This window comes from Balearica regulorum, chromosome 1 (assembly GCF_011004875.1).
Source record: "Balearica regulorum gibbericeps isolate bBalReg1 chromosome 1, bBalReg1.pri, whole genome shotgun sequence".
NCBI classification, from domain to species: domain Eukaryota; kingdom Metazoa; phylum Chordata; class Aves; order Gruiformes; family Gruidae; genus Balearica; species Balearica regulorum.
The window spans coordinates 94468740-94757097 of NC_046184.1; the positions used below are offsets into that span (position 1 = coordinate 94468740).

Consider the following 288358-nt stretch of genomic DNA (forward strand, 5'->3'; position numbering starts at 1 on the left):
CCATGAAAGTCGGTGATTATCTTGCCTATGAGCTCAACTGACTAACAAGCTAATAGTTGGACTAGACTAACAAGCTAATAATAGGATTATTTTAAGACCTGAAACAGAGATTGACTAACTCTTCCACACATTTACAGCAGTAATTCTGGCTATTCTTTTTATCCATGTAGACTGGGGTAGTTGATCCTTTGCTCTCTCTCTTTCACCAAAGTGGCTTTGAATTGTAATGTTATATAATTTTTAATGGGAAACTGGATTTGGAGTGAAAGAAATTTGACATGAACTGTAGTTGGTCTCCCAGTCAACTTTTGATGTTTTATTGTTGAGGGGAAAAAAATAAAAATCAGTATCTGAAAAGCTGCTGTCCTTAGCCTGCCTCACCTGCTCGTGCTCCTCATGTGTCCTTGATGCACAGTGATGCCTCCGCATCTGGGGTGGTAACTCACTGCCACGCTAAAAGTCTAAAATCTTCTGAATGTCTCCTCCCTACACCTCTTCTTATCACCTATCCCTATCCTGTCTGGCTGTGGGAATTCTCTGGTACCCCAGAAAAGTGCAAAATTAGTTGAAAACTTGACCCAGCAAAAACGTTACAAATGTTTGTCGCTAGCGGAGGTGGTGACTTCTGTTTTGGTCTATCCAAGTCTATACAAAAGGACATCTGGTGGAAATGGCAGTAATGTTATCTTCTCCTTCTTTGTTTTTGAAAATAGACCAAAATTTGCCTATGTACATGATTTAAAAAATACTTGCCTCTTTGGTAGGGCAAAACCTGGGGTAGCAGTTTTCTTTGAGAGGGCAACAGACTTTTCTGGTTGTTGGCACATTTACCCTATGACGGAGAAATGAGGAACTGAGAGCTGCTGAGCCAGAGAGGAACCACGTCTCACAGAAGTTATTTGGATAGGCCAACTTGCAACACGTAATAAAAATGTTTCCTTTTGGATGTAAGGTGAATCATGAAAATGCCTCCTTATAAAAAATGTCACAGTATTTCCCATAACGGCCCCAATTTTGCTACATTATTGCTCTTCCCACTTCAAGAAATGGCTTTTCAGCGGGTTGGATTAGGAGAGTGCTAAAAATTAACCTGGCTGCGGGAGCGTCTTCTGAGTCATGATTTCTGACCAACGTGAGCATCATCGAGCTGTGGGCACTTCATCTGTGAATGTGGTTAGCTGTCTTTATAAGCCTTTAACCGTGGAAATCCCCGCCATAACCCGACCTTCACACGCTGGCGGGAAGCGAGTTGGCCCGGCGTCTCCTTCCGCACGGTCCCAAATCCGTCCTGCCACTACCCGGAGCGGCTCTTTGCCTTGGGAGGCGTTTTTCTCCGCCAGCCTGGCCGCCTTTACGTGACCACGCAGAGTTCACTGCAAAGCCTCGGTGTTGACATCAGGAATATGACAACCCTTATCCGGCCACAGATGTTTTCAAAAGCACTGGCTGGTGGCCCAAGTTACCTGAAGCGGTTACTAATTGTTTGGTGATGACGCAAATGCTGGGGTCCAATTTCAGCCCTGCTGCCGGCTCCCGGGCAGGAATGACCTGCTCGGCTATTATTGCTCTCCATATCCTGGTGGCAGGTAGGCCTGCGAATTCCCCAGGTGCTGCGCTCCTGCCCTAGGTAGGTTATATTGAAAGGTGCATTTCATTTATTTTGGAATGAAATACTCTTTCCTGTGGCCTTTGCTCTGATTTAAACGATTTAAACCTGTGGTTTCCCCACCCTCTCCACCCCTATTATGTGTAGAAACTGTTCCTGGTGCCCGTCTGAGCATCGTTTAACGTATGCTTACACTATACACTTTTGTTATTATCCAAAACTGTTAAAAATCATATTCCATGGCTTAAAGACTCTCCTTTTCATCCAGGTACCTGGCCTAACTCTCCTATAGCAGGCACATCCTACAAAGTTGTTTCACCATGACTTATGTGCTACCTCATTGAACTGGAATTGTCCTCCGCACCACTGGCAACACTTGTGGAAAACTGCTGTAACAGCTGCTCAATAGCACTTCGGGCAGTTTTATATGTTATAAATGTTTTCACTTCTGATTTGGTCATTTATAGCAAATGCCATCTGATGATTTTATGCAACGGTCAAAGCATAAGATATATCTGGAGATTAGAGATGTGAAGTGCTAGACCACAGCCTTGGCCTCCTACCCAGCCTGATTCTGTGGAGTGAGTCAGCAGCTGCGCCTCAGTCTCCCTGTGTAAGATGGGACAATAACATACGTGGATTGCAAAGCTTACGGGGTCTGTCAGCCTGGTATCGCCTGCCGTTCAATTTCTGTGATTAATGGGAGAGATGCGAGGCAGAAACACAGAGCAGGGGCTACTGCGGTCCCCTGGGAGCACACCCGCACGCACCAGCGGTGTAGCTTCTGCGGAGGGTGACTTGCTTGGGGCTGGTCCTGAGAGGCAAGCGGCTGGGCGAAAGGGCCTTGGGTGAGAGGCTGAGGCTGGGTGAAGTATCCTGAACAACTGCGGTAGATATTTTTCTGCGCACAGCCCTGAGAATATTTTCTGTATGGCTTTGTCACCTGTATGGTTATTCAGTTCTGTTTAAGCTTTTTGCAAAGTGGAGGGAAAAGAGAAAAAAAGCTCCTTGTTTTTAATGGTAATGTTTAAAAATAATATAAAACCATCTTCAGTGGCCAAACCACAGAAATTGCCATGCAGATCCAAGAGCAGGTGTGCCTCCTGGAGCTACTGGAACAGCATCAGAAACCCGCTGGATCCTCAGTAGAAAGTGTCCTCTTAAGTCTGGGTCAAATTCTGCTCCAAATGTGGTTGAGAGCAAAACTCCTGTTTACTTTAATGCTCGCTGGCTTTCATCTGTTGTTTTTGGAATAAACTGAGATCAGACATGAGAAGTGCAAAGTATGTCTGTTAGGGCAGGAGGAAGCCAGCGATGTGCTGGGAGAGGTTGGGAATGAACCGGTCGGTGCATCCAGGTCCTTGAGATGAGGTCTTTTAGGAGCACACCATGGTGAAGGATATTCTTGGTCTTTTGGCATGAAGCTGAGGTTATTGCTTTCCATTCGCACTTCTCACTGTCCTTAATTTCACTCACAGGACCCCCTGGGTGGCTGCAGCCAAACGCCCGTATTGTACTCAGCTGTGGCCCAGCTCAGCAGGTCATTTCTGCGGCGTCTTGTGTTGCTCCCTCCTGCCAAACCAGTGGCTCTGGGGGAGCCATCCCTGCGCCTGCTGCTGTGAACATGAGCTACCCAGTGAAACAGCTCCGTGCCTGGCACCAGGTATTGAGCTGTATCCCGGCATTACAGGTGTCCCCCCATGTGCGTGGGTAGGTGTTTTTGCTTAGCTGGCTTCATGGACCTTCATGGACTTTAAGCTTCATCTAAAAATGTATCTACTTTCTTCAGTTTGGGACATGCAGAATTTCAGCCACTTTTTGTGCCATGGAGGTCATCCCATCCCTTCAAGAATGGCAGGTTGGCTGAATACGTTCTTGTATTGTGATGGAAATAGGGAGAGAAAGCAGGTAAGTTGTGTGCATAGGCTACTACAGGATGTATTTCTTAACTCAGTTACCTAACCATATCGCCAGTCCAGTTTCTGGGTCAGTGTGGATATGAGGTAGTAAGTCATGATTAACACAAATATCCAAACAGATTCAAACCTTCCACCATTCTACTTCTCTCTATTCGTATCCATCACAAATTTCAGTAATAATTGACCTATTATTCAGTGGGAGAAGTCCTTTCCCGCCCACTTTCCTCCCCCCTATTTCCCAAACCATTCCCTCTCACTTAAAGCCTTCCAAAACATTTAAGACTTGATACTCCAGAGTGCCGAGCACCCTGGCCCCGATTCAGTAGAGCACTTAAACATAGGAATAATTTCATTTGAAGTCAATGCAATTATTTGCATGCTTTAGTTGCTTTGGAGTGAATTGCTCCATATTCAATAGGGTGGAGCCCATCGAGTCCTTTCCTGGCTGTGCCGCTCAAGTTTGCTAGACGGGGAGGAAAGCTAAAGTAGCTCTTTTCAGTGCTTGTGCTGCTGGAGAACAAAAGGAAGCGGTGCCTAGAAAGGGTATTTCTGGGCTGGATCGGGTTGTGGTTCACTAATGCTGTATTGTAAAAGGCTTGTTCTCATTGTATTCTTATCAAAGTCTGGAAGATTATTCTTATCAGAGCCTGTAACATTATTTTTATCAGCTTGAAAGATGATTCTTTTATACCAGGGCAGATGTGAGCCTCTTAAGGCCTTTCCCTTTATTTACCTCTCTGCCGCACTTCTCTCCCATCAGCATTTGCCCATTGATATGAAAGCTCAGAGCAGACTGACATTTAAACATTTAACACTGGGCTAGAGGTGTTTTACATTGTAAAATGCCTGGATGTGTGATTTAGAGCACTGTCTCTCAGTTCCCAAGTAAAAGTATGGCTCAAGTAGGGCTCCAGTGCCTGTTTTAGGAGATTTAGCCCAGCAACGCTCATTCCCGACAGCCCAGGCTGACGGTAGAACATAAAAGTATGCAGCCGTTGATTTTATCTGTGCTACCTCAGGCTGCTAGTTTGTGGTCTGGGATGAGCTGAGCCGCTCTTTGGGACAGGAACATCCTTCTGTTATGTGTGGAGTCCAGAGTAAAATGAGCTCCTGAATCTTCCTGGAAACAGGTAATTTTTAAGTAATAACAATAATAATCATCATCCTTCTGTTCCATCTTCTGCATCAAAACTCCCAACTTGGGCAATATGCACATACTTGTAATTTGGTATCCTAGTTTGGAAACCCCAGCAGACTCCCTGCCCAATCCTTATCAGGGGAGCGGTGGTAGGGTGGCATCGGCAGATGCTCCAGGCCTCTTATGAAGTCTGTTTGTGTTGCCAGGAGATTACCTTTGGTGTTAGCAATGCAAGGGGCTTTATAGGATAGTTTTTGCTGTGCCTGCGAGTATCAGAGGTATGTGTGCATCATCCCAAGGGTGAGACCTCAGCCCCAGACAGGGATTTGGGCTGCAAAGGGCTCCCAAAGCGGTCCCCAGAGGCCCCCATGTAAAATGCCTAGCACGAGCACAGGAAGAACCATTACATCTGCACCAGCCACCAGCGCTGGGCCACAGCGGGCTCAGGAGCATGTCCCCCGGGGAAGCCACCCTGCCTTGCTGCCAGTGCGGTGCCTCGGTGAGCAAGCCCTGGCCCCTGGGGCGGGCAGGGGCAGCATGTCCATGGGGGGTGTACCCCAGGGCAGCACGGACGGGTCCCAATCTCCTGGCTGGGGGGAGAGAGGCTGGCCGCAGGGGAGCAAGCCGTGCTGTGACACATGGCCTCCGGACCTGGGCCCTTTTGTTTCCTGGCTTAACAACAGTCAAAGAGACCGGCTTCGGCTGTTCATGTTTGCAGTGTAAATGAGGCCCAAGAAAATTGTGTGAATGCTCGATGGTTTTTATTTTATCATGCTCACGCTCCTCTATTTGCTTTCCTGCAAATAGCCTGTGCATGGGGATTTGTCTGGTTTTGTTGGTGCTGCAGAGATAGTGAGGGCAGCTGTGTGTGGAGTGAACACCCAGGCACTGAGCACATACATACCCATCTCCACATGCCATGGCTGCCAGGGAGGGTCTGAAATGTCTCTGTCAGCAGTGAAAACCACTGCTGTTCCTTCCCTCTCACTCCATGTCTTACTGTGCTGCAACCAGAAAAGCAGCAGAAAAAGCGCCATGGTGAAGTGACTGGCCAGGAAAAGGATGGGAAATGCCAGAAAACAACCGAAGGGCATTGTCTGGAAGCAACCAGTCGTGTTCCTGTCTGGCATTTTCAGCAGAGATGTAAAAATCGGAACTTCTTTCATACCAGAGATGGGATAAGTGAAGTGAATGCAAGGCATATGTGTAAGGCACCATGCCAAAGGTCTGTCTGGCTCAGCGTCCTGCCCCTGCCCCACAGCAGCAGCCGCAGGACCAGGATGGCGAGGGTGAGCTTTCCCTGCCCCCCCCAGCATACTCAGCTCGAGGGGAGCAACCTGTGCCCCACCACTGCCACCCCTTTTCCCTGTGCTCCCGGTGCTGTGTCCAGGCACCAGTGCATCCTGTCGGGATGCGCGTGGAGAAGGATCGTGCCCCAAGGGTGGGGAGCACTGACCCTGGCGCTGCCCTGGGTGTAGGCAGGGGGGCAGATGCGTGAGCACGTCTCTTTCGGCTGGGGCCAGCTGTAGCCTCCTTGGCAGCAAGGCCCTGCACGTGTTTTTGGAAATGCTTTGAGACTGTTTCTCCAGAGGGCTGTTGCTGTCTGGGCACAGTGCAGGCAATAAAACCCAACGGCAGCAGTGCCGGCGGGGCCTGAACACCATGGCTCCCTCTCCATTGGCAGTACCATACAGAGGGTTGTGCTGCAGCTGCTGGGCTATGCAGCCTGAATTTAAGTTGCCTAACCCTCCCCATTTTTTTGCCTGTCTTTGGCAATTTTTAACTCCACCAACCTCCACTGAGGAAAGATGCCCGCTGGGTCCCCTCTCCCTCCCTCTCCCCGCAGGGCTCCCTGTCCGCAGATGGCGAAAACACGCCGGTGAGTCCCCGCACAGCCGTGCCAGCTTCTGCAAATCGGGTCACGGTTCACGGCGGCTGCGCTGGGCTGGTTTCGCTCATCTTCGCTCCCTTGCACCCCGCAGCCCAGGGTTTCAGCTGCCGAGGAGGCTCCGCTGACTCCCCAGCCACCTGCCCCGCTGTGCCTCTCGAAAAGGAGCTGTGTTGGCCCCTCGGGGTTGCGGTGAGAACGTTTGGGGTTGTGGCTGGAAAACTCCCCTCTCTCAGGCACCTGAAGGGAAACCTCCCAGATGTTTGGTTTTTTGGTTTTGTTGTTATTTTTTTTCTTAAAGTCTTGAATTTACAACTTAGCCTTGTGGGGATTTTTTTCAATGGTATGGGAAAGGTCTATGTGGGGGAGAGGGAAGGGGCCAGCCCCTAATTTCTGAATACTTAAAGCTGGTGAAATTGGCAACGGGGCTGTGCCGTTCACCATGATTGCATTTCCCCCTTCTGCTATGGGTCTCTTCTCCACAAAATCATGGGCCTGAGCTCTTAGGGAAAAGGCTGAACCTTCCAGAAAACTCTTTTGATGTGGACTTCAGAAGGATCTAGATCAAGCTTTTAAGGTAGCTGGTAGAGACTTTTAACAAATACTTAGTCTTATCTAGAAATGATATTGCAGATTTATATTATCAAAAATGAATGACAAAATATTGTGAAAATACCCCATACTTCTCCAGCCCTAACCTAAAGCCTTCCATTCTCCTGGAGTTTTGATGGGACTGTGTACCAGCTGTGCCGTGCTCTGCCAGCAGAAGTCGCATTGTTTAGCTATCACAACCCCTGACTGACAACTTCCCTGGCAAAAAACAAGAAAGCTTGCGATGTATACCTGGCCTATGTGATGTAGCCACGAGGCGTCTTGTCAGCAGTGGTTTATGCAGATGCTTAGATTTGTATGAGTTTCACAATCGCATTTGAAGCCCCCGGGGTTCCTGGAGCGCTCCCCGGGTGCTGGGGCCCTCAGCAGTTTGCAGGGTGGGGCTGGTTGTCCTGCTTTAGAGCAGATCCTCGTGAATGCTGTAGACTGAGAGCAGAGGGACAGTGGCGCTTCCCACTGCTTGTACCCAGGGGAATAAAGGGAAGTGGGACTAGTGGGAGTTTTCAAAAGCCTCTAACTTACCGGAGGAGCATAAATATCTTCAAGGGATTGCCCTGAGGTGCTTCTTAAAAAAGCAGCCGGGTTAAAGTGGCTTTGCTAAGTTTGTTCCCATGAATATGATTTTCCCCAGGCACTCCTTTTACATATACCTGTTAGATAAAAGCTACCACACAGTAAAAGAAAAACAACACACAACCCTCTTAATTAAAGATATCAGGGGAAGGAGATTCCTCATACAAACAAAAAAGAGGTGAGGTAGTTCTAGCTTAAAGAGTCCTGAGAAATAAAGCTGCCCATGATTGCTATGGTGGTCTGCCTGGGTTCCTGCACAGAGCCTGGGCTCAGCAAGTGCTGGTGGCTGGGATGCTTACAGGCTCTCTTCTCCTCCTCCACCCAGCACCAACCCCTCACTGCCCGGTGATGGCAGGCATTGGAAAACCCAACTTAAAAGCAACTCCTGTCAGCCTGCTTTCTGGGCTGGTCGCTCTGGGTGTGCTCTGCCCCTGGCCTCGTAGCTCCCTGCCTAGCTCATCTGCCCACCTCTCCAGCCCGTGCTGGGATCCCACCATCTCCAGGCTCCCAGGGGGTGTCCCAAATGTGTGATATGTTTTGGAGGATAGACTCCTTCCACAGCAGTGACAGCAGGATGACCCTGTTTACGTGGCCGTGGTCCTGGGTCGCCCTGCCCGGTCCCTGCTCTCCACAGGGCTCCCCTGCTTTTTCTTTCCCTGACGCCTGGTGAGGGCGGGTTGTCCAACTCCCTTCTGCAGAGGCGTGACCCCCAGTGCGGGATGCAGCGATTTTAACATGGCTTTTTGGAGCTAGCCCGTCATGTGCTGTGGAAACAATCCCACGGTTCTCAGGGCCTGGGAGCAGCGAGTAGGTTACTTTGCCCACAGCGCTGTGAGCGTAACATGGAGGAAATGGAAGTAATGACAGATGCCGATAGAAAAGCCAACTCTTAGATGTGCCTGTTTTGTGCCAGTTAACACAATTATGCTGACAACTCGCTTTGATGTAAACTCACTCTTGTGAACAATTCTGTGAAGTTATATTTGAAAGCCAGGAATCTTCTGTTGTTGAAGATTTGGAAGCTGCAAAAGCTTTTGTTGGTGTGATGACAGTATGGATCCATGGGATATGCCTTTTCAAATACCTTGGTCTGGGACATTGCGGAGGGAGGGAAAAGGTGGAAAGTAGGTGGGGGGTGCCTTCACCAGGTAGGGGCTGTGGAGCATTGGGCCTGAAAAGCCCATCATCTGGCCTGAAAAGCCCATCTGGTTCGATGGATGTCTATCTATTGTCTAATGAGAAGAAGGGGTTTCACTCTGCTATCCTGTCAGCCCCACCACAGCTTGTGCCCACGTGGACATTTTGGGAGCTCAGCGATGTACAGCTATGAACAAAAGAAGTGTTCTGGTGCCTCAGCAGTGAAGCAGTGGACCTGACCAAAATGACTTACGCTGATAAAAAATGAGGCTACAAGAGCTGTGTGTGAGATCTGGAAGATAGTCCAGACCTAGCAAACCCCTGTGAGAGCGACAGCAAAAGCTTATCTTGCTCTCCCATCAGTCTTCTGCTCATGGGAACCCGTGCAGCAAAGTATTTATTCAGAGGGCTAGTTGTGTAGGTGGCCGAGCGTGTTATCGCAGAAACGAAATGTTAGTCATGAGAGCGTACTCGCTAGACATGCCTTCTGCATGCGCCTTCTCGCGCGGCAGCCGGCTTTATCTCCTGGCGGGGCGCGGGCCCTTGCCAGCTTGGCATGGGAACGTGGCAGGACGGGACTTGATGCGAGGAGTCTGGAAGGGAACGCCGCTCCGCCAGCACCGAGCGCTTCGGCTGCATTTCCATGTCTAATCGGTCTAATTCACGTTTGAATTAATGCAGCGTATATGAAGGTGCTTACAGCTAACAAGTGGTTGTGGTTTTGTTTTGTAAATCGTTATCTCGCTTTCAGATCAATGAAACTAACTCCGTGGCCGACAAACAAAGTTAACGTACTAAGGCTTTCAAGCATACGTAACTTTTAGGTTGGCTCAGGTTTTGGGTGCCCAACTTTAACTGAACTTTCAGCGGCTTTTGGAAATGCAGATCCTCTTAAGGACAATGAAAGTGGGCACTGCAAAACACAGGGTTCGAAATTAGAAATCCCTTGGGTTTAAATCCTTAGATCTGGTCTTTCCTTGCGTGTAGGAGAAGGTACTATTAATGAAGAGTCATGTAATTACACCACGGCAAGCCCTGTTTTATACAAGTGTGACAGAATTCAAAAACTTATTCCCCTGTGAGAAATAACAAATGATGTTACACCAGTACAGCTGCATGGTTGCTAAGGTCACTTCCCCTCCTTTTGGTTGTTCCAGTAGAGTTAAAGGAAATAACTGTTAGCACAGACTTTCCTCTGAAGGAGGGGGCTGTAGGACCCCGTTGCAGGGAGCCGCGAGGCCATACCGAAGGAAGCAGAGGAGGCTTTGGTGGGTGACACACTTCTGCAGCCCAGTTTCACCGGCACCCTGATTTACGAAGGCATTCCCATCCACCACGCTGCTAATTTACCTACAGCACAAGTTGCCAAGGTTTTTTAACTATCATTTTCTTGAGACATATTGATTTTATTCTCTTGCCTAAAGGTATAGAAATAATTAGCAGAAGAGTCTTCCCATCGCATTTACCATATAGTTAATTAGAAGTTTTATCATACAGAGTAGTCATGTGAGAAAAACAGTGTGTTTGTAACTCAAGTGGGCTCTTCCAGCTGATGTGAAACAGATCTTGACTGACTCCTGCCAGTCCTCATCATTTTACAACAGCAGCAGGAACATTGTCCCGAATGGCAGGGGAAACACCAATGGCTTTTGTTTCATAAACACTCGGAGGCCCAGCACGTGCTCCAGGGAAACTCTCGCTGTTTAAGCAGCTTGTCGAGGAATTAAACTGATTTGTTGCAAATCAGTGCACCATTCCCCCACAGCTTCCTTCCCGTCACCGTGGGAGGGACCTGGCAGGTCTGCAGCATTTCTACACTCTTCACATTGACCTAGTGTTTAAACAGTCCAGGATATTCAGAATAACAGTTTGCCTCTGAGCACAGGGACTCTGGGGCTCGCCATGGTGATACCAAATGCTGAGCCTTTCATTGCCTTTCTGCTAGGGTTTTTCCTGTGGCAGGATTGCCCTCCATGCGTTAACCAGCTTTGCTATGGCAAGAATGCCTTTCTTGGCTTACTGCGCCAAGTGTCTGGGTCAGGTAGTTCAAGCATCTTTCTTCTGCCGCTCTCTTTCACCCACGCGGAGTCTCCCACAGCCAGCTGACAGTGGGTGCTGTGTCTGGCTCAGGAGGTGGCCAGTTGACAACCTGCACTGATATCTCTGAAATGGCCTCCCTGCAGAGCGTGGCGGTGTCTGCTTGTGGCTCTTTGAGGGGCAGAGACAGTGGGGTTGCCCCTTTGCATGCCATATTTGATGGTGGCGATCACAGATCAGCTTGTGGGTACCTTGAGCGTTACTTATTGTGAGTGCTGCCTGCGAACCACGCTTGCGGGTGCTGCCGGGAGTGGTGGAAATGAGCTGTCATTGTGTGTGTCTGTGTCCGTGTGTACGTAGCAGAGATGAAAAAGAAACTTGCACATGCCAGTAGGTAATTTGGGCATTGATAATGAATTTCTCCCTTGTAAGTGGGTGACTTAAATCCAGCTCATGGCCTAGACAGAATAAAGTTTATGCCTGAAAAGAAGGCTCTTTGGCATGCCTTTCTGGCTGCAGTCCAACATACACGTACATCCTGGCGAGGAGCTGAGACTGGTGGCTGGATGAAGTTCTGGCTCAGTCTCACCTCCTCCCAAAAAGTGGCTCCTGTAAAGCTGGGAGGAAGCATATGCCGGCCTGGGTAGAGCTCCACCCCTAGACCCTCACCTTTCTGGAAGAGGTGTTGTGTCAGGTAGCTGGTGGCCCTCTGAAGCTGCCCGCGTTTAAGTGTTTGTTCCAGCATGTGACGCGCAGAGAGCAGCTGTGCTTTGACAGGGAAGACAAGGTTGGCCGGGAGCTGCTTTCGAGTCGAGTAGCGCTGCTGCCTGCTGAGGAGACGGGGTCTCAGCACTCGGAATAGCAACTGAGTAACCGGCCTGGCAGCATGTATTTGGAGAGGTCCCCAGTCAGCGAAGTAAGGGTGGGTGGAGGTGTAGAGCAGAACATCTCCCAGCAGCACCCCAGGGAGGGCTTCTGAGCAGAGACCAGGGTTTTGGCAGCTCCAGTTTCTGCTTTCAGACCCTCCGCCGTAAGTGACATGCCTTTTATTTCTGCAACCACTAGTCTACTTACATGGCAAGCTCTTTGGGCCTGGGTGCTATATATTTTCCTGTTGTTCCCTGCAGCCTTGGTTTGATTTGATGCCCTTCTAGGGGGTGGGAGCTCCTCACTACAGAACCGTGGGCACCTGAGATGGCTGCTGTGCCCGGGGTGGCACAGCCCAAACGTGGGCTCTGGGGATCGGAGTCCCCTTCCGGATACTCTGTTGGCTACCTACGGCTGGTATAAGCACCTAAGTTAGATGCCTAAAATTAACCTAAGATGGTGTGATGATCCTTCTCATCCCTTCTCCACACGCACTGCTTTTTTACCCCCATTCATGTTTCTGTATGGCTGATGTCTGATTTATGTCCATTCATTTCCACCTGAAGGCCTTTTTACATACAGTCAGTGTTGTGAAGTGGCCTGTTCCTATAACACGCTGCATGTTTTTCTTCAAATCTTTGTTGGAGCCTGAAATGAGGGCTCATCTATTCTTTGTGTGCCTCAAGACTGTGGTCTGAGATGCATGTTCCGTTTGATTGATGCTGGACAATATTTAAAAATATAATTTCTGTTGCATCAGTGGAAAAAGAGATATTCTGCTTGCCAAAAGCCCCTTCCACTTAGATATCTATCAATGCCTTGCCTAGCTTAGATAAAATATCGCATCGTGGCTGAAAGCTATTATCGTGTTAGAAGTGAACTTTCCATCTGAATCTTGCATGAAAGAGTCTATAACCTCAAAATTAATAACCTCAAAATTAAGGGGTAATCGTATAAGCAACAGCTGGACTATAAATTGGTTGCTGCTTCAGAGAAGCCTTCTTTGTTTTTTTTCTTTAAATACCCGGGTAAGCAATATTGCTTGCTCAGTTGTAATTTACGGTTAGCTCACTCTAAAACTGCTAAGGGAAGACGTTACCATTGCCTGCCTGACGGTTACGGCTTCTGTGCCAGAGGCAGGCAGCTGCAAGAGTGACAGCCCTCTCCGCTGCGTCGTGGCGGGATCCCTGAGAGCGTTTCCCAGGCACGATCCCCCCGCCCAGAGCAAGCAGCTGGCTCTGGTGGTTTGAGGGTTTGCCCTCAGCACGAGGGCACAGGGCAAGCTACCGGGCAGGAAGACAACATGAAGCCCTGACTCGATCTGCCAGCGAAACCGCTCGTTATCTGTAACCCACCGGAGATGAAAGGAGCCCTGTTTACCTATTTAAACTCTTTGAATGAGAGCATTGTGGCTGCAGTACATTAAGGAGGAAAGCAGGCTACGGGCATGTTGGGATGCCAAGCTGTTGAGCTGACACAGCAAGATGTGGAAGTCCTGTCCATCCGTTGACTCCAGAGTTAGAGGGAGCTGCAGTGCGTAGCAGCGAAACAAACTCCAAGTAGTTTTGGGCTGGAAACAGGAGAGGCTGCTTGCATCCCCAGCAATGGGAAGGTGCCCAATGGTATTTCTAAATGGTGGAAGAGGGAAAGGGCAGCAAATCTTAGAGTGTCTGTTGTGGCTAAAGTAGATCCTGAGATCTCAGATACTTAAAATTGCAGAATGATGTTGCATATGATGAGAGCAACGCTCGTGCCTGTGTTTGGATTTCCATGGGTTGTGTGACAAGGCTTTGCAGAACCAAAGAGCCAACCAAAGCTGTTTCAAGTCTTGCTCGTGATCTTTATGTATTAGCGTGATTCCCTGTTTCAGGATCGAACAAGACATTTCACAGCTCAGAGAGCTGCTTATCTTGTATGGGCAGCGATTCTGTTGCTGGAGAGCAGGGAATCTGTAGTTTCTCATTATCAGATTTATCATTTCTGGGGTTGATCTTTGAGCCTCTCTGACTCTAAAGCACTCAGGAGCTACCAAAGCTGAAGCTAGCATTTTTCCCCCTGACTGATGTTCTTGGTGAGGCTTCTGCAGTTTCGTTTTCAAAGAAGGAAAGGAGAGGAAAACACTGGATTTTCCCCCTGCAAGTAACTGTGGTCAGGAGCCAGTGGTCTCCTTGCACACCTGCAACTAACCTTCAGGTGAGAGGCTCCCTCAGTCCTTTCCAACTAGCAGGAGAAGTTGTGGTTGGGGTCTGTTGCCTTCTACTTAAAATTCATGTGTCAAGGGGCTTCCTTTTCAGCAGTTGCCTGGCATGCAAACTTTTGAAGCACACTTTGATGAAAGCTAATCATTATCACTGCAGAAAAATAGCCTGCTTGATAATAGAATTAAAATAAAAACTCTTCATGCCTGACTGCATCCAGGGGAGAGGATGAGCTGGCCGAAGCAGATCACTATTGTCCTAACTAGCTCAACAGTGCCCTAATAAATTTCTGGCTTGAAGACGAACTTTCCTCTCAAAACACGCATATCCGCAAACACAACTGCGAATGTGGCAGGTGGAGAGGCTGCAGTTCAGCATGCTGCTCCAGACACACGTCTGTCTTGAAACAGCAGTCGAGGCTCGATTCCCTGCACCCGCTCTTTCAGCGGCTTTGATGTGCGTTTGAGGTGCAGGTCTGTGCCGAAACACTCCCATCGTGGCGGGGACGGAGGAGTGGGATCCGGCAGCAGCAGGGGATGGAAAGAGAAGGGGGAGCCTGGTGGGAAACCAAGCTCATCTCTCCACCATTTTTCACAGGGACGTCATTTGCAAGGTTGTTGAGGGACACCATGTCTCCCTTTGGATGTGTGTAACATGATTTGCAGGAGCTGCTGGTCAAAGCAAGGCTGCAGGATTGCACCCTGACGTGGGAAATTGATTCTGTAAATGTTCTGCTGACCTCCAGAGGTGGTTAAAACCACTCTCATCTAAACCAGATTTACACAGAAACAGGATCAGGTCTTGCAAAATATTTAATTATTACGTCTGATACATCCGTGTATTTCAGCAGACAATAGCTGTTTTCACACTTTAACAGAAGCTTTGCTAATTGCGTAACTGGAGAGGGAAGAGAAACATGGAGCAGCAGCCACAGCAGCTCCTGGGGGTGTGCAGGGGAGGGGAGCCAGGCATGTGCAGCACAAAGTGAAAACCCAAAGCCAGGAACCAAAGCGTTGCAGGCAGCTCCTATTTGCTTTTCTTTCAGATCTGCTTTAGTAGCAGCCAAGTGAGCCCCACGCGTGCCTGGTGTGTCTCTGGGAGCCCTGGCTCCCTGCTCGGCGTGCTGTCCCCTCTCACCGGCTGGCTCTTTGCCTGGCGTGGGAGCTGCCCCTGGACTGAGGGTGCTGGGGGCTCCCTTTGGGTCCTGCTTCAACCCACCAGCTCATCCTGAGGCTTCTCCCTTCCTCCTTTCTTACATGGGAAGTTTTTTTCCCCTCCTCTTTTAGAAAAAGCATTGGCAGGGCGCATCATGGGCAGCAAGCAGGAGCTTACAGCCTTGATCAGAGGTGGCAAATCCTCCCTCAGAGCTCATGTTCCTGCACTGGGGCCGGACGTGGTGGCTGCTGACTCATAAGAGGAGCTTCTTTATTCGCAACGTGGAGATGAGCGAGGTGCTGAGCTGAGGACAGCGAGAGATGGGATTTGGCAACAGCGTGAACCTCGCCATCTTCTTGTGTGGGTGTGCAGAGCAAGTCCCGCAGATCTGTTGAGTCAGTCCCATTTGCAGTGCTTGGCTGCCTCTGCTCGAGGGCAGGAGACTGGCATGACACACAGATGGGTGCAGGGAGGAGGAATAGGCTGGGCGTGAGGTGCCAGCACGGGCATTGCCAGGCATGAAAGGGCTCGGTGGAGCTCCTGCATGAGAAGGACGGGACTCAGACCCTGCAGCCTCTTACCCATACACCAGCTGCCGTGCTTTGGGCGCTGTGCATCAAACCCTGAAGCAGCCTGGTTTGAGGATATTTGTTTAATATTGCCCTTTCCACTGCCTTTTCATCTCACTTTTACTCTTGTGTTTCTCTCTGATGAGCTGGAGAAGCACTGTGCGTGCAGGCAGGTTGCACTTCTTTCTGGGTGTTTTGGTCACCTGAAGATGCTTCTGTTCCCCCAGCTCCAGCTGGCTTCTCCAACTCCTGTACCCACTGGCAGCCGCTTTGGTTTCAAAAAAGGGAAAGAAAAATACAAATCTGTGTGGGTTTTTTTACCTTTTAAAATAGGAATTATGCCACACTTTTAAAATGAATAAATGCCACCAAAAGAGGAAGTGACAAGAGTGAAGGGGAAACCAGTGATGCTTGGCACAGTTGAATCACCCAACCTGCCTTTCTGAAGTTAGCTACCTACACTGCTGAAAACACTTACAATAAATGTATCTTAGAAAAACGAGAGTGATCTTCTCAGTTTCTCTCCTTCTCTAAAACCAGAAAGTGCCTTTTGATAAAGGGGATCACTACACACTATTACATGATGTGGGAGGCCCCATTGAGCCATCTTGCTGTAAACTAATTTGAGGAAGAATTACTCAGCAAAAGCTCCCTTGAAATAGGTTGAGATATATATACATTTTGGCTGCTTCCTAAAAGCAAAGTGAGTCTGCACAGTGATTTAAAAAGAGCTGGTATATTAATCAAGGTTTTCCTAGAATTTAGTTACTGTGATTCTCGGGGCTGCTGCTGGAAGGCTGCTTGCTTTGCCCAGACCTTGCTCCGGCGGCAGCCAGGTTGAGCTGCCGTGGCTGTAATCTTGCACAGAGGTTGTGCTCACTGTTTTAAAGGTAGTAATACCTCTGCCGTCCAATGAATGCAAAGAAGCTGATAGAGCTTCAGTGCTGGCTAGGGTGCAAATGCAGCCAGGAGGGATCCTTTGACAGAAAAATCCCGTGGCGTGTGGGCAGGCTGCAGTCGGTACTGACACCGCCCCAGCCTGGCAGGGAGAAGGACTCTCCAGGAACAAGCCTGTGGGACTGCAGGTCATGGGCCCTGATCCATCCCCTCTTCTGCTCTTCAAACAGTGAACCTGGGCAGAGTTTGGGTTTTGTTTTCAGGATAGAGGCTAATTTGGGGTATGAGTCCTTTGAAGCCATTAGGGACAAACTGGTCCCTAACCTGGTGCACTGAGAAGAGCATATAGGGAGCTAGATGCTGCTGGATATTTACCTCAAGCTGCTGCCTCCTGTGTAGTGCCAGATATCTACATGCAAAACCAGACTTGTGGGACTTAATCATCAGTGCTACCATTTTTGTACCTGTCCTTTCCACTGGTTGTCAGTGTGAGCGCTTGGTGCATACTGGCTGTTGGAGACTGAGGTTGAGCAGAGTGGAAGAATTCAGATTATCCCTGGTTTCTGGTAGCATACGTCACAATCTTAGCTATCCACAAGATGTTTGTATCCTGCCTCTTGGTGCCGAAATGAGGTTTCTCAATATTAGCTCTAAGATCCAGTGGGATTGGAATATCCCTGAGAAGCAAGTCTGTGAAACGGAACTTTTCCAGGACCTGCTGCTCGATGTGAAATGCTGGGAATGAGTCCACCTCTGATTCACTGCCTGCCATCCCCAAGGCCAGATCCTTCCTACCCAGAGGGCTCTGCTCCTTCTCTCAGCACATCAGTGGAGTGCAGAGGGGTCGCCAGGACTGTACAAACTGCCTTTAAAGGAGTAGAGTTGAAATGATACTCGGGAATACATTAAATTGGAGCGAAAAGAAAGGGAAGTCACCCAAGGCTGAATCAGAAACCGAAGAGAAATAAAAGAGCAGAAACGAATAACATTGCCTTTGCTTGCACCAAGCCTGTTAAATTGGATAGGAACACTTTAAAGCAGTGAAGGACCTTTGAAAGGTGCCACCAGGTCCAGCAGTGTAGGAAGTGATCTACGTGCAGGAAGACAGGCGGAATGGATTATGTAAGGAAAAACAACTTCTAAAAAAAAATATTTTTATGCTCTTACTGGAGAAAGTAATTTCTATGCACTGGGTCCTGTCACTTTTTTTCTCTTAGTGAAGTCTTTATGAGGAGATAACAGACTTTAATTTGAAGTAACCTGTGGTTTTAACCCATGTAAATATTTTCCTGCCCAGTTGCTGAACAGTTTGTAGTGATGTACTCTGAATGTCAGGTAACATTGAAATGATTTTGGCAAAACTGCAGACCTAGAAATAAGAACTTTGCCTTTATGCAAAGGAAAGCATAGGAAAAACTAAAAAAAAAAAAGGACTTTCCCAGGCTTTTTCCACCTCTTCTTCGATGTCATTTCATCCAATATTTATTTGAAAAACTAAACATAAGATCATGTGTGCTTCCCATGCCTGACACTTTTTGCTATTTCTGAATGAAAGAAAATTATTATTTTCCTATTAATTTCATTCTTTTGTACTGATTCAGCCACAAATTTTAGCTGACCTCAACTGGATGCAGATCTGTCCAGGCATTTCTCTTCTGCTCCTTGTGAAATCTTGTATCTATGCATGCATGGATTCTCTCCCACCTTTTCAGTTTCCCAACCCGTATTTTGGTCTACGATCTGTAGCAGGCAGACTACTGATGTGTTCCCAGAAACCACAGGCAGTGTGAGTGCAGAAGAGCAACAGACCACACGCCACACACAAGCGTGCTGGTGTTTTTATGAAGTCAGGTTGGTCATTTTCAATCACCCTTGCCAGCACAGGAAGATGACGTCTTGTGTTGTGATAATACCAAAAAATCCCTTGTCGCTTTTAGCATGAATCAGCTCAGAACCGTTCCTGTTTGTGATGCAAAACCAGAATCCAAATGTCCGTGTGTGGCAGTGAGATGAAATTGATTGGGCAACCCTGCTGCCCCCAAACACACAAGCCGAAAATCTCCGTCTGATAGTTAAAGCTCATTCTGATGCTCCTGCTCATGCAAGATCAGGAAGTATGCAAGGCAAACGTGAGTGGACTGATGGTGGCACGCAGTGTATAGCTGATCCTTTGGCTTCCCAACTTGATATTTCTACAGACATGCTGTAGCCCTCAGAGATGCATCTGTTCTCAATGGTCTATTCTGAAACTTGAGTATTTATATAACAAATAATTGTTCAAATTACTTTCCTGATTCTATTGTTTAGCTTGAACTAATAGTTTCACTTTTGGTACTAAATCTTTTAGGCCTGTCTTAGAAGCGTAGGTTTGAAACAAGAACCTATCCTGTTGCTTGTTCTCTGCCAAAAGATAAACTGCAGGCCCATTTCTTCAGATATCTTGTTGAAGCACATGTTTCTGGCTAGCAGGTTACTATGGGTCTGCCTACCAAAAGCGTATAGGTATGTCTTATCGTGTATCTGTGGGAACCATTCCTCCTTTCCACAGAAACCCATCTGTTCCTGCTGACTCACAGGAGTAAGGAAATGCCCTGTAATTTTGGCAGAAGGGCTGCAAGACTGGGTCCAAATCAGAGGGAGCATGCTATGCCAAGGGCTTTTCCTCTTCTGGTCTACTTTGCTGTGGGCCAGATGGGTTGGGAATACTTAAAACGTCTTGTAGCAGCGGTACCAGTCTCCTCTCTTGTCTGTTACTTTAGGATTGGGAGGATGGTGAAGAACAGTTTGATTTCTGGAAGAAGGCTCCTAGGTCTTTCCAGAGCTGACTACAGTCCTCTTGACGGCAACATGTTCTAGGAGGCTGGGGTGTTTCTTGCCTTGTAAAGCGTTGCAAACAGAAAGTGTCTCTGCCTGTGGCTCTGCTCAGGCCAGGGCTCCCCTCCATGTCCCTGTGGCTCTGTGTCATCCTCAGCATGGCTGACGGGGACCAGGTGGGCAGGCAGCTCCTCTGCCAGGGTGCTGAACCCTGGCCCTTCCAGCACATGTGGAAAACACTCAAAACTTCTGCAGAGAAGATTATGCCAGGTCACATTAAGGTGACACGGAAGGTCAGGCAAAAAAAGAAGTAAATCTAGATCTCGATATGCTACCCTGGTTCTCCATCTACCAGACCTACCTTCCTCCTCTCTCTCTGCTCGAGGAAGCCCCCTTCCTCTGCATTTCAAGATGTTCTCCCTTGCAGCTGGCAGAGAGCGTCTCCTGCTGCATGGATGCTTCTGAAACCACGGGATCACTGATGCAGGTCACTAAGCAGTCTCTATCTCCCGCTGGGGGAGGCTACCTATCACCTCCCTCTTCTCTCCCTGTGATGGTCAGAAGGCTGAGCAACCTCCCAATTTTGCTTCATGTCCCTTTTATGGTGAAACTGCTGCCAGCTGAATTCTGGCTGTGTCCCCATCGGCATAAGTTTTGTTTTACTAAATCCCCTGAATATCTACACATGGGAGAAGTCACAGCTAGATTTTTCAGGAGGTCTTGGAGAGCAAGAGGGATGAAACCCCACGCTGCCTCCCCACAGTGCACATTAGGAAAAACTACTGATGGGCTGAAACAAAACTGGAGCTGAGGGAGGAAGCAGCAGCTTCTTCCCCGCAGGCCGATGGAGGATTAGGAGAGCATACATAACCCACAGAAAAAGACACTGGTTGCCCATCTCTGTCTCACCTGTGATGCAAACCCAGTGGGGCTAAGTCTGCACGGGGTGAAATTAAGCTGAGTGATATGTGCTCAGGATGCCTCCTCAACAGCCACAGAGCTGCTGGAGGCTGGCGCTGTGGTTTCAAATCTAAATATTCTCTGCAGTGATGTGGTTGATCAGAAAAGAGAAATGGGATGGCTTGTGGCTGGCGGGAAGCCATGTCTGCTCAAGAGCATCCCAAGAAGCTGACAGTGTTTGGTGATGCCAGGTCAGCTCTCCTGGAGCTAGTCCTCACAGCCAGCGGGATTGCGCAGTGCCCGGACGGAGCAATGCTACGCCATGCCTGGGGCCTCTAGACGTTGTTGTCCTACAGATAAATAACAGGGTTTGAGCTGCTGACGTTGCTTGTAACGTTGTGAGTCAGGTTTTCCAAAGAGCATGGTGACTGATGTGCTGAGCTGTGGGAAAAACCAGCCCCGTGTTTAGGTGTCTGCTGGAGCACTGAGGTCCCAATAAATTTTGGTACTGTGCTGCAGGAGCTGCATTTCCTTTGGTACCATGGCTCATGTCTTCTGCTCAGGCTCGAGCCTAGTCTCCCTGGCCCCGTGCTGCTTCCCTTGGTACAATGCCCCACCTCTGGGTGCGTTCATGTGCTCCCAGCATGTCATCTTTGATGATCTCCAGCCTCCCTCATTCCTGGAGAGGCAAAGTGCTGGCCCTTGGCCCTTGCTGGTCTTTGCAGCTCTCTGGGGCTCTTCCAAGTGGAGATGAGGCTGATTCTACACCCTGCAAAGCCTGGGAAGAGCCAGACACCACCAGTGGCATTTTTAAAATTAATAGAAAAAGGCGAGTCTTTGCACAATGTTCTGTTCAGCTGTGGAGGGGAAAAAAAAAAAAAAAAAAAATCCAGTGGAGGTTATTAAATGCCGAGAAACTACTTCTGGCTCAGGAAGTCCCCGAGCCGTACATTGCTGGAGATTGGGAATGGATTCAGGGGAGACATCGCTGTAAATTTGAACTGCTTTTGCGCTCTTCCCAAACTGGTGCCTAGCCCGTTTCAGAGAGCGGAGATGAAGCGGAATGGACTTCAGTGCCCCATACATCTGCTCTGGGGCTGTGCAATGACATGTGGCTCTCCTGGGGTGAATGCGGCGCCTCTGGGGAAGTTCCTGCCTGTGCAACTAGGTGAGATCAGGCAGAATAGTCTCCCTTGCGTATTGAATGATTTCTGCTTAGGACTGTGTGTTTATTTTTAAAAAGGGAAACACAGCTGTATGCTTTCCTCACTGCATCGATACCAAGAAAAACCACAGAGATGAAGCTGTCACAGAACAAACCCCAAATCTCAAAATGATTCCAGCTGTGCTTCTGTTTTTGCATAACATTGAGGCACAACATTTTCACTGCTTTTCTGATTTGCTTTTTGTTTGTTTTTTGGTTTTGCTTTCGGCCATGGACAAGATGCAGTGGCAGAGGCAAATTTCAGAGCAAGTACTGTAAGTCCAGTGGGCTGTTTGCAGTGTTCTCCGCACCTACAACCAGCAAGCAAGCAAGCGAGTGAGACTCTGCTTTGTGCGTGCAGCCACGTGGTCGGGATCAGCTACCCTTCAGGTCGTGCCTTTGGCCAACTGTGTCTTCCCTTTCCCTGTATCAGTTTTAATTTCCCATTTTCCCCTTTGTTTTTTGCTGTGACTTTCAGAAGTTGTTGGTGGATGGACAATGCAAGGATTCCTTCTTCCTGCTTTTTCTTCTTCTTCTTCTTCTTCTTCTTCTTCTTTTTTTTCTTTTTAAATATAGCTGAAAGATTTTCTCCGCCCTCTCCCTCTTATTTCACTTAACACTGCTAAGATGACCTACAGTGAAGCTGAGATCTGGATGGTGGCTTTCGTGGTGATGGCTCCTAGAAACTCTGTGAAACCAGCAGAGATTTGCCAGAACCAGCCTCTCGCTACCCTGTGGTAATGGGTTTAATGGTCACTTAGCTTCTGAAGCTGTCGTTCAGTTATGACTGCAGCTACGAGACCTTCCTCACGGTCCCCCCCCCCGCCCCTTGATGCAGCAGTAACCCTAACATAGACCTGCAGGGAGAGAAATGCCTGCAGCGGTGCCTGTGCCACCTTGCAAGCTGCCCGTGGACCCAGGGAGAGGTGCTTGGCTTTTCGGGCAGCTTGTTATTTCTCTTCTCTGAGGAGAAGGCTGGAGTCCACGTGGAAGCTATTTAAATGAAATTCCTGTTTGTCTGGCTGCCGCAACAACTGGTCCTTTGAAGCTGATGCTTCTCTTAAAAACAAACAAACAAAGGTGACTGTAAAAGGGTCAGTAACCCTACAAGGCACTGAGCTGTTTGGGATGCCAGCAGCCAGGGACAGAGAGCTGCCTGCTCCTGCCTCCTGCACGCTCTGCGGTCCCTGCCCGGGGCCAGGCTGGGCACTCAAATCCTGCTTACGGAAGGTGTAAGAATTTGGATCATTTCGGGTTTCTTTCTGAAACTGCTCCCCAAAGATCCAAGCTGCCTTAAAAACAGGACTTCAGACTACCCCCTGCAACCTTTTCTGTCAAGAGAGAGAATTAAACTCTTTAGTTTTGTTTAGATGGACTAAATTGTTGTGGTTTGGGTTTTGGTTTGCATCTTAAGATTGTATATTTTACTAGAGCCTATTTCTACGAAATTAAATGAAAACATTTTGAATCATCATCATTTGGAAAGAAGATCCTTCAGTAGTTTGGTTGGCTGCAACTGGGGTATGGGAACTTTTTCCCCTCAGCCATTTTTACACTGACCCAGGGTATTGGCAAAATTGAGACTGAGCTGTCAGATGGCAAAGCAGCCCCACTATGATTTTCTAAACAAACCTAGTAGTTATCTTTGCAATGCAGGAGTGCGGGATGAAGTATTTGTCTTCATATCTAATAGATGAGGCACAGAAAATGTTTGGCCCAGCCTGTAAGCCTGCTTAAGTACTTAACCCCCGCTGATTTCAGAAGAAATGGTGTGACTAAGCGTCCTTTGAATGCCAGGGCCTGATCTTAGCTAGCAGGATGCAGAAAGCTTTTGAGGTTGCAAGGAACTATTCGTCCTCTCTGACGAAGGACTGCAGCCAAGGCATGGCTGCAGGACGCGGTAGCACTTGTGACGGACTCTCAAACAGAAGATGTGGCTAGGGCAAGAGTCTGTGCTATGAGGACAGGCCAAACCAAAGGGAAGTCGTTTAAATTGCAAAAGATGCTGCTGAAAAGGTGAGGAGAGTAAATGGATTAAGAGGTTAAATGAGCTTGAGATACTGCATGAAAAGAAACGTGTGAGAGCAGGAAATGCTGGTGCAAGATGAAATTCGGATGCTAAAATACTGATTTATGCTATTCTGCAAACCATGGGTAGAAAATGTGCAGATGCTGGAAATGCCGCTGGCTGATCTGCAGTGATGCTGCATAAGAATGTCAGCGGGGAGCGTCACAGCTCCCCAGCGTGTACTCCTGGGAAGATAACATAGCATTCAAGTAGCACTCCAAGTTCATGTGAATTCAAGTGAATGCTGAAGCAATGGGAAACCATCTGATTTTCTTTGGCAAGATGAACTGTTGAGCAGATGTGAAACTAAATAACCTGTTGATGGGGGGGGAAAAAACCCTCAGTGTTTCAGCCAAATTTATATTTTCCTCTGTCAGTCTTTTTTGAGAAAAGGCATAAAGAAGGGACCGAAAGTTTAATTTGCAGATTAGATTTACAATTTTTTGCATGGTTAGGAGGCAAAATGCTCTCAAAGCAAGAAATTAATGAGTTTCTCAGTTTTTGCTTACGTTGTTCTTAACATTTTCTATCCACATTATGTCAGTCATGACGTGATATTATTGTTTTTAAGACACTCAGTTGCTCAACCAGGAGGCTAAATCTCAAGTAATCAATGAGTGCCTACTCAGGAAGTTGTCTCCCCTGCATCCTGTCAATGTAAATGATGTTAACGTAAAGAGTGTAATCAAATGAGATGTATAGACTGTTAATGGAAAGAAAAGTTAATTTCTCAATTAAATTTATTCTAGTGTTTGCATCTTTTCAGGTGAGCTGCTAAACTGACTTGTCACTCTGAAGTGTTTATTTTTATGTCATGAAAAAATGCAATAAGAATACATATAGAGCATACGAAATTAAAAGAACTCTTTTAAAAAATAGATCAAAGCCAGAATTTAAAATATTTGATGTTGGGACAGGTTTATAGATGTTAACCAGAGAGCATAAAACTGGTATATTTTTCTTTTCTTCTATTTTCCTACCTCATGTGTGGCTGGAGTACTGTGGGAAGGGGAATACTTATAAGGTGACAAGACTCCCATGAAAATGATTGTTTTGGAGCATTGGTGCTTCTCAGGGTATGCATTACGTGATGCAGTAGTAAGGATGTTCAACGTATTGGCAGAAGGGTATGTAGCACTATTATGGTTGGACTTTCCTCCAGATGGCTGTATGCCTATTCAGGGCCTAATCCTCTGAAAGAGGCACTATCTTGTAGCACCTAAATGTGACCTGTGTCCTCTTAGTTCCTAATATGCAGTGTTCAGCACTTGAAAATCTGGTTTTGGAGATTTTCTTAAATTCCTCCCCCCCCCCCCGCCATGGTTCTTGTTCTCATAGCTTCTTAATCATTCTTCTCTGCCTTGGCTTCCTGAAAGGAGCCCATCTGCTCTCTTGCGCTGGTTTCAGTCTGCACTGAAACCACAAAACTCAGATTAGACTCTTCAAAAGCTTTACCAGGCTTCAGGAACTCCTGAAGCAAATCTGGGCCCGTTTTCATGCAAATCCAAATACCTTTTATGGTTTCGTTTCAACTTGACATTTTGATTTTGAGATTTTGAGTCGCTCAGACCCTACGGCTTTATGTGAAACCCAAAGGGTGTGAACTTACATGAACTGAAATGGAAAAATATTCAGATGAACCCACTGAAGACTGAAACTACGTTCCCACAACCGTGCTTAATAAACCACTCTGTTTTTCTCTTAACTGGAGAAGTGGCAGCTACTGTTCCACAGCTAGGAGCTGCAGCAAGGCAGAGTTTCCAGTTTATGTATACTGGGTATATTAAACAGGGACCCTGGTAAGTCATGGATGGTTTATACTCTTCCTACTGGGAAGTCAGTAAATATGGCACATTCTCCATCTCAGCGTGACCTCAGCAGTGAGAAAATCAATGTTTTCCCCTCCCAGGGCGAGCCAGTGCAGGGGTGATGCAGGGTTTCTCATCATGGTGGGTCACTTGCTCTGTCACTTCCAGGAAAACCGTGGCGTGTCCTCTACCTCGTCATGGCTGAGAGCCGTGCCGGGTTGGCCTGGCTCCAGTTGTGGTGGGGAAGTCCTGGCACTGCTCTGGCTGAACGCCTCCAGTGTCACTTCTGGGTTTTTCTCCAGCACGTGGTGGCCGCACTGACCAGCCATAGGTGGCCTGGCAGTGCCCACCGACCCTCTGCCGAATCCCCCGCCTGGCCAGGTCACCACCTGCAACCCTGGCAGCCCTGGGACACGTGTTGCTAAAGGCAAGTGGATGCATCAAGGCACTTGTGGGTCGGTGTCATCCCTCGCCGCCCACCTTGCCAAGCGCCAGGAGCCCGTAGGATTGCTCCATGGGGATGGGAACAGGAGGAGAGAGGAGGAGGAACTGCTTGACTCAGGTACAGGCAGGATAACTGATGGGAGAGGGAGCAGTGTGTGTGGTCCAGGCAAGCTTTAGCAAATAATCAGGGACCTGACTCTCATGGTATTAGCCAGTTTGGCCCAAACAGACCCAAACTTGGCTACTCTATGCAAAGAGCAGTACCCCCAGCAAAGCTTCCTTCTTGGCTGTGATTACAGGCTACACACAGTGTTTCTAAATCTGTTGGGGTCTTAACACGAGCTTGTTCTGCCAGAGCTTCCCAGCCTGAGCAGCCAAGCACAGCGCTGGGGAGCTGTGTGAGATGCAGGTCATGGAGGGAAATGCAGCTTGCAGGGCTCTGGTGCCCTGTGCTGTCATGGTGTCTCATTTGACATCAGAAGCAGCGTCAGGATCTGTGATGCAAATCACATGTCCCGTGTTACCGGTCCCGCGACTCAAAAATTGCAAGGACCTAGTACGACAAAATATTTTAGAAATTATGAATGCTCTTATGGCATTCTTGTTCCTGAGTTTTTCTCTGTAACTCTGAACGATAGCCGCTTCTTTCCACTTACTTTTGATTCAGCTTGTCAGCCTGGTACATCCATTGAGGTCTAGGGTCTGGGTCTCCAAGGAAGGCCCCATAGACAAGGGGAGCTGGAAGCTCTTGGCACCCCAAACTTCTTCTCTGTCCTTTTGTCAAACCCGCTGTGGGACAGGAAAGTCCACGCTGGGTGCTGCAGTGCACAGAGCTCCTTCTCCACCCATGACGAAAGGCAGTGGGCTTTCGAAAGGTTTCTTAACGCTTGAAAAAAAGTTGTGATGAACCTCTTTTTCTCATTGCCTGAGTGGTCCAGACTGCTTTCCTTGCCAGAAGGGACAAAGCCAGGTGCTGCCTGCAGGAGAGGAAGGAGCAGAGGCAGAGCTGTGGGGAGTGCAAGCCGAGCCTGGGTGGCTGTCCTCACTTCTGGGCTTGGTCCTGCCCAGGGACACTGGTCTGCTGCTGTCCCTCAGGTTTCAAGCACAAGAGGATACGGTGGGCCCCATTAAATCAAACAACCGATAGTGGTGGGCTTTACTCTTTTTTTTTTTTAATAATTTAAAAAAACCCCAAACAACCAAACTCTTATTGGCACAGCTATTCTCAAGCCCCAACAGGGAAACCCCATACCCTGTGACACTTCCATATACAGGCAGATGGTGGTATATGACCTTTTGGCACTATGTTCCCCGTGAGACATTACTGACTAAAGAGCATGCGCGAAAACTGCTGTGGAGCTGTGGCTGTGAACAACCATGCTCAGCCCCTGGTTTTTGCTTTTTTTTTAAAAAAGCATATGTGTAGAAGTGAAGTCTGACATTTCAAAGGCTGGCTCTGATTTTGTATGTCTGTGTCTATGGGAGAAGCGAGCCAATCCACACCTAGGAAAATGAATCCTTTTGAAATGAAGCTTTCAAACCCATCAGTTAAGACTTTTTATGTTAATTAAAAGATTAATATAATTGATTTAAAGAGCATGCACATTGTGGCAGCCTATTAGGGATGTGCTATCTGCAGTTTACATATGGTTTACTCACTGCAAATACCATATGTACAGTGAAGCAAAGAAGGTGGTAAGCTTAGTCACGGGTGGAGTGGAACAAGTTGTCCTCGTTTGTTATCTTGTGGTAAAAAACACAGCCACCTTATCTCCTCTAGGATTTTACTATGGGCTTGCTAACGCTTGGTAACTAGCTTGTTTTTGTGTTCTCTTTCAGTCCTCCCCCATCAACTCCTCCTAGCACTAGAGGCTTTGTTTGTGAGAGTTACCTGACTTCCACAACCATAATTTCTCCACACTAGGTTATTGCTGGGACTTGCTGCTTCAGAGCTCATACTGCTGGCAAGGACACAAGGACTAAGTAACTTTCACAGAGTGTCAAGGGAAACTAAGCCGGAAACTGAACCCAGGCAGTCCCAGTTAAAGTTTCTTAGAAGATTTTATTTTTATTTTTTTTCCAGTCTCTCCACATCACTCTCTGAGGCTGTTTTCCCCAAGTCAAGCAGTTAATTAATCCACCAGCCCTTTCTTTGGGCTGTCATCACTCTAACAGCAAAATTTACATAGTTCCGTAGCAAACCAGCACCTTTTTTTTTTTTTTTAATAGGGGTTAAAAAAATCCCAAAACAGTCTTCCATGGTGTGTGGACAAAACTACTGACCAGTATCTCTCCAGGAATTTCTTAGATTTACTTTGAACAGATCTGAGCAATGATTGTGGCCTTCCTGCCTTTTTCTAAAAGATTTACAGCCTCCTCATAGATGAAGAGGACAGGGAGGGCTGTGCTTGCTTTACTTCCTGGCAGACATATGAGAAAGAGCGAGCTTCCTTAAGAATATTTGCCAGTCTTTCCCTCCTATTTCTACATTCAACTCCTATTTCTACGTTCAACTCCTATGCTGAAAATGTTTTGCGTCAAGAATTATTTGTCTGTGAGAAAGCATACAGAGAATTTATTGGATGATCGTGGGTGGTTTTTTTTTTACTGTTCAAAGCTTCCTCTAGAGAAGAGGGCTATTAACCTTGACTGTTCCTCCTTTTATAAATACCAGCCTGTTCGTTAAAGTTGCATCGGTTCCTGTAAGCTCAGTGAAGCATCGAAGCCCCTCTGAACAGTTATGACCAAACCATGGCAAGTAGCAGAAACTAGGAGCATTTTAGATGTGCCTGATTGCCATTAGTAATGCCACAGTGATTGCCTTTTGTCATAGCCAGGCTGGCTACATCTTGGAAGTGACCGAGGTGATTTCTGGCAGAGGAGTGTCTGTTGAGGATCAGCCCATCTGTTGGGTTCAATTTAAATAGGTCAGCAGAACAGATAACTCATTTAACCAGAACTTACAGCGTTTCATACAGGCTCCTCAGCTTCAACATGCTATGGTTTTACTCATGGAAAACATGGTGCTTGGCAGTTTTGGGTGTCTCATGCTTTTCTTTGGGTGGCTGAGCCTTATGGGGTTAAAACTTCTTAAATCAAAGTCACTAATAATGTTTCCCAACTTCTCTTACCATCCAAATTGCAGGGGTGCTTTTCTGTGTAGTTGTTTAAAAAAACTAAAACATTTGTTTAAAGTGCTGTGCATGTAAAACATCATCTAATAATTTTGCATTGGTGTGGTCGCAACAAGGTGGAAAACAGTGCAACATTGGTCCATTTGCAGTGGTTTGCTTTTTTTATGAAGCCTTTTATTAACATTTGGCTGGAGCTTTGTATCTGCTTGGTAATGACAGATAGTTTGTGTAATGAGAAGTCTGCTGGACATCAGAGTGACAAGTCAGGGTGGGTTCTGCTGCTGGGAGTGGGTGACTCCCAGGAGAGAGGCCAGAGGGGACGGCTGCCTAGGGCGGTTTCAGGAGGACGTGTGATGAGCTGATGAATATGGCTCCGGTGTTTCTTTCTGGGGATTTAGAAATAATGATGGATAAGTGTTGAAAAACAAAGCCCATGCACCCTTCTTAAAATAGAATACACTATTTATACTCTTGGTTCATCATCACTTTGTTTTGACAGGCAAGACCTCATCCTTTGAAGGCTTCGGTCATCTCAAACAATGCTATACTTCTGAGTGACATTTTATCCCTCTAAGAGGCCAACTGATGTACTTTTCAACAGTGCTCAGAAAGCTTAAGGGATGTTTAGATTTGAAGTCAGATCTTGCCTGCACACAGCAGACTGGTTTCTGTTTAACGTTTCATTGTGGATTTTGTTGTTGTGGGTGCAACAAGAGCCTGGAGATGTTTATTTCTTGTGTAGATTTTGCACATCCTGTGACAGTTTATTATAGCTGGCCATTCTGTATTTTCTGAGCAAATCAGAAGGGGCTGGAAAAATAATAAACCACTGAAACAGTTGCTAGGGTAAGAGATGGAAATCTATAGCCTTTGAAAATGGAAAATGAAAACTTTCAGACAGCAGTGGAAAGCATGTATCAGCTGAAACAGAGAAGAACATTTGGCTTCACATCAGGTTGACAAAAACTGCTTACTTGATACACCTACTGAGTCTCGTTTCTTCACCCCCTCCAGCCAGAGCACTTCAGTTTTTGCTAACTGGCTAGTTGCAAAGGAATGGAGCTCCCTTAGCTTTATGTGGTAGATACCCAGGCTTCTTTATCTGTCCCGTGTTACCAGGGAACCCAGTCTTTTATTGCAACACAAGTGTTAGCACAGGTTTGAAAAACCGTATGGATGGTGTGGTCTTAACATAGACATTAATTTTTCAGGAAAGTTTTGGGGTTGGTTGGTTTGTTTGTTTTTTAAGGTTCAACACTGGATGCAATTTCTTTTGCCTGACTTACATAAGTACCTCTGGCTCAAGTTTCCAGCCATTATTTTTCTAGGCGATGGATGTGGTGGAGAGGAGAGAAATCATGTGGTACCTGCATAAAGACTGATCCTTGTACTGCAGCTGCTGGGCATGACGTGGGATGGCGTTAGTCTGAGGTAAGCTCTGACACTCAGCCGTATCCCCTCTGTGATCTACAACACCCACGCACCCCTCAGCATCCTGGTGGTAGCAATGGCCTCTTCAGAATTAATGTTCTTCAAAGAAAACTGATCTGAAAGCAGATCAGTTCCCTGCAAGGTAGAAGGACCGCCTGTGGCTTCAGACCCTGCTTCTAGATTCAATGTGCTCAGGAGCATGTTCAGTCCTTTGGCCCTCCCTGTTAGATACCTCTGCTCCCAGGCGTGGATGCAGAAGCTCAGCCATCATTGGGTTGTAGCCCTCAAACCTCTGGTAACAAAAAGGCTCCTGCAGAACAAATCTTTTCCTGCTTTTCTTTATAACCCAATGCAACTCCATAGTATCCCACTGCCAAAGTCACTCAGATCCATAAAAATTACTGGGAAATGGCTCCATCTGCTACTCTAAACACCTCTTAGGACGTTTTCACCAGTAATTAGGGATTTTTTTCAGATAGCTCAATGCAGCATTGTACTGTGTATGGCAGTCGCTGACCCTCCTCCAAAACCTTTTCCCAGTCCTCTGTGCAGGACTGTCTGTTCGCAGGACTGCTCGCCCTGGCCTGCCGTTCCCTGGGCTGGCTCTTCACGTCTGATGAGCCTGAAGAGCAGCAGGCTGGCAGTGGCTGTTTAATAAGTGCTAGGCACTTGCCAGCTTTTGCTACGCTGCTTCTCGGTGAGTACTTCTCCTCCTTCCCCCCATCCCTGTGCCTTTTCTTCTCGCTAAAACAACTGGGCACCACACAACGTAGATACAGCTGGGTGGTTTTGTTCTCGAAAGCACCCTGGCATCCCTCTCCTCTGAGCATTTGGTCAGCAGCAGTAGGAAACCAAGCCCCCTGCCCATGAAGCAGACCTCTGCTGCGGTGGAAACCCAGGTGGTGCATGCCCTCAGCAGTTCCTGCCGCTGACCCGCTCTGCCGTATAGGCATGTCCCTACTGCACGCTTGCAACCGGGTCATGATGCACTTTGCAGTAACCCACTTCCAGAGCGGGTGAAACCTGGTTTCCTACAGCGCTGTGTCTTGTGGTTTGCTGCGCTGGGGCCCAGGACGGAGTAGGCGCCGGCTGATGTGGCTCCTGCGCTGGAGAGAAGCATCCTGGAGATCTGCTGCCTGGCCAGGGACCGCTCCGTGCTGCTTCCCCCGGGGCCAGGGGCACCTGGGCGACACCGCTCTCCCCCCTGTCACCGGTTGCCTTCTTGAGAAACTTCTAGGAAATTGCTGTCTTTGAAAGCTTGGTGTCGGTGAAATTTGGCTGCGTTTGGTGATGGGGCAGTAAGAGGATGAATGGGAACAGATATCTGAGGAGGTCTAGAGACAGCTCATGATTACATACACCTCATTTCCTTAGAAAACTAAATGAAAAATGGGCTAAATGCAATAGGAATGTTTTCTGGGGTTTGTATTTTGTGGTTTTGGTGATGGGTCTTTTTTTTTTTTTTTTTTTTTTTTTGTTCTGTGTAGGTCATCCCCATTTGTAAGAGCACCCGATTCTGTGCCTAGCAGCACAATCTGAATTTGTAAGCTGCTAACCAGGAATTTCTCAATGATGACAGTCAGTCCAGGGGGCCACCTTCAGCAAGCAGAGAGGGGAGACATAGCAGCCTCACAAGCCAGGGCTGGCTCCCCTCCATGCTGCAGAAAGTGCTCGTATTTTGATAGCAAAGCACCTGCCGCTGGGGCGATGGCAAGACGGCACTGAAAAGTCAGCGGGGAGTCAGCCACGGCGTCCCCACGTGCTGCCGCGCTGCTGTGATCCCCGTGGTGCCCCTGGGTAGGGGTGCAGAAGAGGCCAGGCTTACAGGGAGAGGTAATTGCTCCGGGCAGGTCGAGTTTTGGTTGCCTGCGTGTTCAGCAAGCTGTCTTTCATTCAGATGAATGCCTGGATCTGTGCGTGGCTGCAAGCATTTACTTCCATAGTTGGTGTGCTATTATTTATTGATCATTATTCACATTTTTCCTTTCAGAACACCTCAGTGAGAGATTACAAAAGCAGAAATAATGCTGGCATGACAAAACAATTTTAACGAATTATAAAAAGTTGAACAAAACTGTTTGCAAATAACTGTAGGGCTAATAGCTGTTTTGACACCCCTGTGGTAGAAGAAACAGAATGACTAACACATTCTTGGGAATCAGGACTGTTCCACAAATGAACTGCAGACAGCAAAATATTTGCAAAATATTTCCTTTCATTCTTTTTAATAATTCATTTCAAAAGCCTCTAGTGCCCTGCTTTATACAACAGCTGTGAGCTGAACTCCATTAACCTTTTAAAGGATTTTTTTTAAGGACACAAGTGGCTTGCGAGCTTATGATGTTAATTTAGCAACAGAACCAAAAGGTGTATTTCATGTGGCTTGGTCACTTAGCATGGGTGCCTAGGGCTCATGTAACGGTGCTTTTACCACCACAACAGCTCCTACACCAGCTGTAGTTTAACTGTATCAGTAAAGCTACAGTCCTCAGCCCGTAGTTACGTACACCACAGACTCTGCTGCGCCATGTGAAGTTTGCCGCTGGAGCCAGGGAAATAGTTCAGCAAAATGCTTTCAGCAAGGAAATAGATCTTTGCACCTTTATTTCCTTGTTTCCAGAAAAATATCTGAAGGACTATTCTCATTTCTCTGTCTTAGGAGACTGAAGGTTCGAGTAGAATAAAATAATATTTTCTGATAAAAAAAAAATTGTTCTTCTGTGGCCCAGGTTTACTCATCCTCTTGAGCACATTGTTGACAGTTTACATGCTTTTATTCAAAGCTCTTGCTGAAAGCCTCTGCTGAATGACCGAGGCTGCACACAACATGACGTTAACCAGCTTTTCTCTGCTGCGGATGCCGCTGGAAGGCCTGCCTGCCGCCTCATTTCAGCTACCAAACCCCCACCAGTGCGCAGAGCACTGTCACCCGCTGTGGCTCACCGGTGGTGGGTATGAAACGTGTAAATTTTATGTATCGAGAGTTGTAAGCTATTTCACAACGCCTCATCTGGTTGCAAACTGTCCTTGCCCTTTTTCCCTCTGGAAGGCAGCTGTCGAGGCTGTTAGGCTGTATAATAAAGACTGCCTTGCCCAGCTCTCCCTGACTTAATTCATGGAAGTAGGACTGGCATGGGGTGGAACAGAGTAGGCTGGAACAATGTTACTAGCTTGCTCCAAATGCAGTGTTTTTTCTTGTAAAGTAGAAAAAGGTTGATGGAGCTGGGATCGCCAGCACTGCCTATCAGATATGATTCTTTTGATGTACACGGAGCAGCACTAATCTAGCTGAGGATCAGGCACAGGGGTCTTTCTCCAGTGGAACAACAGTCTCATTAATTCACGCTGCTGATGCCTATGTTGTGGGCTAATCTCACTTCCTGTGAGATACTCAATGCTACGAATATCTCGTTGTGGTTCTTTCCCCCCAGCTCATTAGCTTTTAATGGGGGATAATGACATAGGTTAAATACTTTTGTATGAGATTTGCCAGTGTGCACCATTAAACTTGTATAGTGGTTGATTTGAGGTTTTTAGCTTTGCATTATCCACATCTATTTTATTTTCCTCATATGAAAACTCAAGTGGATTTTGGCTGGAGCACAGTAAGAAAAAATATTTGGATATTACTTAGGAAAACAAATGACATATTGAAAAATTGCTGCAGTTATAGCTGGAATGAAATACTTTTGGTTTTCATGCTTCTGTTCCCCTTTATAAAAAACTCAGCAACTTCCATTCACATCACAGTGAGTTGTGTCAAGGAGAACTGGTGAACATGCTCCTCAGCCTAAAATCTGAAAATGCTAACCACATTTTTCTACAGAGTTATAAAACAGTTTTGGGGAAAACAGTTGGAAAAGCCTCTCAGACCCGCTTTTTCCTTTCTCCTGATGAGAATCCAGGCCATAACCCGAAAGTAGTGCTTGTTCTTGGGCTAAACAGAAGTCCTCAGAGGGCAACTGGTTTTGGATTTTATAACTGTACATTCGTCTTTATCACATCCTGGTGGAAAACATGGGTATAAAAGAAATTAATAACTGAAACTGGAGAAAGTTTATTGGGGTGAGAGCTGCTTCATCAAAAGACTTTACAGCCTGGGAGCCATGATGGGAAACACAGCCTAGACAGCACCTCATCTTTCCCTCCGTCTGTCTGTCTGCCTGTCTGAAGGGCATTTGGGACCCGGTCCGGCTGGACCCTCGTGCTGCCCTCCATGTCTGAGCCCCTTCAGCACATGCTGCCATCAGTGGGTGATGCAGGTCGGGAGAACATTTTTGGCACCCCGTTTTGGGGAAGAGCCGGGTACCCCGGCAGCATTTCTCTGCAGGGCTGAGAGCAGGAGGTGCCCTGCCTCCAGCATCGCAGGAGGAGCAGACATGTTGGAGAGGCTGAGCCATGCCCTGTGCTTTCCTTGTTCGTCGCTGAGGAGAGAAAGGTCTCTCGATCTGCAAAATAAACAAGGTGCTGAGGGCTGAATCAGACTGACTTGCAAGGAAACAAGGGGGCAGCGAGACTCTTTTAAATGTGTGTTTATTTAACGTATCCCAACACATGCTAACTTTATCCTTTTTCCCGGGGAAACCCACAGGAAGGCATGAGAGGAGGTGGCATGAGGTCATGTCTCCTCCAGGCGCGGTGCCTGTCTGCCCGGGAGGAAGGCATGGCACAGCTGGAGCACTTGCTGCCTGCTCCCGTGCCTCCGTTATGTCCACCTGGGGAGCAGAGGATCAACTCAGCTGTGGCCATGACTTTTTTTGGGGGAGAAAACCAGGCTGGGGAGTGGAGAGTGAGAGGAGTATGGGGCTGGCAGAGGGAGGCGTGCTTCTGGAGCACCAGATCGTGCAGCACCGCTCCCAGCAGCTAATGCGGGCATCGCTTCCAGTGTCCAACCTGTCGGGCCTTTCAGTCTCTTTTTGTCCCGGCTTTGCAATCAGTGCTCAGCAGTGAGACTGTTCTAGGTTCAGCTTTCCTTTCATGGTAGTTGCTCTTGTGAAGGCATGAGCTGAAGGAAGAAAGAGGCTTAGGTTTATTGATCAGCAAGAGGATGCCATAACCACTGCTGTGCCACTGAACTGGGAAAAAAAAAAAGACAATGATAAATTTGATTACCAGGTGAGGGGGTTTTCTGAATAGAGGGAAATATTGGTACATTTCTACAGGCACTCCTCAATGAAATATTTTATATAGCTTTGGTTACCCATGCTCCAGACAAATTAATTAATACAAGTGCTGCTCGTGTGAGAAAAACAGAACGTCTTCCGTTGGAAGAACTATGAAAAGAAGCTGGCTTCTGGTTCTTTATAAATATATTTTTAGGAACAGGGAGAGGACAAAAATCGCAGAGGGAGAAGTATTTAAGTTAAATGACACTACTGGCACAAACCCAATTGGCTAGGCATTGGTCACAAGGGAATTTAGGCTTGAAATTAGTAAAACTGTTCAAAGACTGCAGTTCTCAATCAGTCTCTCAAGCAGTGTAATGAGTGCAAGGACCTAAATCCTTTTTAAAATGGAACGTATGAAGTTATTGAGGTGGTTGTGCAGCAGAGGAAGAAAATCCTTAGTAAGAAACAAGACGTGTCCTCAGATAACCAAGAACTTAGCACGTCCAAAGGGATTGGAAAGGAGACTAGCTCACTGTTCACAGTGCCCTGTATTAAACCCATGCTCGGGTGCCTCTGCAGCAGGGATGTAGGAGTCAGGGAGGAAACCCCTTCCTCTCCCCACGACAATACCCTGGAGGTTGGCTACGAATAGATAGTGGTGGGATGTAGAGTGAAGTAAAAAAACAGTCCTGCTTAGCTCTCTGGTGGAGGGATGGTGCACCCTGTTTGTGTCCTGAGGTTTAGTCTCTGGATTTAGAGATGAACAGGAAATTTCCTACAAGCCAAGTGAGCTACCCCCATGGGGTAGGCCACGGTCCACTTCCAAGGTCTGCATGGGAGCTCATCGTAGTAGCCTCCTTCTCCCATCAGTAGAGAGAAAGATGTATTTTTAGGGAGTGACTCATCTGACCTATTTTACACATTTACTTTGGGATGAGACAAAAAGTGCCCCAAAACTGCATATCCCTTTTTGTTGCCCATACTGGGAGTCGAGATGGGTAGTTACATGCCAGCAGGATCCCTTTGTCCTGAGGACAGGGTATGGCAAGGAGAAGAAAGGAGTTTTTTCTCAGAATAGCTGCTCTGATGGGTTTTCCCAGGGAAACAAGCATTTGTTTAAGATGGGAGGAATTCTTTGAATCACCAGTTTCCTCAGCTGTTCAAAACTTTCATCAGCTCTCACCTCATCAGTCCCTGACTTTGATGGACATCAGGGAGGGCTTTACCACCAACCTTTATGGAAGGAGAACTGAGCTAACATAAAAGTAGTTTGCTCTGTGTGTGTCTGCATGTGGTTAGCATTGCAAAACAAGACAACAAGGCTCACAGCTTTCCTGAGATAAACTCATTTACATCATGATGCGCTGCCCAATTACTACAGGGTCCTTTTACGGCACTTTCCTTTTTAGATTGTGGTGGATCTTACACATGTGAATGTTTATTTGTGTGTACGTGACATGCATGTGTAAGCCTTTACTGTGGTATGGGAAGAGGAAATGTATTTTGTTTGCCCATTTAAAGAAGAGAACATTGGGGTTTTTTTCTCATAGGAAGTAATCATGCTTTGCAAGCATATTTCTTGTAAGTATGTATGCTGGAAATGTTTATACTTCGCTTCCAAAAAGTAAGCTACTAAGAATGTAATATCAGTTATACAACACCCGCATGACTACGTTATCACTTAAACTGATGTGGAAATTATTTTTAAAAACATCTTTGTCTTCTGGTGCAATAACTTTCTTTCTGAGGTACTTGAGAGATGTAAGACTGTATTCTGGCATCAGCAAGGTTGAAAGTAACTGGAGTGGGAACAAAGAAATTATTTATATCTCAATGACATCACTGAGATGGAATTATGAATTAAAGCAACCTGGAAGCCTCCCGAGGTTCTTTCATTGCCTCTTTGTGTTTGTCTCCTATGTCTTCTAGAATAGCAGTAAGCTGTATTATTACGAAGCTGGCAGAAAGTGGCCTCTGTCAGCCGTTTAGGTGAGATGTGAACTTGTGAATCGGAGGCAGAGTGGCACATCACTCACTCTTGTTTGGAGGCAAGGCAGCGAATGCCGAATAATGTCCTGAGTGACGCTGCGTATGGGCTCGTATGGGCAAGTGTGGGAGATAGCGCTTCTGCCCAGCTGTGGAGGTGTTCTCTTCTACTTGAAAACATTTCCTTATTTTAGTACACTTGTTTTATGTAATACAGCCTGCGGAGGTAGGAAGGAGTAACCTGCCTTTATAAACAATCTACAACTGTGAATGAACTCCATCCATAAGCTGTTGATGTGCCAATCACTTCCCCAGATAAATTACTCTCTTGGTTTTGCTGACTGACAGCTCCATCCACAGTGTCTGAATGTGTTTGAACTGGATCATGGGGAAGGGTGGGTGGAGGGGGAGAAAAGCAAAGTTTCCACCCCAGCTCAACTGTTATGTTAAAACAAAAACTCAGCCTTGATTTATAGCCACAGCCACCACTGGTTACAGCTGCTGTTGTTAGCAGAAGAACTACATTCAGCCCCTACAATTTGAAGTTAGGATCAAATCCATTCCTTCAGCTCATTTTTGTGTGGAATTAACATGGAAAACCATGCATGTCTCCAAGAAGCAGCTGTGGCATGGTCTTTGGGACAGCACGGCTGAGCCATTCCACCTGGAGCACACATCAGCCATTCTCAAACCATGTGGTCTTTCACCTGTCACGGAGATGTGGTCTGCTGCGCCAGCTTTGCCTTCAGCCACCCTGGGCACCGGTGGCAGTGCCACCCCTTTCCCTGGCCTCCTGCCTAGGATACTTCCCCCCAAAAAGTGCACTTGGCTGGGAGAGGTCTGAGCTCCTGCTTAACTCTTCAGCAACGCGGTGGCAGAAAGGAGGGGGACACAGGCTTAAAACAGAGCTTCCTGAGAGTTAAGCACCCAGGAGAAACAAATTTGGAATGCCGACGAGGGTAGGGTGCTGCTGCTGCTCTTCAGAGGCATGATGTTGCCTGGTGCTCCACAGCTGCTCAGCCCATCCAGACCTGTGTCAAGGTCCTTCTGCCTGGGGTGAGTCTCTTGTGTCAGGAAACTGCTCGCCTTCAAAACCCCTCCTCCCTCTTCTTTGAATTAGGATTCAGATGAGAAAACACCTCCCTTTCCTCCAGAGAGATCTTTACTGAGAGTTTATTCTTTTCTGTTATCTCAGTCTGCCTGGCCTGTCTCATAGTTGGCTCGGCTAAGGCAGCCTGCGCTCCGCCATTGGCATCCTCAGAATAAAACACTGTTATCAGGATTAAGTTGTTTTATGCCCTTACTGGAGTTTTACAATCTCATCCGGAAGTTATATTGCAACGCGAACATTGCAGTGAAGGTTATAATAACACGGTGGCAATTTCAGTTTGACACAGGCCTGTCTCTGCTGTTCGTCACAAGATCATCTAATCTTCCAACTTCCACCTATAATCACATCAAATTGATTTCACTGTTTTGATTGCTTTTGAAACAACACAGCCGTTGTGTAATAATCTGGGTGTGTGTGAACTAACACTTCTTGAGCTCTTGAAGCAGGGAGCAGAAAAAGAGAAGGCAGTTGGAAACTACCTTGGTGAAGCCTTCTGTGGTGTAACCAGGACAGCCGCCTGTGGAGGACAATAAGACAGATTGTGAGCGCTGGAAAGCTCAGTAAAATACTGTTTAGCAAAGTATCGTCACTGTCACTTCATGCCCTATTAGCTCCTGTCCCGCTGGTTGAAAAGGGCACGAAAGCAGAAGGGCTGCTCCCACCTGGAATGTTTTTGGGGTGCCAGTCACCTCGTGCAGGGAGGGTGGGTACGGGGGGCCTGGCTGCAGGTATGCCCCTCTCGTAGGCTGCTCCTGGGGCTCGGGGCTGCTGTAGGAGATGGGACCCCAATGTGGCCTCCTGTGCCCTTGTAAGCCCTGCACGGGCTGCATTTACAGCAAGTCAGCCAGCAGGCCCGTGTACCCACCCAGTGCTGGGCTGCCTCTGTGCTGGCAGCTCACAGCCCTGGAGTCAGTGACCTGGATGGAGGAGGCCAAGCGAGTGAGCAACCACTGTCTGCTGCCCTCACAGGAGACTCCAGCACCGTTCTGGGGGGCCGATCTGACCAGGTTGTGACCTGCTGACTCTTGATTTCAGTTAATTACAACTCCTGTAAAACTTGCAGCCTTCCTCTTTGCTTCTCACTGCTGACAGGTGAAGCAAGTTTCTATTTATAACTGTTTTCATGGACTTCCTTGCCCAGGGCTTTCTGTGTTTGTTGCAAATGCAGACTGGACAGTGAGGGTAAAAGTTACACTTGTTTTGTCGTGTTTTCAGCCATGGCTTCTCACCTTTCTTCCTACTGAGCCATTGCACAATGCACTTTTTGCACTTAAGTACACATGGGGTGAGGAATTAATCAGCCCAGCCTCTTGCCTCTGTTATCTTGTGTGCCAGGTAAATAGATATATAGGCTCTGCAATCTAGTTCAAGTCAGAAAGATCTGCTTTAAATACAAATCCAAGTGTAACAGCAGTTCTTCTGGACCATTATGGTAGCAGTGGGTTAGGAGCTGGCTCCGTGGGCTGTTGTGTTGGCAGGGTAGAGGGGACAGGCTCTGCTCTCAGCTCAGCTGCAGCTGGAACAGCGCATCCCCTGCTCTGTTAGCCCCGACAGCTGGCCCGCAGCAAACCTCACTGCATGACATATGCTGATGTAAGAGACAGGAAGAGGTTGGAACAAGCGTTTGAATGATCTCGTAGGCCCTGATGGTATCTAGTTGTCTGACAAGCCACTTCTACACTCCTCAGGTGCATTTCAGAGGGAAAAGGGAGAGCTCTGCATTGTTTGAGGCATGTTCAGTGGTAAACCTGCCATCTCTGGGAAAGGTGGTAAGAAGACAGAATGTGCTTTGTTAGGGAAAACCTGCCTGATGATGGGCCGTAGGCTCCTCAAAACACCATGCTCCCAGTTACTGTGCCACTGTGGGGGGACTAGACCCAGCCTTTCCAAACCCCCCACCCCATCTCCTCAGCATGGTGCCTCTGTCAGTGCTCCCACATTGCTTTGCATGAACCTTCCCCTCAAAACTTGCCACATTTGGGGCTAATATCACTGCCGGCTCCTGTGAGAGGGTGAATAAATGGCCACGTGCTGGCAATCAGCAGCCTTGGTGCAATTAGGAAACCCTGCTGCCTGAGAGCCTTCAGGCACTTCCCCCAGGTTTTACAGCTTGCAGGTATGTCATTTTCCTAGCAGAGTTGCAGACCTTTACCTGAACAGCTGATGGTGGCCAAACTGCCTAAACTGGGGCTTTAGCAGTCTGGGGCAGTGGGTGTTTTCCAGCCTGGCACCCCAACACGGTGGGAGAGCTGCAGGCAGGTACTCGTACTGACCCTTTGAGATCTGCAAAACCAGGTCAGCTCCCAAGTCTGTGCCCGAGCTCCAGCTCTGGAAACACCACCATGTGCCTGGGCATAGGACAGGCACGTTCCCTACAGATTCTGGGTTTGGGATGGACACTGGCAATCATGACAGAGCCAAAATTCCCTACTGACTCCTAAATGGGACCTCCTGTTCAAGTTCAGGGGTTAGAGGTGCTGATACAACAGACAGGATTGTTTTGGTTGGTTTGTTTGTTTGTTTTATACTCACTTTTGCAAAGCTGTAGTTTCCCCTTTGCAATAGTTGGGTGGATAGCATTCATGGTTTTGACCAACAGAAAAAAACCTTTATTGTATTCAAGCACAAATAAAGAAGAGCTTACCCAGGGCATGATCAGACCTGTGACTGTGAATAATGTAAGTTAGAATGTTATCTATATAGGTTAGAGTTGTAAACAAGGCAAACCAAAGACAACCAAAGTATCTGATAAACTAAATAAACAGAAGGTCCAGATAACATTTTTGAGTCCCAGACAGTGCCTTTGGTCCTGGACCCTTTTCTGTTTTCTCCTTTAGCTGCAGATGTGGTGTGACCCAGTTCTGTGGAGAAAGGGAAGGAAGGAAGACCTGTGTCCCCTCCCTTCAAAGCCCTTTAACCATCCCGAGCCGGAGGAGTGCTTCCATCTCCCGCTGCCCGCGGTGAATGCTGGCCGGAGCACGGTGGTGCCGACGCGGGGCAGGACAGGGTGAGGAGGCAGGGCAGCTGTGGGGCTGTGTTGCCTGGTGCCAGGGCTGGCTCTCAGAGGGCTGGAGGCAAGGGGGGAGCCGAAACCTGCTGCTTTCCCCCTTGCTGAGTCCCTGCTGGGTTTTGTGGAGAGCGTGGTGCGGTGGGGAGGCTGGGGTGTCTCCCTGTGTGACTGTCCCCTTGCAGGCATGGATGTGTGCTGGCACCACGCGCGACAGCCCACGTCTCTATCACGGCCCTGTTCGCACCAGCATCTTAAAGCCTCCGACCTGCTCGGCTGCCCCATACGCAGGCACCGCTGCTGTCCTGGTCCCAGTGTCCCTCGCTGGTTGCTTTCTCCCTTAAACTCTTCTCCTCTGTCCCCTGGTAGGTGTATGCTCATCTTGCACATCTGTTTTTCCTGGTCGCTTCAAGACTTTGTGCAATCTGGCCCCTCTGCAAAGGATTTTGAAAGGCTGTGGGTGCGCAAGTACCTCCTGCTGTCCCTCGGCTACAGCCTCCGCGTGCAGCAACCGTGTGCTGGGTATAGCTGCTGTCTTTAAAAAATAAACCGGCTACCTGCAGGCAAGCAGTTACACTGGTGTGTAGAAGATACCGGTGAGATCCTCATATGCTGCAGGATCCTCTGCCTTGCCCTCTCGTAAAGATATTTCTTCGTTCGTGCATATTTGGGCAACTGTCCTGTACCAGTGGCGGTGCCTCGCAGCCTGTTTACGAACACCTCCCATTCACATGAGTTGCATTCAATCAGGAAACAGAAGCAATACTGGGCAATTTAGATAATCAAGTCACGATGTGAATTGTCTGTATGCCATTAAGAAAAAATTACAAACAGCCCAAACACTATAAATACTTTTTATTATTACTTTATATTTCTGAGTAATGATTATGCAGCAAGAAATTTGTCAATAAGGCCAGCATAAGGAAAATGGAATAATGTGCAAAATTTTCTCATAACAGATCATAAAAATGTGTCTCAGTCTACAATGTAGTGATTAGTTAGGACACAGACAATAGACATACCAAGGTGATCTGTGGCATGACCATAATGTTTGGGAAATCCAGCACAAACGCAGGATAATGCACACTGTCTGCATCTGAGCAGGGAGACCATGGAACAGGAAGGGGGGAATAACGGCAATAACGACCATTAAACCTTAACCCAAGTTTCATTTGGCTTTAGATGAAAGTGCTGGTATCAACAGTGTGTAAGATGGTCTACTCAGATTTTTATTTTTGCTTTCACAAAGTTTAGGTAAGCCTTTGATTTGGAGGAAGGTGGTAAGTTGTCAGCATACTGTTCCACATGTAGTAAGGTCCACAGTTCAGTCAGCCCTACCATGAACTAAACAGAGGCTCAGAAATTAAAAGGAAGAGGATTGAGTGTATTGGACCAAGACGACTTTTCTTTGTTTCTGTTAATTTGCCACCTTTATCACAATATAGCATTTTATATTTGAGTTTCTATTGTTGCTTATTGCTATCAGCAATGGAAAGTAATGTATTCATAGAATTATAGAATCATAGAATCAATCACAGAATGGTTTGGGTTGGAAGGGACCTCAAAGAACACCTAGTTCCAACCCCCCTGCCATGGGCAGGGACACCCTCCACTAGACCAGGTTGCCCAAAGCCCCATCCAACCTGGCCTTGAACACTTCCAGGGATGGGGCAGCCACAACCTCTCTGGGCAACCTGTGCCAGTGCCTCACCACCCTCACAGTAAAGAATTTGTTCCTTATATCTAATCTAAATCAGTTTCAGTTTAAAACCATTACCCCTTGACCTATCACTACATGCCCTTGTAAACAGTCTCATCCATTTAATCCCCTTTACAAAAGCTATCCAGACCACAATGAAGTCATTTTGGTAACATGTCACAGATATTTATAAACAAGCCGTTGTTATGCTGGTCTCTGTAACTATCTCGTATCACTGATTCAGCATTTATTAACATGACAGAAATTATTTATTAACCAGCTGTAAATGTATATGCGAGTCCAATGTTTGGCTTAGAATATTGTTTCTTTGAATTTACTAAAATGATGTGAAGTTACAGCAGGGATGATGTCTTTAACTGTGCATTTCCCAGCCTCTTGGCATGTGGGTTTTATCCATGATGTGTGAAGACAACACACTGTCTCATGTAGCAACTCCAAGTGGTGTTTATTCATTTTGGGCTGAGGGAGTGGGGGTGGAAAAAATGGTCTGAGTCATAAAATCCCAAGCTTTCTCAAAATTTGGGTGTGTTCAGAAGCAGTTTTCATCCCTGTGACTGTATGTAAGACCACTAACATGCTTTCTTCATTTACTTCTGGAGAGAAGCTTGAAAAACATCAGTATTTTGAACCCAGTTTCTCACAGGGCGAGATGATAAAATCTTTTTTTTCATAAGCCCTAGCTTACTAGCACAATCCCTCTCCCTGGGCATTATGCCTTTTATTACTAAGACACACAGAGAAAATAATTGTCCCACACTTCTCTCTCTCTTAGCCTGGGATTGCCCTTGTGGGATTTGTCAGGCTGGGTAATTAAGCCTGCTGCTCACCGCTGAAGTTCGCTTGCAGCTGCTGTTGCATAAAACACAGCTGGTGCTCTCCCCGAGCGAGAGAGCTTTGGCTGGGGATGGTTTCGGACCTCCCTGAGGAACCTCATCCAAAATACAGCTCTGACTGACTTGGCAGTGCCGACCTGGCAGTCCCTGCGGATGGAGAAGGCATTGCTGGTGTTACGGACCGGGGCCATGGACCGCACGTGCCGCCGGTCCTTGGTTGCACAAGAAGGGCTGCTTCCCTGCGTCAGGCCGGGCGCCGGGGGAGGTGGGCTTGGCGGGCAGAAGGTGTGGGTGCCCGCAGCTGGCGGCGGGGCGGGACACCGCTTCCCGTCTGCGCTTGGCCAAGGAAAAGGCTCGGCGCTGTTGCCTCACAAATATGTCATTATTCTGGAGGAGGTTGAGCTAGAGGCTTGGAAAACACTGTCCCATTTTGGTGTGGCTTGTCCCTGTGCTGGGACTTGTCAACGTTATGGGGGAACGAAATGAAAACAAACTCTGAACCTCGGTCACTGCCATCCAAAATAAATAGGGATGTGGGGGTGGCGATGCGGCTTGGTTTTTTGCTGCATCCTCCAGTCGTGGCTGGGAGGGATGAATTAACCCCGCTCCTGCTGCCACATCCCTGCCAGCTGTGGGCGTGAGGAAGGGAGATGCCCCCGGGGTTGGGTTCCCGTGCTGCCACCTCGTCGTGCGAGGTCATGCCAGCCAGCGCTGCGGCCGACTGCGCCCCATGGGGCTGAGCTCTATGCGCTGCCCACCATGGTGCATGTGCTTAAATTCCAGGAAAAGCAGGGCGAGCTGCACACTAAATCCCACTCTGATCCTACCAAGGCCGTGTGGGGTCCTCTTCTCCCCCCGCTTTGTGCTACCTGCGGGTGCTGCGACTCCTGCACACCCCGTCTCTCCTTCAGCCCTCTCCTGGGACACTGGCATAGCGCCGTACGGGACATAAGGACGATGCAGTGGGTTTTATAAGATGATGGCAGTCTTATCAGGTAGAGGTGTGTTACTCCCACAGTGTGTCTTCGCTGCAGTCGCCCCACGGAGTGATGACTGTGTTTCCTCCAAGTGAATTGGCTGGCAGATCCAAACTGCCACCCTAAAATACTTCTAATCCGCGGTGCCCTTCTGAAACAAGAACAGGGCATGTTGCTGTTGACTCCCCCAAATGTGGTAAGTTTGTACATCTGCCATGGGTTTCCTGACATCTGGCAGCGCAGCAGCGGGAGGAGTTGCAGCTGCCAGAACCTCCGGGTGTCCCGAAATCCCAGAGGTGCCCACCTGGCCCACACAGAGCAGCTTGGACCGAGATGTCCAGGCTGACCAGCGCTATCGCTGATGCTCTCTCTCACAGCTGAGATCTCCCATGCAGAAATAGGACCGTTCAAACTCTGCATCTCCAACTTTTTTTTTTCTTTCTTTTTTGGCAAAGCTAGGTTACTATTCTAAACATAATAGGTTTACGAGTTGCATTATCTGTTGTTCTGCTTTATCTGGGTTATTCCATTTTGTCTGGTCCAGGTAACCAAAAGCTACTGACGGCAGCAGCTCTGACACAGAAGACAGAGCTCAGAGGTGCTTGAGAGCTTAGCAGATTATATACAAAGACAAGTAACCCTCACCACCCCAAACCCCACAATTTTAGTTTAGGAAGGTGTCTACTGAAGTCATGGTTCATTGGTAAATGATTACCATTGAAAAGCAAATGAGTGTGCAACTGAGAATAAATACTTGAAGGAAATCTTAGAGTATGAGGCAACTGCAGGCAGCCTGGAAAGCAAAGTCCCAGAGAAAGAGCTCCCTTTTGTCTGGAGTTTCACAGAAGACTGTACAAATGATTAGAGAAAGTATTAACAGAGCCAATTTGGCATTGCGTATTGGTCGATTGATTCTCCTTGAAAGTTTATTTTAAAATAATGTAAATAAATAAATATCTGAGAGCCATGCAACAACCGTTAGATGAGCAGTGCCCTCCTTCTCTGAGCTGGCTCTTAGGAGAGTGGACAAGATGACCCAAGACGGAGTTTCCACTTCTTTGCTTTTAATGACTGTTGTGAGTGTTTGAGCTGAAGTGAAGAAATTCATCCTGGAAGCAAAATCAAAGCGTCCTTGGCTTTTTGTCAACCACCGCTATGTGCGTCTGCTTCCCTGTTCCCAGACCTTCCCCGGGTTTCAGGGTTTCACTGGCCAGGCTGTGCGAGCGGGTGTGCCAGGAGCTTGGTGGTGAGGAGCTGACGTGGGGACGGGGCCGTGCAATGGAGAACGTGCCCATGTGGCAGGCAGGGCATGCCACGCAGCTCTCTGGCAGCGGCCAGGGAGCCTTTGGCTTTCGCACCACCAGCGATTCATGGTGCTGAGAGGAAAGAGACAGCGTAGGTAGACGTTCTGCTCCTGCTGACTGCGTGGCTGAGGTCTTAGAAAAGTGGATGGACCTTTTGTGACAAGGAGTACTGGAAAATGCTTGCACACGATGGCTTGTTCCAGTTAATATCAGAGCTTTTTAGTGTTGTGGCAAGCATAAGCACTTAGTAGCATCAAACCTAAGATTAAAGAGTGGATTTAGCTGTCTTGTGCTAGGGCTTGTGGTTCTGTGCATGTACTGATTAATTAGTTTTCATGCTGGCTGACTCACAGCTCCTAAACAACCAGTATATTGTGGGCTTGGTTATTTTTTCTAGTATTCCTCTACCCACACCTAGGATGTCCAAACAGTAGTGTGGGAGCACATCTGGCCTCTCAGTATTACGCTTCTTGGGGCAGTTTTCTTGCAATTGGGCAATTCTTATGGGCTAGAAAAACAAACTCCATATTTGTAATGATTTTAGGCCTTGGTGTTTGGCAGGGTTATATACCCTTTCTCATTCATGCCCGTGTTTAGCTCTGGGCTTTGTCAGTGATGAGTGTGTATCCCACAATGCTATATAATCCAGTATTTCCAACACCAACACACACACACACACACACACAAGCAGTTGAGCTTCTAAAACTCTGAGACTGATTTGAACATAAAAGTTTTTACACACTCGGGTTTCTCTTGCCTTTGATTTTGATTCTTAAATGATACCTGCTTTGAAGCACTTCTGAGCTCCAAGTACTTAATTTCATTTTAATGAGAGTCCAGGTTGTCTTAATTGCATGATACTTGGCAGTGGTAAGAAAAATAGTAAAAATCATGAGACCTTTGATACTTGCCAGAGGTGTACCAGAACCCGTGGGTAATTTTTAATGTCTTATTCTCCAGTCCAGTTTTCAGGTGTGGCTGACTAATAATGCTTTCCAGTTCGCGGACATGAACTTTAGTCATGAATACCTTTGTTTTCTACATCTGATATGACACACAGTGCCTTAAAGCTCTGTTTATTTTTTAAGGAAGATATGAAAAACTGCTTTGTCATAGCTGATTGTCTTGGTATTTATCATTATGATGCTAAGCCCTGACAGTTCATTCAATGTGTGTGCATGAGCACGTGTGTTTGTGGGTACACAGCACTGCTGGCAGATTTCTCTTTCCCAAGCCACACTAGTTACTCTGACCATTAATTCAAAGCCCCAGAGATGGGACAAGGCAGAACTGATAGTTAACGCTGGACTGGAGAGCTTGTGCTGTTTGGATTATAACAGTATGTGTCAAGAAATGGGCTCATTTTCGGTTATACTCCCTTGGAGCTGGATTCTCTGTCCACTGGAGTCAATGGGCTTGGTTTTGTTGACTCCAGCAAAACAGGACACAGCTTGTGGAGGCTGACCCACCTCCAGCTCAGACAAAATGGCACCATCTTTAATAGTATGAGATTTTTCTGGAGGGTTGAACATCTCCAGGCTCTCTTTCCTATTATTCCACTGTTATTACCATTTCCTTGTAAGTCACTACTAAACTCTGCTGCTTCTATAAATGAAGTGGGGTGAAGGATGCCAAGTGGACCAGCTGGGCTTCATCAGGAGGGGGAAGCAGCAGTGGGGCTGAGGAAGTTGGAAGAGGCTGCAGGTATTTGCATGAATGCCTTCCAGAAGTGAGAATCACCTGTGAAGAAGAGTTAACTGGGCTCTGAGGTGCCTTCTTTGGGGTATAAAAGGCCTGGAAAAGCTTTGCCTCATCTTTGCTTTCTTGTCTTGAGGGGCAGAATAGAGGTAGAAAGCTGTGATGGGACCTGTCCTCTATGGCTGAGAGCGTATGTGTGTGTTGATTCTCTCCTTGACTCTGACAGCAGATGTTGATAAAAGCAACAAAACCAAAAGGTATGGTTATTCTTTATTTCTGCAAATGTTCTCTAGGAAGCCAGTGCCTTTTCTTGTGCTGATGCTGGGCTTACTGATGTGTGCAATAACTCGGTGAGGTTTTGTTTAGTTTTTCCTGGGTTTTTGTGAATTGTTTGAGCCAACTTAACTGCAGTTTCTTCAGTACCCTTGTTTTTTCTAAGCCCTCCATGAAGAGGTAAATTAATTTATATCAGTGTGCCTTCTAGAGGAATATTTGCTAATTAATTTGAGCTGCCTCTACTGTTTGCCTGTACTCATTGAACTGGTAGTAGCTATGAACGGAGATAACTGCTGTTACTGGGCAATTATGGTTTTATTTCCTTCTGACAAAAAGTGCTCCTTTAAGAGGTGTTTGGAGCCTGGGCCTTGTTTTTATTATAAAAAAGGTGTAATCTCAATATGCCTTGGTTAACACTTAGTAGGAGCCTAAGGAATACAAAGCGTTTTTGTAGTTGTGATTCAAGACAGTGATTTGAGCTGGTCAGCCTGTTAACTTATGGACAGGAGCAGGGATGGGACTGGCCCCCCAAATCCCTTTGATTTGCAGATTTGTTAGGTCTGCAGATCTGCAAATAAATCTTTCAGGCCGAGGCACTGAATATCTGCATGAAATAATCCTGTTTGAGTGCTGCTTGGCTACAGTTAGGAGAAAGTTCTGCGCCTCTCTTGCGAGCAGATGAAGATTGATTTGGCTTTCTATTACCCTGTCTCTCATCAAATGCATGTAACCCTGGTATGCAAGACTAGCCATAGCTTAAGAGAAGAGTTTTTGGTGCCTGTGCTTACAATAGTGACTGTTCCTTCCTCTCTCCCAGGTGCTCTTCCCCCCTTCTCCAGTGTAAACTCTCTCCTGCTGCTCTTTGTTTGCTTGAGGCTTTCTGCATTATCCTTTGAATATGATATCAGCCTAAAATCCAAACCAAGATATAAATACAACAGCAAGCAGCAGAACAGTTGTTGGTTTTTGTTTTTGCCTGTGTTGTCTGTTTCTGGAGAAATCACCCTTGTGTTCAGCATCTTGTTTAAATTACTGAGGTGTTCCCATGTCTTTGAAGGGTTACTCTGCGCTTGCCTGTGGTATGCTGCTCCTAATCACCTCCATTTATTGCTGACACATACTTGGCTCATTTTACCTGTCTGTGATCTGGAGATGGGGGGTGGGAGGAGGAAGCTTCTTGTTTTCTTAACCTGGGATGGCAGGTAGCCCTGCCAGGGTGGGCTAACACTGTGAAAGAGGGGAAGAGGAGGGTTACTAATCTCAGCTTTCCTGTTAAAGCCCCTCTTGGGAGTAACAGCCCACTGCAGAAGGGTCTGGATACGTGCATACGCCGCTGCCCAGCAGTGGGGACAGGATGTGTTAGTGCAAGGTGTGTTGGTGCCCCATGCCAGCGCTGGAGGGGAGGGGGGTTCCCCCTGTGCCAGGCTCCTGACCGTGGTGCCGGTGTGAGCACAGCGACTGTGCTCCTCTGGGAGCCCCTTGGTCCCTGTTCTCCCTCCCTCCTCACAAGCTGGAAGTTGGTTGCACCACCCCGACCGATACTCTGAAAGAGTCGCTGTGATGCACGCAGGAGCTGTTTGGGAGCGAGGGCAAGCCTGGGGCACTGAAATGAGTGAGCTTGTTGTTGCAACACCTCCTTCGTGGCCGTGGTTTCAGTTCTTGCACTCCTCCCCTCCTCGCTGATGAATGCTGTAGGAATGTGCCAAGCCAAAGTCTCTGGGTTTCTGTTTAAATTTTCACTTTTCCTGACACTCTGAATAAAATAAGCTAAAAAGGGACACAAAATATTCTGGGCTCCAAAACAAGGTGATGCTGTGGTGCTGGAGCACTTTAAAAAAAATGACCCATGGACTTTTAGGTTTTCCCTGAGAGCCGGGTTAGAGGGAGCTCCTTCTTGGAGAGCAGGTATGTGGCTCCTACAACTTGTGTCTCTCTAAGACACATTCAGGAGAGGAGCGAAATCATTAACTGTTCCCGAAAGCTTGGCTTAAGAATTTAAAATATGCTGTCCAAGAGGATAGGAAAATTGAAAAGATGACAACTGTATTGTGGCTTATGATGAGGTCTGCTAGGCAGAACAGAAGTACAAACATATGTTAGTGGAAGCTCTACTGAAAAAACAAGTGCAATTCACATGCACTCATCTTTCTGGCAATGTCTTCCAAAATTATTCCAGTGTTAGCCTGATTTGTTACTAAGCTTTCAAAGCAGTAGTGTGAAATGCTACTGTGGGTTTTCTTCCTGCGCTACAATTGGCTGATCAGTGATTTAAAGTCAAGTGAGGGCTGGGATTTCAAAATCTGTAAGGTATTTTTGTGCTTGGGAATGTCTTCAGCCATCCCTTCTAACTTGAATACTTGTTTTCTATAAATTGGCTGTAATGTTTTCTTGCCTCAGTCAACATCATCATTGAAGTAATGATATTAAATTAGTCATGATCCTGTAACTTGCAGCAGGTTTTGTTCCCAAATGGGATGCTGTGTCAGCACAGCACATTGTGTGCTGTAGACTGCAGGGCTGGAGCCTTCTCACTCACTCTTTTAGTTGGTTTTTTTTTCTTTTTAAGTAAGTAGCACAAGTTGAGATGCCTTCTAAAACAAAAATAGAGAAAGCAAATATGATTATTTTTAGGCTTTCAGCTCAAGGGGGTGAAGGTCAAAAACATGCAATTGAGCAAAGTTATTAATTAATAACTGGTTACCGGATTCTTCCCAATTTATGACTTCATGTATCGTAACTCTTTGGTAAGACCTCCTTGCCACTTATAAACATGCCCGCTGAGTAATCATACAGTACGTACAGCCAAAAAATAAAGCTGAGTGCTCGGCAGCTACCAATTAGTAGAGCCTGTTCCTGACTAGAGCAGGTCAGAGAAGTTATTCAGCAAAACAGTTTGTTGAAGGAAAGATTTCTCAGTTTTATTAAAAACATAGAGGAAGCCTCGTTTGTGCTGGAGAGGAGCCAGCTCTGCTGGAGTGTGCTGCCCATGCTGGAAGCAGGGGCTGGCTGCGGTGCTGGGGGCTGAAGGGCAGCCCTGCAGTTCGGTTGGAAATGGGCCACATCTTTGGGGAGACTTCTTGCCTCTCCCTGAAAAGCAGTGCCCTCTGTGACTGAGCTCTGGGTTTGGGTGAGGGCTGTGGTGCCATAGCTGTGCTGAACTAATTATGGAATGCTGCTGGGCAAGGTGGGGGCCCTCATGAGAAACCCCCAGGAGACCTCCAATGATGGCCACTTCTCTGTGCTTCTTTTTGAAAGTGCTGTGCAGTTTGAACAGAAGATTAAACCTGAAAATGGCTTGGAGAACATCTGCTTCCCTACTAGCCTTCAGATTTTAATGCTTAACCATCGTTTATAATCAGGACATTATGGATGTTTGTGTTTCTTCTAGAAGTAAGGGGAGTGGAGAGGGAGAGAGGCAGGTATGAAAAGTGAGTGTGAAGTCAGGAAGGTGAGGACCAAAGAGCTGGACGAGATCTTTTCTCTTCCCAGCTGTTGGAGAACTTCTTTTGTGCAGGGAGGAACCCACAGTCCATCTTATTCCAATTTAAGCATATTTCAGTAATAAATGCAGTATCAGTGTGAGAGGCTGAAACATCACTAGAAATCACTGCTCATTAGGCAGTGGCCGCTTTATTTGTGGGAGGCTTGATCTCAGAATCCCCAAGGGATCCGTATCCTGCAGGAGGTGGATCTCCCTATCTCTCTGATCACCTCTCTGCCTCCTATCATCATGGCTATTTGCAGTCACTAATAACCTCATAACTTACCCGTAAGGCATTTTCTTTGCCTTATGGATTAGAGGCTGAAGTGCAGTACAGACTAAATGACTTGCCCAAGCTCACGCAGAAAGTTGGTGTCTGAACCAAGAACTTCAGAACCAGTGTTTCTGAATCATGACTTTGACATTTCTGTACTAGCTTTGATTTGGTTAAGGTTGGGACCCTGGGGAGAAGGAAAGAGTTAAAAAAAACCCAAACCCATGATTATGTTCTTTAGTGAGAAACAGTGCCTCCAATTCAAATGTTTTTCTCTTGCTCTGATTCTTCATATCTCCCCAGCTGTCAATTATTCTAAAAAGCCTTATCCAATGTGTTTACTTTGTCACATTCCCCAAGAATAGCCTTTCAGGGTCACAAAGCCTTCTTGCTTGCAGCGTCTTGGGTTTTTCTTTATTTTCTTTTTCCTTTTGGTGGTGGTTTTTTTTCTTTATGTGCTGTTGGATGGCAGGCGAAGGGAGGAACCTCAGAGGCAGCCAGCCAAGGGTGTGAGCGGTACAGGGTTAAGTAATGGCTTTGCTGACATGGATTCCCGTAATTGCTGCCTACTCCTGCCCTGCCAGGAACAACCCATCAGGCGGGGGGTTTTGAAAGTCAAAACAGTCCAGGCCGGTAATCTATGGACCTGCGCAGGGCTGCAGGAGAAAGCCTGTGCCTATGTGTGTGCTCTCTGAGGGAACTTATTAATTAAATGCAATAATATTTAATTATCTAAGTAATAAGTGGCTTGGAGCTACGGGAGTCTGATGAAGCACACATCAGAGGCTTGAGGAGGCCGGTGTGCTCAGGGTGCAGGAGGGTGAGAGGACCCTGTAAGGTGAGCGCTGCGGGGCTGCAAGGCAGCGGCTGCCTGGGTGCAGGATGCTGGTCATCCATGGTAAATGCTGCCTCACTCCTGTCTTAGCTGCTCAGTAAAGGACATGATTTTCCCTCTACCTTTTTTGTCTATATCCCCTTTTATTTATTCTAGATCCAGCAGAGATGGCCTATGGGGGTGGAGTTACAGATTTCTTGTAGTGTCCAAGCAAATACTTCATAGTGGTTGCAGCTCTAAAGCAATCTGAAGAGGCTGAATACATGTTCTGATGTCCACAGGATCAGAAGCTTTCTCTGATTTTCACTAATAGCTTAAAAAAAAGGGATGTAACTCTAAATTTGCTTCATTAAGCCGTGCCTCCCAGTCTATCTCTTTAACTGACCGATGAAGCAAACCCCAGGATCTCATTTTTCCACTGGTTATTTCCTGCTCACTTTGAGTTCATGAATTTATCCATGCCTCCTCCTTGTCACAATGCTAGAGATGCATTTCAAAGCCTAGTGCTCTGAAGGTGACTGTTCAAAGTAAGAGTTTGATGGACAAACTGATGTTTAGATTTACTTTGAAGTCTTCTACCAAAAAAACCCACATTAGGCTCTCAAGAATGTCCTCTTTGTCAGAGGAAGCACTGCTTTATCTCAAGTGTGTTATTGCTGTGTCCTGCTTCATCAAAAGGAGATGTCCTGGAAATCTGCTAACACCAGGTGATAGAGATATGAAACATCAGTGGACAGGGAGAGGGAAATGCAGGTTATCCAGAATCATCACAGAGTAAAGGTCTGCCTGACCTGTGTCAGATTGTCTTCTGCAACCAGGCAATGAAACCATAACTTCTGTCAGCTCTTCAGAAGGTAAAGAGCGTTTAACCTCTTTTCCTTGAGCAAAACTTAGTTATCTTGACTCTACTTGTTGACTGGAGTCCAAATGCTCTTCTGCTCCCCTTTCTCATTAAACAGACTGACCTGTTTATTTGTGTTGCTTAACTGTCCTTTGACCTAAGATGCTGTACAGATACAGTACTATTGATTTTTCCATGGTGTGGGTATTGGAACCATAGCCGAAATGTGTTCTTTCCTCAACAGCATATTTTTAAAAACAAAATCAACAAACTTCTGTCTTCTCTTTAAGTATTACTTAAAAGATCTGGATGCCAAAGTATCACGGTGGAAAGATTCTGGAGAAAAGTAAAAGCTTCTTCATGGACTTATTTTTGAATTATCAGATCTGTTGTGATTTGTAGTGTTTTTATTTGTGATATTTGCAGTGATTGTTTTTCCTGACTAGGATTCTTTTAGAGGCTTTAACATTTGGTGTGTCTTTGTGCATTTTTGCATGTCGTTCCTTGGCTTTAGGCAACTTGTGCTCTCAGGTTTGGGGCCATAAAATGTGGCTGTTTTCATAGGGCTGATGTGAAGAGTGGGTGATTGCTTGTGAAATGCTCCTGACCAATGCTTTGCTAGGGTGTGGGCCTTTGCACAAAATCTGGAGCGGGGCTGGGAGGAAGAGGGGACAGAGGTAGAGATGCTCAGGTAGGCTCTCAGAGCTCCTTCCTCTGCTGGGGCAGGCATGAACTGCTGTGTCACTAATGGAGAGGGGTTCACCTAGGCCTTTGGTGTTTTAGCTAGTCATGCTGTTGACACATGGGTGAAGTAGCTTTGCTTAACTGCCCTATTTGAGGCAACACTTCACCTTGTGGGGAATCTCTCTGAAATGACGCCGTGGTTTCAAACATCTGTTTTTGCCTTTCTGTGGACTACATGCGTAGCCACGTTGTCCATTCCTCCTTGGTGTGAGAGTGTGCAAGCGTGCCAAAATCCAGCCCTCTACAGATACCAAACACAGCTGTTATGTAGCACTTGCAGAGAGTATCACAAATCTTCATCTTTGCAGGCTTATGTCAACCAACTCATACCAGTAAAACCAGCAAGAATGGTTTGCTGTTCTTGAGAACTGTCTTAATCCATTTTAAAAAGCTAAGAATCTTCTACAATGATGACTTTGATATTTATCAGAAGAGATATTAGAAAGGGGAGGCACAAAATAACTACTTTGCACAAAAGAAGAATGAGTTATGCTCTGGGTTCAAACACTATCTAGAGTTTGCTTTGGCTTTAGTTATGTGGAAAGAGCTCCACTCACTGGTAGACCAAATTTCTACACTGTTATTTGTGATGACTTGGTCCTGGGCTAAAAAGATATCAACTGGAGCAGCTATTCCAAAAGACAATGTGACTACTCTACTGGGAAATCCTAGTGTATATATTGGGTTAGAGAAAGTATATTTTTATGGATGTGAATGGAGTAGGTCTAGAAAGTCTTCAGAAGAGTTTGCTATTTGGCTCACTTACACGAGTGGCTGATGGACACGGCATGCTTTGTTCCTGCTATGATTAAAACAAAAAAATTCCAGCTTTGACCAGGCAGTGAGCAACATCTTTCCTCCCCCCCCCCCCAACCAAGTCAGCACTTTTGCTTCCTCCTTTGCTGTCCACAAGGAGCAGGCCCCTCTGCATATGCCAGACTATCGTAGAATGGTTTGGGTTGGAAGGGACCTTAAAGATCATCGAGTTCCAACCCCCCTGCTGCGGGCAGGGACACCCTCCACTAGACCACGTTGCCCAAAGCCCCATCCAACCTGGCCTTGAACACTTCCTGTTCCAGTGCCTCGCCACCTTCATAGAGAAGAATTTCTTCTTAATATCTAATCTAAATCTACCCTCTTTCACTTTCAAACTGTTACCCCTCATCCTATCACTACACTCCCTGATAGTGTCCCTCCTCATCTTGTCTTTAGGCCCGCTACATGCTGAAAGGCTGCAACAAGGTCTCCCCGGAGCCTTCTTTTCTCCAGGCTGAACAACCCCAACTCTCTCAGCCTGTCCTCATAGGAGAGGTGCTCCAGCCCTCTGATCAGCTTCATGGCCCTCCTCTGGACTTGCTCCAGCAGCTCCATGTCTCTGCTGTACTGGGGGCCCCAAAGCTGGACGCAGTATTCCAGGTGGGGTCTCATGAGAGCTGAGAAGAGGGGTAGAATTACCTCCCCTGACCTGCTAGCCACACTTGATGCAGTCCAGGACACAATTGGCTTTCTAGGCTGCGAGCGTACACTGCTGGCTCATGTCCAGTTTTTCATTCGCCTCGTGGTGCGCTGCGTAGCTGCCTGCCTGAGGGCTGCTTAGTGGGAGTTTGCTGTTCCAACAGGTACCAATGAACTGTTTAACAAAGGGTTCATCAGTGAGGGTTTGGAGGCCCTCCTGATAGTTAAATATTGTAGGCTTATCCATGACCATATCCTTCAGAGATAGATCATGGTTCGTGAATTGCTGTGTCATACTTTGAATGCAGGACAAGGCTTGCCTAGTTACAAGCATGATGGGTCTGTGTATGCAGAGATGTGTTGGCTGGCTTTGCAGGAGTTGGTGCTGGCCCTGGAGGCACTGTTGTTGCAACAGCAAGGCACTGCTGGGGTGTGGGTCTAAGCACATGAGGCTGGATGGCTTTCAGATCCCAGCCAGGCATGAGCCTTGTGGATGACCAGGGCTGTCTTAGCTCAGGTGTTGCTTCATGTTGGTCCTAGCCAAGTAGTAAGAGGGCTGTTTCTAGAAACAAGGAATGCTTTGTGCCCACATAAAATGGTTACAGCTTGATGTGTCATCTGTGTTACATCATCTGGGCTATTCCACTGCCATTGACTATGACCAAAGTCCTTCTTGGTTGTCTCTGAGGCTGGCCAGCTTACCTGCTGCCTGTGGGTTGGAGGGTGTATGAGCAAGTGGCATGTATAGATGATGCTGTGCTAATGTGGCCCTGGGGATCTTGTGCCTTTTTGGGGCACTTAGGACAGTAGCTCTGGCTATGTGGGCACGGCAGCCAGCACAGCCACAAAAATGGTGGATACATGTTGTAAATGATAGAAACAAATTCTGTCTGAGCCTGAAATGACTGGGTCATGCTTCAGGGTTTTCAAGTCACGATTTGAAACTGATTTGATTTACTGCCAGTCACAAGAATTGATTCTGGCAGGAATAATCAATACTGCCTCTTAATTGTCTTGAACAGTGTTAATACATTCATGCCTGAACAGACACATTCCCTGTGTTAACACATGACATGCAAAATGCTTCAGTGCTGGATGAAGATGCTGAGGGACTTAAAAAGGCAAATCAATGTGTGCTTGCTCAACCATGATTAGAATGTTGTCTGATTTTAGTTCTGAAGTGAAAAAGCACCCTTTTCAGTGGCAGCTGAGCTTGTCAGTCCAGGTAGCTCTAGGCAGAGCAGGAGATGTGCTGTGTGCACAGTTGTGCTATCTAGCACATGGTATGGGGGAGAAATTGTGGTGGTACGTTGTGGCGTGGTTATATCTGGGAGAGATGGAGCCCTTTTAACTGTGGGGCCTCATGTACTCATATCTTTTTAAACTTTCCATGTGTTGTATGCAAGGTGGTTGTAGGGAGCTCACTTGAAGGTCAGGATTGGAAACTCTTCTGGGCAAGTATCTCCATTAATGCCATGGTGAGCATACCTGAACTGTACTGGCTTGTCTGGCCCCTTTCCTGTCTCCAGGAGTGGCTGTATAAATGCGAATCCTGGTGGAAGGAAGAGTGTGGCAAGTGTGCATGCTCCTGCTCTCCAATATTCGTGTAAGGGGTTGTCCACAATAACCTGACTTCCTGAAAGTCACCCAGGAATTTGTTGTGTGCTTATTAAGGGTTTTTACGATCTTAAGATCATGTGGTTTTACAGTCCTCTCTGCATTAACAGGGAACTCCCCATGAGTCAAGATTTTAAGCAGCAAATAACATCTATGAACAATGCAGCATTTCCCCACTTCCCTTCACCCTCACCTTGTGATCCTCAGCCCTGTACTGCTGGGCTGGCTGTGACACAGGAGGCTCGGCTCCTGGCCCTGATACAGGGTGGCCACCAGCTGCACACATGGCTCAGTCAAGCCCACTGTTGCGTTGCAGGTGATGCACAGCACCTCCCGGATGGGCTTTGTGCAGGATAAAGTGGAAACCTCTGCTCTTAGACGTTGCTGCTGCTCTGCACTATGGATCTGGGACCTCGCTGTGCCAAGTGATGTACGAACAAAACGTGGTCCTAGCTCCTGGCATCCTGTAAGCTGAATGAATGCTGATGTGAACTCACATAGAAATCCAAACAGACATATCTACATTCCTCTGGCCTTACTAGCAAAGATTGCAAAGTCACTTATGAGAGCAAAGTAGTTTCTAGAGACTCTGCAAAGCTGCTTTGGCAGATGATCTTTTATCAGGCTTCTCTGCCAGGAAACTGAAGCAATACTGTGATATGGTAAGGGACACTTAACTCTCAGTGCCAGCATAGTCATGTTTAATGAACAAATAACCAGCTGACACATAGCTGTATGAAAACACACACATTTAATAAATGCTTGTGTGTAATAGATGACAAATGCTTGTCATAACCTTAAGCACAAAAACGTGTAGCTATCTGGACCAGCATAATTGTTAGAAAAACAATTCAATTTCATTTCAAGTGTTCTCCATTTCAATCTTGTTGAAAGCCATAGTGTAGCCAAGATATGAATATTTGAAATTAAGTGTTATGGATGAGAAAAATCTCAGTTGTAAACTGAAACCTTTGTTATTTTCCCCAATCTTGAAGTACGAGTGAACCCCTTAGTACTGAACATCAACATTTCTTCCACTTGTGGAGTTCTATCCAGCATCCAATGAAGACTGGAAATTCTGCATGTAGCCCCTTTTTCAAGGGGTGGATTGGTAAAGTAAAAGAAAAACAGAAGTGTGGAGCTATATATGTTTCAACAGTTGAGGTTAGTAAATATGATGAACAAAAAAACCTGAAATTTCTTGCACTACTTTGTATTTCTGGGTTTTTTAGAATAGATTGAACGAAGATTCATACTGTGTAACTTAACTTCAGTTCCTGCCAAGAATAGGAGTGATATGACTTTTTTGTATTGTGACTGTTAATCAAACTTTCTTCTTTATGACAAAAGCATACAACATACATACTTGATATGCCAGACTTGAGTGTTGTGTATTTATCCTCTAAAACATGTTACATTTGAAATGCTGCTGTTCTTTGATTACTGATTTGCCAGTGTTTCTTCCTGGAAAGAGCAGGTGTTGGATGTACTGCTGCTTTGTTTCAGTATGCCATGGTGAGAGGTGAAGGTAGGCAAAGCAAGGAAGGCCCTAGTGAGGGGACGCGAGGGTGCTTCTGTCTAGAGTTCAGGTGACAGCTCAGACCCTGGAGGGAGGTTTTATTTGCACAGGGCTAGCTGGTCTGTAAAGCAATGGGTATTTCAAATGCACTTATACAAAAATGTGAGATAGAACTCTTCCACCTAGAAATGGTATGTATAGAAGTGTGGGCATATGCACACACAAATAAAATGCTTTTTGGGGAAAAAAAATCTTTAACTGCAAAGGACAGGTGCATGTCTGGTCTCTTTCATTTTTATAAAAGAAAAAAAGACCTTAAATCCTCTGATTGCAAGTGTAACAAGCCTTCCTGAATTCTTCAGGTCATGGTCTCAGAGCAGGGACACCAAATTGCTGGTGCTGAAAGACTGAGCTTTGCTAGAAGCTGAGACCGTGGTGGCTCAGCCAGCGACGTATTGAAGCAGAATGCTGTGCTGGTGGTAACCCAGGCAGCCCACTGATTCCTGAAAACACCACGCTGTGTATGCAATTGTATCTGCTGAATTGTGAATTGAAGGCCTGCAGATCACATTTTCCACTTGGCTTTTCTAAATGCTTTGATCGTGGCTGGAGCTTTTCCTGATATTCCTTCGTCGCTACTTGTCTCTTGCTCTTTCTGAAGGTTTTCAACACTGAAGGAAATACTATGGAAGTGTGTTTACGTGTCTCAGACAAATAGAAGATCTTATGGAAGAGGAGCAAGAATATATTTTGGATGTTCTTTCCAAGATAGCTTTGAAGTGAGAAATAGTGTTGAGGAAGGACTCTATATTTTGGAGGAATAAACATCCTTATTCTCTCCTTTCCTGTGATCCAGATCAAAATTTGTAACTGCCTGCAGTAACATACTGAGCATTCAATCACACTTTTGCTAAAAGCAAACTCGAGCAATGAGGTGGCAATGCCACCTCTCCGTGGGATTTCCCTGTATGTAAAAGCCAGTCCGAGCTGATGCTTGTTATGTAAAGCAGAAAGGAGAAACAAGCTGTGGCGTGGATAGGAGCTGCAATATGGCTAAGCATAGGCTTGCTGCGACTCTGTAGTAGTTGGAATGTAAAAAGGGGGGCTTCGTGCTCTTCAGGAGGTGGACTAAGGCTGTAAAGAAGCTGGATGAAAAGGTTGCAGCAAAATGAGAAGTGAGAGGGCAGATGTGTGCATGCTAAAGAAAATACACGCCCCATCCTACAGATCAGAATGAAAAAGAAATTAATCCACACATGCTTTTATTTGGACTGGAATCTTCTCCCATTTCCCAGACAATGCTGGCATCATGTGGCCGCTTTATTTAGCTTGCCTTGTACTAAAATATTTCCGAAAAGTCTTTACTCCTCCTCAGCATCTTTCTGATTGGAATCCCAGAAAAAGCTCACAAATGCCACTTACTCAGCTGTTTCATTTGCCTGGATGGCCTGGGACAATATCTCCACTTTGCAGAAGACATAAGGAGTCTTAATTGGTGGTTTGGGGTCTTTTACTTTCTGACCAAACATCATTGATCATATTTTTTCAAATGATCAGACTGCCTCTTCAAATTGTGGAAGAGTTTTTAGCTGTGCTTTGCTTTTGAATCTAAATGAGAGGAAGAAATTGCTACCTGCATGGCAGGCTGGGCTGGGAGTGTTTTCCCGTTGTGGGGACATGCTTGTAAGGAGGGGGAGCAACGTTGGGGTCAGTGGGTTTGCAGGGAGGAAAAGGAAACTCTGAGGCAGCAATTCTTCCTAGAGAGGAAGAGTGTGGGCTGCAAGAGGAAAGGCAAAGCTCATTTTGGAAAGAGCTGGAGAGAGAGATCTTGCAGTGGCCAGGAGATATGCACACAAGGAACGGGAGTGGGAACAAGGAGGAAATGGAGCTGTAGCAGTGCTTTTCATCAGTACCCCATAGAAGATATTAATAAAACAGACCTCAGTGCCTGCTGGGCTATGGAGAAGAAAACTGCATATCCCATTCTATATTTAACTGATTAGTTTAAACCAGACGATAGAAAATAAGGGTAATTTTAAAGCAATACTGTTGGTATTCTGGAAGAAAGGAAACGTGGTTAGAGATTGTATCTAATACTAGTTGAAGTGGGATCTTGTTACACAGGCCAGATTTAAAGAATTTTGCAGAAATGCCCCTGAAGCTCAAGTAAATAAAGCTTAGGTCGTGTAGCTTTAATCAGTGATACTAATAGCTTATTAACGTCCACCCAAATTAACCTGCCAAGAACAGAATCTGTTCAGAGGAGTTCCTCTTTGAAGTTCTGTATATCCAGATAAAATGGAAAACTTGGCAAGAAACATAAGAGTCAGAAAGAGAAGGTATTTCTCCCAGCTATGTTTCAGATTGTGAAAGAGATGATACAGCATTCTTAAACATTAAGACAGAGCATGTGTATAATTGCATGCTTGCACAAATGTACAGAGGAGCTGTGCATGCTTGTATACATTACTGTACATACAAACACTTGTGTATACATACAGATGCATGCCTGCCTGCAAAGATTGTCTATAGCTTTAAAAAATTTCATACAGGTGCAAAAATGTTGAAAGTATGAAATGTAAAATGAATGATAAAACTGTTAAACCTTCTTCAGACGTTGTAAAGCCAAATATATCTCAGGTCTCTGGATACCCAGTATCAGCAATCAGGTAGTCAATTAGGAAACACATGCCTCATTCTAAAGTATGCATTGCTAGCTGTATAAATGTATGAATATTTACTAAAACGCATGCCTAATAATTATGGCTCTGATTTTATGGCTTTTATGAACTTTTTATTATTTTGTGTTTAGGTGACAGGGAACCTTTAATACAACTCTATCTTGTTCAGATTGGTTGCTCTTGGTTAAAATGTCTAACTTGGATCATGTCAAAGCTTTGACAGGGGATAAGGTACAAAATTCTATTGCAATAAAGAGATACTTGGGCTTCTGCATTGCATTGTAGAAAATAGATATTAAAATTTTTTTGCATCTAGGTGAAAATCCAGAGCTGATCACTAAATTTCTTCCCCATGATAACTTAGATTCCAAGTGCAGTTTCCTGGGAAAGCTTTCTCTCTCTAGCACAGACCCAGCCGAATCAGACTGATTGAAGTTAGTACTGCAGAGACAAGAGTGCAGGCCCTTTGCCTTTCTATGGTAGAATCTTTCTTACAGCTTCAATCCAAAAAGGAGATACTTCTATTTCACTATATATGATTAAATATAAAGATATGCACATACCCACTGTGTGAGGTCTGCTATGCCATTTGTTCCCAAGGACTGGGGTTTTTTCCACATTGGTTCTTAGAGATGCATTGATAAAAAGGAAGCAAAAATGCTGTGTGTACTGTTTTATATATGTTCTTCCAGTGTAGTTTTAAATGGGAGGCTGCCTACATCATTAAAAGTTGTTGGGCTGGATACACCTTGGACTCGCATTGCCATTACCTAGGGAGTTCACTGTTGGAATAGGACTTGTTAAAAACTATTGAATAGATATTTGTTTTCCTGAGTGCTTTGGAAGGGGATATATGGGTGGAAAAGGAAAATGAGAAAGTAGATAATGTGACTGAGGTGAAGAGAACAGGTTCTTCCACTTAACTGTGGAGTGAGGGAAAAGGTGAGATTTTAGGTGGGTTACTCTTTCTCTAACTGTAGTAGCTCTGCCTTCTCATTTCTCCTGACTGGAAGAATGAGTTCTTTCTTTAATACATGTTTTTAGAAGCTTTTGCATAGTTCTATGGGTGAAGGATGGGACCTGTCATTAGTGGTGATCTTAATAATTTTGGGCCGTGATGGCAGATAATCTTCTTGATGTTTATGTACCTTTACCAGAGCCATGGAGAAGAAGCATTGGCAGATAGAAGTGCATCTTTACAAGGCAAACGGGGCCTACATTTCTTGCTGCCGCAGGACAAAATTTACTTTGGATGTGAAAGAAAAATGAGCTGGCTGAGGTGGTGTGGCTTTTTTTTTTTCTAAACTGCTACTTCACCCTTTCACTCTGATTTCTCAATGGAGTCAGGTATCGCTAGTCACAGCTAGTTACCACTAAACATGTCAGCAAGGCATACTTCATGCTCTCTGGAACATTGTCGATGAATCTGATGCATTGCAGGAAAGACTGGGATATCAAATGCAATGTAAGAGATTTAAAATGTGAAGAAAATGCTTAAGAAAGCTTGTGTTTCCTTTTTGCTAGTTGATGGAGACATGGCTGCTATTTTGTTGATCACATCAGATCCATTGGGATCTGTGCATCCATTGGGATCTGATGACACCCGTCTTGCCATTTTATTCCTAAAATCTGAGTCTCCTGTGCAGGTCCCTTGACCTTACGTCATTTGATGGCAAAACTGGCTTTCAGAAGGATTTGAACTGTTTTCTTCCCTTTCTCAGAAACAACTTCTACTGTGTTACCCCATACAATGATGTCATCAATGTATTGCAGGTGCTCTGAGCTTCACCCTGTTCCAGTGCAGTCCAGTCCATGGCAAATGGTGGGGCTGTTTCCGCCCCTGGGGCAGTCGATTCCAGGCATACTGGATGCCCCTCCAAGTGAAAGCAAACTGTGGCCTGCGCTCTGCCACCGAAGGGATTGAGAAAAATGCATTCACGATATCAGTTGTGGCATAGCGCTTGGCTGCCTTTGACTCCAGTTCGTATTGAAGTTCTAGCATGTCCGGCATGGCAGCGCTCAGTGGTGGCATGACTTCATTCAGGCCACGACAGTCTACCGTCAGTCTCCACTCCCCATTCCGCACTGGCCACAGGGGAGTGTTAAAGGGTGAGCGGGTTCTGCTAATCACTCCCTGGCTCTCCAGCTGACGAATCAGCTTATGGATGGGAGTTGGGGAGTCTCGGTTGGTGTGATATTGCCACCGGTGCACCCTCGGGGTAGCGATTGGCACCTGTTGTTCTTGGACCCTCAGTAACCCCACACCAGAAGGGTCCTCTGAGAGACTGGGCAAGGTAGACAGCTGTTCAGTTTCCTCTGTCTCCAAGGCAGCTATGCCAAGAGCCCACCGGTACCTTTTGGGTCCCTGAAATAGCCTCTCTGGAGGCAGTCTGTGCCCGGGATGCAGGGAGCCTCTGGGCCAGTCACAATGCAGGGCTTTTGCCACTCATTCCCAGTTAGACTCACTTTGGCCTCCAGTACAGTCAGCTGTTGGGATGCCCCTGTCACTCCAGAGATACAGGTGGGTTCTGCCCCTTCATGGCTGGATGGCATTAGGGTACACTGTGCAGCGGTGTCCACTAGAGCCTTATACTCCTGTGGATCTGACGTGCCAGGCCATTGAATGCACACAGTCCTGGTTGTCCCTTTCCTCCACCTGGCTGGAGGGAGGGCCCCTCTAGTCATGGTCACAGTATTCATTACTGACAAACGGACTTGTGTGGCACACATGGATTCAAATGTCATCCTTGTTACTCACTACTTGTAAGTATGAATCAGAAGCTCCTTCCATCAGATCAGAAGTAAGATCAGCCCTCCTACTCTGGGAAACTGAGATTGTCTTGCCTGGCAACTCACATATCCATGCCTCTAGGGTGGAGGTAGGTTTTCCATTCCACTTCTTCATGTCCTCTCCATAGTCACTGTAGAAAATATAGAAGCTTAGCTATAAGAAAACTTATGTTAACCAGAAAGCTACTCGAGGCCTAGAAGTATTTCAAAGCCTGTCCCCTGTATAGACCCACCCAGGGCTGGTTTAAAACCCAGTCAAGCTAATTGTGTAGCGACAATCTTAACAAAGGATGATTAATTAATTAATGCAGGTGTATAGCAAGATAAAAGGAAAATCATCATGTGTGGGAATTGCTTGCTGTAACTAAACTTTAATAAAACATCTTGAAGGTCTGTAGGTAATTCTCAGAATTGTGTAAAGATCAACTCAGAAGAGGAAGGTAAAGGAAACAGTGACCCTGAGACAACCTTAAGAGAATGAGGATCTGAAACCAATCAGGACACCAGAGGGGAAGGAAACTGCTAAGACAGAAGAATACCTGGGACTTAGTAAATGACAGACTTGGAGAGCTGAAAAGGTTGACTGGAAAATTACAAAGACTCTAAAGTGTTGAAAATGGGTTTAGAATGGTATAAAAGGTGGACTTGCGAGAAGAACCATTTGCCATTCACTGAGGGTGGTGGCCCAACTCTGAGTTGCATGAATAAAGCAAACCTAGGATAACTCATGTCTGGTAAATTTCTTATACCCTTTTACAGTCATGCAGGTAAAACCACAGGGTGCCTTGTGGTGCATACCCTCTATATCCTCTCTCTTGAGCAGAGGAACACTTACTCCTAATAGCTGAGATACTGATCCATACAAGCAGGGAATTGGGCATACTGAGTTGCCAGACCTCCCGGGACAGATTTTCAAACAGATTTTTAGATTTTTTGCACAGTCTTTCTATGGCTGAGACACAGGTCTGTAGGGAGGAAGAGAGACTTTCTTCGTATGGCCAGAGTTGCCAGCTGCTTCATCCACCATTGGTGCCTTTTCGTCTTTCCAGTCCGTTACTGCCAAAGACTTGGCATACACTGGTGGTGTGCTCCATACAAACTTCTACCCTGTGGGTCGGGTATGTTGGACTTCATCTGGATCTGTGGGTAGCTGTGTGTTGTTTGGGTCATAATAAACCATTTCCCACATACCTAACTCCCTCAGGTACTGGATACCTCTCTCCATGGTGATTCAATTTCCTGGGTGACATATAACATTCTTTGAAGGGATGCTTTCCCTCATGCCTGACAAGAGTTGTCTCCAGAGGTGAGGGCTTGTGCCCCTTTTCCAATTGCCTTGTCAATGCCCCCTTCCCTGGACAGGGATCGTAGCTGCTTGGCTTCCCTGCCCTCTAATTCCAGGCTACTGGGTCTGTTATCACAACATCAGAGCAGACAGGTGACAATGTGCTTGCCTGGATGGTGGCCGAAATCTTTTCAGGTATCTTGCAAGATCCAAGTATCTTTGACAGAACTCATATAGGGAAGTTTCAGCCCTGTTTTTGGGAAAGAGAAACAGAAGTAGAGTACAGACTGAGTAATCAGCTCAAATGCCCCAGGGAAAATTTATGACTGAACTAGAAATGATATCAAAATCCCCTGTTAACTAGTTTAAGGAAGAATTTTTAAAGGGGTTGGCACTCTGGTAATGGTAACAAACAAAAACCCCAAAGAAATCAGGACTGGCAAGACTATTGCTGCAGGAATTGGTGGGTTTTACTTCTTGGGGAAGAACGGTTAAAGCGTTAGAACTTCAAGATCAAAGCTCTTTAAAGATACCTTTACAGCTATTAAATTCAGGCTGCATGTCCCTACTTTCCTGGGTTGTACACACTACAACCCAGTTCTAGGACAGGCAGGGAGGAATGCAATGCTTAAGTGTAATGAGAATATAACAGCCCTGATCCAATACATGTGAGGATCAACAGGAAGGAGGATCACACTTGATTCAGGTGGCATTAGGCTGGCAGAATGGTATCTTCTGGGAAGGAGACAGGGTATAGTGGGATACTACTCCAGTTCTTAAATGTGGGGAAGGACAGGAGCATTGAAGAAACTGTGTGACCTTCAGCAGCCATTTAGGCTCTAGGTTTTATATCTCCTATGGAAGGTAGGGACTGGCAGAGCCACAGTGCTTGTCTGTTCATTGCGTGTGTCCACAGCAGAAGAGCAAGCAGATTTTGGGGCTTGGGTCAAGTGCTTTTGGTAGTCCTTCTGGCTGCCTTGCTACAGGCACGACTCTGGCCTTGCCACATGGATTATGTCTGTGGGACTGGAGACTGAAGAAAAAGCTTGCAGGGCCACTCTGTAGAATGTAAAATATGCATCTACCTGAGGGAAAGAATGCGGGAACTGTGCCTTACTGATAAGGCTTGGGAATAACCTGAAAACAGGTAATACTGCAAAGGGTAACGTGTGTTATGGATCCTGGCTGTGCACTGACTTAGTGCTGTTGGAAAGCATTTGAGGGAGAGTTTAATGTAAAAAAACCAAACTGGTTTGGTGGTGGAGGCACGCAGGATTCTGTCTGCTCTTTTCCCAGCCACTAGCTGTGTTTCTATCTCATTTCCACCTGGTAGTATTTATTTTTTTACTTTCATTTTGTGTCCTTGCCATGTTAGATGAGAGGCTGTTTTCATGGCAGGTGCTCTTTGGAGAAAGTCGCTATGAGCTTTGTAGGCAGTGTTCCTTGTTCCCATCACAATTGCTCTGTTGCAATCCGGCCTGTAAAACTGAATTTGAGTTTGCTGCTGCTGTTCCCTTCCCCCAAATATTTATCATAAGGTATATCAAAGCAGTCATGGGGTTTTTTTTAAACTTACGAGGTGGAGTGGGTAATTGTATTAAATGAAGGCATGAGACATGGAACTCTTTCAGCCTCTCTAAAAGACATCTGGAAATTTTGCATCTCTAACGTTTTCCTTGGTGTGCTTGAGTTCTCTGTAATTTATAGATTAATCAATTCAACTGTTCCAACATTTTTAATGAGAAAACTACCCATAATATATAGCAATAGCTTAAACATAGTGTGCCTTACCCTGGTAATAAAAGCATGCTACAAGATTTTAATCTAGTATTGTGGAATACTCTTGGGTATTTTTTTAAATTAACATAAAAGCTGACTGCTGGAAGATACTACATGAAAACAAATTATATTATTAATCAAACCAAAGCACAGAATTCTCCACATAGTGGTTTTAAAATGCCCAAGATGGTCTTTAATTGAAATGTTACAGAAACTAACAGAATGAGAAACTGTGTACTTGGTGCTTAATTAACTTTACAATGTATGTTCAGCAGTTTATATTAGATGGTGGGACCAAAAATGCAACTATGTAAGATGTTGCCAACACACTGAGTCCATTTATCTACTGTCTAATAATAAATTTCAACTTAGATTAATAAGCACCCTCTTAATTAAAACAGTGTCATTCCTTGTTGCATGCTGAAATGGCTGACGCTAAATGCCATTTCCATGCATTGCCTTCTATTAACTTTACTCACCTTTCCTTATGAGGATTATCTGTCACACAAAGAAACCAGGTCTTAACAATGCTTTTTCTCTCAGCAGTTGATTGTTGTCATTTTTTTGCATTCTTTTCTCTAAACCTAGGCTGTGTTTTAGCCTTCTGTGGCTGTGAAAAGGATGCAGGCGATCTAAAGAACTTTATATTTTGCACAGAAGGCCTAATCTGGTCGGTCCTTATGTGATTTCTGTTTGCTCCCTGGACCAGGCATGGAGATGACTGTGCCTCCCTGGAGATAGGCACCAGCATGGGCCTTGTCCACTTCATGTTTTTTGCTCTGGGGCCTGTTCAAAATAGCTAGAGGACGACAGTGAGATTTTGACAAAAGTTCCAGCTAGTGTTGCAGCAGCGATGAATAGTGGGTGACTGGTGAGGAGGACAAGGACAGGACAAACATATGGTGATGCATTCCTGTTACAGTCTGCCCAAGCCACGTTGCGGTGACTTTGTTCAAGCTGTGTATCTTCATGCTACCAAAAGCTACTTCCATAACTGGTCAGCGCTTGGGCGCTCAGGACTTCCCCCTGCACTCGCTGTCCTCTTAGGTTAGCAGATGTGCTCCCTTTTACCAGCACAGTGGTTCTGACCCTGCAGAGCCCCAGCTCCCCCCCTTACATTGCTGTCTTTGGTCTTGTTGCCATCACCTCAGCACTGGCTGGTGAAGCCCCTGGCTATGGCTGGTGTGGTGGGGCTATAGGATCAGTCAAACATAAGTAGTTTCTCTGCACCTGACAAGAGATTCATCCCTCTTTTTTTTTTTTTTTTTTTCTTAATTTTATGGCAGGTTGTATGGGATTGATTGTAGTACAGCGCTGGCATTCCTCTAAACATCCAAGCAATATTCTGGGCTTGAGCATATCCCCAAAAGAACGGGGGAAGATGGTAAGCAATAATATTGGTCTTAAGTACCTTTTGATGTCTGAAGAAAGTGTTCAGCTTTATTGGGGAAGGGCTCTTCTCTGGAAGGAAAGAGTGTCTTACCCACATGATCCAGGTCAGGGCTCTCTGAGAGCCCCTGCTATGGGCAGTGGGTGGCTGGAGGAGGGGACAGGGTCTCTGGGGTTTGCTGAGCTGAGGGAAGTGGGATGACATCAGGGTGGTGGTGTAGGCTAGGACCTGGGGTGGGATGATAGCAGCGAGGTTTTCGTCTTTGCTCAGTTGAGCTCCCACTCACCTGACTCAGGTGATACCTGAGTAAAATCCAGTGTCAGTGATACCTTGTAATATCCAGAGTTGCCTCCTCTGCTTTGTATCTGGTACTGGTCAATAAATCCTGCCTCTGATGGGAAGGGTTTTGTGTGTCTCAGTTGGTGCAAAGGTGCTGAGTGTGGCCTCTAGTGGCCTGGTAATATCAGATACTGGGAGTCAGGGCTTGCTGGGCTGCGCATCTGCTGGGATCCTTGATGCTCCTTGTAAATTGAGACCTGCAAATCTGTGAAAGAAAAGAAAATGACCACCAGAGAAATGGGATAACTAGGTTGCTTGCTATCAAGCACCTGCTTTGGTGAGCTCAAACAGCACTGTGGGCATCTGTTTGTTGCACTAGAAGAGCTGTTACTAAGGACTGTACAATTTTTTTTTTAAATGGATCCATAATTAGATATCATTGCCAAAGCATTGGTACTTTTATTAAGTATAGAGTAGAAGCTTTCAGTAAACTATAAGCTCCAACAGGTGAGATCTTTCAAATAAGGACAAAGTAAATTTTAGATCGCAGTAGCTTTAATTTATTAACGTTTACTTCTCTAACTTGCAAAGGTCTGTTGTAGGGTCTTTGGCCCCCTGTGTGTCTGAGATGTTCTCCTATCATCTGGGTTGTAGTTTCTTAGCAGCAGCCCAGGTTGGGTATCAGAGGACATAGTTTCAAAAGCTCCAGCCCATCTCACATAGGTTATAGCAGAATCTACTGCCTCCCACAAGAGAACTGTGGAAGCAAATCTGCTCATCCTGAGCATGTTGGTATGAAAGTAAGCCCTAGCCCAACAGAGCCTGTGTATGCTGAAGAGTGCCCATTCCTTGAAGTACAGACTTAAGTGACAAGCAATAACAGTGCTAACAATCAGCTTATCCATTTATCTGCTAGCTTCCATTTTAATCCCAAGCAGTATAAGCATCTAGCAGGTAAGGTGGAGCAAGTGGCATTTTTGTCTTGCTTTTAGTTTCTGGGGGATGTGTGCATGGGGAATATTGTTTCTCATCTTCCATAGCATCCTTACATAGATGTGTTCACATCTGTGCTTGCCTGCAACTGAGGTGCTTATATACTTTCATATCATTGAAAAAAAGTTATTACTAGTGCTCACTAAGTGCGAAACATTCTTTGCAATAAGAAAGTTTCATAATTCTGTACTTCTGATCTGTGTTGCTGACTCAGACATGAGTAAACTGTAAAATTTCGCTGGTGCAGAGCGTGCCTTTCACAGCCATCCATTGTGCCCTTGACTCAGAGGTTATTTCCCTTGGAGGTATCTGGCCCTGCTTCAGCAGTGACTCAACTGTTTGTGGCACTGAACACCACAAAAGACAGCCTGGCATATTGAAGAAGGCTGAAACTGGCACTGATTATATATTAATATGCTGCAGCTAAGCAGCGACTGTGAGCATCTGAGTCATGCCTGCAGCTGGCCTGGAGAAGGCTGAGGTAATTGGGAATAAGGTCTGCTGCAACTCATGCTCTTCCTTTCTCTAGCCAGAGCTCTGTGTTGCTTCAGTACCTCAGTGGCTAGGGAGAGCCTGCCTTACCCTGGGAGAGAGAGAAACCTGGGAAATAAAGCCGAACTTAACACCCCTTCTGTCTCTGCCTAGCGTCTGCCATGGCGACTTAGCTTTGAGCATGAGTCAAGCTCGTGGTTTGCTGCTTGCAGTGGTTTCTGTCGTGATCGTGCTCAACAACATAGGCCTGCAAGTGCGTTGTGAGGATCAGTTAGGGTCCACTTGGGTTTTCAGAAGTGTGTAATGCACACTCCGTAACACTTAGTGTTTCTAGAAATTGCCTCTTGAGTCTCCCAAGGCTTTTTCCCAGGTCAATTGACTTTTTTCTTCATGTAACAAATGTTTCATTTTTTTAAATCAGTTTTTTTTTCCTTGTCTAATATGGACATAGATGCTCTCTGTGGTGAGGTTAGTCACCCTTGGAGAAAGGTGATGTGAGAATGCTCTGAGATGGTAGAGATGAAAAAGCATACTTCTTGTCCTTTTGTTCTTTCCTGCTGTTTAAGGGCACAGGAAAGACTTCAGCAGCTGCTTTTTCTTTAGACAGAATCACCCTCATCCCTGCTTTTTAAAGTTGTGTTGAAAAAGAAAAGAGAATTTTTTGGGGTTTTGCCTGCACAGTACAGTAGAAGCTATTTTAATGTTAACATCTGTAGACTGTTACTTTTATTTGTAATGAGATTGGGAAATAGTCATGTCTCATAGATCCCTGAAAAGCTATGGCTGGTAAAAGCTGGCTTGGGTGAAATTACTAAATTGTATTTTAGCCACAAGAATATTCCCCAGGTGATTCTTAGAGAGCCTAGGATGTTGCCTGGAAAGAAGCAGATTGTCTTCACGTGTGGAAAAAGCAACAGCTTTTGGAACAAAAAAGTATTCAAATGGCAGACTGAAAACAGGGAAAGCTGCCTCCCTGTCTGGGCTTCTGGATGGAGCTGCTTTTCCTGGTGAATAGGCAGTGTGCTCTCACCACCTTTTGCGTGCGGATGGATGCTCACGAGAGGCAGGATGGAGTCAGCTTTGCTGGTGTATGTGCGTAACAACTCCTATTGGTCTGGGGCTAGGAAAAGGATCTGTACATGGGAAAGGATGTGGAAATAGCATATAATATATGAAAATAGACCCTTGTCTGAGCAGTGTTTTCCAGCATATCTGTTCCTCTTGACAGGCATAAACTCAATATCCAATTTATTTTATAGTAAGAAACTAGTACCTTTGAAGTTCTTTACCTGAACAAAGATTTGTTACATTGGCCTTTTCTCCACTAGCTCAGATATTTATTTTTTTTTGTTGTTCTCATCTGGTATTCTGATTTCTGTATTAGTTGATGCTTCAGGGAAAGGCAAAGAAACAAAATGAACACCTTAAAATGTAGTACATCTGTATAAAGTGGAGAACTATGCGTGAGAAACGCTTCCTTGTCTGCAAGGGTGATCTGCCTGTGCAGTGAGGCAAGAAATTTGATTATTATCTTATTCCAACCTTTATTGTAGCTTGTGGAGCTGAAAACATTATTAATGTAAATAAAATGATTCAACCTTTCCTAGGTAACATAGTCATCCTTTAATTTTCAGAGGCGGTGAGTCCCGCAGGTTGGTTCTGTGCAGCCCAAGCTGGTGACTGTTCTTTGCCTCATGACTTACTTCCACTGTAGCTGTGGGACGAGGGACCCACAGAAAGTCTTTGCTTTCCGACCCAACGCAATGTAAAACTGAACACTTTGCAAGGACTCAGATTTGTGTTGTGTGGTGGTGTTTTTAGAAACAAAATCCCTTGTGTGCCAGGTCAGAAGCATCCCTGTTACCAAGGCGGGTCAGGAGCGCGTGGTGTGGCTGTTGGCATATTTTTGGCATATGCCTCAGGTCCAAGCTAGCCTTTACCCTGGGCTGGCTCTGCTGGGGGGCAGGAGGAAGGAGTAAGCTCAGGGAGCTGCATCCGAGGCAGGAGCTGCATCCGAGGCAGGAGCTGCATCCGAGGCAGGAGCTGCATCCGAGGCAGGAGCTGCATCCGAGGCAGGAGCTGCATCCGAGGCAGGAGCTGCATCCGAGGCAGGAGCTGCATCCAAGGCAGGAGCTGCATCCGAGGCAGGCCCTGCAGATGGCAGCAGAACAGCACCGAAGGCAGAGCGCGGTCCACCCGGCGCAGCAGCATCCCCAGCTCTGCTTCAGCTGGAAAACTTCGGGCATTTTCCACTGAATCCCTCTGCGAGGTTGAGGGGTGAGGGCAGTTAATTCAGATATTCAAGCCACGTGCGAAGGTCCCATGTTGGAGTTCAACACTTTGCATTCAGGCACGGCAAAAAATAATGCTTTTGAAGAAAGTGAACCATAAAGAAGAAGAAGAAAAAAATGCCTGAAACACAGAGTACATACTAATAGTGCATTATAAGGTGATGTCCTCTCAGTATGTCCTGTTATTGCCCTACCGTGTAAGTACTGGTGAAAGGAACTCAAATTGCAGTGTTGTTTCCCATGAGCGGGGCTTAACTACAGGTATGATGAATGCTCCTGTTCTCAGCCTGAGCTGAGGGATGCTTTCTACAGAACAAAACAGGCTCAGTGATACAGACTGGGAGAAACCTACTCCCAAAGTAGCTCTAGCCTCACAGTTAGCACTTTCTCCCTTGAGACATAAATTCAGAAGCCCTCGGACAGGAAAGAAGTTGAAGTAATATTACAAGTGGTCCTTTGACTGTTGAGTAGCGGGGGCTGTTGCTGCTGGGGCTAAAGGATGAACTGCCAAGAGCTGTAGGGCTCTCAACGTACCTTGTCCTGATCACTGTCCTCCCACACGTGTTATAAGGTAGGAGGCAGGCATCAGCTCTGGATTTCCATTGCTTCCAGAGTACTTGGTTTATTCTGGGAAAATCTTCAGCCAGCTGCCGAAGCTAGTTATGAGCCTGTTTTGCACGGTTAGCTTATGTGCCAGGATCTAGCTCTGGGTGTCTGTTATGATTATTTATTATTGTGGGTGAATGTAATCATTATAGCAGTCTGAAGAGGCCATTTACTGTATATAATAACTGCTGATTTTATTTGTTGGTATATTTTACTGTTAGCAGAAGCACCCACAGCAATGGATCTGGTGTTCTGATATCAATCAAAATAAGACTGCTATGAGAAAAGGCTATCGCCCATGCAAAACAACACCTCTTCAGCAGCATTTTTATTATGTATTTTTAATACACATGCAGGTGGTAGTACATAACCTCTGGAAGGTGTGCAATTAAAGAGCGTACTTGCACTCTTTTCAGAACTCATGCCAGTATACCAATTTTATGTCTGCAGTCATGTTTCTGCTAGTGGTTTCTCACAAGCGCCATAAAAATTAAACAAAAGGCAGTGTTCTATATAATGTGGTTTATTAGGCATATTGAGCAGTAATACACAGATCAATGAACCTGTGTGTAGCTAAATATCTCTAAGTCATGGCTGTAGTACTTGCTGGCTTGAAAATGAGCTCAAAATTGAGTTTGCTTTTAACATAAGGGTCAGCAGGATGAGTGCTTTGCTTTATAATTACAGCCACCCTGTTGACCTCTAGAGTGCTAGATGGGCAGCTGGGGCAGTTGTTTCCACCATTTATTTGCTTTAAATAACAAAAAGCTTCATCTGGCTCCTAATATTTCTGCAGTACTGTCAAGTCAAAATAGTCAAGTAGTTTTAGCCAAATGAAAAATGATGAATCTTGGAAGTGCCATTGTTATCAGTTTCCTGACCCAAGCTGGTTTGATACTTAAGACCGCCACAGGACTGGGGTGTAGGAGTAAAAGGAGTGGATTGCAACCCAAAACCTCAGCTGTAATATGAGAAATGTAGAGTTTAAACATCTGGCTTTGACTTGGAAACATGGACTCTGTATCAGAAGAGTACCTGTTGGTTAAAGAACATTGCAAGATGTCACCCACAGTCTTTTATGGTTGGTCTTGATCTCTTTTGATTAAAATACTTATGAGTTTGAGAGAATGTCTTCAGAGGTGACAGCACTTGGCACAAGAAATATCTGGATTTGAATCCTACTTCCAATAAAGGAGTCCAAAATTTTGTACATAAGGTCAGCAGAACAGACAGAAGGCAGATCCCACTTAGCACTATACATTAGCTGGTAGTTGGGAATTTCTCTTGGAAGGTGATCCAGCCTTGTTGAGGGTCCTGCTGCAGAGGAAGATTGGCTTGTTTTGCATCCAGTGATTGTGCTAAGTACTGGGCCATCCTAGGCTATGCAGGTGGAATCTCACTGAAACTGTTGCTTAGTCACAAAAATATTAAGACTTTAATACTTTGAGCTCAGCCCTTTGCCTCTCTTAAAAGCGGCCATCAGCTGGGAAGGAGGGGGAAGCGGATGACTTGCCATGGACTGAATGGAGCATTAAGTGACCAAACTTTGAGATTGTTTTGGAAGCACTTCTGAAACAATATTCCCATCTTTCTTGCCCTCATTTTAGTCATGGGCCTTGAAATGCATTCCTTGAATGCTGTCAGAAGTTTAGCTAGTTTTCATATTGGAGCCTTGGTGCTCATGGAGATTGCTTGGCTTCTGCTTGTGTGGTCAGCTGTGTGTCTGTAGTGCTCATGTGCTGCATTAGCTTGACTCTAGCTACTTCTCATCCAGTAACCATTTTCCATGTTAGCTTGGCTTGAGAAAACAAGCTAATACGGTGTCTTGCAAAGATGCAGGTGATGCCAGGTGTGCCATAGTACACACATAACATACAGATAAAATATCTGTATCCTGGCACACAATGCAAGAATCCTGGCACACAATGCAAGAATCCTGGCACACAATGCAAGAATCCTGGCTTATGTTGGGGGTTTGTTTGCATAGTACTCTATAATATATGCATTTTGTAAGTTCAGGCACTGGCAACTGGCAAGAACAATACTGACAATTTCTAACAAAGCATGGACCGCTAGGAGAGGTTGACAGTGATACAAGGAAAAAGGAGCATTGGTGTTATTTCCATTAAAGTTTTTAAGACAATGGGACTTCTCTGAGTATTCACCATTTCCAGACCTCAGGGTAATGCCCTTGCATCACCTCTCCGTGAGCAGCATTCATGTATAGGGCCATCGTAGAACTGTATTATGCAGGGTGGAGAAGAACCTCAAGAGATCATGTTGGCCATCTTTGAGTCAAGCCAATCAACTTTGTGAGCCAGAGAAGCGTGTCTTAGATGAAGACAGCAATACAACAGGTGCAGAGATAAACAGAAGCAGAGTTCAGAATATCTGTCAGTGGTTTGCCATCAAAATGGGAGGACTTCTGGAGCCTGTACTGCTGAGAAGATAGACAAGATGGTTGTTAAATCTACTGCTGTTGGATGTTAAATTTCCTGAGCTCAAAAGAACAACTGGAGGTAGGTTAGAAATGAAAATTAGCTTGAGAAATCAGGAAAATTGTGTGTGTAATGAAGAGAAATAGCAGAAGATGGAAGGAAAGAAGCAAAATACAACTCACCAGAACAAGTACTTCACTTGAGCAGAAACAATGAATTGCACAGAAATAGGACAGGGTAGTAACTCAATGGGTATAACTCAGGGATGGGAGTAACTCCAGTCTCTTCTACAAAAGAGGATGTAGGGAATGGTAATGTATCACAAGCAGCTTACAAGTAGTGCTGTGCCACCAGGAAAAGAGGCAAATATGTTACTAGAGCGTATAGTAGAAGGGATTACAGTCCATCAGACATGTGAAGCAGTCTTCACTGCTCCCGGAGTGCTCTAGAAAGATGTGAGCTCAGCAGAGAGCACCAAAGAAGGCTCAGACATCTGGAAAACATGTCCTGTGACAGGATGGTGCAAACTGATGGTGTTTAGCTCAGAAAATGGCATTCCTCTGTTGGAGGCATGTCTTTAAATCTGCAAGAGGCTGTTGTAGAGGAGGGAAATGATCTGTTCTCTGTCTCTGTGGTGGGTAAGATGAGACCTAATGGACCTGAATTGCTGCAGCTAAGATTTAAGTTAGGTGTTAGGAGAAATCTGCAGTGATTAAGATGGAAAGGATGGGAAGAGGCACTCTGTGTGCCCTCTGAGCAATTGCACTGTCTGCAACTGGAAGTCTTCAAGAATAGGCTAAACACCTGTCAAGAGTGACACCAGAAACCTATCATCCTCCTGTTGCAGTGTTTCTGTGGGCTGCCTCCATCATTTTTCATTTGAGCACTATCTCCATCTTTCCTCATTTTTAAACCTTGTGGGATTCCGCCCCCCTCCCCCCTTCGTTTGCAAGTACACCTTCACACTACTGCAATCCATCCCTGCCTGCCAGTTTCCCACACAGCTGCCTGGTGCTGCCCGCTGAATTTCCTCAGCTGCTCAGCCTGTGAACGCTTCTGTCAGGGAGCCCTTACTTGCTCTAGGTGCACTCGGGGTGATTTGCAGCGCGCACACACACACGCTCACCCTTGTAACCCTATTGAGAATAATCTTGGGGGCGTCTATATGTTGCCGCGGACCGACGGGATGTTGGAGGGCCTGTAGAGCGGCATTCCCGCGGTGCGTTCGGCAGCCTCCCCCGGGGGCGCCGGTGGGGCTGACAGGCGGAGAGGGGCGGGGCAGCGACCAACCGAAATCAACGCTGTCGGCGCGGCGGGCGGGGCGGCCGCCAGGGGGCGCTGCCCGACAAGGAACGCGGCGCCGGCAGCCCCGGTGTGTGTAGGGGGGGGTGACGGGAGCGGTAGTGACCCCGCTCGCCGTCCAAGTCTGCTGGAGGAGGGGTGTCAGGCTGGGCCGAGCACCGGCGGCGGGGCGGCGAAGCGAGATCGAGTCCTAGAGCATCGAAAAGAGGCAGCGGCTAGAACGGCAGCGCTGGCGCCGGACTGACCGGTTGAGGCTGCCGGCGGTGGTTGCTGCCGCCCGGCGCGGAGGGGCCCGCGGCGTTTGGTGTCGCTTGAGACCAAAATGGCGGGCGGCGAGGTGCACGGCCCTGCCGGGGGGCGGCTCCACCCTGGGCATGGCAGTGCTCCCACCTCTGCTGCCGGTCAAGGCTAGTGGTGCTCTTGCCGGCTGTTTGATGTTAAAGAAGGAGACGGGGCCGTTCGGTTTGAAGAAAAGAAAGCTGGGGCGGGGGAAAATGAGTTGTTCTTTCGAGACCTCTGGAAGAGAGGAGGGGAACAATCTGCTGTCTGTTGTAGTGATCAGGCGGGAAGATGTTGCTCAACTTGCAGCAGAGGGTGTGTAGGGCACTTGTGGGAAAATCATTTTGGTGCCTAAGAGCAAAGCGCTGGAAGCTTCCCAAGATGCGGTATGCACACTGTATCAACAGGCCTATTTAATAAAACATTTGCTAATTTCTGTCAGGATGTGTGCAGTTACTGCTTACTTTCCAAACCTCGGAGAGGGTGTGCAGTAAATGATGTCTTGGTGGTCCCTTTCTTCTCTTGAACATCTGAAATTCCTTATATATGCTAGTCAAATTTTTCTAATTAGCTGCATCCAGATTTCTGAGGAGCTTATTACACAGCTGTCACTCTGAGTACTTGAGTACCTTTCCATGCCTTTAGGTTTCAGATACTTTCTGTGCTCTTTGGAATGAGATTTGGAGTATCCATTAGGTGAATTGGAAAACTTGGTTGTTGACAGAGCAAACCTGCCCTGTTTACCCACCACCTCTGCTCCAAATTCTTAACGCTGAGCTCTTGAGTAGCTTAGTGTGTGACAATCTCAAATGCAATATGACATGGTTAACTCTATTGCTCAATATTAAGAGAAGATGCAATCTTTTCTTCTATGAGCTCTTCCAAGTACTGTCACCTTCTCAGGGGGCTGGGAGCAAAGCCTCAAGGTTTTTGTTGTTTTTCTTTGTTAGGTTGTTTTGTCTTGGGAAAAATATTTGGGATGTACTGCATGCCCCTTAAAGCAGGATTCTGCAGGGCTGGAAGACCTTTAGATTTGTCTGCAAACTGATCCCAAACTGCAGACTTATCTGCAAACAGTGCCTTGCCTCTTGTTCCCTGGAAATTAAGGGAAGCATTTTGCTATTAATGCATTTTCAACTATACTTAATGTGAATAATAACGATCTCATTAAGGGCTGACAAACCTGTCCTTTTTAGAAACTTTATTTTAACATGGGATGATTTGAATTTCCATAGATAAATTAAGTGCTAGCCTTGAGTAAGTACAAATTTATAGATAATTAAAATCAGGATTAGTGAGAGAAAAGGTGAAGAATGGGGGTCAGATGCAAACCACCACGGGTCAGGCACCATCAGTTTTGCTCTTGCATTTTTGTGCTGCTCAGAACAAAGTTTTTGATTCGGCTGGTTAGAACAAGGTTTCTAATAGTTCGGTGCACCAAGCCACTCATTTTTAAGCACAGCCTTATCTTGGTGACAGTGATAAATTCTCTCACTTAACTACAAGGTTTAAATATATACTGAGCATCCTGCTAACTTTATGGGAATGTTTCACAGACATCTAAAATAGGTGCAAGGGGTTCAACTTAGTTTAGAAAATTTATTCTTTGTGTTTTATTTTAAGGGGTATGTATATATTCTAAATTTATTTGGAGATTCCTTATAGGTAGTGATTTAAGTATTATTTTTACATCTGTTTCCTCTCTCCTGCCCATTACCTACCTAATCTTCTGGCACCCATTTTGCATGGGTGATAAAAAGGGGATTCAGCTTAACGTGGTTTGAAATGGAACTGTTATTCTTGGACTAAAGTAAAATGCTTGAGGAAACATGCAAAATTCATGCTGCTTCATTGTTCAAGAAATGAGATAATCATTTATGAGAAGTCCAGGACTTAGAAGTTGTTTCAACCTCTGGCAGATTGCAGCAGTCCCCAGCTTGAGACCTTTCTGTGATAAAGTCAAGGGGAAATGCTAGAAAATGTAAGCTTGCGCACTTCTGGTTCGGGCAATAAAGAATTTTACTTCTCACTACTGGCGTGGAACACCGTTCCTGCAAGTTTGTCCGTTTTTAATGCACTGTTAGAGTCCTACTGCCAGTGTAATGGTTTTAAAATTCTGAACAGACCTAATCTTTCTTGTGGATATTTTTCTGGTTAAATCAAAAACTATGCAACTTGTGTTTCAACAGGAGTTATTTAGTAATGTGCAGAAGTGGTAGGATTTGCATAGAGGTCCGGTATAGGGACTCTCTTGAGCTTTAAGCAAGGGGCTCTTGGGGCTAGATACCAGAACTTAGAAGAAACTATACCTTGTGCTTTGGGTACAACAGTTTCTAAGCAGTGCCGAAATTGTGCCTGATGGATCGCTTTTAGCTGCTGGATCAACAATGTAACCTGTCGAGAAGCCTTATAAGAGACAGTAGTGAAAAAGCCTGAGGCCAGATATCAGGGCTTCCCAGAAAGTGAAGTAGTCTGATGACCAGCGGTTTAGTTGTGTTCTCTGGGTAGAGGCAAGGAACGCCTTTGTTCCTCGATGGTTCCTATGGACTAATACAGACTTCAGCATTTGTGGTCAGAGTAGGTATACAGCTTTGAGATCTTGGCTCTTGACCAACTTTGTACTCTTTTGGTCCCCATAATTATGGCATCCATATGCTGTCAGTGATTCTTCTGGTAACGGAAGATCAGTGAAATGAAGCGGCATTTTGGCTGTTTCCCTTTTCTTTAGCTGTCCCAGAGGTGCAGAAAGGTGTTTATTGCAAAAGTGTGGTCTTGTGCCACTGAAGAGTTCAGGAATGCTGCTGGAATCTGGCTATTCTGTGAGGTTCCTTTGGTTGTTTTTAGAAATAGGACAGCTATCTCCCAAGGTACTGAGGCTTCACCCTGTAGCTTGAAGGGAGAAGGGGGCATGTTAGGTTCCAGTGAGTTTCATAAACCCCTGGGGGAGTGAAAAAATGGAACTACTATCTTTCTTTGTTTCTGGTATCTACAGTCCCTGTGGTGAAAAGTTTTTTTGGTTCTGTTGGAAGGAGCTGAACCTTTCCTTTAATTGACAGTTTAAAAAAAAATAAATAAATGGTAGCGCATTTTGTCACTGCGGTAAGTTACAGTAGGTTGAAGGTAATTGGGGTGGAGAGGAAAAAAAAAAATGCAGAGCTTCTTCCCACCTACTTGCAGTTCCTTGAATTTTGTGGTACAAAGTGAAAAGTCTCCCAGACAAGGTATAGAGGGTGTAAGTAAAAGTCAGTGCTTGCTGCATGTTTCCCAGATGTGTCAGTGGACAGGTCCCCATCTCCTGCATCACTTCAAGGCCTCGTGGTGGGAATTGTCTCTGAGTCTCCTTCAGTTCCCAGTCCATCAGTGTAACATCTACCGTAGCTGCCAAGTTTCTGCCCTGATCTGTCATTATTATTTGGCTGTTCAGAAGGAGAGAACTCTTGAGTATTACTGGGTGGCATTTGTGCAGACGTGAGCTGAATTCCCCTCCTCCAAAAGTCAGGAGCAGAAGCTGGCAAGTAGTGGGCATATACTGAGGGACATGAAGCTTGTGAGAAGCCCTTGTGAGAGGTGTCTTGTCAGGGTGAAGCAAGACAAGCATTTGAAAGTGGGCAGTTGCCATTATCATAGCGCTGTTTGTGGGTGTTAGTAACCAGTTTCCACATCTTGCCCCCCTGAGAATGAGAAGGCTGCAGGGATGGCAGGAAAGAGTGGAAGAACTGCTCTTACAGGAGTGATGCTTCAAACAGGACAAGCTTTTTAGGAGGTATACCAATTCTCTCCAGTTTCGCAGGTTTTTAAGACTATCTCCCCCTGATGCTTTGTAGAGGTATTCTGCAGAAAGAGGCTGGATTCCTTTCAGATTAGCTGTGCATTTATGCCCTTGTGATGACTTCCATGTTTACATCTTTGGTGGAAAATAACTAATTATGATTAGCTGCTTTATGTATTTAGAGTTATTGGACATCATATGTGGATATTGGCCTTTTAAGATGTAGCTGAAATGAAGCCAGGGTATAAAAACAGTAAAGTAGGACACTTACTTTTCATAGCTTGTCTGGAGTTTCCATGTATTATGCTGTTTACAGCAGTGTGTGCTTACGACTTACGAGAAAATGAGAGTTAGAAACTAAAGATACTTCTCTGTGGTGATATAGTTTGCAATAATTCCAGCACAGCCAAAGTTCCCTGCAAATAAAGAAGAGGTTGAGTCCTATGAATTTACTACTTTTATTTTAAAATTGCTACTGCAATTGTTGTAAGTGCTTGGAAAGCAAGATTACAACATTATTAGATATTTGTCCCTTGGGGCATGTCTTTTATAGTACTACCAGTGGGAAAGAGGTGGTTGGGGAGGGAAGCATTTATACGGAAACAGCAAGGTTGGAAAATATATTTTTAAAGTAATACACTACTGAATGTACGACCTGGTGCCCCTTCACTGTCACAGGAAATGAATGGCACTCTGCCTAGTGAAGGATTTCTTTAAGTGTCCTCTCACCTCCCTTATTTGTGCACTGGCAGTATTTTTTTTGCCTCTAATAATTCTTAAGGCATTAGGCATAATAGAGTCTCCAGCTGAACCTATTAAAACATGGCAAATATTTATGGATGTTCTGGTGAACTAGGGTGTATTTTTTGGCTTTTCAGCATTTTCTCCCCTGGCAGTTTATTGTTGCATGACACCTACAGAGAACTTTCTTCATCTCACTGAGAGTCCATACAAAACAAACTTTTCTTTCTCTTAGTTTTTAGCTGCCACAAAGTGAGTTCTCAGCAGCATTCCAGCTGTGAAAGTCTCTAACAGTCTGTAGAATTGAAGAGGAAAGCAGGGGAAAAACTAGGCTGAGGGGAGGAAAGGAGGAAGAAAGTGGTGGGACCTGTCCTGTGGTCTCTATGGTTCTTTCTTAACTGAGTTTGATCTTGTAACTATTTTTGAGTGTTGACTTTACATTAAATCTACACAAGAGGTGACTGGAGTCCTGCAGAGCTTGTGTTATTGCCTGCCCATGGATACGGGCATGGGGATCTGCCTTCTGGCACCAAGCAGATTCTGTTATGTGCCTAAGTAAAACCTTTTTGAGAGGTGTGTGCTGGTTGTCATCCTCATTCCTTGTTTTCCAGTAAAGCTGTGCTTTCCAAGATGAAAACCTTTCCTGCCCCACTATTTTGTTTTAAATCTATTTCCATGTATTCTCCAGAAATTTATTTCATGAGGGCTGAAATGTCTGTCTAAAGAAATGTTTGATTACTTTGCTCATTTAGTTTAGTGAATCTGCAGCCCTAGTCTAGGTGCTGCACAGAAAGAGGCATGCTTTCATCAAGTTCTTTCAAATCTTCAATCTGCGAGGAAGTGTTTTTGCACGCTCTTTCTTTTGAAAAGGTGACCTTCCTGATACTGAGATGGTAGAAGAGGCTAGCACCCCAGAAATCTCAAAATAGACACAGACTGGCTGGGATAGCTCTAGTTTGGTTTTTTTTTTTCTCTCTGTCTCCTCAGTGAAAATATTTGCCAGTTTTAATTATGGGCTCTGGATGTGCATCTTGAGATTTGCAGCATCTGGAGCACAATGCAATGATTTCTGTTCTGTGTGAGGTATGCAAATAAGTAGCAGCTTGAGCTTGTTCCCTGTTCCTGATGGTCTCTGTGTCTCTTCTGCATGTACACCGCCTCATCAGCCCATACAAATATGTCCCTCCTTGTCTCAACATGACAGACACATTTTAAGAGTCCCTTAGCTTTTAAGGCAGAGGGATAGATTCTCTTTGGGGTGAACTCTACATGGCTTCAGTGGTTGACTTCTTGAATTAAATCAATACGTTCTAATTGGATAAACCCAAGTGAGTCAAGCAGCTACATACAATAGGGGAGAGAAGATTGGAGCTGAAATGGTTTGCTTATTGCTAATATCCATGGATGATGTTCTTCATAGTACCAAGTTTTCACTCCCACTTCCCCGTCCTGTCCATCACTTCATATATTGCTGAGGATGGCTCTCTAAATGGAACAGCTGTGCCATCTGCCTCCAATATTATTTCAGTCCTCACTGTTTTGGGATAAATTTCATAAAGTGTACTGCACATACAAACATTTAATTGAACAAATGGGAAGCCTCTCCAGTTAAGAAAGCTTTGCAAATGACAAGTAGTGTCCAATTTCCATTCTAATGGTTACTCCGGGGCTTTAAAATATGTGTGAATTCATCTAGCAGGGGCTGATGGTATATTTGAGGCAGATGGCTTGGTTCTGCAAAGAAGAAACGTAAGTGGCTTTTACTATAAATCTTATTTTTTTTGGCAAAGGGTTGACATAATAAAGATGTGAGTATTACTGAGAGTGCTCTTTAATAATTATACTACCTTATGTTTTCCCTCAAGAATATGGTTAACTGACTAGAAAAATCTATTCTGAATTTTTATGCTTAACTATAACAAACAGTTTAGAAACACTCCTTTCTCCCTCTAGTAAAAAGACTGAAGAGTGGGCAGGTTATTAAGCAAAAAGGTGAACGCCAGTCCTTAGAGAAACACTGCAACATCTGGAAGGGTGTTGGACCTCTTGAGAAATGCAGCTCAGCCACATACAATGTCCTTGCCTATAAGAGGACCTTAAGACTAAGTGTAGACCTAACTCCCCCTATAGATTCTCAAATTTTTAAGGCAGTGAGGAAGTGGGCAATTGGAAAATATTTCAAATGTTTCTCTTAAAGCTCTGCTGGTGACTTTTGCTCAAAGCTTCAATGCCTTATACATCTTAATGCTTACGAAATCTCAGCTGTGAAGCAGATTATTTCTCAGCCATTTGACTGAGAGCCATTAACACAAACAGTGGGCAAAGAGGCAAATGTTACTGAATGCGCTGGAGATGAATGTGCCTATGGGATGAGTAAGCTGGGAAGATCTTAAGAATTTTGATAGTGCTTGTCTGAATTTGCATTCAACCAATGCATGGAAGTAGGATGTCTAACATAGGTTTAGCTGTTGTCTATGGCTTTTGACACTTATGATATCTTACTAGTGGAATAAAACATGAATAAGTATAAATTTGTCAGTGTGCTTTATCTGCACAGTGAAGACAGATCTTGCTGGCAGGATGGACAGCACAGATCTGCAAACTGAGAATGTCTGCTTGTTTCCAACAAATTTGGTCAAAGCTGCATGCTCATCACACCTTTCTTCTCAAGGTTTACTGAGCTATGCTCCTTCCCTGATACTTTTTCTCCACAATGTATTCTTATAATTTTGTTTCCTCCTACCTCAGGATTTGGGTGTATGGATGGATTTTGTGGATTCTGTTGTTCTTAGGACTGTAAAGATGTTACCTTGCTAATCTTCTGGGCATTCTAATTAGAAACCTGTGAACAACTGACCTCTGGAGCTCATTTTTTAGTCTATCATAAAAATAAATAGGAACAGAGGACTAAATATACAGCTTTCTTCGGGGACTCGCTCTTGACATTAAATATAAGGAAGCTTAAATTAAGTCCTAAAAGTTGCAGTAACTATGAAGAAAAAACACAATTCTACCCCCCCTCAATAATTTAAAAAGTAGAGTAATCTGATATAAAATCTCGTTTATGCATTTGAATTTATATAGTTCTGAATACTTGCATATGTTTTAAATTTTAAAATATGCTTGTCAGACCTCATTTTATAAGAACAGACTTGATTATTGAGTCTTCAAATGACATTTTTTGTTGTTCCTTGGGACAAGTTTTACTAGAAAAGACAGACATGATGAAAACCTTGACAGATTCCTTCACTATGGTAGTGTTGGCAGGCACCAACCTAGTGCTCATAACCCTTCTCAGTAATTCTTGCTCTAACTGTAATAAGCAGGTATTGACTTCTGTTGTATTCGGCATCAAGATTCATTGACCTGAGAGGTAAATATTGGTGAGAGCAAAGCCAGGGTCAATATAACCCTCAAGGGATGGTTAATCTTCTGTAGACTGAAAAGGAAGTCAATATTGGTATTATTACATGATTCCAGTGTAAAAATTTCTATTATATGCGTACACAAAGGAAAAGAGAAAAAAGGTACTGAAAATGTAATGTAGCTATTCCGTTGGGCTCTGTGTGTAGCATTTAAGACACAAAAGTCAATTATTTAAAAAAAAAATAAATCTGAAAGTAATTTTGTCTTGTGATGCAGTCTGGGTTTGGACCAAAAGCAAAGGAAGGCTCTGAGATCCGGTGAGTGGGAAATGGCAGTGCCCAAGTATTGGTTTTTCCTCCTGGTGGGCATAAGCTTGCCAAGTGCTAAATGTTGTCAATGCAGCAGGCTGTTGGAGTTGCTGTCATTGCTCACATCAGAATAACTAACTGCTTTTTGCTTCCTAGGCTTAAGGGCCACAGTGCTCACAGCAAGGCAGGACCCTGCCTTAAACGTAGCTGGTAAACTGGTCAGTGCAGTGTCTCCCGGTCAGTCTTCCTGAACAATTACCTGAATTTTAATTGAATCCCATTTTCGAACAGTGCACGTTCTTTGTGTCACCTTGCTCCTCACTTGTCCATCCCGAGGCCTCTACTCAGTTCTACTCTGATCGCTCTCTATCTCAGCCTGGATAGAAATCTTAGAAACTAGCTTACTTTATGAATATTGCGTAGTTCTGTCTGCAATGCCTTTTGAAAACAGTGATGAGTTTTGAAGAAAGTGATGCACTTATTTTGGATGGGCTCTTCAATGCATGATTTGTACAGTACAGCAGTAATAGAGCACAAAAGAACTGTTGGGTCATGGTGATGCCAAATAACTGCTTAATGAACGTACGCAAAATGTGTAGTCTTGCCACTACTGCAGAGAGGTCGGTGATCTGGAAGGTGATTCTGGGCTTTGGAAACAAAAGAAAAGCCATTTTGAGAGCCTCTTGTAGCATTGTTCTTGCTGTGTGTGTCTGAAATGAGATTTGCCTTTTGATGAAGCACACTGCTAACCCCGCTGCTGTGGTGAGTGAGTTTGGTCACACTCCTTGTTGTGCTTTCTGAGGGAATATTGTCACTCCTAAACAGCTAGGCAAAGATCGCTTTTCACTAGAAAGCACTGGCCGTTCCTGATTCATGATTTGTTATTCCTCTTGTATGGGTATAGCAGCTTAAAGTTTTGCTCATTCACTTAGGGAGCAGAAATAATGTTGTGTGACTTGGGAACCTGCTCAAACACATTGGATAATAGGTAGGGAACAGTAAAAGCAAACAAGCTTGCAGGCAAACCCTTAGGGTGAATTTCCTTCATATAAATTATTCAGTGAACAATTTGCAAACAGCAAATACATTGGGAAAGAATGGGTTTGGTTTGTGAGTGACTCACAAAGAAAAAATAGATTTGAAATCACCAGACCATTTACTCACAAAAAGTAATTGGTCTGACTCTTGTTCGCCTTAGGATAATTTGTAACTTTAAAAATTCACATGTGTTCAGAGATACATAAAACTTCAGTTTTTACAGTTGGTAACATCTCCTTATTTATATGTCACTCTACACACACACGCGCGCTCTGTGATTGCTATTTGCATAAGAATTTTTAATTCAACTAAATTAGGAATATAACACTTAAAATATCTATATTCGTAATATTTACAGGTACCAGTATTCAGAAATATGCACGTATACAACACAAAATACTGAGGTCGTTGTACAAAATACATTTTTTAAAGTGCCTGTTGATAATAAAAAAGGAAATAATCTCTTTTCCATTGTTAATCATCTTTGCAGTTCATCTTCAAATAGATTTTCTGTAGGCATAGCATCCTAGAAAGAAATGCTTTGAATAGTCAAATTAGCTTCAAGTTTGAATCTTACTTGGTATTATTTCAGGTCTATCATGGTACAGGGATGGAATTAGATCAATATAAAACTAGTTTAATGTGGTGGTACTGTGGTACTAGGCATCGTAAGCTTTGGCAGCTTCTTCTGCTCCTTTTATGCTACCTCATACTGTGTCTCTATCCGATTTTTCAAGAGAGAACTTGTACCTAGAAAAACTTGCTTTATTGGCTTTTTAAATGTTAAACCAATATTTCTGTGCAATAACTTTCAAACCCTCTATGTTATATTCCGCAAAATGTGAATCAGGTTACCAAGAAGTAGTTTTCCATGATTGTCTACAAATTAATTTCCTTATCTCAATATTCAGCTCCAGACTTCAAGGTAGTTTTCCTGTATGGGAGATTATTTTCAACCTTCTTATTGGAAGTTGATTAGAGCTCAGAAAGACAAACGAGCTGTTTTGCCTGTTTAATGCTGTCCCAACCCAGAGAGCTTCCTAGAATGAAATGTTTCATTCAGTGTTGAGGAGTGCAAAGAGGGTGCTACTATTTATATAGATGTATGTTAGAAACAGCTATAGATGGTTAGAAAACAAGGAACACTTGAATGTTTTCTGTCCGGAATTACTAGAGCTCAAAAAATAGAAACTACATAATTGTGATTAACTTTACTAAACCTTGAGTTTCAATAAATCAGTGTTTTGTGGAAATTTTGGAGAAGGAAGGATACTTCTGTAAAATATTCTGTTGTTGAGTGTAGTTTTTTGAGAGGGATGGAATTGCTCGTTTTCATCTAGCTCTTTCAAGTAGTTTCCTGACACTCTGTAGTCATGGGATTATGTCCCAAAATGCAAAAAAAAAAAAAAAAAAAAAAAAGGGTATGCATTGTTTCTATGATTGTGGCAGGGTTCTACTGTCTGACATCCTTATTTAACAGTACTAATGATAAAGTCTGTTACAATTTTTACAGGATTGGGGCAATTCCTCTTTTCTGAGTTAAAATTACTTGTTTTTTAGGCAAGGAAAACTAGAACATAATGGTGATCTGCTGAAACATCTACTCTTAGATCAATCCTACCTTGAGGAGGTAGACATATTAGTGACAAGAAGATATTTAAAAAGGTTTTTGTACAAAAGCTTCCTAGGCAGGAAACTCTACCCCAAGTGTTTATTGCTATGTATGCATTTGCATGTGTCTTTCAGCGCTATAAATTGTGAAATGTATGCTCTGTTAATCTGTCACGAGAATATCAGTTTGTCAAAAATTGATCAGCAGCCCATTACAGATTCATGCATTTACCTTTCACTGCGGAATGGTAGCACAGTTTTGTTTGAAAGATTGTTGCACAATCCAGGTTTCTTTCTTCTTAAATACAAATGAGACTGAGATACAAATAACCTGGTAAAAGGGAAGAAGTGCTTTTTCTAAAAGCCCAATATTTCAGTGCAAAGTGTTCATTTGTCCCAGGAGCTTCTTGCTGGAAATGTTGTCGCTGTTAGCGCTAAATGGATGTTCAATTTCTAGGCTCGCAGCAATGGAGCTAAAGAATGTTGCACCAGTATGACAGTGTGAGTCAGACATGCGGCACTGGACTAACAAAATGATGTGCTGAGCTCAATGTTAATCAGCTTCTACCCTGTGGATTCCTCAAATTTGCTCTTAAAGTATGTACTATCCATTTTGTATAAAGAGCAGATGTGCATTTCCAACATATGGTGTAATCAGAAAAGTCCAGAAGATAGTAGAGTAGACGTTGCCCATATTTTATTAGGGTTTGCAGCATATTGATAGCACATACAGCACCTCTCTCCAGTTTTCTGTCTGTTGCTTTGGAATGCACCATCTTTTTTCTTGCACATTACAGTGAGCAATCTGTAGCAGTTTGATTTTGCTTCCATTTGTCAGAGACTCTGTTCCCCTCAGTTTTCACCTTCTCATGTTCTTCGTGACACTAATTCAGAAGCTGTAGATATCTCCACACCTGTCTCCTGTCTCTTGTTTTAACTTTTGAAGCAACATAAGGTCTTTTACTTTTCTTGTATGAAAGCCAGAAATAGCTTTATTCTGTTAAGGTCCATTTGAAGGGGTGGACTTTCTTCACTGTTGAGTTTGCTCTAGGGACTGAGGGCCAGCTGAGGGTAGTTAGTCTCATTAGAGCCCTGTTGTGAATTCAGTTTACCCATACTTTGGTGACAGCAGTCAGTACCAAAGTTGGTAAGACATGTTGCCCATGTGGTTGGCTGTGTTTATAGTGTGTGTTTAAATCTAGGTCTGGATCCTTTGGCCATATAAAGCCTTCTGTTCTACCTACAAGAAACCACAACCTCAGGCTAAAATATTATCCAAGTCTTTATTTTTTGTAGGTTATCCACATCAGAGGTGGATTGGGCTTTTCCCCTTGGTATGCTGTCTTTGTGGCTTCCTCCTGTGCACTGTCTATCCTGGACATGGAGAAAAGCAGCATAAGTTTGTGTGTGTCCTGAGACAATGTTCACCTGGGTACCCCTTCCTTCTCCTGATCCAAGATCTTGGAATAAGCGTTAAGAACCTCCTCATTAAGACCTTGTGTTGGAGAAGGTTCTCATTGCAGACCTCCCTCGTTCGATAAAATTAAGTGGCCAGAAGTAAGAAAAAGCTTAGTTAAGGTTGAAAAGTAATCCTTATTTCTGTAGCATTTTGATTGTACCTTGTATCTGTTCCTCACAGATACAGAGCACTCCAAGTACTGTTGGCAAATGATGTAACTTCTATTGCTGTCTGACCAGAAAGCTGCTGAATAATGTGTCAGTAACACATGGAAGCACTGAGTGAAAAGATTATTTCCACAGCCTCACATGTGGGCATTGCCAAATGATGGGGTTAAATGGAAATTGCTGGCAGCTGCATGCAGAGCTGTTTCCTCCTCATAAAACTATGGACAGAGTTCCCTGAGGAGGGTTTGGCAGGGCTCAAGATCACCTTGCTGACTTCCACTTGGAACGTGGATCTGGTTGGGCTTCTCTGCCCTTCTTCTACTTTGTTCCCATTTGCCTCAGTGTGTTAAGCTGAGAGGACCAGAGAATTGAAGTATCATGACTTCTTGCTGTCTTGGTGTGACTGTAGGAGGTAAAGGAGGTAAGACCCTCTGCAAAGCTGCTTCTGCAGTGTCTGTGCACTACTATCCATGCTTGGTGTGCTCCTGCGCTCAGCTCTTGCAAGCAGCTAACTAGTTGTGACAGACTGGCAAACAAGTATAAGGGTTAACCCATGGGTAAATGCTGGTAACTAAAGTCCTACCCCTGGGGCTTCTGCTCATACAAGATCAGAAAGAGAGGAGTAAGGGCAGAGATTCCAGGCTCCTGTACCTCCTCCCCCCATACTCGTGCATTGTTTCTGAAACACTAAAAAAAGGAATTCTGGGGTCTTGTCTGAAACATGTTTTCCTTCCTGCCTATTACCCAGGTACTGCTATGACATGTGTATAAATTTTCATCTCTTTTTCTTTTTTGTAAACATCCTTTTATCATAGGACATTTGTGCCTGTCTCATCTTATAGATGCGTGGTGGGAACCAACTGGTCTTTTGTTCCCTACAAATGGAAGGAATATGACACCAATGTACTTTTCTGGTTTGTTACCAAAATTAACATATTTCCTTCTCTGTGCCTCTCCCACAGTCTTAGCACAGCGATGGCAGTGATTTGCCTTGGTTCTTTAAATCTGCAGCAGGAGGCATCAGGGAGAAGTATATAACTAGATGTTCTGCAGTGGCACAAAGCTGAGAGAAAAGCTTCAAGGGTAACGTTCTGTCCTTAATCTAATAATGTTCCTTGTTCAGTATTAGTAGAAAATGACTCTTTCTGCATTCCTTCATATTGCTATATAATAAACAATGGCATAATACTGAAAATATGAAGTAATTTAATAAGTTCAGGCTTTGTTACAGATAATGGATAACTGTGCACAGGAGTATAGTAAATCTTGAATGACAGTTTTATTTGATTACCGAGCCTGAATGCAATGTTCCACAGCACTGCTTTACCGTAACGCTGCGTCATGCTGTAGGAAGTCTGATTACCCTCAGATCTGATTGAGCAGTTCTATTTCTGTGGCCTCCTGCCTCATCAAATCTGACAGACTGTGCTTGGTCAGTGCCTAGGTGGAAGACCTCCGGAGAAGATTTATGTTTGGTAGGAAGAAGTCCTGGTGACTCAAACCCGTCATTTCCCACCTAGTCCCAGCTGAACCGAAGTCTCTGAGGTAGTGCTAAATATGGTAAGGTTTGATGGAGTTTCCACTTTCAGAAGTGATGTACTGCTGAGACTCAGGCCAAATATTGAGACTTTAAAATAGATTCTGTGGTTTCACTTAACTTTTTGGGTTTTTTTGCTAAAGTAAGGTTTTCAGGTATTAGCATGGTGTCCCATGGCTGCATTTTAATGATCAGTGAAATGTTTTCTGATGGAGTATAAAGAAGGCAAAGAACTTTGCTGTATTACGCATATTATATCTTTCTGTTAGAAAATCACAATGATTAAATGAAATAGGAGATCAATTTTTTATCAGACACTGCCAGGCAGACGGAATATGTTTCTTCCTTCCCATGTGCCCATTTTTTCCATTCAGCCTCTTTACCGCCTGTGCTACTTTGGCAGGGTGACTTTGAGCAAAACAAGAAAAGATATTTGCCAGTTCTCTAACGAAGCACTGACACTGTCCTTTAATACTGCCCTGAGAGAAGTCATGGTATTTTGCTCTTGCTTGATAGGAGGCAGCCAAATGTTGTGACATTTTGTAACGTGTAGGAGCTGGGAATGAGGTTTTGTCCTTAGGCACTGAATTAGTTAACTGTTAGATTTCTTTCGTACCCAGTGAAGTTCACTCCTGATTTACTGAACACCCAAGCCTCATGCTTCTAGTTTGTTTTATTCCTCACAGGCACACCCTATGGGTGCGGAAGGGATTGCACTTCAGGCAGTTTGCAGTTTTCTCTGTGATAAACATGGAGGTTGCCAATTTTAGCAAAGATTGTGCTGCATTTTTGCTACTTTGTCTGGTTTCTGCACAATTTGCTGGTTTCAATTTTTAGAGGTTTCGGTAAACTTTTTCTGATTTCCTACATTTCCACATAACCTTAAGGAAATACAATATTAAAGTGGGTTTTGAATGATGTTTCTTTCCTTGTCGTACCTCTTAGAGATCCTGGGACAGGAGAAACAGGAGCTAATTATCAATTAAATGATAAATTGCTGGGATATATTAAGCTAAAGATTGGAGAGAGATCTAGCTGTATACTGCTCCTGTGCTGGGACACCGCAAGGACAATGAACTTGCTCATTTACTAGAGATATATTTGAGGCTGTAGAGCTCACTTGGATATGCTTCTAATACCACTGTTAAGTTATAAGACTGCAGTAAGCAACATTGCATCAGCATCAAGACTTTCAAAGTGTGCTGTAAGTGGTCAGAATAAGAGCTTCTCTACATTCCAACCAGTGGCAATAATTTATTTTGACTTTCAAAAGGATTTTGTTATACACATTGATAAAAGACTACTGAGGATTCTTGGGTAAAGAGAGGAGGAGCCCTTTGAGAGAGGGAACAAAGGCTGAGAATAAATAGCTAATTCTCAGTGTGGAGGGAGGTTAATAGTGGGGCAGGCCGGCAAAGAACTTGAAAGCAGTGCTGGTAGAGTGAGAGAGATCAGAGAAGCTGTTTTAGAGTCCATCACCTACTCTTTAACATCTTATTCACCACTGAAGCTAACTTAAACATCTAAGGAAACTTCTTTTGTTTCCCTAATTAAGACTGAATGTTAAAAGCAGTAAAACTTCTGCAGCTAAACTGAGGTCAAGTAGATGAGTATTGAGGTGTCAGGGTCCTATGAAGGTGGTATAGAGATACAGTGTGATGAGGACATCTGTAAGACAGAGCTCCCACCTTCTCTCAACGCTTGCAAAGAGAATGCAGGTTGGCAGGATTTGATTCCATGTTTTATAATTCTAGATAAGGCACTTAAATAGGGCAAAATCAGCCAAACTATTTCTCTTTGAAGTAGATATTCTGTATTCTTAGGCCTGGTAACATCTCTTGACAGAGACCAGCAGGACTTCAGACAGCCACTGTTCCCCACCATTACATGATGTGTTTTACTAGCTGCTTTATTTAGATTACATCAGTGCATAGAGCTGCCAGTCATATGCAACCTGAGGATACAGAACTCAAATGTGATTGTTGCTCTAAGGAGCTGTAAGCCAACCTGAAAAAAGGATCAGTGTTCCTTTTTTATCCACTTCTGTGGATTTCTCTAATGTGGCTGTTTTTATACATAATGAGGCTCATTTTTGCAGAATGCCATAATGTTTGGATTGTGCATGTTGTGTGTATGGGGAAAGGAGATAAGGAGTGGAATGAAGTAAGGAATAGAACCTGATTTACCTCTCATCCCACTAGATTTGAATGATACTTCCCTATTAAGTTAAGCATTTGGCCCCAATCCACTTAGCAGAATGATCCCTTTATACTAAGGCTCTGTGCTTATATACCTCAATGTCCTTATTTGCAACTAGCTATTATAGTACTAGAGCTGAGTAAATAATGTACAATCAATGATTTATCCTGCAAATGGCATCTTGGTTTTTTGCTTGTGGAAAATCCATGAGCAAGTCTTGATTTCTTGTAGAGGTTACTCAGTAAATATTTTGTATTAATAGATTGAACATAAACCCAGTTCTGTTGGCATTTGTGTGCTGTTTGAATTAGGAAGATGAGTTGTGTTTGGGTAAGTCATTTGGTATTGCTGTTGTTACATGGATGGATGTGCATGAAGCTTAAATAATTTTGTACAGTCATCTTGGCACCAAGAACTGTGTTTAAGTGTAATACTTTTAGCAAATAAGCACCTTAAATTCTTTGTTTCAAACATTTCTGCTAGTGTAACTCAGCAGTGTAAACATATTGGAAAGTAAATACAAAAAAGGCTCATGTGGTCAAAGCAAGTCTGCATATTTTCAGGCTTAAATATATATAGAGAGAGTATTCCGTCAGATCTTATCTTTCTTTTACTGAAGGGAGTTGGAGAAGTTATTGCACATCTGCAAGGTGCTTGGTATTATGCTGCTTCAATTAAAGCATACTTTTGGAATGGCATATTTTTATATAACCCATATATTTTGGGTCAGAAACCGAATCCAGAATATAGCCAATTAGAGACTGCCATGATGATGTAATGATTTTCCTGTAAAGTGCCACTGGTTGCCTGGGGAGAAAGTGGGTGGAGGTGACAGAGCACTGCAGATATTCCTCTTTATTGCATGCATTTCATCACGGCTTTTAATCAAGTCTCTCTCTCCCCTTTTCCTCACAGCATCAAACTGGTTTGGAAAGAGGTGTTAAGCCAGCAAGACAGACCCATTCTTCATTCTTGAGAGGGTGGTAGTGAGCACAGACACGATCTCCTGTGCAAGTGCAGGTAGAATTTCTCTAACACAGCCAGGTTTGTCTATAAATAGTTAATAATGTGAGGGGGGTAGGTCATGGCTAAATCTTGCTCGTTTCGCTTCAAGTGATTGAATTTTGCCCACTGAAACAAACTGTACAACTTTCCTAAAGGAGGCAGGGTATGGCGCTGAGTGATGGAGGAGCTGCAATATTGCACATGATGACATCAGCCAGAAAGCCACTAGAGCTATACGTGTTGATTTTTACAGCTAGATCTAAGGAGTTAAGTCCTGTGTCTGGGAGCTGTGTAACAGACTTTTTAATCCTTTGTGTGTTGGGTGCGTAAGGTGGATGTGTAACATGCACAAACAGTAGCTCGCACTCGCACAGAGATAAAGATGGCAGGCTTTTGTTCGTCCATCCTTATGCAAGTGGGTGACATTCTATGGAGAGAAAACTTGTGAGATATTCAGCTAATACTGTATTTGAAATTAAGCAACAGGCTGCGTTTTAGCTTCATTTTTAAATTTCCTTATGACTGTAGCTTCAAGTCACCTCTCTCCTGTTATTTTCCCTTATTTTTCTGGTTTGATTGTATACAGATAGAGCATCTTATGCTAGAATGGCTGAGATGAGACTGTTAAGACCATCTGATCTGTATTATAGAGAGCTGACACACATCAGAATACTAAGTTGCATCATCTTTGGTGCCAGTAATCTACACAACCAAACAGCCTGCAACTGCATTAAATTGCTATGATTTTTGACAGAACAGACCTTGTTTGCATAAATCCTTTGAATACCGATGGGAGTGTGATTACAGCTTTAACAAAGGACGAGGTTGAATACAAATTTGGGAGGGCCAGAAAGTGTTTAGTATCTCTTATTGTTTTCACCAGAATTCTAAATCTCATTCATGCAGATGACTCTGATCTTTATATCAATGCACAAAAAAGAAAAGAACAGAGGAGCAAAAAGACTCTTCTCTTTTGACTGAAACACTGATTTTGTTATCGTGTTACCAGCGAGGGTCCATTTGGGATATTGTTCAAGCACAGAGATCAGTGCTGGCCTTTTGTAAGAGCCCTTAAATGTTTAGAATACATTTGCCCTTGAGGGAGATAATCTACTGCAAAAAAGTTAGATTCAGATCAGGAGATAGAGAAGGTGGGATTGTGCTTAGCACATTGATGCTTGCTGGCAGAGCAGTTCTGCCTTAAGCTTAATACTACCTGCATTCTTTTGTAACCCGCTATACTTAGTAGCTGGATTCTGTTTTCTGTGTCAGGTTTTGTTCATGAAACAAATTGGCAATTAGCCACTGGCTGAGGGAACAAAGGGTATTTGTTTGGAATAAATGCAGTGATCAGGATGTGTCTTGCTATTTGGTTTCTGTTGAGATCAAAAATACCAGGTATGTGGTTTTTGAATCAAATAATTTAGACTACTTATTATACTTAGGATAGACATTCAATTTTATTTTATTGTCTAAACCCATATTGTTTCTTGTTGCTTCAAGGCGGGTAGTTTTGCACTGAGTGGACAGTTAAGTTGACTTCTACATGGACTCACAGGGCAGATAAAAATCATGAGCCTTTTTCCTGTCTTGTGCCCCATATAACTTGGCCAGCCTTCTGTTTGGAAGCACAGTTGCTCTTCCCTGTTCGTATCACGGACGTCTCCTTCCTGAAAAGAGACATGGTGTTTGAGGCCTGGTCTGAAAAACCCACCAACACCCCTAAGGTTGGGGGATCTCATCAATCTATACAAATATCTGAAGGGACGGTGCAAAGAGGATAGACCCAGCTTACTTCAGTGGTGCCCAGTGACAGAACAAGAGTCAACGGACACAAACTGAAACACAGGAGGTTCCCTCTGAACATCAGAATTTTTTTTTTTTTTTAATGTGAGGGTGACTGAGACTGGGAGAGTGGGAATGAGTCAAAGGTGGAATGACTAGGGCAATCCTGACTGAATTTGGGACCCTCAGATTCAGGCCTGCAGTGGTACAGCCATTGGTTTCATACTATTCTAAATGTATTGGTTCATTGTAATTGTGAATACCAAACTAGTTCAGGATTGCTTTGGTTTTAAGCTTATGCCTAAATGGATCTCCTGGCAGATTTGAACATAACTGAGAGAAAGGCCATGTGCGTGGATATTCATGTGGAGATATCCATGTGAAACCTGAGGTTTGGGCTAGGTTATACTTACATATGGTAAATTAAGTGAATCTGTGTATTTGTTGTGGCTAAAGATTTGAAAACTAGGCCCAGATGCCCTGACAGAGTCCTGGTTCACAGCAATATTCTGCTCCTGCTGCCCGGTGCCTGGAAGACTATCTAGCATCCTGTGCAAGTTTAACCTTCCAGGAATGTCAGCTCCCATTGAAATTTGGAAGAACTGGGAATTTTTTAGGCTTTTTAGAAAATCGTAACCTGAGGCCTTGTCTTCCTATGGAATTTTAATGGCACAGCTGCGTTGGTGTAGTGTTGCTTTAGCTATACTAATACTGTTTTTCCTATATAGATACGGCATTTAGATACCCCTTCCTAGTTCTGACCATTGTTTATTTAAAGTTGTTTAAGAATTTCCTGGATTCCTAGAAGTGATCTGAATCCAAAATTACTCTCTATATAGGCAATATAATGGTATACTTAATCATATATTGTACTGACATAGGTTTTTTCCCATAGACTTCCACAAATGGACCAGGTTTATTTCTGTCTTTTTCCCTGCCTATCTTCCTTCCCCACCTTTCCAAGCTAGAAGAGCTGCCAAAATGGACATTTCTCCTTCCAGGAATAAGATCAGAATAATTCGAATAACCTTTTTAAGCATTAGCATGGGTCATCAGATAGCATTGTAGAGAAAATCCACTCTAAATTGTATTATCAGTTTATGCTTTTATCAATACATAATGTCTCGGAAGTGAGCACTTTAGGTCATCAGTTTTGACAGTCCCAAAGAAACTGTTGTTAAACAAATGTTCCTCATCAATAATGCAGAGTTTCTAGGAATACCTATTTATTTTAGTTAGGTTTTTTGTGCCAAGTGGATGGACCACCATAGGTAGCAGCAAGAGCAACTAACGTACTACAAAGGAGGTACAAGTATTATCTATCTTGTCCAGTTCCTCCGGTGAACATGCTGCTCTGTACCTTCATATTTTCTCTGGCATTGTTGTTCCCATCAATGCTACTAGGAGATCACAAGCACAGGAACAAGAATAACTGCAAAGTCAACCATCAGTCTAACAGCAGGGTGCAGTTACATGTTATGTAGTCCAGTATTATTTTTGACATAACACTGACAGAGCTGAATCCTTTAGCAGAGCTCCTGTAGGTTGAAGCTAACGCAGATGTGCCTACATGAGTGCAGGCAATGTAAAGGATTGGAGTGCAGGTGTGTGTGATGCGTGTGTGTGGTGGTGACTGAGGGCCATATGAGTGGGGGAAGCTGAGAAGAAAAGCCCTGCATCTGTCTTCCCATTTCCTTAGTACCAAAATCCTGTGATCTTCAGGTGCTCTTATAGCTGTGCAAGACATTGGACTGCAGCACTTTATTGTGACGACTTTTTGTGGTTGTATAGGCTACATGGCAGCTATCAGTTTGACACAACAGCAATTTCCCTCACTGGTCATGGGGAGATGATAAATCACTGTCTAAATACTTCACTGCGTTATTCTAAAGGCACTGCAAGAGTTGTTCTGTGTGATAATTCAAATCTGAATGATCTATAAAACTTTTATTCTTTTGCTTTCAAATAGCTTGACGTTCCTAACTCAAATGGTATTGGTGTCCTCAATTATATTTGAAGAACTTAAAAATATTAGGAATATTGCAGTAACTCAGTCTCCTATGGGTCAGTTAGTGCTGTCTTTTGTCAGAATACTTCAGAATTAAGATGAGGCTGGTACCTTTCTTGCTGCTTGAGCAAATCATAAAATATGTTCCTAAATTATGCTCTAGTTTACTGGAGTTACTAAAACTGGAGTTTTCGTGACATTTAAGCTGAATACCAGCTATTTGCAAGTTTCTAATTGTGACTTTCTTGCTATACAATGACATGGATAACATGGAAATATGCGGGGTTTATTCTGATTCCCAGTAGAGCACTTATGTCATGACATACTGTTACCTATTTCATCTCTCAGATGTTGTCTGGGGCTCTCTAAGCAATTAAATAGGAACCATTTAAAGGAGGTCCATGAGGACTTGCCACACTCCTTTAACGTCGTACAGATAGGCTTGAGTAACACTCGTTTGTTCATGAAGGGAATTCTCCTCTTTATAACATTTGATTTCTTTTCACAGGAATTACAGCCATGCATAGCACATGAAACCTAGATCCTAGTGCAAAGAAAGAAGTGAAGGCCCTATGGCCAGCATTCATTCCTCTCACCTTCCATCTTTGTAGTTGGTAACTTTGCACTTTCTACACATCTGATTAATACCCTGATTTTGGAAGTTGAGTCTTGCAGATCTTCCTGGCTCCTACACTATCAGCCTGTAGTCTGTGGGGTTTTGGTTTGTGTGAAGTATTTTTGTTGAGTGGGTGTGGTTTATTCTGGTTTTTTTTTCTGAGTAAAAGAAACTACAAAATCAATTGTAAAACTATTCCCTTCTTTTAGAATCAGTTCTGCAGTTTGGATTTTTAAATATGTTGGCTTTGCTTTTGTGTGAGTGAAACTATTTGGTCTTGAGGCTTATCATTTCCCATATAACTTGCTGGTCCAGTAACACCCACCCTGTTCTGGCATTAGTTAAACCTCAGGTCTGCTGATGCCTAAAGTAGTACACCTCTCAGTGTCTTAAGCAGAGGCATGTTTATGTACTCAAGGGCAGAATTTAGCTCTTAATTAGCTTGCTCTGGCTTTTTTCAGCTCTTTACCCAGCAGAAAAAAATTCAGAGCAAATGAAGCATCTAGAAATTCCAGAGCATTGCTCTCAGTAGCCAAAAGTAGTCAAATGATGAGCATCAGTATTTAGCTTGCCGGGGAGACTGATATTGTCTGTAGTCCGAATGTAATTAGTGATGAATGTATTTTTCTTGTGCAGAGAGATTGGGACCGCCTGGACATATGGAGGTTAATCACAGGAGATGTTCAAGTCTGGGCTAGGCAAAGGATTGTGTACAATCATCAGCACTGGTTCAGGGAATGGATGGGACAATGATGTGTTGGATTCTTTCAAATTCAAAATGGTTGATTATTAAATTTAATGACGTTTCACCTTGTAACTAGATTTTATGGAGGAATAATTTTAATAGGGAATAATTATATAGCAGACATGCTACAACTTGAATTTGTTGAGTTGTGCTTTGAAATGTTGCTTGTGTAAGCCCCTCTTGGTAGGCATGAAGGCAGATTCATTTTTTTCCCCCCCAAATGTTTGCTGAAATCGATGTACCTGAGGAATGTGCTTCAAGCTGAAGCTTGACCATCACATCCTAGCCAAGTGCCAAACATGGGTATGGTTTGAAAATCAGCAGTGGTGTGAAAACGTGGTGGTGGGGTTGCCTACAGGGTCCTTACTACATTAATCTTGGAGATATGATATCGCTCATTTGTTTACTCTTCATATTACATGTGAGACCTTGCACAGGGGCCCATCTTTCCAGCTTGTTTCTTGACAGGGCTCTTGCAGGGAGCCTCAGTGCATTGAAGCCAACCCTAAGCTAACAGGAAAGTAGACACTGGTGTGAGCCTCAGCCCTGATAATTCAGGGCCTGAGTGCCTGTCTGAGAGGGGTAAGCCCAGTAGTTACCTTCCCAGTTCTGATTCTGGGGCTAGGATCTTTCCATGAAAGCAGTATGTTGTCTGCATCTGCTTTGGCTTGCTCTCAACTTGAACTGAATTGCAGTGAGACAAGGGGGAGTGGGATAGCTGTGAAAACCTACTTATGGTGGAGCTCTGTGAAGGAAATATTGTCCTCTTTTTTTTTTTTTTTCCCCCCTAAGCATTTTTTGCAGAAAACAAGGCCTTAAAGCCCTTAGGAAAGGCCTTGTAAGGCCTTTGTCTTCTGTGTTTTGGAGTAGGAAAAAGGAGAGGAAGCAAGCTGTTCATTGCTCTGACTGTTGTAGGGGAAATGCGACCTATAGTGAAACCCTGAGCACCCAGATGAGGTGTTACATCAACACCTCTTGCTGCCTATCTAGCACACAGCATTGCAGGTTTTTGGTTTTACTCCTAAGGGAGAAAGAGGAGAAAAAAACCCTAGCAGTGGAAGTACAATAGTAGTGGCTTTCACACCTTGCAACAAGTAGTTACGGCTGCAGGCATGTTAGATTACAAAAGGGCTGTGTCATTGCTTGCTGGCATGTGGCACAGCTGTCATTTTCCTGCTTGGATAGGGCTGTCTCATCAGTCTCAGTGCCTGTGCTGCTTGTCCAGGCTGGGAGGAAGGTACTGTAATAATAACAGTAATAATAGCAATCATAATAAAAGGGCTGTTAGAGGAATATGATGGAGCCTCTTGTTCAGAATGCATTGTAAGCATATTGACATATGGAAATATACTTCAGTCCATTTAGTGCTTTGTTTCCCTGAATACATTTTGATGATATAGGATGGTCATTTTTTGTGTGGGGTGGGCAGTTGCTTCATGTTTTGTTCCATAGCTGTGTGCTGTAATTACAAAGTGGGAATGGAATTTCGAGTTGTCTTTCGCCTGGGATATTAATCTTCTGCTCAGTGTAGCTGAGTGCACACATGCTTGTTTTCACAGCACCAACAAACTACTACATTAAAAACCCAACTATATTAAAAAAGTGTTAAAGCTGTAAAACAAATGTGGAGAGGCAGAGATGAGGAGTGAATCTCCAGCCTAGTGATGTGGGGCTCAGAGGAATGTCAGACTACTGAACCACACTCTTCTGGTACTCAGCAGAAGGTTAGTACTTGGGTGTATGTTTCTGTGCTCATTTCACTACTTGAATGGTATTTTCCCTGTAACTTGAAGTCCTTTGTCAGCTGATGGTGGCAGGCTGATGCCTTCTTTGGGTAGTCTATATTTTCTTGCTCATTGAAATAACAGAAAGCAATACCCTTATGAAATGGCAAGTGTGCATGAGCAGTGGCTGTCATGCATAAGAAACCGTGTAGTGTGTAAATTTATTCATATCAATTTTTAGTAGGTGTGTATATGCATTGTGTAATTATATGCAACTAACCCGTTTATGTAATTAGCTATTTACAACTACATTATGGAAAGTTAAGAAATGCATGCTTTTTACTGACCACAGCTTGGTGGTTCGTTTTCAATACAGTATATTGTGCAAGGAACCTGCATATGCAGGACGTGGCCTTCAAAATATCTCAGCTGCTTGAAAATGGGTGATTCTCGTTCAAGGAATTTAAACTTAAAATAATAGCACTTTTCTAGTTAGTGCAGCTGTTAGAATTTTGTCCAGAGTTGATGCTGTTCATGGTACATGCAGTATTGTGTGTGCAACTCTAATGGTGTTTGGAAGATCCTGTTTTACAAAACTGGATTAAGTGTATCTGCTTTCTCTTGTGAGGTGTTACTAGTGCAAACTGCTGTATTTCTATCATATGGAAGTCTTTTAAATCCAGTTTTACAAATGGACAAATGGTACAGCATTGTAAATTAAGCATGTTTCTACAACTACTTTTGGGTTTACAGAATTAATTTTGAGGCTTGGAAGGGCTTTGCTTTATTTTGTAAATGTATCCTTTCCGTGTAGTCTGCGTGGTTGAGAGCACAATTGTTCCTAGAAGTTAACGGAGTTTAAACAGAAAGATTTTGTTGTTCATTTTTCAGATCCCGTTCCTAGATGAAGAAAAGTGCATCAAAATTCAGGATATTTGTTCATAGTATATTTAGGATGTCTGAGCCTCAGATGTCTTGGTATTCCATAATGAAGTACAAGGGTTTTTTTAAGTGAGATTTCTTTATTGTGAATTTCTTTGATCTCTAAGCACCCTAAATTTGCTTTCCTTTTGTATTTATTTCTTTTCTTTTTGTGTCTGAACTCTTTTCGCTTCCATGGAGCTGAAGTGTTTAGCTGGTGCCTAAAAAAAATTTGGAATAAGTGGGTGCTACTAGTTCCAACAGATAATGTTTGATCCCCATTTTATTACTGTAAAAACCTATCAGTTTTGTAATCAGTTCAGCTGTTGAAAACTTGATGCTGTGATTTGCACAATAAATTTAAATAAAGCTGTACATTAAATGCTTCTATAATGCTTCCAAGTTGGTCTCGGATTCTAGGGGCAGAAATGAAAACTGTAGGGAGAGATTCCTGCTTAACTCTCTCCTTCTCTCAAAGGAAAGCTGCTCCAAACAGGACATGGCACTTCTGGAGTTGTACTTGTTACTGAAGTGTGAGCTTGGTTGTGCTAACTTTTGCCTTGGAATCACTTACTTGATGCCAACTGATTTTACTTTTTTTTACTTATTGGCCAGTGTCCTGTTCAGGCCCTCCAAAACAGAGAGTTTTACTATGCTCAAACGTGCTGTGTTCTACCACTTCAGTATCTTTTCTGTTACACTCAGCTTCTCTGCTGCTTTGGTCCTTGCACCAGGGATGTACTTACACCACTAATAAGGTATGAATAAGCATTGTGTGCCTTACACCACTAATAACATATGAGTAAGTATTGTGTGTTTGTCAGTGTTCATCTAATTCCAAATTCTACATTGATCATTGGAGTATTTGTATCAACATTGTACTGATTGGGTAGCTGTTTTAGGAGACTAGTTCTCAAAGCAGATTGTGAAAGATTGAATGAATGTAAGGGCATTTGTTTCTGTACACATCCCAAATCTGTAATGTGAATAAATTCCCAAATGCTACAGGGAATGTATAGATCAAAGCTGCTTTTGGCTGTTGACCCAGGGCTCTGATTATTGATTGTTTTTTTTATTTTTTCCACCAGCAGTAAGATTACTATTTGAAAACAACCTAACAGTCTCAAGGAAATATTTTTCCCTCTTTCAATCTGCCTTCTAAATATACTATCTCTTCCAACCACAGAGTACACTTTTGTCTACATTTTTAATTTTATTTTATTCTGTTTTATTTTAATACCTAGAAATGGCAATAGTCAGTCCTGTGTTACTGACAAGCCTAGTCACAGATGACTGATCAGGGTTAGAAACAGCATTTATTGCTTCCAAATCAAGACCAGATATGATTCTTAAAAAAAATCATAACAAAAAAGACCCCCAAACCAACAACTGCTCAAGCAGGAGTTAGAGCCTGATACAGAAAGAGTGTGGGAGGCTTTCTGGTCTGTGTCATCAGAGGGTGAGGCTAGAACATTACAGAAGTCTGTCTGGCCTTCAATATTGATTTGAAGTTAGAAGTAAGATTTATGCTGTTCTGAGGCTGAATCGCAGCCTAGAGAGCAAACATACAAATGTTTCTGATTGCAGTGGAGATACCAGTAATTGAATTCATGCTATGGAGCATGATACAGAGAACTCAGAAATTTGTTTTTGATATTTGTAAAAAGTGATGGTGGTAGTCTTCCTCTCTGCCACTGCCTTGCTGGTTCTGCCCTTGGGTACTTTGTGGGGTTTTGAACAATGCCTGTTTCCACATGAGACATTTTTGGTGTCCCCCCGCCCAGTGCCTTTGCTTCACCTGTGTCGACTGTTTTTCCTGGAGTCATTTAGTGACTACTCCAGCAAAGAGACTTCTTGACATGGACACGGCACAATGTCCCTGTGAGTGCATTTCCAGGGCCCTGGCATGGGTACCTTGTTAGCTGGAAATGAATGGATGATGGGGTAGAGAATTCATCTGGTAACTAGGGTAATAAATCAGCATGACAAGGGGTCTCTGGCATTGACATGTTTATATCCTTCTGGTATAAAATAATGACAAGTAAGGATATTTCTAATTATTCAATAATCTGCCTTAAGAAATCTAAATAAGAGTAGCTAATTCTTAAGCCAAACTTTTAGATAATTGATGAAACCAGATGTTAATCACAATCTTAAAGTGGTGCATTTTTACATGTCTACTTGCTGAGAGAAATAAGCGGCTTAATTTTGGGAGCAGGCTGTACTCAGTCTGTGGGGTGGTGGGCCCCTGCATCTCCCACGGGTGAGCGGTAGGCCGCGCGCCTCAGGCATGTGAGGCTGGCTGGCTGCCTTCGGGGGAGGCATTGGTAGCAGCTGCTATGAATGGCAGCAGGAAACCATTCCTGTCATTTCCTTGGGTGCTGCTGGACAGGGAGGTGCAGGCCTGTGGTGGATATGAGGGAAACCAATGCCCTGTCCCACCCGTGACAGCCCAGCCCCACCGCTGCACTGCACCCTCACCCCACCTCCGCTCAGCTGGGTGAGCGTCCTGGCATCACTGCCTGATCAAAGCAGAGTGCCCAGAGAGAGCTGACATCGCACAAAGCTGCTTGATAACAAGTGCCTGCCTTTTGTCCCAGTACGTGCAGAGTCCTGAGGGCACCGCCAGCCCTGAGTGGCCCTGCCCAGGCCCCATTTCAGCCCCCAGGGCAGCTGATGCCCCAGCGGGGCTGCAAAGTGCCTGTGTCCCGTGTCCTGCCCCTGGCCTGTCTGCTGGCTGGACCCCAGGCCTCCGTGGTTGGCAGCCCCTCTCCGATGGACCCCTCAGATGCCATCTCTGGCTTGTCTCCAGCCCTGCTGGTGGCCCTGCCCCCTGGATGGGCTCTGTGTGGCCTTGTCTATGGCTCCCAGCTGGGTTCCTCAGGTGAGCTCTGCATCTGGTTCCTTGCTTGCCTTGTCCAGGGCCATTGATGGACCCTGTGTGGCCGAGGTCTGCACTGTCCCCCCAGACCCTGGGGGACAGTGCCTGCTGGTGAGGGCCACCAGGTCTTGCCTTGCCCTGGGGAGCAGGTGTCTGAAGACACTTTGCATCTTTGTTGGTGCTTTCTTGAGGAATCGGGTCTTGAAACCACAGTGTTTGACTTGCCTAATTGTTTATCTAGGGTGTTAGCTCTACAGGGAAAATAATATTAGTATTTATGGTAGCTCGTGACAGAAATTAGCTCTTTGATATCTTTGTTGCGGAGCATAATGAAACAATACAATGATAGCCTAAGATTTTTAGAAATACATAACCGTGGTTTTCTTTTGGGTGAAAAAAAAAATGCACTCCAGGTTTGGTCTGAAACCTGGAGTGCATTTGCCGTTCCTTTTGACAGACATGCCACGTTTGTGAGATGAGTCCTGCAAGACTAGCAAAACAGAAAAAGCTGAGATTTCAATTACTGAATGCTTCTTCATAAACCTAAAATGTGCTGGTGGTATGGTAAATTGTGCTACGAATCCTGGTGCAATATGATGAATTTGGGTACCAGCCAGGCCAGCCAGCAAGGTATCTGAAACAGTTCTACATTAGGAAACCCATGAAGCGTGTGCCATGTTTTCCTTTGCGACAGGAGGAGAGGAGGAGACAGTGCAAGAGCTCTTGCTGCAGAGGCACTGGAACCAGTGGTTTGGCTTGGATCATTGTGTTGCAGGACTGTTTCAGAGGTGCTGGAAGAAGGCTGGGAATGGTTTAGAATTGCTCAGCTGTATGAAAGTGCAGAAAAACTATGATCTTGCAAAATATTCCAGCTGGTGAAAAGCTTTTTAGTTTTCTTTTTCCATGGTAATTTTAAAATTAGGGAGGAATTTTTTGGATTTATTCACATTGCCCATGTTAACACAACGTCTCAGACTTCAATGAAGTCTCCTGTATGCGTCTTCTGAATGGAGAAGAGAAGGAATGGTTACATGAAGCATGTTGCAGAAGAAAGGGGAACTAAACTGATGGAAGTCAACTGGTATAAGCTTTTGTGTACCAGAGAGGCATACAAACCATGCAAGTTCTGAAGTTCTGTGAACAACTCGATTCCTAGATGGATGTTCTTGAGAGTTTGATGATTTTTTTTTTTTCGGTTGGGGGGGAGGTTTTGGGTTTTGGGGAGGGGGTGTTGGGGTTTTGTTTTTTTGGTTTGTTTTGTGTTGTCTTGTGGAAGTAGGAAGATGCTTGTTCTCATGGGAACACAGATTAAGAAGTCAGCAGTATCTAGTCCTGCTGTCTCACATTAGAACAGGTTAGTCTTGGCTGCACCCTTAAATGAGACTCAGCTTCTCTGCTTTGAATTCTATGGGGTCTTGCCCATGTATTTACCCAGTGCAGAATTTCATGTTTCTGTCTGAGACGTGGTACAAATTTGACACTAAAAAGCAAAGGGCTGGAGAGGTGCAGTGTTCTGAAGAAAAGGGTGTGAGCAGAGGACTTCAAATTGATGATTTTGGGGATGTGGAACATAGTAGTGACCTGAGCTGGCCCTGGTTTGCTTAGGAGAGCAGGGGAACTTGTGGTAGGTGGTGCATGAAAACCAAAGGAAGATGGTCTACCTTGGTGTACCTATCTAAGTCAAGTCAGTCATAGACAGGAACAGCACTGAAAGCTATGGGCTGGAGAAGAGATGAAATTGGTTTATCTCCCCCACTGCCCCAAGAGAAGGGCCTGAGGAACCACAGCCAAAGAGCACAACAACTCATGCTGCCTAGTGGGATCTCATTGTTTTACTGGCTTTCATGTCTGTATCCCCATGTTCTTTAGGACTGCAAACATAATTACAAAGTCTTTGGGACAGATATTATCATCTTGGTTGTTTATACAGTCTCTGGCACAAGTGTAGTATTATTGTGATAGGAACAGTATATAATAATCAATGGATTTTATATCTTTCCAATCTTTTTAACCAGAACTTTAAATGAAAGAAAATAGAAATACAAAGCTGAAGGAGAATTGGAAAGGTTGGTATTTATTTAACAAAAAAGGAATTTAAGGGTTTTTTGGTACAACTTGTGCATGATGTTGCATATTGTATTATAGCAGCCTTCCAGTACCTGAAGGGGCCTACAGGAAAGCTGGAGAGGGACTGTTTACAAGGGCATGTAGTGATAGGACAAGGGGTAATGGCTTTAAACTGAAAGAGGGTAGATTTAGATTAGAAGTTAGAAAGAAATTCTTCACTGTGGGGGGGTGGTGAGGCACTGGCACAGGTTGCCCAGAGAGGTTGTGGAGGCCCCATCCCTGGAAGTGTTCAAGGCCAGGTTGGATGGGGCTTTGGGCAACCTGGTCTAGTGGAGGGTGTCCCTGCCCATGGCGGGGGGGGGTGGGGGTGGGGGTGGTGTTGGAACTAGATGATCTTTGACGTCCCTTCCAACCCAAACCATTCTGTGATTCCAAGATATTCATTCCACATACTGTTTTTATCCTTGCTTATAGTGTTTGGTATTAAACTAGACAGTAAACTCTACAAAGCACAATTGTTTTCCCAAATGTATTTATATTGGAAGTAGGATGTCCTCATCTAGAGAGAGGAGCTTTTTCCATATAACAATAAAACCCAATAGCGATTACTTGTTTGGAAATAAAACTGAAAATGATTTGGAATATGTGGAAAAAGTGTTTTCTTATGTGAAGTGTAAAAACAGTAGGCCTTGTTTATGATCTTCATTCCTGTATGCTAGCTTAAACTACAAGTATAGTTGTAGTGTGGACATACTGCCTCAAAACAGACACAAGCTCTCATCCTGATGTATTTGTTCAGAGACTATTATAATCATTAGTGATTAGAGTTGTACTTTGTTTTAGCAAGAGTTTTCATCTACTTTCTTTGGATTCCATTTTTTTTCTATTGGTAATGTTTTTGCCATGAGCTTACACCTATTTTGATGTCAAGAGTGATTCTTTCTCAAGTGTGACTGTCTCTGAGGTTGTACACTGGTCCTGTTGAGGAAAGAGTAATATACTTTTATGTATAAAAAGATTTATTACACAAGGCTAAAGTTTTATTTTAGAGAGCTTTTATGTATGTCTGTTGCATTTCTAAAACATGATCTTCAGTTTCTGTACCTCTGCAATATGATATGAGCTTTCTAGCTGTCTCCAGTATTTCTTTTAAGTTCATCGTAGGTCTGCAGCTCTCCTTTGTTACAAGGACGCTCTTGAAGCTGTCACTTGTATTTTATTCAGGAATAACATTGCTAAAGTTCTCGCTACTTCTGTGTTTTGTGACCCATTGTTATTCATACATTCTTTTCTCTGTTCTAAATTTAAATCTGTCTGTATTCCAATTTAGCTGGAGTGTTCAATGTATTCCTTTTTGTGTTACTTACAAGTTTTTATCTCTCTTAGTGGCTTGATTTCAGAGACATGTAATGGAGCCAGCTGGCTGAGAAACAGATTTCTCCATTTCACAGGAGAAAAAAACCACTTCACCCTTATTTTAGGAAAATGATTTCTTTATTTCTTCAGCACCCTGATTTGAAATGGTCATGAAGTTCAAAATTTTCTGTGGAACTCAGGTTCTGAAAAATCTTTAAGATGTATCAAGCTTAAAAAAACAAACCAAACAAACCCCAACAAAAAAACCCAATCCACCAAAACAAACCCTGATGCCCTTTTAATGATTTATTTAACATTTTGAGATATTTTCCACAACCAACATATTGATGTTTTGGTCCCTTTTAATCTGATTTTGTTTTCACTGTTGAAAAAAGTGGAGAGAAAAAAATAGGTACCTTCTGACATGATAAAATACAGGAGACTTTCTGGCCACAGTGTGAGAACATGTAGAGAGAGAAATAAAACTCCTGTTGAACGTGACTTTACCAACACTTCTTTTGACTTAAATTTAAGTTTTAAATAAAGCTAGAAATGGCTTGAAAAATGCAACAAAAACACTTACCCGGCAATATTTATTTCAGCCAAATAAATTTAAAAGCAATCTTGATATTCTTTCCACCTGACGAAATAGCCTGCCATTGACTGTATTTCAGCCTGTCAGGACTATTTCAAACAACGTATGTAACCTCACTAGTTCTGACATGTTACTTGAGTATATAGCATTCATTTTGCACTTTATGACAACATGCATAGTTGAACTCAGATATGTTTTATAAGGAATATCATACTACTCTTCATTGTAGTGTCCAGGCACCTCACAAATCCAAGAGTTTACCTAAAAGGCCTTGTTTTGGGAAGAATTCTTACCCGCGCATGGCCGGTAATGAATGTGAGAGAGTCTGTGGCTAGCCCCTGCATTGCATCGGCCACTGCTGCTCTGCACTCAAAAGCATGACAGCACTTGTGCAAATTGTGTGGCCACAATGGAGTTGTGTTTTGCATGTAATATGACACATCTTTACCCGCTTCTTGAATAGGCTTTTCAGAATTCTTGGGTCCCCTGCTGCTGCAGCCTGGCTCCCCACAGGTAGGGCTGCATGCTTGAAACGTGCCTAAGTTAAATAGTGTCTTGTATTGCAGAATAAGCCTTCAGACTCTGGTTGGTGGTGTAGCGTGGTTGGTGTGGGTTCTGGGGTCAAGCCTAAGGGGAATGGCTGTCTTTTCACAACATTATTTCTTTAAAAAAATAAATAAAATTTTTTTCTTTTTATACCACAGAGTGACTTTCTCAGCTGTAACCATGTAATGTGTCCTCAATACAGCTAGTTTTTTGTGCTGCTGTACATTACCGTGGACTGCAAATTGCTGTGATCTGTTACTGCTACATTTAGCACTGCATTCTTTTAAATCAAATGACTTCTGAGCAGTTATCTTGATTAAAGCACTTGAATGAATAAATAATGCAGTGGACTTAATAGTGAGGGAAGAAATAGATCAAGAGGAGCTGTAATTGTTGAGAGGATAAATTTTTCTCACTTTTTGATTTTATGGATTATATAAAAGAGGTAGCTCTAATCACAATGATTTTTTTGTAATGTTTTCATTTAGTATAGTAGCATTTACTTTGATCTGTTGCTATCGTACTTAACAGGCAAGCCTGATATTTAGCATACGGTATCTTTCCATAATGTACAGACTAATGAAGATTTGCAAGTATTAATTTCCTCCATGTTTTCTCCAGAAAAAGAGTGTGAAATTCAGAACTTCAACTTTTTAGCTTTTTGCACAGGTTTTGCATGGAGGAAAAGATAAAAAATTCAGGTCTTTAAACGCTGTACCACCAGTATGTTTTCATCTTCAGTCATGAGGTGGTGTTTTACAGGCACTCATAATGTAACAACAAAGCCAGGACAAAATCATGAGTATTTCTGAGAATGGCAGTTCAAAGGGGGAAGTAGTCATACCAATTCAGACACATCTGCTAAGGTCTGGGGATGGGCATGTTCAGCTAATGAACAAAGGAAGAAAGCTACAGCTTCTCTGACTTCTCTCAATGCAGAACTTGGAGTAGGCTGTTTGTGATTGATAGACTGTGCTATTAGAAATACATGTTCAAACAATACAAGGAAGAGTGAGTAACAGGATTTTTTGTAGGTTTGGGGTTTTTTTTCCCCAGTCATGTAGTCCTCCATATCTGCTCTTATTTTGCCAACTACTAAGGCAAGGGTTCTTATCCTCATTCTCCCCTGAAACAGGCAACATAGAAAATGTCTGACTTCTGCAGAAATGTGACAGAATGGATGAAAAAAAGGATATATGTGAAGACCAGAACCCTCACCCTGATAAGTCTGTTCCTTTTGCTAGAGGGGAAAAAAAAAAAAAGGGGATTTTATGTGATAATGAACTTTTGAGTGCAACACTAAATTAAAATAAACAAAAAACCCCAAACCCCCAACCTGTTCAGCTGCCCCAAACTATAACATTTGTTAATTACTCCCTAGCAGAAGACAAATAGCTCTTAAAGGTAAACAACTTTTTTGTAATTGAATTTTGCCCTGGCAAATAAAATAGCTCACTTGGAATGCAACCAGGTCTTGGGTTGAGGATAACTTTGAACAAGAGAAAATTTTACCTGCTACACAGTACACAAGTGAGATAACAGGACATCAGACAATTAGTACCCAGTCAGTCAAACTCACTGACAAGAGCAGAGTGCAACCAAATAAGATGAAAGCACTAGAGGGTGAAACAAGTGAGAAGCGGTTAACGTTGAATTTTGTACATATCAGTGTAAACTGTAAAGAAGATATATAGAGGAATCAAAAGAACATCAGGGATAGAGGTGTCAGATTACAGGACTGTTCCCGCAGATTCCAACCTTTCTCCTTCTGAAAAAAAAACCTAGTCATTCCTGTCAGCATAGGGCATTTGTGGATTGGTGATGTTGGGGGGAGGAAGGGAAACCAAGCCTGATTCACTGTAGCAAGAATGTAGATGTGTATGTGACTGTGTGCTGTCACAAAAGAAATCAAATGTAAACTTGAATGAAAAGACTCCTTTTTTGTAACTCTTATGTCATTCTTGTGATGTAGTGTATAACAAATTTTGGATGCTGTAATAGAAGCCTGCCTCTGCAGTAGCTCCTCTCTGTTAGTCCAGTGATCTGGAGACTTGACTAAGATGTACAAGACAGGTTTAATGCCCCTCTAATCTGAGGGCTTTATTTCAACTTTGTCCTGTTTCTCAGAACAGTGCTTCAGGCACTGATCTAGAGCATATGCTAAACTGGATTTTCTCTCATTTGCTAGAATTGATATTAGACAGTCTTTGTATGAATAGTTCAGTATGAGTTGATGGGGACAAAAACTGTTGTCACTAGGCCAGGAATAGGTTTCATCCTTTGACCTCATGGAGTGATCCCCAAGGGGAGATGTGCTCCCTTGAGCTGGAGGAGGGACATTCAGCCTGCTCTCCCATGTACTGGATAAATGCCACAATCGTTCCTGGGGGTGGAGGGTGATGAAGGCAGTGACTGTGGGGTTGGTAAAATCGCCGTGGTGGCAGCATGACCAATTTTGTGATTAAGTATTATGATTAGCCCTTTGCTATCTCTGTGAAGATGCCCAAGAGGGGAAGAAAAATGTTTATTCAACAGGACACGAAAATGCTTTCCTTCTCAACTTTGGTAATGACCGTGAAATGTTCATCTTGAGCGGATCCAAATTCACTATCTTTTTTTCTGATGCAACCATCACAAGTGATGACTCCTCCTGGTGTAGGTGGAGCCTGTTCTGGTACATGCCTCTACTTGGGGTGCCTGGGGCAGAAAGGTGTTCTTGTGCTGGATGCTCATAAATGATCTGAAGATCAGTGAAAATCGATGCACCCTTGGCAAATTATGATTTGGGAGCTCATTATCTCTTTGTGAAACTCATTTTCCAGCCTACTGATTAAGCTTATAAAAGCACAGTTTTAATATGCCTCCTGCTCTGTTTTTAATTCCCCAGCTGACAGTAAAGAAAATTCTGACCAACTCGCAGGACAATTTATACTCTTCTTTTATCTTGATGGCATATTGATCCTGCTGAACATTTCTTCTGCAAAATGATGAACATGCATCTTAAATCCAGTTCATAGAGGTTGTGTAGTGAGCTTTTATCTTCCTTGGGGGCAGTTTGCTGTTTTTGTATTCTGATAGCAGGTACAACCTAGGAGGAACAGGTCAAAGCTCTTCTGTGGAAAAGTCTTCCTGATCTCTGTCACTCTCTGTCTCTCCTTGATTAATGTTTCCTGACACCTGTCATCTTATTATTTTGAAATTTTAATTTCACATTAAATTATAGAAAATGGTCCTAGTAACCAAAGCAGCAGCTGTATTTACCTAGGAAAAAACTCATGGAAAATAGTCTTAGAGATCTCTCTGTGGCCTGAATAAACATGGGAAGCTCTGTGTTTATTGCACTAGCTCTGCCCGTGCTTTTTATTTCTTGAATAAAAGTAGCTCTAAAAGACCCCCAAACTCTCAAAGAAAGCTTCTGGCGCAATGTAAACCAAGCTCTAAGCAAACAAACAAACAAAAAATCCCTCTTTACACCAAAGGATGCATGAGGGAACCCAGTTGGTTTGAGGAACTTCACTCACTGGTGTATTTAAAATATGTTAAACTACATCACTTTCCTGCTTGGAGAAGCCCCGGGGTGTGGGCGCACAGTCTGCAGCAGCGCTTGCTCAGGCGGTCAGCCCTTTGCTTCGGTTCCCTTCGGGCTCCTGCTGAATGTGAGCGGCACCTTGGGACTCTCCGCATGTAATTTTTCACCATTGTGAGCCAGGCCCGAATTTCTGAAAAGGAAATAAAGGCTTCAGGATTCGTCCCTGGAATAATGGCAAATTCAGGCATATTTCTTTGCAATGCAAGCTAAACTACCTGTATTTTTCAAACAAATAATGATTGCCTCACCCTACGCTCTGGAGGCTAACAGGCTCCCAATCATATGAATGAGGTAATCTTTCAGCAACTTAACACTAAACTTGAGAACAAGTGAAAGAAGGAAACCACTTAGAGGAAAATAACCTCTCTGTGATGGCCCTTTCTCAGAAATACAAGATTTGCTGTTCAGCACCAGCAAGTGTGTAGGGAACCAGCTGAATGGGAGAATCTGTCCACTCCTCTAAGTACTTAATGGGACACTTATTTCCTTTTGCTAAAGAAAGGCTGGTGACATCCGCATTTAGTTGAAGAAGCTAATGGCAGAGGGAGACAAGGAAAGGCTATGCTGTAAAGCAAGACTACCAGATCAATGTTCTTTCAGGTCCGAAACATCTTCTCTTTCTCATCTGAAAATCTGCAGATCTGAGTAGAAGAAAAATGCTGGAAGTACTGAAAAGTTAAATATAATCTAGTTGTTAGAGGAAAGAAATAGGGACTGTGGGTTTGGCTAGGAGGTGGGAATGGGTTAAAAAAGGAGTGTGTCTCAGACATAGGAGTGTGTAATGCTTAGGACTCATCTAATCCTAATAAAGTATGTATATTTGGAAATGGTGGGCTTCAAAACAAACTCTGCATCTTGTGTTTGGACAGTGTAACTTTCTGGGAAGATAAGATGACAAGTGGTAACAAATTGATTTTGCTTTTTTTAGATTTGGGGGAAACCAAAAATTCTCTATATAATCTAAGAGGAAGTTTAATTTTAGATTTATTTTCACAGCAGGTTGTCAGGTCTGTTGTGGGCAACACAAACTCTTTTTCAGAACACCCCCAGGTGAGCTGAAGCTCATCTGTGATAGTAGATGTAGACTCTGCCAGTAGCGGCTTAAACATTTAAAATCAAAAAGTAGACAAATTGTGAATCAAAGAGGAATTTTAAAACAAGAAATGAGCTCGTTTTAATGCTGTTCTAAAGCACTGGGAGAATATATTTGTTGTCACTGAGCAGGCGGATTTCCATAAAGCCAGAGAAGCTAAAGGAGTCTTGTGTGTGTTTTTAATCCAATTCACAATTCGTTACCACAGCCATTTCTCATTCAAGTTTACCTCTGCTAATACTGGAACATGTTGGTCCTTTGATATATGTTGTTGTGTGCTAGTATGACTAACAGGGATTTATATATCCCAGTTCTATGGTCTGTACCCAGATGAAACTGATGCCAGGGTTATTTACAATCTGTTCAGGTCACATTTTTGCCTTTGGTAAAACTCCGCATAAACTGGATTTGGGTTCTGTGTGATGTTTCAGTGCAAGTATAATGTCACGACCATTTTTCTCACTTGTACTCCCTGTTCTGCTAACAGTTTGCATTACGGAGGTTTAAATTACAATTGCTTTGGCAAGACAGAAAGTGAACTAGTTGGTTCTGAGGTTGAATACTGTTCAGTTATTTAAAACTGGTGCACACTCTCTCTAGATGCCAATAATGAAAATAGCCATGACAATTTTTAAGCCATGTGTTTGTGTGAGTATATTTGATTATAACTAGGGAGGAATTTTTCATGCAGTATTGATTTTTTAAATTTTTTTTTCCTTGTAGCTACAGCATACATTGACTGGGTATAGTAGGAATGGTATAAATTGTTAATCTACATTAGCTGGCTTCTGAATTTGTTTCACAGACCCTCCGGCAATCGCTGTGCACCTTCAGAACTCATTCCCAAAAAGGCAGAGTCCCTCTTAAGAGAGCAAAGCGTTTCACTTTTGAACTGAGTATGGGAATTTCACATGACCTTTAAAACAGAAGAATATTTTGTTTTGAAATAACCTTATTTCTTTTCTGTGCTTAAAAAAGTTAGCAGTCCAGCTGAGCTTTGAGAAATTTCACATTAATGGTGAAGCTCTGATATTGGCTTAAATTTGGTAACAGCAAGTCTAGGATATCTCCAGAGCTCTATGCAAGAGGATAATAGTGATAAAAACATAAGGAAAAATGCTTTTTTTTCTGGTTAATAATGAATTATAATCTTGTCTATCTTTTTTTTTTTTTTAATTAAGAGAAATGCAAATCTAGTAAACTCTGAAGTTATATCACAGGCAAATCAGCAGTAGAGTTTGGCTTGCATAATGACTGGTTAATAATCTTTGGACTTGCCCTTTTATTTGGAATTTGTTCTTTTCTATTGAGTTTTTCTATCATCTTGCAGCCACTCTGTCTGCCTGTAGGTATTTAGATATCGGCAGCCAATTGTGGGTGAGTTGGGGCTTTCCAAGTCGTGGAGGAAAAATAGTTTTGCTTATGTATTGTGTCTTTCTATATGAAAAGAGAAAGCTCCTTAGATGCAAAGCTCCTTTTAGCAAATTGCTAAAACTTATAATCAGGCTGTGTCCAAAACTCCTCTAAAATTAGCCTTTAGAAGAATCAGCTTGTCTGATCTCAATACAGAAAATAGCGAGACAGGCAGAGGGATTTGTGAGATGGAGACAGATTTTGAATTTGGAAATGAGTGAGATGTCTTTTAGTCATAATGGGGTACATTTGGAAAGCTCTTTATGTGATATATTCATAGCACTGTGTTCTTGTATTTGTTCTGGCTAGAATATCTGTTTGAAATCATACTGAAAGCTTGCTAAACTATTGAATATTATACAGAGTGAAAATAATTTCTTTACAAATAAACTGTGTAAGATTAGAGAATCAAATAGTTGGGGGCACATTCCTTCAAGGATTAATGGTGAAATACTCAGGTTTGTTTTATTTTTCCATGTTAATGAATTCAGGGATTTCTTTTTATTTTAAATTTAAAGTGTAGATAAATAACACATTATATAGCAGTGGAATTACTGAATTTTCTATTATTTATAGAGAACTTTAAACAAACCTTGGATTTTATGGGTCCATACAGCATATCCTTCAGATCACTTAGAAGTACAGTATGATAGCAGTGAGGTGCCTGTTTCTTCTGTGTACAGAGATTTGTTGATTGATTGCTTTCTCTAAATAAGACCAGTTAATTACTGATAGAACATGTTGGGGCTGTTTTCCCCCTTGCCTATGGGTTTTTAATAGATTGAGGGGGGAACTGCTGCGCTCCTGGGTTATGAAAGCTCTTTGGGGTTGGGAACCTCTAGCTAATCATCCGAGAAGCATATGGTGAGAGAGGGGCACGTCAGCAGTAATTTTCACAGGGGGTGCATGATGTGATCTGCCAGGATAAAGGCTGGTCTTGCAGGTAACCGAGGGCTGCGATTCAGCCACTGTGAGCTGTGCTGCCCGGCCAGGTTTTCACCGGCTTCTGCTCACACATGTGTGTGGGTGGAAGGGCATCCACCTCAGCTGAGCTGCTCCTACAGCTTGTGGGGAGAGCTGGGTCTCCCAAAAGTGCATGGCCACCACTCTTCTGTGCGTAGCTGCTGAGATGGCCAGCTTCTTGAGTCAGTCTCAGGTTATAAGGACCTGTCCTGCAGCTTGGTGCTTTGTCTCCTTTATTTACTGAAAAGTGTAGTCTGCAACAGGAGAAAGATGGGATGACAGCTGTGATGCTGGGCCAGGATTTCACTGTGTGTATATCTCTATGGAGGAAGAAACCCAAATGTTGCAGAAGCTGTACTTGCTGCCAGTGGAAACAGAGATAAATTGCACACAGTGTCTTAAGATGATTTGATGCTTTTAATAATCTCGTTTGAAGACCAAAAAGCAAGGGATGACTTTTGCTATTATAAGTGTCTTAAATAATAAAATAAAATAAATCAAGATTCCCATTTTGGAAACCTACTCAAGGGTAGACCATGCTTTAAACACTCTTGTTTGGGAAACTGATATTATGCTGAGATATTTCATTGTGGATTTGTGTGATGAGCTATCAAACCTGTCTAAACACTTAATATGAAGTAAAAGACTGGAATGTGTCATTGCTGCATACCTCTTGGCTTATCTTTTTATTAGTTCAAGGCTCCCCTAGTCCAGACTGTATTACATTCTTCATATTTTAAGGTTGGACTTGGGTTTTGAGTACTTACCTAGCCAAAGCAGCATTAATATTATAGGGTGTGTGCCTGAATAAAGGACTAAAAAATTGTAGAGGTAAAGAGCCCTTTGGTGCCTGATGACTTCAAAGTTACAACTCTAATAGGTTGGGTCTTTTTCTAGAGCAAAACTCCTGCTGGGAACAGCAAAAGCTCTGGCTGCCTGAGTATGGGGTCAACGCCGGGCTCTCCTTGCTGGCTCTGGAGTGGCCAGGTGGGGTCTGCCGTTCCCTGGGGCAGAGCACAAGGTCTGTGTGTGCAGGGGCTACCCCCTTTCAAGACTGGAAGGAAGGTGAAACGGTTCTTCCCCAGCTCTGGAGGAGCTGTGCCCAGTGCCCCTGGGGGAGAAGGATTCTGGGCTCCCATGTGTGGAGGTGACTGGAGGGGGGTAGTGCAGGAAATGGCAGGGGAGCATCCCACTGCCTCGGGAGAAACTGAGAGCTGGCAGGGGACATGCAGACCTGTGGGCTCTCTGGGGTTCCTCTAGGAGCTCGTTCACCAAGGCCTGTGCTTCCGTAGGATGCTTCAGCATTAAAAGGGAAATCTGCTTTCTTCTGTCAGTGCCCTGACATGGTAGGACCATGAGGAGGAAGGGGAGTCAGTGCATCCTGTTGCTGCCAATTCTGCCATGGCTGCTCTTCAGGGCCTGCCTGGGTTACCATGAACGTGCACAGTGTGCTCTGCAGCACTTTGATGTTTAAGAGGAGCTGGCCAAAGTGAAAGCATGGCAGAGGCAAGGCTTTTGTGTTCTAAAACCCGCCCTAAGTCCTAACAAATCCAAGCACCTCAAAGCTTTCTCTATGGTGCTAAAGCCTGTAAACTCCTGTTTTCCCTGACCAAAGGGGTAACAAAAGCTTCCAGGCATAGATGGCTGCAATAGAAACTGAAGGGAGGGGGCAAAAGGAGGCAGGAGGAAGCAAAAAATAATGCAACAAAAGGCAGTTAAACACCTCCCTCCCACCCCTCTCCAAGTCCCAGAGATGGAAGAGTAGATATTATGAAGCAGGTTTGGTTTCTAGCAGCTTGATCTTTGCTTTTGTGTGCACTTGGCTTTGTGTGCATTGATGTCCTGTTCGTAATTATCATTCTGTTGACACCTGTATTCATGATGACACCCCTATATCACATTTTCATCACAGTGTGAAATGTCGCTCTTTTTTTGCCTTTGTTTTGTTTAGTACTATGAATTTAGCCCAGAATTGAAAAAAATAGATACTTCTCACAACACACAATGGGACATTGATAACCTTGCAGCTTAGTTACTGATCCTATCTCAGTGCTTCCATTTCTCTCCTTCCTCCCCACTCCTCTTTTTAAGCAGACAAGGTTTTCCCTCAACAAGCTGATGACAGAATAATTTCTCCAAGTTGATTGTTTGCCCCACATGGTCCTCTGGAGATCTTCATACAAGTGGAGACAAGCAGATCAAAAGGCTGCAAGAAAAAAAAGAAGCAGAGGATTGAAAAAAGCCACCATAAAGATCCTGCTCAGGTTTCAGTCTGATGATAAACAGACTTGTAAAGTATTCTGAGACCTGTCAAATCTTCCCATCTAAAATCCAGACCTATTTTAAAAAGAATTTTCATAATGAGTGTTTCTTTTCTCCCATCCACAGGCTCAGAGTATTTTGTGAAAAAGTTCTGCAGAGCAGAGTCGTCAAACACTTGATCACATGCAGGAGCACAGGATAGATGGAGTACAGCTGACTCAACAGCTACAGGGGATTTGGGTAAGTGCCCACCATGTCAGCCAACTAGAACTTACTAAAATCTTGGTAAATGTCAAATTATTTGTTACTTTTTTAAAGAAAATTCTTACTTTATCACCTGTCAGACAAATTTAACCTCACTGGGAAATCTCAGTGGGAGTTTGTCGGGGAAGAAGTATGCAGGGAATGGCTAATGAAAACATGAAGGCAAATTAGCATCCAAATGTGAAAAGAGGTGATTTTCCCCCCCCCTCAGCTTAGCTTTTACCTAAAGGTTCCTAGGCCAGACCCGTGCTATTAGTGTGAGAGGAGGAAGGTTACAAACCCCTTGCAGTACTGAGGCTGTCAATGTATGTTCAACCCACTCATGTTACTTTCAGGAGGGAAACAACCAATTGCTCGAAGGAGACAATGTTATCCAACTTGCGGTGTCAGTCAGCCTGCTCCCACAATCATCGCATTGATGGAGGAAAATTTTGATAAGCGAGACTTCTTATCTGGCTCCACTGCAATCGAATGACATGGGTTTGCTGATTGGAAATTACATTGTCTCCGGTCACAAAGGTGACTGGACATGATAATTGCACCACCTTTGTTTATTTTTAAAGTAGTAATAATGACAATATATTCTTGAATGAAGATAGTGAGGATTTGAAATCAAGTCTGCAGTTGAGCTGATAAACTGATACAGTTCAAATTGACATAGTTACTATAATTGCTTTAGGTACTGTGAGGGGAAACTTTATCATGGTCTAAGAGCAGCAGAAGATAGGAGTGTTGGCCCTGCTTGTATGCTTTTGATCAAAGAATGTTTTTATCAATGCATGATGTTTTGGTTTTTTTCAGCTAGGTCTTGAGCAGTACGCTCAGGCTTGTTTTAGAGGTTGGCTTGCAAATTACTTCAAACCTTGTTTTAAGTCCAAAATGGCTATGAGAGGGACTTGAAACATGGGGAAAGAAATATTCATAAGTGAATCTTTTCTATTTCATCATAAAAATATTTTTTCTTTTAAAATATAAATTTGGGAACAGTGTAAGTGCACTCTGATTTCACAGCGTTTATGAAATCTGTGGTATTAGATACTTTCTTAGACCAAGATATTAGCAGTATTATTTACTGCAAATTTGTTTAACTTTTAAGGTCTAGATAAGGCTGTACTGTACTGCAGCAGTATTCTACAACTTTACTGCTTAATTTCTGTTCCTAAAAGTAAGGAAATTGAAGTCATCATGATGGCATAAACTGTTGCCGCTTTTTGTCAGGGAAGTCTTTATTTTACTGGTAACTTTTCAAGCTGCAAACAGATGGCTGCAGTATAATCTACTTGCTAGTGACATCAAGCATTATTTACTGAAGATTTATATTTATATTGCTCTCTTCAAAAGCGTAAAAAGAGTAATTAAGTGGAATGATACTCATTTAGATCTTTATCTGCCCATGTGACTGCAGGGCTCTGGGGGCAGGCAATAGGATTAAGAGCGTCTCACCACTAATCAGTGTGTTTGAATCCAGACCATGGTTAGAGGCAACTGAAGACCGTTAGCATGTGATGACTCTTCAGTGGCCTATTTCAAATGATTTGATGGTCTCTGTAAATTTGCTAGCTGATGGAACCCCCATAATGATCAGTGGTCTGAGAAGGAAATCTGTAGACTGAATGTGCATGTGTTGAGAATGTATTTCAGCCTAGGAACAACCTATTCGTTCCAGGATTTGGGGACATTCTTTGTACACTCCCTGCACAGGGGACTCAACGGGACTGTTGCTTTTGTGCTTCAGTCCAAGATGATTCTGGACTTGCTTTAGTCTCTGAGTGATTTTCAAATTCCAATGTCTCTGCTAAAAGTGAAGGAGGAACACAATGTAAAACAGCTGCAAAAGAGCAAAATCAGCCCATTTTTTCTCAGTATTGGATTAATTAGCCAATGTCTTAAAAACACTGTAGTAGTGTTCATTACAGATACTTCTATATGTAATAGCCAGTCTGTAGGTGGGTGCGGCACGGCTGGTGGTTACCTGATGGTTCTTGTTTTGTAATCGAGCAGTTTTAACTGTTAACTATAGAATTTTTTTCTTGTTTGTAGTATTTTGTAGCTGAAATGAGAAGTAGAAAATTGAAAATTATTTTTTAGTTTTATGATGCGAGTCAGATATGCAGTGACTTTAATATGAAATCTATCTGTTTTCAGTAGATTTATGTTCTTGGTGTTTCATGCTGAATCCACTGAAGTTGTGCTAAAGAATCTAACACACAAGACAAAAGAAATGCAGAGCTAAGTGCAAAAAGTAAAATTATGTGGATTTTAATGATTAAAAGGAGATCTTGCTTTGTGAAGAACCTCCAAATTTGGGCTAAACCAATCTTTTTCAGTTCACTGCAATAGTCTCCAAATCTTATACTGAATTTCCTTTCTTTTTTTCTCAGGTCTCTTGCTGGTGTCAAAGTTTTTTTGATGCAGTAGACAGTATGAAGAGTGTGAAAGTGAGAGGAAAATTTGTCCAAAATTCTTTAATTCGGGTCACAGCTTTGACCATAAATCACTTCCTTGAGACCCGTTTTCCTCTCAAATCTGCTCTCACTCACGACATTCTGCACTTCATATCTGCGTGAATGTCCTGTGGGAAACAGTAGTTAATTCATGCAGGTTGGAAGAACAGAATAGAAATCCATCTTTCCTGTGAGGATCAGGAGATGTGATTTCTTTTTTTTTTTTTTTGGTGCATTTTTCTATCTGGAACTTTAAGCTGATTTGTATTTTCACATTGTATTGAGGTATCTGTGAACCATGGAGCAGAAACATTATTTCAAACATAAACTTAAAATTTTTAGCTTATCTGTCAGATACGTATTTAGTTACTTTCATTGTATAATACGATGAGCACGATTTGAAAAACACTAGCATTTCCTTAGGTTGATAAAATAAATATCTGGAAGAGTTTGGACAATATTTTCTGTGAAATGCAGGAATAAAGATCTAAATATCCTATTGAAGTCATCTTTGTAGGACAGCAAAGCAAGATTCTGGTAATATGTAAAGGAAAATCCAACTATTCCATCACTAAGCATAACCACAGTAAAAGTAATATGGAACAGGGTGGGGAGAAGGTAGCACATTTGAAGAAGGTTAGTATTTCACTAATGGATGTAGGAAAAGCTAGAATAACTGGTGTTTAGCACAGAATAGCAGGTAAACAGTTTACTCCAAGACTTCAACAGTCTTAAGTGAATAAGTTTAAATAGATCTAGTAAGTCAAGATCTCTGGCTTGTTCAACAAACAGGTTTTTTTTTTTTTTTAAAATGCTTTAATAACTGTGTTTCCCTAATAGTCTGTTTCCTTGGAAGAGGGTATTATGCTACTTTGTATAAGTATCTTGGAAATTTTCATATAGTCATATTCTTAATTTGATCACTGTTTCTCTTCTTACCTTGTAACTATGCAGTTAACTTAGTTTCTTTTCAGACCAGATTAAAAAAATGTTAGTGCATCAAAGGTTTTGTTGTAACAATGAAGACAGACATTGTATACTATAGTGCAGTGTTTAAAAGATTATTATGAATGTTTTGAAGTCTTAAAATGCAGAATTCTTTTTTTACTTATTGGCAGTATGGTACACCGACTAAATTTCCCTAGTCTTTAGGCAGGCAAAAGAACAGTCTCAGCTGGAGTTTGGCTATCCAAGGCGATGAGATGAAGCTCTCTTTAAGCACACCTTTTGCTGATTTTATAGGTTGAAGAGCACTGCATGGCTGTAAGGCTTCTATTATTTACCCAACATACACATTTAATGCTCACTAGCAGTAATGAGATCCACAAAAATAAAGACCAAGTTGTGTCTTTGGGAACCAGATCTCCATCTTCAACCTTTTGGTGTTCAGCAGGGTTTAGAATGTTATTTCATTTCAATATGTAAGCTATGGATTGCTTCCATATAAATATGTTATGGTCTTGAATTCCAGTTGCCCATGTAGTGTGCTGGTCAAAATTTGAAGTCTTTCAGATTAAAATCTAGTGACTTTGGTATGACTTCCTTTTGTGGAAAACTAATGTCTTTTTCTCAGTCCCTTTGGCTTTTTTTTATCCTGTGAAAGAGATTATTGTAAAAAGACTGGAAAATAAACCAGATTTTTTTTAAACTTTAGAACCAAAGCAAAAGCTTTCTATATTGTTTTTTAAAAACCTTGTTCCTCAGTTTCATTTTCCTTGGACACTGCAGGCACCTGTTTGATTCACACACATCTTGAGATTTGAGACTTTAGCTATGATTTAATCTTCGTCAGGTAAAACTCCTGTTTGGTTCTGGTGGAAGTTTGATTAAAAAGTGGCTCCAAGCTTTGACCCAACATTTATTTACAAAGCTGATGTAGTATGGGGCTAATCCAGTACTCTTTTTTTTTTTTTTTTTTTTTTTTTTTTTTTTTTAAATCTAAAGAATTGAGTGGAAATATATAACTAGCAAATAAACACAGGTCATTCTAGGACCAAATAAGTGATGCTGAAGTCAACTCCATGCCTGACTATGTGTGTGTGTTTAATGCATGATCAATCTTGCATGGTCCACAACTGCTCTTTGTGTTCTGAATAGCTACAAGAGAGAGATTAGTTTGCCTATTTAAAACAAAACTCTTTTCTCGTTTTGTGTGTGTGTGTGGAAAATTAGCTGGTTTTGTACATTCTGGGGTGTACTGATCTCTGATGTTTTTAGTTTTATTATTTCATCATATATGTTAAATTATGTTGTTATATGTTAAATTTGTTTATATTTTTGTGCTGTGTACCTTCAAATACTGTAATTTGGGGAACATACAGTCTGTTCACAGGTTTATCTCTGTCATCAGCTTTAGTCTTCTGTTTAGGAAACTGCTGACATTCTAGATATATGTGTGCCTCTGCGTATAAGTTTGTTGTATGTGTGTACATGTCTGTATATATTTTTTCAGCTTTGCAGGTTTTTCTTGGTGTCAGAAATGGGATGGAACTATGGAGTCTGAAATCAGAAAAATCTGTAAAAAAAGAAATTCTGTGTTTCAAAGTCTCAGCACCAAAGATTATCCACAAGCAGAGGGAAGTTTTATAACTGAAATGTGTCTTAAAGTTCTTCACATCATGTGCCCTTTTTTCTGTAACAGTCCTCTTGAAAAAAGAGAATTATCACTGTTTGGGAGACTTGTCTTCAAAACAGATACTGTAAATATCCAAGTCCTATTTTATCTGCATCTGAAGAGCCAAGGAGATAGTGGAAGGCAATAGTGAAAATGTGATCTGAATAACTTGTCACAATGGGATGTACAAGTTAAAAGAGAGAATTCCACTGAAGAACTTGAGATAGAGAGGTATTCTTTTTCTTTTTTTTCATTGGGTTACTTTTAAATGATGACAAATGATCTAATACGTCTAGAAGCAAAGCAGTTCTGGAAGACCTGACAGCAGTACAGTTAACATACTTCATAACTAGTCACAACTTGAGTGCAGATGCAGAAGCAAGTGTGGCAGTAAGACGAATGTAAACCAAAAAGACAAGGAACTATTTTGTCATGATATGACTGAGAAGTACTTATTAAACTATAAGTAATGATAACTTGAAAATATTTTTGTGAGTAAAAGCAGTAATGTTTCTATTCCATTACTTGTAGAGACCTAATGTGCAATGCTATAGAGCATTTAGGCAGGTACTAGATAGGTAAGAAAACACTTAAAAATGTTCCACCAGCTTTATTATGTGCTTATCACATCTGTAATTTTCTTTCAGAAGTTTTCATTATCACTATTAACTGTTTTTTGACTTACCCAGTCAGAAGGCATTAAGATAACCGTATTATTTTGTAGACCTGCCACACCCTGCGAATGAAAAATAGAGAACAAGAAGTAGATTATAGGATGTTCTCATAAAATACATGATGAATATTTGAAATAATACACTCAGAAGTTGGAACTGGCTCACAAATGGATTTCAATAAAAATGTAGGGCTGAATCAGTGAATGCTGTTCACAATGGTAAATTTTTGAAGATCTTTTTAGAGTGGATGGGTGAAGAAGAGAAATGTATGTTGAGTGATAAGAGAGGAAAGAAGAGGGAATCTAGATAGGTCAAACCACTGCTCCATGAAACTAAATTCCTAAATTGACTACAAAATGGTTTTTCTTTAAATCATAAACATCTTTACATTGAAATTTTGTGCGGGTTTTGTGACATGAAGTGTATGAAAGCAGGGATAAAGGCTTTGTAAAATGGTAACAAATTCAGGACTGCACGTTGCAACTCTAACCTCTTTGTACTCTTTAATGATATGCAGCACAGAACAGTAAGACCTTCAGTTGTGACTCAGTGCTGAATATAAAGACAACTCTGGTTTCAGCAAAGATTTGTACCCTGACTATTTCAGCATTCTGGAAGTTTACTGTAATTTTATTACGTTGATACCTGGGTATGTTGAGCTGTTTTCCTTTGAATTGATTGTTTTAAAAAAATCTACATGGACAATGGTCTCTGAAATCATTTAATTAACCATGTTTGGTAGATCTTTAAATCCTTGTCTGTCTCTTTGTCCATACCTGGCATTTAAAGCTCTGTTGTTCTAGTAATGCTTGAGATAGCTGTTACGTGAACTTCTTTTTGTGTTAATGGAAGTCCTGCACATGGATTTTTACCTCCACCCCCGAGTTAAGGGAAAGAACAGTTCCCTTGCTAAACAGAAAATACCAGACCTTGTTTGGAAGAGATCCTTTGGTACATGGATGGAGGTAGAAACATTTGGAAGTAAAATTATTTAAGTGACTATGACAGGATTTTTTGAGGTGATTTGGGCATTTCAGTGAGACTAAGCACTACACTGTGAATGTCATAAGCAAACCATGGTAAATCACGTAAACATTAAGATTCTTGAAGATGCTCAGCAGAGAAAACCAGAAATAAAGTCTGAAGAATACAGAAGAGAACTCTTGGTACATCAGTGAAACGTGGTATGGGTTTGTCAATTAAGAGTTTCATAGATAAAGGATCACATTTCCCTTTCAGTATGTGTTGGCATCTTTGGAATCATGAAAGATATCTTAACAACCAACTGTCTTTGCAATTAGACCAAAGAAGCGCTTTTTTGGGAAAGCACCAAGAGCTGTATTCCTAGAAAAAGGCTTAAAGAATTACATACTAAGTTGAAGAAACAAGGCAAATATCTTCCACATGAATTTGTTTACTCCTGGATTATAAATCACCCTATTCATCACACTTGCATATTACCTTCCTTTTTTTGTACCTGGAATATTCATTTCATATTCATGTATAGGCAATAAAATCATGATGTTTCTGTTACTATTTTGATAAAACTTTTACGCTTCTTTGATTGGATGAAATCTTCAGCTGTATCAGTATGGTACAAATCTTTCGGTTAGGTTGCCTTATACATTTGGGGGACTGAAGTTTTAGAAATTTCTGTTGAGAAATAAATTGCCAGAGGCCTTTAAGAACAGGCTGGAAAAGCAGGAATGGCTGCCTTGATTCTTGCTGGGATGGGCAGATAGGTAAGGTTGGCCTCTGAGGGTGATTTCTAGCCCTGCAATTCTCTTGAGAAATGGAAAATAATGCATGTTCCTAACTTATTTAACTGAAGTCAGCGGTAGTCTGCTCAACTGGTGATGTGGATCTGCATGTTGATCCATATGCAGATGAGTCAATAGCCAGAAATCAAGTAGAACATTATTGGTTGTGTTAAAATCTGACTTGTTCTGAATACAGCTAGAGAACTAAAGCTATAAATACTTAATGTCTTAATTCAGCTTTGTTCCTTAGCAATCGTCTCTCCTTCCTCTGCAACACAGCAGCAGAAGTTAAGTTTAATAATTTAAAATTTTAGAATTTATTGTAAGTTCTACTTTTCATCTAAAATAATAGCTACAGCTTTGTCAGTGTCATCTTTCATTAAATTCTTTTCAAACAGTGGGGGTTTTTTGTTAGTAAAAAATACTGTGGCAGTTAGAAAATTGAAGTCAGATTTAGATCTTGGTAAATTGCCCTTGATTTATACCATTGTAATGGACATCAGGAACCAGCTTGTAGACTACAGAACAGTAATAGCCACTTTATCGATGAAATTGTTGTACAAGCAAGGTAAAGTTCCAGTACACTGGAGAAGTGCCAATTTTCCAAAGGAAAAAATGTTTCTTGGCTGATGCACAAGAAGTCTGTGCTGCCATTCAGCGAGACCTGAACAGGTTAGAGAGTTGGTTGGAGAGGAACCTAATGAAGTTCAACAAAGGCAAGTGCAGGGTCCTGCACCTAGGGAGGAATAACCCTGAGCACCAGTTCAGGTTAGGGGTTGAGCTGCTGGGAAAGCAGTCCTTTGGAGAAGGACCTGGGAGTCCCAGTGGACAACAAGCTTTCCATAAGCCAGCAGTGTGCCCTTGTGGCCAAGAAGGTCAGTGGTATCCTGGGATGCATAAAGAAGAGTGTGGCCAGCAGGGTGAGGAAGATTATCCTCCCCCTCTACTCTGCCCTGGTGAGGCCACATCTGGAGTTCTGTGTCCAGTTCTGGGCTCCCCAGTTCAAGAACAACAGGGAACTACTGGAGAGAGTCCAACAGAGGGCTACAAAGATGATGAGGGGACTGGAGCATCTCTCGTATGAGGAAAGCTGAGAGAGCTGGGTCTGTCTAGCCTGGAGAAGACTGAGAGGGGATCTTATTAATGCCTATAAATATCTGAAAAGTGGGTGTCAAGAGGATGGGGCCAGACTCTTTTCAGTGGTGCCCAGTGACAGGACAAGAGGCAATGGGCACAAACTGGAACGCAGGAAGTTCCATCTGAATGTGAGGAAAAACTTCTTTACTTTGAGGGTGGCAGAGCCCTGGAACAGGCTGCCCAGAGAAGCTGTGGAGTCTCCTTCTCTGGAGATATTCAAAACCCACCTGGACATGATCCTGTGCAATCTGCTCTAGGTGATCCTGCTGTAGCAGGGGGGTTGGACTAGGTGATCTCCAGAGATCCCTTCCAACCCCTATTATTCTGTGATTCTTTCAAAGTAAAGGATGAATTTTCCTGGTAAACAAACAAACCACCACCTTCTCTGTCTGAGAGTAATGAAGAGGGTGAGGAGATCATGAAAATACAGAGGTTTCATAGCAACCCAGTTAGGAATTTTATTTTCTTATGTTTTCACAGTTCATCATCCGCATTAGCTGCAAGTGCTGTCAACCTCCACAGGAATCTAATGGAAAAGGAGTAGAGGGTCAAAAAGTGCTTTCATTTAGAGTTTTGTATCCATCTGAAACTAAAAGGAGGTTGCATTGTTGCTATAGGTCACACTTTGAGTAAGTTATGCAGAACTTGCTCGCAAAACTGCTTTTGGATATGATAGCAAAAGTTTTATACTTGACTTACAAAACATGTATGCTTAGCTGGAAGCTGGTGTTTTCAATTCTCCATTTTTATTCCATGTATTTCTAAGCAGAATTACACAGGAGCGAAAGGCCGGACATCTGGATATGCCTTGACTTTTTAGTAGAGTTTGGCTCAGTGTTTTGTTGTAGTTGTTTTGTTTGCTGACGAAGAGCACTTGGGATTGTTCTCTATGGGTCTGTCTTTTAACGCAAGGCTTTAAATCCTGTGTTTGTGTACTCTATGAGCCTGGTTTGAAAACTAGTGGAAGCCTTTCTATTAATTTGAGCAGACTTTAACTCAGACTGCTGTGTAGCCATGAAAGATCCAGCTAAGAATGAGGGTTTGTCTCAAATGTTCTCTCTGTGTGTTGTTGCCAGCTCTTCTCAGCAATGCATGACAAACACTCACCATGCCAGATATGGCTGCGTTTGTGTGCTGCATCTATGGAGTTTACAAATGTTCTCTGTCCATTTGGAGAAAGGCGATGATCTGCATCTGTATCTATAGTCTTAGAGAAAGCAAACCTCCTAAATCTTAGGAGTGTTCAGTTCTTGTCTAGGCAAAGGGGAGAGCATTGCTGTATTTGAGATCCTCATCAGCAGAGATATTTTCTAGGCGTACAAAATCTTGTAAATAATAAAAAACCTTCAACCATTAACACTTGGATTCATGGACAAAAATCTTAATATTTTGGGACATTTTTGATAAAAGCATGAGTCAGATTTTTTTTGGTTTTGCTAAATACCACAGGTATTACACCTTGGAGTTTTCCTCTTAAGAGGAATAATTACTGAAGGCACTAGAAATTCATGTGTTCTAATCTCTTGGCCTGGTTGCTGGATACTATTCAAGTAGATGCAAGTGTCTGTGCCAACTCTGTACATAAGCTCAATGCAACTGCATGCATGCTTCAAAGAACAGATTTTTGGCAAATAGATACAAACTGATTTTTATTGTAGGATCTTGAGCCTGAGAATTGCTCAGCAAGCCATTTATCTGCATGGTTTTCAAGGACTTGGCTAAAATAAAACTTTTTCTAAGATGTCTTTCTCAAAGAATTTTTACACTGAAATGTCAAAAAAACTGTTGGAGTTTAAATATTTAAGCAATCCTAATCTATCCATATATATTAGGGATTTTTTTCCTTTTACATCATCCTTGAGTATCTTTTCAAGTCATCTAATCAAGTTATGATTAAAAGCTGTAGAAGTTAATAGAAATTACACATTACTCGGAGAAATAGGCCCTTCTGCCTCTGGGCTCTTTCCCATAAACTTGTGAGCTTTATCCCCAATTCCTTTGCTGGAGACCTTCACCTCCCGAGTGGTTAAATGTCTGCAGTAAGCATCTTTAAGGCAATGAACAGATGTGTGTAATAACCACCTAATGTTTCGCTAGGTTTTGCAATGGAACAGGTATGGTTACTGCTCCTGCTGACGATTAAAGTGCTTTCAGTGACTGCTCAGTTCAACGGATACAACTGTGATGCTAACCTCCATAGCAGGTTTCCTGGTAAGTGTTTAATAGACTTTTTTCTAATGGCTTCTTTATTGTCTTGGTTCAAAGCAGCGCTTATTTTTAAATACAGAACTTTAAATCTGTCTGAAGCCTGCCTGTGGGTAGGACTCCACATTAAGTGAGCGGTAACTATCTCAGTGACAATGAAACTCCTCTAATGTTGCATTTTACTTTCTTCTTAATTGCATGATGGGTCAGATTCAGCCTAGTAGTAATGAATACAACTCCCCTCACATCAGTGGGGTTTGACCTGCTTTTGCCAGAGCTCTATCGTGTCCAAGTAGTTCACCAGAGGTTGTGTTGTTCCAAATGTTCTCTATAGATTTAAGAGTCTGAAACTTCTAACTGGGTTTTCTTTCATGTTTTATCTGAGTAAAAGAATATAATTATGTCCTTTTAATGAAATAGAGATATATATCTATTATTGAGCAAAATGAAGTTGATGGCAAAATTCAGTTCCTCACTTCAATCTAAGCACTTGGTTAGAGACAGATGAAGCAATGGAATGTATCTGTGTATGATGTACACTCATGCCTCTGTGCAAATTAAGTTGTTTTGGGGACATCAGATGTCCGGAGCTCTTAATACAATGAGAAATAGAAATGAAATTTTAGTCTTAATGACATGTGTATGAGGCTTTACTCAGCTAAAGAATGTTTTTAGTCTCTGTTATCTTGCATATCTTTCCTGCCTCAGTTGTTTCTTGGACAGAATAATAATAAAAAAGGCTGTGAATACTGGCGTGCTCACATCTTATGTTTCTGAGGTAGCAATTGAATTGAACAGTATAGTGATGAACTCTCAGTATAGTATTACGCTGTAATACCTTTCAGTGTTGTTGCTTTCTGAATAATAATAGCTTTGATTTTTTTTTCAGGAAGGATCAGCTCTTTTATTAAACTTAAGTCAGCAGAAAGCCTACATTCTCTTTATTGTTTCCTGTGTTACCACTACACTGCTAGGTGCTTTGTTGATACAAAGACCAACAATGGGTTTGATCCTTTTTCACTTAATTGATGTGAATGTGAAGAGCAGAGAAATGAGACATGCAAAGAAGATCAAATATGTTGCCTCCATCCCTGACAAAATCACTGTTTAACTGAATATTTCACAAACTACTTCTATATTCACCTTCTTAAGTAAAAGTTTTACAGGCTTGCCTCAAAAGTGTGGCTGAATTGTGCCCACCTGCCTGAGATCTACCTTTCATAGTTTCTCATGTTTTTCTGTTTCAGGCTTCTTGAGAGGATTGCAGCAGCTAGAGGGAAGTTTATATGCCTCTTTCTGTGCTTTTAAAATTTTTCTCTGGTCATTTTTTTGCAACAGTCGTGTGCCAAGGTTTTATATTTGCAATGTGATACCTGTGAATTGAATCCAGCTATTATTGTGGGTATTTAGGGGCCACTTGCAGTTCTGCCTCATAAAAAAGGGTCATCTCAGATTCCACGTCTGCCAAATTTCAGGTGCTAGGGAGAAAACTTGTTTAGGTTACAAGTAAACAGATTTTTTTTTTAAAGTAAATTCTAATCACCCCGCGCTGCCTGTAGGAGCTGAAAGTCAAGTCCTGCTTTTTCTTGTTTGTGATCTCAGGCAGTAAAGATTCAAAAGTTGGAATTTAATCAACAGTCTTAGTGCTGATTTTGAGAGCTAGGAAAGAAAAATAATTCTGCTTGTTAACTGTGCGTCTGAGATAGAGGTGGAAAACAGAAAACCATTTTGTCCCAAAATTTGACAGGCATTATTTTCAGCGGACTGCTTTGCAATGGGCTGGGGCTAGTGGAGCTGAGTGAGGCTGCTGGAGCTCTGTTTTCTGAGTTCAGGAACCCCAGAAGAAGGGCGAGAGAGCCTCTGTGGGGAGAAGGGGGCTTGCTCTCGCTGTGCTTGTTTCCTCAGTGCTTGGCTCAGGCTGTGGCTTTGAGGCTGCTGGCCTCACTGCCTTCAGAGTTCAAATGTAAGGGGAGTGCTGAGAGAGGGGTCAAAAAGGAGAATATTTCAAAACAAGCATCCTCCAGGCTGAGATACTGCTCACAGAGCCTGGTTATGGGTAGGACTTTCTTCCTATTCCTTATTTAGCTGGAATTCTGAACCTGGAGTGAGAATGGACTTTCTTACTGAGGTCTGTGGTGTGCAGATACCAAAGAAGCCATTGGGTTTTGAAGTTGTCTGCTCTTTTTCTTTAAATGTTGTGAAGAACAGAAGTTGTCCTCAGCAAAGATGAGAAATTAAGCCTTCCTGAAGGAACCTTGGAGCTCATCCATTTTTCATTTGTTTGTGCTTTTGTCATTCATTGCTTAGGTGACTCTCGCATAGAGATGGTGCTGCATAAATAGGATGATAAATAATCAGGCAGGACTTTTGTTTCTGCAGTTTGTGGGTTTGTTTTAGAGTGTAGGTATGCAATAGTCAGCAGGGATGAAGAAAAAACCTCACATTTGGTAGACTGAAAATTCTGTGACGTTTTATACCAAAAGCAAGATGTGCTCTAGAGAGTATGTAATAAGGTCAGATCCTGCTGTCCTTCAGAGAGTTGCCTGGAGAAAAAAGCTTTAGTTCTGCATTGCAGTAAAGCATAGCTCTTAGAAAGCTTCTTGGGGGGATGGAGCCATAGCAGTCTGGCTGTCTTCAGATGGGAAATGCGGTTTTGATTCAGGGGGCTTTTGCTGTAAGTGCGTACTGAGAACTCAGTAGAAGCTAAGCAAATATTGCAGCTTTTTCACATACACTGTGAATTGTAATTCAGTATCAAAACAGTGATTTGATCAAAGAGGAGGCTCCTGCAGAGAAACTGGTTTTGAACTATAAATGTCTTTGCATGCCTGTTCTGCCAGAATGACTTTTGTCAATGGTGTTCTGTGGCAAACTCTTGTCCTCTACAGGTCTTTCGCTGTCTGCTCAGGGGCAATGCGTGGAAGGGTACCAGAGCAGAAGCGGGCAGTGGGGCTGTCAGCATTTGGCTCCTGTTGCCATGGGTCTGTCCTTGATTCAAGATGGTCTCTGTTACTGTAGTATCTACGTACCTCTTGAGCTTTACTCTGTTTTGCGTGCGACATCCCTCTGAGAGCTGTTGACTGTAGGTACTTTATGTGATTTGAGTCAGAGGCCAAGTGCTTTGCCTATATGGAAACTCTGTGACAAAGAGGTCATTATATTTAAGGCCCCACTAGCTGGATGACCTAACCTTCAAACCATTGCTCCTGTCTTGCTCAGACAACCAGAAGCTTTTACTGAAGGAATGCAAATATTTTTTTTGTTTAAACTTATTCCTATATAGGAATAATATTTATCTTTCTAAATTCACGATCTAGATGTGTAGCTTCTAAAGGAACATTAGATCTGTTTGCACCTGGTTTCGGATTAATTTCTGAACAAATAATGTTGTTTTAATTCCAGAATGGACTAATTTGGCAACACTACTTCCTTGTAAACTAGTGGCCAGAAAAGGTTCAGTCTGGAAAGGTCGTTTGTCCTTCTGTATTAGCACAAAGGTTGGTTTTGTGCTGTATGGTCTCATTTTCCTTACTGTCAAATGAGAATTTTGCAAGTGGTAATGGTACCTTAACAGGTAAAGTAATATCCTGCTTTTTAAAAGGCTTGAAGCGAGTTATAAAATTAACTGACCTGCTTTATATAACATCCTGCAATTTGTTACAATCTGACTGTTTGTGCATTGGTCCAAATAAGCGTAAAGACGCTATGCTATTTGCCTTTTTGTACTGTTCCCTCTACCTTAGTATACCCATTAAATGGATCATAACAGTCCTCATGTAGTGAATACCAAGGCATACTTCCTCTTGATCTTTGTGTGTTATGTTAGTGGAATTATGTATATGTACAAACCAGGAGAATTCCATGCCAAATCACTTCGACTCCTCTCTTGCCTCCAATACATTTCTGCCCAGATTTACACCCAGTGAGTAACATTTATCACCACATTAGCTCAGGACTGAGTTTAGCCCGTTATTTCCTGGACTTGATTGTTTTGGCTTTAAAGCCGCCATTAAAGCTGTCTAAATTAAACTGCTCGTGCTCCTGTACCACGGGGGAAGAGCTAGTTCATTGTAATGGAGATTTCATTTCCTCTCTGTTGTGACAATGCAGCGAAACAATTCATTTCAGCAGGCTTAATGGTATAGTATTGACTGAAGTTGTTCTGCAATTTTTAATAGCACTTAATCTTTAAGCAGATGTAATAAATGAATTGTTATATAAAGGACTAATGTTTAACACAATGCCGTTTGGCTTTTTGTGAAGTGCTAGGGGGAAAAAACCAAAATAGCCCCCCAATCATCTACAGCCAAAGAAGAATTTATAGGAAAGCTATGTTACAGCTCTAAAGCAAAGCAAACTGTTGCTTTTGCCTATACCCTAACCTGATGCTTTTCTCTTCAACTACATAAAAATCTTCAGAACTTTTGAATAAAAGGTCAAATTAATCCAAGAAGTTTTTTTGCTGTTCAAAAACTGATCAGTTGTAACAATTGATGTTTTCTGGATTTTTTTGTATCGTCGTACTGTACAAAATGAAAGATTGCGAGATGCTTTGTAGTATTGATCATTGTCTTTCAAGAGCCAACTGATTTTCCATTAAAGCTGAATTTGATAGTTCTTAAAAAAACCCCAACTTTAAAGATACCATAATAAATTGCTCTGATATGCTACTGATTGTACTTCAAAGTCTGCAGCCTGAGACTGCGGTCTTGTACAATATGGGCTCCAGACAACCTCGGACAAACACACCCAACTTCCATGCTGGCGTGGGCTGGAAGGCAGAGCCCGGCCTCCTGAGTTTCTCAAAATCACTGGAAATTTCTGTTCCAGAAGGGGGCTGTTTAATCAGACTCTAAATATTTAACTATTTGCTGTTTTTCACTCCATTGCAGTGCTTCAGTTTGTGAATATGCTGCTGAATGATTTGCTGAGGAATTTTGGAATAATGGTTTTGTTGCATGGTAGATTACGTTACTGTATTAGTTCTTGTTTTCTCTTTAGTGAAGTTAAAGTCAAAGCTGTTCCTCAGAATAATGCAATTCTGACCTTTATATTCCAATATTTTGCTGTGACTGTGGTCTAGAAATTGATTTGATCAGAGGTTACAACACTAGACTAACTGCTACAATAATTATATGGAGATTAGTGGAAATGCATCTTCTTACAGTGTCTTTCCCTGTATTTTTCTTGCAGCTGAACGAGATATCAATGTTTTCTGTGGAGTGCAGACAATTACTATGAAGATAAATTTTTGCACAGTTCTTTTTTCTGGTTATTCTGAGACAGATCTGGCACTGAATGGGAAACATGGAGATGCCCACTGCAGGGGTTTCATCAATAACAACACCTTTCCAGCAGTGGTCATTTTCATCATCAATCTGAGTACTTTGGAATCCTGTGGAAACACTTTAGTGGTAAGACAAGGTCAAAGTGAAATTGTAGCATGGTTATTTACGCATAGGATCAAATGAATGGCCTTGACAGCATTGTGTCTTTTGCAGATAATGTTTACATTGTCTTGCATGCATCAAAGAAAACCAGATCAAGTCAGGAATTTATAATCTTGATTACTAATGAGAAAATGTGGTGGTACACATATTTGTCCTCTGATTAGAAAGTATATTTTTCATTTTAATATTTTTTCAATGGAAAAATGAGATTTTTCCAAGCCATTTTTAAAGCTCTTGCTGAATATGCTTTAAATTTTGCTCAAACTTTTCAAATACCCACTTGGAAAATGAAAGTACAATATTTTTAAAAGTGGGTTAGATGAGGGTTATAGTCTGAGTACCTACTTCTGTGCTCTCAAATGAGGGAGGCTTGCTGACAGATTGACTTATATGTTTCGTGATGAGGCAGTGCCTGAATATCCTGGGGACATAGTCTGGCCAGAGGGCCCAACCCACAGTAAACACCCCTGCTAGCAGTGCCTGGAGGTTTTGCACCTCCTTGGAAGATCTCAGCTTAATATGGAACTGCCTGACAACAAATTGAAGTTTTCAAGGAAATTTTGAATGTTTGACACGCACACAAAAGGCTATTTAATCTATGCACTCAATTAATGACAGAAAAATCAAGATGTACGACTGAAGCTCAGGTTTGTCTGTTCAGCTCTGATCTCTTAGTGCACTGCCAGTCTGTGCTATGGTGATTTGCCTGGTGGTGGGACTTCAGCATCTACATTTTATGTTGCTGTTTCATGCATGGATAACACACATATTTGTAGAGCTGATGACTAAATCTAATCTTTAGCAGTGGGTGAGATTTTGGAACTGGAATCTCATCCAGAAGCTGACTTTGAAGTCTCTTTTGTACCAGTATAATTTCATTTTCTTTAATGAAGCTATCTCACTCTGACTGGGGGGAGGGAGGTGATGTCAGATCTCAAACCTTCTAAACCAAGGGAGAGGAGAGATGTGCAGTTTGTGTGTATATCACACACTGTGCAAGCAGTGATGAATTGTACCAAAGTATCTATGAATAACTTACAAAAACAAGTGTAAAAATGTATTATTTTAAGGGCTTATATTCTATCTGGAATTCATACTTGCACTTGATGGTACCTGCCAGTTTTTATAACAAACCCCATTTTCTGTTGCTGATAATTTTGCGAAACTAGGCTGAAATGTTCGATATGCTCTGTGACCTGTTTGCCTCAGTCTGAGTTTTCTTTTAAAATTTCCACAAAAAATGGTTCAGCAAGTTCAAGATTCTCTTTTCCCATTTCTCTGAAAAGCTGTAGCACCTCCACGACTTGCAGTAGAAGAATTTGCAAGGAAGCAACTTTTTCCTGTTCCTGTGGAGTCAGTCACATTGTGAACTCCCTGAACATGCTATTTGATTATAATTGTAAGAGGTTGATGTTTTTTAAAAAAACCCAACAAAACAACCAAACAAAAAATGGTCTGCTAAGTCCAAATAATTGGAGTTCCCCATGAAACCCTCCACAAGGCTGTACAGGATACAAAGACAAAGTAGCAGCTGCTAAAAATATAATCAAAAATTCCCCTTGCCTTCTCTCAGCTATGCATGCTGTGCCACAAACAAAGACAATAAAGGAGCGGGGAGCATTTCTTATGTTCCCCACACTGGAGTAGTACAATCCCACGCGTTTCTTGGCTGTGTTTCACAATAAAGACTTTCAAACTCATTTTCAATTAAAGACAACAGTTCAGGCAGAACTCAGGTAAAAGCTGGGTCTGTACTATGGCAGACACAACTTTTTCTTTTTTCGGGGTGGGGTGATGAGGAAGCTAAACAGAACTATAGTTTGCTATACTACCTTAGTGCTCTAGCCTGTGTTTTAGGCAAGAAATAGAACCTAGGAAATTTGATTTTCATAATCTTCCTTCCATTTAGGAAATTGTTAGGTATACTATTGGCAAAGCGTATAGCTGCATCTGTCTTCAAGACGTTTTTTCTGTAGCCAAAGGAATCAAAATACCTGCTGCATATCCTGTGCTACTTCATGCAAAATGTTGACTCATGCACACCTCAGGATGACTCTTCCATAATGAAATGTCTTTTTAAGAAGCTGTGTATTCTAAAGTTATTGGAAGCATCTGTTTTGCTAATGCAGTTATACAAAAGAAATGCTACAGTGGAAGTCCAGTGCCATGTTAATTGGCCTTACTGTGTAAGTGCCTACTGAGAAAGTAATTTGTGACCCTTATCTGCTGTTTTCAAACCATCTCCTTATTCAGATCAGTAGTTACAGATGGAGCGGGGCTGGGCTGCTACCGGGAGGAAAGGGTGTCCTTCAGCGTTCTGAAGAGCTGCTTGTTATTGCTGGCTCTTCACCCTCTGTGAGCATGAGCAGCACAGGGTAGCATGTGTCCAGGGACTGAAGTAAGGTTGCATTGGCATTAAGGTTGTATTACTTTTCAGCTCTTGCATTTCTGACAGCGTTTCTTTGCATGTAGTTTATAATTTAGATTGAGATATGTAATGTAGACAGAAACACAGACTCAAAGTTCAGTTCTTTGGTTTTGTGGTGGGTTGACCCTGGCTGAGGGCCAGGTGCCCACCAGAGCCGCTCTATCACTCCCCTCTTTCATTAGACAGGGGAGAAAAGGTACGATGGAAAAAAAAAACTTACGGGTCGAGATAAGGACAGGGAGAGATCATTCTCTAATTATCATCACGAGCAAAACAGACCGAACTTAGAGAGGGAATTCATCTTATTTATTACTAAGCAAAACAGAGTAGAGGAATGAGAAATAAAACCAAATCTTAAAAACACCTCCCCCCACCCCTCCCATCTTCCCGGGCTCAACTTCACTCCCGGCTTCAACCTCCGCCCCCCCCAGCGGCACAGGGGGACGGGGAGTGGGGGTTACGGTCAGTTCCTCACGCGGTGTTTCTGCCGCTTCTTCATCCTCAGGGGGAGGATTCATTGTTCCCCCGCTCCAGCGTGGGGTCCCTCTCACGGGAGACAGTCCTTCACGGCCTTCTCCAACGTGAGTCTCCTCCACGGGGTGCAGACCTTCAGGAACAGACTGCTCCAGCGTGGGTCCCCCACGGGGTCACAAGTCCTGTCAGCAAACCTGCTCTGGCGTGGGCTCCTCTCTCCACGGATCCACAGGTCCTGCCAGGAGCTTGCTCCAGCGCGGGCTTCCCACGGGGCCACAGCCTCCTTCAGGTGTCTCCACCTGCTCCGGCGTGGGGTCCTCCACGGGCTGCAGGTGGAATCTCTACACCCCCTCATCCTCCCTCCATGGGCTGCAGGGGGACAGCCTGCTTCACCATGGTCCTCACCACGGGCTGCAGGGGAATCTTGCTCCGGCGCCTGGAGCACCTCCTCCCCCTCCTTCTTCACTGACCTTGGTGTCTGCAGATGTTCTTACATCTTCTCACTCCTCTCTCTGGGTGCAAAAGCGCTCTCTAACTGTTTTTTTCTCTTTCTTAAATATGTTATCACAGAGGCGCTGATTGGCTTGGCCTTGGCCAGCGACGGGTCTGTCTTGGAGCCGGCTGGCATTGGCTCTGTCAGACACAGGGGAAGCTTCTAGCAGCTTCTCACAGAAGCCACCCCTGTAGCCCCCCCGCTACCAAAACCTTGCCACGCAAAACCAACACATTCCACCCCTCGCCTCTGTGAATCACATATTTAAGAATTATCATTAAAATATATATTCAACACAAAACTTCACAAACACTAATCACATCAACAAAGGAAAAGAAAAAGAATTCCCCACACCAAAATCAAAACAACACTATCACAACACCAAACAAGAGTGGACAAACTACACACAAAATCTACCTCTAGTCCCTTCACCACTATATCACTCTCAAGTTACGTTCAGTCAATGTTTTGCCCGTTACCTCTTCCAATTACTATCCTTATCTCGATTTTCTTGGGCCCCACGTTGGGCGCCAAAAAAGACTGTGGTGGGTTGACCCTGGCTGAGGGCCAGGTGCCCACCAGAGCCGCTCTATCACTCCCCTCTTTCATTAGACAGGGGAGAAAAGGTACGATGGAAAAAAAAAACTTACGGGTCGAGATAAGGACAGGGAGAGATCATTCTCTAATTATCATCACGAGCAAAACAGACCGAACTTAGAGAGGGAATTCATCTTATTTATTACTAAGCAAAACAGAGTAGAGGAATGAGAAATAAAACCAAATCTTAAAAACACCTCCCCCCACCCCTCCCATCTTCCCGGGCTCAACTTCACTCCCGGCTTCAACCTCCGCCCCCCCCAGCGGCACAGGGGGACGGGGAGTGGGGGTTACGGTCAGTTCCTCACGCGGTGTTTCTGCCGCTTCTTCATCCTCAGGGGGAGGATTCATTGTTCCCCCGCTCCAGCGTGGGGTCCCTCTCACGGGAGACAGTCCTTCACGGCCTTCTCCAACGTGAGTCTCCTCCACGGGGTGCAGACCTTCAGGAACAGACTGCTCCAGCGTGGGTCCCCCACGGGGTCACAAGTCCTGTCAGCAAACCTGCTCTGGCGTGGGCTCCTCTCTCCACGGATCCACAGGTCCTGCCAGGAGCTTGCTCCAGCGCGGGCTTCCCACGGGGCCACAGCCTCCTTCAGGTGTCTCCACCTGCTCCGGCGTGGGGTCCTCCACGGGCTGCAGGTGGAATCTCTACACCCCCTCATCCTCCCTCCATGGGCTGCAGGGGGACAGCCTGCTTCACCATGGTCCTCACCACGGGCTGCAGGGGAATCTTGCTCCGGCGCCTGGAGCACCTCCTCCCCCTCCTTCTTCACTGACCTTGGTGTCTGCAGATGTTCTTACATCTTCTCACTCCTCTCTCTGGGTGCAAAAGCGCTCTCTAACTGTTTTTTTCTCTTTCTTAAATATGTTATCACAGAGGCGCTGATTGGCTTGGCCTTGGCCAGCGACGGGTCTGTCTTGGAGCCGGCTGGCATTGGCTCTGTCAGACACAGGGGAAGCTTCTAGCAGCTTCTCACAGAAGCCACCCCTGTAGCCCCCCCGCTACCAAAACCTTGCCACGCAAAACCAACACAGGTTTGTATAGAATCACAGAATGGTTTGGGTTGGAAGGGACCTCAAAGACCATCTAATTCCAACCCCCCTGCCATGGGCAGGGACACCCTCCACTAGACCACGTTGCCCAAAGCCCCATCCAACCTGGCCTTGAACACTTCCAGGGATGGGGCATCCACAACCTCTCTGGGCAACCTGTGCCAGTGCCTCACCACCCTCACAGGGAAGAATTTCTTTCTAACATCTAATCTAAATCGACCCTCCTTCAGCCTAAACCCATTACCCCTTGTCTTACCGGTCAATCTTATCTGCTTATAAAGTATGTTGGTTTTCATGTGTCAAAAAGAAAGCCCAAAAGTGTCAAAGTATTGTTTCTATGAATGAAATTACTTGTGTATTGACTTTATTACTGCATATGGAAGCTCATTTTAAGCTAATACTTTTTAACTATAGCAGAAAAGTTCCTTCAACTTTTCCCAGTAAGTCACGTGAATTCACTGGGAATGCTCCAAAAACAAGTACCTACCAAGACAAATGCTTCCAGGATTTATCAGGTTTTTTTCAAATGTTGCTAAAGTTTGTGTTTTAAGAACAGGGATATCACATGTGAACTCTATATGCATGATTTCAGAGAGGTGAAAAACAGAACACAGGGAACAGGTTATTAAACTAAATAGATTTTTCAAGGATTTCCTGAAGATATCTCTGGGTAAGTGATGGGCTAAAGCATCAGTGTCCTTGGATATCTTTTGTTCCACAGTTAACTTTCTGATTAATAGGTTTTTTTCTGTCTCCCTCAATAGGTATCCTCAGCTCGAGGTATCAATGCTTATGGAAATACCTCAGTGGTACAGATAGGTAATGTTTCAGGCTATATTGATACACCAGACCCACCGACCATTATCAGCTATTTGCCTGGGCTTCTCTACAAATTTAGCTGTAGCTATCCACTGGAGTACTTGGTTAACAATACCCAGCTTGCTTCGTAAGTGTGCTTTTCGTTTCTATGTGTTTCATACCCTTATCTATGTAAGCCCATATCTATGTGTATATATGCATACACACCTAAATATATGCATACCATAGTAATATCGTCAAGATAGTGATTTTTAGCTGTACAAGAGTAAAGGGAAAGGCAAAAGCACTGAAAGGAGAGGTGATGCAAAGGAAAAGAAAGTTCTGTAGCATCACTGTATGAGATAACAGTTTATGAAGAGGGCCTTAGATAATGTAAAACTTCCCTTAAAATTCAGATGTTCTGATGACAAAAAGGTAGCAGCAAACAAAAAAGGAATTTCTTCATGAAATAGTTTGTAAGCATGTGAATATAGAGTGTGAGAGAAAATATTTCAGTGAGTAAACCTTGTACATCATGAAAAGTGGGTTCCTTTTTGTTACTTTGCCTCTCTGCTAATTATTTTTCTCATTCGTGTTTTCAACAGTATCCTTTACTTTCTGCATAGTTAAGGTTCTGTCAGTGTTTCCACTATAAATTCCTATTTCTGAAGTTTATAACCCAAATGCATAAATTAACTCCTTGTGACATGACTCAAGTTTTTTTTTTTTTTATTGATAAAAAACATGGAAGTATGTAAACACGAAAATAAGATACCTATCTTCATGATGTTTTTTGGTTTCTGGTTCTGTTGTAGGTCATCAGCTGCTATTTCTGTAAGAGACAATAATGGTACATTTATCAGCACTTTGAATTTGTTGCTTTACAATGTGAGTATAAAACAGTAGTATGACCTGGACTAAATCCATCTCTGCACTATGTGCGTGCAAACTGGATTAGCAGAGCAAAGTATAGATTCCTCTTCATTGTTTGCTATTCCCTTCTCACTCCTCCTATGAAGAACCAGGCCTTTCATCTGAGCCTCTTTCATCTCTGAGTTCCCTTGTCCTTTTCATTTATGTGTACCTGTTGCCTTGTATTTATATGGCTGGTCTTTGAGGACACACATAGTCTTTTTGTCCTGTATTTATACAGTTCCTCAATTTATAGCTCTGGCTTTCAGGTTGTAGTGCCACAAGAATAATCAATTGTAGTAATAATAGTAATCATACTCCAGAGTGCATACTTGTGTTTGCATTTATTACATGTGCGTATGTGTACGCACACATATTTCTCTATATATGTATGTGTATAGGTACATTGTACTGAAACAGAGTACTCTGTAGAATTCTGTAAAAATATTCTAGACCCGTTCACTTAGCAAAAAACTGTGGCACTTTTTCTGAGGTATTTTTATGTTCAAGTCTCATCAGAGTGTTTTAATCATCTGTAATTGTAGTGAGGGATGTGGGATTTGTTCCAAATCTATAGCCCACTGTACTTGATGTCTCATTGTGTGGCCTTTCAAGATGTTAAGGGTTTCAACTCACGCTTCTTCCATATGCTTTAGATAATTTAACTTGAATATGCATTGTTGTATAAGCTTTTACTATGTAAATACGGATGGTGACAGTAAAATGTGAAAAATGCATGGACCTCTACTTAACAGCATTAATCCTGGAAATGATATTTTCATGTTGATTAAAATTTTTATTCATACATTTTAAATACCTGATTTAAATATCAATTTTTCAATCTATCGAGCAACATTTTTGTAAATTATGAATATGATTTTTTTGCATTATTATTCATGCCATCATGACGCTGAATTATAATTCATGCGACTGATTTAAAAGTCAATGCTTTATGCTTTGAACATAATGAGCTATAAATATTGTAACAGGACATTTTCCAAAGGCATGCTTAAAAAAAAAATGTTAAAAAAATCGTGTTTGTTTGACAGAGCAGAGCTTCAAATAACCTATAATCTGTTAAAATGAAGATTATACTTCTCTCACTTTTGAAGAAACCTGTGACCAGTAAGATAGGGCAGGGTGAGGGTAGCCAGAGTTCTTAGTCAGGACAAGCATTGACCACCACGTTTGCTTTTCAGGGCCCAGTTCTGCACACAGTCAGGTATAAATGCTGTTGATGCTTGTACTGAGCACATTTTTCTCTCAAATATCACATGCCAAGCTGGGCTTTCATCCTCCCTCCTACACTGAGTTTATGAGTCAACCATGAACAGTGGTGTCTTATCCTTCTGATTTCAGTCATATTACCCTAGTGAGTAGCACTAGCGTGAATAATACTGCTAAGGCTGCAGGTTCTGGTGCTGGGTGTGCTCTTCCGCTTCACGTCCTAGGGCTGGGTGTACACGCAGAGAGCTTGTGCATCGCCTGCCAGGTGGGGAGTGCCTCTTGGGACACCCGTGGTCCTGTGAGCTCTGATCCTCTGGGCTCACTTGGTGCTTGTTCCAGAGTCCTGGCTTTGGGAGGGGCCTCGGTGCTCCTGTGCACCCATGGTATTGGTGAGGAGTTCTGTACAGGTGTGGCTCTCGGCTGCGAGCAGCCCTACTTTCAAACTTGAGTCGTAGTGTTACTTGACTCTTCATCTTCTCAGCTTGCTTCTATCTTTCCTCACGAGGTGCTGTTTACATTTACTTTGTGGTGTTAGTGTTAGGAAAGACAAGAGGAGCCATTATGATACACTCAGAGTTTAATAGCAAAATGTTTCATGGGCTTTCACAGATCCTAAGTGGCTATGTGCTTTTAGGCCTTCCTGTAAATATCTGTCTAAATGCATAAAAACAACTCTTTAAGAAGAAAAAAAGCACAACTATGGAATGTAATAGTGAGGGACTTGCTGTAGACTTTCAAATCGCTTTACAAAATGTGACAGAGCTATGTATTAGAGAAATGTATAATTGATTTTAAAGATGGCGAACTTACCTGATCTCACTTGAATGGATCTGCAAGGACTTGCTCTGCGTGTGTTGCGGAGCTGGTCAGTGTGTGCATGTGTACCTCCCAAGGCCTCCGATGCTGCGGAGATTGAATATTGGGCATGCTGTGAATTTTGGCATTGTTCCCTCTGAAAAAATACATATGTGCTTAATCTTTCTTGTTGCTGTCAGCTGCTGCTCTTGGTCTTGCCTGCCACACTGAACCTGGTCAAAATTCTGTTTAACAAAATTTTTCTTATGTATTGAGTGTTTTGACCTCTCACAAGAGGTCTCAACATGCCGAGACCCTGAGCTTTCTGGATTAGCAACCTATTCGACATAGGTGCCATTACCAGTAAGTGCGTTTTGATATGCTGAATTAACATCTGTCACTCAGGTCTGTTTTGTGGCATTGTTGCTAAAGTGACATTAATGGTTCAGCCTTTGAAGAAGAAACCAATAAAATAGCTGTATCTATGTAGTAGTATATGGGGAATTCCCAACTTTTGTGGAGTATGGGTGCATTTTGTAGAAATGCATTTCAGCACAGGACCGTACAGCCTAGCAGGCAGATTGCGGCTGCCCATGTTGGACATTAGGGTACTGTGTTCTTTTCCAAGGAGCTAAAATGCTTTCTTGAAACAGCATTTTTTAAATATTAGAACTTAAATGAAAATGTTTGTTACTTGAAGCCTTCAACAAGCCAACTTCCATAGAAAGTACATTTTGGATAATAGAATGTGTCTGTTTCCCCAGATTACAGTTTAAGATATATAAAACTTGCTAGCATTGCTATCTCCACTAAATCAAATAACCTTAACAACTTTTCCTTAGAAAGGATGTGCTGTGACAACCCAGTTAAGCTCCTCCTCTAGGAAACCACTGTAACTGCTGTGTTTGCTTGTAGGTGCTGGGAGACACACTGAGGTGTCAGTGAATGATACGTTTTCTTTAACTGATCCAGCCACTTCATAAAATCATAGATCCCCCAAAATAGTTGCACAGGATAAGGCCAGTCAAGTGTTATTGATCTTTACAGACAAACTTGTAGGAAAATGCTCTGGCACTGCTTTTTGCTTCTTTCCTTACAGAGGGCAAAGTCAATGACTGTCCTACAGAAAGGTCAGAAAAATTAGATGGGAGGTGAATGCAGATGAGTTGTTACAGTGGGATTTCTGGTACACTGAGGCAATGTTTGTTTTTCAGGATTCAACCTACAGCCAGCAGCTCCTTATTCCAAGTACAGGTTTACCTTTGAAAACCAAAATATATGCAGCTGTAAGAGCAACCAACCTTGATGGCAGGTACCATAAAGGATGTTATTTCTTGTCTTGCTATTCAGCTCTTGGTGTTGCAAATTTTTCTGATTTAGAAGCAACTGTCTTTCCTTTTTCTTTTGTATCTGAAAATACTGGTTGGTGTTTGATAATCACTGCCCTCAGCTGGAAGGTATCAGGCCCTTGATGGGGAATGCATATCTTGCTGCTGTCCTCATTATGAAAGTTTTCCTGAATTATACTTTAAATTCTATATTGCTGTTATTTAAGAAGGGGCCACTGTAAGATCAAGTGAGGAACTCCTGGGCTTTTAGAAGTAGGATGTTTTTGATTTCTAGTACTACGTGGCCATGACTTCTAATCTAAGAAAGAGGTACACAGCATGTGTGTTGGTATGGTGGTTGACTTGCATGAAACCAAATGATTTGTTTTATACAATTCTGCTGCTGTGGTGTGCTGCTTAGTTTTGTAAGTTGTGGGAAGAAGCAGGCGATATATTAGAAATGCAGGACGACTTGTACATGACCTGCTAAATACAGTAACTCAGCTTCAATGTAACAGCCTGCATTATCAGTTTGTACACTTGCCTGTACTGTCTTTTATCTCACTCACTCTCCACCCCTACTCTAAAGATGCCAGTTCCCCTCATCTATCATTTTGCTCCCTATGCAGGTGGAATGTTTTGATGGACTACTGTTACACCACACCATCTGGTAATCCTAGTGATGATCTTCGATACGATCTTTTTTTCAGGTAGGTCCTGTGCAAACCCAGTATTTTGTGGGTCCTTCCTTTAAAAAACAGTTATAAATCTCTCCAGTAGTGGTGTTCTAAACTGCCTGGAAAGTCTGAGCAATATTAGCAGGGAGGACTGAGGGCTGGGCTTACAGATAACATGTCAGGACTTATCTTGTTTGTGAACATAAACATAGAAGCAAGTGCAAAGTCTAAGAATTATGAAGGTAGAGAAGCATATATCTAAAATGACTCTACCAGAGATACCATGAACACCCAAAATGAATGGCTAAACTGGCCTTTGTTTTACCAAAGGTAGCCTTGTGGTGAATGACAGTGATATAAAATATCATAGATTCCAGTTCAGGAAAGCAGTTAAGCAAATGATTAAAGATAAATAGATGCTCCTGCTGCTGCTCCCAGTAATAACATTTATTTGAATTGGAACTTTGAAAATCATCTTGGCAGTATCTCAGATTAAATTTTATCGGTGCCGGTTGCTGGAGAGATACTGTCTTCATTTGGAGTTACCTGTCTATACTGGTTAGCGTACCTGATTACTTTTTGCTTCAGATCTCAAGCTTCTTTGGGCACTGGAATTAAATGATACCTTGGTTATAGCTGTAATGATGCATCATGTTTTTGTAGGAACGCATTTCAGCACAGGACCGTACAGCCTAGCAAGGCAGATTGCGGCTGCCCATGTTAGACATAGGGTACTGTGCTAAAGCACTGAACTTGCTGCTCAAGTTATTCTCAGCTAACAGCTTCAAAATGCTAATCATACAGCTGCTCATCCTAGTTTTCATCTTCTCTACAAAAACTAGCTGTGACAAGGACCCGCAGACAACTATAATTGAAAATGGCAAGAGCCAAATGGGCCGTTTTTCCTTTGAGGTGTTTCGCTTTGTGAAGCACAAGAACCAGAAGATGTCTACGGTCTTCCTTCACTGCGTGACAAAGCTGTGCAGAGCAGATGACTGTCCCTTTCTTGTGCCAGTAAGTGTCAGCGGATGGAAGTTGCTGTTAATTATCTGGATAGAAAATGGGCATGCTGGAGTTATTCTGCATCCAAATGCTATGGAAGTTTGGATGGCACAGAATGAAGGTGACTTGTAGAGTCCAAAGTAAGAATGTTTTTGTGTCTGAAGGAATGTAAAACTCATAAAGAATAGCACAACGAATATTGTCATCTGGAGACAGAATAATACTAGAGCTGTGCAAAACACAGGTTGTTGAAAATGTGAGAAATGACCTCTTTGCCTTTTGGCCCTTAATTAATTTTTAAAAGTAACAACTCTGAGACAGCTTCAGAACTAATATTCTTAGTATAGCATCTAAGAAACAAAGTATCCATAATCACAGTGGATGAACATAAATATCTTAGAATGGAATTTATGGAAAACTTAAAGCTATAATAAGTGCATTTATTGACAAGGAAAATTTGAAAGAGTTTCTGACAGTAAAAAAACCCCAACTTACTACATGCCCTATAGTTTATTACTATCTCCCTTATAATTTGGAAACTGCTGTTTTGAAGTTCATGAAGTTGTGTCAATTAAAAATTATTTAATTTTAGGAGCATCAGGAACAACTATATTTTGGAAATTGAAACATTTAAATATATAAACTCAGAATATTCTGTGTTGATGTCTTCAGAATGCAGTATTGTTTCCTATTGAATGACTTTCCACTTAGACTTTTAAAATGCTATCAGTTCAGTATGCTTCTGACATTTTGTACATTGTTTTATATGTTTTTGTTACAGTTTTAAATAATTCATTGTTTCTATTGAGAATTTATGTTCTGAGATTTTTGAAGTTCTTTCACAAGAAGATGAAATTAAAGAAATGCTCTTGGTTGAAGCATACTTGAGTACCCAAGATTAAGGTAGATGATAAGTTAGAGATGTTAAAGGTGGATTCCAGATGAGAGTGCTGGGGATTGTTTTAATGTGGGTCATTGCTATTTAGAACTCCATGGAAAATGTACAAACTTAACTTGAGAAGCTTGCTTGTAGCATGTTGTCTATCCCTAGTCAAGCAAAACACATTTGTTGGGGAAAACTGTCTGTAAACAAAGCTTTGGGAAATTAACTACTGAAAATTTAATATACTATAAGATGGATCTTGTACACAACAGCAATGTAGTTCTGTAAACGAAGTGAGGCAAAATACAACAGGAAGCCAGGCATTTATAGGATACACTTCTAGGGAATATTGCAGCTGTTTTTATTGCAAAGTAATTTAATGCATACTAAGAAATAAAATCAAAGTTGTAGTATTGCTTATAAAAGAGTTTACATTAAAGCAGAAAGCACAGAAGGACAATAATTCCGTTCCACTCTGAAACTGTGATTGTTTTGATTAACCACTCAGATTTGCAGTAACAGAGAAAGAAGAGACGCTGGTGGGCGGACAACTTGGAGCCCTCAGAGCACATCTGGCAATGCTGTAATCTCTGCTGGCCCCATCATTACAAGAAGTGGTAGGAATGAGCAAACTTTTTCTATGGACTGCTGGAATTTCAGACACATGGGGAAATTTTTTGCAGTTTAATATAAATTTGCAGTGACTTAGAGAAAGGGTGAATTCTCCATGAGTTTTATGGGTATTTTTTCCCCTACTGTTGGAGTCTTTGGTAGAAATTTTGAGCTAATATTTCTGTTTGGCTCACGTGCTTCCTCCCTACCCCAGTAAAATCACTGTGGGATACTGTTATGTATATAAGGCCATTATAAAAGCCCACAGTCAGTGGGTTGACTTCTTTTTTCTTTGTCAGATTTCACTGATGATAATGGGATTTAAGGTATGGAGTTCAGTGTTGCAGTTTAATTTGAACAGCTAATGAATATTCACTGTCACTTTCTATTCACCATCTCTTCACCTGTGGGTTTTTGTCTAGGCGTTGCATAAAATTAATACATGCTATGCTTAGCCTTCAGCTATAAGAAAGAAATAGGACAAACACATTGCAAATTCTAAACAGAGTGGGCCAAAATCTACTCTTTTAAATCCAGGGTGAAATTCCATGATTTTAATTTTTATTACCAAAGTTTAAAAAAAAAAAAAAAAAAGGCATCTCTAAATGCAACCTGCAGTGTCTGAAAGGAATTAGCGGCTGCTGTTGACAAAATAATATTAATAAAACATTTGAAAAATGTTTAAGAAAGCCCATTTACATACATTTATAAGTAGTTGCAGTTAAGCAACCAATTTCAGCAGTCTTAGATTTAGGAAGCTGAGAGCAGGACTGAATCCTGTCTAGGAAAAATAATTGAAGCACTTGAGAATAAAATCCTTCATCTGCAAAGTGGTTATACCCACATATACAAAGAGAACGACTGACCCTCCAGAATAGGGAGCCATCTAGCAAGAGACCATTTTTTTGGAACAAATACTCTGTTATAAGCAAGATTTCCACAATGAAAATGAGTATTTTTGTTCTGCATTATACATAGCAGCAACTCAGCTGGGACTATCTTGATTAGTCAAGAAAAAGCAAAAAGAACTACTTCAAAGTTGCATGCATGAGTACTTATGGTAAATGAGGGAAATCAGACAAACATGTATGCTAGAGAAGTGCTGCCTTAGGCAAGGAATGGAAACTACGTAAAGCTTGTTATATGAGCAACCCCTACTAGGTAATACAGCTTATGATTCAAATGCTGTGAATGCTATTTTTACAATTAAAAAACCCAAACTCATCAATTATCTTTAAATACTGCATAACTTCAAGCAAACAAAGATCTGTCCACCAGTGTTTAATAACCCTAAAGAAAGGATAAATTATTTAATAATTTCTTGACAACTGTGAGGTGTTTTTTTAAAATGAAAACATGAATAAGACTGGAAAAGGAAAATAATAATTTTTTAGGTGTCGTCTTACTTGAGATATGTGGGTAAAGCTTTTTACATTAGACATATTTCTGCATCTCCGTAGTATGCTTTAGAAGCATGCCACTCCTGCTGACAGAAGGATGGTTTGATGGGAAGTACTCTGAAAACAAAGGGATTCAGTTCTGAACTCTGCCATGAATTTCCTGAGTGGCGCTGGGCAAGTCACTTAATCTGACTTGCACTTCACTTTTCTTTCTGGAGCAGAAAGAGAGAACTAGTATTTCCTCCTGCTGTCCCTTCCCATTGTGAAGAATGCGAAGTTCACTCATACTCTAGTCAAGGAAAGAAAAGAGGGAAGGTCATGAGAGAACTTGAACAGAACTGTCTGGTTTTGGATGAGAAGTGTTGGGGTGCAGCGCTGGCTTACTCTGGTGTGATGCTGCATGGAGGCTCTTTATACTATTTTCAAAGCCAACTCTGGTCCAACTTTAGTACAGATACTTTTGTACAGAGCCCATCAAACCGGCTGCACCTGACTCACCGCAGTATGTACCGCAGTTCTAGGTCTGTGGTTGCACGGATGTGCAACCTCCCACTTCCCTCGTTTAGGTTGGTGCTGCATCTGTCCCGGGGCTGGTCCTGTGCACATCGGTGTCTGCAGAGGCACCTTGAGTTAGCCAGGTCTCCCCATTACTCTAGTCACCAGTTGCTCTGGTAACAGAGCTGTTTATGCAGTTACCTTGATAGGACCTGAATAGTGCTACTGCAAATGAGTAATGGCCCTTCTCCTTCTGTTCTTTTCAGAGAAACTTTATTCTTGTTTGTTAATCTAAAATAAGTCATTACAGGAGACATACACAGAAGAAAATGTTTTAGTCTCCGTGTATAGAAACAAAGCAGGTACCTACTTGTGAAGGTGAAATTGTGTAGCTTTTGATGGATGTCTCACTTAGACTTAGAGGACAGCTGCTCAAAACAAATGTATACGTGAGCTGTGCTTACAAGTTGCACAAAAAAGCAAAAACAGTGACAAGAAACGTAGTTCTGAGATGGACAATGGTAAGTAAAGTAGAAACTGAAGGCAAAATACAAATGTTTCCCTGACTATAATGCCACTGTGTAACTGTCAAGAGAAAACTGAGCATGGGGAAGGGGCATTTTGTAGTCATTTATGGTCACTGATGTATTTTTCCTTGAAAAATTCAGGTTAATTTTTTTTCCTATACAGATCTTCTTGTAATATGATTACCAATGAAGGGAATTGCATACACTACCATACTTATGACTGTATTTTTATTGAGGGACAGAATAGAACTGGTCACATTTTCAATTAAGAGGTTCATGCATTAAGGTCTGTATTTGGTTTTGAGGTTTTTTTGGCCACAGAATACTAAGTACCTTCATATCGGTGTGCTCGCATTAAAAATGAAGCAATGTCATGTAATTAATGTTGTTGTCCTTATTGTACCAGAGATGTTAAAAGCTGCTATTCAGTGTTGGAAGTATAGCAGCTGTGCTTTGAAAATAAAGCTAGGACTATTGGCTTTTGTGTTGCAAGGGGTAGGGGAGGAGGAGGTAGGCAGAGGTATTTGTAAAATATAATGCATCCTGGTTTTGTTTTATACAGATGAGACACCAACCAACAATTCACAGCTTGGTAAGTTAATCAGAATTCTCAGAAACATAAAAGAGGATTTGAGCGAAACAGAACTGAGGAGATGAACCATTTTGATTGAGCTCTATGCACTGAGTCTTTTTGACTTGTTTTTGTCATTTAAATGAGTCAATACTGACATGCTATAAAGAAAGCAATCGATGAATATGGAATGCTCAGTTTAATTTGTGCACCCAGCCCCACCAACATAGCAACTTCTAATTCCTATGATGGGATTGAAATGAAAATCTGCTGCTATGACATACGATACTGAGGGAACATTGCAACTGCTAGATGCAAAATCAGACTTAAGCAGTAAAATCTACTCATGCCATGCAGAGGTAGAACAGCAAAATGTTTATGATGGTGCAGTCCAGCTCAGTTCACAGCTCAAAGTCAGAAGAGCTCTGCTTCAGCTCCTGTTCTCCTGGCATTTAACCACACAAAAGAGCCTCTGGAGAAGCTGGGATAGAACTTGTGGTCTGCCAGAGCAATGAAGGAAATAGGCTGCAGGGGAGATCAGGTCTCACAAGTTTTAGGTTGCTTCTCCTTTGGACCCTTGGAGGACTTGTTTCAGCCTGTCTGCTATTGTTTTCTGCTGGTAACAAGGAGTAGCTAATAACCAAGACCAGGAATCGGTCCATGAACAGCCTATTGAGCTACACTAAACAGTAAATACATATGTTAGCTCTTCTCTCTGAGAATTGATAAACATGTTAAGAAGCCTCCTGTGAAGGCATACAGACAAGCGTGGAGTAGCTCAGATAACTGGTACCAGATATGCCTGCTAAGAATTTTTATATACCCTTTGAACTGAGATGTGGATCATGATATCAAGGGAAGAAATCCTTTTGTTAACTTGGTTAGGCCACAAATCCTTATACCTCTGCCTTGATAATTTTTGGACAGTCTTAAATAGCACAGGTCAAGGTTGGTCACTAGCATATGAGGGGTTAGGCCTTAGAAGTATCCTTACTGTCTTTATCCCCCAGCATGATGGGTATTGAAAGAACAAATAACTGTTTTCAAAGTATACTTAGATAAGCTTTATCCAAGTAGACAGGTGCTTGTTCTGAAGTACAATTTTAGTCCTTTCATTGTCATTATTCTGTATATAGGGTGTTGTAATGGAAAGGCAGAAGTGTTTGGTGCTGCTGAGAGATTCTAACCAGAACTTACCTGTGCATTTTTGTTCTCCTTGCAGCTCATACAAACGGACCTCCTTTCCAGCTGAACTCGGTCACCAGCACACTGATTTCAGGCGTCGTCATCCTAGGAATCACAAGCGTTTTCTTTTTTGTGTGTTCCCTAACTCTTCTGCACAGAAAGTGGCCCAACAGTTCAGTTTTGAGTGGCATCCGAAACCCAGTTTTCAACTGAAAGTGATGATTTACTTGCACTTTTTCTTTGGGGTTGCCTTTCTTGTCCATGAAACATGATTCCATTTAAAAAATAATATTAAGGCAACACTCCAGCTGTATCCAGCTTCCATTCCAGCTATTCTAGATTTGTAGATTTGCTAGATGTTGTTACGTAGGTAAGCAGCAGCGATGTTGGTAACAATCCTAGAAAATTATGAGAATCTCAATTGTGTTTGTGATCAGACTGTATGATGTTATACCCATGGGTGTGCTGACAATAGAGTTTGTGTCTCCAGCTTCCCAGTAAGGTCTGAAAGCTGAAGATGCTGAAGGTGAGAACCTTTCCAAGTATGCCATTCTTATACAAAACCTGACATTCAGAAACATTCATAAGTTCATAAATGCCTACTAATATTAGGATCACTTTTATTTTGTCATGGTGTTTTTCAGAAATTTGAAAAAAACAATTGTGTCTCAGGAGGAACTTGTTTTCATTTATCTTGGCTAAAAATAACCCCAGAGAGACTTAGAATAAGTGACTTTGGCTTATTATTCATTTGGAGATATTTTCTTAGATATATCTTACATTGAATTGTGATATCATGTGAAGGACATAATTTGGCTAGGTATCTTTGAGTCTCAACTAGTTTAGGGCAAACTGCAGCTGATCCCAGGGAACAATGCTGCAGTTCTTGGGGTGGAAAAAACTTTTTCCAACAAAATCATTGAGTGAGAATCAGAGTGTGCTTTAAATCTAACCAACGTTCAGCAGAAAGTTAATTCTGCACGGAATTGCCACGTCTGCAGCCTTCAGTCACATTCTAACCCCAGGAACTGCTCCAACGGGAAAAAGTATTCCTTTCCCCTGGCTCCTTGAACAGGCAAGCTAATACAAGAAAGCAATGCCGAAACTTTCTGCATACAAAATTATTTTTGAGACATAATTTGGCAACTGAGTAAAGCTCTCATTTGATATCCAAATTTGTAAGGGCCAGTTTTGCCCCATAAGTTTTGCAGTTCTCAGATAAGGCTTTCCTTTCCATGTGGAGAGTTATAGATCAACACTTATTTCTTTAGCAGATTTTCTGCATGGATTAGACTAGTTCACTGCATGGATGAGGGGAAGAGGGCAACTAGAAGGGTAACAGGCCACAAGCAGTACTGTACTGTTTTGACTCTAGTTAATCTGATAAACATCAGACTTATCTGAAGTGAGTGTGAGTGACCAGGTGCCTTCAAACAGGAGCACAGGGCAGTGGCGTAGCTGTGTAGGCTAGACAAAAATGCTGGTACTACAGAGGCCACTGTAGACGCAACATATATTAAGCTGGACTGGATAGACATTTGGGATTTTGGTCATACATACAGCAGTTAAATGTCATTTTTCATGTCCTGTACATACTGGCCTAGAAACACCTCATTGGTATTTGTCACCATACTCTGTTAACCATGTCTATGTTTTCATTGATGTGACACAACTGGCTAATAGCGATCGGGGCTCTTTGGCTCTCAAGACTAAAGACAAATACAGACTTGTTCTCAGTTTTCTCTGATCCTGCAAATGCTGTATGAAGGCCCGTCGTTCGTAAAGTCCACTGTGCTGTAGCGTGTTATCCCTAACAACCAATACTGTGCCTGTTTTCCTCCGGTCTTAATACCTCAGAAACATTTTTGCACTTCAGGGGTTAGGTCTGATGACATGTAAAACGTGATCGTTTAATAAAATTATTTGAAACATTTCAGAATGGATGCTTTGTCTGAACTGTATTCCCAGCCCTGTCAAATTGTTACAGTTTTGTATGTGCTTTCAGTGACCTCATCCTACAAAGATGAAAACTGGATGTGCTTTTTTAAGTCTCTTTAGTAAGAGTTTTCAATGTATAGGATAAATTAATATAAGTATAGCTTTACTGGCCTTTAAAGGATGGCAATAAACTCTGGAGATTTATATCCCAGTCCAGGGATAAATAAATTCAGATAATCTATTTTAATTTACTCATAAAGACAACCACAGAAATTCCATTAATGTAACTACTATTTCATAACCGGCAGCTTTAGCTGAAAGTTTCCAGTGATAGTCATTACCATCCTTAATAAGTTGTTCCAACAGTTAATTGTTGTCTTTAGTACTTTTAAAAGACTATTTCTAAGGTGAATGTGCCCAGCTTAACTTGCCAGCCATTAGAAACTGTTGTGCTTTCTTTGCTAGACTGAGGGAGGGAGACCCTTTTTCTAATGTGAGTCTCACGTAATTTGGTTAAGACCGCAGAGGGGAAAAAAAAGTTAATGTTGCTGGGGGGGGGGAAGAGTCCTGATATAATATTGTACTTGTCCTATTTCAATTTCTCCGTATTTCTGGAAAGACAGTTTATTTCTTTTATGTAGAGAAAAGTAGTTTACTATAATTAACAAAGACTTGACCAAACTTTTTGAAGGTTGGGTAACCTATTTAAAAAAAATGGGAGTTCTTACCCATTAATGTAATATGCATAAATGTTTTTCTTATTTTAGTTAAAATTTCTGGGGTGGTTTGTTTTTGTGAAGAACCAGATAAGATGATCTTCTCTGAGGAACTTTTCTTCATGAGAAGATTATTAGGTACCAAAGGGTGATCCCACACCAGCTAAGTTAGTGAACAGAGTTCCCACAATCATCTGTAGGAGTCATTACAGAGCTTGCTATAGGTTCAATGTATTTGCCTCCATCATTCATTAAATGAGATAAATACCTGTTCCTCCTTGCTAAAGCAACATGGAGAGTCACAGGTGGAAAATGATGTCTAAAACCAGGCTTATTCATTTGCAGATCTCACGTGGGAATGCTTTATGAATGCTTTTCAGGGGAGGTGAAAACTTGAGCCAGGCTGCCCGAACACTTCTAGCAGGGAGACGACTGACCGTGTATGTAAAAACATCCCCATCCCAGTTTGAAGGAAATATGCAGGTATTTAGGAGCACATGGAGGCCAGAAGTCATGACCTCACAAGTTTCAAGACGCAGGTCAGGTAGAAGCTGGGAGAATGTGCGTGAAGGTTACACCCTGCTTTTTGAAGTGCAGGATGTTAGGTGAGAGGGAAGGGGGAATGGATTGAAAACATAAATTACGTATAGTGGGCAGGGACTTCTGGCACTCGAGACACCAAGATTTAAATGGAGCAGTGAATTAAGAAGACACTTTGGATGAAGAAACTCTGGCCAGATATGTAATGGGGGTCTCAAGTGTTAAACAAAACTGAATTGCTAAAAGAATAGTGGCTCTGCTAATAAAATAATTTCTATTAGAGGCGCCCATTACATGTGTTTAAATGGTCTTTTTGTACAGAGGTCAGGTTTTGCAGGTAAGCACAGGGTACTGAAACGCTCTCGGTCTGTGACCCGGATCGGGGGCGCAGACAGGAAAGAAACTGAGTGAGGCTTTAAGCTTAGGGCTAAATCCAGTAGAATTTAATAAATCTATAAAGGGGTGAAAACACTTCCTAGGTTCCTGTCTTTGGAAGAAAATGGCATATCCAACTGGAGCTATGCACGCTGGCGCTTGGGATAAATTCAGCTGATATTTGAGAAACAGACCTTGGCAAGGGAACCTGGAAGTAAAACACATTTCCCACTTCATTCGGCAGGCAGTATTTCTTACTCTTGGTATCTCTTCGGCTCCACAAATATGCCAGAAGCAGCAGCCTTGCCCTGTTAAGCTACTCATCTCTTCATCTGGAGGAGACATAGGCAGGAGTATCATGATAAACTAGGAAATGTTCCAAGTGTGGCAAATCGGTCCTTGCTCGGGTTACTCCCAGGGTTTATTTCAGTGCCACTGGGACCTTTCCCATGCCTCTCGGGAAGAAAGAGGTAGGATGGAGGTGGAAGAGACAGCAGGGAGTAGCTCTGCAGAGTCGTTAGGGGCTGGACTGGCTGATTGATACACTGGTGGTTTCAGGATTGTGTCATGGCTCTCTGCCATAATGGCTCTTTTGAAATTTTTTTTATAACTTTTCTGCTATTCACTTGTGAATTAACTCTTTCCTAGTCTTTAGAAGAATATCTTGGTACAATTAGGAAGCACATCCTTGAGACAGTGAAATTGAAAATGTAAGGCAGAAAAGCTGTTCATTGAAGTGACTTATTTTGTGAAGAAGGTAAACTAATTACTGTTGGCAAACTAAGGAGGATTGCTGGCCAGCCAGAAGATTTCAAATGCTGATACAACATTTATGACCTCTACTTTAGGACTTCATGATATAGTGTGAAAAGTACTCTGCACTAAAGCAAGATTCACACCAGTCCTCGTAACCAAGAAACACCATTTAGCAATAGCTGAAATGTTTTGCAAGTTCACTTGCAATCCCCTGCTAAAAGCGGAAATCTTCTGTGCTTTGGGCTGGTAAGATGGTGGTTGTCAGACATACAGCATCCCAGCCTGTGCAGGCATCACATTCTCTGTTTATATCCTGAACTGGCTTGCTTATGTTTAGATTCTAGTTCTCCGAGATGTGTTTATCAAACTTGCTTGTTTTGCATAAACAAAATAAATTAAAAAAAGGCTTGCTTCAGCATGTTTTCAGTTCCTTTCCCTGGGCTGAAGAATAAATCAGGAGAGGCCCTGTGTTCCTGCCAGCAGTGTACTTTGTTTCCCATCAGGGTGGAGAGGCTGAACGATGGCTGTTACAGGTACTGTTCAGAGTGGGTAAGGCAGTATCGGCTCCTGCGACTGCCTTCCCCTCAGTGCTTTAATCCCTTGTCTCTTGATTCAAGCTGAGGTCTGCCTCTATTCAGTCAGTTTTATTATTCCTAGCAGGTGGTAACATCTGTCTGCTCAGCAACTGTTTTGAGGGACAGGCATAGTTTTAGTGGATTTTTTAAACTGTTTTTTAGAACATGGATTTTATTTTATTTACCTTGTGAAGGGGAATTAGTGAACTGGATTGATCAGTAGTGCGATCACAGGTTACTTTATATAGCAGCTATTCCTGACTTATTTTTTACTCTCCAGATTGTAGTGAATAAAAATAATGATCCTGTTGATTCGAATGTTAATTGCAAATGAATGTAAGGGCAAAAGTTCAGTGTGGGATCTGTACTGGATGATTCATTTGGTGCATATGATCGTGCACGTTCACCAGGTGTGTATTCTGCACAGGCTTGCATTGATTCTGGAGCTGGTGCCGGGTCAGGAGGTACTTGCCCTGTCCTCACAGTTACTGTCCCCTTGCTGCTGGATGTCAGGGGCTGCACAGCTGAGTCAATGCCATGTGATGGAGTAATGCCTGTGGGGCTTCCCTTCCTCCCTCCCTCCCACCCCAAACATGGACCAGTGGGTTGCACATTGTCATCGCAGCGCTGTGACTACTACGGCCAGACCCATGAGAGGGGTGGCCAGGACAACAGCTCCCAGTCAGCCTCATGGTTGTTTCCTGGTGCCTCCTGGGCTGCGGGTCGGGCTCTGGTAGCGCTCTGCCCGTGCTTTGTAACTTGGCAAAGCAAGAGCATAGCCTTGGCAATGCTTTTGCTGTTTGTCTATGTTGCTGCACATTGATATTGCTGAGTAGCTTGTTCTTCTACACGTGAACTCCACACAGACTTGCTCTGGTGGGAACACTGATTAAATACACTAACAGAAGCGTATGAGTTAGTGGGAAATCACGGAGCAACCCCCTTGCTGGATAGCTGCGTTTGCTTCCACAAACGAAGGCGGAGCAGGGAGAGGGGGAGGTGGCAGTGCTATGGGCTCGGGCGCGAGAGCGGCAGCCCCTGTAGAATTGAGCCATTGGGATGTCAGGTTGCAAGGAAGAGACGCAGCTTTATTCCCTGTCTGCAGTCAGCCAGGCTCCAAAGGCTAGTGAATGCGGTATGCGGTAGGAACTGATAACGTTCTATGGTATTTATGGGGCAACCGCGTGTCTGTTCTTGGCCTGGTACACTCTGGGGCAGCTAGTGCATGATGTAGGCTCTGCAGCGTAAACTAGGAAGGACTGTGTCATCCTAGGGAAATCTGCTTTGATACTGAGCCTGCAGCAAGATCACAAGTGGACAGAGTGAAAGCTTAAGGACTCGCATGCTTTCCTCTTGTACAGATCACTTCTGCAGCAGGAACGGGCTTTTTGCTTCGGTGGTGCTTGGACATTCTCAACATAGTCAGCTGGGGAAATCTTTTACCAGTGCTTGCAGAGGACTGCACTGGTACACTGCTCAGATAAGAACCTCTCACTGAGAGCCTTAATTAAATTAATTGCACTTAATAAAGGTGTTCCTGGTCTCTCAGGTCAAATCTGTGGGCGTGGCTTGTGCCTCAGCTCTTAAATTAGTTACTGTTTAACTTGGACATGGAGTATGGTTCTGTTTCAGTCACTACTCTAATTTTAATCCTTTAGAGTGGGAACTGCCATGAGCTCATGATGGTGCTTCATCTTTTTTTTTTTTAGCATTTTTCAGATCTGCAAGTTCTTTAAGTGTATTAGGTTCTCCCCAGGCTAAACAAACTCCATTCCCTCAGACTTTCCCCCAGGGCAAGTGCTTCAGCCCCTTACTGTCTTGGCGGCCCTCCCCCAGACTTGCTCCGGTTTATTGATGTCTTCCTTTTATTGGGGGGGACCAAAAAAGGACACAGTATCTAGATGTGGTGCAAAAAGTGGTAAGTAGTGGGGGACAGTTACTTCCCTCAGCCTGCTGGCCGTGCTCCTGTACGTACAGCCCAGGACACTGTTGAACTAACTGCCTTGCTGCCAGGGCCCACTGCTGGCCCCTGTGCCACTTGCTGTCCACCAAGAGATCCCCAAGTCCTTTTCAGCAGAGCTGCACCCCAACCAGTCAGTCTCCAGCCTGTATCATGCCAGGGTTATTCCTACCCAGATACAGGACTTTGCAGTTGTCCTTGTTGAAATTCATGAGGTTCCTGTCAGCCCATTCCTCCAGCCTGCCTACGTCCCTTTCAATGGCAGCCCTGCTCTTGAGTGTATCAACTGATCCCGTTAATTTGCTGTCATCTGCATACTTGACAAGACTGCGTTCTGTCACCTTCTCCAGGCCATTAGTAAAGTCATTAAACAGGACAGGTCCCAAGTAGACTCCTGCAGTACTCCCTTTTTTGCTGGTATCCAGGTAGACAATGACCCATTAGCCACTAATCTCTGAACTTGATCATCCAACAAATTTTTACTACCTAGCTGTTGATCCATCCAGACCATAATGTTGTAACTTGGGTAGAAGAATGCTGTGGAGACCATGTGGAAACCTTGTCAAAGGTGAGGTGAATGATGCACGCTGTGCTCTTGATCGTAGATTCAGTCATTTTATCAGGTTGGTCAAGCACCTTTTTACCCTTGGTAAATTCATGCTTGCTTTTCCCAATCACCACCGCCTCCTCTGTGGTGGGCAGAAATATGTTCCAAGAGCAATTGCTGCATGACTGCTGCAAATACTGAAGAGCACTTTGGATTCAACCCAGGAAACTGAGTGTTGCCACCTGCAAGTAGCTATGAAGCTTGTGGTTGAAGTCTGTTTCCCATTCACCAGTCATCACACTGGCCTGCAGTCGCTACCATTCCTCCATTTGTTGGACTGAAAGAGATTGTTGCTGTCGCTTTGAGGTTCATGTTCTGCTGATCATGTATGATAGGGACAATGATGATGCTAGTCAATGAAGGTTATGTTTGTTTATTTTTAATCAGGAAATTACATCAGTAATCCAATCCTGACAGAAGGCTTGTTGCAAAGTAAAGCACCAAGAAGCTATGCTCAAGCATGGTGTGTTTTCTTATTTTCCATGGAGCCTTGTTTTGAAAGGCACAGTGAACTAGATTAGTTTCAAGCAATGTATGACAAGGAGTTTACTGCCTAGTGGAGCCCTGTCTCCTTTACTGAAGAAGTTACAGTTTCCAGTCAATGAGGCAAGGAAGTGGTTTAAGAGGCGACAGTTGCATGACTAAACCACGTGATTCTAGTCTGCCAACTTAGTGCTCCTCAGTCAGTGTTTTGCTGGATATGTCTGGGTTGAATTGACAGATTTAATTGAGATCATGCTCTGTACCTTAATTCTTAATCTCGTCCCTGAATCCTGTCTACTCAAGCCAAAGCCTTAATCCTTGGCATCATTCCTAGTACAGCTTTCCACCACTCTGGGTGTCTGACGTTATCCTGACCTTGCCTGCTTCTTTAGGACTCCTTGGCACCGTAACCTCTGTCTTGTCTCAAGACCATAATTCTTGCTGCTCCCTGGGTGGGTGGGTGCCCACCTCCTCTCATTCCTGACCTCAACCTGCCTTGACCGCAACTCTTCTACTTCTGGCTTAAGCCTCAGCTGTGACCGTGTGGGAGCTGTGTCAGCGCTACCCCTGCTGCGCTTCTGGTTCTGGGTGCCAGTGCCCTCCCTCCTGGGGTGGGGGTGGTTAAGCCAAACTTCTCTTCTTGATTTCTGTTTACCTGGGATAGGGCATTTGGGACCTGTGGTTACAGTAATGAAAGTATACAGTGACTCACATCTAGAAAATGAGTTCTTGTTTTGGTAAATGTCAAACTTACTGTTCCTCTGGGCAAGTCTTAAGCAAATAAATCTTGATGCTCAATATATTGAGCATGCTCTGCTGCTGTCATCATACTGGAGAGAAGAAATACTAGCGTTAAGAGGAAGCACAAAATGTTAAGCAACAGCAAAACCTTATGCTAATATTTTTACACTTAACTTATAATTAAAAATAAACTGAAATCTATGTGCTTCAGTAGTTTTTCTGGTCTATTCTGTTTTGGACTGGGGTTGTGTAAAAATGTCACTGATACGCTCCGATTTACGTGGATGTGAATGCAGCATGAGGATCCTCTACGGTGAATAAAATAAAGCAAGCAAGATTCTTGTGTTCTCAGAGGGCATCCCTCTTATGTACTTCCTCAACTGTTTGTTCATATGATTTGCACAGGTTTGCTCTGATGCTGCAGAGGCTATTTGCTATTTTCATTGTTTTATGAGTGTTGCGGTGGAAGAAATCTGGAGAGAGACTTATCTTGCTTCTTGTTTCTGTTTCTGTGATTGACTGGGCTAATTCTGCTTATAGGTGTGTTGGGGCTGCCAATAATCTCTTTTAAGGTGGGTATGGAGATTGCTTGTTTTTGCCTGCCTGCAGACAAAGAAGCTGAGCTTTGCTGCTGTTTGTGTTGTCTGGAAACAGCTTCCCCCTGTGAGAAATACCTCTGTACTGATTACCAGGCAGCGAATATACAACAGAATAGCTAATGGTATCTGCATCTGTTGATTCAGTGTGGTAAAAACCAGTCCAGCCTCTCATAGAGTTGCCTCACAAACAGTTCCTATTTGAATGGCTGAAAGAAACATTGAAATGGGTGTATTTTATAGAGATGTAAATTCTGTGGTGTAAGCTACATGCTTCTTTTTCCTCATTCGTTTCATTCCGTACATGGTTCCCTTTCCTTTGAAATTTTAGTGTCCTACCTCGGAAGCTCTCTGAAACCTCTTTCCTTCTCTAATATTCACCTTTCAATACATTCCTCAGCATTGCTAGAGCTGAGTCCTTCGCCCTCTAACTTCTGCTATAACTCACTGGTGTCTGATACAGTTATAGTGCTTCTGTGTCTCTGATATTTTTAAAGCTGCTAGGGACAGTAGGAAAGGTATCTATGGGTGAAAAGAATAAACAGCAATTTTATTATTATTTTTTTCTCTGTTTATTTTTGTAAGATATCCTTGACTGAGTATTTGCTAAGGTGTAGCAATGAAATCCAGGATTAGCAAAGTAGACTTTGGGTAGGTTTTTCTTTTAAAAATATCTGTGTATCCTTCCAGGTTGGCTGAAACATCTCTTCTGTCTTCCTAGACTTTAGAGCAGGCTTTACCTGTGTTTTATTGTAATTGGGTGACTTGGCTGGCCAGGGTTTCTTCCAGTAAAATATAAATATTGGTGCACAGAGAACACATAGACTGCAAAGCTTGCGAGGAGAGCTTAGAAAACAAGTTGTTTGCTCTCATTTTATTCATTCAGTCATTTGAAGAGTTTTGCTACATCAAAATCAAGGAGATGGAGAGATGTTCCTGTGAGATGAAGCATACCTCTAACATCTCGTGTCTGCTCGTTTTGAGGTGGCAGAAGCTGTTCAGATGTGGTGGTGTTGGTGTTCAGGTTTGGTTGATACCCAAACAGGAAGGTTGGGAAAATGAGTTATCTGGGACTCGTGCATATCCTTGACAGCAGGATCTGGCGTCTGGTTGCGTGCCGAGTCCCACTCACTCGAGACAAGCCTGCGCAATCCTCAGCTGAAAGATTATTTACTGATATTGTAGCATCTGCCTTGAGTAAGCGACTGTGAAAAAAGCCGAGGTACAAAGTTGCAGTTTGTGAACTACGCTGGTAACTGCCCACCTTCACCTGCTTCCAAGGCTGGGTAAAGAGACCTGACGTGGGGTAGCTGCAAAAAGATAGCTAAAATGTAAATCCGTGCCCAGTTTACTGCGTAACTTCCTCCTGAAGCATCGGGAGGAGAAGTGCCCACTTTTCGGAGTGCAGAGTGCGCGTCTCCTGCTATGCTGGAACAACACCCGTGCATCTTGTAGAGCATCTTCCTCACAGTGCATCCCAGAGGGAGGAAATGTTTAACCTTGTGGGTCTGATAATGACAGAAAAGCAGGAAGGAGGCAAAATTAAGATCAACAAGAAAGAATGAAAAACGATTTTGCAGGTGAAAGCTGTAAATGTGTCAAGCCTAGATAATTTTCCTGACTCCAGACTGGAGTTGTCTTGAGGATGTGTTGCAGCACCTTCCCTGTACAGACTCATCAGCTAGGTGGATTATAGCCCTGGACAACAACGCTTTGAAGTTTATTTGACTGACTAGGGAGTAAGGTGTAACACCAGTAAGCTAGCAAATATTATGATTGATACGCAGCTATAATCAGATTTTAAGTCATGCTATTTTGTTTCTGAACCAGCATGTTTCCAAGTCAATACAAACCAGCATGAGGGACTTGCGAGCTGCTGCTGTTAGTTTATGGTAACATTAGTAAATTTACTGAGGTGTAACATAATGGGAATCATTCAGGTTAGCATACTTAATGCTGTGGTGTCAGCGGTGTCAGTGTAAGCCCAGAAACTGCTCATGATAGCACTGGCTGTATTTCTTGGAGTAGCGTTCGGGAAAACAATTCTTTTGCGGTTGTCACACTTCGATCTAGCAGTAGGGAGAAGACACATAGTGATATTAAAGATCAACATTAAAAAATAAAAATGTATGGCATATCAGGAATTTATATATTTGTGCATAAAGAGATGGCCTAAAATTCTTGACCTTATCTCCTGCCTTCTGTTAAAAGATGTGAAGCTGCTCTCTTGTGGTTTCTGATGACAGCTCAATACCCCTCTCCTGTTGGGAGTGGCCCATCCCACGAATGGTGGGAGAAATCAGAGCCCTGCAGCTCTTATTATCCATCTTGGTATTTTATATCATGTCTGTCAATCATTAGAGTATTGAACAAGTCCATTTCACATCACCCAGATGAGTTCCGAGAAAATGGCTTTGTGCTGCAGAGTAGTATCATGTTTGCTTTTATAATGCTGTACATTGTACTGCAATATGATGAGATTCTTTTTTCTTATAATATGGTACCATTATTTGCTTTTTACATGGACATAGGCCAAGCAAATGGCCTTTGTTCCCTGTGTAATAAACTCCTTGGTGGTGGTAAGAAGGAATAAGTTGCTTTTTCAGGGATACTGACTGAGCAGTTAAAAAGCCAGCAGCAAGTGCAAATAAATGTGTTTCCTTTTATGTGAAATGATTTTATTCTCTGTAGAAGAGAGGCAAACAAACTTAGGAAGCAGCTTGCAGTTTTGAAGCGAACAGAACTTTTGACTACAAATCCTTATGTGTCTGTACATAGAAAGTCCTCATGCTCAGACCTATCCTTCCAAAATTAGCCCTGGAGTAAACTGCTTTCAAGGTGGGGATCCCCCCCCGGCTTGGAGGAAAGGCATGAAAGCTGCTGCTGGAGTCGGAGCTGTTGAGAGCAACTGTCAAATACCAGCAAGTGACAAGAAAAGAAAAAATCACTTTTGCTTCAGTGACCTCTTGGTCTGGGATCCTCAGGGTGTAGATCCCTTCTTCTCGCAGGCGGGTATGGGTAATAAATGAGTCGTACATCGCAGGGAATGCTTTATGGTACTGAGGGTGTTACAAGGCAGCGAGGCCCAAACAGTCTTCTACGCTGTCATCTGAAGGGAGGCGTTTAAAGGCTGTAATTTCAGACTTCGTAATATCCCTATCAGCCAAGGCAGCCATGGGTTCCTTGTCAGACCTCACTCGGTGAATACAGATTTATGGTTAATTAGATATTCCATTTAGATTTTTGACCATCTGCTATCCATTATCTGCCAGATACGTGCTTTGTATCTTTATTAATAGTTGACATGCTTGTGTGCAGGAGGGGCTGCAGTCTGCCTGGGCTCATCTCGCGCCCTCAGTGGCGGCCTTGGGAGTTGCTGCTGCTCTTGCTGTGCTCGTTCCACAGGGAGCAGGTGGGTCCAGGTGCTGCCTTGCATCCATCTCACGGAGCTCAGGCCTGGCCGTGGCCTTTCAGGTCAGGTATCCTGCCCGAGGGCAAGCGGGATGTAGCATCACCATTAGGTTAGTGCCGTGCCATAGGTTCAAAACAAAACTGCTGGAAGTCTGATAGCTCTAGTAGGTTTTTTGACTCTTCTGTTTCAGATTGAATTCCTGTAACTATGTCTTGTCCCTGCTGGTTTTGTCTATGTTCTTACAGCTCATGCCCTGCGAAGTTAACAAAAGAAGCAAAGAAAGTTCTTTCATTCTCAAAAGGCACCTCTGTATCCATTAGAAAGTTCAGTTTACTGTTTACATATGAGATTTAAGCAGTTTTGCTTTGTGCTGGCCTGATTTCTCAAATGATTTACTGAGCACCTAAGCTCCCTTAACTTCAGAGGAAGCTGGGGAAGATGACATCTCAAAACTGTCAAACCAGTAATCCCCTTGTACTCAGATTAAAGAGGTAGTCACTGATGGTGACCTTCAGGTGCCGAAACACAGACACTTAGTGGCATTTGAGCCACGTTATAATGTTCCGCCTGGTCTCTGACTTCCACTCCACGAAGATGAATGTCTCCTGTAGGCCATGTGGCAGATGTCTTGCTCACACTAGTGTGCTATAAGTCTGTGCTAAAGTGCCTGAACTGCTCACCAGCTCTTTGCCCATATGGTTCAGTGGCTGAAGGGCAGCGCGTGCAGATACTGGGAGTGCTGAGTTCAGCTCAGTGAAGGGTACTGATGCCATGCGTATATTCATCCCTGCAAGGTCACGAAGGCAGGCAGTATAGGAAGGGTTATGTATAATAATGTCAGAGGACACGGAAAGCGCTCCTTATTTACCTTGGAACAGAGAATGGGAGATAATTCAGTGCCAAGCACTGATGACATGAAAAGGCATGAAGAGCATTCCCGTACTCTTCTTGTTCTCCCCTCTCACATTTATTTATCCATTTCAGGGCCAATTAGCACGCCTTTGGCCTCTTCAACCTGCAAGTCTGCAGTGCGTGGCGCAGCACCTCCAGGAGCAAGGAGATACTTAAGGCAGAATGGCAACAAATTTTTGGCTGATAAAGAGTTACTGCACGTGCCCTGACACGGGGAGTCAACTCACAGAAATCTCTATTGCATTACCGGGTGCGGTTGTAGCAAAGGAGCTTGGTGGAGTCACCGTTGGACTACGCAGAGCAAGTAACTGCTGAACCCCGAGCTCCTTGGAATATAAGCAGAGAGCCTCAGGGACTTTGGGTAACCTCTGGTTTGGTTTGGTTTGGTTTCTTGCGTTAGTCTGCCCTACCTAGAAAGGCAGTGGATGACACGTGTGTGAGCTTATTGCATTTCACATTTTTCTCATACATATTCTTGGTCTCCTCTGTGAGAATGGCAGGGGGGAAACGGCATAGTGCAGAGACCCGTTAATATCATCAGATGTCCTCTGCAAAGCAGGGAGCAACCTCTCTCTACACACAAGAGGAGACAGGAATATTGTTTTATTTGTGAGATAGTGGGAGGCGAAGGCTTGGAGAACAAAAAGCCTCAGTGTGATAGCATGGACTTAATCCATGCTTAAGAATAAAAGTGAGGGTATTATACAAGGAAAAAGAAAAACATCTTAGGGATAGCTGGCTCAAGCCAACAAACCTCCCTAAACATTAAATGATGTATGAGAAACTCAGAAGTGTTATTTGAAGAAAGATATCTTCCCAGTTATGCTCCTTCTACTTCTTGTAACAATTATCTATCAGCAGATACCGCAAAGTCAGTACCGCTTTCGTGAGGAGCCATTGATGTTTTAGGAAATTGCTTCTCTCTGTTTTTGCCCTTTGCCGGAGAGTTGCCTTTTATTAGCCAAGACCTAGCAGTGATTGATTCTTGGAAGGAAGGAGTGACATTTGAATAGTTGGAGCTGCAGTGACCTACTTCTCATAATAGCTTGGTAAGAAGCTCCACAACGGGTTGTGCTTCTGAACAGCTGTATCTTTCAAAAACATTTGCTTTGTGGGATTTTTAATCTCATCTCTGCCCCTTTGTAGCTAACTAAATGTGTGAAAATACAAAGGTTTCCCAATGAGTCAGCTTGCAAAACTGTGTTTGAAACAAGTTAAATGGTACAGAAAGTGGGTCCTTATGTCGAAATGTGAGAAATACTGTAATGTCACAGCAAGTTACCTCTCATTAGGAACACGGTGTAGAGGTGGTGGCCGTGTGTGTCTGGGCCTTGACGCACCGTTTTTGCTTGTTTACCTCCATCTTCTGCCTCTGGTTTGGAAAAGTACCTTAGCTGCCGGCACTGCTGCTCCTGCCCTCCCTGCTCTTCCCTGTGCTTCCTTCCATCCCCACACCCTTCTCCCCACTCCCTAGTTTTCTTCTCTTTCCTTCTCTCTCAATCATTATGACTTTGCTGCTAATTCAAACCTGGAGTAAAGATTAATCTATATACCTTTACTGATAACTTTAAATCATGTCTTTATTTTGAGGTGAAAACTGTGTTCTAGCATTGGCTCTGATTAAACACACAGCATAGAGAAATAATATATTAAATAGTTTATGGGGAAATTAAAAAAGGAAAAGCTAAGTATATAAAATCTTGACCTTCCCAATTTCATGATTTTTTTGGGGTCGAAGAATGCTCAATAGATCTTCCTAGAGTTAACTTTTTAGTAGTTTAATATTTGAGGCTGTTTATGTCAATAACTTGCTGCTGTATAGCAAATTTGCAAAAGGTTCAAGATGATGATCTTTTGGCTGCTTTTCAAATCAATAAGAACAAATGAGGCATTTCAATAGTTATTTTTCCATTGAAATAAAACTGCATTTCACTCTGGAATAACTTAATGGAAATAGGCTGCTACAATTAGAAGTAACTTAAGTTAGCGATAATCCATTTCACAAAACCTTTCCCCAAAACAGAACAGACAAAAATCCCTCTCCCCAATAAAACTACTCCCACAAAAAAAAATCTTTCTGTTTGTGCTTGTTCATTTGAACAGAGAAAGAAATCCATTTAGTGTTAAAGCTTTTCTGTTTAGAAAAAAATCCACCCTCAACAGAATCAAGTTAACTAATGGAAAAGCTATTTTTCTGCCAAGAGGCTGCATCATTAAACTGGGAATTAGACAAATGAGATCCTAATGCGTTTAATAAAAACAATACATTTCTCCCCTCACTCTAAAACCCTGTGGTCTTGCATATTTTTTGCACTTTGGCTACCAGCTATGTGGAGCTCAGTTATAATTGCTCACCTTATAACTCCTTCTGACACTTATACCTAGAGCAGACTGCATTACAAGAATGTAGAGGTATTCTGAGTGCATGAAATATTTTGTAGTTATTCTAGAACTCTGTTCAGGAGAAATGAAGATAATTTTGAATGGTTCTTCAACCACTGAAAATATGAATCTGTTATGCGTTTTATGCATATTATGCATATCTTGCTTTTCTGCATTGTTCCATTAAAAACGTGTATTTTGAAAAGTAATGGCAATATGTAGAAATAGCATTTCTCTCTGTAACATTTCTCTCTCTTCTGTTCTTTGAGCGTACCGAGCCATATTTATTTCCTTTTGTGAGTAAGACTGAACATTATGACTTCAATTTCTTTTACTTGCAGCTAGCTTTGCAGCAAAAAACATTGAATGCTGAGCCAGATTCTTGCCTCAGCCCCGCACCGTTTGTTTGAGCTGTTTCACTGGATTCTGTGCTCAGGATCCTTCCTGGTGATGCACTAGCCCAGGACAGCTTGCTCGCCTTTGGGCCTGGAGCTGGGCTTGGATGCCTACCGGTGGGAAAATGGTGAAAGAGGATCTTGTGAATAAGTCATATTTCATTTGTGAATCATGTTCAGATGTGAATGCCTCCTACATAATTTTTTACAAAAGTAGTTTTTCAGTTTTTCTGTCTGCATGAGAGATTCTAAGCCACTCGTCCTAGTTGTGTGAATCCATACACACCATCACTTTCACTTCTTTGAAATTTCTTCCCATTTGTCTAAGCAAATCAGTTGTTTGATATCCCTGCTGCATTTTTGGCTTCCCTATTTAATGTGTTATGGTTTGGGTTTGTTTGGTTTTTTTTTTCTCCTAATACACACAGCTCATGTAAACTCCTTGGGATTTGCTTCCTTCTGTAACTTTACTAGGGTTTGACGCAGGATGAAACTGGAAAGCTTTCAAGTAGAAAACAAGTCCACATACTGACAGAGTAATGTGGGTATTAAACACTGTACAAGAAATGCTAGTGAATTTTTTAATTCCTCTGTGTGGAGTTGGCTTTCAGCGGGAGGAAGGATTTAAAAAGCTGTTGCTGAGTGTGAAGTGAACAAATGTGCAGGGGAAGCTTTGTCACTGCTGTTTGCCATTTCTTGTTCATGGTTTTCACCTTCAGAGCACTTTACACATGGTAGATCAAACACACCGTGGCTCCTTGTCCTGTGTCTTTCCCTACCGTGTCCGCTACAGGCAGTCCTCCAGCAGAAACTGCAGCCACGAATTCCTGGCTGCCAGCGCGTTTCTCTGAGCTATGGTGGGGTGTGGATGTGGCCTGCTGCTCCTCTCCTCAGCAGGTTTGCGCTTTTCTGGTAGCTGCTCTGAGAAAAAGCACCAAGATGCTGCTTTCCAAAAACCCTGCTGCTCTCCAGCCAAAAGGGCTCTACTGATGAAGCCTTGGCTGTGCACGATGGAGCATGCTCTTCATTGCAAATATGGTCAGAGTCTGGGCCACGAAGGTAAGCAAAGCGTGCCAGTGGAGAGCATATTGAGTGCATTGATTAGCCATGTTGGCAGGCTTGGTCACGTACAGTCAGGTGGTAAACGTGGTGCTGGACTTTCAAATATTTGTCTGAGCTTCCTGTATTTTCATTTGGGTGGTTGTGTTAGTCTATATGGTGATGAAAGAAGGTGATGAATTAAATCTGAGTAGGACTGGAAGGAAAAAGGAAAACCCCAATGTTTTGCCTGTAGTTGTACTCGTGTAGTATTCACGGATTTGAGTTCATGTAGTACTGGTAGGCAAGGGAGTCTGCTGAGGAGAAGTATTTCCCTTTATTCATTGGGAGGCAAAAGTCAAAGATTAAATGTGCGCTCAAACTGCTGCCTGCCAGTGTAATCGAGACACCGAGCATTGCCTTCAGCTGTGTCCGGGGTGCCTATGCAAGTGCAGGCAAAATGCAAAGGTGAATTTTAAACCTTCCCCCCTGCCCCAACTTTGCCCTGCTCGTGGGAGCAGTGAAGGTCAAAACCAACCTCAGACTTAAGGTTGGGTTGCCACAGGGCTGCTCACCCTTTTCTTACTCATCCAGACTACAAGTGCTGCAGATTTGATACATCACTGCTTAAAAGAGGTGAGGCTTGGTGTACCAATGTCTCACTGGGTGTTGGTGGGCAGGTGGACTCCTCCCACTCGATTTGTAGTTTCTGTGGTTTTTTAGGATCTTAGAATACCTTATTCCCTAAAGCTGCCGAGTTATATAAAATACAACAACATACTTTGCACAGTGAATTGTAGAACTTGTGTCCCTTTTTATGCTGAGTCAGAGGTGAAGCTCTTGACTTGCTTTGTCTGTCATGCTTCATCTGTCACAATAGGAACAAAAAACCGTTTCATGGTCTTGATTCAAACCCAATATAAGCATGGAAAGTGCCCGCTAATTACCATCAATGTCAAGTAATTTTCTCCTGTACAGTAGTCATATTTGTTTATTATGCATCTTTATTGCAGTCTTCTGGCCAGTGCTCATGATCAATACCCATAAAGGAAGAGGATGTAGAAAATTCAGGGTTTGACCAGCAAAGCCCAGTCAGAAGTACTATAGTTTAGTTCAGCCTGGGAAATACAAGATGATAGTATTGCCAGTTTTGTTATCCTGTCCTAGGTTCTCAGATACAAAACTGTCTTGAGTATCTGAAGGCCTTTAATTTGTGAAATAGTGTAAATATATAAAATTGGTGTAGTTCTTGGGATAGTGTTGTAATTCCTGTTTCACTCGCTGTCTTCTGATGTGGCTCTGAACATGAGGCTCCCTGTTCACTCCTAGTCTTTTTTCCTATGGACAGTTTTGCCAGCTCTGTGTCGCTATATGTCCATTGATTCTTCTTGTTATAAAAAAAAAAAAAAAAAGAATCTCATTTTCTGGAGTTGTGTGATTAGCTGAGATTCTCGGGCTTTGTTTAGAAAGTTTCTGATCTTTTCTAGTGTCAGAGAGGATTTTGAAAATGTGATCCCTAAGGGCTGAAAGAATGAATGTCAGGTATTATTTTCAAACTGTATGCATTCTGATACCTGATGTGGCCTTTCATGGCTTGAAGAAGGCGTTACAGCCTTAAAGTGCCTGACCCAGTTCCCATTATGAGGAAAAGGCAATTATTTGGCTGCATTAGCAAAAAAGACAGAGTGGCACTGAGACACCTGACTCTGCATTTTTGGTGCGAAATGGGTGCCTGCTGCTGTTGTGGAACCAGACAACCCTGCACCAGTGTGGAAGGCTTTTCCTCCCCGCTCTGCCGGTTGCTGTGCCCAAACTGTGCTGGCTTAGTGAAACAGCATCTTCACACAGGTGAACCCCAGGAGTGACACAAGAGCCTTCCGTTCTACTTAAGACCTCACGCAGTAATAGATATGGTGAGATATATCTGTTTAACTGCTAATTTGGTGAACCTTGATTATATTGTTCGCGTCTCAGTAACCCAATAATTTCCCTTCCCAGTGCCCTCCAAACCTGGTCTGGGAGAGTGTCCCACACCAAGTGAAATTCTGACCTTCGGTCACTGACTCGATGAGCAGCGTTTGTGGCAACTGACTGGCGCTAGCAGAAGTGATTCAGGGCCCTGCCTGACTCTTTGGGAGAAGGCTTGATTTGGAGAAGAGGTCAGATGTGGGCTTTGCTTTTTGTTTACCCACATGTGTAACGGGGTCAGCAGTGGTTCCCCATAGTTCAATGTGTAGTTCCTACTCTTTTCCATGAGGTGGGTCTTCTATGGCTAGAGTCTGTTTTAAGAAGATTTCATGTGCAAAGCAGTTCATAACCTGAATTGGTTTAATCTATGACATTCAGAAAAAACATTACTGAAATCCCCTGGAATTTAAGAGTCCTTACTGAAGGTCAAGTCCCTACAGCTATTGAAAGCTGGCTTAACTTGCCCCTTGAGGTGGTAGAAAGAGGGATGGTCTGGAAACCATTTAGACACAGGGGTATAGCAAATAAGTTCTGCTTAAAGACTTCTCACTCGGACACAATTGCAGAGCAAACCATCTAAACAGTTTCCAGAGCACGGTGTTGTACCGCAGCCTTGGAGCCCAGGCAAAGCCACCCCCAAGCACTGTGCAGCTGCTGAGGGTAGGTATGCCCTCCAGTTCCTTTGAAATCCCAACTTTCTGCTTTATTAAATCCCTTGGTGATCCTTGTGAGAAAATGCCTGTGTCAGAGCAAATTATTATTACTACTGACATGATAATAAAAGGTGAAATCAGACATTGCTTAGAAAATTGAATTCTTGCTATAAAATGCCACTGTCAGGGCTATGCATTACACAGTACCTGCATTTGCTCATTTAAAGTAGTACGTCATCTTCAGCTCTACAGCTGGCTTTCGGCTCTCCTTCCCCCCCCCCCCATAGTTGGCAAATGACGGGATGTGATTACATGGCCATTTACAGTACTTATTAGCATTTCATTTATAACATTATCATCTAAAACTGCCTTAATTGCCCTCTGGGTGTAAACATTTAAATTTTGTAAATGGCAGCTCCGTTCACTTCTCTGCCACTGAGGAATACAGTATATTACTTCTCAGAAAAGAAAACACAAATTTGTCACGGACGGCTACATCCACTGTACGTGAAGAAGAAAGAGCTTAAAAGATGCTATGGTTCCTTGGGAGTATAGACAAGGATAACAACATAATTTGCATTCAGATATTTGCATATATGGTACACTAATTTGGCATGGCTTCTTTGGTTTTTATCTCATAGGAGGGAAAGATTGTCATTTTTCTATTTAGTTTCCTAAAAATCACAAAGTCTAGTGCTGAAAAAAGTCTTTGTAAGAGCATCCATAGCCTTGTCACTGTAGAATTGTCCCCCATAGAATATTTATTGGTGCTTTGCCAAATCTGTGTTTAAATATACCAATTGATAGCTTGGCATTCATTTCCATTGGTGAGTATTCCACAAGCTAAGCAACAGTCTGTCTGGGGATTTTTTTGTCTTAGTGTTTAGTCCTAAATTTCATTTTGGTTGTCCCTGTGTCCTTACCAGGTCTGTCACCTATGTGCTTATTCAGCCAAGCTGGACGTATTTTTAGCTATGCTATCCACATTTAAATCTCTTTGCAAGGCACACCCGAAACACTTCAGGGAGCTGTTGCTTTCTGCCTCATGGGGCTTTTAAAATTCCCACTGCTGATCTCTTCCGTAACACTCTGCCCCTGCCCTCAAATGTTATTGGCCATTTTCTTCTGAACTCCCTTTGGATAACAGCTTGCTCAAGCTGCTGAGCAACGTGCCAGATGCTGCCGTGCTGGCCTGTGGGTCTGATCCAGAAGGTGCTGCAGCCAGAAGAAAGCCTCCATTGAGTTTTGGATCGGGACCACAATGAAGAACCAGGGAATAAGATAATGGTTCATAACTTAAAACACTGAAATGTGAGCCTGCATCACAGTGCAAAGAGGGAGAAGTTGAAGGCTAAGGGTCTTTCACAGCCATGACCAAGAGGCAACAGCAATGAGCCAAGAATCCAAAAATAAATAAATATCCAGAGTAATTTTTGCAGCCAGAGGAGGCTGGAGGCATTTTGGCAGAGTGGGCAGAGCTCAGCTTGGCAGTGATGGGCTGGGAGCAACGCAGCAGGTGATGTTCCTCGTGGACTCCAGGGTGAGGGGAGGGCTGTGGGGCAGGGTGGGGGATCTGGGTGTATCCCTAAAGGGCTGGGAGGATTTGGTCACAGCCTGTGGCACAGTACGACATCAGTTTGCTTTGCTGGAGTTTAGGTGGCAGCAAGGGGAGAAGAGGTCTGCAGGGCTGGTGGGATCTCAGCAGCTTTGGGAGGGTTGTGACTGTGACTGGGGGTCAATATGGGTTTTCTCTGTGCCTGAAGCCAGCCTCCACTCCTGCTCTGAGTATGGGGAGGAAGAAGCTGTGTCTGGAAGAGTGGATAGTCAGGGCTAGGCCAGTGGCAGCAGCACACCTGGAAAACAAGTGGTTTTGCTCCTGGGGTGTTGAGGGCAAGAGTCACCCATCAGACTCTTTCAACAAAAGGCCATACAGATGAGGGATGAGGAGAGACTGCCTGTGGTAGAGGAGCTGTGCCTGTCCTGCCTGCTCCCTCGCTGGCACACTGCTGTCCTAAGCAGTTGTCCGTCATGCCAGCTTGTCTGTCTGCAGGTTCAGCGTTCAATGGAGGAGGGGGTGGCTTCCTTCGTGGGGTTGCAGGTTCCTCTTCTGGTCTCACCTCTCCATCTGGACACCCCTCTGCTCTCGCCATGTGGTTGTGTGCTGTTTGTGCCTCGCTTGCTTCTAGCACCTTCCCGTTTGGGCCCAATCCCACTGGTTTCCTCCACCCCCAGAAAGCCAGCCCTTGACCTCTCTCGTCCTGACCTGCTGCCCCATCTCCTTTTGCCCTTTCAAGTCATCGTCCAGTGCTCGAGCACTCGCTTCCTATGCTGTAGTCAGGATGGGGTAGGTGAGGAGTGAGATGACTTAAACCTGCACAGGAGTTTTTTGGGGATGACTGCAGTCATGTTGGGGGGCAGTGCCAGAAGCCGCTCAGTCCTCTGCTCTCCCACAGCCCTCCCGGGCGGGATGGAGGGCAGCAGGAGTGCCATGGCTCTGCAGCCCTACCCATAACTTGCCTTTCAGCTGACAGTCTGACTCTTCCTTGTCCCACCACCCCGCGCTGGGGCTGGGGTCGAAGCTGAAAATGTCCTGCAGTGCACGGAACGGTCTCTGCTTCAGGAGATACTGCAGGGATGCCCCATCATCCTCCCTAAGAAGCTGTCTTCCTTCCCTGAAACAGAGACTGCCCGCCCTGCCTGAGGTGAGACAACACACGAATGGTATCAGCGCTATTTTTCTCCTCTCCCACAGCGTATTCAGTCTCATCTGGGCTTCCTGCAGAAGCCAGATAAGTTTTTACTTTTTTAATCAAAGACCAGCAGTGCATATTTCCATGGCAGACTGAGCTAGCTGGCTGATATCCTTTGCATCAGCAAGATTGTTAATTCAGATTTCCTGTCCTTTCAGCTTTTGTCCAAAATAGTTTGATTCATTTCGGTGTCTCTTTTACTGACCTTGCAGGTTAAATTTTTCAAATGACCATGAGGAGAGAGCAACTTTAGGAATAAACCGAAAAATGTCATTATACCTGAGTACGCCCAGTCAGGATCTGAAACACATTTTTTGGTTGTTTTCCATGAATGAACAAAGGAATGTTAAAAAAAAAAAAAAACCAACTTTGAGATTAGAAAAGGAAAATGTAAGGAAAGAAAAAGATCAAAAGGAAGAAATGTGAAAAGAAAGAGAAAGGAGAAAAGAAAAAGGGACCCCTCCCTTCAAGAAATGATAAATAGCAATTGCAGTCGCTACGTTTTCATAGCTCATTCCTAAGGATGCAGTGCCACCTGCCAGCCTTTAAGCAAAATGCATCGGAAGAAAAAGTGGATTTAATTCCTAATTGTACTGTTCTTTAACTGCCTGAATCGCCACGTGGCCTATATATCCATTTTAAAAATAAATTTGTACTCAAGGATTTACATACGTACTTATACCTTTGCATTGCACGTTGTGCAAAGAAATGGAATACATTTGCAAGGTGAAGACCCCCGACTGGAGATGGCTGTAGCTGGGCAGGGCAGACAGCACTCGGCTAAGGGCTACGAACCTTTTGGGGGAGAGGCACAAGCAGGGGAGGTGTTGAGAGGAGTCGATTTATGCTGCTAGAAAGGATTAAAACTGCTACGTGTTGAGGGATTATTAAAAGGGAGCAGGAGGGGTGGGTTGCTGAAACTTGAAGGTGACAAATAAGTGAAGGAAAAGAAATATTGATTTAGGGCGGGTGCCCAGGAGTAATGGGATGAAATTTCAAAAAGGGAAACATGAGTGTTGTGTATTAGGAAATGCTTCCTCATACTGAGATCTATCAAGCTGTGAATAATATCCCAGGGGACATTTCTTCACCCCAGGCATTTTTAAACTAGACTAGAATAAATGATACGAAATTATTCTAGAGTGAAATCTTATAGTGATAAGGGGATGAAATAGATAATCTAAGAGGTTTTTATTTCTTCTCAGATTTCTTCCTCTCCGTTGTCTTTCATTGTGCAGCATGCACATGCTGTTCAGGTTTGCACATCAAGCAGTATACTGCTATTGCTGTGTACACAGATGTCCGCTAAGCGTTGTGTCCATCGTACAGCCCCTGGGAAAGGGTGTGTGGAGTACAGCTTTGTCTTGAACTTGTTGGAAGTCACAATGTAAATGGCATTTTTGATCTCTCAGCCTCTTAGTCCTGTTTCAGATTAAACTTTTCTTCTGCACTGTGTAGGGTCAATTATTGTGAAGAACCTTATATATGCTTTGTTCAGTATATTTTCTTAGGAAAAAAAAAAAATCCTCCTGTCATTTGAGGCAGTACATCACCTGAAACCTTACAGAGTCAAAAGCAATTTAGTAAGCACAATCCAGTTACCTCCTCCTAAAGTGTCATTGTCTTTTCTTGGTAGGGCTGTGTGGGATGTAAAAATTCAGAAATGCCTCTGAAAATTAAGCAAGCCTTACATCTCCCTGTTAAACTTTGAATCCTCTTCTCCAAGTTGGCACTGAGATCAAAATAACTGTCTTGTGTTCATGACTGACTGAATACCTGTCATGCTTATTCTTAACAGAGACCTTGTGACAAATGGCAAACAATTAAATGATTACTCTTGAGAGCTTAATTGTCTTTTTGTGTAAAAAGGTGAAAATTAGAGAAAATGATGGAAGCATACAGGTGGAAAAGTCTGTTGAGAGCAGTTTAAACCCCTGATCTCTATTACCTGGTTAATTGAGTTCACTCCAAAACATTGGCCAAAAAAAGTCTTTTTTTTCTTTTGTGTATGTACGTATCCTGAAATACAATTTAAAAAGAACATCTCTAACTTTTGTCAAGTGATCCGAGTTCGTATAACAGCCATTTATAATGCATCCCATAAAGGCACCGTGCAGTTGAGCACGGTGTTATGAGCCTCATGCATTAGCTGCCGTCATTATACTGCGAGTTCAACTTGCCTCTTTCCTTGTGAAATTGACTGTATTTGTTTTTCTTGTCTCTGGGAATCATTTCAAAACAAGTTGTGCTTACACATACTAAGAGAAGTCTTAGTTTAGGAAAGCAGTTACCATATGCTTGAAACTAAGCATCTACCAAACCCTGTTTACTTCAAATGAGTATTAAGAACATGTGCATGTTTCTAAAAAGCAGTGTGCTTGTCTGTCATTGAACTTTGGGAACTGAGTTGGTGGATTTATTCTTGGGAAATGTGAAGTTTCTTCTGCACTGAATATAAAAAGAAAAATAGTTGCTGTTATCTACGTAGTGATGCCCAGGGCTACATCACTCTGAAGACCACAGTTGGCTGATTGCACGTGGTAGTGCCTGCACGAAGAAGTTGCTTTATCTCTGGTAAGACCAGGAAAATATTCAGTGCTTTAGCTCTCAGTCCTCTGCCTGGACCAGAGGGCGAGTTAGCATGGGCATGTGATGGTCTCTCCCACGAGAAACTCTCTTGAGTGTGGCTTTTCTCAAGCACAGCACGGAGACCTCAAGCGCCTTGCTGAGTCCCCACTACAGATATGTTAAAAGTCAGCTGTGAAAGTCAGAAGAGCACCAGTCCCCAGCGTTCAGTGTGTGGAAGCTCACGCTTCACCTTTTGCAGTTCAGAAATAACCAGTGACCAATCCAGAGGACAGTTCAAGGGTATAACAATCAAAGTGTGGTCTTCCGAACGGGTGGGTCTCAATGCACAGTGTCATGGCAGAGTGCATGAGGATTTAAGCTGGGCCTGAGCAGCAATTCCTTGCAATCTGCCTTACAATCTGTTTCAAGAACGGAGCGGGTGGGAAATGAGGTGGTCCCTGCTGCAAAACCAGTTTCCATCAGCTTCCCTTGGGGACAGAGGGACTGGATGAGGAGGGTGAAGCTAGTGCCTTGTGGATAAGGGATAAAGGTGCTGCAAAGTGGGTAGGGACAAGGAGTTGGGTGAAAAGCAAAGCAGCTGTAGGGGTTGGATGATATCCTAGAAGATAGAACAAATCATATGGACTTATTTGTCTTCATTATTTTGCCTTCTGGTCAGAGTATGCTATGGATTGGGACACCAGGATAATGAATGCTTGATAAATACAGAGTATTTGGTAGGACTTTCTTCTGACTTGGTTATGCCAGTGTCAATTTATGCAGGAGATGATTGGTTTATTTTTAGTCTCTACAGGATGGGAACAAAAATTAATACCTACCTTATTATTCCCTCTTAAAGTAATATATGGATGGACTAAACAAACTTGTACGGTTCTATTTCTTAATAAACAAGGAAATCATTATGAAAAGTTTATCAGATTTATGTTGGTTAATCATCTCCATTGTTTCACTTCTATTGCATAGTCTGCAAGAATAAATGAAACTAAATGAGCCTTTATGCAAGTCCTTTTTAACAATGTTTTTGTTGAGAATTTCCCCACCAGCTCTGTAAAGCTCTTTATATTTCCAGGTTCTAAAACTGATCTTCCACCATCTATTGTGTCTGCCTAAATGTAGAGATGAAAAGGAAAACCTAGTTCTCTTAGATATGCCCTCTGGGACTAATTACACTCATTTGACTAGACTAGCAGTCAGATCTGAATTATAGTCATGAATAAGTTAGTTCTTAATTAAAGTCGTGTTTGGGTGCAAAAGGCAATGTCATACATGCAAAGAAGCTGCTTTGTAATATGCGGAAATTAGTGTTAATAATAATTTGTGTATGAGATTTGGATTTCAATTTATTCTTCATATTGCCCTCTCTGGTGGTTTACCCATATAATAGTACATCCTGCTCCTGTTTCCATATTTGAGTACTCTCAAAGTAATAAAATGTAAAATATTGTTACACCAAAAATTAAAATGACCTATTCAATTCACATCAATATTTAAGGAGCTTTGTAACTGTTAAGGTCTTATCAGGTGTTTAACAGTGTCTTGCTTCTATTTGGAATATGGTGAAAAATTAACAATGTTATAGTGTAAAATAATTACTTTCTTCTAAAGACTATCAGTTTCTCAGGAGGACAGCCTGGTCTAACATTTTTTCCTGTCCTGGTCTGTGCTGATCTCTGCCATAAACTTATGTACGTACATAAATAGCAATACAGCGCACTTTAAAACACTGTTGCGTTCGAGTAACCATCAGCCCTTGCTTTGCTTTGGACGATGGCGTAAAGCTTCTTGGGGAAATATCTACTCCACACAGGAGACAGAGCCCCTAAAGCAGGGAGAGCTGGTGTAAGGCCAGTTGACTACAAGGGCTGAAAGATCAACATGGAAATACCATCTAGACCACAGGATGTCTACGTGGAGTAACCAGGCAACTCCAGAGCAACAGCGGCTGCAGCTCGTAAGTGACTTTATTTCTTTATGGTCTGTTCTTCTTGCTGCTCGGTGATCTAGGTCTTGAAAAGCAAAGTGTCACTCCTGTTTAGCATGGGCAGGTAGCCTGAGCCACAACGTGGAAGCTTGGCAGACTTATTTCTTATGACGCGTTTTCTGCCAAATGCTGCGTCTGAATACGTTTGGTGACAAAGGATCTTCTACGTTTTTTTGTGACCATTTTGCCATTCCTTTTTATTTCTCAACAAAACATTCTGAGAAAGTCAAAGTACTTTCTTTTGATATTCTCTAAGCAACATGTTGTTTCTTGAAAGAAGATGTTATCTTTTTTTAATCCCAAGCAACTTCTTTTTTCTCACACTTTGATCCATTCATTTAAAAAAATGAGGAGTTGGAGAGACAGGAAACTTAAAATAGAAATGAACCTTTTTGACATCATCCGGAATGAGCTATTTTTGCCTTAAGCTGAGATTATTTTTTGCCCCAACAACTCTGCTCTTTGCATTAGATACACTATATTCAGGTAGGCGAGATGTACTCGGTCACAGAGGAGGAGAGAGATGCAACGTGAATTTTGTATGTGTTTTCAGGTCGTGGTGCGTGTTTAACTCTTCATCACGGCCAACGCTGTGCTCATGGACGCTGCTCTGTACTGCTCACTGTGCTTTTGATGGCCATTTGAAACCACTCAGTGGCCAAAATGCTTAGGGCAAGAGTGCGTAAGTCTGTTTTAGGAGGAGTTGTTCGCACTACAGGTATGTAATGACGTATGTGCAAATAGTGATGCGTTTGAATGGCAGCAAGGAAAACTTAGGCTAAACATTGAGACAAGCTTTCCAGCAGTTAAGCACTGCAGTTGTCTATTCGTAGACCTCATTAAATTCTATTTCCTAAAGATTTTAAGATCTAATAAGTCAAATAAGGAATGATTTTGGTTAAGTTGATCCATGCTTGGCTAGAAAATATGTTAGAAAACTTCCTGAGGTCTCGATGCTTAGTTAAATCATTCAAGGAAATTATCTACAAGATACCAAGGGTACTTTTTACACAGGTTTGGATTTAAGATGTAAAGTATCTCAGGAAAGTAGTAGAAATTTTAGGGCTTGATCAAATAAATTGTAATGAAAAATAAAAGTATATAAAGTAAGGAAATATTTAAAGGGATAATTTGGACCTTTTGCCTTTTATTTCAGAAATGAAGATAACTTGGCAAAGTGAAGAAGGAAATTGTGCAAATTTATATGATTTTTTTTTTTTCTTCACTGTCTCTTTTTAACGTGTGAAACTCACTGCTTCTGGACACTATTACTGAGGTACTGAATTTGACTGGAGAGGATTCCACTCAGGTGAATGTCTATAGCTGCACTAGCTGGGATAAACTAAAATATTAAAGATCTGAGCCTTTCTGCTTCAAGATATTAACTAATCTTAAGTGCCTTAGTTTTGGAAGAAACATCTTCTATGGGAATATTACTGTGTGACTGTTTATGAGGATTTGAAGCACCTGTTGTTGGTACCTGTCAGAAACAAGATATGGACATAACAGACCTATTGCCTGATTCAGTCCAGCAATTAATTTCCTCTGTAGGAATTATTATCCAGTAAAACACAGCTCAGTGAAATCCTGCCACTTTTCTTTTGTCTTAGATATTGCTTCTTTTCTTCTAGGAGAAAAGTAATAATTGCAATTGGAGAACTTGAATTACAAATGCAGGTACCATTCCTGTAAGTGAATGGACTTATTCAAGTTATTATTTAAGTAGTCTAAGAACTACTCAAACATATAAAATCTCCATAATTTAGAAATTAATTACAGGGCGTAGGTGCTCTAAGATGCAAAAGGAGTCCTGAGCGTTTGCATGGATGCATTGTGCTGTGAGGGAGGTGCAGCTGACCCTTCTCCTTGTCCTTGCCTGTGATGATGTTTACATGAGTTACTCAAATTTGTTTCAAATTTTCTTTTTGTGCTTATTTGTGGATTGTCACACAGTCAGTATCAGTAATATATTTACTCTTATTTAGCTAGATATATCCGTGTCTAGTTCAAGGTGCTTTGTTCCTGTTGGCAAAGGCAGAAGCATTGTAATTCCCATTCATGTGAATAAACCCAAAACACAACTCAGGGGCTGATATAATTAGAACGCATTTATGCTTGTTTTCCAGCCTTGGTCTGCTGAACAGCAATTACTTTGAAAGATAGGTCCTATGCCTGATTTTTTTTATATTTTGTTTTTACATTTCTTTTCCAGTGCTCCTTTTATTCGGCCATGGGCTTGCAGCAGAGGGATGGAGGGAGCTGAGAGGTACATAGCACTTTGCGTATTTCTCAGTGAAATGAAAAAGAATACAATGGACCTCATACAATAATCTTCAAGTATACAAAGATAGCTGCAAAGAGTAAGAGCCTTGGATGGAAAAAATTCTTTATGAAAGAAGACTAGAAATAATGGGCATATATTTCACCAAGGAAAATCGAGATTGGATATTAGAAAAACTCATATTTAGTACAAAATAACACTTCTTGAGGAAGACATGGGCTTCTGTCGTTGAAATTCTTTAAAACAGGTTAGACTATCTGGTTCAGAACCACTTATGAGACTTGATCCTGCTCGGTGCAGAGCAATGCACAAGATGGCCTCTCAAGGTCTCCTCTAGCCCTCATTAGTTGATGGACACCTTTGTTGCATTGTGTTTCAACCATATACGCACAATACTCTTAAAAGGTAGTTTTACATTTTCAGAAGTGTAAGTATATGCTACCAAGATACTGTTGCTCCTGTGGAAATGCCAGCCCCTACCAAATGCTGTCAAACAGCAGAGCTTGCAGTGGAGCAGGAGATGACTCTTAGCTAATTATAACAGTGATGACTACAGGGTTCACACACAAACAAGCATACCACATGCCATCTGCTTCATTGATGAAGGTATAAATGCTTCGCACTGGTACAGAGCTTTCATCTGAGGATCTCAAAGTATTTTACAAAGTGGAAATAGAAAGTGACATTATGCTAATTGCACAGTTAGATGAGCAGGATTACCACCTTTCTTAATTTTATACCCATATTGTAGCATGGCATCTTCCTGAGGAGATCTTCCTTACTTAGGGCTTGTCCATGCACGAAGGTTATTTTGCTTAACCTTTCTGGGGATACTTGGAGGTGAAATTGTTCTGTTGTACCATGGGCCACATACATGTGTGTGTGTATAAGCACATATTTATTTTACTAGCAGAAATTCTTTACGTAGTGGATGTGATGTAGCTTTGCTGTTGTGAGATCTTCTTTATAGAAGAGCGTGCGCATCCAGTATAGCTGGTTTTGTATGTCTGCACCACTAATAACGCCACTGAACTGACATATTTACATTGATGCAGGTTAGTTTATGCCCTCAAGAATGAGTTTTACTCTCAGCCAGTAATACCTGGAGATAATTATGTGAATAGTTCTGCGTAAAGTACCACCATTACCTAACTAGTGTATTTTCACTCATTTTGCACAGAAGCAAATGCTAGGAAGGGAGAAACAGGCTTTCTCCTTTGCAGCATGATTTCTACCAACACAGATGTAGTATACTTGGGATTAGACACATATGCACCTCCTCCTCGCCCCAAATACTTACAGAAATAATTTCTTAGCCATTTCACTGTATGTTTAGGACCCTAATGTGGAGAGAAGTTACATTTCACTGGGCACAGAGTAAACATGTAGCAGAGACGTCATGACTGAACGTGTGTCAGCAATGAACTCATATCCACTCCAGTTCCTTTTCAATATCTGTCTAAGCCAGAGTGCTTGTAAGATATCAGAGTCCTGCATGGAGGCCGCATAAATCCGTATTTGGACCCTAATATCATCCTCCAAAACTTCCTTTCAGCAAGTCATTTCTCTTCCTGCTCTCATTTTTTAAATCCACTCTGCAGGTGAGATAAGAGGATTCTTTTTGCCCTTAAATTATGGCAGTTACAAGTAATCTTTGCTGTCTCTGTACATATGGGGCTTTTTTGTTGTTTTTTTGTCTTTATTTTTTTTTCCCCAAGGAAAGCAAGTGTTTTGTGTTCATGGAAAAACAGGAGATTAGCTCCACCAGAACACGAAGTACGAGTTAACCCGAGGCGAACGCAGCTGAATGGTAGCAATACAAACTTCCCCTCGGCTCTGATGCCAAATGTCTCCAATGATAAACCCTCTGGGGCCATTACATGGAAACCAAGTGTCCTTTTTAAAGTTTCCTTTTTTTATTAAAACCAGTAAATATAGCTGAACATCTGATAGTAAATAATTTCCCCCCACCCCTCTGCAGATAAAGGAAGGTTTTGAAGGGCAGCAGGTACTTGCTCTAAAAAGAAACAATTTCAAGATGGTTTGAGGCAGCAGCTGCACTTGTGATCAGACAGGTCAGTGACATTAATATTGTTTCAATGCATATTTAAAGACTCTCTGACCTACATACAAATATTTTCAGGACGTGCACATTCTTATTCTAGCTGGCATCTTTTATGTGACTGGAGTGGCCCACACCGTTCTCTGCAGATGCAGGTGGTACCTCCCCTGTTTGTGACTGTGGAGAGGATTTGGAAGATGCTTGGACAAATTATTTTGTGGTGGATTTTAAGCAGGAAACACCAGTTCAGTTGTCTTGAAGCCAGGCACAAACTTGAGTTAGGGTCACCAAATACAAGAATCTGTATTAAAAAAGAGAATATCTTAGAAGAGAGATGCCATTCAGAGAAGGGCAATAATGGTGGCAGCGTGTACTCTTCTTTGTTTTGGCAGTGTAGGCAGAGACGCTTGGGGACACAGCAGAGAGACGGTCGAATTGCATCTGCCTGGTTTAGATCAGAGGCTATAGGGGAGTCTGGGAAAAACGTCCCTGTTGCAGCTGTTCTGCTTGTATGGATGCCAGAGAAATATGAGCAGTAATTAGACTGTTCACTAGGACACCTTTGTTATAGCTTATGCTCTGCATTGAACAGAGAGAAGCTGCTGAGACATCTCCAGCAAGTGTCAATTACTAAGCTACGTGGGCAGGGCCATGCAGCCGTTTTCTCAGGCAATCTGTGTCGCTCAAGTCTTTGTCTTATTAAACAGGCAGGAAACCTGTTGTGACTTGCTGAAAATTTTGAAAAGAACGGAAGATTTCCAATTCAAGAGGCTTATTTTTTCCTTCCTCAGGGGAGTGGTATTTTTGACTCTGGTGGGAGGATTTGGGTTTGTCTTGAGCTTGTAGGGTGGCAGGGGTGGGTAAAGGGGCCTGTCTATCTCTGGGGCTAAGAGGCAGTGCCGGTAACCCTATAATGACCATCCTTCTTCAGGTGTTTGGGCTTGTGTAGGAGGGATGTATGTGCTTGTTCAGATGAAATGGGAACTTCTCTTTGAAGTTTGTTTCTGAACTGTGTCAGTGTTTTTCCAGGGACTGCGAAACAGTTGTCCTCTGTTTTATGACAGAGCTGAGAAGGAGAATGGGTGGTCACAGAATCACTTATTCAGAAGAAAACTGGAGAGACAAGGATGGGAGAACTTGAAGAATGATGAAGGTAAGATGAGAAACATCTTCAAGGGTATGCAGTAACAGCTTAAGGAAAGACAAGCAGTTTCTTTCTTTTAGTTGTTTGACCCTAGGGAAAACTTTACTTATTGTTTATTTGTAGGGCTGTTGATAGAGACAAGGCTGGAAATGAGAAGACTTTCCTCCCTAGAAAGAAAGGAAACAACCATTGCAGTCATTCACACCTCAAGCAAAGCAGGAGTTGTGCTTCTGATGCCCACTGAAGGGAAGTTGGCAGTCGGAAGCACAGGAGGACTGTATTCCCCTATTGCTCTGGAGCAGGTCACGAGATTGCATTGCAAAATAGCCAGGAAAATGCTAATTTTAAAGTATATGTGTTGTGGGAAGAGCAAGTGGGAAGTAACAACACCTGAGCAGCATTGATCAAACATCAGCATGTGCTTTGAATACCAAGGGCTCAGGCAGATCTCTTTACTGCTTAGGGAAGTTCCTCTGCCTCCCCAAGAATCACATGAGAGGCTTTCCTGTTAGGCAAAAATAATACTGTAGGAACTTGTGAAGTGTTCATTAAGTACAGTAAATGCAGGAACTTTGTAAGCGGCTGAGTGCCACTTTGATGGATAGACTACAGTAGGTTATACTCAATAAATCCTCATGATCTCTATGTGCATTGTCATTCAAAATGAATTATTATTCCTAGCTAAAGAGCTACTGAAAGTCTAAAAGGTCTGCATGTTGTGCACTGTCATGTCCTGGGTTACCAGACCATGTAACTGATGCCACGTAAGCCAGTGTGGAGATGGGGAATTAGCAAGCTTATTGGACCTTCACAGGCATGGAGCTGGGCCAGATGCACTGGAAGTGCTTGCCCTGTACATGGGGTCCAGAGAGAGCTGGATCGCCGTGAGTGGTATCTGATCCCTAGGGCTTCCGAAGGACTCCTCAAACATTAGTTTCTAGACCAATGTGCACTCATTTTAACGTGCAAAGAAAAGAGGGAGAAATAGAGATAAACGACACTTTTTTAAAAACATGAAGGATTGAAAATGCTATGGGATTAAAGCAGATCCCAGTTCAAATTTTTAAATTCACTTGGCTTTCACCATATTAAAGCTTAGGTACAGTTACAAAGGACTTTGAAGAACTGGGGGATTCTTCAGTAGTTGTGAAAAGGTAGGAGAATAATAAGGCAAACGTGCTGTCTGCATTCATTTGTAAGTGGAACTGAACTTCTTCAGCTTGGTGATGTCTGAGAACAAAGCTAACTTTTTTCAGCTTTTGACCAAGATATTGGGAGTCATGTATGATCTCATTTAAACTTTGTCATTAGATTTCATACCTCATCTGTGCCCGTGGGTATGACTAGGATACAAATGGGCTTACTCATTTTCTAATTGCTTTCATTGGACTATGGGTGGAAAACAAGCAGGACAGACGTGGGTGCAATATTCCAGGACCAGAAAGAGATGTTTGATCGTGTCACTGTATAATATCACAGCATATAAAAGCATACAGTATTGAAAAATTTAGCCACCTAATTTCCTGGAATCAGTACTAATTAAAAAGCAAATTGGAGTGGGGAGCAGCTGAAGAATATCCAACTATTTCTACAATCATAACCGCCTGCAGTAAAGGACAGATGAATAAATGTTGTGTTTGAATTGGCAAACATTTATTGTACAGCTTCAAGGCTGCTGAGAAAAAGAGATTAATTTTTTTTTTTTTTTTTTTTAACAAAGATGCATTTGTTATTCTTCCTGCTATTTAGTACGCAATAGCCTTCATAGATACAATACGATAATGAGGCTGCTGGATCAGGTCCAAAATAAACCTACAATGACCGGGTGCTATAACTTGAATATCTGAGTGTGACATTTTAGTTCACTGAATTGCCCTCCTTGCTCCGTTTTCCAATGTCTATAGGCAGCGGCCCTGCAAAGTGCCCACGTTTAGATTGGCATCAGCAAAAAGTGGGGAAGCAGGGCTTCTGATCGAGGGGAGGCTGGGTTCCTGTCTCCAACGCTGTGTGTGGTACAAGAAGTTTGGCGAGGAGTGGAGTGGGAGCCCTGAGTTAGAAGCAACGTGCAGATATTGTGGAACTGTTGTAGGTACTACTCTGAAACCTGTGCTTTTCTGGCATCACCACCTGCTTTGGTTGATGCTAAAACTGTGTGGAGAAGTATCACCCACCTCTTAATATTTGTCTCTTCTGGGGCGAACAGTGATGGAGAGTGTACGCTACAATAGCTATTTAACCTGGATCTTTGACTATGGCTCTGCAGAACTGATTAAGTTGTCTTCCTTAATCTGCTTCACATTATTTTTCAGATTGTGACTGTGAAAAAGCTAGCAGTTTGCTGGAGTCAATTTTCAAGAAAAGCCAGTGACAGAGTAAGAATTTCTGCCAATCTTCTTAACTTGCACTGAAAGCCTACAGTTTCTCAGGTGGCAAGGGCATGATATTGAGAAAAAAATGGCAGCCATCAAAGCATGCTCTTAAGACAAATATTCTGTTTGCTTTTGTGACTCCTTGTTTCACACAGAAATGTCCAGATTTAGGAGGAATGACTTGGGCATAGTTCTATACTTTACACTGTTGATTTAAACTCCCTTCTCCCTCGATTGCTTGTCCCAGCCACTGATTTTGTGAAAAGTATTTTTCTTTTGGTGGGTCTCTCAGCACGGTTCTTTCTCTGGTACTGCTGCTTGTTGCTTCTTATTGCTGAAGAGGTGGAGAAATGAAATGACTGGTCATCGTGTTTGGGCTCCTTCCTGAAGAACCACCTTCCTTCTGGCTTTAACATGCAGACAGAAGAAATTGGAGGAGGAACCTGTGACCCTGCACTTTTAGTAGCTTTGCCCAAAAAGGGGATGAGGGAGGTCCCTAGATTTCTTTCCTGAAAAACTCTTCTGCTTATAGCCCTCCTGAGAAGAAAGAACAGAAAGGTGCTGGTCCTACAACCATGGAATGCTTGTCCCAGGAAAAGCAAGTTTCCTGTAGTTTCAAAAGTACTTTCTCATCCTCTTGCCTTACTAGGAGTTTGTGTAAGGTGTACTGTGAACAGTAAGCAAAACGTAGTGCTTCTGTGCCCTTAAACGTGCCCTATGGGTACTTGTTACATGATTGGTATGCAGTACGTGTGGAGGATCAGAAAAAAGGAGCATGTGTGTGAGAAGTAACAGTTCTTCAGTAGGATGTGACAGTGTGGGGTCAGGTTTTGCCTTCCTCTACAGACAAATCTTTATTGAATTTGTATGGGCTGACAAGCATTGTTGGTGCTGGGAATTGGCCTTGACTAGCTATGAGGCTGCAATAACTCCTGCGGCACAGTGATTTAGCCCTCTAGTAGCAGCACATGGCACCAGGGGTCTGTGCTATGAGGGTTCTTGCATAGTGGACTTGCTGGTCTTGGAAAAGCTTGCTCAATAACTCAGGACTTGCTTCTCAAGTTACTACAGCTTCTGCAAGAATTTGTTTGCTTGTTTGCAGTGTGCACAAGCTCCATGCTCAAAACATAAAAAAAAATGGGCGCCATTTTACTGGATTCCAATTGTTTTTGATGCTGTGGAGATTAGATGCCTAGAAATAAATAAGCTGGCTGTTAATGCTGTTTTTTTCTTTGGTTTTAATGGCTTGTACTAATTAACTGGGTCCTGTCTAGTCCCACTTGAGTGGGAGTGACATGGGCGCAAAGATCACAGGATGGCATTTACATTACTCTGTTTCATTTAACAGAAAAAGATTCTGTTTAGCAAGAGATGCTTCTGAGGAAAATAATGCCAGAGGAAACAAAAGTATTTCTGTGCTTGCTGAGAACAGGGCTTCAATTCAGTAGTCTAATTAAGATGGTTATCTGCTGGTAAACAAACACAGCTGACTTCTGTACAGTGGACAGGGGAACTTAAGGAGAAAATGTATTGATTGAGTCTGGAAGAAGAGCTACAGCTCAACAATGCACCAGATAAACACATATGCTTTCTCTGTCTCTTTCTTTCCCATTGAGCAGATCTGATTGTGTTGGGAGAAACTTTTTTTCCTCATTTGTGGTTTTCTTTTCTTTTTTTTTTTCCCCCCTATCAGGCTTCTCTGTGAAAGACTTTGCAGCAATGGATTGGAAACATGGATCAGCCAATTGAGCTCTTCAGTGAATCACTTTGTTTAATTCCTTAGTCTTTGATTCTGTCAGCTCTGAAAATACACTGTTGGTGCTGCCTTGGTTGAAATTTGTCTGCAAATCCCTGCTGTATGAGTCAAGGCTTGTGCAGACGGTGGCAGTGCTGATCAAAATGACACTAAAGAGTTTTCTCTTTTCTAAAGCCAAACAAGAACATTTTAAACAAGAAGCGGGCAGCTATTATGATTTGGTGGCTTTTATCGCTGCTCTGTAAAAAGATATAAAAGCCCTTTGGTGGCCTCTTCCACTTGTCTAATTTGAAAAAAATGAGTAAAACCTCCCCAAAAACTGCTGAGTAGAACTGTTGCCTTGCTTCAAAATCTCTTAGAAATCATAACTTTATGAAGGGACAGATGTTTTTTGGTGTGAAGTCCTATTTGGACCAAAGACACTCGGGAGCGTGAGGACTGAGGAGGCTTCACTGAGCGCTGCTGGAGTCCAAATGAGCAGTGCCTGGGCAATCCTGAGGAAAGCCTGGACACGGATGTTGCAGAGGGCATCTACGGAAACCAGCTTTGTGCTGTGCACTGGGAAACCGTCCTTGGTGGGTTCATTTCACTTGGGTAAGTATGTTGCCTGTTCTTTTGTAAATGATCGAAGCATCCCACCTATCTCTTTCTCATGTTTGGAATAAACTGTAGATATATCTGCATCGTTCATGTAGAGGTATCCAAGGTAGCTCTAAACAAGGTGAGGTAGGCTACAAAGAAACAGGGCAATAGGGTAAAAAGCAATAAACCTTAGTTTTTCAGGTCTTCCTCTACCTGTAATTTGTGTTATTGACTTGTAAGTTATGGAACAAGTCATCTGGGAAGCTGCAGGGAACACCTCTGGTCTGTGAACACAGGTAAGACAGGGAACTGGGTTTTGCTCAAATCCTGAAGAGGGTAACATCAACCACCTCTACTTTCCACTACTCTTGTTTCTGTAAGTTTCTCGAAGTTGATACCTCAAACATGAAGTTGATTCAATAAGATGTGTCGGACAAAGCTGAATGGCATTTCTCTGTGAGAGAGAGTCTCAATGGTTTGGCCCAAACATCCAGCCAAGGTGTGGGGAATGCCATGTTGTTTAACTGACAACTCGCAGGCCATAAATAATAGGTAGTCAAGGAGGTAGCTGAAGTGACTAGCCCACAGAAAGAATCCATATGTTGAAATATGTTTGCATTAATTTTTTGCCAAAGAGCCTTGAATAATGAGCAGATTAGTAAAAATCAAAGTCCTTTGTGGATAATTTATGAACAGGAACAAAACGAGGTAAGTGGAATTCAATCAATGCCTAATATTTTAGAGCTTTTTTAAAAAAAGGTAGTTTAAATGAATTCAGTTCATTGGGCAGAGTGGACACAGTCAAAGAGACCAGATGGTTAAGGAAATGCCATGTAATAACTGGACAAAGGGATACAGTTGTTGTATGCAAAGCGCTCTTTGATTATGCCTTTTTGTGTATATGGTATCAATTTTCTGCAGAGGCTTTTGGATAACATTCAGCAAGCATACAGGAATGCCACAGGGACAAGCACTGCCCATAATTTGGTCTAGAGTGGCAGATCAGACTCCATGAGCAAGAGATACAGACGTAAACTTGATCACATCTGACAGAGAAACCTGAAGCGCCAAAAGTTTAAAGACAGATGTTTAAAAACCGGGCTGAGAAATGGCAGTGGGAAGGGAATACAGGACTGCCAGCTAAAAAGGGCTTAAAAGATGTGATTTTGGGAACACTTGTTAAATATGTGTTTTTCCCCAAAGCAGCCATCCCAGTGGATTGTAGAAAGGCAACTCACAAAATTGTATCCCTTGGTCCATAGAAGAGGAGAGGAATTACTGTTCTGATTTTCTTCCAGAGCCGCCTCTAGCAGCTTTTTCTCCTCCCTGCTGCTTCAGCTCAGGCTGCACATGCCTCCGGTCCATGTGCCAAGCGACCTGCCAGCCTCACGTTGACTCTCCCTCCGCTTGTCATGAGCGCTGACCCCTAGCACTTGCATTAAAAAAACTTGTCCTGCAGCTAAGATCATTAGGTTGCTTTAAGCATGAAGTGGCCAAAAACCATTGCAGAGCACAGGGTGATTGGTAAGCATGTTACAGACGTAGGGAATATCTACTTCGAGTTTCTAAGGGCCAGCAGTTTTTAAAAGGCTTACAAACCAGCTCTTGTTAAGGACTCTTTCAGCATTTTCTCAGCAGAGATGGAGTCGTCTCTAAAGTACTGCAATCTACTACGTGAACACAATGAGCAAGTTGCTAACGCTACTTGAAAAACTTGTGTGAATCTCTTCCTTTGCTTTCTAGGCTTTGCCATGCAGAGCTTTTGTTCAAGTTTCTTCTCTTCTTGCTCCACTGCTTGACAGTCTGAGTTCTCCTTACCAAACTGCTTCATATATGAGACCTTCTTCTGCTGGACTGTGCTGGGCATGGCATGGATGTCAGGTAGGCCCTTTGTACAGGTGGTGCAATGTTGCTTTTGGATCAAGCATGCGGTGTTTCTTGCAAACAATATCTTCAGGCATTTTAGTGTTTTGGTGTTTGATAACCATGTTGAATTGACCTGAACATCTAATCCTTTTTCTTTTTCCATCAAATGGCAACCATTCAGTGCTTCAGGCCTTGAAACCTCCTCCTTCGCTTTGGAGTATAGGGGGCTGAAAAGTCCATTTTCCTTTATCTGACAGGCGTGCAATCCCAGCCTCTCAGCCCACCTCACGGGCAGAGCTGGGCCATGGGTTCACTCTGTAGCAGCGCATGTGGGTGAGGCAGATCAGTCTGATAGCGCTGGGTGAGAGCACGGTCAGTTTAACATGGTCGCCTGGCATCAGCAGGAGGTCCGAACTGTGTGCTGGTCATGGGGTTGTAACACCATTTCAACTAGACAAGGGGTGGAATAAAAGAACTGTTTCTGAGGAGAAAATCAGAGGCTTCCTCGACCTCAGTTTAAGCAATAACATGCAACTCCATGGCTCCTAAGCCTCATTGGAATTTTTGAGAAAAGACAGTTTCAGGAGTAAGCATGCACGTTCATGTTTAGGAAAAACCATGTCGTAAATGTTGTTTCTCTTTCACGTTCCCTTGGAGCTTTAGCTTTTACCCATTGCCAGAAGTTGAGCTTCCTACTCTAACCCTTTATTGATAGCGAAGTGCCACAATATTATGCTGATCTGTTTCATCACTCATGACAGCAACAACAGCTCAGTTAATGTGCTGTGACATGGTAACCTCTGCACGTGGAAAACCACAGTCCTACTCTCAGGCAAACCCCCCAGAACTGGTATGCCCCGCTCTCTCTTCTCCAGGAGAACGGCTCTGTCCAGAAGGGTCACAAATCATCTGTAATATTTTGCAGACTTGTGTATGTGTCTCTGTGTGGAAATCACATTCTTCCTCAAGCCTCCAGGAGAGCTACACGTACATAAAAGGAAGAGAAAATGCTAAAAACATACAGGTCCTCCTTTTAATATTTCACTAAACATACCATGCACTTTCAAGTCTGCTATGCTCCAGGCTATATTGCTCTGGCACTGTGATGAAAAGCAGTTTCTTTGATTCATCCTCAGCCTTCTTTTCAGTAATACCTGAGTAACATTAATTCAGAGAAGAACAAATCAGTGTGAATCCAGGATGAAGTCCTCCTGAATGGCTTCAGCATTTACTTTCTTAAGAGAAGCCTCCTGAAAATGTAGACATCTAACTTACCTCTTAATTCAGTGCCAGTTACTCTGACAGCACTTGTCAGAGTTCAGCTGTTTTGGGAACAGGCACTGTGAGTTTGGAACCTGTTGAGATACATTGGTCTGATCTTCTGATCTTCTACTGACTCCTCACACCAGGAGCAGACATGTATTTATTGTGCATCTCAATCTGAAAGAAAAACATATAGACTGCAGTACAATGTTGTCCACCTGTGTGCCCTTTTTCATTGCACTACATTGTCCTCCTTGGAAAGAAGCAGAAAGAATGAACCACGACTGACAATGGCATTTACACATGTTGACTTGCTAAAGTAAATATACATATATATATATATTTATTCATTTGACAAGACCAAAGGTGATATTCTTCAGGAAGAGAGGCACGTGGCCGAATCACAGTGTAAAAGGCAGGCTGAAAAAGAAATACAGGGATGCGTGCAAGAAGAAAAAAAGTAGTATTTTCAAGTTTGTAGTCCTCAAATTGGTATTCTTCACCTTTGAATGCCAACGCCTGGAGCAGCGTGAATTGCACTGGGTGCCTGAAAAAGCAGTGTTGTCTGGTCTTGAGTGTGGTGGGGGGGAACCATGCAGGAGCTGCTGTGTGTTTCATTTGCAGCTGTGTGCCTGAAATGACCTCAGATTTAATCAAATGCTTGTCTTCTAGTCACTGGCTGCACACATGAAATAAGTGAAAGAGATTTTACTGTGACATTGAACAGGGGCTAAAATCAGGCTCGGAGAACCTCCTCTGATCTATCCTATAGTGGTGGTCTGGTTGAGAGAGGTCCTGCTATGGGAGCTGGATCTCAGTTTTGGGACTCCATGGTTTGGGATGGAGGCAGAAGGGGGTCAGGATTTGGCTGGGCACTCTCTGTCCTCCCTGTAGTCGGTAGAGAGAAATGCATGTAGCAGACCAAATCCAGAGCAAAGGTGTGACGGTCTGCTGGCCTCTGGGACATCATAGGCTAACAATAATTTCGTGGACTTGAGTGGAAATCCTGTGCTGCTCCCAAAGCCTGGGAAAAGGGAAGACAGACAGGAGGGAGAGATACAGGTTAAAAGATAAGGGATGGGACTAGCTCCTTCAGACCTTGCTGGAAACTATCGTGTCCATGTGAATGACACTGGTCATTAAAACAAATTAACCCCAAAGAATTAGAAAATGGATCATTTCCCTCCAAAACACTCATTTTTTACATGAATGGCTGGGATCTAGAGGGAAGGGCAGGGGCAAGGTTTAGTTCATCACGGAGGCTGTGAGATCTTGCTATAGCTCTAACTCAGGGAGGAGTGAGGGAGATATGTCTAGGAAGAGCTGTTCAGCTGTGCTAGCCAGTAATTTTTTTTTAATTTCCCCTCCTTTGTCCTTGAATGTGTTACATAACACAAATCTGAGAACAGATAAACCAACATAGTTTCCAGCAACTATTAAACTAATATAATGAATGCTTAGAACAAATTGGTTTTAACACGCTCTGGTGGTATCTGTTGTTATCTCAACCCTTTGTGTCCCATGTTGGGCACCAAAAAGGACTGTCAGGGTTTACCCCGGCAAGCAGCTAAACACCATGCAACCGCTTACTCACTCTTCTCCCCTGCAGTAGGATGGGGGAGAGAATCAGAAAAAAATAAAATTTGTGGGTTGAGATAAAAATAATTTAATAGAACAGCAAAGGAAGAGAAAATAATAATGATAAAAGACTATACAAAACAAGTGATGCACAATGCAATTGCTCACCACCTGCAGACTGATGCCCAGCCTGTTCCTGAGCAGCAATCACCCCTCCCTGCCAACTCCTCCCAGCTTGTATAGGAACATGATATCATATGGTATGGAATATCCATTTGGCCAGTTTGGGTCAGCTGTCCCGGCTGTGCCCCCTCCCAGCTTCCTGCACCCCTCCTGCGGAAGGCTCATGCCTCCTCGCTGGCAGGGCCTGGGAAGCTGAAAAGTCCTTGACTTAATTATAAACACCGCTCAGCAACAACTAAAACATCAGTGTGTTATCAACATGATTTTCATACTAAATCCAAAACACAGCACTATACCAGCTGCTAGGAAGAAAATTAACTCCATCCCAGCCAAAACCAGGACAATGCCCCAGAATCTGTCTGGTTGAAACAGTGTGTGTGAGAATAGCCTGATCTGTTTTCAGGTACATGAAGACAAAGCAGTGTGCACGTGTGGGAGAGGGATTGTGTGTGTTGTCTGGGGAAATGGGACACCACCACCCCCGCCGCCCCCCAATGTTTGCAAGAGGAGAGGTAGATATGAATATTTGGTTCAGTGTGTTTCACATGGTAGTGTTATTGGTAGCTGTTGGTCTTTGTTTCTGGTGTCTCTTCAGTCAGAGGCATTTGGGGCTGGCTAATGGTTTGCTTGTGTGTTTTTAGGGCAACAAGCATCTGACCTTGTAACAGAGGCTCTAGTCGTAGCCCTAAAAATACTGATACTGTCCATGTGAGTGAAGCTAAAGGCCTGCCTATGCTCTAGGAAATGAAAAGAGATAATAGTAGGCTCACAGGCAGCTTGTGAAGCGGGAACAGGGCACTTGACCCTTCTGTCATTTGCCCATTGCATAAGTGCGCGCAATTTGTTTCTGGATGAATAACTAGATTATTTCCCATATCTTTTCCCCTAAAAACTTCGGCTTGCCAATCTGGCCTAAGAGACTAATGGTAGCACCAGCTAAATGGTCCGTCATTCCAGCTCCTGTGGTACCGTTCTCAGTGCAGCGTTTGATGGTAGGCTCAGCGCTGCCGAGAGGCATCCTCAGGTTGCTGTAGGCTCCTGCCCAGCTCCTTTTCCCCAATGTCAGTAACAGAGCAGCTGCAGTTTGAGATTTGCTCTATTTAATGTCTCCCTTTCCATGTTCTTGAAAAGTGTTGGTTTGGCCCTCAGCATGTATTCTAGGGATCAAGAGTGCCTCTTGTTTCAAAAAATTGACAACTACTGACTTCTGTCCAGAATTGCAAGGTTTTCATTTCTTGGTTTGTTTAATACCATGTTTTAGCTCTAAAAATAGTTTGGAATTAGTGAGAGAATTGTAAGCACCTCATTTTTTAAGGCCAAAATATAGTAAAATTACTGACAGATTGATTGAACACAGTGTTTGATCGGGTATCTCTGGAATGATTGCTTGAGATCTGGACACTCAGGAGCATTCCTCATATATTAAATGGGAAAAAAGCAATGGGAAAAGTTAAAATGGGATTAAGTTAAAAGTCTTAACAAACTTTCATGGAAACAGGGAAGAAACAAATAAATCTGGACAGGAATGGCAGCCTCTGAGAAGAACAGTAATCAAGAACAAGGGGCAAGCACAGCAACCCCTTAAACTTCCCTGCAGCTAAAGCAATGTGTGTTTGGTTGTGGGTTGTTTTTTTTTTTTTGGTGTTTTGTTTTTTTTTTCCTCACCAGCTGCTGGTTTTCTTTCGATAAAGTCTTTTCTTGTAAGGAACTGAAGAAAGAACAGCAGCTTTTCTGGAAATTCTGCTACAACCAACCAGAGGCAGGACTGCGGACAAAGATAAATTTCTACTATTTTAAAGCGGTGTGAACTCTGAAGAAGCTGGAATAAACCTAAACAAGAGGCAGAAAAGTGTAAGAGACAGGGGTAGGACTGGCCTCAAATGCAAACTCAGAGTGTAGCTGAAAATGCAGGGCTGTCCTTTCATAGCAAGTAGATGTCAACTTAGATGATGTGGCACTACTGAATGCAGGAGATCCCAACAGAAAGGCTGAATAGATCACGTGCATAGAATAAAGCTTCTCCAGATTTCTAGTCAAGCCAAACACTTCTGAGTTCTTAAGCAGCTAATGGGTCTCATATGACAGCTCTTGGACACATCCTCTGTTATCACTTCTTCCTTTCCCTCACTCTTTCCCGTACAATAGCTATATAGCATATAAAAATGCCTATTTTCTTCCTCTCTTTTCATGCTCCTAAGTAAAGGCTGCATCATTGTGAGAAAAGGAAACTTTACTGTTGCTCTCTATTGCTGCAGACTGCCATGAGCAAAAGCCTTTTGTCTGGGTGCCTCTGGGGAACAGCCACCTCGGTCTGAGCTGAGGGAGTTTCCTCTGCATCAGTTTCACCTACCTTTCCTTTTTTCCAAGTGACAGTTAGATTATTCTAAATCAAACCCTGATGAGGAAGCACATATCATAGTTAAAAAAAGAAAATCTATAAATGATCTAAATGTTTGCTTCTTATAATGTGCTCCATTAACACGCTTTATCATAGGCAGCTCAAAATAATTTTTGAGTCAGTAAATGAAAAGAGGTCTTTGTCTGATAAATGCATTCCATTAATTCTGTGCTATAACAGACTGACATGTTACATACAAGAAAAAGATTGACAGCTTCATAGTGAAAGCAAATTGTCTGCAACTATTAGACTGAGTTAATGAAAGAGGAAAAAAGAGGGGGAAAAGCTTGTATTAAGCATGATATGATCATTAAACTAATGAGAGGAGCATTATTTCACCATTAGCTTAAAGACTAGGAATTTATAGTAAACTAACGTTAGAATTGCACTGAGTTATGTTTCCATTTCCTGGTGAAGTAGAAAAAAAATCCCAAACTGAAGGAGTTGGTATGTTATGTGCATGCACATGTGTTTGTATGGGTGCATGACATTTTACAGATGCAATATATACCTTATACCTGGGAAGGAGTTTGAATTTTCTTGCTTGTTCTGAATAGTGAAAACATGACTGAAGGCAGCATTCGGCCAACATAATGTTTAAACTTTACAGCATGTATATGTCAATCTTGGCTCACCAGCCTGTTCCCTCCACACTGAAAAAAAAAAAGGGGGGGGGGGTGCTTTAGGCCATGGTCTGTTTGATTTAATTTATTCATGCATATTAAGTTGATAGGGGCGACCTCTACAAGTGCCTATTTTTCTCCATTGACTACAAATGGTGTCCACACTGCCTGACATTTGAATGTAAACACATTTAGTCAGATGAATGCTACACTGGAGCTGGAATTCAGTTCATGTATGATTACACTTAAACGTTAGTATCTGGGTGTAGATGAGGTGTTTAAGCTCCCATTATAGCTGATGAAGAGACTAGTCAATAATCTAGAACTGTTCTGCCAAACGTATGTTGGGTATCTGCACCTGCTGCGTATGGCTAGGTATGCTCAGCATAAAAATGTCAGTGGAACTATCTAAATTAAAGGTTAATAACAACAAGAAAAAGTGTGTTTAAGATGTGATACTTGCTTGGTATGTTGAGGCTAAACCAACAATTTTGGGTGATCAGGAGAGGAAGAAAGAAATTATTGTCTTTTTAGGTAAAAATGAAGATTCAAACATCAAAAACATGATAATCAAGATGGGCAAGGTTAGCTGTTTACATCTTGAAAAGGTATTAATAAAAATTTTCCCTGGTGTTTTGTCCCAGCTTCTGACGATCAGTGGTTTAAGGACTGTTTGAACCAGAGCCTGCATTAAAAATACCAGGTGAATAGCCACTTAAGGACTTAACTTCATGAACTTGGATAATCTATGTGAATTCATTTGACCACCTCACCATTCTACGGCTCTGAGTTCCACCATGAAATAATGCATTGTCCCCCCAAATTAACAAATCCCCTTGGTTTAAGTTGGTAGCTTGACAATCTTGGGAAAACTTGGGTACTGTGGAGAATGATTGTTCCTTACATACTTTTTTGGACACGAGTCAGCATGATTTTTTTTTTCTTACCTTCAGTCATATTCCCTCTAAGAAGGGTGTCTTTTACATGCTGAAGTTTAATCTACATGGATTTCTGTCCAGCTGAACCTATTCAATGTCTTAGATCATCTCTGTAATCCTTCTCTCTATACAGTTTTCAGTTCTTCCCGGTCTTTTGTTTGACATTGGTCTGATTGTGGCTACATGCTGTGTGTGGAAAGAATGTATTGTGGCTTAGGGCAATAGCAAAATGCTGTTTTTTTCTCAAGTGCTTTTACAGAGAGTGTTGGTACTTGGCTTTCCTTGTGACCCCCTAGACCGCTCTGCTGGTGTTTTCTGAAAAGTATCCACAATGACTTTGTTTTTGCTCATAGCTAATGCAAACCCATGCATTATCTACATATAGTTAAGGGAGCATTTTTTTCTCACATAGGTTACTTTGCTTTTAAAAACCCTGAGCTTCACCTGCCACTTTATTTTTGGGTCACTTGCAGCACGGTGAGATTCTTCTGCAACTCTTCACTGAAGGTTTTGAGTTTTACTACCAGGAATTACTTGTCACTGGCAAATATTAACATGGTTACTCTTCTTATTTTCTGGATTGTTTCTGGATGTGTTGAGTAACACAGAATCCACCTTGTGGATGGTGTGGGGACTTGGTGGTGGGTAGCAGATGGTAACTTCAGGAATTCTCATCTGCTTTACTAAGAGATATAGCAAATATGATGAAAGAATTGAAGAAAAGCACCATTAATAGAGGTACCAGAACCTTAGCAACACTTTCCATATATGTGTTAGCCCCTCAACCTTTGGGTAATGTAAGCAACTGCGTATCTTGAAGGAGACCATTCTCTTGAGGCTCTTACGCAGTAATGCTTAAACCAGGCAAAGATCTGCAACAACACTTTAGATTCTGCAAAGCTAAAGATCTCCTCGAAATGCTGGGTACAAGATCAAATAAAATAATAGATGATATCTACCATCCTAATTAGATGCATTTAATAAATAATGATCACGCATTGATAGTACAAGATTACTGACCGAATTAATGAGTGTCTGTCAATACTCAGATAAATCCGTGCTGCAGTGCTGCCCTGATACAGAAAAGGCATTTGACAAGATGAGATTGACTTGGACCTTTATGTAGATTTGGCTTATGTGATCATTTCTCATCTGGATTTTGTTGCTTTATTATAGTCCACAATCACTCTGACTCAAAAGGAGACTAATAGCTTAATTTGTAAAAGCTGTGAAAAAGAATAGGGCATCCCCTTTCACTCCTTTTATTTAACAGTGCCCTTGAATGGTTGGAAATACAAATTAGGGCTAATCATAAACTGCAATGTATGGAATCAGGAACATGTGATGTTAAACTGTTACTTTATGCTGATGATATACTTTTATTTATATCAGATCAACAAAAATATTTTCCTAATACGTTGGATATGGTAGTCAACTTTGGGAAATATTCCTGGTATAAAATCAATTGGACTAAACCTGAGGTGATGGCAATCTCCCAAAGTATAAGAGAGAGAAAACTAATCGATAGCCCATTTCAATGGCAATAGACTAGTTTTAAGTATTTGGATGTTCAGTTTCCTAGGAAAAGTAATGAAATTGTTAGAGCTAATCTTAATCCTTTAATTATGGAACAGCCTAATGACTTAAACAGATGGAAGGCTTTCCCCCTCTCATTATGGGGGAAGGTTAATACAATTAGACTGAATATATTACCCAGCCTTCTTTCTATCCTGAGTATGTTAGCAGTTTCTGTTCCCTCTCTCTTACTTTTTTTTTGAAATTTAGTATGTTTCAAGTTCTTGGGGATTAGGAAAGAAACAAAGTCATTGAGGAAATTTAGGGGCCTTATACTACCCAATATTATGTTGCATTATATGCCTGCTATCTTGGGCAGGTGGCTTGATTGTTAAATCATTATTTTTTAGGGTCCTCAGTGTAGCAATAGAGAGAAGAGAATTAGTATCTACCCTGTATTTATGGGGCATTTTGAATTTTGATAACTTGTCTCCTCCAGGACACTTGCCATGGTTGGAGGAGGCTGGAAATGTCCTCTCTCATAGGCAGAACTTTCAGCTTGGTTAAGCTGCAAATATCTGCTGCTCAGCCACCTCTGCTGCAGGAGAACTGGCACAGGAAGTTCCAGAAGTCTTGTGGAAAATGATGGGTGTATGGCTTTCGTACATCTTGAGGAGAAATGTGCATCAGAGTACAGGAGGCAAATGATATATAAAAGAAAGCAAAACTTAAGCATGCAATTACAGGACAAGTTGGGATCTGATATTGTCACAGTGTTGAATCCTCCACAACCCTTTTTGTTGGAGTGCTGTGGCCCTTTGGCAGGATTAGAAATGCTCTCCATGAGCAGATAGAGCCTATGTAAAAAAAATCCAGTTACTGGAGTAAGTACCAACCACTGACATCTTGTTGTTCAATCTAAAACCACATAAGATATAGCTCTTCTGACTTAGACATCTGATTACCTTCCCAGAAAATTATCAAGAGTATGCATTAGGCCCATGTAAATTGTTTGAACCTGGTTCTGTCTGTAGCACTAATCACTGGTACTGTGAGGATACTGGGATAACTTGCGGGACCGTGTTTTGAATCCTTCTCTCAGTGATTCCTTCTTCCTCTCTGCCTCCTGGCTGTTTATCTCCCCTGCTTTATCTCCCCTTCGTTTTTATTACTCTTTCTGCTAGCTAAATTTTATGTGATGTGTTTAAGTTAATATGATTGGTAGTTTTACTCATTATATGGTAATTTCTGTTGCCATAAAAAAATTCAAGAAAAAGCAGAGGAATTAAAAATAATATTGGCCTTATTTCTGAAAATGTCTGCATGATGTGGAAAAAAATTTGGGAAAAAGACAGCAGTGTCAGCAAACCACCAAATGACAGCCTTCATACTGTATTTCTGTCTTCCTGTCTGGAGATTATGCAGTATCTTTTTATTACAGACCATATTTTAATAGGCAGTTCTGATAATCTCATTTACAAATTTACCCATTATAAAGGGACATTGATTTTTACACTAGCCATACTTCCAAAATATTGCTGTTGTGTATAAGTAAGTGCTGCATATATTCCACAATCAACCATTGGGAACATCTTGTGCTATAGCTGTTTAGAACTTGTAAAATACATTTGTGCATACTTGCCTGGTATCTAGCCATACAGGCATAGCAATAGCATTCCTATTTTTACTCCAGCCTGAGTGCAGATGTGAAGAGAAGCGTTTTGCTGGATGGGCACAATATTTGGGATGCATCTTGTCTCTTTTATGCTTTAGCACTTTGGTCATCATGTTCCTTTGTTTTCCTCTGTTTCTTTTTCTAATTACCCTGAAGTCAGTTTTGAGAACACATCTCTAACCTTTTCTAGTGTAATAAGAACTAAGGTGACCCTTTTCTGCCACAACTCTGATTATATGCTGTATGGAAACAGAGATTAAAGAAGAAATATCAAAGGACAAGTATAGCATTCCTCATGAGAAGGAGATATTGTTTTTTCTCATGTGGGCAAGGCAGGGAAAATTTTTCAGGAGAGAAAGAAATTCTCAAGTAAGGGAATCTGATAAATCAGATGAGACATGATGAATTTTTCTTGGGTAGATAGACCATTGCAGTCCCACTGAAACCCACTGATTTCAGCAGATCCCCTCTGTCAGACAGAGAAATCCTTGCAAACGGCTTTGAAACGTAGGTGAAAAAATCAGCTGAAGTCAGTGGGGCTTTTGTCATGATCTTCAGGAAAACTGGTCTGGTTTCTGATTTCAGTCTGTGCCCTAGATTATTTTTTAAAATGGAATAAATAGTAACAAAAATAGATACACACTTCAGAAAGAATTATTAGACAGAATGTGAACCCACAACTTTTAAGATGGAAAGTATGTCTTTTAAAGATGGTTTTATACGTGTGTGTGTGTGTGTGGAGAAGGACACATGGAAAAGAAGTAAGCATTCATAGCTCAGTGGGCAGAATCGCTGAATATTGATAAATCATATTTTTCTATCACACTAGGATAAGATTAGTGAAAATACTATGTGGGAGACAGGTATTTATAGATAAAATTAATATTTTTTTTCTTTTTTTAGTGAATGTATTGAATTGAAGCCTACATTAAAAATGTAGTCTTGGAGTGATAAACATTGGTTTGCAAGTTTGGGCCATATTCAGGTCATGTGGAAAAGAAGTGGAAGAAGCACTTGAAAAAGCTATAAATTTTTGTGATAACTTTCTTCTTTTAATGATAGCAGAAATGAGCTCAAGAATTCAGCTGCAAATGTAAATTATTTTTTCTTTTGAATTTAACCCCCCCAAATCTTTCTCCTACACATATATATTTTAATCTGGTGAAAACTGACAAATATTGTTATTTCTGCAGTGTCATAGCAAATGGATACAGCTCGTACCTAGGCAGATGGAAAAGCTATCAATGTCAGAGGTTCAAAAAAAGGTAAACAAGCTTTAAAACGCTTAAACAGGAAGATTTTCTCCATATCCAGTGCTCTGTAGACTTCATGGCCAACTTGGAGAAGGCAGTCCTGGATCAATGGGAAAGGCCACAGATCACTGTCAGAACAAAGGATTATTATCTTCAATTTGGATTTTTGTTGCTGGATTATCCTGGCCATTTTTTGGCCAAAGAAAGCAGCACAGATAGGTGGGCTTAACTCTATAATCCTCACAACTTCACACTTCTCCCAAGAGAAAAACTTGAGGTGCCATCTGTGTTCAGTGCTTGCTTTTTCCTTCAGGTGTGCTAGCTTTAACTAGAGGAAAAAGGAATTACCCTCTTTTTGGTACCAGATGTTTCCCTATGAGAGGCAAGATCTGGGTGCTTACAAAATGACTTGCTGGTGAGGAGAGTTCCTTCCTGTGCTAGTTACGAGGTTGTTTATGCTCTGACACCCGAGGGTTTATATCCTTTCCAGACTTCTGCATTTTCTGGTGTTTATGTGCAATGTTTATCCAATAAAGAAAGAATCAGGACATAAAATTATAAGTGACAAGACTGAAAGGAACCTCCTAGATTATCGTGTCCAGCCCTTCTCTTTCTCCTAGGTGATATGATCGAGACATATTTCTGACATGAATTTGCATTTCTCTTTCTTAACTCTATAATGAAACGTGTTTGCCTTTACCACCTATCTTCCATCTTTTGGAGTTTAGTAATATTTTTAAATGTCTGTATTATTTACCTGAATTATATAAAATGTGTATGTTTGCAAAGCATTTTATGAAAGATGCTAGGATGATGACAGAGATTGCATGACCTTGGTACATTTTTATTTGTTGTAGAGCTGCATTAATTCAGTGTTTAGAGCCAAACACCTAGAATTTGTTTTTACTTGCACTTTTCAATTTTATAATGTATTAGACAGCATATTATATTACATACATCTCTTGAGATTGTAATGGAGAGTTAAGGAAGTGATTAGTCTTCCCTCAAAAGTTTGTTTTCGTTCCCTGTTTAACACTTAAATCTCAAAACCCAGCCTTGTGATTCTTTGGCTGTCGAGACTATTACAGCTTTGTTTTGGGTGTCAATAGATGTCAGGAGTCAGCAGCAGCCATTTTATGCTTTGTCCAGATGCTACTCATAGGCCTATTTATAAGGATGGTGATATTTTTCTTTTATGAACTTTTAATGAATATTCCTTAAACAACTGAGAAACAGGGAACTCTCATATTGTCACTGTTCCATATCCTTTATTTAGTCTCTTAAATTTGAAAGTATAGTCTTCATACCTAAAAGCACACCTCCCAAGACATGAAAACAGCCAAAATTTATCATACATCTTTACAAAAAAATTAAATGAGACTACCCATCATTATCACTTATTATCGCTTTTTAAGTTTTTTTAAAGCAGGTTAAAATGTCAGTGAAAAATGATGTAAAAACTATAAATGGAAATGAAATGCAAGGGTACAGGCAGTTACACAACTGTTCAAAATTTCAGGATGAGACACTGAGCTGATAATTTTATAGCTGCTTATTGCAGGGTTTTTTTTTTAATTGTGTTTATCTTGCAGACTAGAAAAGCAGTTCTTATTTTGAATTGAAAAACTCAAAGAAGGGGTCAAAAAGCTATTCTTGTCAAGGACATTAGTAATAATAATTAAGAATATGCAAAGGACCACAACAAGAGCTGAAAGAATTTGTTGTAGTCTGTCAGATGAGGAGCAAGGTTGTTAGTCCTTTCATAATCTCCATATGGTGCTTTTGCATCTCCTTGTCCTTAACCATAGGCTAAGTTGCTACAAGGAGGTTTTTTTGCTACAAAGATTGACTGGAGATTGTTTGGACTAGCACGCTCCCTCTGTACCCTCAGCAGCATCTTCCAATTTAGCAATCCTGGTTAACACTGGAGGATGTTTTTCTCCTCTCCTCAGATTTTTCATTGCACGGTGTGTAATGATAGTACTCTGAAAAAGCAGTTTTTTCTCAACATGAATATACTTAAAGTATGTGTCATGGAAATGGGATGCAAGGACAGGGACTATACAGGACAGGCTAGTTGTTCTGAAGGAATGAATTTAGAAGGTGCACGAGCACTTCCATACCTCCTTATATTGCAAGTTTTATTGCTGAGCAGTGTGTGCACGAAGTATAGAAGGATTTTAGAAAGGCTGATGATAACTCCAGCAAAATGTGTTTTGATGCAGTGTACAGAATCAGTTATGCCTTTGTTGCGCGCATCTAGAAAGGGCATAGTTGTCTGTTCTGGTATCAGAGTCAAAGCCTCTTTTTACAGAGCAGCTACAGAGTTTTAGCCAATACAAGCAATACAATGTAATTTAAAAATGCTAGACCTTGGAATGAAAGGGTTTTTGTATGAATGGAGACTTGAGCAAAGGAACAGTGTTACATACTACCTCAGCTTAATTCTGCAGCTAAGACATTATTTTCCTACCTTTCTTTAGTCAGTTCTTTCTTTCAGTCTTTCTGAAGATAAGTGGTTTTCTATCAGGTCTTATAGAAAGAAATTAAAGAAAAAAAAGTAATTTTGATGTCATGTTAGTGATTAGAGCCAAGAAACTAAAAAAGGAGAGTTGTCCTTGGAGACAATGTGTTACAGTAGAAATTCTACTGAGAACTTTATTATGGGTGTCTATCTCCCTATATATACAACAGAGGGGAAAATCCCCCTCTAATATTAGGGCTCAGATGGGCAATAGGCTACAGACCAAGCTGCATGTGGAAAACAGCTTTAGCCCAAGTTACTGCAGTTTAAAATTACTAAAAAAAAATGACCAAACCCACGGCTAAAGATAACCAGAGTTTTCTCTTGAAATATAAAGGCATTGTTACATGAGTGTGTAAGAGGCTGAGAATTTCAGAGCAAAGATACAAAACCACGTTAGATGGAAATTTTTTCTTAAGGAAAGGGAAAACATTTGTTGGAAAGAGCTCCAGATCTAACTGAATGAATAAGCGCTTCAGTGGAGATATCTGGCATATGCAGAAAGTCCATAAGGAATGGAAAAGCTTGTTGATCAATAAGAACTGCAGGACTGCCTTGAGAATTGATGAGCTCAAGTGGAGCTTGCACAGGGTCAAAACCAAGAAGCATTTCTCAACCACTAAAAAAAAAAAAAGGCATGAGAAAAAGAAATAGACCATGGTGTATCATATGTCCCCCATGAAATACGGGATGAAACAGATTTTAAAGAAAATATCAGAAGTGCCCTACTCCTCCTTTCCTCCCCAAATACATTGCTGCAATTTTTAAGGAGGGTAATGTTAAGGGTATAAGGGCAAAAGGCAAAAGTTCCTGGTCTCAAGTAAACTTTTCTCCCACCCTGAGAGAACAGCACAAGAGGAAGGTTATAGCTCTGCAGAATGTGTAATACCTCTATTTAAAAAAGGATTAAAAGGAATCTGAACAACTATTCATCCTGTAGTGTGACCTCAAATGTAGGCAAGACTTTTTAGACTGTTTGGAAAACTTGTTAGACCAAGTTTGGAAGAAAATTCACTGGGAAAAGGGAGGAGGGGGGACAGAGGGGAAAAGTCAGCCTGGGTTCACTCACTAGTAAATTGCACCAGTTGATGAATTTCTGATAAGATGTCCAGACAATAAGTAGAAAGAATGCAGTAGATCTAGTCTCTTGGACATAAAAACAAGAAAAAAAAATTGCTACTGTCCATTTGTTGGGAAAAAAACTCACCTGTATTTGGAGAGATGTGGATTACTCCAAGAACCATATGGCTTGTAAGAAGCTAATTGAAAGAAAAACCACAGTGGTTAGGACTAAAGCTCCTCTAGCTTCAGCACTTTCCTTTTAATGAATAATCTGTCTTGGAACAGATAACTTTTAATATTTTTCATTAGGCCTCTGATTAAAAAAGGTTGGAGTATGTCATTAAAGCCAACAAAATTTGGATGTGAAAAACCTGAATGATCTTGAAGGTCTAGGGGAACAAAAACGGGGTGAGACTTAGTAGCACAGTGTATAAGACGTTTAGCACTTCAGACTAAATAATAAGATAAACTGGAGTCTCATCAGCTAGAAGTGACAAGGATTAAAATAGGTAGAGAGGTTACCTGTGACCCATAGTCTGCCAGAAGAGAGGAGGAGGACTTCCATAGTAGATCAACAAATCTTGATGCCACTGTAGGAGGCGCCAGCAGTAGGTAGGGCCACCTGAAATAGTGGTGGTTCATATTTGAAAGAACAACTCAGGCTGGAGCACTTGTGAAGAAAGGCCACCAGCCTTGATCAAAGGAAAAGATGTGATGCACTAGCATGACATGTGGTAATGGGGTATCATGGAGCAAGCCTTCCAAAAGAAATAGCAAAGGCAAGGCATCTGCTGTTTCTAAGATGGATCTCGGTACATTTATGAGTGTGATTATGATGTGGCTGCCTGCAATAGCAGGTGACAGACTTGATTTCTCAAAGGCTGCTCCAGCTGTATGTTTCTAAGCAACCCAGCCGATAGGGATGGGAGAGGCCACTGTTTATTGTTATTGGTGCACAATCAAAGACAGGGCCTAAATGCACCCTTATTTCACAGAGAAATGTTCCAAAGGTATTAAAGCCCACAAACTTGTTGCCACAGACAAAGGTCGTCACCACACATTTCCATCACAGACAGTGAAGCTGTAGGCATCAGACACTGCGTGATCTAATCTGCAGCTGAAGGCTGGATAGCTGTTGGTGTCTTTTCCTTTTATGTTCCAGTTTCTGATTCTTCAAAATAAAAAGTTCAAACAGACTAGTTTCTTAGCCAGCAAAAAAAACCACCCAAAGAGCAACCTTCTCTGAGGATGTGTCAGAACTTTAAAATGATAAACCAAAGAGGAACAAGTGCATAAATACTTAAAATAAGTTTGAACTGCAGCCAAGTAATGTTCTCCTATAGGTAAGCACATGTTGTACTGTACCAGGACTTCAGCATTTTGTGTTCAGTAGGTGCCAGTGTTGTTGAATCTTATAAATCGTAATGATGCTTTCAGAAAGTCAAATTGTGAATGAATGTGATTGCAGAATGATAAGAACTATTTGGAATTTCCATGTGCTCTTGGAGGTAAGTTTTTGTTGCTACTGCCCTAGATCGCAGGTATTAAAAAGCAGGTTTAGTGGAGGTTGTGACCATCCAATTGAAATTTTTTAGGTTTACTAGTACAAAAGGTATGAATGATGAGCCTTTTTACTCTGGCAGCCCAGCTTGGAAACTTCCAAGTAAAGCAAGTAACAAACTTTATCAATAGCTTTAGATCACCTCTTTTTCCAGATAAGAAGACTAGAGGCAAAGCTCCTCTCCAACACCATCTTCCTCTCTCCATCTCAACTAGCCATCTGTCCAACTCAAGACTGAGTTTTCATGGGTTTGTTCCTCAAATAGTGCAATTAATTGATTTTGTTGCCTCCTTTTTTTTTGGCCTCCACTTATCTTTTTCCAGAAAATTGTTGGTTAGGATCATACAGCTTTATCTTTCAAAGTACTCTGAAAGACTTGTCATGGTGGATTAATTGTAAGTGTATCAAAAGTAGGTAGAAGCATTTGAGAAAGTTCAACATTACTATACAAAACTTTGTGGTCAGCCATTGTAAGGAATGTGTCTTCTGATATCTGCACTCTAAGAAATTGTAATGGAGAATCAAATTCAAGGGGAAAAAATAACATTAATGATGGTTTTGAAGCTTTCGTTGCTGTTGATGTAGGTTTTTCAGATGATCAATAACTCCCTGTAGGGAAAGTCGTTTCATGCTTGAAGCAATACAGAGCACATATTGCAGTCTGGGGGCTCAAAAATTCAGTATAGGATTGAATGACCTCAGAAAGAAGCAAGAATCTGTTTCTGACATAACTACACAGTCTGTGAAATAAAGGGACTGGAATGTAAAAGACAAGAAATGGGCAATCCTTACTCTCTCATTTGGACCTTAGATTTCTCACTGATGCCATTTGTACCATTCACTGCCTTGTATTCTTTGCTGGGTACAACAGCATCTTTCCTTCTAGCCATCCCTGCCAGTAACTGCTCTGCCCTCAGTTACATTCATTCTTAAATCTCTGCAGTAAGAAATTCTGGAGAATAAAATTTTGAGATGATTTGTGTCCTTTACAGTAATGATTATCAGTATTGTGTCTCCCTCTCAAGCAACATCCTCTTTAAAGTCACTCCCCTTTTGGAGTAGTATGATCAAAGCTTTTCCCCGGCATCATTAAATAGCACTCAAAAACCTACTTCTTCCTTCCTGAAGAAGTACTGGTGTAGTCCTGGTTGAATCCTGTGTTTTTCCTGCGCTCCTGCTGTGTACTCTTTTTTTTCCTTAGCTAGGATATCTGCATGCAGGTCTGTTTCTCTTATGGCTTTGCTCCCCTTTATTCCCTTTATGGTGCCTCTCTCCCAGATAATCTTTTCTATTTCTTTTAGGGATGTCCTCTTTTATTAGGGGGTCTTTACAACTACATTTCCTCATTCATTTGCAGTATCTATACATTCATATTCTTAACAATCCATTTTTGCCAGCGTAGGAGTTGACCAAGCCCATCACAACACAATAAAATACATGAGCAAAGGCCACCACTCTTCTGTTTGTAAGTGCTGTGTGATTTGGCATGTTCTTAATAACAAATGCATGCTCTCCTGCTAGCTTTTATGCATCTTCATTGTATTACTTCATACCTACACCAGAGACTAGCTGACACTGTTCTGCTCTGCTATGTTCTCCTGCTTGTCTCTTACCCGTGTCAGGATATTTTTCAGGTCTGCATAATTTCACAAGATGTTTAACACATGCCTCCTGCACGTGTGCTCCAGGTGCCAGAAATGTTTCTTTCCCACCACAGCACTGCCTGCAACAACGTGATGCCATGGAGAGAAACTCAATGCTGGTAATACATTACTTATTTTTGCAGTGGAGTACCTTCAATTAAAGAAGAGTGAGAACTTGGCTGAAGTGAATAAAAAAAGGATTTTGTTCTGAGGCTGAAGAACACAGACAGAATTCAACGTTTACTGTGGGGTGCCTTGGCCCCAGGTGAACAAAAAGTTAATGAATTAGCGACAAAACTGCATAATGCACAGAGGCGTAAAATCAGGTATGTGATTGTGTCCTTGCTTGGTCTAAACACCACTAAAATTTGGATTGAGTATATCATTTGAATTCTGTTAGAATACTTTGATGCACATGAATTACCAAATCAAGCATGTAGACAGCCAAGATTTATTACCAAAGTATGTTGAATCTTTACAACTTTGATAGCTTTGTTTTTTTCACAGTGTAGCAAGCTTTTTCTGAATCTTTATCCTTTCCAAAATTCAAGATTAAAAAGATTTAAGCCTTTAGGAAGTATATGAACTTTTTTTACAAACCATTCCTGTTATTTTTCTTCCTGTATAAATCTTTAATTTCCATGAACATGTAAAAAGTGTTTGATAAGAAGATAATTGCTTCCAAAGACTTGGTCAAAAGTGATGAAAAGGATAACTGTATAATACAAGGACATCTGAGATGTGTTAATATTGAGAGGGTATTTACATATTTTAACTGACACAGTGAAGTTGTCTGAAACATGAGTCAGAGATCAGACTCTATAGATTGAAGTCACAAATATTACTCAATAAATGCCAATTAGCACCTTAAGCTAGACCTCCTCCAAAGCAGATGTCACCTTTGACACTATGCAGTGCTCACAGTGACAAAGTCTAAATATTTCCTAACATTTTCAATAGTTCATAATGCCAACAGCTCACATTTATGACAATTACTATCTGATGAGCTCCCATTTCTATTCAGGGAGGCAAAGGGCAAGGTCGTGAGAATGGTTAAAACATGGAGGAGACAAAAAAAAAAAAAAAAAAAATCCCCTGAACCCCTTTTACTTTCATCTTGAGAGTGGTTTCTCTGAGGCCAGGTGGAGAGCCAGGGTTTAATGTAACTATACTGAACCCCAGGCCTAGCAGAATTTTCCTCAGTTACCTTATGCAGGCAAGATCTCTGCGAATGTATTTGTCCTAGATAGTATATAGCAAGGAATGCGGCCAATACCCCGAACCGAGAGCACAGGGTGAACCCCGAGCCCTTGCAGATGAAGGTGAAATGGGACCCAGCGCTCTGCCAGCAGCCCCTGATGTTCCAGGTGAAGGGCACCTTGGTGGCAGGGACAGAAGAGATGGGGCTAGCATACAACCTCACGCTTGAAGCTGCAATTTTATTTGCCTGTTCTTGTGTCTTGTGATACCTTAGAGTAGAGGCAAGCATCGTTTGTCCTTTGTTTGTTTGACAACAATTTATGTAAGAGCAGTTTCCCTCAATGTTTGTGCAGACCTTTAGCTCAGCAGTGGGGAAGATAATTTAGTGCAAAACAAAAAGGGACCAAAGTAGAAGGTGATTGTAAAACCGAAAATATTGGCAGGGGACAGACTTGTATCTGAAAGTACTCAGGCTTTTTAGGGTACAGAATTTCAGGCTGATAGTATGTGTACCAGTGTCCCTCCAGTAAAACAAAACTGCATTATAGTTTTTCTTTGAAATAAAAAGCAAAGATAACTTCCGTGGAATACTATCCTAACAGGATGGAGTGGAGACCCTTTGGGAGGGCTTTGCACGAAACTCAGGTTCTCTGAATGAGCAAGGTGAAGTTAAATGGATCTGAACCTGCATGAACACGGAAGTGACAGTGCTGCAGAAAAGGAAACGCATCCGGCAGCAAGCAAACTGCGCGCTTTTTTCTCCCTCCACACCTCTTTGTTTTGATGACACGGAGACTTTTTAGGCTGCCTATTGTCATTAAGCTCACAAAGAATTTTGCTACGTGGGAGTTGCAAACATGTCCTTGTGAGTGGCTAAAAGGAGGTCTGTGCAGCCACTTCAGTGGGACCTCGAGACAGGGAAAGCACCTTACTGTGCCGTGCAGCCACGTGCACGTAACTGTGCTGTGCCCAGAGTGTGAAACAGCTGACAAGTAAACCAGAAGAGTTAAGAGAGGCCAGAGTGCAAGTCCCACACCTGAGCAAGCACCTTCAAATCGAGCAGATGTGAAGTAGTAGACCAAAGCTCTGCACTGGAATTTTGGGGAGTGGACGTGCTCACCTGCAGTCAGTCGCTGCATTCTCCCTTGGCAAGATCGAGCTAACAGGTGAGAGATGGGAGCTTTCCAAACCACTGACTGTCTAGGAGTGCCTCTGGGAACACCTTTGCAATGCAAAGGCTAACAGGTTAGTTTTTTGGCTCCCCTACTCAAGGGTATGTTGAAGGGTACCCCAGCAAAGGTGGCTTGCCCTACAGAGTTTGACAGAAGGAAATTGGGAACATTTGTGCAATGACTTATGGCAGGGTTGTGCTTTAGGAAGCTACCAATATTTTGGGCATTTCTCCTCTCAGCTGAGGTTGGTGCCTGACTGGGATAGTGTGCATCGAGTCAGTATGAACTAATGCAATAGGCATAAATGCTCATTAGGTTTTTTTGGCAGGCTCTCTGTGAGTAAGCTTCGGGTTCAGAGCTCAGTTGTGTAGACACAGAAACGTGGGATGTTGTCAGTGAGGCTCTAACAAAACTCCCTGGAAGACATGCTTGTAAAACCTTTAAAATCCTTTGACAATATGTTGCTGGTGGGGATAATTTTTCATGTAATATGATAAATTAAGCTTTGAGGAGAAGAGTGTAGACTCACCTTTATTTTAATTTTAATTTGAGATTGACAAAAATCTTAGTTTATTTTATACTTTTTTATATATATATAATTGGTGGCATGGCAGACTGCCATGTGCTGTTTTACCTTGAGCACTGATAACAGAAAGCATGTTACATAGGAGATTAACATTATCTTCTTAGTTCCAGGAAAGAATAGCAATAGCTTTCTTTTGTGTTTAAAGTCTGTACCAATGGCAGTATCTGCAGGAGATAGGCTCTCAAACACACTGCACGGTTATTCACAGTTTTCGTGCTATAGTGGCCAAAAAGACTGTCCTCAAGACTGTGGGTCTTCTCACACTTAAGAATGTTTGCACCTGTTATTTCTAGCAACAAGGCCATGCTTCATTAGTTGTTTGACTGTTTAGTTTTCTACTGTGAAGGAGGCTATGGGAAGGGGCGTGAACTGTGTAACTGCTGTCATCTGAACATGAAGGTCTAACTGAGATAAATCACTGCTATGCACTTTTGGTTAGGGTAATTGAAAGGATGGTTCAGAAGATCCTGATGTCATCTGCAACATCTGTATTAAGTAGACTTTTAACCCAGTCTACCTCAATATCATTCAGATTTTTTAATGTGAAAAAGCCTATTATTTAATAAGCAAAATAATGACAATGTCATGGATGCTTCATGGTGTTATGACTAAACATGTTCATGTTCAAGACTGGGACTGCAGCTACTGTTTCCATGCTTAACAATGTCAAGAAACATAATTATACTGATAAGTGGACATGCTTCATCAAACATTTTAAGCTTGATGAGAAGTTTGCTTCTGAAGTGAAGCTGTCCATCCTCACCATGCTTTGATCTGGCTAGTGGTGTGGTCTTGGGTTGCACAAAGCAGGCACTTTTCAGGTGAAAAAAACCCCAGAAGTATTGCTCCTGCAGCATTGCAGAACCTATGGGTATTCAGTCCATGGGACCAGACTGCAAATAGTTTGCATTAAACTCTTCACCCCCAAAAAGTATGAAGTGTTGGCACCAATTTTCTCTCTACAGATCTGCTCCTCAGTGAACGTGCAAATGCAGACATAGACTATATGATGCCTCTGTGGTTATGGGTCCAGCTACATTCAAGTCATTACAAATCTTTTTGACTTCACTGAGGTCTGGATCAGGCACCTTTTACCCAACCTTCTCTAAGTGAGCTGTTTGAGAGGATTTCAAATATATATCGTGGGTTCAGAAAGAGAGGACAGAATTGCTGAAGCCTGAAAGGCTAGATCCATCAATATTTTTGAAAGCTTTCTTTACCTTCAGATCAGCTATCAGCTGAAATGGCTACCTGAGATCTGTTAAATGAGAACTCTTAAATCACGTATAAGCAGGAAACTTCTTCCTGACAGCTGATCTGCTATGTTTTGGAGCATGAGTATTAGAAGGCCTCTAATATGTATCTGCCAGTATAACTTGGCAGTCCATCCCGAGGTGCTTTCAGAAGAAAGACTGCCATGTTAACTACAATCAATTTAGACTGATACACAGCAAATAAATGTGTTTACCTGGCATTTTTGGCACAAACATAAACTTTTTATTAAGTGTATTCAATATAATTGTATAATGGCACATAGCACGCAGTATCAATGACTTATTGGAAGTAATCCTAGTTCTATTTTTTGTCCTTAAAAATAGATATAATTTTGTAACTTTAAAGCAAAAGTCATCTGGGAGTTACTTTCAGTCTGTTGAGCATCTGTGATGAAAATTCTGAGAGCCTCAGAAATTGAATGTTGGCAGCTGTGAGATTTCATTTTACTCATTGATGATTGGATGCAAATGTGAGCCAAAGCAACTGACACAGTATTGCTCATATCTCACATGCCATTGCAGAAAAAGTGTCATAAAAATGAATCACCTCTGCCCTGACATTATTCATGTTGTCTGTAATCTCCATGCATACAAAAAATAAGATCAAAATACACAGAAAATGAAACCAAGGGAAAAGACAACAGTTCCACTGCTCTGGACTGCTTATCTCTAACACTGGTGTGCAAGAAACTCCTAATAAATGTGACAGGGCTTACCTTAGCCCTCAAGGGAGTTTTCATTAAGACTTTCCCTTTACTGAACTCATGCTAATGTTCCATGTTGTTTTCATCCATGTGCATCTGGAGTGACCTTCATTTCCCAGCAGGAGTTTTTTTAGCACTAGAGAGGGGAATTGGAGGGGATAAAGACTGCCCATGGACAGCTGAAGTTAAAATACTTCATATGGCCCAAGGTACTGGAACAGGCTGCCCAGGGAAGTGGTTGAGTCGCCATCCCTGCAGGTATTTAAAACACGTAGATGTGGTGCTTAGGGACATGGCTTAGTGGTGGACTTGGCAGTGCTGGGTTAACAGTTGGACTTTATGATCTTAAAGGTCTTTTCCAACCTAAATGATTCTATGATTCTATCCCGTGTTTGGATAGGTGTGATTTAAAATACACACTGGAGCCTGACAAAGGATAATTTTAGGAATAGGGTCTATTCTATGCCAGTAAAGTATTTTAACTTTGCTAGGGGTGACTGATCACTTGTGCTGGGTTCCTTCTCCAAATCACCCTAGGAGGGACCCTGTTTTCCCATGATTACTGTGGGTATGTAGGTCTCGGCATCCCTAGACCAAAGTCATCCTTTGTGAATAAGCACTGCCGCGTTTATTCCACAGCGGAGAGAAGGTGCAGTGCAGAAACTGTGAAGCACAGGGGAAGGAAAAGTGCGTGGTCAAGGGTGGCACTTGCCCTGCCCTGTTGCAATCACACTGTTATTCAGCATTATGAGGAACTCCTCATGAAACAGACCTCCAAATATAAAAGACCCTGTCTGCCTTATTTTTCAGTAGAATGGTTAGCTGATCAGTTCATGTGGATACTATGCTTTTACTCAAGAGATTAGTTCATGTCTAGAGGCATAATGCTACTCTGTGTGCCTCTCTTGGCCCTCAGACAAAATGCGCCTGAAATGCCACTTGTGTCGTGGATGCAAAGTCGAGTCTTCCACAGCTGGTGGCAGCTCTGCCAGCTGTGGGTGGATGCGATAACAGAGACTTTCTTCTGAAGCTGGAACCAAACTGCTCAATTACTCTTTCTTCTGTTGTCTTACTGTGGTTGAATACCCACTGATTTGCTCAGCATTGCTAGGAGCCTGGATGATTTAAGCCTGCAAGATAGTCTTCTAAAGTTTCAATAAAATCATTTTGGTGTGTCAAACCTTATCTGTCAGGGACTTTCCTCAATGCTGGAGGATGCTGTTCTTTGTGCTGACATACTGCACAAACATTACTGTTCTTTTGATTGCTGGTAGTTTTAATATGCATTTATTTAATCCTGCTATTTAGCATGCCATTGCAAGCAAAATCTACCACAATCTAACTAAAAATGGTTGAAGTTTTCCATTTTGAAGATATATTCATACTTTCTTCAACTGTATGTAGCCATCATACAACGGAAGACCAATCCGTAGTATCATTACCACAATAGACCCCCATGTCAGTTCTTGCATATTAGTATAACTTTTTGAACACGCTGTCAGATTTGCTGTTGCAAATTCTGAGTTTATGGCAGCTGGTCTGAGCACTGTTGGTCGTACAGCATGCAGCCTGATTCACCCCCCTGCTGTACAAAAGCCCACTGCATCATTATTGATTTCAACCTTTGGCTGCCTAATAGTGTCCTGTCCTAAACTATCAGCATTCTCTCTGCAGACTTGATTGTGCGTTGGTAGCCATTCAAGTATTACATCAGAGCCCTTAAATGTTGGTTCCAACACTAAGTGAACAACCTTGTCATACACAAACTCTTGGTGTAACTTGACCTTCCTGTGGTAATTCTCCACCAAATGCTGAAAAGTCTACTCAGGCATGCATTGTTAATTCATTAAAGAAATATAACATTTTAAATTATTTAAAATCCTATTTTAGAGCTCTGAATCTGGTGTTTCTCTGCAAATAATGTCATACTGGAGTTTTTCTTCTAATGTTTAGGATTTTAATCACAAAATTACTTCTCTCGTTAACTGTCATCAAATTGTAATGGGCTCAGGCTTTTTAAATGCTTAACAGTAATGATAATTGTGGTGAATACAGTCCATCTTCATGTACATTTTTAATGCCAGTAGAGTAGATTTCTTTGCGATAACAGAAGTTATTACAATGCTGTCTGAATAAGAATGTATTTTCTCCATAGTATATGTGCTAATACATTCCTAAAATTAAATTGCAAGCGTTTCAGTCTTTAAAAACTTTTCAAAGATTCAAATGTACTGGATAATACAATATCTCTTATGCATTATAGCATACCAAAAATGCTCAAGCAGTCAGATTGCTCAATAAACTGAATTTACTACCCTTATAGAAAAGCACTACAGAGTTTAATAGAAAACAGTAACCTTTTTACATGCTTTTGAACCTTTCTATATGATGTAGCAAAGAATGAATGCTCGTGGGAGGATGGCTCATAGCTACAGATAGGATGGGATGGTGCCTGGAGTTCTACTCAGCGAAGCATTTAAGCATGTGCTTCTACTGGAGTGCGAGTCATCCCGTTGAGCTTGAATGGGAGATGCAGATGTGCACATTTCCTATTGACTTTCAGGAGAGAGGGTCACGATATACAGCAGAGACTACTACTTCCTACACAGCAAAACTGAGAGAATAGAATATTCTGGCACTGTGATGGGTTTCATGTGGAAGAAATGGGATTTTGGAAGTTGTAGATTCTCTGCTGCACCATTCCATGCCCTTTAATTTTCAAGCAGTCTGAAGTTAGGCTGGTCCCCTTTCCTTGCATCGACAGCTGAGTGAGCAAGCCTGACTCAGTAGTTCTGTGACTGCAGATTCCTCTCCATCTGCATCTTATGGTCATAGAATAATTTAAGTTGGAAGGGATCTCCCTCCAAGAGTCACCTGGTCCAACCTTTGGCTCCAAGCAGGGCCAGCTTCAAAGCTGGATTAGATTGCTGGGGGACCTGAAGAATCAATACCAAGTGCAAAGTCAAGCTGACAGCATTTTTAGTTCACGGTAGTTGGTGCAACGGGAAAGTCATTGCTGGAGCTTGTTCTCAGACAACTGGAAACTTGCATGAAGGCTGAAAATGATGGATCTAACAGTTTTTTGGTTATCGAAATGGGGTTATTAAAGCTTAAGCTTCATAGGCTACCACAGTCTATTTCAAAGGAAGGCTTTTCTTTGTAAGGAAAACTTGCAGTTCTGTTTGAATGCAATGTTTGAGGGAAGGCTTTTTGCCAAAATTAATTGCTAGAAAAATGTACTTCAGCAAAGGCTGCCTCCCTCTGAGACAACTGAATCCTCTGTGGAAACCACTCTGTGTGTGGGAATATTTGATCTAACGTGCCTTCTGCAGCCTTCTGGTCATGGGCCTGGCTGTCCTAAAGGTGTGTTAAAATGCTGGGTGGATATAGAAATGTATGTGTTGAAAAATGGAGGAAAAGTCTAACCCTGCCTGCTCAGCTGTTTCTCTGGCCTCTCTCACCTTCTAGTTCATCCCACGTGCATAACAGCAACGGGCTCAGATGGCATCATGCAAAGTGCCCACCCTTCCTGAAATTTCACTTCGGTTGAGGAAGCTGTCATCTGCCTTTTGAGGGACTTTCTCAGCCGCTTCAAGCCATGCAGGCTGCACAGTGGGACTGCGCTGGCAGCCCCGCTGAGGATACAAGAGCAAGCATGTGTTCCAAATGTGCTGTGGGAAACATTGCACACACCTGCTTTGAGAGGTCAGTGATCACTGGTGTGAGGAGCTGGCCTTACTGCTTAATTATGGGACCCAGTGCGGGAGGCAGGAGAGGGGAGAGAATACATTTTATACAGGAAAAGTGCTGGACAAGTCAATTTCTGCATAAGTATTTCTGCACAGTTGTTTTCTTTCTCCAGTGCTGACCCAGTGTAGAAGTCTGCCTTTACAATCTTCTATAGAGGCTCTACTGACTAATTTGCTAAAATGCAGGTTTAGCAATACTATAATGCGAGTACACTGTTGTTTATTTATGAAAAAAAAAATATAAAAAATTCTGCAGCTCGTTGTGGAGATCCACAGCCCAGCAGGAAGGAATGAAGAATGGAAACCCCAGTCTTGCTCAATGGGACAGCAAGAGGGAGGGAGGAGCAGCTCTGGAGCAGAGGGAAGGATTTTTGAAGCAGCCATCAGGAAGGAAATCACGCTCCTTTGTCTCCCTAATTCCATGAATGCTTTTACTTACTGTTTCTCTTGCCGACTTCCTGATCAGATCAGCTCTGGAGCACGTCTGCCTCTGCCTCGGTGGAGTTTAGCCTCAGGCTTGAAGTTAAGTGCAGGTGCTTAAGTGCTTTCCTGAATTGCATCAGTAGCAAGGCTGGGCCAACGTTCGTTCAAGTCAACAGAAAGGTCTCAACTCAGCCCTGATGAAGCCGGAGCAGAGATGATTAGTAGTCTTAATGGATGCTGCTACCTAAACATGCAATGTTTCAGGCTTGTATCCTCACTCATAATGCTGAAAATGTTATTCCCAGTGGGGAAAAAGGTAAACCCAAGATTTCTTCCTGTATTTTAGGCATTTGGCTTGCATTAGTTACTGACAAAGATCATGTATTCTGATATAAGTTCTTCAGAACAGGTTTAAAAAGATTTTTCTAAAGAACACAAACAACTATGTTCTTATCTGGCAGCATACCGTGTGTGCAGAAGCCAAAAATAATTGTATTGACTCCTCCTGGCTTCCCTTTTGAAACAAAAAGCAGCAGCCCATTGTCTGTTCTTTCTCAGAAGACAGTGGGAAAATTCTTCGAGATGAGGAACACAGTATGTGCCAGCACACTGCTGTTCGCAGCTAAGGAATTATAGGAGTCCTGCTTTTCAGTTTTGGTTTTGGGAGCAATTGCTTTCAGAAGTGCCTTATTTAAATGGGCCCATAGTGGTAAATACAGCATAGATAGCAAGATCTCACAATCTTTTGATTTGTCCAACCCTGCAACAGGTAGTATGGATACTAGCCTAAGATTATATGTGAAGCAAGTGCACCTCTCGGAGTAACTTTCTTCTGCCACAGCTTCAATTATTTTTAGAGTAAACAGCTTTATTCAATCCTGCTTCCTAGCTAGTACATTTATGCTCTGAGGAAACAGAAGCCTCTATCAGAGCTTTTAAGATGCCAAATATTTACAGTGTTTGTAAATACACTTACTGTGTAAGTATATATATATGGAGATATGTGTGTGTGTGTGAATGGAGATGGCTTTTAAATAGTAGCCAGGGCATTGAGGTATATCAGCAAGAAAGCCCATTCCTGATTTCCTCACTGGCAAAGTGGAAAGTCTGTCAATTAGCCAGTGCAATGGAGCTGTGAAAAATACCCTTGTAAGTGTAAGCTGCTGCTAATTACTAAGCTGCCTTCAGAGGCAAGTTTTTAAACGTTCAAAATCCATAATGAAAATGGTGCTCCTGCTCCTAGCCCTCCCCTTATCCTTCTTCTCCATTGCTCTCCCTGCAAAGGGAACTACTTTCGTGTTTTATTTGTTTGTCAAAGAGCTTTGCAGTAATGGGTCCTTTAAGTCTCCTCAATGCTGGCATCCTTGTATCACTTCAAAATAGCACGGAAAAATGATAGTGTCCTCTTGGTGCTGAGGCTCAGCATGAAATTCCTGTCACAGCGTTTGTTGTTGCAGCGTTTCTCTGAGCTTAGGGATATTGGCTGGCAGGAGATTTCCTCTCTTAACAGAATTTTTAATTTTGGCTTGATGCAGAGGTATGCAGGCACTGGTGAGGAGGTCCCGGCTCAAACTCGAGGCCAGCTCAGCTGCCGCCACCACAAACTTTTCAAGAAGCATTTGCTTGTTGGGAGAAAGGGGAGTGGGAAGGAGGAGGAAAGTATACTGGTGATCCAAAAAAAGTTGCTTCTTCTTCCACTGAAGCTTCTTGCCCGGCTGTCTCATGGTTTATGGGAACTGCTGTGCCTCTGCTTTGGGTCTTCTCTCTTTCCCATCAGCGCTAGCTTCCTGTTGTTGTGCTTATTGGCATTGGTGAGGAGTTAGCGCAGGCAGTGTCATTTAACGGGGAATCCTCTTCGCGGTTGGTTTCCAGTGTGCTAAGTAACAGCACTCTACAACAGGCAGCAGGGGTAGGGATTCTCATTTACTTTTATTATGTGGAAGCTTTTCTCCATCACATCAGGCTGTCCTTCAGGGCTAATTAAGCAAATAAATTTCTTATTCTTTCTCTGTTAAAGGAGTAGCTTTGAATTTGCAGTCAGGCCTTCAGGGTAGGTTTTATGTATGGAGCCCAGATATTTTCAGCCATTATCAGAGACCTCCCTTGGTTACACTGGTGTAACACCATTGCACCGGATGCGGTTCCTGGTGACTTACCCGGCACGAGAGGAGTGTGTCCTGGGCTCTCCTCTCTCTGCTGATTTCTGAACCATGAATCAAACAAATGCTTCAAAGCTAAAGTAGTAGCCATTTGTTCATCGACAGTGCCTATCAATTTCTTGCAACAATGCACGTGAGTGTTGTTATTTTTTTCTTTTCCTTTTTTTTTTTTCTTCTCTGAGCAGCCCCAGATCTTCCCATACCAATAAATGTGAGTTATACGTCCATCTAGGTTTGTGAGAATATCAAAAGCACCTGCTTACTTATTTGTTGTATCTGGCACTGTTCCAGGCTGCTGATTAATTTTGATGACTCTGAATTTTTGGCAATAGAGCACTGAAAATGTGAAAAAATATGCAATAAAATATATAGAAAGCAACTTGAATTGTCAGGTAGAATTCAGTGGAAATAATGTACTCATCAAGGGAGATTAATGGCATTTCTACACAATACTTCACTTCTTCTGCAATCTAGATGGGCAAATAACCCATTACTCTCACAATTAATCATGGCTATAGATATGGATATTCTATGTATCTGACAACCTCTGCTGTCATGCGTTTTCCACCAGGTGTGTGCTTCTCTTCCCTTTTAATTATTTCCTGGGGTCCTTCAAACTGCCCTTTTACCTTCGGGCATCTCCAGCTTGCCAGTGCCTCTCTTTCACAGGTGACCATTCTCTTTCTTCAGTCCTTTCTTTCATGGTGTGGAAAATACTTATTTCTGAAACGATTTCTTGGTCAGGCAGGGTTATTCTCTTTGACTAGGTTGGGAAAGGAATGGTGCTTTTTCCCTCACAGCTGAGGTTTTTCAACTGGCTTTTATGTGAGGTGCACCTTTGCTGACAGAAGAGGAATCAGAGATGACTCCTCCCTGGTGTGGCGAGGATGTCAGGCATGGGTGGTGGTGTCATGTCTTCATTTGGTCTATAAGAATGACCAGAGGAAAAGCAGGAGATTATCTCCTCCCCAGTTGGTGGGTTTTGGTAAAGAAACTTCTCACGCTAGTCTTGAATGTCTCTTCCAGCTGGTGAAAGTGGCCAAGAGAGCTGAGGACTGGCAGATTGGCATTGGAATAAAGTGTAGGTGAATTTTGCTGTGGAGTTCCTTGAGAAACTGTAACATTGTTGACAGCAAGTGGTTTTGTCAGAAAACACTTGAAGAATTTTCTGTTCTTTTCCCTCAGAGATGTGAAAAAAGGACCATGGAAGTGTTTCAGACTTGCCATAATGCAAACATAATGACCCTCAACATAAGCTAAGATTACATCTGAAATGGCTCTCACATAGATGCTGGTGTAATAATCTTGCTTCATTGGGGAAATGTAGGTCATCAGTAAGAACTGAGCTTGTAGCCTCGAAATCAAAAATCAGGAGTTTCAGGCAAGGGACAAAACAATTTTGCCCTTTGCTTTACTGGCTGCTTGTTCAGAAACGCTGGCAGGCTCGTATGTGACTGGGGCGAGAAGAGACAGAGTGAGCACCTGCCAGCTGTGACACTGTGCTCTTCAGAAAATACACTGGGAGAGCACCTCCCGCCCGCCTCACCAGTGCTCTCAAGGGAAATAGCAAACCCTGAAGAAGAGCTCTGCACTGCTTATACACCACTTTGCAGTGAAATAGGCTCCTCCCTTTCATTTAAGGTTCTACTTTTAGCTTTAGCAGAAACTCGACCTCCTTTTGTGTTGCCTTTTCCTACTGCCTCTTGCCTCATGCGTTTTGGTTCACATTTGCCTCGCTTCCCCTTCCTGTATTTTCCCTTCCCTCACCTTTAAGTTTTGCTTTTTGCTCATTTCTTGCCCCTTTCCTTTGCTATGTATGTTACAATATGTATTTGTTAATTGGTGTCCTTTCCTTTTACGTATGTTACTTTGACTTACTCTGGGGCTTTCCTTGGCTTAGCATTCTTCTGTTCCTTTCTCTCATCCCTCCTTTTACTTGCTCCTCCCGTTCTCACTGTTCTCAGCAACATTCATGCTATCTTTTTGACATGCGCTTTTTTTTCTTCTCCTTTTGGTCTCCTCAGGTCCCTTCATCCTCCCACCTACAGGTCTTTCTTCCAGTTTTCTTTACTAGAAACTTCACATGAATATCCCAGAGCCTCCTTTAATATTCAGTTTCCAGGAGAATTCAAGGGTGCTGTCATGTCCCAGGATTTAATGCCGGTCTGAAGAGTTTCAAAGAGCAATATTGCTGGATTGTAGCTAAAGCATCAAACCCTTCATTGCTTTTACGCAGTGCGTGTAGATGAAGAGGCAAGCATTACCACCAGCTCCATGTCTCAGTCATGAAGCTTGAGCCTGGATTTCCAAAAGCCCCCAGAGAAGGTTTTTAGCTCAAATTCAGCCAGAGAGATGCACTGAAACTTGATAGAGCTGATAGTGTGGGAACACATCAGGTGTTGGTTCCTCATTTGTCTCTCATGCAGCCACACTGCTGTGACAGGTCGCTGCATGGTGTGCTGCCGTTTTGTCTGGCTTACCAGGGCTCGGCTGTGGGGAACATGCTCTGCAGAGGAGGCTTGAACCAGGTCCGTCTTGCTCCTTGGGTAGGTGCTGTACCAAGGAGGATGAAGGAGCTGCCTTTTTCCTTTCCCCCCTGTGAGCAGCCTGTAGTATACACTCTCACGCAGGGGTCTCACTTGGAGAGTCAAGAGGAGTTCGTACAGGTGCTGATGTGCTAGCCAACAGATTTTGCAAGAGCAGAGCTCTGCCTGCAGCGAGCCCGAGAGGTGATGAGATGAGAGCTGAGCATTGCCATCCGGTGTGGTGTTTCATTAAGTACCTGTTTGCCCATGCAGGGGAGTGGAGGCGGCGGGGAAGCATCCTTCCCCAGTCCCTCTGGGGATGCCAGGGGAAGCAAGGGCAGAGAGGACAGCCTGCTGCTGAGGGATGCTTCTTATTGAAAGAAGCAGCATTTGGGAAAGTTGGGGGGGAGCATGGGTGGGGTGAGGGTTGTGGTGGTCAGTTGACTGCAGGTACAGGCAGCTGCTGGAGGGTTTGTGCAAGCACGTGTTGGGCTTGGGGCAAGCTACCGCGCTCCCTGGGTGCCTGGGCACTCTCCTCTGCCAAGCTGTGGCAGCTGGCAAGATCCTCTCAGTGTCTGCAGCCGGTGCCTTGATTTACCTCTGCTGAAGTCCCGTCAAGCAGCGTGGTTTTAATCGAGTGAGGGCTGGGGGTGGTGAGAGGAAGCTGTGGTGAGGAGGACAGAGGCACTTACCCAGCATGGACCTTTACTTCCCCCCCCGGCTGCCTTCCCACCTTCTCCCACCGCCAAGGCTGTCCCCGCATGGAGGGCACCGCGTCCCCTCCCCACAGTGCCCCTCTTGTTCCCTCCTGCTCCTGCGATGGGGGTCTTGTGTGGGGGGAAGAGGAGCACTCACAACCATGTGTGTGTGCTGCCTGACGCAGGGGACAGCTCTCCTCAGGCTCCCTTCCCGGAGGCTTCCCTCCCCATTGCCCTCAGCAGGCCGGCGGCCCGTCTCTCTCCCTGCCTCTGCGGCCTGCTGAGCACCGTCTCCTGTGCCACCTCTTTCCTTAATCTCCAAATTTCTTGCTTTCAGGCCTCCTCGCTCCCTCTCTGGGGTCCTTCCTTCAAATACGCTTCTTTCAGAAATCCTTCTGATAGCTTATTCTCATTATCTTAATGAACAATTAGAGAGTGAATCCATCAATGTAATTCCTGTGCTCTTTCTCCTTGTCTTCGAGCAGCATGAGTTATACCTCTGCTCTGTGACGAGAGGGGCCAATCTGCTGCTGCCAGCCCCGGGTTTCCATGGGATGGGGAAGTATTCAAAGGCACAGGAAAACTTCTGTGCTTCTGGCTTTGAGACTATTTAATTTTTTAGAGGAGATTATTAAGGCTGGCTGGAGGAGATGTGTAAAATAACAAATGCAAGAAGGAAAAAAGAACAGAACTGAGGGTCGTATTTTTCTCATGTAGGAGAAAAGCAACCAGAGTTGCTGCAAATGAAAACATATCTGAATTGCCAGTTGGTATATGGAGCTTGCTGGACACCTCAGCCTACCCCTGGCAAGGAAAGGATTTGCTGTCTGTAAGCTCCATCTCCAGCAGAGCTCTGCTCAACTGAGGCACCAAAACTACCTGTGATGCCAGCGTGTGTTGTACAAATGTTTAAAATAGGGTAATGCAGGCTCTGCTGATACCCATTGAGGTTCTGGCTGGGCTTCTTTCCACTGAGGCTGAAAAGGATGCCACCTTGCACAAAAGGCATAAAACAAATATTTGTATGCAGAGTCTTGGATAGTTCTGCGATGATATTTGAATTTAAGCATTCATTAAAACTGAAATTGCTTCAAGTCAGTGGGTGAGCTGGGAGGGAAAGACAGATAATGCTATTGTGAATGGGACCATATAGCGATGCTTTGCTCCCAGCAGATTGTGCAGATCCCGGTAATGTTTTGTCTTTATGTGTTTCTCACCTTCTGTCTTACCTCTTTAACTTTCTGAAGGAGCAGGGAAATAATTGAATGCTGTGCTGACTTTCTAAGTTGTTCTAAATAGCCATGAGAGCCACTGTTTCACGATGGTAAAGTCGATTTCTTGCTGCTCTTAGAGCTGTTGACACAGGCTCTCAGGAGGCCGAAGCAGACTGCACCACAGGTCCTGTGCCTTGCTGCCTTGGCTCCCTCTTTCTGTTTTGAAGGCTAAGATCCTGGGGGTTGGGAGGACTACACTTACCACCCGAAAGCAGTCTGGCTCCATTCAAACCCCACAGCCACAGGAGCCCGCTCAGGTTTCCAGCAGTATTCACCGTTTCATCATTTGCCGTCTTCTTGCCATTTAATAATAGGCACCTGGTACCTGCCACTGTCAGCTAGAAGGTGCTATATTTAGATGGATCAGTATGGTGATCCCTATGTTCGTGTCGGTGGGCCACACTAGAAATAGCACTAAAATAACATACTAAATAAAGCGGCTCTTATATTAACAGAGAATTTTATTCAGTTACTTACAATAATTACTCAAATTAGAACTTGTTTGCATTTTATGTTTTTAGACTGAATTGAATTTATTCTCTACCACCCCCACTCCATTTTTCAGTCTATCTTTTTTTATTTTTCCCCATAGATATCACCTGTGGAAAATGCTGTAGGCGGTACAGTAAGAGGGAAATTTGGGTATCTGAAATGGAAACAATAGAGATAATTTTGTATCTGAAAAGGAGTAAAAGTAGCTTTCTGGAAGGGTGTCACAACCACAGTATTCAGATATTCCTGCTAAATACTGAAGAGTGCAATAACTCTGAGAAGAAACAAGAACATATCCTTGGTAGATTCGCAAACCTACCGAGAACTCACTCAGAGGAAGGTGGAGTTTGCAACTCAGAGCTCTGGTTTTCTTTCTTTTTTTTTTTTTTTTTCCTTTTCTAGAATACAAATAGAATGCAATGTATTAGTTGACATTTCATTTAGATTTCTGACATTTTTTAACAGCTAGGAGTAGTAAAGCAATTAATTAAAAATCATGAGTATCATCTGAATGACTGGAATCTGTGGCAAACTGCATTAAAAAAAAAATCACAAAATATGTAGTCCTCACTGAGCTAAGTAAAAAAAAACAACAAACACAACCCAACAAAAAAACAAACCCTATGAAAGTTGTTTAAAGTGTCAATACTTTGGAAAAAAAAAATCTGTTTGGAGTGACCTGTTAAAAATATTTTTCAGCAAATTGGCAATGTGAAAAATGGCTCATTTGTCACATTGGATTGTAAAAATATCAAAAGATTTCTCTTCAGTGATCAGTTTTTTTTCATTTTTAAAAGGGAAATTTCATTTCAAAGCTGAAAGCCATTCCAAACTCAAGACTAAAAGGTTCCATGAAAAATGTCATTGTTTTTAAGCACTTTTAATGAAAATTTTGCTAAGTTCATGGCTTCCCAGGGCGTTTTGCTGTGTTCAGTTCTTCATTGTCCAGCAAGGCAAGTTAATGGTGAAAAGCTTTCACAGGAAGGTATAACAGAGCAGGTTCCCACCCAAAATCTTCAGTAACCCATCATGACAGCCAGTATTTTTGTGATAGCTTTCAACAAAGGTTTCTCATATTCTTTGCACACTTAATGAGCTTCTTTGCTTAACTTCAGAGGTTTTGCTTCCACTGCACATTCCTGGGTAAGATGCAGAGGAACCCCAGGTCATGCTGTTTTGTGCTTGGAGGAGATGGAGGCACGCTTTGGGTTTCCAGAGTACACGGGGTTGTTTCTCCTTGGTTCTCTTGGCAAGGAGAGAGCGCGCTTCTCACTCCCCAGATGGAAAGGGGAGTCACCTTCCTCTGCTGTTGAATCAGCCAGAAATTGGGTGGGTTTCTGTTGGCTTTTTCAACGCTGCTGATATTCCTAGCTCATAAAGGGAAAGAAAGAAAAGTAGTAAATCTCCCATGCATTTTCCATGGAAAATACTCTGTGTTTCCTCCTGCTGATCCTCCTGGAGCTCTCACAATAGAGCATGTAAAATAAAACACCTTTTTTCCCCTTGGATCCAGTCCCCAGGTGAAGAGGCTGGGCCACCACCCGAGGCAGGGAGCTATATAAGTTACCACCTCTGCACCTGGCACCCTCCTCCCCCTCAAAAAGGGCACCCTCGCTTCCTCTAGTCCTCCGGCAGCTTCCTCTTGTTCTTCAAGCACTGGCTGCTCTCCTCCGCTCAGCTGCTTTGGTCCATCAAGGTAAGTCCTCGTCTGGAGCTCAGGGACAGCATTTCTGGCATCTCTGACCCTGTGCTCCCTCTGGTTGCCCCGCATCTCCCAACAGGACCCCCTTTAGTCTTGAGCCTGGTGCCTCCAGGTGCTGACAGAGGACAGCTGCCCAAGGCAAATATCCGATATGTGTTTCCAACTTCTGCTGGAGAGACAAGGTCACGGGTAATGGAGTGTGTATGAGGCTAATGTGACCTCAGAGCACTTTAAAGGGACGTATTCTTTCCTTCCATGCCAAAGGAAGAACTATTGCAGGCAATTTGGCAGGAACTAGCCGGCAATTAATTGAGCAACAATTTCAACTATTGTAAGGCTCTGTTGTGAGGATATTGATGGTAAAGTGACTGATCCCTCCTGGGCTGCAGGTAAATGTGATTCCTGGTGCTGGAGTCAGGCTGACCGAGGGAGAGTCAGTAATGACAGGGACTTCTGCTAGAGAAACAGGCTTTTGTAGTAATGAATAACAGCAATATATACTATATTATATATATTATTGCACATATCTCTATGTATTGCTTGATTTTTAGTAAGAAATGGTCCAGTTCTAATCAGACAGAAGGTAGAAGGCCATTGATTTTGGCTGCTAATGTTGCCAAAGGCAGCCCAGGTTGGAAACATCTGACCCTTTCCCCCTTCTGTGCCTTGGTCACTGTACCTGGAAGTGGCTATTAATGTAGTGACGTGAGGAGTAACACTTCTGGGGAGGACCAAGGAGGGAAGCATCCCCTTTTGCTGTGCCATGCATCCCTGTACCGCAGGGCTCCTTTTCAGTCTTGCTTCTCAAGTAGGGCATTGGTCCTCCATGGCCAGTTGCTGGGAGAAAGACTCCCAAACATGGAAAAGCATCTGAGAAGGGTGCCAGGGTACACTGCTGTGCCTGTCCTCCGTGACAGCGTGGGATTTGTTCAGCTGTCAGTGCTTGTGTCTCTCCAGTCATGTTGCAAGCCTGGGAGGGGGAAACAGATACACCAAAGCAGACGATGAACATTATTCATTATCCTGATTTTGTGGGAGGGCTCAACAGTTCAAGTGCTGTGAGGGAGTAATTGAAGTGCTAAAAACAAAGAGCTGACTTGTCACGGCGCTTGAGAGAGGAATGAGAAAATAAATGGGGAGAAGGGAGTTCAAATGTGTGGGAGAATGGCGATGGCTGAAATTTCAGCCTGCTTGAGAAATCATCTCTCTTCTTGTATTACTGTCTCTGCTAGATATTTTGTGAGGGCACTGCAGCTAACTTTCAAGCTGGATGAAGTTGACAGAAGCACGAAAGAGAGTTTTCTTTGCTCGCGCCCCAACATCTGAGGGGAAGGAATGCGAGAGGTGTTGCTCCCATTGGACATGGGAGGCTTCCTGCTGCCTCCAGGGACATTTTTGCTCCTCAGTGGTCGCCCCCCCCTCGGCATGCAATGGGGGATGCTGTTCTCAGTGTAGCCTCCTAAACTCTGGGATTCATCTCAGCCCTCTCTTCACCAGATCTAGATACAATGATTTTGAGGTCAAGAGGTAAAACCCGCTTGTTCTCCAGACTTTTCTCTGGTGATGGGAGTTCACAGGGCACTGTAGTGCATGGCACTTTGCTTAACTTTCCCACTGGTGGAAGACATTAAGTAGTAAGTTATTCATCTTTCAAATGAGGTATAAATCCTAAATCCTTGCTAATCCTTGTATACATAGCACAAAACCATACAAATGACAAGATGTGCAGAGCTTCAGCTCATTAGGAACAGCAATTATGTAGCCAACTGCAGCACTGGGCAGCGGTGGGTAAAACTCAGATGTTTAATTTGGTGTGGAAAAAATGAGGTTCGGAACTTGTTTTGTCTAATTCCCAAATTTACAAGCCTGCCAAATGTATCAAGGTACTGCTAGAATGAATGAGTTCCGGTTTTAGCCAGAGAGAGAGTCTCTGTGTTAGTATAGGCCTCTCCTTTCCAGTTCTGGGTGGGTTTCAAGTGGGACAAAAGATAATTTTAAGATAAGTTTGAAAAATCATAGCAGAAAGGTGAGGAAATTGTATGATCTCTTCTGGCTTCATAAAACAGCCAGTTCCAGATGGATCTGGGCTACGGGTATAATCTAATTCCCATACTCTGGTTTCCTCCTGCACAATTTCTCCATATCACAAAATACTTCTGTAGACCAAATGGCTGTACTGGATTGGATGGGAAAGATTAAGCACAGGAGAAAAGCAAAGAAAAGCTTGATACATTCAAAGTATCTTTCATGATTTCAGAAGCCTTTCCTTATCCTTTCCCTTGGTATTGCTGATGGATGCAACCTATCTGGAAAATGGACAAGCTTACGCTACTGTATAGAGTGGGTTTTGAGTGAGTCCTAAAAGATTTTAACTCATCCATCAATTGATTATATTGTCATTGCAACATAAGACTATTCAGCATAGAGCATCTATTACTGGGGCTCTGATTGAAACATTGCCCTTGTTGTGCAGAACTATTTAACTTTGTCTTTTTGAAATGAAATGTGAAATGTTTCTTATCTTGCAAAGAGACAGATTTATTCTCAGCTCCTTAAAAACCAGTTACGTGAATCTGAAAACACTTCTTTTAGCCGGGTACATCCACAGGTGCTGAGTTTTCACCAGAAAGGCTTAATTTCTCCATCAGCTCCAGTGAAAATAGCACACCATGAAGTCTGGTGCAATACAAAGAGTGAAATGCATGTGTCCTTTCCCCAGAAATTTCCCATTTTGTGACTTGCACAAGCATGCTTGTGGCTGTATGGCATGAAGTCAAGGCTTGGAATTTTTTTTTTAATGATTATTTTTTTTCCTTGAAGGTCATTAGAAATTCACAGCTCCCTTAGTTTTCCAGAAGGGGCTCCCACATCTTTTGGAAGCTCACCCCTGGGGCCGGATGGCTCCGCAGCGCTCCTCCTGCCCGCCCGCCCGCCGGGGGTGCCCCGGGCGCCCGGCGTTCCCCCCGCCGCCGCTGGGTGACAGTGCAGCCCCGGCATGCAGAGCTCCCTCTCGCCTCTCCCTTGCTCTCCGCAGCTTCTCCCTACTCGCCTTTCCCCGCTGCTTTTTCTTCTCCCCCCACCCCCCCTTCCCATTTAAATGCCGGGAAAGTCACGACTTCTGGGCCAGGCGTGCTGCTCCCTGCCCAGCCTTCGTGGCGGCGGCTGCGGGCTGTCACGGCGGTGCCTGTGCGGCTCTGTGGGTTGAAGCGGAGGCGAGGCAGAGCAAACAGTGAGGACGTGGAGCCTGAGCTTCCTCTGCCGAATGGTTTGGCAGTCTCTGGCTCTTCGTGTGTCTTTGACCTGGAAATCCTGGGGAGTGGAGTGGGACTGGCAGCAAGAAGGGAAGACCCACGCTCCGGCGGGGCTCAGCGGAGCGGCTGCTCTTTTCCACGCTGGGGTGCGGTTTTTCCACCCTTGCGAAGCACGGTCAGTGCTGACAGGCTGTGCCGAGCTCTTGCTGGATGCCCGAGGGAAGGATGGTCGTTCTGCACGGCGGCTCCTCACCTCCCAGTGCAATTCACCTCAGTTCTCCTTTACTGCAAAGCTCCTGGGGCTGGAAACAGCGGAGGTTGGGGACTTGGTTGAAGGGGATGACTTGGATGACTAGAAAAGGATTTAAGCTTTCCAAGTAACCTGGAGCTGTGGCTGTGGGAGCATGCTCCTACCCTTGGTGCTGATTTAGTGCAACACGTTTGGTTTCAGCAGAGGGAGAATGAGAAGCGCCTCTTTCTGAAAACCAGCTCCCTTTAGGTCGTTTCAAGTTGGACAGTTCAGAAATCAATTGTATATATCAAAAGGCAAAATTAGGCTTGGTGGCTGTAGATAAGGATTCCTAGAGAGTTCGTGAGTCTCGCAATGGTAGTTTATTGCTTCTACAGCACTTTTTCAGCCCGCAGCTTCACAGCTGCTGCACCAGACTCTGAGACAGAAAAGTCCTATCTTCACCTCCAAAATAAAAGCAAATGAGCTACATGCAAATAAACTGGCCTTCTCAAGTAGCACAGGAAATTCATAGCAGAATAGCAAAAAGAAGGCGGAAACCCTAAATCCTGCTTGCCACTGGCTGCACAGACAAATGCGTAAAAAGAACCGTTAGCACAGCTAGGTCAAGATATTTAGCCAAGAGTCTAATGCTAGGTGGTCTTCTGAAAGTTATAGCCTCTAGCTAGTGCTGTGATACCCCTGCAGCTAAGGATCCTGAAGCTGCTGTTCAAAAGCACCTCTGCGCTCCTGGAAAATTTTCCTGTATCAGATAGTATGGTTATTATTTTGTTTTAACCAAATCGCACAGCCTGAACAGAGGATAGTGCTTGATGCAAAGTTGTGTTTCTTCTGCAGACTCAAATCTTGGAGCCTGCCATCCCTGAAATGGCTGTAAACATCTAATAATGCTACGGACCATAGATGGGCATCAGGAGGAGCCCAGGCTTTAAAAAGAAGCCTGTCACAGAGGCATCATTTCTCCAGGAGCTGTCAGAAGCACTGTGTCTTTTGAATGATTTCCGTTCACAAAAGTAAAAAACATGTCATTATTTTGTATTCCCAGAGAGCCAGAAGGAGGCAGTCCCTCCCCAGGCCGCCTTCAAAAGCAAAGATCCTATGACCATCATCAGCAGCGCTGTGAGAGCTGGAGGGAGATGTGAGGGAGGAAGCAGAGAGCTGTGAATGATGGATGCCAGTCAAGTGTGGATTTTAAAAATGGCAGTGGAAATGCCCCTTGGTGGTGCCTGTATGACAGAAGCAGGTGAAATCGGGCATGTGCCTGACAGCTTGAAGTCGTCACCTCTGTCTCACGGACATCCTGCTCTAAAGAGTGAAGGCAAGAGGTGGAAGGGGAAAGGGTAAGTGGCAGAAAGAACAAAGTTTAGGCACAGGTCCCCAGGCTGGTGTCCTTTCCGCAAGGCCACGGGGGAGGGTGTGCGGGGAGGGAGGAAACTCTGTCGGACCTGTTCTGTGGAGCCTTGAGTTTCAGCCCTCTCTGGAATAAACAAACAATGTTCAGTCACCTTGGTCTGTTGAGATACTTTCCATTTTCCTTGCTTCTCCTTGAAGTAAAAGCCGTTGTGCAGAAAGCAATGCTCTCTCTACCTGTATTTTCCCCTCTGGAGCCCAAGCCTCTTTTCAGCCCTCCCTTTTCTTGCTTCACCCAGCCTGTCTTCAGCACGTCAGTGCGCAATAGCCTTTTCCAGGAAACACCACACACACTCAGTGTTTAAAAGCATCACGTTTCTTCCAGTTAGCATCCAAATAATGCTAATTCTATTTTCCTGCCTAATTCTATTTCCTTTGCTGGCCCTGCTGATTATGAAGACATTTGTGTGTAAATACAGGCGTCCTTCCCCCTTTATCATCTTGATTCCTTCAGCGATGCTGTGATCTACTACTCATGACATCACAATTCATCACCGGTGACTGCATTACAGATGCAGCTGGCACCAGACAGTCTTTAAATCAGGTGGTGGTAGCGGCAGGCGTCTGATAACAAAACAGAAAGCAGAAGCTTGCACGTAGAAAACGGTGGTGGCTGCTGATCTGTGACACTGGGAATGTGAAATGTGTGGGGTGCCTAAAATGTAACACCAGGTGAAGTTTGCCCAAGCAAGATGGAGGGTGTGGTAGAAAGTGACCTTGTTTGCCTTAAACAGGCAGCCTAGTTTCTGAAAGGGCCATTGTGTGCCGCTCATCAGCTGCGGTCACTTCCCACGCAGGCCCTCTCACCCGTGGGGTTTGCAGCACTGGGGTGGGGTAACCCAATGTAGGGGAGAGGCTTGGCTCTGCAGCGCCCTGCTCTCAGGGTGAGCGCAACGGTATGCTGGAGGCTGCTCCTCTTTGGCAGCTCTGTTAGGGAGCGAGAAGGAAGGATGGCGAGAGGCAGCACCTCTAAGAGGCTGAACTGCGTTTCCATTTTGAAGTCTCAAATGTGAATGCAAATTGCAAATAGTAAACGCTGTTTCCCGGTAATGAATATGTTTTCCATTTGTGCATCGCAGCCTACTACCAGTATCATCGGTGTGCCTAAGTAGCTGCAATGGAGGGAAATAGTGTTTTCAGGGGAGGGGAAGTAGGGAGGGAGGGACCCCCATGTACATCACTGTGATAACAGTGGCAGCCTTGGTTTATAGTTGCAGGTTGTCACCATCTGAGATGGTGGTGACCACTTCAGGCATAACTTCTCTGAGCACTTGTCTGGATGGAGGAGACTGGAAGCAAGGCAGGTGCTGACCCGGTGTAACGAACCGCTGGTTTGCAGCAGCACCAGGCTGCTTGCTAAGTATGTGCAAATGTGCACGTCTGACTGTGCTGCTTAAACATGCTGGTTGTGTGGTGGGCTGCCAGGATGCCTTGACCAGCCACCTGCGAGGTGGCCTCAGGGTAGCAATGGCAATTGCTGTGACAACTGCCACCGTCAGGAGAGAGGGACACCCTGTGCCTCTCTGAAGGAAACGCCTTCAGCTGCCAGCTTGGTCCCCTCCCTCTTTGCCACCAGTTAATTAATTACAGCCTCTGTGGCTGTTTTGGAGGTGAAGGCGGCGGCTCTGGGTGTAAGTGCATGGGCTGGGTGCTCTTGCTGGAGGACACGGGCTATGAGAGCTGAGGGATACGGCCATCACTCTCACAGGGGCTCCTGCCATGGTGGGAGGAAGATGGGGGTGGGTTGGAGGTCTCCCTGGCAGCCGGGGGTTGCCTTACCCTTTCATTTTGGTCAGGGTAAAAGAGAGGCAGAGGGAGAAGAGACCTGCATGAACACATGCATCTGCTGTTACCCTGTCCTTCACCTGGTGCGTCTTTACGAGCCTGTCTTTCCACGTCTTAGGAGCACCACAGTGCCAGGCAATGAGCTGAGCTCTCCCCTCTGTTCCTCCCTTTCTTCCCTCTGCCGCTCAAGAACAGTAAATGGTAGCTGAAACTTTTTTTTTTAAAAAACTTTTTATTTGGTCTCTGAGAATTTTGGTGATACTTGGGCCGTGTTTCTCCAAGTTTGTCAGCAGCTAGAGATTTGTCTCCTTATTGTCAGCTGAGGCTGTGCTTTCAGCTTGTGACTGTATGGTCCAGGCTGCCGGGAACAACATCATGTCTTGCTGTTGATGAGAATGGCAGGGCTGTGGAGCCATCAGCCAAAACTAGAGATTTTGCCCCAAAGCATCCAGAATTTCAACTGGTGGGAAAGACAGTTGAAATATCCTGAGTATGTACATCAGATAAACATGGATCTGGTAGTCTCTCGTAAGGCCAGATTTGCTCATCACCAATGTCCATGGTGTGGACCTAGGTTTTATTTTTTCAGTCTGGGTAGATGGAGCAGGGCTGGGAATGAACCACCAGTTTGGCTCTGCTGCAGCACCGTGGTGAAAGGGTGTGTGGCTCATGGGGCGCTCTGTTTTGTGGTGCACTCCTGGTCACCCATTTCAACTTGAGGACTAGACATATTTGCAGAAAGAGATTGATTTTTCTCTGTTGTTTGTGCTGGAGTAAACCTCACATTCCACTGAAAGTCAATGCTGCTGATTCAGTGTAAAAATAATGATACTCCCCCCTCAAACCAAACCAAAAACCCCCAAAAAGCACCACCCCTCCCCCCCCCCCAACAAACAAAAACCCAACACCACCACAAAATTGCAAAGAAAAGGAGGCAACAGTTTTGGTCTTTATTTTTCTGGAAGCTAAACGTCTCCCTTTTTTAATCTTTGAAAATTATAATAGTTCTGTTCACAAGCATTAAACCCAGGAGCATTCAGTGTCTTTTAGCAAAGCTCAGAGTTAAAATCAAACTTTTTTTTTTTTTTTTTTTTTAATGACAGTTTGTAGTAAAACAGCCTGCAGGGAGTGTGAAAAGGGAATGGCTGAAAATTTTTCTGTGCTGGTGACTGTTTTAAGTCACGTGGTGGTTTGGTTCTTATTTACTGCACTAGAATGTGCTCACTTCATAAAATAGTGCAGAGGGGACAGACAAACAGTCAGAGTAAGGGTATTAGTGCAATGTCAGTTTTCCAGTAGAGAGGTGAAAATATTAGCTGTGTCTGTGGATATGAAAAAATACATTATCGCCTAATGCCTCTTAAAACTAGCCAGTTTATTTACATTCTTCATGAGTTAGATGTCTATTGCCAGGACTTATGGCAAACATCTGAACTAAAGGTAGTTGTAGGTTTGACAACAAAAGTGATAAAGAAGCTGTAGAGGGCAATGAAAATTGATGGAGAGAGAGAGTGATGAACAGCAAAAGTGCCATTACGGTCAAGTGATTGGGTAGAAGGTGGAAGAGAAAGAGAAATGGGCTGTTTGCAGTAATTTGGGTACCTTCAAACCACCTTGTTCAGCTGCCTGTGAACATCTGCTTACTTTATTTACTGTTGCACTTCTTGGTAATGTCACTGCAGTTGAGCAAAACATCTTAAGTGTCTATGCTGGTGTCTTTTCATTTGGGAGATGGAATTTTTATCTTTTTTCTCACTCTCCAAGAATAAAAGAAAAATATCTCTGATGCAAACAGAGCAGGACTGTAACTGCTAGGACAAAGAGCTAAAAATTAATGCTGCCTTTTAACTGAAAAATACTTTCTTTATTGAACAGGGCCAATGTGCAAAAAAGGGTCTTGTTTTTATGGACAGAAGAGGGAAATGTATTTTTGGTGGGTAAATGGATTGTTCGATGGATGTAGCTTTTTTACCACAAGCAAAACTCACAGGAAGGGCTTGCAAGTCTATTATTTTAACAGCAGAAGGGTGCAGGTGAATTGGTTTCTTGTGCAGTTTATTAAAAAAAAAAAGCGGTAAATGTTGTGACCCCTTTACATACATAGTGCTTTTACTTGTGGCTGCCTCTGATGATAGTGCAGTTACTTGTGAAGGCAGCTGGGCTTTGTCAGGCACAATGTAATCAAAATCCAGCCACTAATAAAAATGAAAGAAAAGGGTAAGAGAGAAAAATAAAGCAGCCTCTCATATCACTACTGAAATTTTGATGACTTAAAATGTCAAAAAAGAGTGGATGCAGCATTTAGAGTTTTTAAAAGCTCTTTTCCCTCCCCTATAGTTTCTGTGACCCTGATACTGCTGCCTAGCACTGGTAGTTGTAATAAAACTGTGAACTGTGTTCTGTTTTCTTTACCCAGATTAAAATATGGAGAGAAAGCAAAAAATACACGATGCTGGAAAGCAAACTAGAGAAACTTCAGAGCAGGGAAAAGTTCAGACTGAAGACATGTTATTAGATTTGGGAAATTCTGCTAGCTTAAATTCTGTTAAGCTCAAAGCTCTGGGTAGTGCCACAAGAAAAGTCTCCTTTTTGCTCATTTCCCATTTTGTTTGTTTTGATTTAAAAATTGCCAGAGAGGTAGGAGGTGGACAGATGCGCTCTGTCAGACGTAGCGGGAGTGGGTTATGAAACTTATGTGAGTGCTCCTTGTCTACTTCAGCACAAAGTCAGCCAGCAAATTGAAATCTCCTCCAACAAGGATTTAAATTAAATTGACTGCCTTTGCATTGGGGCAAACCAGGAGCATTCATATAATCAATTAATGTGGCTCAGCTTTGGGGATGGCAATCTCCAGTTGAGACAATAATGAACAGATGGGGCTCGTAGCTTATTAAATTGCTACCTCTGTGGCATCTGCGCCATGGACGAAAATGCAGGTGGGGTCATGTTTTGCATAAATGTATTGTGTGACCTTGGGGGAGTCTTTCAATTGTTTTCTGCCTCAGTTTCCCTTTTTTGAGAAAGTGTTTAAAGCATGAACTCTTCAGTGCCTATTTAGGATGATGATTCTCTCCCAGTGGCTCAGACCTACATTTGGAGTTGCTGACAGTAAAATAATGTTGGTTAGATGAGCTATTTTAGTAATGTTTTCATGATGATGTAAAGCCCTAGTTTGGATGCAGCTATATGGGCAAAAAAAAGTGTGGCTTTCTGCTGGTTATCTACTTTCTTTTGGGGAAGTGGTGTTTTTCCTGCAGAAATGAGGGAGTGGTATTACCTGAGTGCTGTGCTGAAAACAAATGTCAGCGTGCTCTGCCTCGAGCTCCGAAATGACCAGAAGTGACGTGGATAGATGAGTGCCTCGCTAAACCTAAGGCAATAGATATTGCTGAGAGGAAGGGTGTATTAGCTAAAGTTTGGCTCTGCAGCCATTCAGCTTATAGATGGGCGGCTGGCAGGGTGAGCTCATATCTATGCCACGTACTGTGAGAAGATGTATCTTGGGTCTCAGCTAGAAGGGTTTGCCCATATAATCACACTTGAAAGCCTCTTCTAGCACAGGCTGGGCCTGAACAGACCTCTAACCCCAGCTGCAGTATGTTCCCAATCTCACTTGTGTCTTTTAACTGCTATAATGTAATTGCTACTATTAATAATAAACTGACAGATTCTCTTTAAATAACTGTAAAGTTGATAGACTAGTATCGGTTGGATGCTTCAAAGTTTGACTAACAGTAGGGAGAAGGAGAACAGCTCCATTCTCAGCTCCTCACGCAGAGAAGGGCTGGCACCGGGAAGAGGTGATGGAGGGCTGACGCGTGGCACTGCGACACCTGCAGAGCATTTGCTGAGCAACCTGCCTGGTTGCTTTAGAAAACGACACACTTTCACACTGACAAGTGAAATTTTGGGCTGTACTAGAAGTCCTCTTGACTTGAAGAAGGATTTCAGCTGGTATAAGTTTCTGCTCTGCGTAAGTGTGTGGCTGGTGGCTAGCACAGCCCGAGTGGGAGAAGATGCCCAAGCCCAACCTGCCCCTCCATTCCCCCTCCTTGGGTAGCTGGGCCACCACTCTGGTGATGAGGCAAACTGACCACAGAGATGTACTGGCAGGTTAAAGAGATGCTGTAACCCTATGAAGTGCCCCCAGGGAGCTGTGGTTTAGCCCAGGCTACTCAATGCCTGCTGTCGGGATGGTCTGTTTGTGTTGGTTTTACCTGTTTTATCCATAAACGAAACATCTTGGAAGGGCATTTGGGCAGAAGGTTGTGACCCATGGGATCACCAAGGCCAGTGATCAGAGCAAAAACCTTGGCAGGAGCAGAGTGGAGGGGTGCCTGGGGAAAGGTGAAGGCACCTGCGCTCTAACACCCTGTGGGTCTCTGATAGGCAAAATCCACCCACTTGAGAAGGTTATTATGAAGAGGGGAAACCCAAATCTGACATATCTCCAAGGCTGGGACCTAATGTCTTACTTGCAAGGCTTTGGTGTGGAGCCATTGTTTGCCCCCACAACACTGCCAGCTGTAGTGTGGGTCTGCAAACTTGAATTTTGTAATAGAAAGCATGGCAGCATCAGTGTGTGGATGCAGCGCTCTGATATTCAGTAGGCTCCTCCGTCAAATGAGAGGGGGAGAACAAGATAATGAGCCAAGGAGAGAAAAGCCTGGCACAGGTATAAGCCATAAAAGAGCTCAAGTGTTATCTGTACGTTTTGACCCAAGTAGCTGAATTATTTTTTGGATGATCTGGCATGTTTATACGAGAACAAAATGAGTTTCTAGCCAGCGTGGACATTTAGAGTAATTTTTGAATCCCTTTCAAAGCTTCATTAATATCTGCAATTACAGTCAGCTACAGTGCACTTGACCCAGCGTGCCAGTGTCACCAGGCTAAGCTGAATGAATCAAAAAACTTTTTATCACGGACTCTGACCCTGCCTTGGTTACAGACACAAGGGACGAGCAGAAAAATTTTCTACCTGGACTAGGCAATCAAATCCATGCAGCAGTGCTGTATGTGTTCCTCTTAAAAACATTTCTGTTTGCTTATAGATGTCTCTAACACTTAAATGTGATTATGGTATTTCTGCCGTATTTAAACCGTTAAATAAAATGATGGTTTCCAGTGATGAAGACAATTAAGCACGCAGGATATAATGAAACTTGATAGAGCCTCGGCTGCCGTCCTCCCTATTAGCGTGCACAGCTGCGCATGTGTGTCAGCGTTCGCAGATTAAAGAAGCAATTAATCTGAGCAGGGTGAACGTGAAACTGTTACTTAAGCATGCCAGCAGATTGTGAGCCTCGGTCCCTGACTTTTTTTGTTAAGGTCACAACTCAAATTGCAACCAGCTATGTAAGTCCGTTCTTCTCAAATCCCATATTTCTAATCAAATTTAAGAGCTGATACTGGTGAATTACATCCTGGTGTCATAAATCCACATTGCCAGCGATTTATGCACCTAGTGTTAACTGACAGAGTGATTCATATCTGCTACGATTAAGAGCGGAATGGCTTTATAGATCTTGATATAGTTTCCAAGGGGTTAGATTACTAAAACAACAAAATGTCAAGGAGTAACACTGAATATTTTTGCTCACGAGCGAGCCTCGTGCATTTGGATGAGCTCATGAGCAACCAGCTCTCGAGCTTTTGGTGCAAACAGCCCTAACAGCTACAGCAGTCGGTGACAGTTGTACTATATTGGGGCTACAAGATTTGCAGAGCGTGTTTGCAGGAGCCGTGCCTCGTGCCGTGCAAGCAGGGGCTGCAAGGTCCTCCGAACACCCTTGTGCTCTGTGTGAGGTGGGAAGGAAGTGGGGCAGGGAGTTGCCTGTTTAATTCCGTTTGGAAAATTATATGCTAAAGATGGTGCTATCGATGATCTACTGAATGTACTGACACTCAGAAAGAATGGAGAAAGGCGGTTTATAAATCACCCAGTATCCACTTTAGTCTGCTTTTCAATTTTCATTTCTCAGAAACACAAATTGCAGCTGTTCCTTAAGGTGTCTGATCTATCCTCTCAAGAAGCCAATTTCTTTTTTAATTTCCTCTGATGAGACTCAGAAGATGCTGGATAAAATATGAGGTGAGTTCTTTTATTTCTTTATTTTTGAGGCAGCGTTCTGTGTAAAACACGTCATGGTTTGCTTCTTTGCTGCCAAGGAAAGTGCTCATCTCTTAAAGCATTCTTGATGGAAGTGTTGTCACTGAGGAGCGTAAAGCAAAGCAGGCCTTGGCTCTAGCTGGGGTAAAGAAAATATAATCAGTAAAATGGGTAATTGAAACAGGTGCAAGGCTTGAAATTAACCAAAACATTTTGAAAGGGAAAGAAATAGTAAAAAGACCAGAGCTGCAAAGGTTCTTACTGGCATATTTATTGCACCCTGCTAACCTGCACTTAGAGAAGTACCATGTCTAATTCCCAGTGGACTCCAAAGGTATTTTATTAAAATATTAGCAACTGGAAAGGAACTTTGCAAAATGCTGTAAGAAAAGCCTTTCTGCATAAATAGGATTATGTGCAAGTTTTCAGTATGCTAATTTAGTTGGGGTTTTTATTATTTCTTCAGTTACTACAAGACTTTAAAGCCAGGGATGTAAACAGAGAAATCAAATTTTTGGAACCAGTTGCTGACGTCATCAGTCACTGCTGTTGTGCAAAGCTGCCCCGTCCACAGTAAAGACAAGGAACTAGAAAAGCAAAATGACAATTCCTTTACATGGCAAAAAGAGACATTATTTCCTAATAGCGTACTACAAAAACCGAGGAGGAAACAGAGAGGAATCTGATGGCGGCCTATATTTATTCCCTTTTTTTGTGCAGAACTTGATATATGGTGCAGAATGTTGATGTTGTTATGTAGGTTAGTAACACAACTGAATTTACAGAAAGCATGTATTTGATTTTTGTGTAATTTGTTAATTATCTGTACAAATACTCCTTATTCCAAATGTGTTTACTTGAAGCTATCTGAACAGGTTTTGAGGATACGTTGCTATTAATAGGTTGTCGAGGAACTATTTGTTTAGGCTTTTCCCTGTCCAGGCACCTTCCTGCTTTTGGCCTGGTGCTTGTCTATAAAGCGACCTGCTGCTGTTTCCTCTCTCCAATGGGAGGTTTGTCATTTGCTTAACAAGAAAGGCGTCTAAAATGGCCACCCAGACCCTTCCTGGGCAAACCTCCTACAACAGGTTCTTGGACAAGTTTGCCACCCTTTCCCTCGCCAGGGATGGTCTTGTGAGTGCAATGTATCTCTTTTTGCTTAGAAAGTATGTGTAAAGGGGTATGTTTGTCAGTGTAGAAAGTTTGCGGTTTTTTTATTTGGCCAAATGCTCCCGCAGAGCCTAAATTTTGTCTATACCAAATGTGTTGCCGTCTCCCAGCTCTGGATGGTGGGAGAGCCCGCGTCAGAGCCCAGAAGCAAACTGTTGTCAGTGACCCTCTATTATTTTGCTCTTTGCCCATTCTTACCACTGTTCTGCTTTATGCTTCTTTTCATATACAGGGTGGTTTTGACAGCAAGAGCAAAGTTTTCAAACTCATTTTCAGAAGAGATGTGAGCAACCAATCTTGTGCTCAGGTTGAAACATAAAATTTGCTGCTTTGACTTAGTTTCCCTGCAGACCACGATGAATTATAGAGCAGGAGGTGAAAAGGAGGACAAAAATATAAAGGTGAGGAAATATAAATAAGTAAAGAGGACAGGGAAAGAGAGGGGAGAGCAAAGGGGGATGAGGAAATAAACTCAACTGCACAGACCAGCAGAAGAATACTTCTGAATGCCTTGGGAGGAAAATTAGTGAGGAAAATGAGCCTGTTGTGATTTTTTTGTTATTACTACTGGGAAGACTCCAGAAACCTTCTAACGATGGATGCTGTAAAATAAGTGATATCTTCCTGTAAGCTCTTGAAGGGAAATATGCACTACTTGTTTTAGCACAGATACACAGGGCAGTGTATGTTAATGGAGAGCTGTAGATAACCGCTGGAAATAAAGTAATGCTTTCTCTAGCTGCTGGTGGTACCTAATCATGGTCCCTCATCACTCTTGTATCTGAGCACCTTTTTTAAAAAGATTTGCCCTCTGAAGTGCCTGGAATACGGTAATTCTGCAAAGTGAAGCCTGGAAAGAAAGGGAGAAAAGTGAAATTCTTACCTCCTTGCAGTCAATGGGACTTGTCCATTTTCCCAGAGGAAGTCTGTGGTGTAGCAGTTAAACCACAGTAGCAAAACCAGGTTTCCTAGGCTGGCAACTTGACTGCAGGACTACCTACAGTACTACTTACCTATGCCTTTTGGACTATCTTGACACAAAGCTCCTTAGCAAGCATGATTAGGCCTAATAATCTGATTTTGTGGTCATGTTATCAAGCCAATCTGCCAGGACTTTGAGTTTGATTTTATGTTTGTTTCACTGTAATGGGAGTGAGTTGTGGGGATGTAAGGCTTCAGCTGCAGAATTGATGATGTTTGACCCTATAAGTCTGTGCTCAATTGAGTTATATGCTTCTGTATATAGTAAAAAGGATAAATATATTGAAATGCAGCTATGGCAGCCTTGAGGCCAGAATGGCCATGAGTCTGGCATGGGGTCAAGCATTTGATATTGCATATAATCAGTCAAGAATATAGATCCATGGTGTGACTTTTCATACGGCAACAACAATTCATCGGCAAAAAAAAGGCAGTGACAGAGAAAGAGGCAGAACATCTCAGTGAAGTGTCTGGTTAACCATATTAGAGTGCGTGTGGGGATTTTGATGTGGGTGGGAAGCAAAAGAAATTCAGTGCCCCAAAAGTTGGAGCCACTGCTGCAGACAGTTTTGTAACAAGTACCACAGGAGGCAGGGTATTGCGTCTCCCCGTCTATCTATTTCCTCGCTTCCCTACTGGGACTGCCAATTAGATCCAGCTCTGATGGTGGCTTTTTGACACTTTTGCTCACTGGGAAATGGACTCAGACTAGTATTTCATTGCATTTAGGCTTTTAAACAACATCAGAGAGAAATGACTTTCAGCTACTCTGTCTGAACTGGATGTGAGCCAGCGCTCTGCACAGAAATGGAGAGAAGGTCTGGGTTTGACACGACTATTCCCTAGTGTGTGACAGGGTTTCTGCAAATGTACTGGGCACCCTCATTTACCTATACCTAGTAGGAGCTTGAGTACTTCAGATTATTTTAGGTACTGTCTCTACACTTTTCAGCATTCATAGACAACACCTATTAGAAGGGAAAAGGAAAATCAGAGGGGGAAAGGATGTGAGATTTTAGGTGAAAAGAGTTTGGCATCCAATTCTCCCTGAAAATGAACCAGGTTCAGCTGAATGCCCTTTGAACCTTGTAAATTTGACCTTTGGTCCTCACCAAAATAATGCTGCAATTGGGACTTTAGGCTAAGTGCTTTTTTTCAGACATCGGCTGATGCTTACATACCTATTGTGTACCTATACCTATTTGTATATGCTGTGTGTGTGTATGTGTGTTTTACATTGTCTGTGCTTGCCGAATGTTGTAATTGTTGAAGTATACTGTAGCTAGCCCCAGGATGGGATATACCTCAGGGGTGTTTGTCTTAAAGATTTCCTCTCAGGGTTTTCCAGTTGCTTATCTAGCTATTTTCCTTGCATGATTTAAATCCATTTCCTCTTGTCTGATCTCCTGTGGACATAGAAAACAGATTGTTCCCTTTCTCTTTGCTGCCTTGATGAACTTGAAGAATGCTGACACCCTTTCTTCCTCTACCACCACGTGTTTTCTTCCTCTGGGAAAACAGCCCCGCTTCAGTCAGCTTGTAACCTGCCATCGAAGGGTGTGTTTTCTAGGCCACTCGTGGTGCTCTCCTATGTTATGCCCAGGTGGTCTGTATTTGCCTTCAGGCCAGCAGTTCACAGCAATGCATACAGGAGTCCAACATAAGCTGAAGAAGAGAAAAAAAAAAGTCACTGTGCTTATATACTTTTGCATAACGTACACCTCTCTCGTGCCAGCCAGACATCATGGACTCATGCTCCGCTTGCGAGTGCCATGAGCACCAGCCCGTGCTCTGCTGCACTGCCACCCAGCAGTGGCACTGCACTGCCCAGCCCGATGTGCGCCTGCCTACGTGTCGTGCTTTGTCTGTTTGTCCCTACTGTGTCCTTCTTCCTTTTGTCAGGACAATTCCGGGCTCTCCTATGCCTCACTGGCTCCCTGCTGGGGAGGGTTGCATGGTGCCCGTGCACCGAGGGCCAGCTCTGCTTTGGGACCACAGCTGTTTTTTTTCAGCTGATACATACATGTGCACACCCACAATGGGCTGGTCTCAAAGCTTCCGCATTTATATGCAGACTTACCAATGGGATTTCAGCTGAAGTAAGAAAGAACCTCTTCTACTTACATTTTTAGGATGTGTGCACACACGTGGGCTTCCCTCACTTCTTGACTTTCTTCTATTGACTTAGGATGATATATTAGTGATTTTTTTTTTAATTTCATCCTTTTTCAAGTTTTCCTTTTCAAAAATTTCCAGCAGATGTAATGGAGCAAGTAAAACAAGTGATGTCAAGAGCAGGAAAGAGAAGAGTTGATGGTGTGTGTGAGGGGAAAGGACTTTGATATAGCTGTCTGTGTGGTGATTAGCAGGGTTTTTGAGACACAGTAAGTAATGCTGCTATTTGCTCAGCTTATAAACAAACACGGTTTAAATTTTAATTTCAAGATCTTTTCTCACCCTGTTATGTAATTTTTAAAGTCATTTGGCTGTAGCAAATGAGCTAAAATGATGCCTGTCATCAAAGGGACTTGGTTCCAGCCTTCACTGAGGTGGGGATGAGCTGGTCCTGCTGAGGCACTGCACTTCTTATCTTGATGTACTTAGGGACTATGTAATCTTCCAAAAACTTCAGTCTAGATCTGGGCGTTCACTGGAGAAATGAAGAACAGGGACTCTAGAAATGGGCTAGGAGGAGCAATGAGCTTACTGCATACTGGGTGCGTATCTGGAAGCAGTGTAAGCAGAGGGTTTCTAAATCAGGGTGCCAGGAGGAATAGACAAACCATTTCTAAGTGAGGTGACAGCTGTCCTTGGCAGTGGTTGTTTATACCAGTGCCACTACCTCCAGTGAGTGGTGATATGCACCAAATTAAACAAAAGAAAGATGTGTTCATGGGTTTACATGGTATCTTTCTGACTAGCTTGTGAGACCTCCAGAGTCCACGGTTCCTGAGAAGCCATGGGAGCATATCTACATCATCTGTGAGTGTAAACAGAGATGGGTTGCAAACAGGAGCAGGCATTTGGCTCCCACTTCCTGCTATCATACTATAGTGGGCAAGACACAGGCTTTATGCACAGGATGGCCTATGGCTTTGAGAACATCATACTCCATGCCTGTAAAATAAACCTACGTCCTCTCTGGAACTGCTTATTTTGGCATTGGCTGAGAAGGTGGCATGTTCTTGATGAGAAGGTCTCCATCCACAGTCATGTGCCATCCAAACCTCCCCACAGTGCGATGGTTCTGGATCTGGGCTGGAGGTTTGGTCTGGTCAATAAGATGAAGGTACTAAGAAAGGGAAATTCTTCAGACTCCTCAATCTCTTGATAGCAGCCAAGTCTGAAAATTAGGCATGAACTTTGCTAAAGCTTATTTTGGCTCTCACGAGGGCTGCAATAGAATGACAAACAGCATGCTGCTTTCTTTATTGTTTCAGTTCAAGGACTGCCTACAAAGAGTCACAGCCTTGTGCTTAGCATTACACAAAATTATTCCTTTCCTAGCTATACAGAAAAGTGATTGAATTGCAGATGATTAACATATGTTTTATTTCGTTCTCTAATTCCTTCCTGTCCTTTCATGGCATACCTTGGTAAATGGCATCAGAACACTTTGCTTTCAAGGGGATATCTCCCTCAGAAACCTATTATCAAGGCTATTTCAGAAAAGTTGCTCTCGCCTGGTACATCTGGTAGACTCTGTCTAGAAGCCAAACACATCGTTGCTGCAGCAACTTGACCTCTGCTAGTCAATTTATTCCAGCTCCTAGCTATATTCAAATAAATTTTTTTAAGGAATTCTCTGCAGAGTAAATGCGAACCTCTTCACTCTGAACAGTTGTGCTAGGACAAAGAACCCCGTAAAACTTTTTGTCCAGAGATGCTTCAGTTTCTTATAATCAAATCTGGCTGCCACATTTGATCATGGTCAGGAATATAGAGATTTCTATAGGCTGATAGATATCAGCCTGTGTTTGGCACGCAGGTACTACTAATGATTAACACACAGGTGAGATAGGCTGGATACACCAAACTGTCATTTAAGCCACCAAATTCTTCTTTGTCTCATTTTTGGCTTGTGTTAGAGACACATACAGTGGTGATTTTGTGTTCAGAGTTCTGTTCTGAGATTGAGGCAAAGACTAACTCAAGGTGTTCAGCGCTGCTGAATTTCAGGAATGTTCTCGTATTTTGCAATGTTAATTGCCTAATCATCAGAACAGCGAATATGATTTCATATAAAAGAGAGAAATGGTAGAGCCAGAAGGGACCATTGTGATAATTTTGTCTGACTTACTGCATGACACAGGCTCTAGGACTTATGTGAACTGGAACAGATTTAAAGACGACAAAAAATCCGATCGTGATTTAATCACGAGCTACAGAGAATTGACCAGAACACTTGGTAAATTTTCCAGCAGCTAATTGCTGCCATTGTTAAACAAATAATTGCACTGCACTTTATTTGTCGTCTGTCCCCTTTCAAATTGGGTTATTTGGTTTTGTTACACTTTTGTCTGATGAATTGACAAGCACTTTAATAATGCTGTGTTCCCTATTTTGGTCCGTAAAAATTGTGATCAAGCTTCACCCTTATCTTTCTCCTTAGTAAGCTAACCAGTAGACTCCTGAAGTGTCTAACTCTAAGGGAAGTTATTTTGTCTTTTATAAATATTATGGCTTTTTTCTCAGGTATTCATAGATGTTCATCTAGTTCTGGGCTCTCCAGTGCAAGAGAGAGATGGTGCTACTGGAGAAAGTCCAGCGAAGAGCCACAAAAATTATTAAGGTGCTGGAGTATCTCTCCTATGAGGAAAGGCTGAGAGAGCTTGGGACTGTTCGGTCCAGAGAAGAGGAGGCTCAGAGGGATCTCATCGACATGTACAAATACCTGAAGGGAGGGTAGAAAGAGGACGTAGCCAGGGTCTTTTCACTGGTGCCCAGTAACAGAACCAGAGGTGATGGGCACAAAGTGGAGCACAGGAGATTCCCTCTGAGCATCAGGAAACACTTTTTTCCTGTGGGGGTAACTAACTGAGCACTGGCACAAGTTGCCCATAGAGGTGGTGGAGTCTTCTTCCTTGGAGATATTCAGAACCCATCTGAACGTGGTCCTTGGTGACTGGCTCTAGGTGGCCCTACCTGAGCAGAGGGGGTGGACAAAATGGCTTCCAGAGGTCCCTTCCAACCTTAGCCCTTCTGTAATTCTCTGATTCAGAGTCTTCCTTACATGGTAGACAGCAAGATTTAGCACAGTATTCTGGTAAGTGGTGCATCAGGGCTAACAAATATGCAGTGAATACCACACGAGACATAGGAAAGGAAGGCAAAGTGGGGTGAGCTGAGCTACAGAGGAAGGCGGTGTCAGAGTCAGGGTAGGACCTGCTGTACTATTCCTTGCTCTGGCCCCATGGCATATGCACAGGGCTATGTTTCTTCTTATAAAAATAATACCCAGCTATTTCAAGGATTTTGACCAGACAATTTCAAAGTGTTTTGGTCAGTTAATTTCCAGGTAGGTGGGAATCTGAAGCAGAGAAAGATGGAGTGACTTACATGATATCATCCAGCAGCCCAGCCACATACCTGGCTGCAGAGCTTGGCTTTTTAGAAAACCAGAAGCAAAAATTCCTTCATTCCCTGACCCCTGCCATGCAGGAGCAGGCTTACTGCTCCATTTGCAGAAGTACTTTTGAGTTGGGTTGAAACCAACCTGAGTGTGGAAAATTTCCTCCTGTCCTGGTTTCAGCAGGGATAGAATTAATTTTCTTTCTAGTAGCTGGTATAGTGCTGTGTTTTGGATTTAATATAAGAATAATATTGATAACACACTGATGATTTTAGTTGTGACCAAGCAGTCAAGGACTTTTCATCTTCACATACTGCCCTGCCAATGAGAAGGCTGGGGGTGCCCAAGAAGCTGGGAGGGGACACAGTCAGGACAGCTGACCCAAACTGGCCAAAGGGATATTCCATACCATATGACGTCACACTCTGCATAAAACTGGGAGGTGGGCCAGGAGGCAGTTTGTCTTGAGAGCTAGCTGAGCATCGGCTTTGATTGGTGAGCAATTGTACTGTGCTTCACTTGTTTTGTATATTCTTTTATCATTATTGTTATTAATTATCTGTCCTATTAAACTGTCTTTATCTCAACCCACAAGTTTTACCTTTTATTTTTCTTTTTGATTGTCTCCCCCATCCTACTGAGGGGGAGTGAGCAAATAGCTCTGTGGCGGTTTTAGCTGCCTGCTGGGTTAAACCACGACACCTTCAAACTTCAAAGGGCAATGACAGGAAACGAGAAAAAGAACCTTAAAGGGATTTAGGGTTCGCATTTAACTGAAATACTTTCCTGTGCCCATCAGTTTATTGTGCTGCAGGTTACTTTTTAGTGAGATCAGTGGTTTGTGGGTATCTAGTCAAATGAGTCGCAAATTTTTGCTCTGAATGCATTGCTTCAACAAAGCTTCATAGATTTGCACTGATATAAACCTCTTGGAAATTGTGCTTTCTCTGCAGATCTAACAGAGGTTACGAACAGTACTTCTGAAATCAGCATTTAAATAACACTTCAAACCCACTAGAATCCTCATTATCCTGAATATATAGTTTTAGCAGTCATACAAGCAGTGGAAACACTGTGAAACAAATGTGCAACTTGTAACTGGGAAAAAACCCAACAGTACTGCCTAAATACTGTGTTGATTGATAAACATCTAACTAGCCACTAGGTACCTTTACACATCAGTACGTTTGTTGAAACTTGGTAAGGTAAGAGCAATCCAGAGGTAAGTATCCATCTTGTTGTATGGGGATTTATTTCGGAACTTGCCACAGATCATGATCAGTACAGCCTTTAACGATCGATACAAGTGAAGATGTCTTGTGGTTATGCAGGTTTACCTAGGAATGTAGAGCAAAACTGGTGGCCATCATTAAATGGAGTCACATTTTCCCATTTTAATTCTGGAAATGTAATTCTCAGTCCCTACAAGACTGTATATGCATGTACTCTTGCACATGTGCATATATTGCTTTCCCAAATCCCCCCTGATCACAGGTATGCCAATCTACTGGAAAACCAATTCTTTTTATGCATGTTTTAAATTCCTGCTGTCAGCCTATTCCTCATGAAGAAAAGCAAAGTGTGAGGGGCTGTAGCCTGGCCTGGGGCAGGAAAGGGACCTGTAGCCTCTCTTCCCCAAGAGACCTGTCCATCCCAGTGTGGGGACAGCCTAAACCACATGGTAGGGATGTGGCCATGTCCCTGGAGAGCCTCTACCCTCTTCTCCCTGCCTTCACCATGTGATGACATTATACCAGTGCACCTGCTATCTATGAAACCTGTTCCTGGAAACACAGGAACACACAGTGCTCTGGTGGACCTAATGGTGATACTTAATTGTGTGTGCCCCCACATCTGCCAGGTACAGACGTTTGTTGGATGGCACTGTGCAGGGAACAATGTAGACAGGGTGGAAAGCATGCCTCTACATCTCTAGTGATCAATGTGGTCTTTTAAACCAATGAAAGCGTGGAGCTAAGGTGTGAAGTGGGCTGGAGTTTGCATCGAGGTTGCTGAAGCACAGGCACACTTTCCCTTCTGCCATTGTGTCTTGGACAGATACCAAGGAGCTGGCAGGGGTGATGCTTTTTGCAGTGCTCACAGGTCCTGCCAGGAGCCTGCTCCAGTGCGGGCTTCCCATGGGGTCACAGCCTCCTTTAGGCATCTGCCTGCTCCGGTGTGGGGTCCCCCACAAGCTGCATGTGGGTATCTGCTCCACCATCAACCTCTATGGGCTGCAGGGGGACAGCCTGCCTCACCATGGTCTTCTCCACGGGCTGCCGGGGGATCTCTGCTCTGGTGCCTGGAGCACCTCCTCCCCCTCCTTCACTGACCCTGGTGTCTGCAGAGTTGTTCCTCTTACATGTTCTCACTCCTCTCTCTGGCTGCAATTGCTCCTTTTTTTTTTCGGTTTTTTTTTTTTTTTTCCTCTCTCCTTTTAACTCTGTTATCTCAGAGGCACTACCACCATCACTAATGGCTCGGCCTTGGCCAGTGGTGGATCTGTGTTGGAGCTGGCTGGCACTGGCCCCATTGAACATGGGGGAAGCTTCTAGCAGCTTCTCACAGAAGCCACCCCTGTAGCCCCCTCCGCTACCAAAACCTTGCCACACAAACCCAGCACACCTTCCTGTCTACCCCAGTGACTCTGTGGAATCAGCTTCTGCAAGAAGCCATTTGTTAAAGCCAATGAGCTCCCACAGACTTGGCGAAAGTGTTTAGGTCGTCTTTGCTGTCCTTTTCATTTCTTTTCTCCCTCCTAGGTGTTTTACTAATTCTTTGTTTTCCCCATCTCCTATACCAGCGATTTCTGCAGGCTGCATTTTTCTTTTGGGGTGGGTTTTTTTTTTTTGGCTTTTTTTTTTTTTTTTTTTTTTTTTTTTGCCTTCTGTGTAAAGCAGCGTGATTCACTTTGTAGCTCCTGCTTAGTGACCTCTTCTGGTTCCTCTCCTCATGTTCTCAACTGATCAGACCCATTGGTGATTAGATGCTCAGCAGAGGTGATTGCGCAGCCTTTGACACCTTGCATCCCCTGCTGCCTGGATTTCTAAGGGGTAATCATTCCCAGAGACCTGCTGCTGACCCTTTCCTCAAGCTTTTGTCATTCACCTTTTACTGTCTCTCTTCTTAAAGAGCTTGAAGTATCTGGATTCTTCTGCTAGGGAAAAAAGGACACATGCACTGAAATCTTAATGATTTTACCATTCTTTCAGAGTACTTTCACCTGAAATGATACCAGATAGTACCTCTAGCACATCTTTATACCTTTTGGAGTGAAATCTTCAGCTCCTATTCCCTTTTTGTTCACTCAAAACCAAGGAGACAGTCAGTGAGATGGAGAGGTGATTCAGTTCAATACCTGTCCTTTTTAACTTGGTACATACTGGCAGTGGCGAGTGGAGCAGACCTCATTGGCAGGCAATGTGACTCGTTCCGAAACTTCAGCAGGATTTCAAAAGGACTTGGGTGCAGACAATGAAGCTATTCGCAGTGTTGGCCACGAACAACTGAAACAAACATGAAGCTGAGAAGGAAATCTGAGCCCTCAGCCAACCTCTCACTCGGAGGTCAGGAAGAAACTTTTTTTTTTCCCTGGGGCTTACTATATGGTTTCTTCAACCAAAATGTCTGAAGCTGACCATGAACGCTAGGCTGCTCTTTGGAGTCAGTCTAACTCTCTTTGCCATGAATTACAGACAACATCCAGTGTCATAAAGACCGAGAAAATATTTTTGCATGTTTTATTTGAATTCTTATGAACAATAAGAAAGCAGCTAAGACTAAGGAAACATATTAGTCCTATTTAGATTATTTAAATGGCCATGCTTTCTCCAGAGAGTTAAAATTGTGCATCAAAAATCCTAAAGGCTATGTTAAATCAATTGCAACCACAGAGAAAATTGACTTTTAATAGTATAAAAACAAAAAGTCCTATAACTGCCCCCAAAGCCCCTTGATATGTCTTTGATGAATCCATCTGAGACAAGAGTTGAAAATTGATTTCCAAAAGCATAATGTGCTTTTTTTTTCCATTTTTGCTTCAATAAGTGATACATTTGAAATATTTCCTTTGGGTTTCACAGTAAATAGATGAAGTAATGATGTTGCTTTTTTTTTTTTTTTTTTTTAAATGTCTTGGAGAAAAGCAACTTCTGGATTATCTCAAATGCAACATAAATAGCAACAGTCTTCCAGATGAAGAAACCTGTGTGGAATATGTTAAACGGTAAGAAAAAGTTGGATGCTGCATCTTATGAAAGGTGTAAGAAAAGGAAATTCTGCTGCTTTGGTGACAACATGGATGTTTACATTTTAAATCTAAGGCTGGCTGCAGTATTTTTAATGAATTTAACATCTTTTTTTTTTTTTTTCCTTTTCTTTTCCCCTCCTCTTCAAAATGCTTCACAAATTGTGGTATTTGTGCCTTCATTCATTATTTGTAATTGTGCTGGGAATCATTTGTCTAAAAAGCTGCAGCTGTTGGATTTGCTATAAATCAAACACTGTGTCTGTTGTTTTTTTCCGCCTGGTCACCTGAGTTACGTGGTGCTATTACTCTTTAGTTGGATGAAAAACTTTATAAACTGGTGACTAACTAACTGTAAGCTTCAGATAAATTCTCATGTTTGAGGTACAAATGTACATAGATCAGAAGAATAGATACAGGGCAGCTCTACAAGTGCAGTAGTCTTTGTGTCTGCTGAATAAAATGAGAGCGAGAGTCGACTAGTGTGTTTATATAGACATGATTTTATGTCAAGACTCCTTTACCTACACTGAGAGCTTCTTGCAACAAGAAGCCTTTTCTGGTCTGTACGCTGTATACTACATCTGATGCAAGCACTGTGCTCAAGTGATGCTGTTTCCCTGCCTCTCAGGCAGGGAAAAAAACCCCAACCTCTTATTTACACAGCATGTGCCATATTGTGCTTACAACTAGAAGACCCTTCAACACCACGTCGGTGCAATGGAATAGTGGTCTTAAGATACACCAGGCTTCTGTAGCTAGTGGTGCAAAAAGCAACGAAGCTGCTCACCAGGTGGTAGTTTGAGGAGCGCAGGAGGCTACAGCTCTGGTCCTGCGGTGGCCACCTGGTACACACACAGCTGGAGCCACAGGACACCCTGGTAGCTGCACAGCCTCCTCCATCATGCTCTACCACAACTTGGGCAATGTGGTGTCCTGTTTTTGACAGCTAGCACTGGAGGAGGAGAAAGCCATGTTCACCTGTATGGAGCAGCAGCAAATTTTGGCACAAGAGCAGAGCAGACTTTCATACTCACACCTCTGAAGCCATAGAGAAGTGCTATAATTGCTGTGTCTCACTTTATTATACAACATCTGGTTTGTATTCTTTAAGCATGTGGCATAGAAATGAAGAGGTAGGGGAACAGAAAGTAAATACATTGAGGAATTTTGCAGGGGGGTTGAAGACCTGTGAAGGGACTTGAAATACTAAGCTTTTGTGCTTGCACGCAGGCGCAAATCCTGGTGTTTCCTCAGACAGAGCAGAAGGTGCAAATGGAGCTGTGTAAGCCCGGTGGAAGGCAGAGCCTTCAGCTGGAAGTCTCTAAGCACTGGGTGGTTCTGGGACAGGCACACAGTTATGTATTGTAATGTAAGCTGGATAATACAATAATTTGAATTCGACAGAGTGCACATGGAAATGGAGAGGAAATTAGAAAAATCATATAATCTTTTCCTCATACAAAGCTTGACTCAAGGTAGATTTGGTGGAGCCCCTCTAGCCAGCTTCAATTAATGGTTCCTGGACTGCCCCTCACTTCCAAATCATGTAATGTTATAATAACTGTCTGCTATTTCAAGTCACAGAAAGAATATAAAACTACTGCTGTCTTTGAAGTTCACAGCCAGGGAATCATGGTTACTAAAGACTATTAATTATCGCAGCAGTCAAACTATGCTCGGCAATACTCCAGTATAAACGACAGGCAGCAAGTCTGATGTTATACTGCAACATTTCCTCAGAATAATGTCTACAAACCAAGAGCAAAAACCATGTGTGAACTCTAATCTCATTGAAACAGCCTGCAGAGGTACATGTATAAATCAGGGGTTAAGCAGGAATGTGTTTTTCTGAAGAAAGTAAAGGCACTTTCAGTGTTTAATTAACAGAATGCTAATTGGGTAAATGAGGGAGAATTAAAAGAGAGACACAGAGTGTCTGTAAGAGATTTGTGGTGAAGCTGTTAGACCTGATTTGACCGGTGAATAGAAATTGTAAGTCAAGAGCAAACCCTAAATTTGAGAGTTGTAATGAACACAAAGATGTTCAGAAAAATCTAGGTTCCTGAGGATTAACATGCTTGGACAAAAAAGGGTTATTTTAGCCAAGAATATGTGAATGCTTTGTACAGACTGACCTCCTTGCACTGACTGCAGTTTTACACCTCATGACCCTGTGAGCAATACTGCTTTTTTTTTTTTTCCCATGTGGCTCTGATGCATCAGAGCTGAGAGCAGGGAGGGAAAGGAAGTCAAAGAATAAGTTTTTGCTCATGGGTAGTCACATTATAAGATGTTTGGGGAAGGGCTTTATTCATAAGAAATGAGACCACGCATTTCACCATGGTTACCAGGAGTGTAATTTAAAAGCTTGCAGCCCTTGGGCACCACAGGCGGGGGTGTGATAAGTCTCAGAGTCCAGCCTACAGAGAAGGAAAAATCAAAAATCTCCGAGACCTCGTTCACATTTGGCACACTGCTGGCGAGATGATACTCTTGTGTGGTTTAAGCCCACTGCTAGGACAGTGATGAAAGCACTTCAACACCTTAGAGCAGTACCAGGCTCTCAGCGCTGCCCGCACGACCTGCTTTGAGCGTGCCCCTCTTGGCATTGGTAGCGCCGGGGTGGTGGAGAGGTTTTGCAGACTTAGAAGTCTGTCCTGCAGTGCTGTGATGACAACCCTTGCTCAATGGTCATAAAACCCAGAAGACCATGTCTCTTTTTGTGACTGTGCAGAGGGAAACTGCTTGAGGCAGTCAAAGCAGCAGCCAAGCAGAGAAAAACAGTCAGTGTTACAAGAGGTCTTCCAAAGCACTTGGAAAGTTAAATAAGCGGTAAATGATTCCACTCATGTGCAAAACTCATTTAGGTTATAGCTGGAAACAGGGCTCTGTGAAGCACTTCTTTCAGTCTCCTCTTTTATATGTACATTATTTTAAGGACTGGAAAGAGGCAAACTGATAAACACTGAACATAGGTCCTCTGGCTCTTTAGAAGAGGAAAACAAACCGTACATCATAGCAGTCCTTCATCCTACGATATTGACAGCAGACTCGAGGTGTGCTTATAGCAGTGTTCTGTGTCTGACATATACATATACATATATAAGAACATATATATCTTCTTTAAAAACACATTCTTCAAAATTAATCTCTCAGCCTATATTTTAGTTTTGGACCACATATATTTTATTTCTTGGAGTATGCCAGACACTTCCGTGGCATGCTCTGATTCAGTGGGCCTCCAGCATCTTTGGGACTGAGCCAATGCCTCTGAAATTAATCGGTCTTATTCCATTGGCCTAGGGTGGCCCTGGCAGCAACGTCTGCGTTGTGAAGGCCAACAGGCTGAGAAGCCTGGGACTGTAGCCCACATTTACCCATCTGAGCTTCATTGCTTCAGTCAGTCCCATGACAAAATCAGGATGTATTCTTTTTGGTGTGTAATAATATATTATTTCCTCTCCTACAACTAGTGACAGCATTTTTTTTTTTTCTGTGTCAAAGTCATGACTCTTGGACTAAAATTGAGTGTGTTCCTCAAGCTACAATGAGTGGTCAGAGCTGATTAATTGTATTGGCACCTAGTACATTTGATGAGTCTCAGAATCTTGGATTCGTGCATTGTTTTGTCAGAGACTGAAGCTGATGTTTAGCATATTATTGACCAAATTTTCTCTGATGTGACTTGGGACAAATTAATGTTACCATATGACTTAGAAGCTTTGAGGACATGAATAAATACCAGGTTTTGCACAAGGAAATTAAACAGGGTGTGAAATCTTGTTGGTGCTTGTGAGTGACTAATTCTATGTTAGATTTGGGTATGATTGATTGGGTGGATTGTGCATTTGTGCGTATCTTGAAAATTCACTTAGATTTTATTCCAGAGCATGCAATTTTATTTTATTTTTTTCAGGAAAATCGATCAAGGGATTTAATTTTTCAAGGTGAATTAGGGTTATGAGTTGATTGAGCCGGCATATCACTGTTTTCACTCCAGAGATTACTATGATTTTCTTCAGCTGCAGAGGGAAAAATGTAACCCTCAAAACAACCTAAGTTAAATACAGTTGCATTTCTTTTAGATGTTGCATGATGATATTTTAAGAAGGTTATACAGCCAGCCAGTGGTAATTGGAAAAATAACATTTAACTGAATCAGGTAACATACTTGGTTACTGTGTCCTGCCTCCTGCAGCTGGCCGATGCCAGGGTGTTTGCACCTGTAGAGAGCTGTGTTTTCAAGGGTTGTGTGCCAGCATAGCATCTGAATGCTTCTTCAATGGGCTTGTCTAGCCTTAGGATGAAAGACATCTAAGCTGGCCGTGGCTGCACCCCATCTGGCTCTGTTTGTTTCATACTGTGCCACAGCAAAGAAGACTCCCCAAAGTCCTGTGAACCATTGCGTGGAGTCACCCAAGGTGGTCTGCAGGCACCAGTCTGGGGCCAGAGGTAATAAGCCTGGCTGGGCATGAGCTGATTCCAAGGGAAGCTAGAGACATAACGCTGCACTTTGCTCCCTGTTGTTTCCTGTTCCAGTTCAGCACTTAGCAAATAGACACTTGGGCTGGCTTTCCCTGGAGCAGCTCCAATCAGGCAAGGCTTCCTGAAACCTCTTCCATGTCTTTGCAGAGTGGGCAGGCTGTTTCCAGGGCTGGAGCTGGTTCTTATAAGCATGGTATTAGGCTAATGAGCCCTGTTGGGCTTGCACAAGTCAGTCTCTGCATGTATGGCATTGCCCATCCCCAAACAGAGGTTAAAGGGAGGACTGCGTTTGTGTTTCCCTTTATGAGAGGGAAGTAGAGTTACAGTGATAGAGAGAAGACAGCTTGACATTGAATGGAGATACAAACTGCTACACATTCGAGAGGCTTTCACCACAGAGTTCAGCCTTGAGAAGAAATGTATTTTGTGTTGTGCCATTTGCGTTCAACTGAAAACCACAGATCTCTTCATTTTCAGGCAGACCCCTCTCTGCCTTGGAGTGTCCTTGGCTCTGGATGCTTAGTGATAACTAGAGGAAGAGCAATTGCATGACCCAGTTCCAGCGTGCCTGGTCCAATGCTGCTGGCAGCAAAGCCCAGCAGTCAGGCTCAACTGTGCACAACCCCAGCTGAGACTGTGGCTTTACTGATGTCTATTTCCATGCAGCTTCAGTGGATTAAAGCTGATTCCAGTTCGCCTACATGTACTGAAACCATGCTTCTGACTGCAGCATGGGAGCACCCTGGGTGCTGTGTTCAGGTCCACACAGGAAACCTGTCCTAGGATAGCGAAATTGAGCTCACTTGTGTTCAAAGTACGTGGCTCATCCTTTGTCTCTGCAGTCAGTTTTATATACAAACATATATACATAATTATCAGAAACATGCATATAGAGACATTCTTGAAGCAAACCCCCTGTAATTCCATGAATGAGAATGTAGGAGATAAAATATTTTCTTCCTGAGGTCTCCTTTTGTTGCAGGACTGGAACTTGAGGACAATTGTTCTTTTCTGCTAAGCACCCTTGTTAGCTACGTCAATATTAACATTAATTATTCAGGATGATTACTGATAGTTTGGTTTATAGTTTTCCTTCAAAAAATATGGTGGACTTGCAGGCATTTTGGAGTCCCCGAGGTCCTCAGGAGCTGCTGTTCTGGATGCCCTCCTCAATGGCAGGAGCATTGACAGTATAGTGCTAATCACAGCCTTTTTAATAAAAAAACTCAAACTGCAAGGAATGTTTTAAAATGCAGCTATAAAAACGTTGCCGGCAAGAATTTTGGCATGCCTTTATGTGTTGGATTCAGTTTTTGGTTTCTTGCTGTTTTCTGTAAGGTCTAGATTTTCTCTGTAATTTCTGACATGTGACAGGCAAGTCCCTGCAGATGAAGTCATTTGAGAAACTGAGACATTTCCTGTGCAGTAGGTCAGGTAATCCAGTTTCAAAATGTACCCTTGATTATCATATGTGGTGGGTCTGAGGGAGCAATGCCCCTGAGATGAAGTACCAGCGTCATCGATTTCAACACGGTTTAGATCCAGCCTGGGTGAAAGGCATGTGCAAAATTGTGAGATGCACTGACTTGTTCTGAGATCAGAGAGATTTGACTCTCCCAGTGTCTAGATGTGGTGGAGAAACTCACATGGCTGTAATTTAAAATAAAATAAGATCTGAAATAACAGCAAGAGGAATCCAAGGATGAGTCAGGCTACCAAGGCACTCCTCAGCTCCCTGCAGTCTTTCCTTTGGGACTGGCGTACTTTTCAGCTGACGGCCCTGGAACTTGTTTAATGTGAAATGTTCCAGCAAAATCATTAGAAAATGGGTGAAAACAGAATTCAAAGAAACCTGAGAGGTTAGAGAAAAATGCTGAATTTCCTGCAGTTCTTACCTTGAATTCATCAAACCTGTGAAGGCAGGTCATATGGGATAAGAAAGCCATATCAGGCCGCATCGATATGCATTTTGCCAGCATGCTGGTTTATCAAAGTCGCCAAAAATCCTCCAGTGTTTTCCTTGATGGTGATGAGGAGGATTTTGAGATCCAGTGACTTCATTAAGAGTGCTGTGTCCCTTCTCTTGACTCAGTGAAGTTTCACCAGCATGCAGGCTTACTCGGTTAATGAGATATGACACTTGGCATGCTACTAATAAGACGGAGAATTGGGAAGAAATGTATGCATCACTTCTGAAATGTTGCTACAGGCCGCTTTTCTGTACATCTGGTACATATTTCTAATCTTTTGTTTTGCAAAGTAAGGTGCCGGAAATGTGGGAGTCATCAGCAGTTAGTTCTTTTCATAAAGGAGAAGATGTTGAAAATCTATGTAATTACAGACCCATTTCAATTTTATTCTCTGCAGTTAAATTATTTCAATGTCTCTTTTATAGTCAAAATGAACAAGTTTAGTTTACAAATATTTTATTACCATTAGGGTAACTTGATTTCCATTATCATCATTTTACAACTGTAGTATTATTAAAAGTGACAAATGACTCTGTAGTCAATTGCTCTTCTGAATAAATGTCGTTTTGTGTGGTGGTTTATCTCTGCTGCCAACCTTTGATCTAATGAGAGGCAGCAGATTTTATTTGGCCTTTTTTTTTTTTTCTTTTGGCGTGCGACAGCTTTGCCTTAGTGACAGGAAACAATTCATTTTCAAGTGAGGCAGCTGGAAATTTTTCTGTAATGAAAGATTTGGCATTTGGCATGGCAACATTCAGGGATCCTACAGTAGGCTTTGGCAATGTCCTTATCTGTACATTTCTACATTTACGGCAGTCTTTAGCAACAACAGAGTTGCAACAGCTTTTTCCCCTTTTCTCCTGAAGGTCTGCGAGGGGCTGGCCTGAAGGTTTGGGGATTTCGGCACTTCACGCTTTTGCTGACTCCTGACTACTGCTGTCTGGTGAAGGTAACTACAGTGGTTTCACTTTTAGGTACTGGCCACCCAACATGCTCCCCAAACTCTCCCAGCCACCTCTTGTACTCTTTCTCCCAGGGTCCATGCTGGTTGCTACCTCCATGGTGTTTCGGGCAGATATTGATGTGTGTACCAGCTGCTCCATCTCCCAGAAGAGATGGTATGACTGGTGATGGTGGGTTCGTTTGCCAGCAGATCTCCCTGCTGCTGTGTAGGTGAAGATATGGTCTGCCCCTGCTTTTCTCGCCCTGAGGTGGCCATGCTGGTGAGAGTCAGCTGGAAGCATCCAGCTGGGACAAACATCTCACCACTGTCTCATGCGTCGGCAGTAGAGATAGTTGTTGACACTGGTGTGGTGGGTTGACCTTGGCTGGATGCCAGGAGCCCAGCAAGATGCTCTATCACTGCCCTCCTCAGCAGGATGCGGGGGGAGAAAATAAGATAGAAAAAACACCTCATGGGTCAAGATAAAGTCAGTTTAATAAAGCAAAAGCAAAGGAAAACCAAAAGATTTATTCTTCCCATCAGCGGGCAATGTCCAGCCACTTCCCGGGAAGCAGGGCTTCAGTACGTGTAGCAGTTGCTCTGGAAGGCAAACATCACAAATAATGAATGTCCCCACTTCCTCTTCCTTCCTCTCAGCTTTTTATTGCTGAGCAGACGTGATATGGTATGGAATATCCCTGTGGTCAGCTGGGGTCGGCTGTCCTGGCTGTGTCCCCTCCCAAGACCTTGCCCACCCCCAGCCTGCTGGTGAGGGGGCTGTTGGAGAGACACAGCCGTGGTGCTGTGCCAGCGCTGCTCAGCAGCACCCAAAACACCGGTGTGTTACCAACGCCTTGCTGGTGCCCGTACGCAGCACAGCGCTGCGAGGGCTGCTGTGGGGAAAATTAACTCCACCTCAGCCAGACCCAGTACAATTTCTACCTCTTATTCCATACCATTTGCGTCATGTTCAGGTCCCACATAATTTAATACATATATATATATATCTTTTAACCGTTACATTGTATTTAATTCTCATTACTGACATCCCTTCTTACCAACACTTACAGCTTAAACTACATACTTAAACCATCTTTATACCCAACATACAGATTTATACATTCTCATTAACTACTATCCCCTGTCCTTTAACAGATAGATATTGCTCTCCCATTCCATGGGCTTCCTCTGCTCCTCCAGATGTTCACAAACGGGCTATGAATTGGGCCTCATCTATCAACATGGGTGTTGGGGACAGGAGAAGCAGTATGTTCGATTGTTGGGCACCAGCACTGGCTTGGTTTGGGTCATTGTTGCACTCGTCTGGTTCCTTGCAAAACTCACTCTTTGTCGGTTCAGGTCATTCCTGCTGCATTACTTCCTACAACATACAACTCTCATCACAGATTATTTTTCCCACGAGGTTAAGTCTCCTTGAGGCACACACCAGGTCTCCCCATCCTTCCGCATTACCCACCAAGTACATCCAGGTCCTTGAGCAAAGACAATCCCACAAATGGCTTTGCCTTTTCCCATGGGAGGAGCAATCCATCCCACCTTCCCCACCCACTTCCCCAGGTGCACTACAGGGACCTTATCTCCTCCCACAATATGTAGGGGGTTTTTTTTGGGGCAGGACCAGGATGGTTACCAGATCCTTTGGTGTTAACCAGCCAAGTGGCTTCTGCTAAATTTGTATCCCGTGCTTCCATGCCCCATTGCCCAATGCTCTCAACATAGTCTTTAACAGTCCATTATATCTCTCAGTCTTTGCAGAGGCTTGTGGGTGACAGGGGATGTGACACATCCACTCAATGCTGTGTTTCTTTGCACAGGAGTTTATGAAGTTTTTTCAGAAATGAGTCCCATTGTCTGATTCAATTCTTTCTGGGATACCATATCACCACAAAATTTGCCTTTCAAGGCCTAAGATGGCATTTTGGGCAGTGGCATAGTTTACTGGGTATGTGTCTAACCGACTAGTAGCTGCTTCCACCATGCTGAGTATGTAGTGCTTGCCAGGCCTTGCCACATTGAAAATCTACCACCCTCTATTCCAGGGAGATTTTACTTGTGGGGCTTGCTTGATTGCAGTGCACGTTTCATGTTCATGAATGACCTGTGTGATGGCCTCTATGGTCAGGTCCACCCCTCAATCACGAGCCCATCTGTATGTTGTGTCTCTCCCTTGATGTCCTGATATTTTGTGGGCCCATCGAGCTACAAATAGCTCACCCTTACGCTCCCAGTCCAGGTCCACCTGACCTACTTCAGGCAGCCTTGTCTACCTGTTCGTTGTTTTCACGTTCTTCAGCGGCACAGCTTTTGGGCATATGAGTATCTACATGACATACCTTTAGAGCCATGTTTTCTACCCAGGCAGTGATGTCCTGCCACAATGCAGCAGCCCAGATGGGTTTACCCCTGCACTGGTGTAGCCACCCTCACAGGGCATTAGCCACCATCCAGGAATCAATATAGAGTACTGACCACTTTTCTCATTCAGCAGTATAGGGAGAGATGGATAGCTTTCACTGCTGCAGACTGACTTGACTCACTTTCTCCTTTGTTGTATGGGAATCCACACAGCAGCTTTCCACTTCTGATGGTTTCCTACCACGTGACAGGATCCATCAGTAGTAAACAAAGCACGCCTTTCATTTTCTGATAACTCATTGTATGGTGGTATGTCTTGGACATGACCCACCTCCTCAGGCAGTGCTCCAAAATCTCTGCCTTCTGGCCAGTCCAGGATCTCTTCCAGGATTCCTAGGTGGCTGGGTTTCCCCAGTCGAGCTTGTTGTGTGATGAATGCTACCCACTTACTCCATGTAGCGCTGCTTGAATGATGTATAGAGGGAATATTTCCTTTGAACTTGCAGTGTAGCATGGGCAATCGAGGTGTCAAGAGGAGATATGCTTCTGTACCAACAACTTCTGAAGCTGCTCGAATCTTCTCATGTGCTGCTAGTATCTCTTTTTCAGTTGAGGTGTAGTGGGCTTCTGATCCTGGCTCCAAAACTGTCCTAGGAATCTACCCAAATCCTTCCACACACCCTGCCGCCCAGGGAACAGCCATCTCAGGACACATTTCAGTATCGCCTCACCCAAAGGCGTCTTCTCTTACACCAGTACAAGACCAGATTCCGCAAACCCTATAATATGCCAACGGTATTAATTAGTAGTATTAAACAGCTTGCGCAAGGGTGAACAAAGACCTCAGGGGCCTGCATAATAAAACCATCCACATCAATCCTGGGTAGGGGGAGTGAGATGGAGGAGGAAGCTGAAGGAGGGTGGATTTAGATTAGATGTTAGGAAGAAATTCTTCACTGTGAGGGTGGTGAGGCACTGGCACAGGTTGCCCAGAGAGGTTGTGGATGCCCCCTCCCTGGAAGTGTTCAAGACCAGGTTGGATGGGGCTTTGGGCAACGTGGTCTAGTGGAGGGTGTCCCTGCCCATGGCAGGGGGGTTGGAACTAGGTGATCTTTGAGATCCCTTCCAACCCAAATCATTCTGTGATGCTATGTATTCCCTCATCTTCTCTTCAAGATAGCTCCCCCAGTGCAACAAGGGCATCGATGCCGGGGCAAAGCACATGGCCATTGTTTGTAGTAACATGTTCCCAAGCTCAGGAAAATAAAGAGAGCAGCAGTGCAGCCAACAGACTCTGTGACCCACAGAGAAGCTTGCCACTTTATAACTACTATCGCTATAGCATGCTTTCTGGCATTTCAGCGTTAATATTGCTACTCCATTAATTGAGCAATGCTGATTGTTATGTACATCCCTGCTGAGAATGTAGTGGGAACTTGCTGAGTCAGAGCTCAAGAGGGTGAAAAGGGACTTGGTGGTTTTTACTTTTTAACCTTAATCGACACCAAGTTGAAGCTGGACTTGAAGAGCTGGCTGAGGTTGTCTGTCTGTGATGAATGTTTTCCTCAGCCCGACTGCTCGCACGCGCTGGGGACAGCTGGAGTTTCCCACCTGAAGTCACTGGGAGCGAGATTGGCCCTGGACTCACTCCCTGGAGGGTACATGACTTAATTGTCCTCATCAGGCAGGTTGCCACATGGGCTTTGCTCAGATGAACTGGTGGGGCTCCTGTTACAAGCCATACTTGTCATCTTTCTTTCTAACGTAAGTGGAATAATAGCAAAACCCTGGGATAACTGTTGCCCCATCAGTCAATGTCAGATAGCACTTTAAGATTATAAGGCCAATATAGATCTGAAATGCCAAAAACTTCACGTGGGAGAGAAGTGATGTCAGCTATTTGCTGCTCTAAATAGCTGACATCAATTACAAGCCTGGCTGAGGGTGTATTCTGATTTTGGGCAATTTACAGTTCAGGCTCTTTGATTACTTTTTCGTACAGACAGACAGCTGTGTTTACTCGTTTCCCTCTTTTAAACATTAAGTAGAAATGCTTGGAGACTTTTTTTCGTAAGAACTGGTGGCACTAATTTTCTAAAAATGAACTTACAAAAACATTTAATTCTACTTTTAAAATTTGCATTTCTTTAAAGTATACTGCAAAGGCCAGTTAGTGGAAATGTTGGGAGTAAGTGACGATTCTTTTCAGTGTTTTAGTCATTCAGCTCAATCTATTTTTAAATCAGTATATTTAGTTTGGTCTTATATGTTTTTTAAAATGTTGACTACCTGAAAATTATGTAGCTTAAAAACAGTGGAGAAAAGAAAGCAGAAAGAGAATCATGAGTGGAGAGAGAGAATAGCAGTTTTTTGCTGAAGTAGTCCCAGCTATCTTGCCACCATGGATCAGACTGGAGGCAGTCATGGCTCTGCCACAGTGGCAAACTTGCAGTGAGGTGTTTTGGGGATATGCCAAACCCACTGCACTTTGCCGATGTGAGGTGTTGGCCCTCACTGAGTGTTTGCATGGAAGCTGTGGTGGTCACCAGCTCTGGAGATGCTGGACATCCCAGGCAGGGCGCTTTGCGTGGAGAGGTGGTAGGGAGGAGAGTGGAGGCAGGCAGTGCCCCTGCCCGCCCGGGAGGAGTGCTGCCCCGTGATGGACACTGAGACGGGGCAGTGCGTCACCGGCCAGAGGTGCAGTCCCACGGTACCTGAACACGGAGAGTCTCGGTCGGCCAAGAGCCCGAACCACCAGGTGAGTCCATAGCGTGGAGGCAGGTGTGAGGTCAAGCGGGGAAGGCCAGTCCCCAGGCTGGGGTCCCGATCGGTGCGGGATGCGGCCAGGCACGAGCTCAGCTGTAGCATGGCTCAGGTGAGGAGCGACGACAGGCGCCTGAGATTAAATGAGATAGATGAGCACCGGCAGGAGAAACATTTGCACGTGAGGTATTGCACTTTGAGACCAGCGTGGGCTACATGTGGATGTCCCGGTTTGATTGAGGATAACAGTTTGGAAGTTTGGGCCGCTATGTTATTGGTTTGGGGTTTTTTTTAATATTTCTTTCAATGAAGCACAATTTTTCCTCCCAGCCTCCTGAGAACTTCTTGTAAAGAAAACACTTTGTAACAAAGGGTAATTCCTTTGTCTCCCTCTGCAAGACAAAACCTGGTTTTCTGATTTTGGGATGGAAATGTGGCCATTACTGTTTGTTTTATGCTGACATTTTTATCCAGTTCCCGGAGTCAGAGATCCTCTCAGATTCAGTCTGTGAATCCCTTTGCTATTATAGACATACCCCGATGTAGATTTACTGGAAGAGCTAAAAAGACTTCTACCTCCTCTTTTTAGCAGTGGATATACTGTGGGCATCAGCGTTATACAATGTGGTTATAAGGCTGCACAGCCGTCCACTAGGTCAGGACTCCGTTCACCCCCTTGCACATTGCTCTAGCAGTAGACAGCTCTGAATGAATCCGTGTGAAAATAATTCCTTGATAACTTGGGCAGCTTATCTGCGGCGAGGGTGATTTGTGAGTTTAACCACCTCTGTCCCAGCTGCTCTTGACCCTGTAGACGCCGCTCACGTGTGTGCTCCCGCAGAGCTCAGCGGGTGTCATGAAAGTGATCATGCTTTTGCAAGAGCTCGGCTTTGGAGCTGGTTAATTGCATTGTGTTTAAGCGTTAAAATTTTGGCAGCAGGTTTTTCTTCCCGCCACCAAACAATTGTTCACAAATGTTTCTGTTATTCAGCCATCTGTAATGCATGCCTATCAAAGGAAGAGCAGTCCTATTAATAATTACTGTCAGCCGTGTGCAGTGATGCAGTCACTTTGCAGCATTCACTCTTGGTGTAATTTCAGTCAAATGGTGTATTTCAAATGTCAGCTTGATGCTCCTGTTGTAAAGACAAATGTTTTATTACAGGAAAATAAAATTTACTTGTAATCCAGGTCTAAGGTCTGAGGCGATGCAGGATGGCCTTGATTTTCAATTCTGTCTTAGTGTTTGCTAGACTTCCTTTTTTTTTTTTCTTTTCTTTTTTTTTTGAGGTCCCTGCATAGGCTGGGGTGGTTTCTCCATTTGTGGGACTAGCCCAGCGCAGCCATGTGATTTGAAAGCCACCCAAGTAAAGACAGAGTTTAGCTATCAGATTATTTGCCATAAGAGCAAATAAGATCCAGCTGCTCCTCATTGTCCTGTTAGACAAAGGTGGTGAAAGCATGGGGTCTAATGTGGCCTTTTTCCTGCCTGTTCATGGTCTTGCGGGGAGCTGGCTGGTGGGAGAGCAGGTCCTTGGGACCACACGTGCACTTGGCAACACATCTGTGCAAGTCCGTAACCTCCAGCAGTGCTCTGATCCTCTCTGGGATTTTTTTTTTCTTTTTTGTTCTTTTTTTTCCTCTTGGTAGCTCTCCTGTCCCTGTGACACAGGAGAATGATGAACTGGGATGTTCCTAGTGGGAGAAGCATCCCTCATCCTGGCACTCTCCAGGACTTCTGCCCCGTGAGATGCGGCCGCTCTCCTGCCCTCCCCAGGCTGCTGGAGGCTGCCCCTGCCCTGGGCAGGGAAGGGATGGGGCAGGGGCAGGGGGTGAGGGGCCTGGGGCAGCCTCCTGGCTGGGGGACGGGGCAGGGGTCTGCGGGTGCTGCTGAGGCTGGTGGGGGGATCCAGCTTAGGGAGTTGTTCTCGAAAGCCTGGCAGCACTGAACCCAGGAGAAGCTTGTATTTTAGGGGCAGCGATGTTCAAATTTTATGTAAGGCTTTGCATTACATTACTGATCCTCGCAGACCCCCAAGGACAGATGTTACAAGCTGAGGGATGGAAACCTGCTAGGAAAAGCTTAAGCACCGTTCTCTGCAGGCCAGAGGGGCCTTGTTCCCAAGCTGGGATCAACTTGTTCGAATTTCTAAGCTCCTTGTCCCGTGGTTGGGTTTACTGGCTTGAATAATTAACAGCATATTTGGGGTAGCATCTGCTGACACCCACACTGTTGATAACAGACAGATACAAGGACTAACGTGTGCTAGCATCATGTTATTCACAGCTCAGATATTCGAATGCCAGAGCACGCTGCTATGATGACTTTTATTTAGCACTCCCCTGAATAATGTTGGCCACAGAGCCTCGCCAGTGCTTTTGTTTCTAAGCCTGAATAGCAGTAAAACCTATTGCTGCTAAAACTTAGTTATAACCACATCTGCAAGAAACAGTTTATTAAATCTTATGCTTTATTCGGGTTGAGCAATTCTGAATATTTCTTGCAGTGACAGGAGTGTCATTTTTGCATTTGGCATCATCTTTGTGTTTTTCATTTGTTGGTTTATTTGCCTAATAAATATCAGTTTTATCCAGCAATATCTCATATTACCATTCTGCAGACCAGGTAACAAAATTCACCTATTCTTGGATTTGTTTCCATAGTACATCTTGGTAAAACTCCAGGGTAGAGGGCATCCAGGCTGCTATGGAATGATCCTGAATAACTTTGACAGACCTTGAAATGTATCTGTATGGATTAGATTACCTCGGAAGTAAGAGAAAATTTATATTTGTTGGAAGGTACTGGCCCTTTCTTACCACTTCTGCTAGCACTGAGAAAAATGTTAAGAGTAGCACTTTGGAAAGTATATAATTAATATTACAGGGACAGTCTCAGGGCTGAGAGATCACGAAACTGTTGTGCTGTATAACTTACAGTAAAATCCCACTTTGAGAAGTCACCATTTAAAAATGCTCTTACTCAACACATCTGCTGCCTCTGTGTGTAGTCGTATCTGCTGACTTCAGTCACAAAAATAAGTTCTTAGCTACTTTTTATCCCCATCAGTCCTGCAGAGCCGACGCAGCTATGGGACCGTGGGTCGGGTCTGGAGGACTGACAGCCGAATTAAATTCCCCCTGCGGGTGCTCTGATGCAGGCTCACCAAAGCCAGAGGAGTCAACCTGGCAGGCAGTAGTTGAGAGCAGACCGGGTCTGCAGAAGTGGTCCTGGGCAGAAGAGGAGCGATTACAGCAGCCACTTCAAATCTGAGGTTCCAGGCTAAGATAAAAAAAAGCCCAGAAACAGGGTAGGGGGGAGTGTTGCTTCCAGGGCAAGACCATTTGTGTCTTGCAGTTCAGTTGCAAGTGGGTTGTTTTCCTTGATATTTAAATACTGTGGGAGTGTTATATGGAAGAAGAGTTAATGCTAAGTGATGTTAATGCTGGTCTTTCCTTATACTAACCTATTTAAGAAGTCTCAGTGTATATTTTGATGCCTGCAATGCTCATTTATACTCCAATATTCCTGTAGCTTTTCCCATTTTTGAAGCTAAAACAGATATAGTGTTTCTTGCTTTTATTTCTCTCATGAATATTTGTGAAATGTTGACATCAGCATTGTGGTTTTGGGCAATATTGTCAAACTGAGATACTAAAAAATCATGAGCCAGACCTCCCTAAACCCACTGAGACTTGCTTAAAAATTGTAATGTATTTGTTCTTTTATTTCTGGTTTCTGAACTTTTGGGACGGACTTATCTAGGTTTTTCAAGCCTTATCTCTATCACTAAAATGTCAAGGTGGTTTGTTTTTAATTGATGTGTGCATCAGCAGCAGTCCCTACTTTTAGCTGAAGGTTCAAGTTAACAAAAAGGAAAAGTTAAATGGGTGGCAAAGGGGAACAGGCACGTGGAGATGCTTAGGCTCCTGGGTGCGCTCAGGACAGCAGGACTTGGCTTAGCACTGCCGAGGCCCCAGGACGGCAACCCATTGACTCGGTGAACTGCTGACTTCAGTAATCCAGCATTTCATTTGTGGTGTTTGGAGGGTTGCCTTCCAGCCAGCATTTAGGGGCTGTGTGTCAGTTTAAATGAATTTGTTGCTGCCTGGGATGCGGCATCTCATGAAGCATGGCTTTTCCCAAAGGAGGGGGCCCCAAGAGGGATGGGCTGGCCAGAAAGTAACAGAGAGGCTTTCAAGGAAAGGTAGCAGATATTTGAAATAATTCCCATGCTTTTTTTTTTTCTTTTCCTTTTTCTTCTTCTCATTCAGAGGACACCTCAGAAAGGATGCCGCGAGACAGCCATATCGGGCTCCTCTCAAACTGAGCTGAAGCACCATTGCTGACACAAGAGGAGAAAAAACCCCCTTCCCTGCACAGAGGAATTCCTACATTCCCAGCGGCTCCGTCTCCCCTTTCCTGGCCCTGCTGGGGAACTCCCTGACTAGAGAGGGCTCCCATGAGAGAAAGGAAAATACCCTGGTCAGGGTAACGGTAGCCCAGGACTCGGGACACCGGGATGCAAATCTCTGCCGTAACCGTCCTGTGGTCCCAGGGCTTGTCGGATTCCTGAGTCCATAGATACATATATATGTGTGTGTATATATATATGTATATTTATATTTGTGCATTTTTTCTCAAGTGTGTTTGTTTTCAAAACCTCACCTGTTTCTGAAAATTGGCTGTGGTTGAGGCTGGACCTCGTGCTTCCAGCAGCAGCAGCGGCCAGCTTGGGGTGCCCAGCTCTCCTGCCGCTGTTCCCAGGCTGCCGTGGCGGCTGTCCCTCCTAAAGGCATGCACTTTTGGAAGCCGGCTGATAAAAATGTGCATACGCTGAGCTCCCATGCAAAGTAATTCCAGGGTATGATGAGCCTATTATATATATGAATAGACCCTTAAGGGATATGCGAACAAAACCGTTTTTGATCTCCTATCTCTTCATGCTGTTGCCTCTGTCTCTTCATTCAAATTCTGCTATTTTTTTTTTATTCACCTGCCATGTGCGTGGCATATTTAAAAAAAAATAAAAATATTGAAGACCACTTTTCCAGAATGGATTAGTGATGAGGAGAGGTGGAGGAAGGAGCTATTGTAAAAGGCACATGTGGGTATGTGAGATGATGTTTTTATAGCAGGTCACGTAGTACCCAATTTTTCATGCACTGCCTCCAGATGTTGGAGGCAAGTACAACCATAAGACTCTGAGTGTTGTCACAGAGAAAGTATGGTCAAGCCACACTCAGAAAACAGAAAGCAAATAAAAAAAAAAAAGAGATTCCCATAGGTATTACTTAGAAAGTGAGCCAATACCAAACTTATGATTGCGTAGATCACCACCTGCTTATTTTTCTTGCTTTTTTTTCTTTTCTCTGTTTTTAATTTTTCCATAAAGGTGAGATTAGTGAAAGCTGCAATTTCTCCCTGGCCCAGCAATAAAATGATATTTTGATCTTTCACGTGATTCCAGGTAGAAATAGGAATCTGCCTAAGGGGGGGTCAGCAGGACCAGCATCTCTGAAATGACTTTTTTTTGGGTTCTCACCCCCATTTCTGCTCTGAATAGGATGGCACTTGTGTCCTGCAACGTGTGCAAGCTGCAAAGTTCTGGAGCTCCCCTGTGTCTCAGCATAATTTTCAACCCATTTTTTCAGTAGATCTGGGAAAAGATTGTCACATTTCAGGAGGGCTCTCTTTTGATGAGCTGGAGGGAGGAGGACTGACCCTGGTTTATGATGTTTTTATTGTAGAGAGCAAAAATTAGGATATGCCCCCAAAATAGCCAATAGTAAACAATTTATATTGTCTCTCCTTGCTATTTTGTAATAAATATATTATTGTATACAATGCAGTCTTTCAGGGATCCCCTTTGTATGGTAGAGTGGGTAAACTTGAGATGTACAGAGGAGAAATTGCCAGAAGCTGTATAAAAGCCCTTCTGGTTTGTCACTATACAGAGCAATAGTGCTGTGAGCATGGGAGCTAATGAAGCCTGGCTCCCTATGGGCATGCCTCTCATGGCTGACAGACTTTTTAATTGAATTTTATCCTAAAGCAGCAATACGAGGTGACCCCTTTTGGACACCGGAGAGTTTGCTGAAGAGGATGCTGTGAGGAGAGATGTTCAGACAGAGAGATGCCCATTTGGGAGCAAAACTGGGGCCATGCAGCAGGTTTTCTGGTGCCCAGTAAGGCACAAACTGTGGCTGAAGGTGTTTGCAGAGTTGGGGTATCTACAGCAGTTCTGTCTGTGGGCTCCTCACCTCAGCATGCCCCTCAGGGAACATGAGTTGTGGCTCTCTCCGCAGCGTTTTAGTGAACAGAGTACCTTTGAGACTTTGACCCAAGGTTAGTTTGGTAGCCATCAACTTCTGGGATCAAAAATCTTCATAATGAGGTGCTAGATTCATATGCTAAAAGTTGGATGAAAACCAGGGGAGTTTTATGGGTTTGTCGCTGCTTTGTGCTGTTTGTGCATCCTGTGATCCTCCCTCCTCTGGGGCTTATTGCCAGAAGGCAGTGGTAGTAAGAAGATCCTCAAAGCTGTGCAGTGAAGTGTTTAGCAGTGGGGAACACCATGAGGACAGTAACTTTTAAAGTCATAAGCGCTATTGTTTCCCGTCACATGCTCAAATTGCTCCTGGCTGGTGCATGCAACCTGTGGTGCTGTGGGTGAAGCTCAGGAGGCCACCGGGCTCTGGTCAGATGGAAGGTGTGGGATCGTGCGCCCGGCACCGGAGAGCCTGGGGCCTGAAAGGCAACGTGTGCCACGTGCACCGCGCGGGAGACGCTGCGTTTGAACGCTGTGAGCAGGAGAGCCTGCTGGGAAGTGTGCTGGGCCCCATCTGGTGTCTGCAAAATTACATGTTTTGGAAACCTGTTCTGGCCATTTGGGTCTCTGCTCTTGCCCTGGTGAAGGTGGCTGCAATGAGCTTCAGCCACAGGAGGGTGATTTAAGGTGGGGAGCGGGAACCTTAACTCAAGACTTCCTTGCTCTTGTCAGCTTGCAACGCTGCCTTTAAGTTATTTTTATGCCATCCTTACGTACTTTATTATTCGCAGTAGCGTTCAGTTTAATGTAGGGTGACCAGATGCCCCAGCATGACTCAAGCAGTCTTTATCCTTAATTAAATGTCCTCTATGCGTCCGTTTTTTCTTGCTGGTTTCTGAAGCCCCAGGATTCAATACAGTTTTCACTCTCCTGTTATTAGCAGACATTGTTTCATATCTGGCTTTACAGTTTTATTATATAGTCAGCTGCAGAGCTTAAAATTGCATTATAAGGCTCCCTTGAATACTCTGGCTTTCAATATACACTCCCTTCTGTAGCAGTGTTTCTAAAGCTCGTGCTATTACACAGTGATAATGCACAATTTTATATTTTACAATCATCAACTGTAAAAATAAGACAGTAAAAGTTTGTAATTTACAAGGCTATAAATGACATCTGCAGATCTTATGGGTTTAAAGATGTATTGGTTCAGTTTCCCATATATATCAGTCTGAGACGGAATCTATTAGGTTCTGCGTATATATAGCATATTGCTTCCATTTACACTCGATGCTGTCATGTCTTTGAGGGAGAACATAAAAAAGAAAGAGGGGAAAAATAGGAGTATGGACTCTGTTAACTACAGCAGATGTTTTCTAAATATGCCAAGTCATAGGGGCTCAATAGACATGAAATGGCAGCAGAAACAGGCAAAAATCTTGCAAGCGCATATGGATGTTCTTTAAATTCGTGCATCTGAATAGCTGTGTTGATTTCAATGGAAGTTCATGGATGTCATGTTAAGGATGTGCACGAGAGTTTGCAGGACTGGATGGTAAAGAATAGTTTATCTTAGGGCCAGAAATTAATTGCATTTATATGTGGGCAGCCATGAGTTGGTCTGTGAATTGCTTGGAAGATCATTCAGGCAGTCTTGCAAAAAATCAGGTGCAAGAGCAGGCTACCTTCAAAAACTTGCTTTTAACCAGCTGGAGAGGGGTAGGAAGTGGGCAGAAGATAAAATGTGTCAGAGCCTGTGGCTGCTGGTGCATGCAGTTGATCCTTTTTCTAGACTCAGCTGTGCCAAAGGAGAAGGTTATTACACCCATGCAGTTAGCCAAAATCACTTGTTCACATGGTTCGTACCGAGCCAGCTGTTGTAGCCGCAGTGAACGGGGAGGACCTGAGCTGTCCGGCCGCGGGGGGTGAGCTGCTCTCCCCAGGGGGATCTGGGGAGGCTGGGCTTGGGCGAGAGTGCGGTGTGTGAGGGGCCAGTGCTGCCAGAGGATGAGGGGTGCCCCTGCAAACTGAGGCAGCACCCACCATATAAAGAAGTGACAAAGCACAGCATTTACTCTGGCAGCGATGTTTTCAGACAGGTAATCTCAAGGCAGCTACTTAGCAATAGCTTGCAGGGGACAACACAGTCTTCATCTCACAGAAATGGATTTTTCTGAGAAGGAGGAAAGGAAGCATCCTGCGGTGTAGTCACCACAGTGTCTAGCTGCTGAATCCGGACCAGTAAAGCAGTCTTTCAAGGATAGCAGTGTATATAAGTGTGAGCTTCCACGTTCAAGAAAATTATTTTTGAGAAGGTGAATATTTTTAATATTTCTTTAATCATGTAAGTAAGAACAAAGAAGAAAGCTGTTATGGGAGACACATCTGACTCTTGCAGGTGAAAAAGATTGACCATATAATTTGTTCAGATCAACATTACTGCAGATACATTGTAATTTTAAAGGAAAAAACCCAACCCTCCTCTTGTTTTAAACCAGAGGTAAAGATGCTTTCAGGAAAGTGAATCTTGGTGTGCAACAGCAAAACAGTGCTGTGTTGGTGGGAGAAGGTTTGGAGAAAGATGCAGGGAAGTCTTGGGGTGTAAAGTCAATGAAGAATTGTGATTTCACTCAGCTTGTTTTGCACTCAGTCCTAAGTGCACATTTCCAGTCTGAAAAAAGGTCTGATATCTGATCAGCAAAAGTAAGGGAGTATTATTGATTTTCAAACATTCTCAGAAGAAATACCTTTTTCCAAATACCTATGGTAGTTCAAATAAAAATATTCTGGACAGAGCAAGTGTGTGCTCCCTTGATTAAAGAGGCATCAATTTTTCATTATTCCAGTTTTAGAAATCACCGTATTTCCACTAGTAAGTATCTCTGTGTACCAGGACAGTGTAATTGATTGGACATGTGGTCGTCTAAGCCAGAGTAGTTCATTTCAAACCTATTTATTGTCCTGCAAAGCAACTGCATTGTAACATAATTTTTTTCTCTCCTGTGCTCTCCCAGGCTGTGGGACATAGTGCTGTTGAAACAATAGACCCATTCATTTAACTGAGTAGGTGCTTGCAAGTAAATGTATGGCATCATTATCATTAGCTTCAGTGCCATCAACAGGGTGTCATTATCGCATTTAACTTAATTAGTATGGAAGCTCTCTTGAAAGAAAGCTTCATAGAGAGGGATGTTGTAAATGTATTCTTGACTTCTAATAAATAAACCAATAGGCTACCTCACAGTGAAGAATTTATAAAATAGCTGCTGGAGTGGAAGGCAGGCAAAGTAACACGTGTGTTCATGCTTAGGGCAAGGAGCTAGCAGGAGAGTGGCAGAGACAAGCTCACCTAGCAGCTGCTTATCATGAATGTATTATGGCATGACATTATCTTTTCCGTTGTGCTCTGGAGATGCATAGCTTCAGGAGGACGGGCAGGGGTGGGCCAGGCGGTTGCACGTGCAGCTATGAAATTTGGGTGCCTTTGCTCATAAGCGCACTTGTCCTGTTGGCGCATCTCAGTGCGGGAAGGCAGTAGCTATTTCTGAATTGCTGCAGCGCATGCAAAGGAGTTACTTCCACTGTTTACTCTTACTGGGTTTTTGTAATCTAAACAACTCATCTACACTTATGGAAAACATAAAAAAATCTATTTCAGCATATTGGCCTCCCTGGTCGATCAGTATACCCTCCTCCCTCCCCTGCTTCGCTCCTGAGATCATGTCTCAGAGCTCCGTGAGGAGTTACTGCTGCACGGCACGCACATCTGCTTGTGGCATACTTGGGGTGATTTTTTTTTTTTCCCATTGCAAGTATACACAGATGAGCTGTCTAATGAGCAATTAAAAAGATAGCCGAAGACTAGAAGTTAATTGTTTCGCTTACCCAGCTGAACAGACATGCATCCCCTTTCACCCAATATCCTCCTTTCTTACTGAGACAATAGAGGAGCCTTTGAATTTTCCCTTGTGTTTTTCAAAATGCTGCATTTGAATGCCAGCCTCATCCATTCCCAGTTAGGCACAGGCACCCGTAATGCTCAAAACAAATGGAGCAGCTCCCCTTTTCAGCTTGCTTTTCAAAGGAGAGGGAGGTAGTATGGCCATGCTCTGGGTGAGTAAGAATTTGTATGGCTGTTTGCCCTTTCCTCCATAATAATCTATTGATCAGGTTTCACAGAGATGTTGGGATATTTAACTTCCTGCAAGTTGCAAGGCAATGAGTAGATGGAAAGGCTCCGTCTGAGCTCAACCCTAATTAGACTCCAGGGAGTGAACGGGCCAGGGGAAGAAGCAGGGAGAAATACTACAAGTGTCACAAATGTGGGAAAAGCTTCAACTGGCGTTTGTGTGAGAGTAAGTTTTTAGGAACCCTGGCTTTGTTAATTCAGCAGCTCAACTAACTAAACTGCCTTCTGTTCTCTGGGTGCTTACAGTTCGCCTGAGTACCAGTTTTTCCAGCTTTTCCTTATAATTGTCTGGTCCAGAATTGTGGGTGGTTTGTTTTTTTTCTTTTTTCTTATTTTCTTTTCTTCCCCCCGCCCCGAGATCAGCTATTCTTTCTTAATTATGCAAAGCCTAAAGAAAACAAATGAGAGCGCCATGGTAAAAATATGTGAGCTGACATCTCTGACAATGAAAAATTTCCCTGCGGGCCACCTCAGCTATGGAGCCCCCTCAAATTTGCTCTTACCGTATCTTGTTAAATATCAATAGTTAAACATCTTCCAAAGGGGCCTTGAAATCACTGCAAAATAATAGAAAGATTGCAATCTACCTTTCTTCCAACAGAGGCAGTTTTGTAATACGTGATTGATCACGGGGCTCAAATTAAGTCTAGCAGTGCTGCTGTGGACAGCTGCTGCTGGTGGCTCTGCGTGGTGGGATACAGCCCTGAGTGCACCTGGCTTCGGGTGCACACCTGGGCACCTGCATCAGCGGCTACAGGTACACCCTGAGAGGGGGCAGCGACTCCAGGAATGACAACTCAGTCTATTTGAAGGCTTTCTGAAGGAGGTGAGCTCAAAGACAACTGAAGCTGGAGGAAAAGTAATTAAAGTTAATCTGGATCCATTAAAGATGATTATTATTATTATTATTATTTTTAGTGCATTTCACATCACCCAGATGGCAGAAGATAACTTGCCAGCTTTCACAACAGTGGGAGGTCCAGGATTCACTGGATTTAACAGCAAAGCTATAAGCAGGCATTGGACACAGTTCATGTCTGATTGACTGTAATGGACAAAATATCAGAATACTTCTTCTTGAGATTGCAAGAAGCTGGGAGAAAAATTGAGGACATTAGGTCAAACAATTGCTGGAGTAAAAGTCCAACAAGAAGCAGAAGGAACATCAGAAACTCTTGAAACTAATTGTCTTAAACTTTTAAGCCAGATGGGGAAATGCATCAGAAGGTGCTGAAGTTTTCCGTTATCATTTTGATCAGGAGTAACAAGAGGGAACATTTTTGCTTTGTCATCCTGATAGCTGGCTAAACTCACAGCTCCTAAGACAATTCTTTTTTACTGTTAAATTGTATTTTACAGATCACATGTTCACGGAAAGCAAACTGTCAAAGCGGGTATTGAACAAAACAGCTCCTCGGGTAAACTGGACTGGAACCTTTGGCATAGATAAAATACATACAGCTGAAGTGTTTGAGGTAGTAAGCCCCTGATGAGGCACAGGTGCACTGCAGAAGAATGACAAATACCTGAGGAACTTGAACAGTTTCTGAAAGAGTCTGTGGCTAAGCTACCTTCACCACAGGTAAATGGCAATGCTTCTGTGAGATCGGTATGGATTTACTTTATTGAGACTGATCGTGAATTCTTAATCCTAAATCATTTGCCCAAAGCCCTTACGTCCACTGAAATCAGGGGGAGATAGGTTAAACCAACTTGAAAAAGAAGGTGCATGCTGTTTCTGATGTGAAAATTAATGAAATTTTTTTGAACACAACGTGAGCAAGTCTCAGTGTTTGTTTTTTCCTGATTAACTTTAGTGCCTTAGGAATCATGGATGAACATGCAGTCAGAATGCCAGAGAATAAATAGTGAGTGTATGTTTTTAAGCTTGTATCCAAATGCACTACTAGAACTTGATTTGGAGTAGGCATTTTATCCATTGTACAGCACTACACTGCAAGCCATGGAGTTGAGAGGTGTTAAATTAGCCGTAGTAGGACACCTCCTTGTTTCTTAATTTCAGAAGCAGCACATTGAATGTGGTGAAGAGAAACAGTTTGTTTCCAAACTGTGTAAAAGAGTGTCACAGAGTTCAAAGAAATTATCTTCCCCTATTCCTGTTGAGATGTGCAGGCGTGCCGAATTCCCGGCAGATCTCAGTTAATCTGCTGCTGGTTTTTGCTGCTCTGAGAAGGAGAACCAGCCTGTGCGTTAGCTCTCAGTCACTCCTGCAAACAGACCACTGGCTGGACAACAGCTCTGTGTGCGTGCGTGCGTTCGTGTGTGCCTGCGTAACGGTGTAAAAATGGTGAGATTAGATGGTAATGGTGGGTCTTGTCAGGAGGTCCTTGATCCAGCGGTGCTCCCTTATGGAAAGTGACCATTTCTTGTCTTTATACATAATTGTCTGTTGATACAAATGTGAACCCTGTAAAGGAGTGTCAGCGTTTTCCAACTCCGCTGCCATTGTATCTATGACACACAGCGAGGCACCCCCCTATGCTTAGAATAGTAAATAACTGCCAAGTGTTGCAATTTGGTGTTTAATGCTGTTTTTTCTCTTCATTTCTGCAAAAGCAAAGGGCTCCTCTGGCTCTTCTTACTATTCCAAAAAGTATGTCTTGCTAGGTCAGCTGGATTAAGTTGGCATGCATCTGGACCAGACTGCATTAAAGCAATTTTTCTTTTCTTGTTACCTGAACTCATTCATTCACAGCTTGGTACTGAGAGTGCTGTTCTGAATATACGTTATTGGGGTCATCTTCCCCTCAGCCCTCTGAGGTAAGGATGGAAGAGTTTTAGCTTTACAATTCAGCATTAGATTTACCATTTCATAAAGTCAGAAATAAATTTGAGGGAGAGTAAATGGCTAACCCAGAGGCACACATAAAGACAAAGAAAAGAAGCAAATAAGTCCCTTCATTTGGGGAAAGAATTAACAGCAATTTTTCCATTCCACCATGCAGAGCTCTACGCATCCTACCTCTCTCATTTTCACTGGCAAAGCAGGAAACGTATTTGTCTCCACAGCCCAATAGGAAGGGTTCCTCAAGGGTGTTTACACTGACGTGGGCAATTGCTGCACCAGTTAGTCTTACAGGAACAGCAAGCGCTGCATTGACCAAAATTACGCAAACTGTGTGTGACATCCTCAGCTTCATTGCCAGTTAACTAACAAAATACCCAAGTTAAATTCACAGTATGTCCATTTTAAAGACGCACAAAAGTCAAACCATTTAATAATAAATCAAAGCCTTGCACACATTGCGGGGGTGGGTGGGGATGGGTCTTAAACTATAATCAATTTTAATAACTAGTTCAATCAAGGAAACATACATGCCCTAAGGGAAAATGTATTAGCAAATTAAATCATTGTGATGAAGCGATCTTCCTTATGAAAAGAAAAATGAAAATGAGCATGATGTTATTCCTTATGCATGTGGTATCTTTCCTGTATTTATATTTGGGTTTGTAGAATGCATGCAAATTATGGAGAAAAGTATACGTGGCAGCAGTGTGCAAAGTGGCTGGTCACCCAGCATCACTGAGATACTCATCCTCCAGGGCAAAAATGTACGGTAGACTTCTTAATATGCCTTGTGATCCAAAGAACAGCTGAAAGTTTTGTAAGAGAAAGCTCCAAACTGAACTCTTCCAGTAAGACCCCCACAGGCAACTTCCAGGCTCTCAAGTCTGATGACTGTCTCTGGTACGAAGGAGAGCTCACATGCAAATGTTTGAGAGCTTTATAGAGCAGCATCTACATCCTGACATGACTCCTGAGATGAATAGAGAGCTAATGAAGATTTTGGAGGACTAATGTAGTGTGCTCTCCACAGCTCCTGCCTCCCAGGAGGGAAGTGTGCACCGCACCTGCCTGAGCCTCAGAGCTGCGTGTAAGTGCTGCTGCATGTGAGTAGTACTACAGCACTACTCCTGACGGCATTGCGAGAATAACTACCTGCCACCGTGCAAAGCTCTGCTAAACTTAAAGAGGTTTCCTCTGGCCAGCCATCCTAATGCTGTACTGAAGAAATGAGGTGATACAAGTAGGCAAGGATGCTGATGGAGGCCCTTCTAGACAACTCAGTACATAGTCAGCTGAAAATGTAATAAAAAGATGGTCGTGGTACAAGATTTCCTTTCTGCAATTTCCCTTTGTTCCTCTTGCAGAACCTGGGTGAAACATTAGCTGTTTCTGTACAGTGAAAAAGATCTTGCTTTAGCTAAAAGACCCTTGCTGTTAGTTTTGGTTTATTTTTTGAGGGAGAAAAAACGATTTCCTGCCAGGAACGAATAATACTGGCTACTGCAGGAACACAGGGACACTTCTTATGGCTATATTTGTTATTCATTTTTATGGAGTGACAAAAAGGTGACTTCACTAAATTGCATTAGAAGCATAATAAAGCCTTGCCCAACAAGACTTAAAAGTAGCTGGTCAGCTCTGTTAGAGACTAACGCAAAGTCAGTTTTAGGAGCAAATGTGTTTTAAGCATAGAAGAGCGACGACCACTCATATTATGGAACTACTGGAGACGAATTTTCTTGTCTGTAGATGCAGAGCTCCTTGGAGCAAGGAGTTATAGTGACCCACTGTAGGTCAAGTATTAAATTTTCAGACCTAGCTATGAAATCTAGCAGGGTATTGTCCCAGGAAATATTGCTGTAGTTCATGTTTTTGCACAGGTATCCAGGTGTGTGGAAAATACACAATGCAGTAGAATATATAGAACATTTCTGGAAGCCTTGATCCAAAGGTGAAATATTCGTATATTTGTCCTTGAGTTGTCTTCTGCGCAAAATTGTTTGCCATTGAATTATTCAAAGACAATGAGCAAGGACTATTCCTTGTCTGCCTTGAGCTCCAATTTGCAACCTTACTGGAAAGCAGGTTAAGCAGGTTATGGTACTGAATGTATCCCAGTTGCTACCATGCTCTAAATCAGAAGGTACTATCACTTAATAGTAGGGGAAAGAGACAGTATATTTTGACATATCACAGTGGGGTTGGTTGGTAGATGTTTATGGCACTGATTGATAGCTGTGGAAGGCTGATATATTTGCTAGTATGTGCTGGCAAGAGACTTTTTTCACCATGTATCTGCAAAAGTGCTGATCAACCTTACTGTGTTAACCAAGAAATGTCCATAGCGCAACTGGCTGAGAACAGCTTGTTAATGCTACCAAGCTACAAGAGAGCTAGTGAAGAAGAACCAGTGGTGGAGATGGAGGAGCTTCTGCAATATGTCACCATCAGGTCTCACCAAGCCAGGAGAGAAAATTGGCGGAACTTCATGCTTGGTACAGTTGGACCTGAAGAAAGCAATACACCCACCACAGCTTTACCCAGCGCTGGCTCACAGGGAATGCAAACCCTGTGCTGCGGGGCAGGTGGAGGTTTTCCTGGTCAAAATGATTGCAGCCCTACTGATGTAGGGTGGGATTTGGTACCATCTCAGTGGAGGCACCATCCTTTAAGTGGGAGAGTGCAGGTAATAATGTATGGAGCCAGCAGCAGGCAGTGGTTCGTGCTGCAGGCGAGGCTGGGAGCTGCGCCTCTTGGCTCTGTGGGACTCTCCGGTGACCGGCGGGGAAGCTGAGGCACCCATCCAGCTGTCCCTGCCATGGGCTTTCTGAGCCCTGGCACTGCTGTGCCTCACTGTGGTGGGCCATGGGTTGGGGCTTTGTATTTTCCCTCCTCATTTTCCCTTCCTCCTGTCAGGTGATCCATTTCCTAAACCCAGGCAGCCTTGGGCTGTTCCTCCACCTCTTCTTGGGCAACTTATTCCCCTGGAGAGGGGAAATAGGATCTGGTGTTTCAGGTGTCTCAGCTGCACTTTAACATCTCTTACCTGGGCAGGAAAGAGGTGATGGCGTCTCACAGCACAGTGGCCTTTGGTTCCTGGCTTCTTAGGGCCTTCGCTTGACGTGGGCTGTCTGCTTCTCTCTCCTTTGTGGCCACAGCAAAAGCAGAGAGGATGGCAGTTCGGCACTGACCACTGCCATGGCTCCTGCGACGTCCTTGGTGCCATGCAGGAGATGGAGACCTGACTGTCCTTGGTAGTCTGAGATACAGGCGATCTCTGCCCCTTTTGGAGCTAGCAGCAGCCTGGCATGGTGTTGATCAAGATCTGCTAATCTGATAGTGGGCCTCCCTTTTATTCTGTCCTGTCAGGGATATTTGCTGGAGGATGTAGATGGGCAAAATGCTTGTCTTTCCCTGAAGGATGTCTCTCTTCTCATCACAGGTTTCACTCCTCTTTCCAGCAGCTAGAGGGAATTCTTGTAGGAAGAGCAAGGGAACACGGCAAGCAAGCTTGTGGCTCGCAAAGGCTCTTGCACTGAGCTGGAGCACAATGTAACAGCAAGGTGCTGTTGTACTTGACACAGTGACACTGTATCTGAAAATATTCCCCAGAAGACTTGTCCAGCAGAAAGCATATTAACCCCAACAGGTCGCTGTGCTCTCTCTGACTTAAGCGTTACGCTCGCCTGCTTTGCAACCAGCTATTCCCTAGCACCCTGAGGAAAATTAAGGCAACCTGTAAAAAGCAGAGAGCAATCAAAGCACCCATTCTTTAGTGTAAAGTGGGCAAAAATATCCTCTCTAATGCTGCTTCTGCTCTTATGAGTTCGACAGTAACTTTTCTGTTCTGTACAACTTTGTCCTATTTCCATCAGGGTATCGACCCTCACCCCCTGCCATCGGTGCGCTTTACTGCGGAGCACAAAGCTACGTGGGTCCTTTTGTTTTTGTATCAACAGCACTCTTGCTGTAAACCAAAGCAGTGAACTAACAGGATTTAATTGACTAGTGCTGGATTTTCACAGCAGGCCCCCTGGGGCATCCCGGCTCTGGTCCTGATGGCAGCCTTTTGTGCCATTGATTTTAAGTGTAAGACGGTGGCACAGCATGCGGGATATTGGAACAGCATTGACAGAGTTAATTCACACTCTGGTTCGTCTTGATCTCTTGCGAGCGGAAGGGTAAAATCATCATGAGGCCATGGATGTGTATGGAGGGGATCTATACTATTTGAGCCAGCAGTATCCCAAAAGTCTTTCAAATAAACATATGGGCTTCACGTTCCAATTAGGATGTTTTAGACTGATAAAATCACTTGATACATTAAATTTCAATAAGAAACGTAAAACTTTCCTATTGTCTGTGCTTGTACAAATCTGGCATATCTCCTCTGGCTGGGAAGGATTTACAACTGTGTTGCAATTTGTGTTGCAATTTGTGTAACACAATTGCTTGTGTTACAATTCGGACTGAAAACTGATATAAGTAGCTGTACTTTAGGGAATAAATGAACAAGTCGGGCAAAACCTGCTGTTTTGGAGCACTGGAAGGGGTGCAAAGTCACAGAACCGATTTCTATGGATATTTCCAGACTAACTTTTTATGACTTTGTTACCGGGTGATGTGGGACCTGGGACTTGTCTGTGCCAGGTTTTTGTGTGCCATATGACCAGCCTGTAGCATTTTGGCAGTGAGTTAGCTGGCCCTGCTCTAGCAGTGCCTTCAGTGTTTTTCGTGCATCTATGCTTGCACCAGGTGGCCTGAAGTCTCCACCGTGATTTCCACCCCACCTTCTCCGCTCTGCCCTGTGCCGGGGTGCAGTTGAGGAGTCCTGCGAGTTTTCTGGTGGTTCATGTGTGCCGCTTCACGTCTCTGTCCAGAGCCTTGACCTGAGATGTGGCTTCTCCCCACGTTTTGAGCAGGTTGTATCCGCATCCCCTGTCAGTGCCCAGCGCGCAGCAGGCTGGACCACGTGCAGCGCAGACCTGCCAGTGCATTTTGAGAGAAAGGCAAGAGAGAAGTGAAGCAGAGAAAAGAGGTTGAATGGAGAAAATAGTCACCCTGAGACAAATATGATATGATGGGCAAGATTAACTTACATAAAGGGACTGACTAAAGTAATAGAAGCAGGAGCCAAGCAAGATGTTTTTAATGTGGTGCACAAACCCATTAATCAGACTAAAATGTTGTTTGTGTAACATTCTGTGCCCTACAAGGTACGCGAGGCCTATAAATCTATCTGGTCTATATGGAAAATTTGTGGGTCAGGATAAGCAGAGAATGCAGCATCAAATAAAATAAAACAACTGCCAGTGCAATCAGTGATTAAGAAGTATTGAAACAAACACACGAAGACTACTGGAAATGACAGCTTTGAAATGCTCGCACAGTGGGCCTCTTTTTGAGGCACTCAGTTATAAAATATAATGTTTCCGTATCAAAGCCGCATAGCTGAGCAGCTTTGATAGTATGGATTGCAAGTTATTGTCTGTTTCCCAAACCTGCTTCTTGTTGTTAGTTATGGAAGACCCTAAGTTAGAGGATAATTAAATGAAAGGACCATTTCAAGGAATTATCTGGATAATTAGTTGCGATAAATATGATTTTGCTTTAGAGCACTGAAAAAATAGAAGCCACTGAGTTGAGACAGGAAATCATATGGGACGCCTTTCATGTGAACATATTTATTATCTATTTTAATTAGCAAACTAAGTCATAAATGTGTAATGTAACGTACTTGTCTGGGGTTTCTTTTAGTTAAATGACTTAATTTCTGAAAGTCCATTATGCTGCACTTTATATATACATCTTTTTATGGCTACATCAGTGGCGAGGTTTTACAAAAGAACTGCAAAGTGAATTATGGAGAGATATTAACATTTTGAACTAAGTGGGATTTTTTGGTCTGCTGAGTTCTGCATTTGAAAGGTTTTGTGTATATTTGACCTACTTCTAGTGGCTGGAGCCTTTAGACTATTAAAGTACACAAAAGCTACTACAAACAACATTAATTCTGTGATTGAAACTCACCAAAGCAAGAAAAGTCTGCCTGGAGTTGAAATGCTTTGCTTAACTTTCTCTTGCAGTAAAATATTCTATTTGCACCTGGAAATCAGTCTTGTAAAACTTGCTGTTTCTGGCTGCCTTCTGGGTATATCAGACATGCATTCTTTATTACTGTTGGAGAGGATATTTGGAGGCACTGGAGAAATTACTTGATTTAGTAATCAAGATTACGTGGGAAATCAGGATCCAAGGGAATCTCAGAGCTGAGGAATTTCTCAGTAATGCCCATTTTGCACATCGGTAGATAGTATCTGTCTCAAGAGGTTTAGGCATAATTTTCAGCAGTGAGGCACAAGGGAAAGTTTAAATGAACAACTAAACACTGTTTTTTACACAAGTTGCCTGGTACTGAGTCCCCTTTACCTGTGCAAGCATAATGGTATAACAAAGAAAAAATTCCTAATTGTTATTTTCAAATTGTATTGGCAGCATTCATAAATCCTAATGGAGATTGACATCCCAGTCTGTCAGGTGCTGACAGTCCATGGTAGGACACCGTCTTTGATTATGAAAACTTACTGGCTGAGTCAACAGGAGAGGGAAAGGGCAGAAGATGAAGCAGAGCCTCAGAGATAAATGAACCCGTGGCGCGCCAGAAGCAAAGGGCTCTGCCAGACCTGACCAAAGGCTCAGTATGCAGCCACCAGCAGTGAATGCTTAAAGAAAATTTATTATGAACTGGGCAGATTCAGGGTGAATTAGCAGGTGAAAAAAAATTGTGGTATGTCCTCATATTTTCACAGATTACAAACAGCTCAAACTGGACGTTGTACCATAGCAACTGATGAACCGATGCTCCATGAATTTCCATGAAATGGCATTGTAAATGTAGTGTCATCGTGACCTCCACAATTCAGTTGTTCTGAGTGAAGAAATGAATGTTTCTTTTTTTTTTTTTTTTTACGACCTCCTGTCTGATTGTTCCTATGGCTTCCTCCTAGCTTTGCCATGTGAGAGTGGTCCCTTTACTCCTCCTCCAAAGCATTTGTGATTTTGTAGGCATCCCTCAGAGATCTTCCTCCTTTGCGCTGAGAACAGGATTAATATTTGTGTGCTGACTTTTGTTTATTCCCAAGCCTATTTGGCTATCTGTACAACGTTTATCTACATTCTAGTGTTGGCATCCATGAATAGAAGTGTCCGTGCTGCCACCAGTATGTTTGCTTATGGGAAAAACCTCTCTTAGAGTTGTAAGGCACTTCATTAATGTAACATTCATCCTCACTCACTTTTAATGCTGTCCTCATTGTTGGAAAATCTGACCTGATCTCAGAAAGCCAAAGAGCCTTGTTATCCCTTCCAGGGCTTTTAACCGCGGGCCCGTCATGGCAGTAATGTAGCTCCAGTTTATGTACCGAAGGTACCTCCCTCCTGACTGGTAGGGGCATGAGTTGTTGACTCCATTTGATCCCCTCTATTGTAGACATCCTCAGATCTGCGGATTCCTGCTTCAGTCTCTTAAATAAAAGGTTTCCCTTTCTTGTGTGTTGGCTGTAACACACTGGAGAATGGTTGTTTGATAGCTTAATTTGCTTTTCTTTTTTATGATAGCATTTAAAGGAAACAACATGCTGTCGACAAGTGCTATAGCATTAAAGCTCCCTTAAATCCCGGGTCCTACCACGGGCCCATTGAGATTTATTGTTTTTGCCATGTGAATGGCAATAAAGAAACCATACTAAATAAATATTAGAACTTTCATCAGCTGTGGATTTAAGTTTAATTATAAGCCACAAATTCAAACGAGGCTTTCTGATACTTTGGGATCTTCTAGCAGGCCAGAAGGACGTTTCAAACACACCTCAGCTAATTTCAGCGGAGAGCCGTGTGCTGTATTGTTGACTCCTGTCTGAAATGGGGCAAAACTTGGCTGCATGTCACGCTGAGCTCGCCCCAGTGAGGAGGGCTCACCCAGCTGCACATGGGCTGCGTTTTGCAAGCCTTTACAGTGAGAGTCTGCTCCCGTGGGCAGGCAGCCAGAAGTGGGCTCCCTTCCCACTTAAGTCTTACTTGGGCTATATTTTGAGAACTTAAGTGATTCATTGACCTTGTATCATACTTCTGCCCAGGACTAAATTTTACCTTTTAATGCAGAACTTGAATAGGATTCTTGTAATTCCTGAAGCCTTGGACAGATCTACTGTGCAGACATGGTTTTCATTTTGAGTTTTGGGGTTTGCTTGAGTTCTATCTCAAAGTGAAACTTAATTTCACAGCATTTCTTACAGTCATAACCAGGCCTGTGTCGGTCCTTGGAAAATGGAGTTTATTCTTCAGGAAAGAGAACTTTCAAAAGCTATATAGTTATGCAAAATATATCATATATAGCATTTTTTTGCACAGATAGAAAAAAGCATTTTACTGTTGTTCATATATTTGCATATGTACTTTAAGAAATACATTATTTGTTAAAAAGAGGTGAGGTTCAAAGTCTGGAAGCTTGAGGTCCAATACTTTAGTAATGCACTGTTTTCCCTTTGGGTGAATTAACTTCCTTTTCCCATGTCTCTGTAATGTCATGCAGGACGTGAAGTTATTCTCCTTG

General features: G+C 43.1%; 1 protein-coding gene and 2 long non-coding RNA genes across 6 annotated transcripts; all 3 read left to right on the plus strand.

Annotated features, from left to right (window-relative positions):
• The first annotated feature begins 21747 nt into the window (after window positions 1-21747).
• Window positions 21748-31385, plus strand: LOC142600100 (uncharacterized). 2 transcript variants are annotated; one of them, XR_012833553.1, is made up of 4 exons: window positions 21748-21882; window positions 28792-28874; window positions 30297-30399; window positions 30952-31385. It is a non-coding gene; the product is annotated as an uncharacterized LOC142600100 (long non-coding RNA). The 2 variants fall into 2 exon arrangements; XR_012833554.1 differs by lacking the exon at window positions 30952-31385 and having other exon boundaries at window positions 30297-30600.
• Window positions 31386-50144: 18759 nt separating this feature from the next.
• On the plus strand, window positions 50145-155500 carry ZPLD1 (zona pellucida like domain containing 1). 3 transcript variants are annotated; one of them, XM_075767199.1, is made up of 12 exons: window positions 50145-50324; window positions 119681-119794; window positions 130545-130658; window positions 135846-136066; window positions 141912-142093; window positions 142761-142833; window positions 146094-146191; window positions 146837-146917; window positions 147727-147898; window positions 149278-149386; window positions 152366-152395; window positions 153597-155500. In XM_075767199.1, exons 3-12 carry the CDS (start codon window positions 130553-130555, stop codon window positions 153770-153772), a joined length of 1248 nt encoding a protein of 415 aa, XP_075623314.1. In that variant the 5' UTR covers window positions 50145-50324; window positions 119681-119794; window positions 130545-130552; the 3' UTR covers window positions 153773-155500. The 3 variants fall into 3 exon arrangements, with proteins under 3 accessions (XP_075623314.1, XP_075623304.1, XP_075623322.1); XM_075767189.1 differs by lacking the exon at window positions 50145-50324 and adding an exon at window positions 52837-53012; XM_075767207.1 differs by lacking the exon at window positions 50145-50324 and adding an exon at window positions 53674-53863.
• Window positions 155501-188767: 33267 nt separating this feature from the next.
• LOC142600101 (uncharacterized) lies at window positions 188768-192942 on the plus strand. The gene is made up of 3 exons (XR_012833555.1): window positions 188768-188785; window positions 191322-191416; window positions 192864-192942. It is a non-coding gene; the product is annotated as an uncharacterized LOC142600101 (long non-coding RNA).
• Window positions 192943-288358: the final 95416 nt, after the last annotated feature.

What these genes read in the sequence shown, in the direction of transcription:
- ZPLD1 (XM_075767199.1), top strand. Translation starts at nt 130,553, where the DNA reads ATGGAACAGGTATGGTTACTGCTCCTGCTGACGATTAAAGTGCTTTCA. An exon ending in CCTCCATAGCAGGTTTCCTG is followed by an intron (nt 130,659 to 135,845) that starts GTAAGTGTTTAA and finishes TTTTTCTTGCAG; the next exon opens with CTGAACGAGATATCAATGTT. An exon ending in GCAACCAACCTTGATGGCAG is followed by an intron (nt 146,192 to 146,836) that starts GTACCATAAAGG and finishes CTCCCTATGCAG; the next exon opens with GTGGAATGTTTTGATGGACT.